The 288,358-nt window shown below is 41.4% G+C and overlaps 2 long non-coding RNA genes across 3 annotated transcripts; both read right to left on the minus strand.

Moving 5' to 3' along the window:
• Window positions 1-34,984: 34,984 nt before the first annotated feature.
• Window positions 34,985-209,778, minus strand: LOC142828982 (uncharacterized). 2 transcript variants are annotated; one of them, XR_012903181.1, is made up of 4 exons: window positions 209,578-209,778; window positions 173,067-173,200; window positions 40,085-40,161; window positions 34,985-35,166 (listed from the first exon to the last, which is right to left on the minus strand). It is a non-coding gene; the product is annotated as an uncharacterized LOC142828982 (long non-coding RNA). The 2 variants fall into 2 exon arrangements; XR_012903182.1 differs by lacking the exon at window positions 209,578-209,778 and adding an exon at window positions 174,378-174,479.
• Window positions 209,779-221,833: 12,055 nt separating this feature from the next.
• LOC142828983 (uncharacterized) lies at window positions 221,834-251,081 on the minus strand. The gene is made up of 3 exons (XR_012903183.1): window positions 250,943-251,081; window positions 239,109-239,298; window positions 221,834-222,702 (listed from the first exon to the last, which is right to left on the minus strand). It is a non-coding gene; the product is annotated as an uncharacterized LOC142828983 (long non-coding RNA).
• Window positions 251,082-288,358: the final 37,277 nt, after the last annotated feature.

Raw genomic sequence — 288,358 nt, forward strand, 5'->3', positions numbered from 1 at the left:
GTGCTCCACTTAGGAAGGAACAATCAGTTCCATACATACAAGATGGGAAGCGACTGTCTAGGAAGGAGCATGGCGGAAAGGGATCTAGGGGTCATAGTGGACCACAAGTTGAATATGAGTCAACAGTGTGATGCTGTTGCAAAAAAAGCAAATATGATTCTAGGTTGTATCAACAGGTGTGTTGTAAGCAAAACTCGTGAAGTCATACTGCCGCACTACTCTGTACTAGTTAGGCCTCAGCTGGAGTACTGTGTCCAGTTCTGGGCGCCACATTTCAAGAAAGATGTGGAGAAATTGGAAAGGGTACAGAGAAGAGCGACAAGAATGATTAAAGGTTTAGAGAACATGACCTATGAAGCCAGGCTTCATGAACTGGGCTTGTTTAGTTTGGAAAAAAGAAGATTAAGGGGGGACATGATCGCGGTTTTCAAATATCTAAAAGAGTGTCACAAGGAGGAAGGAGAAAAATTGTTCCTCTTGGTTTCTGAGGACAGGACAAGGAGTAATGGGCTTAAAGTGCAGCAGGGGAGGTTTAGATTGGACATTAGGAAAAAATTCCTAACTGTCAGGGTGGTCAAATATTGGAATAAATTGCCAAGGGAGGTGGTGGAATCTCTCTCTCTGGAGATATTTAAGAACAGGTTAGATAGACATCTGTCAGGGATGGTGTAGACAGAGCTTGGTCCTGCCTTGAGGGCGGGGGGCTGGACTCGATGACCTCTTGAGGTCCCTTCCAGATTATTCTATGATTTTATGATTCTATGATTCTATAAGAGATCAGCTCTTTCTTTGTGACAAACTCTCACTACTCAGATCAGCAAAGCACTTGGCCTGGCTTCTTCCGGATATAAGTTTTACCACCCAGAGTGCTCTCTGGGAGGAATTTGGAACTTGCTTCCCTTCTTTTTCTGCCAGATCCTGGATTTTTCTCATCTTCCAGGCACACTGTAATGCCCATTTCCCTCTATCCTTTCTCAGGCAATTGAGGGGCTGAAGTGCTGAATGATAATGAGCAAAGGATGACACTGGAAATACTCCCACCGGATTATGATTCCCCATTTACATTTACTTTTTTATATCTACCAACTAGCCAGTTTTTAATTAATTTAATAAGTAATACATTAGGCTTTTACTTTAATTGCAGGATGAGTGTCAAAAAATTTCAGGTCTATTACAAAAATTGTAGAAAAATAATAATGGATCTTATTATTTGTGCTAATAAAATCCATTATTACTTTCCCAGGAGATTCCAGTTGGCAGCCCACAACTAAGACTGGTGGCTGACTGGGGCCTGAAACTGGCTGCCCAGGGCTAACATCAGGGGCTCACATTCTCTGCCCCCAATGTGGCCAGGGCTCCCCACTGTATGTCCCATCCCACATATGGTAAAATTTGATGAAATCTAAATATTTCAGAATTTGAAATTTCTGCTGTATCATCAGTTAGGTAGAGCCTTAGTGATACATTGATTTTGTATAGTGCTATTTTTTAATCAGAACATTGCGTAGTACTAGATAAAATGCCTCACAAAAATTTAAGTGTACTAGACAGCATAGTTTCTGTTATCAATCACACTTCTTTAGTCAATACTGTTCCCTTGACCAAACTTGTAATCTCATAAAAAATGGTATCAAGTTTGGTTTTAAATATTTGCAAAATATTAGCTCCCTCCCCCGACCCCAGTTCTCTAGAATTTCCCTAGTGTTCCAAGATTTGTTAAAATTTTATTTTAGATTTGTTTGTATTTCAGGGACCTTCTCTGCCAATTTTTAAAATTCTTGGGTACAAACTATCCATTCCCACAAATTAAAAAAAAGTGTTAAGAATAATATTTGCTGTTTACATCCTGCCTACTTACTTTTGAAATAGAAAGTATTTAATTATCACTGTTGGTTTCACAGCAATTGTCCAGTTTTTTTCCAAACACAGATCACAAATATTAATGGAACCCTGCTACCTTTTTTGCAGCATTATCAACAATTTTACCATCCTTATCTACTAATTAACCTACACATATACAGCAGACATACATAATTACACTAGTTCAATTTTGAAATAGTTGACATATTTAACTATGTCAGGCTCTTCATCTGTGGCGGGGGAGGGGGGAACAAAACATACTCTAGTAGAGTAGAGTAGATCTAGTAGAGATGAAAAAAATCCTACCTACCAGCCTTGCCTTAAAAATTAGGTGTGGACAAGTTTTAATATGTTTCAAACTGCCTTGACAAAGGGTTGCCCCGTACTTACAATAAAAAGAGCAAACATAATACTTGCCAAATAATCTAGAGAATTCCTTTGACCCACCAAAACCATTGCTGTCTTATCTGGATTAACTTCAGCCAACTCCTCTGATTCATCCAAGTCCCTATTTCATTCAAGCACTAGGAAAAAAACTCTGTTATTTAGTTAGCCTCATGAATCACAAATAGATCCTGCATGTTACTCAGCAACATCTTCTAACCATTGTTATAAAGGTAGCAGTAGGTGCTTAATGCAAACAATTATCTTCAGAATCAACACATAATGAAGACTTTGTTTCATGTTCCTCTGAAACGAGACTGATAGAAGATCAAGAAATTCAGAAGACACTAGATATTTCTTGAACAGTTTCTCTATATCCTACCTGACCACTTAATTCAAAGAGAGAAGGCTTCAGGGTATGTAGTAATTAAGCATTTTGTCAGAGACAAATGATAGTATTTTGATCAGAGGCCTCAATATTAAACATTTAAGACAGATGAGGCACACTGAGATGTTGACAATCCCCATCAATGGGCAAGTTCACTAATGCTCTCACTAAATAGGAAGGACATAGATTAATCTTACTATCTCCAGAACCTTTACAAATTAGAGTGACCAAATTTGAAGCAGAGAAGATGACACATTTGTCTTGGCTATTGACTAAATAGGTGGGGAAAAAATTATAGGGGAAACATTATGATCTCACGTATCATGCTTTCTACCCTATACAGAAAGCCTACCGACTGCTATGCTTACCTGCATGCCTCCGGCTTCCATCCCAGACACACCACACAATCCATTGTTTACAGCCAAGCACTGAGGTACAACTGCATATGATCCAACCTCTCAGACAGATACCTACACATACAAGATTGTCAACAAGCATTCTGTAAACTACGATACCCACATGAGGAAGTGAGGAGAAGATTAACAGAGCAGACGTGTATCCAGAAGACTCCTGCTACTGGACAAGTCCAGGAAAGAAATCAACAGAACACCACTAGCCATCACCTACAGTCCTCAGCTAAAACCTCTCCAACACATCATTAGTGATCTACAACCCATCCTGGACAATGATCCTTCACTTTCACAGGCCTTGGGAGGCAGGCCAGTCATCGCCCACAGACAACCTGCCAACATGAAGCATATTCTCACCAACAACTATACACCGCACCATAATAACTCTAACTCAGGAACCAATCCATGCAACAAACCTCGGTGCCAACTCTGCCCACATATATACACCAGCAACACCATCACAGGACCTAACCAGATCAGCCATACTGGTTCATTCTCCTGCACATCTACTTATGTAATATATGCCATCGTGTGCCAACAATGCCCCTCTATACATCAGCCAAACTGGACAGTCCCTACGTAAAAGAATAAATGGACACAAATCAGATATTAGGAATGGCAACATACAAAAACCTGTAGGGGAACACTTCAATCTCTTAGGACACACAATTGCAGATCTAAAGGTAGCCATCCTGCAGCAAAAAAACTTCAGGACCAGACTTCAAAGAGAAACTGCTGAGCTACAGTTCATCTTCAAGTTTGACACAATCAACTCAGGATTAAACAAAGACTGAATTGCTAATTACAAAAGCAGCTTCTCCTCTCTTGGTATTCACAGCTCCAGATCAGCTACTAGAAGTGGGCCTCATCCTCCCTGATTGGATCTACCTCGTCATCTCTAGCCTGATTCTGGCCTGCATATTTATACCTGCCTCTGGAAATTTCCACTACATGCATCTGATGAAGTGGAACTTTGCCCACGAAAGCTTATGCTCCAACACTTTGGTTAGTCTATAAGGTGCCACAGGACTCCTCGCCGCTTATTATGATCTCATGACTTGCAACAACTCTATAGGGTATGTCTAGACAACAGAGCCATGTAGTCTAGACATACCCTGTGTGTCTTGTCTTTGCAGAAGCTACTACAGGCTGTCCGCACTATAAGTCCAAGATATGTTCCAAAAAACTTGGACTTATAGCGAAAAAACTTAAAGTTGGGAATTTTTTTTTCACGGCTGACTTCCATTTGTGCAAATTTGGGTTTTTTTTACGTGTCTTAAAAGTGGGGAATGGGAGCATTTATAATGCGTCAGTTCCTACAAGCGATAATGACTTTAGTGTAGAATGGATGTATACCAGAGCAACTTATAGCGGGGATGCCCTGTATAACAGAGGAAAAGTTTCTAGGACTCCACTGCATGTCTGGTGTAAGGTCACAGAAAACTCACGGTGGAGGGAGTGATCAGTGTGACAACCCTGTTATCTATCCTCATCAAAACTTTCATTTGTCACAAGTAATTTGTATACCAGGGTTACTAATATGAGCAATGTGAGTAGAGGGAACATCTAACAGCCAGGCTGTGTCTACACTGGCATGAATTTCCGGAACTGCTTAAAACGGAATACTATTCCGTTTTAAGTTTTTCCGGAAAAGGAGCATCTACATTGGCCGGCTGCTTTTCCGGAAAAGCCCTTTTTCCGAAAAAGCATCTGTGGCCAATGTAGATGCGCTTTTCCAGAAAAGACTACTGGGCTGTCTACACTGGCCCTTTTCCAGAACAGTGTTCCGGAATAAGGACTTATCCCCGAGCGGGAGCAGTGTAGCTTTTCCGGAATAGTGGCTGATTTTGTACAGTAGAGCATCGTTGCTTTTCCGGAAATTCAAGGGCCAGTGTAGACAGCTTGCAGCTTATTCCGGAAAAGCGGCTAATTTTCCGGAATAAGTGGCCCAGTGTAGACACAGCCCCAGTGTATTGATAAATTAACATGAAAAATAAACAATAATGTTATACCTTGCAAAGGGACAAGTTGCTCTTTGTGAGAGTGTTCATTTCTTTGTTCTGGGATTCAACAGTTTTAGCACATTGACATCCTTGTTCAGGAAGGACTGAAGTCTCATAGGCACGATAAGAATGTAAATAATAAATAACAATATAATAATAATAATAACAACATCTTTTTCATGGAGACACTACAGACAGAATGACGCTTGTGATTCAGCTTTTCACTAGTGCAGCCATACAAAGTGTCCTCGTTTCTCTGTAGAAATTCCCACAAAGAATCAAATATGTGTATACAACTCCCAGTGAGGTCAATGGGAATTGCATCTGTGAAACTAAAGGTAGCATCTAAATAAAGTCTCATCTGCAAGTGTATTTATAATTTAAAAATGCAAAAATAATATCACCATATTTGGAGAGATGAGACAGACAAGGAGACATGGATTGTGTATTATGCTCACATGGGGTTAGATTAGTTTTATTAGTTTTCAAATGATATACACTATATTTTGTTTCTCATAGCACTGCAAAATCAATATAAGTTGGTAACTTCAGAGTTATTAACTAGGTTTCAATTGCAGAATCTTTATTTTTTTATAACAATGCACAAATTAGCTTTAAAAACATCTTGATTTTCTGAATTCAGACTTAGTCTTCAATACCGTCAGGTAGAAAAGAAGTAAATTTTCCATGGAAACTCAAACTGCCATTTTTCTAAAATCATTTTTCAGAATATAATGGCACTTCGTTAGAAATACTTTCCAATATTCAGGACAAAAGATTAATGTTCTATATCACAGTAGATGGGCAAAAAGAATTGGTTTATTGCAACTGAAATAATCACCTGAAATCTTAACATTTATAGGATGCCAAAATGCACTCAGTATCAAAATGATAACACATTTTTAAAAAATGTAATGTTTGAGATTCTGTCATAAACAATCATGCCTTTATTTTTCTTCTTTCCCACAATAATCTATGCAGTGCTTTAAAAATAAAATATAAAATGGGTGCTCAAATAGCCTACAAAAATGTAGAAGGCAAGAATGTCAAATGTATTTTCCACAAACCAGTTACAGGGAATCCTGAAAGTTTTACATCCACTGAGGGAACACTTTGCAAATTTTCAAAAAATTTCCATACAAGAAGCTTTTTCATAAGGATAGCCATACTGTGTCAGACCAATGCTTCATCTAAACCAGGATCATGTCTTCTGACTGTGGCAAGTCCCAGATGCTTCAGAAGGAATGAACTGAAAAGGGCAATTATTAAACAATCTATTCCCTATCTCCCAATGTCTGCTTTTGGTAATTAGAGGTTTAGGACATTCCCAAGCATGGGACTGCATCTCTGATTGTCTTGGCTAATAGCCATTAATGGACCTGTCCTCCATGAACTTATTTTGTTCTTTTCTGAACAAAAGTTTTGATCTTTACAACGTCCCATGGTAGCAAGTTCCACAAACTGACCATGCATTGCGTGAAGTTGTAATTCCTTTTATTTGTTTTAAATTTACTGCTTGTTAATGTCATTCTGTGACTTCTGGTTCTTGTGTTATGGGAAAGGATAAGTAATACTTCCTTGTCGACTTTCTCAAAGGCTCTATGACTTTCACTATCATATCCCAGGGTATGTCTACACTACACTACTTTCATAGGCGCTACACTAGCGCTCCGTTAGTTAGAATTTAATTCGAACTAACAGAGCTCTTAGTTCGAACTAGGAAAACCTCATTTTACGAGGATTAAGCCTAGTTCGAACTAGCTAGTTCGAATTAAGGGGTGAGTAGCCCCTTAATTGGAAATAGTGGGAGCTTAGCCCTCCCCAGATTTCCCTGGTGGCCACTCTGGCCAAAACCAGGGAAACTCTTCTGCCCCCCTCCCGGCCCTGGACCCCTTAAAGGGGCACGGGCTGTCTACGGTGCCCATGCCAGGTACAAGCCTGCCAGCACCCAGCCAGCAGACCCTGCACCTGGCACGGATCGAGCCACCCACCCGATGCCCTTCCCCTCTTCCCGGGACCAGGCTGGCGGCTCCCGGGAGCTTGCCCGGGACCGCAAGAGACAGGCACCCGCCTGCGCTAGTGCAGACATTGTGGACCTCGTCCACAATCTCCGCACTAGGCACAGGAAAGTGGCCGTCTAGGGCAGGAGAGCTGCCAGCCTGGCCACCCAGAAGCAGGTGTGCAAGAGAATCAAGGGGGTCCAGTGAGACCCCCGACCCTGAGCCCTGAGCTTACAATGGCCGTCCTGGGTCAGACCAAAGGTCCATCTAGCCCAGTAGCCTGTCTGCTGACAGTGGCCAACCCTAGGAACCCTGGAGGGGATGGACCGAAGACAGTGACCAAGCCATTTGTCTCGTGCCATCCCTCTCCAGCCTTCCACAAACTTTGGGCAGGGACACCACTCCTACCCCCTGGCTAATACCACTCCATGGACCCAACCTCCATGACTTGATCTCACTTCCCTTTAAACTCTGTTCTAGTTGTAGCCTTCACAGCCTCCTGCAGCAAGGAGTTCCACAGGTTGACTCTTTGCTTTGTGAAGAACAACTTTCTTTTATTAGTTTGAAGCCTGCTACCCATTCCTTTCCTTTGGTGTCCTCTAGTCCTTCTATTATGGGAACTAATGAAGAACTTTTCTGTATGCACCCTCTCCACCCAACTCCTGCTTTTAGAGACCTCTATCCTGTCCCCCCTCCATCTCCTCTTTTCTAAGCTGAAAAGTCCCAGTCTCTTTAGCCTCTCTTCATATGGGACCTGTTCCCAACCCCTGATCATTTTAGTTGCCCTCCCCTCTTCCACCCTCTCTCTTCCCCTCTCCCACCTCCTTTTCCCAGTCTCCCACAGTTTTGTTCAATAAAGACAGATTCCATTTTGGAAGACACGTTATCTTCATTTTGTACATCAAGAAGAGGGGTTAGGGAAGGGTAAGTGGAAGGAGGTGAGGGAAGAATGGGGTACGAGCCCCCGATGGGGAGGACTGGGCTGGCTCTGTGGGCTTCTGGGGGTGGAAGCTCTCCTGCAGCCCCCCAATTGCCCCCTCTCCCGAGATGGCAGCGTGCGGCAAGTGCAGCTGGTCTGATGGCCGAGTGCTGTGATGTGCCCAATGTGGGTACTCCGGGCAATCCAAGCCAGGAGTGCTTTGCAAGCGGGGCACCCCTGAGAACTGTCTGTCCGGGGTGGGGGTCGGGTCTCTTTAAGCAAAGCCCTCGGCTAGCCTAAGACAGCAGCTCCACGCTCTAAGTCCTCCTCTGATGCCCTGCCGGCACTGCTTCCGGCCATCCTTAAGCCTGGTTCAGGGTCCACTCTGTGTGGACATGCTAGTTCGAATTAGCAAAACGGTAATTTGAACTAGTTTTTTCGTCTGGATCCGTTAGTTCGAATTAGCTTAGTTCGAATTAACTAATTCGAACTAAGTTAGTTCGAATTAACGTTGTAGTGTAGACATACCCCCACTTCCTTAGTCATCTCTTTTCCATGCTGAACAGTCAGTCTTTTTAATCTCTCTTCATATGGAAGCTGTTCTATCCTCCTACTCAGTTGCCCTTCTCTGTAACTTTTCCAATTCTCTCTTTTTTTTTAGATGGAGTAACCAAACTGCACACCATATTCAAGATGTGGGCATACCACAGATTCATGTAGTGACATTATGAAATTTTCTGTCTTACTCTCTATCCCTTTCTTAACAATTCCCAACATTCCGGTCACTTTTTTGACTGCTGCTGCACACTGAGTGCATGTTTTCCGAAAACTATCCACAGTCACAACATTTAGATCTCTTTCTTGATGGGTAACAGCTAATTTACACCCATCATTATATATAGCTAGGATTATGTTTTTCAATGTGTAATATTCTGTATTTATCAGCATTGACTTTCACCTGCCATTTTTTGCTCAGTCACCCAGTTTTATGAGATCTCTTTGTAACTCTTCGCAGTCTACTTTAGGCTTAACTAATTGAGTAATTTTGTATAATCTGCACATTTTGCAACCTCACTGTTTACCCCTTTTTTCAGGTCATTTATGAAGATGTTGCAGTGTAGCACCCAGCATACATACAAGGGCAGCCACCACTATTCACTGGGACTATTTTTTAACATAAATGGGAAAACCTGATTACATAAAAAAAGTGAGATCTAGAGCAAAAGGGATGAACATAATGTGATTTTTACATAAGAATGGCAAGAGAAATTCAAAATTACATAAAGACGGTTTAAAAAAACCTTCTTTAAAACTTGGACTGAAACTTGTTGGAATTTTCTTCCTAGTTCTAAACTAATTCAGTGCAGGAAAATACTGTACAGTTAGCATTCAACTTTAATTGTAATGAGGTGACAACATACTGAGTAATGAGTTGTTTATGAGTTGTAGATGTGTTTACAATGAGTTGACAATGTGTTGGATAAAGTGTATTTCTAAAGTTATAGATCTATTTACAGTGAGCAGGGGGAGAATGTTCATTAGTTGTCGATTTGTTTGTTTACATTGTTTTCAATTTGCAATTGCTATAAAACAAATTCCAGACTGATGAAGGATGATTGTTTGTGTGCTTTAATGATTTACTGTAGTAGCTTATCTGAAAATGTACTTAGCTCTCTTTCATCTGTCAGTTTCCACTGCAAAAAGCTTCCAGACATAATAGTTTTATTAGCACAGCATGGGCCATTTCTAAGAACATTATGCATCTAAAAATTTTGGTGCTTTTCTGTTCCGTCTGTTGCATTTTGGCGGGCTGTGCTGAACAAAATTCTTTGTGCCTTGCACAAGCTTATACCTTTTAAGGTTGCAAATTGAGAGGAAATTAATGTGCTCCAAATTGTGCACATCTAAAGCTGGACACAGACTTTCTCTGAAAATTCTTTTCTAACTGCCTCCTCTTTGCCAGGTGTTTAAAATTCTATTGCTACCTACTCCAAAAAGACTGTTTAAAAATTACCATCAGCTTATGCTGGGTTACACGACACAATGAAATCCAATATACACTGGAGAGCACTGACAATCTCCTTGTTACAGTGCCTCTTACAATAATTTGCAGTAATTTGGCATAATCTGCATTATAATGCTCTGTGTTGCTGCAGTAACTGGATTCTCTTGTATAACTTTTCTCCAAAATAAAGTACAGATAAAAATAATGTTGTTGCTTGTATTGTTTCCACATCTCATTATACATATTTTTCAATCATACTGTGTGTTCCCCAGGAAGAGGTGAGTTTCGCTAGTTCAGCATCTTTCTGAATTATTTCCAAAGAGCTTCTTATTGCATATTCTACTCTCTCTTCTCTCATCTTCCCTCACCACCATCCGCTGTACCCACTGGTAAACTCTGCAAAGAATCATCATCTCACAGTTATTAGTATGGGATAGTCATGCAGTCGCATGAGGAAAGCAGCAAACTATGTACTTTCACCAGGTTCCCTGACAAAGGAGAACAGCCAGCAATGTACCCATACAACTTGGGGTGAGGGAAGCGTCAGTCCCTCCTAGCTCTCCCTAAATAGCCCCCAGGGGGTGCGCAAAAGCCTCTTGTGCAAAAATGGCCCCTAATTAATTATGCAAATGAAGTATGACAATATGCTAATCCATACCTCATTTGCATAGGCTTTTGCACAAGAGAAGTGCAGTGTAGATGTAGCCTTACATTGCTGTAAATGATAATAGATTTCCAAATCTAAGCTATTACATTATGATAAGAAATTCCCAAAGCTGAGACATTCTTTTTAGGTGAGTAATCTGAGGAAATGATGAGTCATTAGAGGAGGTTTTGGAACAAATTGATAAACACTAACAAATCACCAGAATGTGCTAGGATTCACCCAACAATTCTGAAAGAACTCAAATGTGAAATTATGTAACTATTAACTGTGGTTTGTAGTCTATCCTTTAAATCATCGTCTGTACCAAATGACTGGAGGATAACAAGTGTGTCGCCAATTTTTTAAAAGGTCTCTAGAGGTGATTCTGGTAAGTATAGTCCATGATTTTCCATTTTTGTTCTTTGCATCTTTTAAGTTTTCAATAAATTTAAGTTTTCAATCTGTTGATCCTTATTATGAACATAGAGTTGCTGACACTTGGCATCCACCAATTTTACACAAAGAAAGAGACCTACAGCTGTAGAAAGGAATTCAGCCTCTCTGGCTTTTCCTTCCTATACAGAGCCTGGCACCTAGGCAGGTTGGGGGCTGAGGACAAGAGGACAAGCTTCTGAAGGAGCTGGGTAGTCTTCACCCATAACTTGAAGCAAAAAAGTATCAGAATACATCCACCAGCTTGTCACTTCATGTTATTAAGGGGCTACAGGAATATCAATGGGGTAAGCCAATGAAACTGAAACTGTGGTACTGGAGATCTAAAAGCACTGCAAGGTGAGCATAGGGTTTCCATGTGGATGCTTCTGTTCCAATGGAGATCCCAGAGAGAAGCAGGTTTTGTGATCTGAACCCCTTGCTACTTCTGTGGGAAAGGCACAGGAGGAGACAAAGGAAACCACACCGCCCAATAGAAGAATTCCTAGGACACTTCAACAGTTGAAACTCTCTCTTCTTTCTCTGGATTATTCCCACAGAGGAGCGAATGATGCTCCAGATCAATGAAATGGAAATACTGATATTTATTGCCTTAATGAGTAGTGCTTTGATAGTATTTTGAAAATAAAAAGCTCTCTAAGAACACTAAATAATATTTGATGTGGACATATCAGTATAGTGAGGGCAAATACTTCCATGACATCAAACAGAAACCATAACTTTTATTAAACTTTCACCCAGGGAGAGGTGCTACCAGTCAATCATCCATAGTCTCATATACCAAGCATTTAATTCGTTGCAATGCAGAGGTTGCAGGGCTCCTTACCATCTGAGCTACATCTGGTGCCAGGATTACAGTTTCCATACTGTATAACCCATAATGCTCTTCTCAGCCAACTCCCCAGGACTAAGTTCTGTGAGTGGGAGCACATTTTCCCTGCTGAAGGGGACAGAGAGTGCAAAAAGGTCTGACCTCAGCCTTCAAAGACCACATTGTCACATGATCCCAAGATCTAATACCTAAGTCTTAGTCTTTTACCTCTAGGAACTATTCATATTACACTCCTAACCACACAGGAAACCAGCCATAAGTTGCAACAATTAATTCCACTCAACTACTTAGTTGGGTGCTCAGTCCATTCCTATTCAACTCACTGTGGCTTGTAGGTGCTGTAGAGAAGGCACAACAATTCTCTGGTCTTCTGCCAAGTGGCCTATGGGAAAAATTCCTTCCCGATCCCCATCTACCAGGCCTGGATCCTATTCCTAGTTTGGGTGCGCTGTTGGAACAGAGCTGAAAGAGGTTCCACATGGCCACTGCCCTCGTCTACAATTCTGGTAGCTGGGTGATGCTGGTTTACCAGCACCCTTTTCTCCTCCAACTGGCCAACGAGTACTACAAATTTTTAAGAAGTGCAGCTTCCTAATGTCTTTTAACTAGTGTCCCACTTTTACCACTGGTCCCATCAAGATCTTCCGCCTATTCATGTGGCTGGGTGGCATTTATATTATCAGCAACATCATGACGTTATTCATCACAAACAACATTCAGAGTATATATTCCCTCTGACTTTAGTGAGACACACTTAACAACACTTTATGGGTATGTCTACGCTAAAGCGCTAATTCGAACTAACGCATCCAGACTAAAAAACTAGTTTGAATTAGCGTTTTGCTAATTCGAACTAGCATGTCCACTCAGAGTGGACCCTAAACCGGGCTTAAGGATGGCCGGAAGCAGTGCCGGCAGGGCATCAGAAGAGGACTTAGAGCGTGGAGCTGCTGTCTTAGGCTAGCCGAGGGCTGTGCTTAAAGAGACCCTACCCCCACCCCGGACAGACAGTTCTCAGGGGTGCCCCGCTTGCAAAGCACTCCTGGCTTGGATTGCCCGGAGTACCCACATTGGGCACATCACAGCACTCGGCCATCAGACCAGCTGCACTTGCCGCACGCTGCCAACTCGGGAGCTGCAGGAGAGCTTCCACCCCCAGAAGCCCACAGAGCCAGCCCAGTCCTCCCCATCGGGGGCTCGTACCCCATTCCTCCCTCACCTCCTTCCACTTACCCTTCCCTAACCCCTCTTCTTGATGTACAAAATAAAGATAACATGTCTTCCAAAATGGAATCTGTCTTTATTGAACAAAACTGTGGGAGACTGGGAAAAGGAGGTGGGAGAGGGGAAGAGAAAGGGTGGGAGAGGGGAGGGCAACTACAATGATGAGGGGTTTGGAACAGGTCCCATATGAAGAGAGGCTAAAGAGACTAGGACTTTTCAGCTTAGAAAAGAGGAGATGGAGGGGGGATAGGATAGAGGTCTCTAAAAGCATGAGTGGGGTGGAGAGGGTGCATCAAGAAAAGTTCCTCATTAGTTCCCATAATAGAAGGACTAGAGGACACCAAAGGAAAGGAATGGGTAGCAGGCTTCAAACTAATAAAAGAAAGTTCTTCTTCACAAAGCAAATAGTCAACCTGTGGAACTCCTTGCTGCAGGAGGCTGTGAAAGCTAGAACTAGAACAGAGTTTAAAGAGAAGTGAGATAAAGTCATGGATGTTGGGTCCATGAAGTGGTATTAGCCAGGGGGTAGGAGTGGTGTCCCTGACCGAAGTTTGTGGAAGGCTGGAGAGGGATGGCACGAGACAAATGGCTTGGTCACTGTCTTCGGTCCATCCCCTCCAGGGTCCCTAGGGTTGGCTGCTGTCAGCAGACAGGCTACTGGGCTAGATGGACCTTTGGTCTGACCCATTTCGGACATTCTAAGCGCAGGGCTCAGGGTCGGGGGTCTCAGTGGACCACCTTGATTTTCATGCAAACCTGCTCCTGGGTGGCCAGGCTGGCAGCTCTCCTGCCCTAGACGGCCGCTTTCCTGTGCCTAGTGCGGAGGTCGTGGACGAGGTCCACAATGTCTGCACTGGACCAGGTGGGTGCCCGCCTCTTGCGGTCCTGGGCAAGCTCCCGGGAGCCGCCAGCCTGGTCACAGGAACAGGGGGAGTGCTGGGGGGCATCGGGTGGGTGGCTCGATCTGTGTCAGGTACAGGGTCTGCTGGCTGGGTGCTGGCAGGCTTGCACCTGGCACGGGCATCGTAGCCAGCCTGTGCCCCTTTAAGGGGTCTGGGGCTGGGAGGGGGGGCAGACAAGTTTCCCTGGTGTTGGCCAGAGTGGCCACCAGGGAAAGCCGGGGAGGGCTAGCCTCCCACTAGTTCGAATTAAGCGGCTACACACCCCTTAATTCGAACTAGTAAGTTCAAACTAGGCTTAGTCCTCGTGGAATGAGGTTTACCTAGTTCGAACTAAGTGCTCCGCTAGTTCGAATTAAGTTCAAACTAGCGGAGTGCTAGTGTAGCGCCTATCAAAGTTAATTCCAACTAATGTCCGTTAGTTCGAATTAACTTTGTAGTGTAGACGTACCCTATGATAACATGCTCATAATCTATAATAGCAGTTAACATCCGATTAGATTATTTTTCTAGCAAATCAGAAGAAGATAATTGTAGCATGTGAAAAAGACATGAACACACAGGGCCCCTGAACAAAGTGGGGAGGGAGGTGGCTCCACACTCCCGGAAGGGGGTGGGCCTTGGGCAGAAGGGGTGAAGCTAGGAAACCAACCCCCAGAACACTTGGAGTGCTTTGTTCAGGGCTCCAAAGGAGATTTAAAGGGCCCAGGGCTCTATCTACCACTGCTGCTACAGTAGCAATGGCGGCAGCCAGGAGCCCTGGGCCCTTTTGGATCACTAAGCCCTGGGGCAGTTGCATCTTTTCCCCCTCCCCCACATTGGCAGACCTGTGCACAAATTAATCTTCATACATGATATAGCAAGCTATTACAAATCACTTTGAACTGGAGTGCAGAAAGGGTTTTTAAGATATAGTACCGTCCATTTTATATAGCACTCTGTATGTTACCTAAATGTTAAATATCACCCACTGCTTGTCCTGTACCTTGTTATGGTGTCTTTGATATTGTAAAACTCCTTGCTTTTCCTATTTTCCTCAAAAACGAGGAGATGGTCATTCAAATTATACCAGAAAGAAAATACTACTACAGACCAAGCTGCAAAGGCTGTTTCACCAAGCTGAGGCTCATTCGCCACCATCAGGCATCTTTATATATTAGCGTTCATTTTAGTATAAAATACGTAAAACAGATTTTTATGATAAGACAGGAGAGGGTCAATTTTCTACAGGCTAAATGGAAGATACTCATAGAAAGCCCATTACAAATAATTGGATTTATGGGCACGAATCCACCCACACTGCTTTGAAAACTGACTAATTTTCCTACCCCCTGAAACTTTACAGTTGATTCTGTACCATCCACTGAGTCATTGTCCTCAGCTGGGAATACAGCTATGTATATGTTCTTCCATTAGGACTTAAGATAGAGATTTTATTCACTAATTATTAAACACTGGAAACTTTTTGTAAAAACTGCATATTTTTCTCAAACTTGCTGATTCTAAAGCTCAGTTGGCAGCAGTGTAGAAAAGATAAAGGGGAAACTGCTGCTCATGTCATTTTCACAGTGTCTTACCTACAAATTCATGTTCCAAGGGGATATCTGCTGCTGAACCTCATGCTCATTTAGCCAGATACATTGCAGGTAAAAGTTGATGAAATTTAAACCAGCTTTTTACCTGGACATTTTTTAATGACAGACTGTTTAAGCAATCCAGCAATGGTAGACACCTATAAATGTATAATGTGATTGATTAGATTGTAACATTGTCTTGATGCATATTCAGGTGGTGTTTTTTGCCCTTCAGTGCAAATCCATTTTTATGTCAAAGGAATCCACTGGAATTAATACTACTTTGTCCAGGCAATAAGAAACACAGTACGGACCAGTAATACTTTCTCTCCTTAAAAGAAAGTCTTATTCCCAATAATGCAAAGAATTAATGAAGTAATAAGGAAATCAAAGATTCATAGGCTTCATGTGATGTGGATTTGTGATTCAGCATATGAACTTCAAATGTGAGCTTACAAAAAATGGGTAAGAAAACTTTCATCTCTATCTCAGGCTGTGTCCAGATTCAGGGGTTTTTTCGGGAAAAGTAGCCTTTTTCCGAAAAAACTTCCCCTGCGTCCAGACTCAAGCCGCGTTCTTTCAAAATTAAATCGAAAGAATGCGGCTTTTCTTTCGATGGCGGTAAACCTCATTTCACGAGGAAGAACGCCTTCTTTCGAAAGTTCCTCTTTCGAAAGAAGGCGTTCTTCAATGTAAATAGGGCTTCTTCGAAAGAGAGCATCCAGACTCACTGGATGCTTTCTTTTGAAAAAGCAAGCTTCTTTTTCGAAAGTTCAACGTGCAGTCTAGACGCTCTCTTTCGAAAGAGGCTTGCAGTCTAGACATAGCCTCAGTAAGTGACATCAACTGTAAACCTGTATGTATCTGTCATGTGAAAGATGTGTTCATTTATGTGAACTCAGGCTATGTCTACAGGAGGATGGTAAGATTAACTACAGGTGTGAATTTTAAGGGTCTTAATTAAAATGCATTAACATCTAAGTATATGTTTTCATTTAGAAGTAAAGTAGACTAGTTTTCTTTAGCACCAAAGCCATTTCTGAAGACATCATCCACATGCAGTTTCATGTGCTTTAATCAACACCTTAAAAGGCATACTTTTAAGTAAGCCAACTTTCCTCAGGCCAGGTCTATGCTACAGAGAATATTTTCACACTCCGTATGATGTAATTAAGACAGCCAAAGAACCAGTGTAGATACTGTGCGGATGACAGAAGAATTCTTTCATTGACCTTACCACCCTTCAAAAAGGTGGATTTATTACTGCATAGAAAAAAATCCTTCTGTTTCTGAAGTGTTAACAGCCCTGCACCTGTGATGTTTCTAGTACAGACATCCCTGAATGTCCTCATGTAGTCATAACCTCAGTTTCAACAGTACATTCACACTACTGTCTACAGTGTATCAGGAGTAGAGCCACTCAGCGTAGCTGTGTGGTTATATAGCTCGGATAAGGTTCAGTACAGCAAACCACTTAAGCATGTGCCCTCAATGGAACAATGCCCAGGCTTAGAGTTCGGAACATGCTTAAGCGCTTTGCTGAATCAGGGCCTAAAAGCTGTTCATAAGAGACCCTATAATATAAATGGTTAGGTAGATAGGTATTAGAGAATACTCTTGGGGCATTATTTGAAAATAGATATAATGGTTCCAGAGTGCAGTGTCTTCAGTTGGATTTGTATGGATGCAGCTTCTGCATAAAAGGGCCCATTGTGAATAATAATCCCCAAAATGAGTACCTGTTAAATCAAGGACAGAAGAGGAATTTAGAAAGATTCTGCTTTGCAGAAGCAACCCTATTTCCTATCCATTATCCTAGCATTATGTAAAATACCATTCCTGAAAAATGTTATCTGTTGGAGTGTATAAAATTGCTAGAAACTCACAGTTCCAATAATTTAATTGTTGTGTCTCAGAATAAATTAAAACACCACAGTCAACATGATTTTTTCAACACTGACTTTTTTTAAAAATTAAGTTGTCTGATATAGGTAGTTTGGCTTACCTTTTTAATTCCTGTTAATTATTCATTTTTTTCCTCTTTGATGTTTTAAAAGATCTTTTCAGTAGGTCTCAGAGCCACACACCCAAACATAGAATCATAGAATACTAGGACTGGAAGGGACCTCGAGAGGTCATCGAGTCCAGTCCCCTGCCCTCATGGCAGGACCAAATACTGTCTAGACCACCCCTGATAGACATTTATCTAACCTACTCTTAAATAGCTCCAGAGAGGGAGATTCTACAACCTCCCTGGGCAATTTATTCCTGTGTTTGACTACCCTGACAGTTAGGAACTTTTTCCTAATGTCCAACCTAAACCTCCCTTGCTGCAGTTTAAGCCCATTGCTTCTTCTTCTATCCCCAGAGGCCAAGATGAACAAGTTTTCTCCCTCCTCCTCATGACACCCTTTTCGATATCTGAAAACTGCTATCATGTCCCCCCTCAATCTTCTCTTTTCCAAACTAAACAAACCCAATTCATTCAGTCCTCCCTCATAGCTCATGTTCTCTAGACCTTTAATCATTCTCGTTACTCTTCTCTGGACCCTCTCCAATTTCTCCACATCTTTCTTGAAATGTGGTGCCCAGAACTGGACACAATACTCCAATTGAGGCCTAACCAGCGCAGAGTAGAGTGGAAGAATGACTTCTCATGTCTTGCTCACAACACACCTGAGCAACATGCTCAGTCTAATCCCACCTCCCCCACTTCCTGCTTATGCACATGCCCACCTTACACAGGTTCAGTTTCAGAGCCACAGTTGCTGTTAGTGGTCAGCATCCTGCGGGGATCCCTTTGGGAGAGAGTGTGAATGCAGTCATAACTACTGCTGCTCATTGAGGGTGGTTTTATTATATCAATGGGAGAGGTCTATCCTTATGGGATAGAAAAACAACACAAGTGATCTTACAGTGATGAAGTTGCATTGGTACACATGTGCTGCTATAAGCTCACTGATATAGACACCAGTATTTTCAAGAGAGCTCCCTGTAAGCTGAGCGCTTAGGTGGCTGCCCAGCAGAGATTCAGGTGCCTCCCAGCTGATTAGCAGAGGGCCCACAACAACCCACAGCAGACAGTATGTATTTCTATGGGTAATTCACATCTGCACATTCATCAGTGCACATAACAAAATTTATACTGCCCAAGAATGGAAAAACTTAGAGGGAACCTTGATTGTCAACCTAAATGTTTGATATGAGGCCCTAGACAAATCTCCAGAATGGTTTAAAATCACGAGGTTTTTAAAAAATAATAAATTCTAAGCCATGCTATTTGCTTTATGGGTTTCTTTGGGGGGGGGGGGGGGGGGAGGGGAGCTTGGCTTTTAAGATTCATGTTTTCAAGTTTTTCCCCACAACCCAGGTGACTAAAAACCATTTTTGTTTTTTTTTAATTGCAGCTAAAATTGTAATGTAACTGAATGCCTCAAAAGGCTAGGCTTTTAGAAATGTGAGATTTGTAACCATAGCAAGTCACAACTGCACAAAGAAATAACCAGAGAAAAACATGTCTATTCTCATTATCTCAGAAATATCTCAGAAATACTTCTTTTAGAAATTCAGTTGTCTGATATAGGTAGTTTGTCTTACCTTTTTAATTCCTGTTAATTATTCATTTCTTCCTCATTGATGTTTTAAAAGATCTTTTCAGTAGGTCTCAGAGCAACACACTCAAACATAGAATCATAGAATCATAGAATACTAGGACTGGAAGGGACCTTGAGAGGTCATCGAGTCCAGTCCCCTGCCCTCTAGTCCAGCACCCTCAGAACCTGCCTGGTACCAAACCAGAGAATTTCCTGCACTACAGGTCAATATTGTCAGCCGCATTACTAACACCTGGGCTCTAAAACTACATTTATGGGTACATTGAAGCTAATTAACAGCACAGTACACTGAGAGCCAGAACTGGTTGCTGTGAACAAACTTTATGGGACCGTGTAAAACTTGGTCACACCCATGATAAATGAATATCCGTCTAACTAAATTATGCCAGACCACAGATGTTGCAAGACCAGAGAGTGCTGGACTAGAGAGATTCAACCTGTACACATTTTGCAGATGGGCACAAGTTGTGCCAGTTAATGGTATTATTTTAACACATTGAAGTTCAGCATTAGCATTGAGCATTGAAGTTCAGAAGATTTACTGAACTTCAGTAAATGGCTTATCCTCTACTTACAACAAACTATACTTCCCAAAAGTTCTTGTAGCAGCACACTTTGATTTCCATGTAATTCCTGGGATGGATTCTCTGTGGAACCCCTTTCTGATTCTTATCCTCAATTTTCCAACAGTGAAATGGTTCCTTGATATTACCATAATGTCATTTCTGGAACTCATGTACTCAGTTCCATCCATGGGTGGTGTTTCTGAAAGTACCACTGAGAGACAGGCTGCTAACAAGTCATTTTCAGGTGGAGCAAAAACCAGGTAATATCTGATAAGCTCTTCTGTTCCAAATTCTCAAATGTAAAAGGCTTCTTTCTCGTTGATACTCCATTTAGTTGTGGTGGACTTTTAAAAAACATGAAAACCTTCAAAATACATATCATATTCAAGCTGCCCATCAAATATTACGTACCGCGGAAGCCAAGAAGATATTTTGTTTTCTTCTCTAATTGGGCTACTCCGCTAATTACAGCTGTCTGTGGAACCATTTTTGATTGGCAGCTTGAATTTAAATGAGAACCATAATTTCAGATGATTTTATATCAACATTTGAAATAAGGATGTGCAACCAAAAGGCACTTATTCATGAGTAATGAAAGTTACCTGCATTACAAGTCTATTTGATATATATTAATAATTCTGTTAAAATATAGATTTCTGTGAAATGTCCACAGTGTTTTACTATCCCAAAATGTTTCTGGCACATATTTAATCAGAAAACCAGGAAATACATTGGAAATTATTTACAAACATGAATGCCACATGCAAACCTTGCGTAAGGGTTTTTGGCACTCTCAGCAAACTAAGACTTTGGTGCCCTCTCTGCCCACATTCAGTATATAGAAAAATGAGAAGTCTAGAATGAAATTCTACCTTTATTTACTTGGCATTTAAAATTAATAATGTAAAAATAAAAATAAATGTTTTTATTGATTTTATCTACTTTTCATGAATTCTGACACAATTATACTGTATAGGGTAAACTGCCCAATAGCTAACACATTAAAGTTTTAACTGTTTTGAGTTGTATATGGTGTAAGCACTACAAACAGTTAGGCTAGGTCTAGACTGCAGTACAAGGAACACATCCACTTTTCTAAAATAATTCAGAAAAGTGGGCATGCTCTTTCACCATTCCTGTAAACCTTGTTCTACTAGGCATAAAGGATATGTTAAAAGAGTGGGCTTTTCCAAAATTTGACACTGTATAGACACGCCAAATTTCAGGAAAGCCTCTTCTGAAAGAACATCGGAAACAGATACGCAATTTTCATACTGCAAAATGCTTATCTTTTTCTGATTTAACTGTGCAGTCTAAACGTAGCCTTACATTTCAAGTAACAACTGTCTTCCTTCCAAAGGAACTGATTTTTGGGAAGTTATGAAAATCTTTATTCCTTGATACTGAATTAAGTCTGTTTTTGAATTGTAACCATTTTGCATTGGGTCATTGATTTGAGTAAACATCTAGAACTTTGCTGTTTGTGCTTTTGCTTTCGCAAATTGGGCAATAAGTTGTTTGAGAGAAAGTTTTGAAACTATTTTGGGTTCTATCAAGATGCTGACCAGTCCAACAAGTCTCTCTTTCAGCATGGAAGAATTAAGGTATCACTTTTAAATTTGAAACGCTATGCTCCCCACTAACAACAGAAAGTGGAAGAATCAAGGGAATTCGAAGAGTAATGAAGATGTTGGGAAAGCTATCAATGAGTCTGTGTTCATAAATACATTTCAGTTAATTTTGAGGTGTGATTTTCCTTTTTCAATCTTGTTAAAACCTTTTACCAAATTTTTCCAGTCTAACACAATGCAAATTCTTTGTGGGCAAAAGATCTTTGAGATCACAGCTTGCAATACAGCAGAACAGCTGTTGAGGGTCACTGACCAACACTCACAAAGTGTCGAGCAATTGATTCAACTGAATGACCTGCCAACATTGGGCTACTGGGAATAACTAAAATGCCAGACCCCTTCTCCAGCAGCAAATCCAGGGAGCACTCTTTTAAAGTTATACCGTGGCACATTTCAGTTATATTTACATACATAGCTGTGTTCGACAATGTGAAATAAATAATGTAACTCTTCTGACATGGCAACAACACACTGATTTACAAATACAATATTTGATACTTTTGTGTATAAGAGATAACATCTTAACATATTTTTATATAGAGGAAAAAAATAACTTCAATTTAATTTGGCACACTTAGAGCCTGGCACCCTAAGCAACTGCCTAGTTCGCACTATATAGCCCCAGCCACATGTCAAAGTAAGTGTCCTTGGGATGACCTTTAAAGAGGTTCTATTATTATTTCTATTATTATTATTGAGGTAACAAATACACAATAATCTAATACAAAGGAACTAGGAAACATGTGAAAAGCTAGGTTTTAGAATTTGACTTAAAATAGTGGGTGACTTACAAATCAATTTTAAAAATACTAGAGGGTGATTGCCCTCCAGAACAGTCATTGCTGGTTTTCCTCGGTTTTTCCTGACCTAGTCCATTGTCCATCTTGAACAAAAGATGAAAAGTCAGTGTGTTCCATAGCTACCATACAGGCCAAAGGGGTAGGCATTTGAAACTGAAATGGAAAGAGGCTGAGGATTTATCCAAAATTTACTTTTAGTTGAAGAGGGCTACATAGTTCCCTGAGGGTACATTGCCCGCTACTTCGAAGTAGGGAGGCAAATGAAGGCGACTGAAGTTGCAAATCAAGTGCAGGATTTAAATATCCTGTGCTTCATTAGCATAGTTGTATCTGGTCACCATGTTGGAAATTGACGAGCCCGAATTAACTCACCTCGTGTAGACGCAGTACTCCGAGGGAAAACCCCGTATTTCAAATTAACTGAACTCCTCCTGCAGTGACATGTAGACGTACCCTGAGTCTTTCTTTTATCTCTCCTTTAGGGGGAGAGCCTAGCCTCATGGAATGCTTTGTTGCATACTTCTATGAAGCTGCCTGTTTAAGAGGAATCAAGCAGGACTCACAAACATAGAAACTAAAGCTTTCCAAAACCCAGAATTTCCATTTTCTGGGAAAATCAAACATTTTGGAAATTGATTTTGTTCCAGACTGGGACACTATTTTTAAATTTCATTTTTGAAATTTCATTTTCATTTCCAATATGGATGAAACAGAGTGCTTCAAGCTTCTTGGGAAAGCTTTTTTCTTTCAAATTCTGAAGTGAATTTTTGCCAAAATAGTCACAGTCCTATGGCAAGTTTAAATGCTGATGAAGCAGCATTTTCTAATGGCAAAATATTCTGTCAGGAAATTTTCAGCAAATTATAACTGACAGTGAGTTTGCCCTGATGGAATGTAATTGCTAAGCAAATGGAAGGAGGTTGGAGAACAAACTCACCCATCTAATTACACCCCTGTGAAAACTTCAGGTGGTATCTGACTCTGCTGTTAGAGCCATGAAGTGACCAGCTCTGAAAGCCCTTTGTATTTCTTATAAAGACTTGCCCTGTAGGGCCAAGAAACTCCATGCTTTCTTTGAACTCCCAGCTGCAGCTAGGGAGCTCCTGAGCTCTAGGCTGCTATGCCCAGCCTGCTAAGACACAGCACTGTGGAAAGAAAAGCTATCCCACTGTGCACCACAATGCAGAACAGGAGGGAGTGCCACAGCATGCAGCTGTAATCCTTTAGGGGGCAATCTTGGTATAGAGAGGGATCCTAGTTGTGACATATCTAAGAGATGAAAAGACTCAGACAGCCTTGCACTGGCTTACATCCTGTGCTGTCCCATTAAATCAATGTTTGACTAGTTGTGTTTAGGCAGAATAGTTTTTCTGTTTGATCTCAAGTTCTCGGTTTATTCGCAAAGTAGTGAATCCCCCACTGAATATTTTTTTCCTGGCCTGTGGTGCATGCTTCTGATTTGTCACACAGTTAGGCCTAAATTGGAATAAAAAAAATGTAAGCACAACTGCAGCAATTTTATGTGCAACTGACCAATTATGCATCTAATAGGTCATCTACATATCCAAAAGATGCAACTTCCCATGCAAGCATGGTAACTATATGAAAATTAAACACATATTTATATACACACGTGCATACATGCAACTGAGCACATTTTTTCTGAAAAAAACAGTCCATAACTTTATTATTGGTTGATGGCATTTGAACTTATTTAACTATTTGATGTAAGGTTTGCTTTGTGAGATATTGTTCTTGAATGCTAAAAATGTGAGGGATCCATGTAGCTGCTGACGTTTTCCTTTGGACAGCAGAGTGCTTGACCTATTTTTTTTCTTGAGTGCATACTTTTGATCAGGGGTCAAAAATATGGACCCACAGAAAACTACCTGGTTTATTAAAGAACAAACATTAAATTATGTGGTGATTCAGCTGAGCAGTTAGAGTTCAGCAGAGGGTACGTAGGATGATTAATCTGTTATTGAGTGAATCTGTTGCTCTTCTCTCTCCTTTGTGGAGGCTGATAGGTCAGCAAAAGGGGGAAGGTCCTGGCAGATGAAAGTGTATCGAAACAGTCTGCTCACAAGAATCTCATGGGAGTTGTTGATATATTGGGCACAAAGACAACAGAAGGTCCACCAAGAAGCTGATGAGCAGACCCAGAGAAGTATAATATGTATATATTTTGCTTTCTCCTTGGCTCAGGCTGTATAGTAGGCAACGATCTTATTTACTACAAAATAATCCTCAAGGTATACACTTGAGAATCCCATGTCATTTCCTAATGGAACACCCTCTCTCCTTCTCTCTGTCTTGAGTCATCTCAGAACTTTTTTCCCCTTGTTAGTAAAACAGATGAGATTGGGCTGACTTTCTTTGTGAAATAGCAAAGGCCATATGGGGAGGCTAAATGACATCATATTACTCAGCGTAATAAATATCAACTACAAGGTGAGCTGACTAGGATTGACACTATAATAAATAAAAGATGGAAAATTTAGTGAACCTCACACTGTATGAAAGGGGAAATCTTTAGAACGGAAAGCTAGACCTCATTACCAGACAAGCGGACTCAAGAGTTGATGAATGCATACAAATGTAAGCAATACCACTATGGGAATAGGCCAAGTTGCATGCTTGTGAATTTATTAGCTGATAAACATCAATCTTCTACCATGCTGGCTATTAAAAATAGCTGAAGAGAAATTAAACCTTGTATCACTAAGATTGCAGAGCTCTTTGTACACTGTTTAAAGTCTTCTTTTCATCAAAAATAAAAGGTTTTAGTTAGACACAATCATTCTTTATTTTCCATTTTCTGGATGCTCCACTGCTTTCTGTTTTATTAAAGAAACAAGATTTTTTTGAAGTGAGATAATATCATAATATAAAAAGAAAATATTTAGAAACCTTTTTTTTTTAATTTACCATCTGCACGCACTCGTTGGTCAAGCAGTTTCTCAACAAACACTGGACATTGTCTGCACAATTATTTCTTCCCCCATTTAAAGAAGATAACATACTGGAAGCTATTTGACAATATTTTAAAAAGATACTGCAAAGGCAGGTAATGCTAAGATTTATTCTGCTTGATATTTTTTCCTATTTGTTAAATCCATGGAATTCTTTTTTATATTAACAGCAAAATAAAAATACTGCGGTGCTCTTTTTCTTAATATAAATATAACCAAATGCCAGTAGCTCTCCATACCAGCAACCCTAAAACAACCAATTATCATTTCAACGATATCAGGAAAAACAACATTCTTTAAGGAGAAAGATTTTATTTTCACCTTCCAGATCATAGTCTCTGATTTTATTTCTTGATTGGATAAATATATTTCTTTGAATCTGGTTTCTGGTGTGAATATTTGCCATAGTAAATCTGAAATTCACTTCATTTTTCAATATTTGCTTATGACTTGCTGTTTCAGTTAACATTCCTGTCAAGAAAATCATTCACTGGAATATTCACAGAAGTTAACACAGAGGAGGAAAGAACACTTGATCATGTTCTATAATTACCAACACAGGGAGAAGACATCTGATACTAGAGGAGTCTTTAATCTAGCAGACAAAGGCATAACAAGATCCAATAGCTGGAAGTTAAAGTTAGCAAAGTTCAAACTGGAAATAAGATGTAAATTTTTAACAACTGGGGCAATTAACCATTGAATCAGATTACCAAGGGATGTTCTCCATCACTGGAATCTTTAACTCAAAAAGGAATACAGTTCTAAAAGATTTTTTTCTAGTGCAACCGTATATTGTTGGGCTTATTACTGGAATCACTGGCTGAACAGAGGGTTGAGACTAGATAATTTTAACAGTCCCTTTGTGCCTTAAAATCTATGAATCTATAAACATATTCTAGTGAATAATCTGAACTAATATTGATGGCTATTTTGAGTAGTATTCAGCCTGCTCTAAAATGAATAGTTGCCTCTGTCAGTGCCTCAGCATGCAAACACATCGGTTTCTTTCCTATATTTCAATACAGAGTGAGTTTTTAACCTCCCCTCTTGTCATTTCATCAGCCACAGGTAATTTGTAAATAACAGTGGCCTGCAAAGTTGATGCTTGTCCTTGTAACAAAGATAAGTCAGCTGAGGAAAGAAAAGGAAAAATACCTATGCACCACCTTCTGACAATTAGGGGATATGTCTATGTCAAATTTAAAGTCCATTTTGTATTGTAAATGTCATTTGTGATTGTAACCTTCATTGAGAATTATAGCACCCGTCTTGCAGCAGAGGTTTCACAATTACTGAAAAGACTATCTCTGAAAAGCTGTGAGAGAGCAATCAGGGGACAACAGTTCCCTATAGGAACAATGAGTATTTTATCAGGAAGACCGTTGACTTTGAACATCTTTCTGGGCTGGAGTATGGCTAGAGCTTACACCTCCTCTCAGTTTGCAGCACATGGAGAAGCTAGGGACAGAGTCAATTTTTAAAAAGAGGTGCTTCTCCAAACAAGAAAGGATGACCAATGCCAAAAACAAGAACATCAGGTTAAACAGCCTGGAATAGTTGTTCAGCGAAAGGACTCTTATCAAATGAAGGATGACAAGACTGGTGAAATCAGATCAAGAGGACTGCATTCTGCAGTTTGTTTCCACAGCTCTGCAAGGGTATGTCTACACTACAATGTTAGTTCGAACTAACGGACGTTAGTTCGAACTAACATTCATAGGCGCTACACTAGCGCTCCGCTAGTTCGAATTTAAATCGAACTAGCGGAGCGCTTAGTTCGAACTAGGAAAACCTCATTTTACGAGGATTAAGCCTAGTTCGAACTTACTAGTTCGAATTAAGGGGTGTGTAGCCCCTTAATTTGAACTAGTGGGAGGCTAGTCCTCCCCAGGTTTCCCTGGTGGCCACTCTGGCCAACACCAGGGAAACTCGTCTGCCCCCCTCCCGGCCCCGGACCCCTTAAAGGGGCACGGGTGGCTATGGTGGCCGTGCCAGGTGCAAGCCTGCCAGCACCCAGCCAGCAGACCCTGCACCTGGCACGGCACAGAGCCACCCACCCGATGTCCCCCAGCCCACCCCCTCTTCCCGGGACCAGGCTGGCGGCTCCCAGGAGCTTGCCCGGGACCGCAACAGGCGGGCACCTTCCTGGGCTAGTGCAGACATCGTGGACCTTGTCCACGATCTCCGCACTAGGCACAGGAAAGTGGCCGTCTAGGGCAGGAGAGCTGCCAGCCTGGCCACCCAGGAGCAGGTGTGCATGAAAATCAAGGGGGTCCACTGAGACCCCCGACCCTGACCCCTGAGCTTACAATGGCCGTCCTGGGTCAGCCTGTCTGCCGACAGCGGCCAACCCTAGGGACCCTGGAGGGGATGGACCGAAGACAGTGACCAAGCCATTTGTCTCGTGCCATCCCTCTCCAGCCTTCCACAAACTTTGGGCAGGGACACCACTCCTACCCACTGGCTAAGACTACTCCATGGACCCAACCTCCATGACTTGATCTCACTTCCCTTTAAACTCTGTTCTAGTTGTAGCCTTCACAGCCTCCTGCAGCAAGGAGTTCCACAGGTTGACTCTTTGCTTTGTGAAGAACAACTTTCTCTTACTAGTTTGAAGCTTGCTACCCATTCCTTTCCTTTGGTGTCCTCTAGTCCTTCTTTATGGGAACTCATGAAGAACTTTTCTGTATGCACCCTCTCCACCCAACCCCTGCTTTTAGAGACCTCTATCCTGTCCCCGCTCCATCTCCTCTTTTCTAAGCTGAACAGTCCCAGTCTCTGTAGCCTCTCTTCATCTGGGACCTGTTCCCAACCCCTGATCATGTTAGTTGCCCTCCCCTCTTCCAGCCTTTCTCTTCCCCTCTCCCACCTCCTTTTCCCAGTCTCCCTCAGTTTTGTTCAATAAAGACAGAGTCAATGTTGGAAGAAACGTTATCTTTATTTTTTACATCAGGAAGGGGGGCTAGGGAAGGGTAAGTGGAAGGAGGTGAGGGAGGAATGGGGTATGAGCCCTCGATGGGGAGGACTGGGCTGGCTCTGCGGGCTTCTGGGGGTGGAAGCTCTCCTGCAGCCCCCCCAATTGTCCCCTCTCCCCAGATGGCAGCCTGCGGCAAGTGCAGCCGGTCTGATGGCCGAGTGCTGTGATGTGCCCAGTGTGGGCACTCCGGGCACTCCAAGCCAGGACTGGTTTTCAAGCGGGGCACCCCTGAGAACTGTCTGTCCGGGGTGGGGGTCGGGTCCCTTTAAGCGCAGCCCTCGGCTAGCCTGAGACAGCATCTCCACGCTCTAAGTCCTCCTCTGATGCCCTGCCAGCACTGCTTCCGGCCATCCTTAAGCCCTGTTCAGGGTCCACTCAATGTGGACTTGCTAGTTCGAATTAGCAAAACGCTAATTCGAACTAGTTTTTAGTTCTAGACGCGTTAGTTCAAATTAGCTTAGTTCGAATTAACTAATTCGAACTAAGTTAGTTCGAACTAACTCTGTAGTGTAGACATACCCCAACTGTCTTGTGTTTTTAAAAGAGCAAAGTGTGTGTGGATAAGATTTTCCTTTGCTAAACTTGTGTTCCTTGCTTGACTGGCATAAGGTCCATGAAGGGTATAACCAGGAAATCAGAGCTCCCACCGCCAGGTGGACCCTGGGGAGAATCTGACCAAGCAATTCAGGCGCTCAGTGGCAATGGTTCTGGGGATATAGCAGCTTGTCTGCATGGTCCTACTGTCCAAGAAGGGTGCCAGACATAAGGTGTGCAGCTGGGAATACACCTGAGAGACGCAGAGCCAGGAACAGTGGGCAGTTATGTGGGATTCAGTGTGACTGAATCCAATGAAAACAGGCTGTCCAGAGAGTTGAATTGGACGAGGTTCAATTATCCAGAATATAGTTCTATGTTTCTGCCAATAAAAATAGAAATAATAATGTATTTTATCTGAACAATGAGAGATGGGTTAAACAGACAGGACCTGGGTGGCTATGGCCACATCATGGAGCAGTATCTGAGCACTTAGTTATAAACATATAGGGCAGATTGTCTGCTAGCAAAGAAAATATGTTCATATATGTCAAGCTGGAGAATTTCCTGCTGGAATACAATTTTGAAAGCACCGTCCCTGCAATCCCAGTTGTCAGAGGTATGTTGAAGCTGGAGGGGAAGAGAAGATTGAGTAAAGATGCATTTTGGAGCCAGCTTAGCATGTTCTTCTAACTGGAGGCTAGCCTGAGAAGCAGGGAGCTTCTCCCATCCAGTGCGTTCAGCAGATGCTGGATGCACCAGAGAATTTAGTCTCCTGTATTCTGTGGTTGAGTTTTGCCCAGTTTCATCCAATGACGTTCAAGGATTTTTATGGCTTCTCTTTCTGAAAAGAAAGTGCCAGTTGCTGTTAACCAAGTGGTGGTAATGGCTTTTCTCAAAGAAACCATTATTTATGTTAACCATCTTGCTAGTTATTGGTTTTCTGTGACTCACCATCTTGTAGAGGGAAGTTTATATGAGACAATGACACAGGAGCAACTCTAATTGCAGGGTGGCATACTCAGTCCTACCAGTCTGGATGTAAATATGGTTTCAGTGAAGTGAAGTTGTTATTTATGATTGCTGGTCTCATCCCACTAATGCACCGAAGTGCAGAGTTTGTGCTGGTTTTGATTAGTCTTTTGTCAATGTTTGCTATCAATCAGCAGGAGAAGCTGGTGGAGATGATCATGGAAGCTGTGGAGATGACTTGCTTGAGTTCGTTTCTTCTCTGAGTAGTCTCACAGGATGGGGCTCTTGCATGCAGGGTTTCTTAGAGTTCCATCTTAGAGTTGCATCTCTCCTGTTTAACATTTATGCATGGACTGTTGGGGTAGATGAGATGTTATGTCTGGTGGTATCATCTGCATCAGTATGCAAGTGGCAATCAGATCTCTCTCTTGTTTTGTATTAACCCAGATACCATGATATCTGGGCTCTACAAGTGCCTGAGATAGGGGAAGAAATGGATGGGAATGAACTGTCTTAGGAATAAAAAAAGAGTTTGGAAAAAGGCTTCTGGAGAGATGTGTCTGGAGAAAAGAGATGTGAAGAGAGCTGTGGGTGCACTTTCTATTGTATTCCATTACAATGCTAACCCTGGACTCTCAGGAATCATCTCTTGCAGGTACCTTCTTCCATCAAAGCTAGCCCTACTCTAATAAAGAGCTCACCACAGTGATATAGGACTACAGTATGTGGAGACAAATTTGGTTACTTTTATTAACAAAAAGTGATGACACAGCCTGATCTTTTTTTCTGAAAAATCACGGGACATTTACTACGTTAATTATAACAAAACACTTTATAACTGCAAGATTTGTGTCAGAGTCCCTTCACTAATGTCATGAAATTACCTTCCTTCAGCTTCTTTCCCCTGCTGCACTACACTGCCCCAAATTCATCCCTGATATATTACCACTGAAATCAGCAGAGTTACACCAGGGATGTATTGAGCTCATTAGCTTTTAAAACAACACCATGTTTTGACATTTTAAAAGCTCATTTACAAACTGTTACTTCTCACTCTGGGTTCTCAGCAATGTTCCCTCTGAGAGCTGAGCATACTCCAGGGAATGTTTTCAGGCTAAAAAAAAATCAGAAGAAAATAAACTCTCTTCTTTGGATCAACAGTCCCAGCCAATGAATCCTTTCACTCAGAAACCAACCAGCTACATCAACCAGCTTAGCCAGTTCCCTATAACATGACAACTTCTTTAAATCTACAAATGAACTAGATACATTTAGATGTGGGGTGTCTATATTGAAAGAGATGGAGGGAGTTAAAATCCATTGAAAAAAATCAGTTTCCTCCAAACCCCACATTATATTTTTTTAAAAAACAACAAATGGCCTGGGAGCACTTTATAGACTAACAAAACATGTAGATGGTATCATGAGTTTTCGTGGGCACAGCCCACTTCTTCAGATGACCGGAGTTTTGAATTTAGGATGTGTATTTTTTGTACTTGTGTTTTCTCTTCAGTTGTTGTTTATTCTGAAAACCCCTGTGAGCACAGATGCAGCACATATTCTCCCTCCTCTAAGGTGGGAAAATAAATTGAATACGTTCCCTAACATTTCCCGCTCTGAAAAGGAATGAGGATCCTGCCTCTGATCAGTTCTGCTTTTCATACATCTAGTAGTCCAATGTCTGAAAGTCTGTAACGCTGAAATGTTGGCTGTTCCCTCTGGGCAGCGCTGTTCCCTGAGTCATGTCCTTCTCTTCCTGCTGTGACGCTTGGCTGACTTCTGCGCCACTCAGCTGGGCCACCGCGGGGAGTAAGCGGCGCAAGCGGCCATTTGGGCACCGCGGTCCCCATGCAGCGCAGGGGTGCTGCATGGGGAGTGCGGGGCCCAAACAGCCACTTGTGCCACTTGCTCCCCCGTGGTGGCCCAGCTGAGCGGCTCAGAAGTCAGCCGAGCGCAACGGCAGGAGGAGAAGGGGGCGGGGCGGTCATGTACATGGCCAGGGGACAGGGCCAGGCCATGTACATCACTGCCCCACACCCCTTCGCACCCCCCTTCACCTCCCACAATGGCGCTTGGCTGACTTCTGCGCAGCTCAGCCAGGCTGCCGCATGGGAGCAAGCAGCCCAAGCAACCGTTTGGGCTCTGCGCTCCCCATGCAGCTGCGGTCCCCCGAGTGAGAAGCAGGAGGGGGAGGAGAAGAGAAAGAGAGAGAGAGAGAGGCAGGAGGTGGAGGAGAGCTGAGAAAGATAGAAGGGGAGGCAGGAGAAGAAGGAGAGAGAGAGAGAGACCAGAGGCTCAGGAGAGAAGACCGACGTGGAGGAAAGACCTGAAAATCCCGTCTTATGATGTGCTAATTGGCTAGTTATCAATAATAAGGGATATGATTTGCATTTCTGGGTATTTTTTCCAGGCTTCCCTTTGATCCTTTGAAATAATGCAAATGTGCAAATGGTTTATTTCTGCCAACCTACCTTCTGTTTAAAAATAGTTATAGAACCATGCTTGCTGCAACCAGCTATTGACCTGGAGGTGCCCTTATATCTTTTCTGTATTATTATTTGATTAGTTGTATTACAGTAATGATGGTAAGCCCCAACCAAGATTGGGGTCCCACTGAGTTATGTGCTTTAAGAAGCAGGCCCTATTAAGGTTGGAAACTGCTTTTCTATATAAGAGTTTTTGTTGTATTCTGGAGATTTGGAATAATTCCCTTGGAAGTGTATGCTGGTTGAAGAGTCTTCTCTTTTTTTTGTACGTCTTTTACAGCAAAACTAGCAGTCATACACCCAGACAGCTCCAGATACCCATATTTTGAAGTTCAGACTCCTCTTGATCCTAACAACATTTCTTAAAACAAAAATACAGAACTGGTAATTAACTGAAAAGAAAAATGCCCCTCAAAGCCCAGCATTTTTCTTGACTGACAATCCACTACTTAGATCACAGAAAGTTAACATGGGAGCAGAGCCTCACTGTTGAAACAGTTTTTGCTCACAAGCTCTTTTTTCTGTGCCTCTCCTTCCGTTGGCAGAGGGCAGAGAGATAGAGACTTCTTTCAGAGGGTGTCTCAGGACTCTAGGAACCAGATGAGCACCTGCAAGAAATTCCCCAGTCAAGGTTTCTACCAGATATTACTTTTATTTAGCATGTCCTAGATTCCTGTGCGGTGTACAGCAAGTGTCTGTATTTGCTTCTGATAGAAGACAGTTCCTTAGGCTATGTCTAGACTGCAAGCCTCTTTTGAAAGAGGCTTTTTTGAAAGATACTTTCGAAAAAGCCTCTTTCAAAAGTGAGCGTCTAGACTGCATGAGGAACTTTTGAAAAAGCAACCCGCTTTTTCAAAAGAAAGCAGCGAGTGAGTCTGGATGCTCTCTTTCTAAAAAGCCCTGTTTGCTTTCAAGAACGTCTTTTTTCGAAAGAGCACTTTCAAAAAAAGGCGTTCTTCCTTGTGCAATGAGGTTTACTGCCATCGACAGAAAAGCCGCGTTCTTTCAATTTAATTTCGAAAGAACACGGCTGCAGTCTAGACGCAGGTGAAGTTTTTTCGAAAAAAGGCTACTTTTTTCGAAAAAACCCCTGAGTCTGGACACAGCCTTACAGAGATATGCAGCCTTTCAGTGACAGTAGATAAGGTATTGTTAAGAGGTGTCTTGGTATATCCTTGTTTGAAAGTTTGCACTGGCAGGCTATGGAATTTAAATAATAGTTTTTAACTACTTGTTTGTTTGTGATGAGGTTTATGATAACATGAATGTTAAGATATACTTCAAGTACACAGTATGCATCTCACTTGAAGGATACAATTGTTTTATTATTATTATTATTTATTTATTTGTACTGAAATAGCTTCCCAGAGCCCCAGTCATGGAGTGGGACCTCCCTGTGCTAGACACTGTGTAACGTAGAATATAGAAAACCCTCACACAAAAAAGGAAGTCAGCTGTATAAATAAAAAATAAAAAAGATGTTTTTTTGAATTCCTCATCAATCCATTATTCCTTCTTCTAGTGATTAGCTTTCCTACAAATTTCATTTCCTTACTAGGTTTTAAGTGCTTTCTACAAAAGTCTTCATTCTGCTGAGAAATCTTTCCTTTGATTGCTCTCATATATCAATTAGCAAAGTTTAGTTTTATGAACAAGACACATAATGCACAAGTTTTCCTCTCTCATAATATCTATTCATGTCTGTAGTTACCCTTCTCACTAGATCTAGCTTAGCATCAGGGTTAGTTATTCAAGAGCTAAAACAAGAATAATAAAATAGCTTGATTAGTAAGTACCCCACCTTGTGTGTGAACATGTAGAAATGTTGATTCAAACTTCATAACTACCTCTGAACTTGAGTAAATGGCCAATTTATACATTCCTACCCAAACATCCCTTAACTGTGGGGAAGTTTTGATTCAAAAAAGTTTAGACCTATTTCTTCTGTAAATGCATTTGTCTATCTGCAATCCAGCTTCCCATGACCTTGATCACTGATGTACAATAATCATATACTTGGCTCGACAAAAATGTGTGTCTTTATGTAAATGTTTTTCTACCATTGCTTGACCGAAATGACATGTGAATAGATTAGGATTCTATTCACATGTTCTGAAGCTATAATATTCTAACATATTCGTTCAGTTGGATTCCAAATGGTTCACCAGACTTCATTTTCCAGTGACTCAATGTTTATGGCTTGTGCTCAATTGTTTGAAAGCATGACTAAACCAGTGTAAAACTGGTCTATGAAATCATGTGTCCAGAAGAATTCTTTGCTCCGTTGAATTGAATAAGCAGCATGTACATTTATTTTCTAGGTCTATTATTCTTTTAACCTTTTGAGTGTTTTAGAATTGTAGGGCTAGAAGAAGTAGTTATTCAGAAATGCCAGTTTTCAGTTCAGAAACTTTATGGAACAGAAACATCCTTTTTTTCATGAGAATGTGAAAGTCTACAGTAATTACAGCTTTATAATGCAGTTGACAGCAAAATTACACCAGCTTCTCCAAACCCAAAAAGAGACAGAGGGAGGATATATATGTGTGCATGCTGTGTAGTGGAGTGGGGGGAAATATACAGAGAACAGAAGGGAGAACTACAGTAGAAGCTCGGCTCCTAAAGCTAACAAGGGCACTGAGGGCCTACACACAACATCTCCATTGTCTTCACTGGACAGGAAACACAAAAGGGCCCTGTCTTGGTAAATCATGAGAGTACAAGTCTTCATTGTTTCATGTAAATTTTCCTCAAAGAAACAAATAATTTGCTTTGTTTGACAATGGGAGAGCTGATACAAGAGATAAAACCTGTAAGAAGTGGAGACAAATGTTTATTGCCATTTACAATTATTGCGTTTACCATTTCTTTTGATTTCACTTAGCCAATCTCCAATCCTCCAAATTCTTTCTTCTGTGACTGTGAGTCCTGCTGGTCACTGGGGTAGCAAACAGAGTGAGACCAAGCGAGATGCGGCAAGGTCTCTTTTAGCTTTGATCTTCAGCTCCCCCCTGCTGTGAGACACACATTATCATTTCAAAAAAAGAAAAGCATTTTCTTTTTCTGCAAAAACTGTCTTTCACTTGTATTAAAACTGTCAAAACTGCCCCCAGGGGAAAAAAGTACATCTCCCCACCACCACTAGTATTGAAAACTGTGAAGCAGCAAATGTTGTCAGTTTCAGTGTAGGTCCATAGTGTTCAGGATAGTTATGCTAAACATCACCCTTCTGCAGCACCTAAGATTCCGAGCAGGGCTGGATTACCCAGTAGGCAGACTAAGCACGTGCTTAGGGCACCAGCAAAGCAGGGGCACCAAAAAAAAAAAAAAAAAAGAGATTTTACGGTATAGTATTGTTTTTTATTTTTAATTACATATGGGGGGACGACGACACCATAATCTTTTCAGTGCTTAGGGCTTCTAAAAGTCTTAATCTGGCCCTGATTCCAAGGCCTGCTGCTTTTAAAGGAATGGCCATGAGTTTTTAGCAAATGAAAGTGCTACAGAATGGCATGAAAAAAATCCATTTAAATAATACTTTAGAATATTTAGGAAAGCTGAAATTGTCCCTTTAAATTTTCCTTTCATCTCACCACAACAGTTTGATCGTAAAATAAAGATTTGGTATCCTACATTAAAAATAAACATTTTAGTGTACTGAATCTACAGCATAACAAAGCAAAATATATTTGACTGTGTGATATTGATTTTACATGAGAGCACATCAGTTAGTGGAATGCAAAAACCAATAAAGCATCACCCATGGCTAGGCTGGATATCTCCAGACACAATTTATTTTTACATTTAAACCAATTATTGGGCTTGTTGCATTTAAAAATGCATACCATATATCCTTACAAGGACTTTTTTATTCAATCAAATCAATTGCATTGATCTCCATATTTTGTATTAAACACCAACCTTAAATTGAAGCTGACACATTTTGAAGTTGACTATACAAGTATCTAAGCAGAAATAAATTCTGTGAGGTTTTCTACATGGGTTTTGCTGCCCAAACATGAATGCAAGTATTGATTATATTTTAGCACACAGTTTACAGGCTATTTCAATGCTGATTTCCTTCCCCCACCCAAGATTTGTTCAATAATAATAGAAATAAAATATTGCTCAAATAGCTGCTATTGAGTTGAAGTGACAATGCCTCTCATTAACATAATAGTGTTGGTGTATATTCTTGCTTAAAAAGTCTCAGTGTGGTAGACGTGTTAGTCTGTAAGGGTATGTCTACACTACCCCGCTAGTTCGAACTAGCGGGGATAATGTAGTCATCCGCAGTTGCAAATGAAGCCCGGGATTTGAATTTCCCGGGTTTCATTTGCATGAAGCCGGCCAGCGCCATTTTTAAATGCCGGCTAGTTCGAACCCCATTCCACGATGAGTACAGCTAGTTCGGATTAGAAGCCTAATCTGAACTAGCTACTCCGTGCCGCGTGTAGCCGCGCGGCATGGGGTTCGAACTAGCCGGCATTTAAAAATGGCGTTGGCCCGCTTCATGCAAATGAAGCCCGGGAAATTCAAATCCCGGGCTTCATTTGCAACTGCGGATGACTACATTACCCCCGCTAGTTCGAACTAGCGGGGTAGTGTAAACATACCCTAACTTTTAAAACAACTCGTAGTCATGTGATACCTTAGCCTTGGTCTACACAAGGGAGTTATTTCAAAATAACCCCCTTATTTTGAAATAATAAGCAGAGCTTCCTGGAGCTTTAAGTTACGCTAGCACGTCCACAATAACAGAACCTGCCTCAGACTAATTTCGAGGCTTCCCCAAAGTGGGGACATGCTATTTCAATGTTGTTATTTCAAGAGTTATTTCAAATTTAGTTATTTCAAAATAATTTCCTAGTGCAGACGTGCCTTTAGAAACTAACAAAAATATATAGTATCATGAGCTTTCGTGGGCAAAACTCACTTCATCAGGTGATAAGCATTTTCAAATGTATTTATATATGTAAAGCTTGATTTCATTGTATTCATTGTTCAAAAAATGTGCAGCCACTAAGAGCCTGAACAAGTTGTTTTAAACCCCACAATCTCAGGGGGATCCTCATGTGGACAAAAGCTGAGCATGCAAGCATTTGTTCAAGGCTAATGTTCTCTGGTTGAAATCCTGGCCCTACTGAAGACAAAGGCAGAACTCCCATTGAGTTTAGTGGAGCATGCTTTTACCTCTTTAATCACTCTGGTCTTTACCATATCACCTAGCCATTCGTGGTACTCATGTGCAGCCGCTGTTGCCTGTAACTGCCTTCCTACCTCTCTCTCTTTCTCTACTTCATTAATTTCTCAGCTCTTTTTAAAGCTCTGGGATTGTTTATACACCTTAATGTGTTTCTCCTGCTAATTTTTATTCAGCTCTGAATCGTATTATTCAACTCTGTAGAGCTTTCTGAGATAGAGTTTGTATAAAGGATACTATTCCAAGTAAAATGGAAGAGCCAAGATTTTGGCTGTATTTTCAAACATTTAAATATGCAAGATCCTCTTAATCCCTTCTCTAGCTCGTCTCATGTCTGTGTGCATAGCTTGCTGCCATCAAATAAACAGCATAAGAACCAAGGAGGGAATTTCTCAAATACTCCAAAGAGCTGCACATCACTACAGATTATGACTGCCTGGATTTAAGGAACATTTTTTGGCTAAAGAAACATTCCAAGGGGATAGATTAATCTATGTAAACCACACAGCTCTGCTGAAACTGCTGTTCAGCATTCTAAATTGCCAGCTTCCTCTTCTTTCAGCACAAAAATGCACATTTCTTCCTATAATAAAGATATTTTATAATAGCAATAAGGCAACTCCAGGGTGTATGGTTATCTCAAGATAATCATACCCTAGAGGGATCACAGATACTTGGCTGTGCCTCATAACACCCCATGTGTGTGTTTATCTCATGATAACCCCACACTCTTTTGTATCTTATTGCCTAATTATCCTCTGCTAATGCAAAATACTAATTTTTTGTCTGAAACAATATGTGCAAGAAAGCATTGCTAACAATCACTGGAGGACATTGATAAATAATGCTGCCATTACTTTATACTCACTTCCAGTGATGAAATTTACATACAGAATCAAGGAGCAAAACCTCAGATTCTTTTAAATTAAATTCAAATCTTTCTTTACTTATTTTTCAGTGTCACAACTAAAATCTAAAGTCTGTAACTCTGAAAACAATGAGCAGTCCTATGGCACCTTAGAAAATAACATGAGCTTGCATGAGTAAAACCAACTTCATCAGATGAGTTTGAGTGGAAATTACAGAATCCAGGATATATATAAAAGCAAAAGAAATTATCTGTTAATTGTAGGACCAGTGTTAATGAAAATAATTAAATGGGGTGGATGCGTCTCATGTCATTTCATAAAGTTTCTCTGCATAGAGTCCCTTCACACAGATTCAGGGTCTTGCCATACAGCACTTATAGCAGGATCTGAACCTTAATTTATTGCAAGAACATTAGCAGTAACATTACCAGTATCTTTTTATTAACATCAGCCATTTTTGCCAGAGGTAAAAATTATGGCTCTTCTTGAATAACTGTGTAACATAGAGGAACCAAGACCACTGAAAGAAAGACTGAAGTCTACTCTATAGCCTTAACTAAGAGCCAAGTGTTTTTTAGCATATGTGGTAGAGGCTCGTGGCTTTGAACCCTGGCTACCAACAGGTGCGTTTGGGTTACAAGCAGGAGCTCATCCCAGATGAATTGCTGGGAGGTGTCTTAGGATGCACTTCCTCATCTTGGGGAAGTATGTAACCCAGGGACTACTGAGAAGGAAAGTGAAGTCTTAGCAATAATTTCTCAAGGGCTAGTTAGTTGGCTTTTAGCTGATGTGGTAGGGGGTCATGGCTTTAGCCCTTAAGGTCCTACGTTCAATTCCACTCGCCGATGACTCACGTCTGTCAGCGTTACAAAGGGTAGATTATTTTTTCCAGTAAGTGAACAGAAACATACTATATTATTCATGTACCAAGATGAAATGTATCACTATAGCCCATGGTCTGGTAGCACTTTATAGACTAACAAAACATGTAGACTGTGTCTAGACTGCATCCCTTTTCCGTAAAAGGGATGCAAATTAGACACCTCGCAATTGCAAATGAAGCGGGGATTTAAATCCCCCCCGCTTCATTTGCATAAAAATGGCTGCTGCTTTTTTCCGGCTCGGACCTTTGCCGAAAAAAAGCACCAGTCTAGACGTGGATCTTTTGGAAAATAAAGCCTTTTCCGAAAGATCCCTTATTCCTCTTAAAATAAGGAATAAGGGATCTTTCGGAAAAGGCTTTATATTCCAAAAGATCCGTGTCTAGACTGACGCTTTTTTCCGGCAAAGTTCCGAGCCGGAAAAAAGCGGCAGCCATTTTTATGCGAATGAAGCAGGGGAAATTTAAATCCCCGCTTCATTTGCAATTGCGATGTGTCTAATTTGCATCCCTTTTACGGAAAAGGGATGCAGTCTAGACACAGCCATAGATGGTATCATGAGCTTTCGTAGGCTTTTAACCGGTCAGATAACTCCCATCATCTGAAGAAGTGGGCTGTGCCCATGAAAGCTCATGATACCATCTACATGTTTTGTTAGTCTATAAAGTGCCATCAGACCATTTGTTGTTTTTTTCTATAATAGACTAACTCGGCTACCCCCTGAAGCTCACTATAGCCCGACTTTTAATATTTGGGTAGCGAATATTTAAAACAAACTTCTCATGTTCAATTCAATGCCAGTGAATAATTTCACATAATGAATAAACTTGAGGGGGGGTGGAAATCACAAATCATTCATTAACAAATCACTATAAAAGGCTAACCATATAAGTAACCCAAATGAATTATCCATCCATCCACAATAAAGTGTTAATATGGTTAAACATTGGAACAACTTTATACTACTATGTAAAATCACCTCTGAAATACTTGTCTTTCCTTCATTTAGGAACTTATTTCATACAATTGGAAAAGGGCTCCTCGTGTGATGATATTCTGATATTTTAAGAAAATAATATCAATTACATTTCCTCCCAGGATGTAACCCAATGTTAACAATGAAAAAATCATGATTCAATAGTATTAATATCACTTTGCATTTTTGTAGTATTTTTCACATGAGCATCTGAAAATATTTTACAAACATTAATTAGCTAAAAACGTTTTAGTGTGTATAGTCCAAAGTGTAACTCACAAAAAGCAATTATTGGAAAACTCACCGAAAGTGACAATAAATATGTAAATATAACGGAAGCAAATAATACAATTAAATTGCACATTAATAAATTACATGAAAAACAACATTTAATACAACAGTAAAGTTGCAAACAAACAAAATTCAGGAATTTGAAATATACAATTTTCATTACAGCATTAATTCACCCTCACTGCACATGATGGATGTGATTCCACTCTAATTTGCACCTGTTCAACCCATCAGAATTTGACCCAGGTACAGTGTCATCCCTGCTTAATGAGAGCAAGCTGTCATCTTTTTTAGACTATCCACTTACATTCACCCTTACTGTGCAAAAGGCTTTCATGGTTCCCATCCTCCCACACAGCCATCCATGCATGTTTATCTCTCTATTAACATTACTTACAGATCACATTTCTCCGTCCTTTGATTAGTTTATTTGCCTTTTTCTGAATACTGGTTTCATGGTGCCAATGGGAGAGAATTACCTTAATACACTTCGCCTTAGAAGTTCCTAATTCTGCTGCCAAAGCAGCTGCTGTTGCCCTTCATCCCCCTGGCATTCTTGGCTGAGCTTGCTATGCTAGGTTCTTCAGAAACAGCTCAAGAGGCATATTCTCAATCCTATCCAAAAATATATTGTAAAAAACAACAGTCAATAAGGGTATGTCTACACTACAACGTTAATTCGAACTAACTTAGTTCGAATTAGTTAATTCGAACTAAGCTAATTCGAACTAACGGATCCAGACGAAAAAACTAGTTCGAATTGGCATTTTGCTAATTCCAACTAGCATGTCCACATTAAGTGGACCCTGAACCGGGCTTAAGGATGGCCGGAAGCAGTGCCGGCAGGGCATCAGAGAAGAACTTAGAGCGTGGAGATGCTTTCTCAGGCTAGCCAAGGGCTGTGCTTAAAGGGTCCCGACCCCCACAGACAGTTCTCAGGGGTGCCCCGCTTGCAAAGCAGTCCTGGCTTGGATTGCCCAGACTACCAACACTGGGCACATCACACCACTCGGCCATCAGCCTGGCTGCACTTGCCGCAGGCTGCCATCTGAGGAGAGGGGGCAATTGGGGGGCTGCAGGAGAGCTTCCACCCCCAGAAGCCCGCAGAGCCAGCCCAGTCCTCCCCATCGGGGGCTCGTGCCCTATTCCTCCCTCACCTCCTTCCACTTACCCCTCCCTAGCCCCTCTTCTTGATGTATAAAATAAAGGACAATTGTGATCAAAAATGGAATCTGTCTTTATTGAACAAAACTGGGGGAGACTGGGAAAAGGACGTGGGAGAGGGGAAGAGAGAGGCTGGGAGAGGGGAGGGCAACTAAAATGATCAGAGGTTGGGAACAGGTCCCATATGAAGAGAGGCTAAAGAGACTGGGACTTTTCAGCTTAGAAAAGAGGAGACGGAGGGGGGATAGGATAGAGGTCTCTAAAGGCATGAGTGGGGTGGAGAGGGTGCATCAAGAAAAGTTCCTCATTAGTTCCCATAAAGAAGGACTAGAGGACACCAAAGGAAAGGAATGGGTAGCAGGCTTCAAACTAGTAACAGAAAGTTCTTCTTCACAAAGCAAAGAGTCAACCTGTGGAACTCCTTGCTGCAGGAGGCTGTGAAGGCTAGAACTAGAACAGAGTTTAAAGGGAAGTGAGATCAAGTCATGGAGGCTGGGTCCATGGAGAGGTATTAGCCAGGGGGTAGGAGTGGTATCCCTGCCCAAAGTTTGTGGAAGGCTGGAGAGGGATGGCATGAGACAAATGGCTTGGTCACTTTCTTTGGTCCATCCCCTCCAGGGTCGCTAGGGTTGGCCGCTGTCGGCAGACAGGCTACTGGGCTAGATGGACCTTTGGTCTGACCCAGGACGGCCATTGTAAGCTCAGGGCTCAGTGGACCCCCTTGATTCTCTTGCACACCTGCTCTTGGGTGGCCAGGCTGGCAGCTCTCCTGCCCTAGACGGCCACTTTCCTGTGCCTAGTGCGGAGATCGTGGACAAGGTCCACGATGTCTGCACTAGCCCAGGCGGGTGCCTGCCTCTTGCGGTCCCGGGCAAGCTCCCGGGAGCCGCCAGCCTGGTCCCGGGAAGAGGGGGAGGGCTGGGGGGCATCAGGTGGGTGGCTCGATCCGTGCCAGGTGCAGGGTCTTCTGGCTGGGTGCTGGCAGGCTTGCACTTGGCACGGGCACCGTAGCCAGTCTGTGCCCCTTTAAGGGGTCCAGGGCCGGGAGGGGGCAGACGAGTTTCCCTGGTGTTGGCCAGAGTGGCCACCAGGGAAACCTGGGGAGGGCTAGCCTCCCACTAGTTCGAATTAAGGGGCTACACACCCCTTAATTCGAACTAGCTAGTTCGAACTAGGCTTAATCCTCGTAAAATAAGGTTTTCCTAGTTTGAACTAAGCGCTCCGTTAGTTCGAATTAAGTTCGAACTAGCGGAGCGCTAGTTTAGCGCCTATGAAAGTTAGTTCGAACTAACGTCCGTTAGTTCGAACTAACTTTGTAGTGTAGACATACCCTACATTATGCTGCTGATACAAAAGGTCACTAAACATACCAGTTACTGTGCTGTGCTTGAGGTATGAATTGGCATTTTAAAACAAAATGACCAAATAACGTATAAATACTCTAGGACTCGGGTAGAAGTTCAGAAGGAAATCTACATGTACTGTAAATACCAAGATATTTCCCTACATTAGTCACAAGACACCTAAACTTTGAAGGAAAAATAAAGAACAAATCCTAGAATGTACTGTGAATATGATGCTACTTCAAAATGGTATCTAGAAACATCTTTGCAGCCAAATAACAGTTAATCATAGAATGATAGAATACTAGAACTGGAAGGGACCTTGAAAGGTCATTAAGTCCAGTCCCCTGCTCTCACAACAGGACTAAGCACCACCTAGATCATCTCCGATAGATGTCTATTTAATCTGTTCTTCAATATCTCCAGTGATGTAGATTTCACAGTCTCTCTAGGCAATTTATTTCAATGTTTAACCACTCTTAACAGTTAAGTTTTACCTAATGTCCAACCTAAACCTTCATTGCTGCAATTTAAGCCCATTGACTCAGGTACATTCATGTTACCCCTTTATTAGATTCCACTGGCATTCTGTTCTTACTCACTGCCTCAAATTCAACCTAATGGTCAAACACTACACAAGTTTGTCACAACCAGTGGGCATCAGTGGGTATAGTAGGCAGGAAGACTAGTGATTGCATGCTTACGCATATGCTATGAAGCTCTCCTGTGGAAACTATTGCTCTCCCTCAGTACAGAAATGGTGGTAGGACTCACAAGACTGTATTTCTGCTAAGGGGGGGGTATGTCTACACTACAAAGTTAATTCGAACTAACAGACGTTAGTTTGAATTAACTTTGATAGGCGCTACACAGGCAAACCGCTAGTTCGAACTTAATTCGAACTAGCGGAGCACTTAATTCGAACTAGGTAAACCTCATTCTACAAGGACTAACGCCTAGTTCGAATTAAGTAGTTCAAATTAAGGGCTGTGTAGCCACTTAATTCGAACTAGTGGGAGGCTAGCCCTCCCCAGCTTTCCCTGGTGGCCACTCTGGCCAACACCAGGGAAACTCTATTGCTCCCCTCCCGGCCCCGGACCCCTTAAAGGGGCACGGGCTGGCTACGGTGCCTGTGCCAGGTACAAGTCTGCCAGCACCCAGCCAGCAGACCCTGCACCTGGCACGGCACGAACCAGCCACCCGCTGCCACCCAGCCCTCTGCCTCTTCCCAGGACCAGGCTGGCGGCCCCCAGGTCTAGTGCGGAAATCATGGACCTCATCCACGACCTCCGCACTAGGCACAGGAAAGTGGCCATCTAGAGCAGGATAGCTGCCAGCCTGGCCACCCAGGAGCAGGTTTGCATGAAAATCAAGGTGGTCCAGTGAGACCCCCGACCCTGAGCCCTGAACTTAAAATGGCCGTACTGGGTCAGACCAAAGGTCCATCTAGCCCAGTAGCCTGTCTGCCAACAGCGGCCAACACTAGGGACCCTGGAGGGGATGGACCAAAACAATGACCAAGCCATTTGTCTCATGCCATCCATCACCAGCCTTCCACAAACAGAGGCCAGGGACACCATTTCTACCCCCTGGCTAATACCACTCCATGGACCCAACCTCCATGACTTTATCTAACTTCTCTTTAAACTCTGTTCTAGCCTCCTGCAGCAAGGCTCCTGCAGCAAGGAGTTCCACAGGTTGACTATTTGCTTTGTGAAGAAGAACTTTCTGTTATTAGTTTGAAGCCTGCTACCCATTCATTTCATTTGGTGTCCTCTAGTCCTTCTATTATGGGAACTAATGAAGATGCTTCCAGCCATCCTTAACCTAGGTTCAGGGTCCACTCAATGTGGACATGCTAGTTCGAATTAGCAAAACGCTAATTCGAACTAGTTTTTAGGTCTAGATGCACTAGTTCGAATTAGCTTAGTTCGAATTAACTAATTCGAACTAAGTTAGTTCGAATTAACGTTGTAGTGTAGACATACCCAGAGTGAGTTCTTTGCAACCTTCTATGCTAAGGAGGGAATCATGGATGAAATTTCCAGACAAAATTTGCTGTTTTAATAGTAAATGCAATTCTTCACTGACTCATTTTCAATAGTTTCTATAATGTTGCACTGAGGAAGCATGTGAATGATGCATCCTGACAGGGCTAATCATCATACTGAGTGAAAAATAGTTTTCTCAAAGTCTGTGTCTAATAGGTCAGGTTATTTGATTCCAGATGAATGAATTATAATTACTACACATGGTTTCAAAGGGAGCTGGTAAGTCCAACCTATTCATTTTGACAAAAACAAAAAATAATGAAAAGTGATGGATTTTTTTCATAAAAAATTTTGGCCACTTTACTTCACAGGTTCCTACTCTGATCGGCAGTTCCAGTGTCTGTGGCAGATGCACATCAGTGAAAAAATAGAAAGAGAATTTTTGTAGATTTAACAGCAACCTTATTTATTGAGAAGAGACAGACTCTTCTGAGGGGTTCTGGCCTAAGTCTTCCCTTTTGTCTTGCTCCCAAAAGTGGGTAGTTAATTGTCAACTGAAGAGAACTATGCTTCAGTTCTCAGCAGTCAGATTTTCCCATGTGCTACTTGCAAATCTCAAACTCATGAGTTGTCCAGTAAGTCTCCTTGGGTCCTCATTCTGACCCATCTCCCACTGACAAATTGGGGAAGCTGTACTTCCTCTACAGAACTAGCCCTTCACCTGCAATATTTATACTTGGGTCTCGGTTGGCATTACGCTTTCATTATAAATAAAATTTAAAAAATAGCTCTACTTATTTCCAGATTTAATATTTGTTCTCTTGTCTATGGCTCCTAATAAGGTATGGGAAACCATTTTGATGTGTATGAACAAATGTCCTACAGCATAAAGCAGAACATGGGGTATTAGTTGGTATTCCCTACAGATTACCCCATCAAAGGAGGAAGCATGATGATCAGTTCCTTATGCACATATCTATACTATTTGCAGGGGAAAGCTTTATGATCCTGGGAGGTAACATATATCGGAGGTCTTATGCTGCTAGTATGAAAATAACCCTGGAAATTCTAAATATTACAGATGACAATTTCCTGACTCAGAAAGTGTTGCAGTCAACTCAGGGGAATTCTCTATTAGTCCTTTGCTTTGATATATAAAGAAGAATCAAAGAACTGATAGTTAATGGTAACTTAGGTACAAGTGAACAGCTGAATATGAGCTCCACAAGCACTAATGTAGTCTTTGGAAGCACAATCGGGGATCTAGAGTAGAAGTAAAGAGGCTATTTTGCTTCTATATTTGGCACTTGGGCAACAACTGCTGGAATACTGGGTCCAGTTCTTGTGTCTACTATTTTAGAAGAATGTTGATAAATTGGAGAAGATTCAGAGAAAGGCCATGGGAATGACTTAAAGGGTTAGAAAACATGTCTTACAGTGACAGTCTCATGGAACAAAATGAAGTTAGCTTGAAAAAAAGAGGTTAAGGGCTGATTTGATTACAGTCTGTAGGTACCTTCATGAGGGAACAAATATTTAATAATGGTCTCTTCATTCTAGTAGTGAAAAATTTAACACAATCCAGTGGCTGAAAGTTAAAGCTAATCTGATTCAGGCATAAAATAATGAGTAAATTTTTAACAATGAGTATAATTAACCATTAAAATAATAACTTACCAACTGATAGCATCAATATTGATGTTTTTCTAAAAGATATGATCTAGGAATTTTGGGGGAAAGATCTACGGGCTGTATAATATAGAAAATCAGACTAGATGATCAGAGTGGTTCCTTCTTGCCATGGACTATATGAATATATAAGAAAAGTGTGACTATGATATGGTTTTATTTTAATATGGCATTGAATGGGTAGTGCTAAATATCTAAAATGGGAGTTTGAGAAAATAAATGTTGTAATGAAGATATTTAGAATAGTTAGAGGTGTCACATTTTACCATGCCACTTGCCGTTGTCTAAGGTCTCAAACTTCAAAACCAGATTTTTTTCAGCACTTGCCATTGTCTAAGCGCTCACACTCCAAAACCAGATTTTTTCAGTACAATAATGTATATATTGAGAATTAAGACCATGTTTTTGCTTTCTACAACTGGAGAAATTTAAGTTCCTTTAATTGGAGCTAAGTCAATGACCTAAAACTCTTTCACACTTAAAGTTTGATTTGATGTTCTTTACATAAGGAATATAACTTGAAACATAATTTTGTTAACAGGACCCCACATATGAAGCCTGATAGAGAAATCTATCCTTCTTTCAGATGCAATGTCCTCGTTAGTTTAATTATTCTTTCTCTGGGTCTTCCAGAAAGTCACAGACAGATGCAGAGACTACACAGTGTAGTCTTGTCACTCTGAACTCAGAGATGGGTGTTACTTGGTTAAAAGCACCTTACTAAATTTTCAAGGAACTTGTTTAGGCAAATTCATATGCATTGGCTATTTAACCTCATTTCATTCTTCTTAGATTTCTATGAACAAAAATTATACTTGTTTTGAAGGAGCTGTTCTAAGTCACTGCTAGAGTTCATCCTTGTCACAAACTCTTGGAGAGATTTCTCTAGTTTTGGGGCAGTTGAGGTAAACAGGGGTGTTGTAAAATGGTGAGCCAGTCTAAAGATGGATGAACCTGTGGATGCTTGTCACCTAAAGAGTATGCCCACAGAGACATTGAGAGTACAAGCAATCAAAGGTGCAGCTCATCCCTGAGCTGTACTTTCTTTATCCAAAAACTACAGTGCAGTCTTCAAGCATATACTGTAGAGACTCTTCAACATCACTGACACTGTGATTGTTTAATGCTCATACAAGAGACAAGGTAGGTGATACAATATATTCTATTGGACCAACTTCTGTTAGTGAAAGGTACAAGTTTTTGAACCTCACAAAGCTCTTCATCAGGTATGGTGAAGGAAACCAGAGTGTCTGAGCTAACTACAAGCTGGGAGAGAGGATTAAGCATAAACAGTAGAAGACTACTTAAAATTAAGTGGGCAAGTAAAGGTTAGCAGGCAATGGGCTTTGTTACAAAATGTAGTAATGAATCATAAAACTAGTTTTACTCTGTTGAGTCCATGGATTTTAGTGTCTAGCAGAGTTATGGATTTAATTTCTCAAAGTTACTATGGTGCTAGCAGACCAGGTGCCAATTCACATGTGCATGTTAGAGAACTGAATATGCAGCACGCAATGGTAAATAGGTTGAGAATCATTGAGTAATGCTATATATTATGTGGGCCACATTCACAAAATGTATATACTAAGGGCACTTTTACACTACAGGGAAAAGTCAACTTAAGATATATAACTCCAGCTATGTTAAATCACTGTCCACACAGTAAGAAGTTGACACGAGCAAATGTTCCAGTCAACTTCTCTTACTCCTCATGAGGAGCAGGAGTACCGGCACCAATGGGGATTCCCTCTCAGTTCAAATTAATCAGTCTTCACTATGCCTGCTAAATCGAACCCCAGAAGATCAATGGTGGTGGCATCAATCTTCCAAGGAGCACGGGTCAACGAGTCTCCAACTGACTCCAGGCTCCGCGCAGCACTTTCACCTTTGAAGTGTAGCAACTAAGGCTGTTGCTACACTTCAACGGCGGAGGGACCCTATCAACTAATTGAATAGTTGATGCACATTAACTATTCGATTAGTCAATTACCCAATACTTAACATCGTTAGCTGGGAGTTGTTTGAAGGCCAGAAGGAGTAGTTCAGGAAAGATCAATTTCATGATGTGGTCCCCAACAATTAGGGGTTGTAACTATTTAATAATATTCTGAATAGATAATATTCTGGATGACAACAAGGTATGTACTCAGTGAGTCTTTTTTTCTGTACTGACACATCTTCTTCTAGCATATTTGAGTGTCTCTTATCATGATGTCTTCTTCTCTGGTAGAGCGTTTTTGTTTGGTGAAGGTATTTTTAAGCATGTCTTTGTGTGTGCCAGACTTTCTCCTAAGAGCAAATTTTGTAGTATCTGAGAGCATGAACCAAGGATTTTTTTTTCTTGATTTATTTCGGATGCTTACTGGGTCTGTGGAGATAAGTGTGGTGAACTTTGGGTTTCTTGCATATAGTTGTTTGTAGCATTGCACTGTTGAAACAAATCATGGTGTTCAGGAAAAGTTGATGCTGATGTGGGAGTTTTCTAGAGAGAATCTGACCAGTGGGTGGTGATAGTTGAAATTGACTGGAAATCTATGAGGGCATTAAGATGGTTCGGGTTTGGAAAGTTGGGGAGCCATCCTAGTATTCATGTCTAGTCTTATGGTATGTGCAAAGAATGTTGTTAAATATGAAGTCGCTGTGCATGAGGATGAAATGAATGAATATGTCTACGAACTAACTGGCAACTTGAACTACATCAAACCTTTACCTCCATGCATGGCCACCTGGACATTGAGTCTGGACAAGAATGGGTAAGCAGATATGCAGCACCTACTCACAGAGCAGATAATGAAGTCAATTCAGCCTTATTCTTGATCTCTAGCCTTATTCTTGATTGGTACTCTTTTCTTATGCCTGTATATTTATACCTGCCTCTGGAATGTCCACTACATGCATCTGACAAAGTGGATCTTTGCCCATGAAAGCTTATGCTCCAATAAATCTGTTAGCCTATAAAGTGCCACAGGACTCCTTGTCGCTTTTGCAGATTCAGACTAACACGGCTACTCCTCTAATACTTAACATCTGGTAACCTGTCTCCAAAACAGGTGCAGTGTGTTCTCCACCACTTGCTCATGGGGAATGTTCCATAAAGACACAGCTTATTCCTAATTTTTTTGCTTTGTTGCTTTGTTGACATGAAGATAATCTTCTATCTTTTCTTTTCTTGCTTATTGGAAATAAAATAGGACTTTTGATCATGGTTCTTTTAGGCTAAGGAAACCAAAATTATTGCATATTTTCATCCCAAGAAGCTTGCTGCTTTAGTCTTGCTTTGGGACTTTCATATCTGGTCTTAAAGTTTTCCATGTATATTTTCTTATGATGCTTTACAGTACTGAATTATTTATTTGACAAATGTAGCATCTTGTTTGCAAATAACCCACTAGCAATTTATGATTTTTTTTCTCAATTGTATTCATTATTTAGAAGTATTCGTCAAATAATGAGTGTTGTTAATTCTTCATCTGGAGATTGCTCATGGGCAATTTATTGTAAGTGACTTTCCAAGTTTTTGGAAATCAAACATTTTATGCCTCTCACTTAAACCTGTTTAATACAAGATGTAGCTCTGCTGAAGGCAATGGAAATACACCAATGTAAAAGTGGTATAAGTGAAAAGAGAATCAAATCTCTATCACTATGTTGTCATGTATGAAAAACAAGCATCTCCAATATCACTGTTTTCTAGAAGCTAAACTTATGATGTTTTTATATACATTATTCCTCTACAACACTATGAATTTTTCCCTTTTTTGGATACGTTCACTTTCTTTTATTTAACAGGAAACCTAGTATTACTTCAGCAGTGATAGAAAATATTAAAAGTAATCTTGCAAGTGTCAGACTTTTGTATACTTAGTAATGATCCATCTTCCTTTCCTGTGTGTTTCTCACCAACAGAAGTTGGCCCAATAAAACAGATTACCTCATACAGTTTGTTTTGCTCTAAGGACTTGTATTTACTACCAAGGTAAGTCGACCTAAGTTACGCTACTCCAGCTACATGAGTAACATAGCTGTAATTGACATGGCTTAGGTTGACTTACTATGGTATTTTCACTGCACTGTGTTGACAGGAGAGGTTCTCATGTCAACTTATCTTACTCGTCTGAGAGACGTGGAGTACCAAAGTCAACCAGCTCACACTCTGCTATCAGTTTAGAAGGTCTTCATTCGATCTACTGAATCGACACCCACTGTATTAAATGTGTCAGCGACAGTCTCCCTGATAATGAAGTCCCTACAAGAGCTATTGAAATGTTTATCAGTAATAACAGTATTGTGACCCCATTTAACTCAAGCAGCCAAACTGAAATATACCAGGATCGAAGTATAAGAGGCAACATATCAGGCAACACAAAAAAATTACAGTGCCTGATCAATGATGACAGTACATCAGGAGCCTAAAGTCTAGACAACTCAGAGCAGAGCAGATTATCTACAAGCATAATACTTATAGGCTGTGTCTAGACTGGCCAGTTTTTCCGGAAAATCAGCCGCTTTTCCGGAAAAACTTGCCAGCTGTCTACACTGGCTGCTTGAATTTCTGCAAAAGCACTGACTTCCTACTGTAAGAAATCAGTGCTTTTTGTGGAAATACTATGCTGCTCCCATTCGGGCAAAAGTCCCTTTTGCGCAAAACTTTTGCACAAAAGGGCCAGTGTAGACAGCTGAGATTTGTTTTGCGCAAAAAAGCCCCAATCGCAAAAATGGTGATCGGGGCTTTTTTGCACAAAAGCACGTCTAGATTGGCACGGACGCTTTTCCACAAAAAGTGCTAGCGTGCATCTACACTATAAGCCTTTATTTCAAAATAATGTTGAAAACTGGAAGACTTCTTACTCTGACTCATGGTAACCCTCATTTCACGAGGAGTTAAGGAAGTCTAAGGAAGAGTGTTCTTCCTTCAACTTCCTGCTGTATAGACAGCGCCAAAAGCTGAAATAAGCTATTTTGACTTTAGCCACACAATTGACATAGCTGAAGTTGTATAGCTTAATTTGATGTTAGCCCTGCAGTGTAGACGTGCCCTTACAGGTCTCAGTTGCAAACTCCACTTTAAATCTGATGATTTATGTACTCAAAGACCATAAACTGAAAGCATCATTCCGTCAGGTCTTAGTGACTCATGTCATATTCAAGGGATGTTCCATACTAGTGGTGGCTTTATTTTCCATAAATCTGACATTACCCACTTAATATCTTATCCAAGAATTCAGGTTATCTGTTCCATCTCACATTTATAAATTAGAACCTTTGTTTCCAGGCAGTCTTGGCTTTCTTCACAGATCTGTCTGTGCTTAGCTCCCAGAACATATTTCACATTCAGATATTCTATGGCTTTGTTGCCAGGTTTTAATTTCTCTGCTGTTGTTGTTTTTTTTAGTGATCACATAAAAAGGATTCACAGTATACGTTCTGATTATTCAGTGGATGATTTAGAGGCACTGAAGTATGTAGTTGATCTGTGTCACCTTAACCTGTCACTAGTTATCAGTAATTATTTACTGTAGTTATTAGACAAAAGCTTTTACAGACTTATAGGGATTCAAAAAGCCAAATAAAGATTTTTTTTATAAAATTCAGATTTGCAATAAAAACTGTTATTCAGCTTCAGGAAGGGAAATGTGCAAATTAAAAGTAGTGTAGTCAGAAGTCTTTTCTGTACATGTAGCAATTTTAGACATCCTTTGATACGAATGCCCTTACTTTAGTATGATAGAGGAATTAATGCATGTTACCCAAGTTCCTTCACAGTGATCTAAGCATCAGTTTGCTCTTTGTGATGCCATTACAGAATCACAGGAACTAGCAAATGTGTGGTGCTAGCTAGTAGAAATACAATCTATCTATCTATCTATCTATCTATCTATCTATCTATCTATCTATCTATCTATCTATCTATCCACAATTTGTGTATCTGCCTGTCTGTCTGTGAGTCCATCTGTCTATCTGTGACTCTGTCCATGAACTCCTCCTAAACAGTAAGAACTAGGGCTGCCAAATTTGGTATGCAACTTATCCTAACTTAAAGCAAGGCCAGGGTATGATTGTGCCAGGAACATTGGATGTGCCTAGAATTGATTGTTTTCCATAACATGGAAAGGGAAGGGTCTGAAAGGAGGAATCCACCATGACTACTGGGGGTAACAAGCATGGGGGACAATTATACTGCAGAGTGACCACAGGGAGGTGGCCTCACCAGGAAAAGAGTGGTCAGCTGGGGCTGGGATTCTCCATATTGCCAACCACTAGCCCAGATAAGTGACCCTTCTACCCCCAAACCTTCCCCCTGACCTTCTACAGTGCTGGACAGGGGTCGGGAGCCCCACCACACAGCAGCATCCACAGAAGAGCCACCAGCCAGGGGGGCTGGGCAGCACAGTCGCTGCCCCCCATGAAATTATTTCACTCTCCAGAGCTTTAGCACTTTTCAAGAGTTTCACATCAAATGCATTTTAATAAAATCAATAGCAGCGAATTAAAATAACAAAGTAATATTCTTCTCTTCAGTGCGTTATTGCCTGTTTCACATTGAAACTGCCTAGCTTTTCATCTGTAAAATGAAGCATTTGTTATTGCTATAGTCATTATTTTAAAATGTTTAATTAGAGTTAGTAGAAAAAGCCTTACAATGGTAAACACATTTTTAAAAAAGATAGTTCTATAGACTTGCTTAGTTAACCACACGGGGTATGAGATGATCTTTCAGTTCAGGTAAGAGTAGGTTGTCTAGACATCTATCAGGGTTGATCTAGATGATACTTGGTCCTGCCATGAGGGTAGGAGCCTGGACTTGAGGTCCCTTCGAAGTCCCTTCAGGTGTGTCTACACGGCAGTGTAACTCGAAATAAGATATGCAATTTGAGCTATGCAAATTGCATATCTTATTTTGATGCTATTTCAAAATATCTTATTTCATCATTTGGTGCTACCTACACAGCTCCAAATTTTGAAATAAAGCACTAGTCCAAAACGTCCCTTATTCCTTGTAGAATGAGGTTTACAGGGATGTCAGAATAGTGAGTCCAAAATACAGGGATTGCTATGAAGACTTGGGTTAGCTATTTTGGGAAACTCAGGTATCCCAAAATAGCACTCAGGTATCCCAAAATAGTGTAGACATACTCTTCCAGTTCTAGCATTGTGGTATAAATGCTCCGATGCCTGAGGTGAAATCCTTGCCCCACTGAGAGGTCCCCGAGAGTTTTGCCATTAACTTCAGGGTAAAACTGATTGTGCCACCCTTATTTGTGGACTGTACTCTGGCTTTGTTTCAGCAAAACCATCAAGCACATACTTCATTACACACATGTGCTTAAGTCCACTCCTCTCCAGCAAAGCACATAACCACATGCTCAACTTTAAACACATCTTTCAGTCCCATTGATTTCAGTGGGGTTTCAATATTTGCTTAAGTACTTTGCTGAACTGGGGACAGCTTAAGTTACTTTTAAACATGTGACCAAGCATTAGAATCAGGGCCTTAACGTGGATATATGAACAAAGCTCATGTGATCGGTTGACAGAGTCCTCAAGGCCAAATCCTGCCTTTGGACAGAATAATGTTAATACTTTGCACTTCAATATCCATTCCATCTGGGGAGGGTTCATAATATCCATTCCATCTGGGGAGGGTTCAGTGCAGCACAAACATTTCCAAATTAAGCCTCACAATAGTACAGTGGGCTAGCATAGCCACTCCTTTCAATAGGGCTACATCTATACTACACTCTCTTGCGCAAGAAAATATGAAAGTGAGGCGCAGTGATGAATATTGCCATGCCTCATTTGCATATTTAATGAGCCGCCATTTTGCGCAAGGGACTCCTTTTTGCACAAAAGAGGGGTTTTGTGCAAAAATGGCAGCTCACTAAGTATGCAAATGAGGCACGGCAATATTCACCGCTTCACCTCATTTGCATATTTTCTTGTGGAAGGGAGCACAGTATAGAGGTAGCCTAGGAGTTTTACATATATGTCTCTAGGTAAAATCTGTTTTTTAGTTCCAAATGCTGCTAGTTTTCTGAATGTTTGTAAAGAATATTGGCACCTGTATTTTAATGCTATATTTTTATTAGAATCAACTAAAGATGAATGAATTTTTAGTAGAGTTGCAATGCTTGGTATATAAATGCCTACATTTTTCATCGCTATTCATATTCAGACTTCAAAGGCCCAATTTTGCTTATTCTAGAGATTGCCTAAGAGCAAGAATCCTTCCAAAGGCATGGTTTTCATAGGTGATATCATCCCAAAAACAGCAAAGTTCATACAAACCATAGGGCTGCTATAATTCCTCCAAGAGATGCAACAGAACCACATTCTTGTCAGAGAAAAATTAATCCCTGTGAGACTAATGTGATCTCAGGATAACCACAACAGCACTGCAATAAAAATATACATCAGAGGCTTCTAAGAGGTCTTAAAAATCTGATTTAAACATTGTTTGGAAAGAAGGGTTGATCTATTTTCTATTGTGAAACGCCCTTAGTAACAATATCACCACTTCTCTAATGCCAGCTAACAATGCTCTTTTGGATTATCCCAATTCGGAAAAAGAATGGAGATAGACTGAATAAGATTTCTAACTTTCCCATGATTAAATGGAGTGCTGAAAAGGTAAAAGGCAAAACAGCACTCTCCTGTCTATCTTATACTTACATTCTCTAATCTGGATATAAAGCAGGATGCTCAGAACATAGAAGTGGAACAGAGGGGTCTATAAGGGACAGAAAAAAGTCATAGAAATGCAGAATTGGAAGAGACTTTGAGAAGTCATCAAGCCCAGAAGCGTGCAATGAGCTAGGAGCAGATAAGCTTAAATCTTCTTTGACAGGGGGTTATCTAACCTGTTCTTAAAATCCCCAGGGATGCTAACTCCACAACCTCCCTTGAAAGTCTATTCCAGAACTTAACTACCCTTTCAGTTGGTAAGATTTTTCCTTCTATTTAAATTTCCCTTGATGCATATTAAGCCCATTACTTCTTCTCCTACCTTCAGTGGACAAGGAGAACAAGAGAACACCATGCTCTTTATAGTAACATTTAACATATTGGAAGACTGTTATTAGACACCCCATAGTCTTCTGTTCTCATATTTTTTAACCTTTCCTCATAGGTCAGGTTCTCTAAAACATTTAATAGTTTTGTTGCTCTTCTCCAATATCTCTTAAATTTGTCCACATCTTTCTAAAGTGTAGCAGACAAAACTGTACACAGTATTTCAGCTGAGTTCAGCGTTGAGCAGAGTAGGACAATTGCCTCCCATGTCCCTTCTGTTAATACCCAGAATATTAGCCCTTTTTGTAACACATAGCTAACTTGTATTCAATTTGTGATCCCTCAGAGTCCCCAGATCCTTTTCAGCAGCACTCCGGCCTAGCAAGGTATTCCCCATTTTGTAATCGCGTGTTGGAATTTTCCTTCCTAGATGTAGTACTTTGCACTTATCTTTATGAATTTAATCCTGTTGATCTGAGACCAGTTCCCCAATTTATCAAGGTCATTTTGGATTCTAATTTTGTCATCAAACATGTTTTGCAACTTCTCCCAGCTTGGTGTCATCTGCAAGTTTTATAAACACAGTATTCACTGCATTATCCAAGTTATTAATAAGAATATTGACTAATACCAAACCCAAGACTGATTCCTGGAGGACAAATGTAGGAAAAAGAAAAGTCTGCTTCAATCAATTAACCCTTTCTTAAAGGTGAAACTTAGGATACTGTTTTAAAAAAATCTGTTAAATAAGTGAAATCTTCCCTTATGCCTATATTTATGTGGCTAAGAGTTCTGGGGGAAACAGCCTTGAACTAGAATTATTTAGTGTTCTGGAATGATATCTCAATATATAAGGTGGAACAAGCTTTTCTTCAACATGAAGGAACAGTTTTCACCCTTCTCTTATTCAAATGTGTATATATCGGTACTCACCAACCTTAACCAACCTAGCAGCTACCTCTAATTTTTCCCAATGACAGATCCATTTTTGTTCCTACTAGGGATGTAAAGGAGTAGTTGACTAGTTGACTACCAGATAAGCCTATGCTTATCCGGTAGTCAAGTTGACTACTCACATTCCCCCCAGCTTGCTGCCTCTGTGTCAGCAAGGGGTGGGGAGCAGAAGCCAGTGCTGGGGAGAGCCAGCTTAAAAGCCGGTTCTCCCCAGCACCATCTCCACAGTGTTGTCCATCCCACTCCCCGCTGCTGCCTCTATCAGAGATGGGGTGCAAAGGCTGCTGTAACAGCAGCAGTCCCTGTGAGGGAAGGGATCCAGCCAAACGTTGGGACCTCTCACAGGCAGGGGCTGCTTCGTGGCAGCAGTCCCTGTGCATAAGAGGTGCCAAATCCCTGCTGGGACCCCGCACACAGGGGCTGCTGATGGCTGGGCAGGCAGCCTTGCTCAGTTCCGGCTTGTGCCACGTGTGGGAAAACCCCACTGCATTCTGCAATTTACAACTCAGTAGAAGCCAGGGGGCAGGCTGCCCAGCTCCTACTGTCTTTTACATTTGTTGTCCAGCTTCTACTTTCTTGTAAATTGCAGAGCCACAGCAGAGTTTGGTCCCGCACTCAGCATGAACAGGAACTGAGCCCACCTGCCTATCAACTAATGGAGTAGTCAATAAAAATTTTATCAATTACTCGATTAGTTAAATACCCGCATTTTAACATCCCTTGTTCCTACATGCACATACACATCCAAAACCTTCAGTCATCCTTTTTGCTGCTCTTCATAAAAATCAAACTAGCCACTCACACAAAACATGGGCATTGATAGGGACAAAACAACTAGAGCTGACCCCATTTGGAATTTACACTCATGGTAAATCCAGCATAAGTTACAATCACACATTTTCCCACAGTTCCTTCTGAATTTAATATGTGAAATTCTAAATATGTATTGCTCAGGCAAAGAAAACTCCTTTTTTTAAAGTGGGTACCAGATAAGCATTTCCAGATTCACATTTTTAAATGTTTAGCAGAATATAGCTTAGCCAATGATTGCATAGTTAGAACAGGTCTACGCTATGTATTTCATTTTGAAGTTAGCCATGTTAGGTCAATTTTATTAAGAATGAGTCTATACCATCAAGCCCCTTCTGCCAAATTTAGGGGCATTTAAAGTCAATTTCTCTGCTCCTCCTTGATGAGAGGAGCAGTGTCAAATTCAACCTTCCAGGGTTGAATTTGGGACAGTGCAGACACAACGTTTTTCAATTCAACATTCTTGTACTACAGAAGATATCCCCCACAGCCCCAATGTGACCACTCTGGCCAGCATTTCAACTTTTTTACACTCCCAGGTAGCCAGGAAAAGCCCCAGGAGATTTTGAATGTCATTTCCTGTTTGGCCAGCATGGTGAACCCAGCAACACACCTCATCAGCACTACCAACCATGAATGACCAGGGTCGCAAACAATGTTCCCTCTAATCTTTTCCAGACAAAGGAGGATTTTTTCCATCCATGTGAGGAATATTTTTTTCTATGTGCACTGAGGCATGTGTGAATGTGCACCACCAGTAGAAACAAAACCTAGGTGTGGCCACTCTGCTAATAAGCTGGGTGGCATTTGAATCATTCCTGAGTGGCTGACCAAGCACTCAGGTTACAGGATAACTGTGTGGTCCCACCACTCTATGCTTGTCTCTCAGGACCAGAATCAGACTATGTCAGTCTTCCTCATTTTTTGAGGAAGAACGTCTCTTGCACAAAAGGGTTTTTTTCACAAAAAGGAGTCATCTACACATCGCTTTTTTGCACAAAAACCTCTTGCACAAAAGGGATCCGAGGAGGAAATGCAAATGAGAGTGTGATATATGCAAATGAGAGCTCCATTTGCATTTCCTCTTGCGGAAGAGGATCGTAGTATAGATGTAGCCTCAGTGTTCCACTCTGTCAACAGGCCATATACAAATTACTCCACTCAACAGATCACTGCATGTCTGTGTTCATGGCCTCCTCACATTCTTCCTCATATCGGTAGCTCCTGACTAAACTCTAGACAAATTGCAGCATAATGCCATAGGTATTTGCAATGCTCGCATAACAGTTTGCAGCTGAGCAGGCTTCATGCTTGCCATACTATGGAGTCTGTGGATAACCAGGTTAAAGGGGGATAAAAAGATTTCTTTCCATTACTTTCAAGCAGGGAGGAGATAAGTGTTATATGGAAGGCTGATGTCATATACCTAGAACCACTCGCTGCACTGTTTTGGTTGCATCACTCATTGGAAGCCTAACCCAGACTGAAAATGGGCAGCTGAAACAGTGGAATGGCTACCAACAGTGCATTGCTGCTAAAGTCAAAGGAAGCCACAGTAAAGGGGACATACACTGCCTACCCCATGTGCTCAGTAAGGACATTTGCCTATAAATTCAGATGCTGAAAATTAACCTTAATGCCAACCTAATTTCATAGTGGAGACAAACCTTTAGTATTGATTTACACGCACTGCTTTGCAATGGTGAAGAGGGGTGAAATCTAGTTCTCAGATGGCTGTATCACTACAAAATTATGAAAGATTAAAATATTAACCTCTACTAATAACTGACATCAGAGTTTACTATTTTTAAAATAAAAAACTGGGGTACTCTCTATACAGTTGCAAAATAGCTAAACAAGCAACAAAAGGACTCTTAAAATGTGTGCAGGTTCTATTCCTGCCAGTTTTTTACTAAACAGTGACATATGTATAATTCTCCAGAGTGGAGTAGCATAGTGTTCTGAATGAGGCTGTCATGAAACACTAAACAACCTGGCACCCGGGAAGCAAAAGCTAGCATAAATTATATCTCCAGGCATTTGACTTTTATTGCCACAATGAACATTCTTTCCACTGGACTGTTTGTTCCTGTAAACAGAGCCAATTATATTTGGTATAGAAATAGGTCTTGGAACAAACATTTTGCATATTTTAATTCAGGAAATGAAAAATATGGACACTTTACATTTCTGGAAAAAAGTTTGTAGGCATGATGTGAAAAACCAAGACTGTCTGCTAAAACTGGGAGGAATTATAATTGTATCAATCTCTGTTCATTTTCAACACTTGTTTATATTTTTAAGGTTCCATGTACTACCATTATCCATTCATTCTAATATATGTTCTGTTTTGGGTAACAAGATTCAAATTCAAAGGTTTTCACCAACTCTTGAGCACAAAATGGCTTTACCCTTTCAAATCAATCAACCACAGATAATTGACTTGAGAGCATGTGGAGCAGAGATTGGAGTTAAGAGCTGGATCAAGGTGTGGTCATGCTTTCCTTGCTAGACAATTGATTGGTACAGGATTCTTCAAAATGGAACATATTCTTCTGGATAAATCAAGACTGAAGACATGTCACACAATGAAAACAAACTAAACAAAAAGTTGGCAGGTTTTTTAACTGAAAAATGAACCAAACCCTCCCTGGAGCTCTGCCACTCTACTTGCATCCTAATTTCCTTGGCTTTCTCACTGCATGACAAGATTTCCAAAGGAGATTGTGTTGTTTTTTTTAAATCAAACTACCTAAACAGTTGTCTCTGAGATCATAAGGCACCGGCAAAGAATGTAAAGAGTGCTCTAATCCCCAAGGAAAACCTTGTTTGAGCAGTGAAATGCTTGCAGTAGAAATCTGGGAACTCTTGGGGAGTGGAATCTCTTACTGTCAGAACTTTCAATAAAAGAACAGGCACAGATACTGAAAAGTAAAAATTACCAACAAGCTGTCTTACCTGTGTGCACTGAACTGAAAGGAAGGACAAACATGAGCAGGTAGTGCTTGTACATCAATCAAAATGCTGACAGATACAGTTTAATGTCTGACAAGGCTGACATGTGCTATACTCCCTAAGATATTCCTAACTGAACCATAAAAAGACAAATAAATTAGTAATAGTATCTTTCCTGTCAATGTCCTTTCTTGTGAACCTCTCATACTGGTGATTAGCATTGTCTGAAATGATTCATCAATACAACTTCTCTTTGCTTGGGGAAGTGACACTGCATTGGACTACTTTGTTACCATTTATTTTGCTATTCTTGAAAAAGTATCTTATTCCCTATAATCACTTATTTTGTTTGTTTTTAGAGAAACATGAGAAACAACAATCAGCATAATGTTTTCCCAAATGTACTAGGATCTCTTAAAAAGAGAAAGAAAATTGCTTATTATGGCTGTATATGAAACCATGGATAATTTACCATTTGTCAAAATGACTGAGCTCATTCTGCAGTTCAGTTCTTGGATTTCAGAAGTAGTTAGACATTACAGATCAATTTTTCTATTGTGCCATATAATCTAATGAATCAAGGTTTTGTTACTAGATGCAGTATCACAGCACAAGAAAAAAAATCTGTTGGTAAGTAACTCCCAATAGTAACCCACAGTTATGTTTTTCTTTAAAATAACATTTTTTACAAGCTAAACCATATCCTCATGAGAAACTTCTCTTATTTTTAATCTTCCTTGTGGTTCAAGAGCCATATAATATGAAAGATTATGACAATCATCTACACAGAAATCTATATTAGTAAACGAAAACATTTACAGAAATCTTTAAATAATAATTTGAATGACATTTTTATATGAAAATTAAGTTAATATAGTAAGTCTGCTAGCCTAATCAAGTCATATTTTCTGTGAAATATGTGGTTTACATTAATGGATCATTGTTTTCTTGAAGAAATATAAACATGCAGATTCTAAATCAGTTATACATGGAGATTAGGGAAGCACATTGCAAATGACCTGTCTTGCAGTACATAGCAGAGGAATCACCATTCAAAATATTTACATCCAGCAAGTTTACAAGTATCTTAGGTGGGTTCCATTCTCTCTACAATTTGTTATCCACATACAGTAGCTATAGATTCGCAGTAGTCAATAGGAGAACTACAGGCCAAGTACGGGTAGTCAGAGACTTCTGAGCAGACCCCCCCAAATCTTTGTATATATTTATATATTGTATTGTTTTAGTATTTTCTCTGTAGTTTAGGCCTTAACTGCACCTTGACCAAGAAACATGAACCTTGACAAAAAATAATTGACTATCCCCCCTGTAGGCTATTGGTAAGAATTCTAAAACCCACTGAGAGACTGAACTACCAGCAAAACTAGGAATATTTCCACACTCACCATTTTAGTCAGAGCACCCTGTCAACAATCAGTGCAATTTTTTCTTATCCGCTATATAAAAGAGTTTTTTCACACAGGTCCAAGTCCTCCAGGAATTCTAATTTTTGATATCCCTTAATTTTCATGGTTGTTTGAAACCTGTATCACTTGATACATTTGCCTCTCACTTAAATACTCATTTAGCACATACTACCAGCTTCCTGCTCCCTCCCTACGTTTTAAACATAGGATTATATTACCATAATTAAGTACTCTAAGGGTACGTCTAAACAGCAGGGCTAAATTCAAATTAAGCTACGTCAATTGCATAGCTAAAGTCGAAATAGCATAACTTGGCTGTTGGCATTGTCTACACAGCAGGAAGTCAAATGAATAACACTCTTCCTTCAACTTCCTTTACTCCTCATGAAATGTGGGTTACCATGAGTTGGAGTAAGAAGTCCTCTATCTCAACATTATTTTGAAATAAAGACTTATAGTATAGATGCGCACTATGTTATTTCGGAGTAATGTCAGTCATTCTGAAATAATGCTGCTATGCAGACACATCCTAAGAGTATGTCTACACAAGGCGATAAGGTTAAATTAAGATATGCAACTTCAACTACATTAATTGCATAGATGAAGTTGAACTACCTTAACTCGACTTTTGGTGCTGTCCACACTGCAGGAAGTCAAAGGTACAACACTCTCCCTTCAACTTCTCTTACTTCTTGTGGAAACAGGACTACCAGAATCAACCAGAGTGCCCCTCTCAGTTTGAATTAACGTGTTTTCACTTGACCCAATAATTCAAACCCTGGAAGATTGATAGTGGCAGCCTCTATCTTCTCTGTAGTGTGGGCATCCCCTATGATGGTACAACCAAGTCATGGTTTAAACTGTAGAAATGTATCCAGTAAGAATATCAAAGAAAAATTATGCTAAATCTCAGTATTTTGATATATCATTTGTCAAATATATTAAATATTTCTGAATAGTATTCCTTTTTTGTGTCTTTTTCTGTTCCATTTGTTTGCCCTATAAAATGTTTCTTATGTGATCTATGGTAAGGTCCAAAAAAATAGAAAATATGCTCCTATCAGCCAAATCCCTGCTGCTCCATAAATAAAAAAGTGGCCAAACTATCATCATTTAATACTTATGTTCCATTGAACTGCACCTCTAGATTAGTTCATTCTGAAAATGTGAGCTCTCTCATCATTCTACATTGTTTTCCACACCACATTAATGTATTACTCTGCTTTTTCCTTCTGCTAAGTCGTGTTGACGCTTGTATATTTAAGACTTATGCCTGGAAAAGGTTGGTCGTGGTGTTATTTAAACAGAGCTCATCAATCATTGCCTGACATTCTAGGGGTTTTGTAACTGCTAGCTATGGGTCAAATTGTATTACCCTTACTCAAGTTGAAGTAAATGAGACTGCTCAGGGAATGTGGTAGTACATATTGTGTGTTGCAATATCATTATCTGCACCTATATTGCTTATTATTCATATTAATTATATGTGGAAGATATTGTATTACCAAATACCCTTTGTACATCTCCAGTCAGATATATTCAACTCTTTCTTTCTCACACCAAAATACTTACTAAAAACCCTATAACTTTGTTCAGTCTTTCAAATATCCCTAAACCATGGTGTTTGTCTTTCTCAGGCTGACCAGAGACAGAGTGCAGTTTGAGATGTGGCTCCAGCAGCCTGAGTATGCAAAAGAGAACACATCTGATAGATCTCTTCTGTACACAATAGGTTACCTTAGAGTATGTCAATACTATAGGACAAAGTCGAATTAAGATATGCATTTTCAGCTACTTTAATTGTATAGCTGAAGTCAAAGTAGCTTAACTTAGCTTTTGGCACTGTCTACCCTGCAGGAAGTCCAAGGAAGAACAGTCTTCCTTTGACTTCCTTTAGTCCTTGTGAAAGCAGGGTTATCGGCATCAACCAGAGTGCCCCTCTCCCTTCGAATTAGATGTCTTAGCTAGACTGCTAATTCAAACCCTGGAAGATTAACAGCAGCAGCTTTGATTTTCTCTGTAGTGTAGACGTACCCTTAGAGACCAGGTCATATATTATATGAAGTGTACATGTGTGGAACAAATGATGTTTAAGGGGTTGATAGTATCTAATAGTGGAAGCATGATTGCCACCTACCGTTGACAGAAAAAAAGTGTACAAAAAAGGGTTGTGTCAATTAGGTTCAGCAGGGAAACGGATAATACTGCCAGCACAATAAGTTCTATTTCCTATTTGTAAATGAATGAGCATAACATTTTATAGTGACAATGCTGTTAGTCTTTTCCACCTCTAACTTCGGAAATATATGGTTTAAGGACAGAATGAAGTGTAATGCATTCATGTAGAGAAGACTCAATTCATTACTGGATCTCTAAGATAGTTGCCAGACTACTTACATCAGTGAACACCATCTTTTAGATTATTTGCATTATGTAGGTGATTTCTGAAGATGTTAAACATTGTTCCCAATATATGAAGTAACCAAGATACCCTCAAGATTTTCCACTCTGTTCCACACCTTACTTACCTGAATATATGAAGAGCCTTCTCTTGTGTAGACATCTTCCATCTGGCAACCAGGAAGCCAGCATGTCAAAATTCCCTCTGAGCCTTTTACTTATTCTTCAGAGGACTTTCCATCTTCCCAAATAAGGAAGCCTCTTTCCAGGCCCATCTGTCCTTATATTGCTTTTCTTCAGTATGTGAATTTTATAGCTTAGTAGAGGCAGTGAAAGCCTTAATGTCTCATTCTCCTTTTTCTCTATTCATTTCAATCATGGTTTTGTAAATATTATAGGTACTGACACTGTGGGTTCTCTAGGGCTGGGGAAAAAATGGTGGGTGCTTAGTGCTACCAGCAGTCTCAGCGATCAGCTCTTCCCCCAACCCTGGCATATCCTGCCCACCATCAGGTTCTGCTGATCAGCAGGCAGGAAGAGGTGGAATGGGATTTGAAGAGGTTGGATGGGGCACAAGGCAGGGGAGGGAAGAGGTGGGGACAGGTGGGACCTTGGGGGAAGTGGTGGAGTGGGGGTGGGACTAGAGGCAGAGAAGGGGTCAAGCATTCCTCTGAGAAATCAGAAAGTCGTGCCTCTGGTACATATTAAGATTGAAAAGAAATTCAAAACACATAATTTGTCACAGAAGTCTAGTAAATATTCATGGTCGCTGTTCAAAAGTATACATACCACTTTGGCCTACCAAGATATTTAGATAATTTTCATAACAGCTTTTGTATGTCATTTACTACTAAAAACTAAATCAATGACAGCATTTGAGGATAAAATTAGAAGATTGCTGCAGTTTCAAAGAAGCAATTTTAGGGAGAATTTTGTTGCACAGGATTCCTAGACCAGTAGATTTAATTTTCTTGCTGCATCTATCTATCAATCTATCTATCTGGCTGGCTGTCTCTTAGAAAGTTTATGTGCCTGTCTGTAGTTCTGTCCATAAGTCCATCTGTCCATCCGTGAGTCTGTTTGTTCAAGAACTATTCCTAAATGGTAAGATTACCAAATTTGGTATTCAACTTCCTCTCAACCTAACTTAAAGCAAGGTCAGGGTTTTGTTGTGCCAGGAAAATGGGATGTACCTGGAATTAGATTGTTTTCCATAATATGAAAAGGGAGAGTTATGCTCTGCAACGATCACAGGTGGCAGTGAGCATGGGGGATAGTTATACTGGAGCGTGACCACAGGGCCACACTAAGAATAGAGTGGCCTGCTAGAGCTGGGGCTCTCCATATTACCAGCCACTGGCCCACATCAGTGGCCTCCTGCCCCAAATGTGTCCCCCTAGCCCTCGGCCGCAGCGCTGAATGAGGGGTGCACACCCTGGTCAGCAGCTCTGCCCCTCTGAGGAGCTGTTGGCTGGATGACCAGCAGGGAGGACCCGGGAGGAGCCACTGGGGGAGTCAAGGCAGCCCACCCAGTGAGAAGTTACCAGCCCACTCACAAGAAGCAGCCAGGGCAGTACATCCCTGGCTCCTCAGGAGGAGCCACCATTGAAGCAGCACTACTCTTGCAGCCATGGGCTGTCCCAGTAAGCTTCCCCTACCTCCAAACCTCCTGTCTGCCCTGACATCTGCAACCCCAGCTCCCCAACCTTTGACCTGACTCCTTCACCTCCCCAAAGCCCTAGCCCCCTGCTGTCATATCTCCACATCTGCAGGTCCCTGCCCTGAAGGACCTGAGCAACACCAGGTAAATCTTCTTATATTTCAGATAGGATTTTTAGGATTGGGGGTCACTGACCCACAGAAAAATCAGTTAAGGGCTGCATACAAGTGAGAAGCAAAAAAACCAAACATACAACCCCACACTGACATGACCCTGATTGAGAAAGAGAGAGGCACTCCTCACATGCCCCTTGTACGTCACGGCCTAGGGAAGGCCCACGTCAGCAGACTGTGTGCTCCAGCCCCACAGTGGGGAGGCGGGAGGAGGGAGGGTTTGGAGCTCCAAGTGGGCTTGCTAACACTGAGCGTGGAGCCCTGAGCCTGGGACCCAGGTCCAGGCAAATCGAGGGCTGCATCTGGCCCCTGGACCTTAGGTTCCCCACACTTGTAGGTACTTCATATGCATAGAAGCAAATGCAACCTAATGCACATACACACACCATTTCCATAGATGTCATACTGAACCACAGAAGGAAACTATGAGAATCTCAGATACCACTGGCTGGTAATTGAAGACCACTACTGCATTTTTAGTGGCAACCCCAAATGCCTAGATAGTGGCTTTGAACTACACCCCTACATAGCGGTCAAGAAAAGCATAATCTTGTCAAGTATTATTCCTTGTACATAAGGTGTGTACAGGAAGCATCCCCTGGGACCTTTAAATCACTACTGGAGTGCTGCATGGCTCTGAGGGAGTCCTGGCCTTTCCAGGATCCTGTGGGCCAAGAGTTTAAGACCCCCACCCCACACAATTTCTATTCACCTAGGTCAGGCCTCCCTCTAGGGGTAACCCATTCCTATGCATAGGGGTGTGGGTAATACTTCTACAATACCACCACAGGAGCTGACAGCCTCTGCAGCTAACTAAAGTGTGGGCTGCATTCATATTGCAATGTTTAGCGACATTTATCAGTGAAAGACTCAGTGGAGAAAGGCTTCAGGAGCACCCCAGTGCCCAAGCTTTTCACTGTGGGGAGGAAAGTGTCTGGCAGGGAGAGGCAGCAGGGAACAACCCCCCTGCAAAAGCCTTTCCCTTCAATGGGAAAAGGCTCCAGTAGCAAGAAGCTCCTCAAGACTTTCCCTGATGCCAGACCCTTTCTCTATGGTGGGGAAAAACCCCCATAACAGAGTTGCAGAGGAACACTACACTGTTAAAAATAGCAATGCAGACAAGGAGGCAGAGGGGTTGGTGGGGGGCAGGCATCTGGGGTCGTGCTCCTAGATTTGCTGCTTGGTTTATACTGAGCAAGATCAGTAACACTGCTGAAGCCAGTTAGCCTCACTCTGTCCCCAACTCCCAGCAGGAATGGGTTACCCCTGCAGGGAGGGTTGGCCTAAGTGAATAGAAATTGTGTAGGGCAGCCTGCAGGCTGTTCCCATCTGGAGCACTTGCACAATCTGGCCCAGGAGTCCTGACAGGCCAGGAGGAGGGAATGGGGCCCGTCTTTTCCCATTGCCTAAGCTCTACCCACATTCTCTCCACTTCCTCATGGCTCCTAAGCTCTGACCACTGCTGCTGTACCACACCAGGCCTCCCTAGTAACCCTTAAGCTGCTTCCTAGGGGGCCCAGAGGGCCTTAAGAGAGAGGTTGGAGCAGTGGTAGGAAGGGGCAGGACTTGGAACATGGGAATGGACAACCACCACTACCCCCAGCCTGCCAGGACTCCCAGGCCATATTGCACAACTGCTGTAGCCTGGGATGGTCTGCAAGCTGGGTGTGTGAAACCTCTGGGCTGTGTATAGACTGGCAAGTTTTTCCGCAAAATCAGCTGCTTTTGCGGAAAAACTTGCCAGCTGTCTACACTGGCCGCTTGAATTTCCGCAAGAACACTGACGATCTCATGTAAGAAATCAGCGCTTCTTGCAGAAATACTATGCTGCTCCCGTTTGGGCAAAAGTCCCTTTTGCGCAAAGCTTTTGCGCAAAAGGGCCAATGTAGACAGCACAGATTTGTTTTGCGCAAAAAAGCCCCGATCGCAAAAATGGCGATCGGGGCTTTCTTGCGCAAAACCGTGTCTAGATTGGCACGGACGCTTTTCTGCAAAAAGTGCTTTTACAGAAACGCTTCTGTGCCAATCTAGACGCTCTTTTCCGCAAATGCTTTTAACGGAAAAACTTTTCCATTAAAAGCATTTGCGGAAAATCATGCCAGTCTAGATGTAACCTTGTAGAGTATATGTGTTATTACATATTCACACCTTTCAGTCCTGTTTTTACTTTACTCATCTAATGCTTCACCAGCTATACTGCTATTAATACCACACTGGGGAGTTATGCCCATATGTACCCTACACACTGCCAAAAGAAGTATGTGGTGTAGATGCACTTTGGGGATGCTGAGATCATCTGGGCATCTCACATATTCAATATGCTATCACTGCAGTAATCTTTGACATTAGTGGCATCTCAGTATCTCATTAAAACTGAAATACTTTAGTGTCATGCTTTAGTCTCTTTTGGCGTGAAACTCTATACAATTATGAAAGGATAGGAAATAATACAAATGTTGAAGTGTCATTGCTTAGCTAAAAAGCTTCAGAGGAGTAGCCAAGTTACTCAGTAACAAGAAAAACTTAAAAAACAACAAGTCTAGTAGCACCTTAAAGAGTAACAAAACATGTAGCTCAAGGGTAGGCAAAAGGGCCTCCATGGGCCAAATCCAGCCTGCCAAGCAGATGAATCCGGCCTGTGGAGACCCTGCTACTCCCCCGCCCCCGGGCCCTAATTGCCCGGGGGGTGAGAGAGCGTACCAAGCCTCTTCCAGGGCATGGGTTCCTAGTGGAAGGGGGGGAAAGGAGCTCCCCCACCCCCAGACCAATCATGCTCTGCAGGTGGGGAAGCCCCACCCCTTCCTGTTTAGTCCCTGCCCTTCCTATTTAAGCCCTAGCTCTTCTGGGGTGGCCTGGGGCTACTTCAAAAATTTTTGAAGTGGCCCCTAGGCAAAAATTATTGCCCACCACCTATGTAGATAGTATCATGAGCTTTCATGGGCAACAACCCATTTCTTTAGAACTTTGCTTAGCTAGAAAGACAACTGTGATGGTTGTAAGAACAGCTGCTATATATCCATGTGTTTGAGACAGAAAATGAGTAAGTGAAAGTATGAGAGAGAAAAAGAAGGATTATTTGTATGTTACTTGAGTTAGACTTCTAGCTGGGTTTCCCAAAACCCATGCATGAAGCACTGACAAACACTAGGCAGTCACCCAATCACCTCTGGAATTAAACAGGAAATCTGGAGGGAGAAGGACTCAAAGAGGAAAATGAATAACTCATTCAAGGTGAAATATAATTGCTTCTTCTTTGCTGGACAGATAACGTGACAGTAAAAATTCTTGGCCAGGTAGCAACTGCAGTGAATATAATGCATAATAATATGTCAGTAATATTTACTTTTGAAAGTGAGTTTAGGCTTGGGGAGTTAGTGTTCTCTTCAGCTCTGAATATGATGACAGTCCCAGAAAAATATTAGCTCTAAAGGTTTATAAATTAAACAGTGCACACATAATAAAGAGTGTTTAAAAATAACAACACATTTTCTCTGGTGGAAAAATTGAAAAAGAAGAACAGAATGAAGATCAAGTGGTGATTTTTTTTAAACTACTGCTAGATTTCTCATTTGTTTCTTTCTTTCCTTTTTTAAAGTTCACGCTCTTCAAAACCAATTCTAACTAATGGTTCTGTTAATCTTTAATATGACTCCTTATTGAAGCTGTGATTTCTACTCAGAAAGCATTATTACATATCTAACACTACATTGAGCACTAGAGATTAATTACATGTGAAATGCATCTGAGGTTTCTCTGGGTGGTGCTGAAGGCTACTCAATGGTATCATAAAAGTTGTGTAAATTTAATTAAAATACAGTTATTTCATAGGGTCTACTCTCTGAAAGTGACATCATAGTTTTCAGTAAAATAAAAGAATGGTCTCCGATAAAGAGCCCATGCATTCAGACCAGCAGAAGAAAGAATTGGTGAGTTATAGGCTACCAATGCTTTGTGAGCTACATAATGAAACATTCTAAAAAAGAAGGGAAAAATTCATCCATGGGGTAACTTGATTTCAATGGCTTTGAGGGCCTCATTAACACCCATTAACACTCACTTCATTTGTGATATAAGAAAGTGAATAAGGAGAGAATTTTGCTCAGTTCTGCTGATAAGGACACCATTACAAAATTTTTATTCCCACATGAAAGGGATTGGGAATTCAAGGACTATACTAGAAGTGTTACTCCAGCACAGCTTCCCCATTGTAGCACATCTGGTGAAGGTGCTCCATGCTGATGGGAGAGACCTCTCTCGTCAGCACAACTAAACCATCTCTGTCGATGCAATAAAAGCTCTTCTGCCAACATAGCTCTGTCCACACTGGTGCTTAGGTCACTGTAACTTACAGCACTTGGGGGCGGGGGAGGAGGACGGGGAGGGGAAGGGAGGGAGACCTTATACCAGCATAAGTGTTAGTGTGTGCAAGCCCTGCTCATGTTTTACAGTTGGGAAACTTTCAGACTGATTGAGAAAGGTAGTTACACTTTCTCAGCTGTCCCTTTCACACTTCATTTAAATCAAAATGGCCACCGTGCTGTGCCGATCAGCTGTTTGTCAGCACAGCGCGGCAGTCTAGACGGGGATCTGCTGACCCCAGAACCCTTTGTCGGCAGATCCTTTATGTCTTGTGAGACAGGAGACTTCGTGTGTTCCCTGCCTTCCCCCTCCAGGCCAATCAAGGCTTAGGGGCAAGGGGAGCATATGAAGTATCTTCTTGCCCTGCAAGGGGCTCAGCACTTAAAGTCAGTTATCAGCTGCTGCTCAGCTGGCGGTTAACTCTAAGCATGATTCTCCCTTGCAGGACAGGGTGAGGGAGTGAGAGACTTCGCATGCTCCCCCTCCCCCAGGCCCTGATTGATCTGGGAGCAGCGGGGAGAGCGCGAAGTTTTTTCCCACTGCCAGGGCACGGGTGCCTAGAGAGAACCACCAGCTGTTCAGAACAACTGGTGGTTCTCTCTCAGGGGGCAAAGACTTTTGCTCGCTCCCACACCCCCTCACCAATCAGGGTCTGTGGGTTGGGAAGTGTCCTGTCCCCAACCCTCCTGCCTGAGTACCCGCCCCTTCTGGGGTGGCTCAAGGCCACTTTGAAAATTTCTGAAGTGGCTCCCATTCAAAAATTATTGCCCACCCCTGGTCTATGGAAACTCATGTCCTAGCTGTGGGAAGAAAATAGGAGATCATCTTCATTCCATTGTCATGGTAACTGGGAAGCAAGGAAACCTTCTACTTGTTCCTACTTCCATTCATTCCACTGCTAGTGGAGAGTCTCTCCATCCTGCTCTCAAGAGAGATCATTTTTAAACCTTCTGTCTTCTGGTTGTGTTGCTCCCTTCTACTTCCTAATCTGTTTGTTCTGTGCTCAGGTGCACACACCTTCTGCAATATTGCTCATGCTTGTCTCAGTGTGTTTGAGACAACGAAAGACTGTTTTTACAGGTGAAAAACATCAGTGTCTTAGCACACCATTCTATGTCCACGTCCCATAGTCAATAGCAAGCAAGGAATAGAAATTAGATGTCTTAGTGCCAAGTGCCTTGCTATTACTTGTAGATCATAATCGTATTCTAGAACACGAAGATTTGCAGATATGTGTGGGACAATCCCATCAAAATTAAGATGGTCACGCCAAAGTTAGAGAGACGGGGGGGAGGGTGCAGTGAAGTAAGATCTTCTATTGGACCAACTTCTGTTGATAAGAGAATGATTGTCTCTCACACCAACAGAAGTTGGTCCAATAAAAATATTACTTCAGCTATCTTCTCTCTAATATCCTGGGATGGACATGGCTATAACTACATTGCCTCTTGTGAAGTTAGAGCATATTTTAATGCTAACCTTCAAAACACTAGGTATTCTAATTTAAATTCTAATATCTCCCAGAGGGAAAAGACTAATCCCTTTCCACTTCATAAATTAACTGACACCTAAACAGCAAAAATATTTTAAAGACCCTATTCTTAGTGATTCTCCATAGTAACTCTTTCTTTTAGGATTGCCATATGTACTACATAATCCAGCGATACTGCTTTAAAAATGTATGGCACATTAGGGCCCTATTTTTGTGGTTTGCAAAGGGATGCTTTAAATTGCCATGCTTTATCATTTATGTTTCCTTGATCATAAAAGCCCACATACCACTAATAGTAATTAGTACTGAGGTCACCTTATCTCATATACATTCCCAAGAGCAGAAAATTATAAAGATGATGAAACAATCTCTAATCTTAAAGCAAAAGATGTTGGGATAGAAGTTTGAGGGAGAAAAATCTATGAAGAAATCTATGGCTCCAAATATAATAATTATATAAATTAGTTGGCTTGGTCCTGCTAATATCACAGTACCAGCAACGGTTTCCTGTGTTCCTCATTAGATTAAGTTTCCTTCATCTTCCACTTAACTTTTAATTATAGTCTCTAATATCTGACATTTGCTTGGATTTTGGTCAATCCCTACAATGCCAATATTTAAAGATAAGGTCCCCGGGTTAATCAGCTAGAAACCATTCCCAGAAGTTCCAGCTAATCAAATTTGTTCATGCAATTCAGTGAGTATATTGCCATGATAAGTTTTAGAACAGATGTCTGATGCTGGAGAAGCCTCTTTATGGTAGAATTTAAATCCCTCTTGTTCAGTAATGACATAGGTTATTAAAACACAGTTTTTTGAGTGACCTAATTAAGGCATTCTATCAAAAACAATCAAAGCAGCCACCCCATGCCCCTTCCATCTATGAGGTTTTTCAACCTCTAAATGTAACACTGATGAAAGCACAGCATGAGGAATGGATAAAATTATGATCTCAACTGAGAAATTAGCCTTAAGCACTTGTTAATAAAGGCAAATAGGATTTTACAAACCAACATATAAACTTAGTAAGCGTGGATTCTATTTTATTGCTATCCACAGCAAGGTAAACTAGACTGATATAATTACCACACTCACATTATTGTTTAATTCTTTGTTAATCTTTTTTGTGATGAGGAGCCTAGGAATCAGAGCATGGGCTCCTGCTAACCTTACAATTATTTGCTGTCTGCTTCTTCCTTGTCTACCACCCCCTCAGTTCCAACAGACAAAAGTTAGGCATCATCATGGTATCTTGCTCGTTCATCTTTTGATAGAAGAGTGCAGTTTCTGGCCTAAGACTACTGCTACTTGACAGAAGATTTCTGTGGGGTTTGCTGATGTACAAGTACAACAATAACCCAATTTATCCCCTTTTCCAAGACTTTTGCCCAATTTCAGCAGTCCCTACCAGCGAGAATCAATGATGAAAGAGCTGTCATTGTAATTATCAAGATTCTACAAGCATAGAGTCAACCATTGTTAAGCCTTTTTTTACACAGTGGCTATGTCTAGACTGGCATGATTTTCCACAAATGCTTTTAACGGAAAAGTTTTTCCGTTAAAAGCATTTGCGGAAAAGAGCGTCTAGATTGGCACGGATGCTTTTCTGCAAAAGCACTTTTTGTGGAAAAGAATCCATGCCAATCTAGATGCAGTTTTGCGCAAGAAAGCCCCGATCGCCATTTTTGCGATCGGGGCTTTTTTGCGCAAAACAATACCGCGTTGTCTACACTGGCCCTCTTGCACAAAAGCATTTGCACAAGAGGGCTTTTGCCTGAACAGGAGCAGCATAGCATTTCTGCAAGAACACTGACAATCTTACATGAGATCGTCAGTGTTCTTGTGGAAATTCAAGCGGCCAGTGTAGACAGCTGGCAAGTTTTTCCGCAAAAGCAGCTGCTTTTGCAGAAAAACTTGCCAGTCTGGACGCAGCCAGTGTGTTTGCCCTCACTGCTTGCCAGAGTTGACATGTCCCAACGGCAAACTATTCCTCATTGTACCTTCTCACTAGAGCAGACTGAAATGCATTAATAAAAGTTGTTTAATCAAAAAGGGTGGGTTTTAAAAATTAATATTATAGAAAAGATTGTTTGGAAATGTCCATACCAACAAAAATTGAAATGTTTTGGTTCAAGATTTTGGGTTTTTCCTTCCCTTATTTTTTTCCTCTTTTTGCCTTTTACTGATCATGACCCATTCTCTGCTCCCTTCTCCACACACTCTTCATCTCTGGGAAAAGGAATAAAGGAATAGAGTGAAAAAAGGAGAAAAGAAAAAGTATGGGAGAGAACCAGCCCCCAAATTTGAAAATTCAGTATACAATTTTTACTAATAAAAATATTCAACAAACAAGCTGTTCCTTCCCAGAGTTTGCAGAATGAAAACTTAGTATTTTTTTTCATGGAGAATCTTTATAATTTTTCAACCACCTTTATTTCTAATGTTGAAGTCAACATATTCCTTTCATATAAGACAAATAAGGTGGATAATTAATTACTGAGGTACAAAAATAAACTCTAATATGTACTCAACCATTGTACACAACACAGTTCCTATTCCTACAAGCCAACAATTGAGAAAGACAGCATAGTGCTATGTTTAGGCATAAAAAATAGTGAGAGACCTAGAGATTTTGCAAAGTGGGGTATTCTGATTTCATTTTTTAAATTATGACTGACAATTAATACCGATAGGTAACGTTTTTTATTGACTCATCTTTGAATTTGCAGACTTTATGATAAAAGTGAGTTTTGAGGATGGATTTATCATCTGTATATAATGGTTACACAAAAAATTAATTTGCTGTTAGTGAGCTGGCCTGGCTGCAGCTACCACTGGCCAGCTATTGGTAAGGATTCATCAGTACAAAAGCCACAATAGACAGACAAAATCAGTGAATGTGTCAATGAGGCAAGCCCTCATTTCAAAGTTCCACCACTACAAATACTATTTTTTCCTAGTCACTCCATGGGTTTAATAGGTGCATATATCAATATCTCTTCCTCAGTAGATGCATCCATGATAAATACCCAGACAAGCCTGGGTCATAGCTACAACGAAAATAAATGTGAACAGTACCTAAGTATGGGCTACATTTTCCACACTATCTACGAAGTACAATTAGGATAAAGGTAAGCTTTCTGAGAGCTGAACTAATTTAAGTTAGATCTTCCTTCTCTCAGTTCAGCCATTAAGTTGTGTCACATCTAAAGGCTTCTGGGATGGTCCCGGACTGCTTCTTTATTCTCCTTGTGCTGGAGAGAGACTGGGGGAATTGTGCCATAGGCAGAGGAACCAACTCCGCTAATTTTCTGCCATCAGAGATTTCCTTTGTGTAGAAAGTTCACCCAGTGGCCGTCTTCAGTTACTTAGCAGCACAACATGGCCTTAGCAGACCAGAAAATCCAGTCTTTATTCCTTTAAATATTTAAATCAGAGAACCAATTTCTTCTTTAGAGCATTTCCATTAATCTCTTTATAAGGCTAAATGGGTGCTGCATGTCATTGTTGTTCCACAGAACTTTTGAGGTATGCACATTTGTGTGACTAAACCCAAAGGCTACGTCTACACTGGCATGATTTTCCGAAAATGCTTTTAACAGAAAACTTTTCCGTTAAAAGCATTTTCGGAAAAGCACGTCTAGATTGTCAGGATGCTTTTCCGCAAATGCCCTTTTTGCGGAAAAGCGTCCATGGACAATCTAGATGCGGTTTTCCGCAAAAAAGCCCCAATTGCCATTTTCGCGATAGGGGCTTTTTTGCGGAAAACACTACTGTGCTGTTTACACTGGCCCTTTTGCACAAAAATCTTTCGGAAAAAGACTTTTGCCCAAACGGGAGCAGCATAGTATTTCCGGAAAATCACTGACGATCTTACATGAGATCGTCAGTGCTTTTCCGGAAATTCAAGCGGCCAGTGTAGATAGCTGGCAAGTTTTTCCGCTAAATCAAATGATTTTGCGGAAAAACTTGCCAGTCTAGACACAGCCAAAGAGATTCTTACAGGCAAACAATCTGAACTATTTTTTTCCTCTGTTTGTCTTAATTTTTCTTAATTTTTAAATTAGTTGGTGATATTTAGCTTAGTACTCATATCATATTGACACATACTGATATATTCATGTTAATGACATTAATATAATGGGAGCCAGATGACTAAATAACTTTTGAAAAATACCCCCATACACTATACCTCTGGAATATGAAAGAGGAAAATCTATCAGCCTTCATCTTGAAAGCACCTCTTAGGAGGCATATTATAGGTTTTATTTGCATACTAGACCAGCAAAAGAACTTACAATATAATTAGTTTTGTTCAGTATTAAAAAATTTGCGATCATGTTAGTAAAATTCTGTGCACTATAAATAATAACTGATTTGTACTCATAGCAATAAGTTCTGGGACAAATTAAGGACTGAATCTCATCTTCTTTTAATTATGACAGCAAATTAATCTCAGTAGGTATTTAGAATTGCATTTGATGGCTGTTGTAAAATAAGTTTTCACATATAATATTATTAATAACAATAATAACAACCATGAAAAGTTATTACATAGCACAATACCAGGAGATTAATAAGCAATAGTTTAAGTCATAAAAAAAGAAATAATTACAAATCTGATATCCACCAAAAGCTCTTTATTGACTCCCTGCCTCATATTTTCCAAGCAAACAGAAGTGATAAAGGGATCACTCAAGTCATAAACTGTAACCAGGAATGTTACACTCCTTCCTGCAATGCTGAGATAAGAGAGTGAGTAAGCTGTGAACCAGAACTGCTCAACTCTGCCTCCTGCCTACACCATTTATCATACAATATTTAGAGTATATCACAAGAAGAACGTATCTGGAGCTGGTTCTCTTAAAAAGAAAGAAGAATCATCTTATTAAAATTACCATCCATCCCACACAAATTCAAACTGCAGCATTCTGCATACATTAAAGGTATGCAAATTCAGGAAGCACAGACATGGCTGAACCAATATCTAACATCAGATAAGTAAAGTGTGGATGCTCTGTAAGAGTCAACCTAGAAAGTGTCAATATAGAAAACAGTTTAGGAACAGGGTGAGCTGAAGCAATTATCTACAATTATGTATTTGATTAATTCAGGAAATATTACAAACGAAGGGATGTTTGAAGACTAATTATCTTTTTATCTGCTAACTCAAATACTATGCTAACTCATTCTAATGCTATGTTACTGAATTCTGTGCAGTTGCATAATATACCATATACAAAACTGGGCAATTGAGAGCTTGTGAATTCTTATACTCTAAATATTTAACTATATTATTTTTCTTTGAGCAAGTGATAATGTATAACAAAAGGTGATAGGCTATGTCTGACATCAATTGATTCCAGTGTGCACGTTCTAGAATAGACAGGCCAACAAAGCATCCAGTTCATTTTAGCATTTTTCAAGAGCAACTGACTGCCTTCCTTGCTGTCTTCCACTGGGGAAATGAACTGGCTAACACAATCTTGTTAGCAAGCAGAAAGCCTTTCCTCGCTTCCCTCCTGCCTCTAAGCAAGAAGAGACAGCAGGTGGCCTCAGTCTCTCTTGATCAGAGTAGTCCCTTTAAAGCACCGAAGTCCTTATGAGCAAAAAAATCACTGTATAGAAATCCCACAGGACAATAAAGCAAATGGTGATTGTCTACAAGGGCTACAGTAATAAAATAAATCCCTTGAGTAAAAGTAGCTCCTAAGGTTGTGACATACTAGATTTTTTATTTCTTTGTGAGTAGTGTACTGCTGTTGCTTTTGGACCCAGTCAATGCTTGTATTACTGAGTCAGGACAGAGACTACATAATATAAGCTGATTTCTGTTATAAGATTGGTTAGATTCCCTATACTATCCTAAAAATTGTTTTCTTCAAACAGTTTGTTTTTTGGTAAAGTCTGAAACTTTGACACATTTTTTTAAATAGTGCACTTGTCCAAGGATATGAGAGAAAAAAAGTGGGTGAGGTAATATCTTTTATTGGACCAACTTCTGGTGGTGAGAGAAGCTTTCAATCCTGAAGAAGAGCTCCGTATAACTCAAAGGTCTAATAAAAGATAATACATCACCCACCTTTTATCTCAAAATTAAATCTGAGTTTTTCAGACTTTGGAAAAGTGATGCGTTTTCACTTTCTAAAAGGTGCTTTAATATTTTGTTATTTTTAATAAAGGATAATACAATTTCACACTTGTTTTGTTCACTAAGCCATGGCAGAACATGTAGTGTAAGGATATGTAGAACAAATCGGGGAGAAAAAGATGTTAGTTGTTGAAGACAGAACTTTGTGGTCTCCATGCATATTATAGCTTCCACAGAGGCTCCATAAATGTCACAAGCTATGAGCTAATTTCAATTTTCACGAAAAAAAGCAAATTCTACATTAGAAAGAGTCCTGACCTTATGAACTCTTTAGGATATAGGCTGGAGTTTTCAAAGAGGCTTGAAGGAATTAGGTGAAAATCAATTCTTAGACACGCTTTCTTTAATGCTTATTACTTTGGGTAGTTCCATTGGGCACTCAGTAGAAAGCATTCAGTTTTGTAGTATTTGTCAGACTAAGTCCTTCGCAGAGTCACAGGTTATTCATGGAACTAGGAGTAGGTTATGATTGTTGGAACTGTTTTTCTCAGATCTCTCATTCAGTCATGCATCAATATAGTGGCATAGAGTTCCTCTCTTCTTTCCTACTCTATGCACTCCTTTGTCTTGCTGTTGCATGATACAATAATGTGTATACCACCAGCTGAGTGTCATGTTTCTGACTAGCACAATCAGGACTAAGGGTACGTCTAGACTACATGCCTCTGTCGCCAGAGGCATGTAGATTAGGCTACCAGACATAGTAAAATGAAGCGGCGATTTAAATAATCGCTGCTTCATTTAAATTTACATGGCTGCCGCGCTGAGCCGACAAACAGCTGATCAGCTGTTTGTCGGCTCAGCGCGATAGTCTGGATGCGCGGGTGTCGACATCAAAGGTATTTGTCGACCATCCAGGTATTCCTCCTGGAATGAGGTTTCCCTGGGTGGTCGACAAATACCTTTGATGTCGACACCCGTGCGTCCAGACTATCGCGCTGAACCGACAAACAGCTGATCAGCTGTTTGTCGGCTCAGCGCGGCAGCCATGTAAATTTAAATGAAGCGGCGATTATTTAAATCGCCACTTCATTTGACTATGTCTGGTAGCCTAATCTACATGCCTCTGGCGATAGAGGCACGTAGTCTAGACGTACCCTGAGAGTCAGAGCAGGGACAAACCGGAGGCTGAGAGCAGCAGAGGAGTTCAAAGTCAAGTTCCGGGCCTGAGTCAATACCACCAATCAGAGTCGGAGTCAGATTTCAGGGTTTGGGTCATGTGCTTTATGTGGTACTACTGCTATTTCTCTAGTAAAAAGCATCAGCTGCTTTGCATTGTGAGGGCAATATAAAGCAGCTATATACTGGGTTGAAGTGGCTGGTTCGGCTGGGTTTACAGCTGCACTGCCTTGATGGCAGAACACAAAGAGTGGAAGTGTATGGGTGAGTTTTGGCCCAACACCTTCATGGAAGTGGCCCAACTTAAAGTAAGTATGCCACTGGCTTTTTAAAAATCAGAATTTGGAAAGATAAATGCAGATTAATGAAGATAGCCAGAGTTAAAGTTAGTCATTTGAATAGTACATCTGTAAATAGTTAAAGTAGGCTGCAGCAATTAAAGATTCATGAATATAGGTCACTACTCTACTCCCATGTCTAGTTTAATCTGATCTAAAAAAGGAGTATTTTTAAACATTACTATTAGTCATTTTTCCTTGTTACAAATTTACTGCCTAAGCTCTGTAGGAAATCAAAATATTATCTGAAAAGGGGACGAAATCCATATCATTAACAAAACAAACCTTATAAGAGAAACCTTGTAAATGAGCTGTAGCTTAAAAAACCTATTCCTGCCTATTCCTAAAAAGGATCCTCATACGATCAGAGGGCTATTAAAAATGCTCAACATCTGTTGCTGTGTTGCATGAAGGCTAGGCAGAGATATATTAATGCCATATGTGAAGGAATATGATTCAAAAATGCAGCTCTGCTGGTATTTCCCAAATAGGTTGCCAGGTTTCTAGAATAAATAAAATCAAAGATAAATGATTTAGAGAGAAAAAAAATCCTCATCCTGAAAAACTAAGAAATCCCTCAGTCAAAATAACAACAAAACCTTGATGATATATATAATGTGTTACCAAAATGGTTGTAGCATGTATGTGAAGTGATATGTAAAGTACAGGACTGAGTCAAAGAGAAACATGTGGGGGAAAACCCCATTAAGCGAAAAAATGTCTGAAAAAGTTAAAGGAAAAAAAGTAACATAAAAATACTGTTATTTGTCTTTGGCATTTGCTCTACTGTCTGGGAGGCCCAGCATTTAGAAACCTGAGAATAGAATCTGTTTCCAGGACCCAGAGAGGCTATGGCCTTAATCCGCCAAACACTTGTGCTTAAGAGTGATTTTATATGTGAGCAGTCGTATAAAGCAATGGACTGCTTATATGTCAAGTACCCAGTTCTCTCCTGTGTCTCCTGAAAAATATAGCACAAAAATGCAGCCAAAGGGAAAGGATGGAGGGCAAAACTGCCTGGCTGGCTCCAGGCCACTAAAGAAGAGATGCTCTAAATTGCATAGCAGCCTGGACTATGTGCTGCTCTGCTGACTAGAGCCCCTGTAGTGCCAAGGATAACCACTATCCTGCTTTGCAGCTCTGCCCTCCTCCACACCAGAGCTTGCATTTGACCTTTACTGCTCCTGAGTCAGGGGGATTTTTACTTTGCTTTTCTAGTTGCTGTGAATTCACATTTGTGTAAATGGGAAAAGTGTGTGGGACCTTTCTCACCATCTCTGCACCAATTTTAAACCTTTTCTTGTCAATTCTGATCACATAACTCTTGCTTGTCCAGACCAAAGGATTGGGGGAATGGTTAGTATGATGAATAATTGAGATAATCCACATACTTAATTCATTAATTTTGTATAAAAATGTGCCTGGGGGTCATAGAGAGAAATCTTTACATTTCCCTCCCCATCTTACCCCAAAGCCTGCTGCTGCCAGAGCAGAGCCCAAAATCCTCCTACAGGGCTGACCAGAGGTCAACAATTCAGTTTTGCAGCAAAATTTGTGAAAACATTTCAAAAAAACAGAATTGTATCAAAATGCCTGCTTGGTTTTGATTGAGCGAGCATGTGTATGTGTGTGTGTGTGTGTGTGTGTTCAGGGCACTGAACCAGTATATGGGAGATGGAGGTTGGTGTGTTTTTCATGCCAGATCACTGTGCATCACGCAGAAAAGAGCCTTGATTATGGATCTTTCATATCCCAGGCCAGCCTTATAACTACCATCTTCCATTTATAGAGTGCAGGAGTCTCTCTCCATCTCTCTCTTCCCTCCTTATCTCCCTGATGTAAACTTAGTTGAAACCAAAATATCTCTGTGGAATGTTTCCGCTTTGTCAGACCAGCTCTGCCTTCCAGCCTAGCAATTGGTTTCCATAGCATTATGCTGTCAAGGCTCCCTTTACAAAGGAAAGTGCTAGAAAAATCCTTTTTTTGTGCAAGTGAAATTCTTTCATGAGACCCAAAACTCATCTCAGTTAACAGGAGCTTGCTGTGTTCCAATAGCCCCTACAAGTCTCTCTCAGATCTTTTCTGACATCGTTTAGAGGATATCTGTTGGAAAACTGTGACTGTGCACTGGCAAAACATGATCACCAGTAAAAAAAAATTTCAATAGATTTAATCTAAGAACCACCTTTTTTTTCCATTTTCAAGAAACCAATCAAATTGCAAAATCAATTAAACTAATTAAATCTTTGCAAGCTTAGGCCTTAATTTGGCAAATACCTTTGTTACTGATCTGTTCTGCAAACAAATTTGCAGGTAGACTCGTCAGTCCCTCAGGGTTAAACCTGACAGAGTCCAACCCTTTTGTAAAAGATAGTGTAATGAGAAGGAGATTTTTAAAATTTATTTTCTGAGGTGATTTTCTGAAACATAGCCATGGAAATGCCACTTTGATGAATTATGTCAACATATTATAAAATTTGCATCTCTCACGTGTTTCCCTCTTCTTTGGACAGCCACAGTCACCACCGTACAAACCATGCACTGCACTCAGCAGCACAGTCAATGCTGGAGAGTGTTCATGGCTCTTTATCAGCTGTTAAATTGGGCATAGTGTGAGCTCTTTTTCTCAGCCAAAGAAAACATTATCTATGAGACAATCATAGGGCCTGATCCTGCAAAAACTGGGAGCTGATTCTAGCCACCATCTGGAAACATATACAGGCCATAAATGATCCTCAAAGGACAACTTACAGTCATGTAACTCTGGATTTATATAGATGTAACTAAGAGCACAATATGGCCCTGTAGCTTCAAAGTCTCATTAGATAAAGGGTTCTGCTGAGGTATTTAAGAATATGGGACAAGATTCTGATTTCTGACATACAAATAATGCCACTGAAGTAATGATGACTTCCTTAGATGTTTCATAGCTATCACTGAAAGCAGAATTTGGCCAGCTACATGAAACAATGGATTATTTTAAACTGGAGAATCTTTCTAAAAAAAAAATATTTAAAACAAAAATAAAAAAATCCATTTTGGCTTTTAATCTTAGAAGACAGATGACCAGAGTCATAAGTCTCTCATAGTGCAGCATGTTATTGCAGATAAGGCCTCTCACATATTTTTGTTTGATTCTGAATATATAAGTTGTCAGTGAATTCCCAGCCTGCCAGTTAGACGTGGAAGTGCCCTTTATATGACCCTCTCCATTAGAGCAGCTTTCATTTGTGTTATGGTCTAACATATGGTTTTCCACCTCTTGGAGACAATATGGAAAACCAAACTTTCTCCAGTCATATTTTATTTTAATTTTTCAGGCTGGGAGAGGTGGAAATCTCATAGGCAGTACCCCCTATGAATTTATAAGACTCCTTATATTTCTTCTTTGTGGATCCCAAAGTATCTGAAGTGACTCCCTTTATAAATCATCAATAATTAAAAGGGTGGACAGAATTAATGGCTTAAATACAAAGGATAGAATGAAAAACTAGCATCTATTGTTATTTCAAGGAAGAATGTAACTGTTAGTGCCTTCTGGAGTTCAAAATGGAAAATCTTGGGAACTGGAAACAGAACTTCACATCCATCCACCGTCAGTGCTTAGGAATATTGTGTGCTTCTACTGAGTTTGTCTCGTGTGTAAATCTACTCAGTCCTCAGGTTCTCTGAGGATAGCATTACATGCCTAATATTAAAATTTCTAATACTCTTCAGGAGATTCAGAATTAAATGAAAGCGAGTGAAAACATGATGTCTTTCAATAGATGCAAGACATTTAAATGTATATCTTAAGTATTCAGTCAACAAGGTCCACTCTGAATCCCTATTATAACAATTCACTTTATATCATATGGATCACATATCAGTATGAAAAAATTGCCTTCTTGCTACAAAGCAAAATATGACCAAATTGTGGCACCCTCTTTAGTCCTGCTGATACGAGGGAACAGAATACACAGGGAATCCCTTTCCCACCTTCCCAGAAGGGTCATGTACAGGAGGCAACCATAATACAACTGTTAGTGATGTCTGAATAAACAAATGTTCCTATCATGCCTCAGAGAAGACACCTAGTGGGATGAAGTCTATGACCATAAGAACATCTCTATGCCTAAAGGAGTTCCCTGGTATGCAACAGTGAATGTCAAATAGCCTGACCAACTCAAAATATCCACATTTTTTGTTATGATCTGTATTGAAAAGGCATCCTGTAATGTGACACTAGAAGATGACTTATTCACAGATCATTTTTTTAAAAAGCCAAGAAGGAGTCTGATGGCACTTTAAAGACTAACAGATTTGTTACAGCATAAGCTTTCATGAGCTACAACTCAATTCCTCAGATGCTGAAAAGAAAAGAAAAGAAAAGAAAAGAAAAGAAAAGAAAAGAAAAGAAAAGAAAAGAAAAGAAAAGAAAAGAAAAGAAAAGAAAAGAAAAGAAAAGAAAAGAAAAGGGATATGGAGATGTGAGTGTGACCTCAATGCTAATTAAATCAGAATGTATGTAGCTCATTCTCCACCAGTGGTGAGAAGGTGAGAGTACTTGAATGAGAAATTACCTGTTATAATGTGAGAACTACTCCATACCTCTATTTAGACTGCAGTTCAGGGTGTCAAATTTGCATATGAATTCCAGCTCAGCAACTTCTCCTTGCAGTCTGTTTTTGAAGGGTTTATTTTTGCCTGATAATGACAACTTGCAAGTGCTTCCTCCACTTTTTTTTGTATATTTTCATTCTTATAATGTGCAATTTGTGTCCCCTCTGCCCCTTTTTTATAGAGATGGTCTAGTTTGTCCAATGTACAAAATTGTGGCATTGTTGGCATATGACAGTATATATTACCAGGGCTCGAGAAATATACTCGCCCGCTCGCCCGTGGTGAGTAGATTTTGCCAGCTGGTGAGTGCAGGGGAAGACTGACCCGGTGGGCCATTGTAACGGGCTGTCCGAAACCCGCACTGCAGGCGGCGTGGCCCCATCCAATCTGCCAGCCGGCAGAGGAGCAAAGCACTGCTGGGGAGGGGAACTGCAGCGATTCTCAGCGCTGGGCTGCCTGTGTGCAGCTGTGGCGCGAGGAGGCGGAGCACCAGCAGACGCCAAGATGCTGGCGTGATGTGGCCCCACTGATTTTAAAGGGCCATGGCAGCTTGGCTCTGGCTGTGTGTCCCCGGCAGCTGGCTGCGGCGCGCGGCAGAGCCAGGCCCCACCCCGCTGGCTCCAGTCCTGCCATGGCCCCAGCCCCTCACTGGCGAGAGACCGCTCCCTGCCGACCACCTGGCTCACTGCACCCGCCCCGTGCCCCATCTGGCTCCCGCTGCCCATTCCCCATACCGCCTCTGCACCCTGCACCCCGGGTCCCCTGCTCTCCCTCTGGCTCTGTGCCAGCCTTGAACCCCACACCCTGTTCCCCCCAATCCCTGCTCCCCCCCATCTCTGTGCTGCCCGTTACCTGCACTACCCCAAGATCCTGATCCCTCTGCCCCTCCTGTTCCCTGCGTCCCATTCCCCTTGCCTCCACCGCACCCCACACACTGCTCCCCCCAATCTCTATGTCCCTCTGCCTCTGTACCTCCTGTTCCCCGTGCCACCCCGTCCTCCCCCCCCCACACACACACACTGTTCCCTGCACTCCTCTGGCTCTGTGCTGTCCCTGCACCCTGTTTCCCCGTGGGTTGGGAGTGAGGGGTGCTTGTCCATAGGGAGGAGCTAGACAGGACAGGGAAAAAGGTTGCTCTGACCCAGCAGTGCATGAAAGGGGGAGTTCACTTGAAGCGCCTTTGCCTTTATGGAAAAAAATGAATGAAAATGCTATTTGCTATTTATAGGGCTAAAATACTGGGACAAAAATGAAAACAAACAAACAAAAAAAACATTGCAAAATGCAAACATGTAAAAGACAACAAAAGGGGGGGGAATGTTTTGCTTGGCCCTGGGGAAGGGGAAGCAGCTGGGCTTGTGCTGAGGGGAGGGGAGGGGAGAAGTTCAGGAGAAGAAGAAGAAGAAAGGGGAAGGCACCAAGGGACAGGGGTGCAGGAGAGACAAATCCCGGGGGGCCAAGTGCAGACAATGAGGAAAAGAGCAGGAGGGAAAGTGTCAGTGGGAGGGGGGAACAGGGTGATGCTAGGAGAGGAGAGGGTAATGGCACTGGGGGCTAGAGGGAGGAGGGGGAGGTGCTGGAAGAAGGCTTGAAAGAAGGGGTGGGCATGAGGAAGGTGGGGATGGAGCAAGGCATGTGTGATGGCACAGGGGTATGAGGGAAATGGGGGCAGAGGGTGCTGAGGGGGTGGGTATCAGGGAAAAAGAGGGAAAAAGGGGCAGGGGCAGTGAGGGAAGAGGAAAGAACCAGGAAGGTGCAGGTGCCAGGAAATTCTGGGGGGTGAAGCAGAAGGGCAGGCACCTGCAGGGGAGGGACCAGCATCAGAGGAGAGAGGCAGGGCAGGTGTGTAGAGGGAGGTGTTAGGAGAGGGGATGAGGAGGGGTAGCTTACTTGATCAGAGTGGGGCTACTGGAGGAGTGGGCTCAGAGGGGAGACAAGGGCTGGTGGAGGGGGGCAGGTCTCAGGAAGGCTGAGAGCAGCAAAAAGGGAAGGAGTCAGGACAGCAGAGGAGGGTGGTGGGTTGGGGGGCAGCAGGCACCAGGGGAGCTGATGGAGCAAGGGGAGGGACATGTCAGCAGAGGGAAAAAGATAGAAGTTTATAAGATATTTATTAATAACTTGGGTGATATTTATTAAGAACGTATTAGTAATTATTGTTCTTATTCTTATTAGGAATTTATGCCATTAAAAAAACACTTTTTTGTGGGGGAGGGTGGCAAGTCCCTTTTTTGTCTGGCGAGTAGGGTTTTCCATAATTTGTCGAGCCCTGTATATTACAGTAGTAGATGTTCACATGAATGAGCCTTTGATGGTACAGCAATGTCGTTAGGTCCTGTGATGATGTCACTAGGGTAGATGTGTGGACAGAGTTAGCAATGGAGTTTGTTGCAGGGAGAGTTCCTAGATTAGTGTTTCTGTTCGGTGGTGAGTATTTGTCTCAGGGTGGGGGCCGGCTGTCTGTGAGCAAGGACTGGCCTACCCTACATGGTCTGTGAGAGCAAGAGATCATCATCTATGATATGCTGTAGATCCTTGATGATGTATAAAAGAGGTTTTAGCTGGGGACTGTAGGTAGTGGCTAGTGGCTGGGGACAGGAGCTGAGGAAGCATTTTATGTCAACTATAAAAATGTTGACATACTGTGGGCCCATAGGGGTACCCACAGCTGTGCCTCCAAGTTGAAGGTATAAATCATCCCCAGATCTGAAATGGCTATGAATGAGAACAAAGGCACTAAGTTCAGTAACCAGTTGTGCTGTGGCATCACCAGGGATATAGGACATCAGGGACGTAGTCCATCCCTGTATGGAATGTTGGTGTAGAGAGCTTCTACCACAATAGTGACCAGGATGGTTTTTTTCAGGAAGATCACCAATAGATTATAGTTTCCTCAGGAAGTTGTGGTATCTCAAAGACACCTGGGAGTGTTGGTAGTATAGTCAATATAACCAGACTGTCCCGTTGTAAGTTTGCTAATGCCTGAGATGATGGGCTATCCCGGTTTTATGGATCTTGGTAGCAGTTGGTCTAGGCTCTAGAGGTGTGCCTGTGATAATTTGTTCCTGTTCTTCTTTAGGTAGTTTGAGTGGGTGTAGTTCATTTTGGTAATCCTCAGTGAGATGAAAGGATAATAGCCTATACAGTGGCAGTGTTGGGGAGCTGTCTAGCAGCCTCCCATTTCTAAGATTATGTAGATGTGCTAGAATTATAAAAATGTGGTTAAACAAGACATGTCAATGGAGTTAGTAAACAGGTTTTCTCCAGACAAAGGAAAAAGACTAACACCTCAAACCAGGTGTAGCCATATTCAATGAGCTATTTATATATATTGGAGGTTGCAAGAAGAAATCATTTGTCTTGTAAAAATTAGTACTCAGGAAGAAGACAGCATGGAGTCTACACAAGACTGCATGGTGTCCAGACCCAGCAGGGAAAAGAAACTTTATCTGGGAGGCACTCCAGAAGAATACATTTCAAAGATTTACTATACTATAAAGAGATGGGGCGTGAACCCTTAAATTACGTTTCATTTGAGGAGACAAGGAAAACCAGCTCCCTGAACTCTGTGGGGATCTTGGCAAAGAGCAAGTCAGCCACTGCGAGAAAAAAGAATACCTATGAGGAAAATATCTTGAACAAAGTTTGTACTTGTTAAATTAGTCTTAACTTATTCCATTAAAAAGTGTATATTAAGCTGTGTTTGTAGCCTTTTCTATCTTTATTTCTTACACTTGAACTCACTTAAAACCCACCTCTTTGATTCAAGAAATTTGTTTTACTTTTTATTTAAACAAAGGGTGAGCAATAAGTGGCTTGTGGACGCACAGGTAAATAAAGCATCTGGCAGCATGACAGGGGCTAACACTAATGAACTGCATTCGGCCCACAGGCCACTCATTGCCTACCCCGATCTATACCAATCCAGTGCATTATTGAAAGGAGGGGTTCATTAACCCAAGCTGAGCTTCGGTGTATTGTTTCTCTTAAAAAGAGCATCACACTTAAAAACTTCTGTAAGTTATCCAAGAGAGTGCTGGACATTGCAGAACAGGCAGCTTTGGGAAAATTTAAAACTGGGAGACTGTGTCTAGACTGGCCAGTTTTTCCAGAAAATCAGCCACTTTTCTGGAAAAACTTGCCAGCTGTCTACACTGGCCACTTGAATTTCTGCAAAAGCACTGACTTCCTACTGTAAGAAATCAGTGCTTTTTGCGGAAATACTATGCTACTCCCGTTCGGGCAAAAGTCCCTTTTGCGCAAAACTTTTGCACAAAAGGGCCAGTGTAGACAGCCGAGATTTGTTTTCCGCAAAAAAGCCCCGATCGCAAAAATGGTGATTGGGGCTTTTTTGCGCAAAAGCGCGTTTAGATTGGCCACAGACGCTTTTCCGCAAAAAGTGCTTTTGCGGAAAAGCGTCCGTGCCAATCTAGACGCTCTTTTCTGAAAATGCTTTTAACGGAAAACTTTTCCATTAAAAGCATTTCCAGAAAATCACGCCAGTCTAGACATAGCCGGAGAGTGGTGGAGATCACTCTTCAGAGAGTAACAGAGCAGGGGAAAGCCAGCGTGTGACGTGCAACTCTGTATACCGGCTGTTGGTGTCCAGGCTGTGAAACACAGCAGCATAGCACTGAAGGTACCCAGAGTTTCAGATCAGTTTTTGATTGGGAAAAGAATAATCTTTTTCTCTGGTAAGTGTTGCTTTGGCCCTTTCTCTCACCTGCTAGAGGAACCATGCCTTACGCAGGGTGCTATAATGGCCTCACTAATCAGTGTCCCACTAATCTTTCACAGACATAATTTTTGCATTATACTCATGCAGAAATTCACGGATTCCAAGGCCAAAGAGGACCACTGTGCTCATCCAGTCTTACCTCCAGTGTAACACTGGCCACAGAATTTCCTCAAAATAATTTCTAAATAAAGGTAGATAAACATCACTAAAATATAGAGTAATATTCCGTGCCATCTATTTTATTAACATTTTTAAAATGTTAATTAATAGGTAACAAAACATTTCCATTAAAATATCTGTTTCTGAAAGGAATGAACAATGGTATTAGGGGAAAAATGGCTCCTTGCTTTTAATCACAGTGTATACTTACAACAGAATGTCTTCAGATTAGCGATAGCCCACAAACGTACAAAGCAGGAATCCTCTGCTAATAATGTCACAGCAGTGACTACCAAATTGAATTAAATAGCTTCACAGTTCAGCAAAACACAAGCCTTGCTATTCTGCTGTACAGAAGTAGCAGTTGGCATTATACTGTTCCTACATAGATGAATGTCTCCAACACAGGTGGTATCTCGCATTTTCCCCACAATTAAGTAGCTGCAGCAGCACCTAATTTCCCTCTGAGGAGGGCAACCAACTATTGCCTAATCCCTGTTTGCCAGAATAGCTATCTTCTTTCTTGACACAATTCTGATGTGACAACTCATTTGCATGAGCCTCATTCATTCCCTCACTTCAGAAGGCTAGTATTCAAGTCACAGACCTCGAAGCTAAGAGTTGGCTTCTGTGAATGATCTATAGATGGTTTTGAGTTCCTGCCAAAGATAATACATTTCCTCAGAGAAGAAGGGGAAAAAAAGAACAATAAAAAAATGAGCTTTATGGGAAGAGGAGCCTCTTTTCCCATAAATGATGAATCAATCCATTATATTTGTGATAATCAATGCCATGGATCCTCTTCATGTCAAGGTAAAAAAAAACTTGGTGAAGAGCAAATCATTATTAATTCATTGAATGCAATAACATTAATCACGGCAAGCTAATGTGATATTAATGTGGCTATAATATGTACTTCTATAGGAATTTCATTGCAATATAGGAATTAACTAATGTACCACGGATTTAAAGAGTGACAAAGTTGATAAATAACACTGGAAGCTTTTTAAATAGGGCTAGGCATGAATCTACCTACTTGCTACCTTCTGGTGAGGGAGAGGGTCCCACCTTCACATTTGCAGGTATGCTAAACTGCTGCTTTGCATTTCCTGTGAATTATTGCCTCTAGCAACAGCCAGTCAGCATTTTCAACATTATGGTATTATTCCAGGAAATATCGATGTGGGAGATTAGTACTTCTGGGAATGGAATCAAAGTTGTGATGATGCTTGCCATTGTCTGGGAGTCAAAATGCACTCTCAGGTTTCTGATTATCCTTGTCTTCAGAGTGATCAGACTGTTCCACAGATGTTATTTCCCAGGATGAGTTTCAATAATGACTTCTATGCCCACTGTGTACCATATATGCTATTGTCTGATTTGTTCTGTCTGAATCTTAACTACACAGACGACCTCTTAGGACACGGAGAGTGTTTCTTTTTAAGCACAAGCACTTGTGACATTTCTTTTTAAGGAGCTTTTTTCCTGGCCACTGCAATTGACACTGGTTGAGCAGAAGCTGGACTTCTTTCAGTACAGGCAGTCCCCGGGTTACGTACAAGATAGGGACTGTAGGTTTGTTCTTAAGTTGAATCTGTATGTAAGTCGGAACTGGCGTTCAGATTCAGCCGCTGCTGAAACTGATCAGTTTCAACAGCGGCTGAATCTGGACACCAGTTCTGACTTACATACAGATTCAACTTAAGAACCCCAGGCGTCCCAAGTCAGCTGCTGCTGAAACTGATCAGCAGCTGATTCCAGGAAGCCCGGGGCAGAGCAACTCTGCCTCGGGCTTCCTGTAGTCAGCCGCTGGTCAGTTTCAGCAGCGGCTGACTTGGGGACGCCTGGGGCAGAGCAGCTCGGGTGCTGCTGGGTTGGTCCAGTAGCGCAACCACTCCTAGGCGCTACTGGACCAACCCAGCAGCACCCCAGCTGCTCTGCCCCAGGCGTCCTGATTCAGCCGCTGCTGAAACTGATCAGCAGCAGCTGAATCAGGACTCCTGGGGCAGAGCAGCTGGGGTGCTGCCGGGTTGGTCCAGTAGCGCCAAGGAGCGGTGCTGCGGGACCAACCAGCAGCGCCCCACCTGCTCTACCACAGGCCCCGGGCTTTGCTCCACGTCTCCCTGGTCTGCTGGGGGGGGCACTAGCTACGTCCCCCCCCAGCAGACTAGGGAGACGCAGAGCAAAGCAGCGGAGGACCCGGGCCGGACCGCGTCGCTTCCAGATCAGCTGGAAGCGCCACGGGTCCGGCCCCGGGTCCTCCGCAGCCCTGGGTCCTCCGCGGCTTTGCTCAGTGTCTCCCTGGTCTGCAGACCAGGGAGACGCGGAGCAAAGCGGTGGAGGACCTGGGCCGGACCCGCGGCGCTTCCTGATCGGGAAGCGCTGTGGGTCCGGTCCTGGGTCCTCCGCCACTTTGCACCGCGTCTCCCTGGTCTGCAGACCAGGGAGACGCTGAGCAAAGCCGCGGAGAACCCGGGGCCACGGAGGACCCGGGGCCACGGAGGACCCGGGGCCACGGAGGACCCGGGGCCGGACCCGCGGCGCTTCCAGCTGATCTGGAAGCCAGCAGACCAGGGAGATGGGGAGCAGCTTTTCTCGCCCCAGAGGAGGCGGGCGGCAGGACCAGGTGTCCCGCTGCTCCAGTCCTCTGGGGCGAGAAAATCCCCATTCGTAACTGCGGAATAAGTCGGATCCGCGTAACTTGGGGACTGCCTGTACTGAGTTTCTCTTTAGAAAAGGGTGGAGGGAAAGACACACTGGCCACAGATCCTGATTTAACTTTTTGGCTCCCCATCCCCCCCCAAAAAAGAACACAGGTAGTTTGGAACACAATTGAAAGAAAAAAATTCCTGCAACACAGGCTGTTGACAACTGACAGATGTGGGTTGAGGAGCTGCACGATACTATTGAACAAAAGCATTCTCCGTGGGGCCAAAAGACTTGCTGGTCCTCTGGGTAAGATGAGGGGGGAAGGGTGTGTGGCTCCACATTCCCAGAAGGGCCAGGGCTTTGGGTTGAAGAGGTGAGGCTGGGGAATACCCTTAATGCCACCTGGACCACGCTGCACCGGGCCCCCACCTTCGGCCCTCAGCACTGCCCAGAGTGCACAATGCTGGCTCCCCCAACCAGCCCTCAAAAGCTGCTCAGAATGCAAGGTGTGGTAATAACTTAGATAGGGCCACGATAAGGTGGGTGCATAATTGGATGGATAACCGTAGTCATAGAGTTGTTGTTAACGGTGCTAAATCCTGCTGGAAAGGGATAACAAGTGGAGTTCCGCAAGAGTCTGTTTTGGGACCCATACTGTTCAATATCTTCATCTATGATGTAGATATTGGGATAGAGAGTATGCTTATTAAGTTTGCAGAGGATACCAAACTGGGTGGGGTTGCAACTTCTTTGGAGGATAGGGACATAATTCAAAATGACCTTAGCAAGTTAGAGAAATGGTCAGAGGTAAACAGGATGAAGTTTAATAAAGAGAAATGCAAAGTGCTCCACTTAGGAAGGAACAATCAGTTCCATACATACAAGATGGGAAGCGACTGTCTAGGAAGGAGCATGGCGGAAAGGGATCTAGGGGTCATAGTGGACCACAAGTTGAATATGAGTCAACAGTGTGATGCTGTTGCAAAAAAAGCAAATATGATTCTAGGTTGTATCAACAGGTGTGTTGTAAGCAAAACTCGTGAAGTCATTCTGCCACTCTACTCTGCACTAGTTAGGCCTCAGCTGGAGTATTGTGTCTAGTTCTGGGCACCACATTTCAAGAAAGATGTGGAGAAATTGGAAAGGGTACAGAGAAGAGCGACAAGAATGATTAAAGGTCTAGAGAACATGACCTATGAAGCCAGGCTTCATGAACTGGGCTTGTTTAGATTGGAAAAAAGAAGATTAAGGGAGGATATGATAGCGGTTTTCAAATATCTAAAAGGGTGTCACAAGGAGGAAGGAGAAAAATTGTTCCTCTTGGTTTCTGAGGACAGGACAAGGAGTAATGGGCTTAAAGTGCAGCAAGGGAGGTTTAGATTGGAATAAATTGCCAAGGGAGGTAGTGGAATCTCCCTCTCTGGATATATTTAAGAGCAGGTTAGATAGACATCTGTCAGGGATGGTGTAGACGGAGCTTGGTCCTGCCTTGAGGGCAGGGGGCTGGACTCGATGACCTCTTGAGGTCCCTTCCTGTCCTATGATTCTATGATTCTATGATTGAAAGGACCTGGGGCTCCAGCTACCACCACTCCTGGGGTACATCTACGCTGTACTCGGAGCTTGAAATAGCTTCTTTTGAAATTTGACACTGTCTGCGCAGCACCAAATTATGAAATAAAGCACTATCTGACAAGTCCCTTATCCCTCATAGAATGAGGGTTAAAAAGATGCCAAAATAGCATGCCTGTTATTTCTCCCATCTCCCTCCCCTCTCCTATTTATTTCAAGTGTTCATATCCCCAACTCATAATTCTGGTCATCTGAAGAAGTGGGCTGTGCCCACAAAAGCTCATGATACCATCTACGTGTTTCATTAGTCTATAAAGTGCTACCAGACCATTTGTTGTTTTTTCTGTAACAGACTAACATGGCTACCCCCTGAAGCTCCTGTTTTTTCGAAGTATGTTTCAAAATAATGAGCGCATTTAAATACACGGAATAGCTATTTCAGGATACTTCCAGTATCCCAAGATAGCACTGCTGTCTAGATTTAGCCCAGCTGCTGAAGTAATGATGGCAGGCAGGAACCCTGGGCCCTTTTGAAACACCTGACCCTACAGCAACTGCCCCCTTTGTCCCTCCCTGTCGGTGGGCCTGGGCATTCTGTTTGTGGAGGAATAAGATGAGCAGAATCTCCCAGCTGTACTGTTGGGATAAGGCAGTACAACCTCTCCCCTCCCCCCCCCCCCATAATCTAACACAGTGCTTGGGGACAGATCCTAAACAGAGAGTAATTTGATTAGGAAGAGTGCAAAGGTGAGCTTTAATCAACCTTTTCACACACACTGCTGATATATATCTTTGTACCTTAGTTGCAGCTATGTGCTAGCCCATTATTTTCTGTTACATTCAATCAGATGAGCTAAGATATCAACAGAAAAATTGTCATTTACTACTAAAATCTATCAGGCTTTTTCATTAAAGCATTACTATGGCTTATTACAATTTTTATTCATCCTTCATACTTAGAATGAATAATTATGCTACACATTTTCTTAGAAAAGGTATTACTAGCTGAGAATTTTCTGTTATGGCTTAGCTAAAGTGTCATTATTTCAGTGTGATAATGTTAATAAATTTTGATTTGCCGGAGATTTCTGTGATCCCAACATTCAACCCTAGAATTAATTCATTCCCTGAATTTGCTAAAGAGCTCAGATTTACGTCATACAGGGCAGGTTCATTTTGTTTCCAATAAACAATATTTAAATTTTCAGTAAATAAAGAAATTACCAACATAGCAATGCTGCCAATATTTTAAAAAGAGGTCTCCACAATATGTCCTCTCTTTAGTTCCAGTCCTCCTATTAGATCCTCATGGGTAGAGCATTCCACATACATGAAACCTCATTAATGAATCATTTTTTTCTAGGGTATAAGTTCTTCCAAACAATAAGTTAGTGAAATGAGAAGCCTATTCATTTGTTTTAAACTTCAAACATAACTATTCTCCCAATATATAGATAGTAAATGCATTTGATGGAAGTGTTTTTACTTTGTTCCTGAAATATACTGTGTACACAGACAGTGCAGCAACGCAAGATGGGCAATTTGAAGTTAGTTGAGGACCTTGTATGGAAACTGGGAATCCTTCCTGGAATACTTTTTGACATTGTCTGCCCTTTTCTGCAGACAATATAGTTAATTCCAAAGACAATACATGTGTTCTTGAGAAGTATTTTTCTGAGCCCCAGAATATTTTGACAAAGTTCCATGTAAAATATTCTTCCCTCTCCAGATGTTTGTTTTAAAAAAAAATCTCCTTATATTCAGAAATATGTTGCAGTTGCTAATTCTGAAGTAACACCAGTTGTATGAAGCTCATATGGGCAAGAGAAATGAATTCAAGATTGGCGGCCAAGACACACTAACTTTGGGCTCAACCCTGTAAACTGTAGTGGGTATCATAAAAACATAAGAACGGCCATACTGGGGCAGACCAAAAGTCCATCCAGCCCAGTATCTTGTCTGCCGACAGTGGCCAATACCAGGTGCCCCAGAGGAAGTGAAACAAACAGGTAATGATCAAGCGATCTCTCTCCTACCATCCATCTCCACCCTCTGACAAACAGAAGCTAGGGACATCATTCCTTACCCATCCCAGCCAAAAGCCACCAATGGACCTAACCTTCATGCTAATTGTGAACAATTATTGTGAACAGTCCCATTTAAGTCAATGTAACTAGCCATGGGGGTGAGTAATAAACCAGTAACTGGTAAAAGTACCGGGCCTACTCCACTCTCAATTCCTTAGCTGTAAAATGGGGATAACAATATTTCCTTCCTTTCCTCTTTTGTCTATTTAGGTTGGCATATGTTCTAGGAAGAAATTCTCGCTTATGTGTTTTTGTACAGTGACTAGCACATTGTGGCCTGGATATTGCCAGTAGAGCCTCTGGGTTCTATGATACAACAGATAATTACTAATAATAAACTAGGGGTTTTTCCAAGGAATGGAGATTGTGACAAATGAAAACATCTATAGCAAGGGTGGCCAACCCATTTAACAAAGAGAGCCGAAACAGTGGCCGAAAAAATGCGAAGAGCTGCACCAGAATTATCGAGCAAAAGAAAAGAAAAAAAAAGCGGCTGCCCCACTTAAAAACAAGCTTAAGCTTTTTGGCAATATCAGGCTGCTGTGGACTGCTGCCAGCTTGGGCACCATTTTGAATAGCCACCCCACTGAGCACAGGAGAGCCGGGGCTGGGAGCCGTTGGGGGAGGAGGGGAGGGTGCACAGGATCGGCTTCGTGAACCTCACTTTTGGGGAAGAAGAGCTGCATGTGGCTCGCAAGCCACAGGTTGGCCACCCCTGATCTATAGCATTAGTTATAACCTCAGGCAAAGTTCACAGGATAATCACAAACAAAGAAAGCCCTGGATGCTCTTCCCTTAGAGGAGAGAGATCTTTTCTTTTTCTTCCTTCTTTCTTTTCATGAATAATATTTAGTCCTAGTTGAGGAAAGGATCTGGCCTGAAAAATAAGTGCCAGGTTTCTCCTTTTCAGCTTCTTGAACATTTTACAACTCCTGAAGAAGTTATATCCTTCTAATAGGAGTAACACTGATGAAAAGGAAAATGCCACACTTTACAGTGTGGTAATGTTTGCTCTTACCTTTGAAGTGTAACTTTAACTGCTGTGAATATTGTTTTTATGTCTATTATAATCATTTAATTTTTTTAATGTATTCTACTCCGTATACCCCCAGAACTGAAAAAAAATCCACTGCTGACTATTGAATTTCAGAAACAAGAGGAAATATTTTGTGTTTGAAAATGTCTCTTAGGGATTGTCTACATGGAGACTAAGTGCACAGAAAGTCAGGGTGTAAATCTACAGCAACCAGCCTCCCACATACTAAATGGCTGTGCTGCTATGCACTAAAACTTCCATAGTAGCTTTTGAGACTTTATAGTATCAGGATCCACACACACATTTACTGTGTGGCGTTCTGGCACTGTCATTTCACACCATGGCTTCCAACACACACAATCTCTGTGTAGACTAGACTTTATATACAACTTGTATTATTTGAATTGACAGGATTATGTTTTAAAATATTCATAATAATATTACTTTTATTTCATTTACTAGAATACATCATCTGCCATTGTTTTATAGTCATAACAGCCCCTCCCTAAAAATAATAAAAAGAATGAACTTCTATATTGTTCATTTGCCTCAATTGTTGTAAGCTGGAGTCTCTTAACAAAAACCACGAGTTTCAGTTAGTTCCTAATATACAGTGGCTGAAACATAAGAAAGACACTGAAGACTTAACTGAACTTCAGTAACTGGTATTCTAATAATAAATCACAGACATCTTATATCTTGTGCTTTGAATTTTCTCAGCAAATAGAATGGGAATTTGCTATATATTATATTTTATATTTAAGAAACCAAGCAAAACTGTAGCATTCTGAAAAGCACTTAGTAAACCCCCAGGTCTCTTGCTGATACCCAGAAACATAGGTTTTTTTGTTTGTTTAGAAATGGAAAAATAATTATAAAACATATTGTGCTAATAAATCAAAAAAGGCGCTTGAAATAATCTCATAAAATGTTATGGTTTAAATTATGTCCTTCATCAGTATTCTTTGTTTAACATTTTATGTTTATTGATAAATGAAGATGCATTTAAATAATTCAAACAAAACATTAGCTGCAAGCAAGGAATTAATAATTGATACGACTGGAAGGGCTTTTTTCACTTGGGAAATAGATAATATTAGCTTAATGTGGGGCAGTAGGAACAGAGGAAATGTAATGGATCTGCTTGCTTTAAACTGATGATAGTTATTGTGGTCTAAAAGTTGCTACAAAGGCAAAAGCAGGACAGCTCTGTAACTGCAATAGATTTTACTCATAGGAGTTGACAGTGCAAATTGTGGTTTGATATGCCAGATTTATACATGGGAAGAACTCTAATGAACTTGACATACTAAAGGGAAATTATAAATGCTATTAAACTGAAATCTGAGAATTTTGAAAGACAAAACCACCAGGATTATTGTGTTTTAAAAGATTTGGAGATTCTTTTTTCTCTGTCTCCTATTTTATTGGTTCCTCCATCCATAGCCGCTCTGTGAGCCCACTAAGATTACAGTCACACCAGTGCATTCTATCAGCTCCTCAGAGGAAGTACATTTAGTCTAGAAATACTCATTGTTAGGTATTATTTAGATTTTGCCTATAAAGGAGCCAGATGGTTCCAGCTGCACATTTGGATATACCAATATCTCATTTGGGATATAGAGGAGATCTCCTTCAAGACTTCTTGCAAGCAGGAGAATTACTGGTGACCATATCCTCTCTGGTGGTTTTGCTTGGGACCAATGGAAACAGAGCAAATACAAAAATCACACAGCCACTCATGACTTTGAATTTTGTGTCCATTAATTTTAAGATACTAACACACTCTCTTTTAAAATTACATGTACTTTATTTGTACAATAGTGTTAATGGCTCTACCAGCCAATTTTTCACAGTACCTCAAGCCACCTTCTAATATAGGGTAGCCATGACTTTCTCACCCTGAAACTCTGATTTGAAAAAGCATGATCATGACAATCACTTACTTGGCATCCAGGGCCTGACACCAATTTAATTTACAGTGGTGTAAATCTGTTGTAACTCTATTGAAGACTAATAGAAGAAGGTTGGAATCAGGTCTTTTACCACTGGGTTTGACTCCTACACAACTTTACAGTGTCAGAACAGTGTTGGACAGTCACAAACCCCAAACATTGAAAATTAAAGGCTGTTTTTGGAAACTGGTTGATATTTTGAATGAGTTTTTCAATTTGATTTCAATAAATCATAAATCATATGGAGGAGACTTGCATCTATCCAACACTGATTATTGGAAATTACAGCTGTAAAGCAGAGAGGGGACCCCACTTATAATTAACTCTGAAATAGTGAAACACTTTTATAGTGACATAGAGTGAAAGCCAAAATAGTTTGTATCAGTTGCAATTCACATTGTAACTGTCATAGCGATTATACAGCAAACCTCTGCTTTTGTCAGGTTGTTATGAAAGCAATGTCTAAGACGGTTTGTTTGACAGTTGGGCTTCAGTGAATGTATCACCAAATTCATGAACAAGAAGCCTGCCTTTTATTCTTGCTTGTGATGTTGATATGCCATGCTATGTTGGGCAAAAAATGTAACTTGTGTATGCTACAGGATCTTCTTCTGTAAAATGGGAATAAGACTTAGATTTTTTTCCAATATGCTTTGAGATCTATAGATAAATAAATGCTATAATATTATTTTATCAACAGTCTGAATTTTCTACTGTGTGAAGGCTGATTAGCTTGACCTTGATGGTGCAATTCAAAGCATAGTGAGACCAACAGTGGGCCTTTCAATTGACTTCAGTGGGCTTTGGATCAAGATCCTAATAAAGTTCTTGTTCCTCAGTTTTTTCATCGGCTCTTTTGTGAATGTTTGCTGATATTTGCTTTTGCTTTTGAACCTCTGTTTTAAATATGGGGGGGAGTCTACTTATTTACTTAAAACAAACAAGATAATTAAAAATACTTACTCTTCTGTGCCAGTGAGCACAGAAAAAAGTGTTTAATGTTCAGAAGTTAAAATGGAAAAAGCCTAGTTCACTTAACACTTCATTTGGAGTGAAACACCTAGCTTCATAATGAAATGAGACTATGGATTGGATACTCCATTCCCAGCACTTTGTGTAGTCCCTGGGATAAGGTCAATGTAACATGCTACCAAATCTGACCAGATGTGGTTTTCCACCCACTTTACATGGATAGAAATGACCACAGTTGGGAAAAACTGTGAAGAATGAAGTTGTGTGTCACCACGTATACAGAGTTCATACCTGAGCATCTCCTTGAGTAGATTGCTTTTGCTATGACAGATGGTAAGCATGCACAAAGCTGATTTCAGAAACATTAATGGAAGAAAGCAGCTTTTGTTTTCTAGCCATTGCAACACTCGACATGACATTTAGATAGACTTGCCTGTGTAGACAGCAGGCACATATGTCTGCTATTTTGTTTTAAAATATATGTACTGCTTTTAATTACACCATTACAGCTGTTCACTAAATGACGCCTCTAGACAGAAGTACTACAATGAAGAGAGTATCAACAGAGGGACAGTATGTGCATGTTACTCCTAAGTTGCCAAGAAATGCAGATATAACATATGGTCACTTTATAAAGGTGAGTTGAACAAATATAAGCAACAATCTGAGCCAATTTTTATCATTTTGAATTCTCCTGCTCAACATGCAATTTAGTTTAATTTGACTCTTGTTAATTTTAATTATATTTTTATTAAAATATGAAACAGGTTGCTTCACAAATAGGAAAACTATTTAAAATTAAATGATTAGAATGACACATTGCCAATTTTTTTTCACTTGTCTAGAGCGATCTTTTAAAAATTAATGTATAATTTTGCAACAGCAGAAGAATCGAACACTATTAACAGCTAGTTTGTGTAGACAGGGGAAGTTATAAGTTATACTAAAGATCCCACTGTTGATGTGTCTGTGCATGATTTCCCTTGATTTATCTCTTTATTGATCTGTCTTGGAAGGGCCTTTGCACATGTGATTGCATAAGGGAGCATTAATATAGCCCGTAACCTTCTTTGTTAGTCCTTCTGGACACTATCCGGAAAAGGGCAGAGTTTGGAGAGAGTGCTGCTCTATCCTGTCACTCTGGAAGAGTATTATTATAATGATCTGTTTGCAAATGAACACATGCTACGATAAAAATGGGAAACAATACAAAATACGAAGTAGGGAAATAAGAGAGGAAAAGGTGAAAAAAATCTTTAAAGGGCTTTTGTAGGCATCATATGTATTAGTCATTTAATAGCCTCGAGGTCAGCAGTGTAATGTCTGGAAAGTCCTCCTTGTTGACAAGCATGAGATAAGCAGCCATGCAGTAAGTATGTAGCATCCCCAGCCAAAGCTCAGCTACACTGAGGGCTGTTCCTGAATCTTCAAGTGTAGTCATCTATTATATACCTGCACAAAAGAAGAAGTAGCAGCTCTAAGCTCAGGCCTACGTCTAGATTACATGGCTCCGTCAAGAGAGCCATGTAAAATAGTTTACTCAGCATAGTCAAAGAAGCGGGGATTTAAAAGCTTCCCTTTGACTAGACTGCAGCGCTGTGCTGGATCAGCTGATTGTCGGCACAGCGCAGTGGCCATTTTTATTTTAATGAATTATTTAAATCCCCGCTTCTTTGACTATGCCAAGTAAACTATTTTACATGGCTCCATCGATGGAGCCATGTAGTCTAGATGTACCCCAGTAGTCTTACATCAGCTATCATCATTATCTTATGTAATTAAAACCAGTTAACATTTGCAGTGGTGAATTTATTATGCTTGGCATTGCGTACCAGAAGTGGAGGCTCACATTACCTCATGATAATGCCATTGGGCCGCATCTTCCAAGCTACCGACTCACAGTGCACCCCTTGAAATCAATCTAACTCTTGAAATTAATGGGGTTCCAGAGTCAGTCCTTTTTCCTTCCAATAACAGGGACTATAGATCCTGTAATTCAACACTATCCTGTACATTGACGCTCTTTTAATCAAGTGGAAGAAATTATGCAGAGGTAGAAAATTACAGGGAAGGAAGATGATAGTCACTTTCTCCATACGGCTTTGATGGGACTGCTCTCTGCTTATTAGATTCAGTTACAGGCACCTAAGCATTCCAAAATACTGATGAGAGAGAGAGTACAGAGTAAAATAACTAAAGTGATTTTTGAGGACTCAGATCCTGATTAAAGAAAAATTCAGAATGTTAATATATGCATCACAGCTTGTCTAAGTAATGACAAAGTGACCATATGACAGTTATCCGTACACTTTAGAGAGATATAAAGGGTGGGAAATAATTATGTATAGTGATACAAGAGACTATAACCAGAAATAAAGGGATAACATTCAGGAGGGACAAATTTAGGCTGAGTATCAAGAAAATATCTTGGCATTGAGATCAAACAGCTAGTAGAACAGTCTCTCAAGGGAACTGGTGAAATCTAGAGAAACTTTAGAACCACTTGAACAGAGCACTAGTAGATTTACTGCACTAATAGAGGGAAGGTCTTATTTCATCACTAGTTTCAGGTCTTGTGTGTAATATTAAACCCACTAGGCCTCTAAGCTGAATGGATCACGTGTAACCCAAAGTTATTATGAGGTTTTATGGTAGCTCTGCAAAGTATAATTCTAGATGTTTTTAAGGAAACCCTGTTTAAATCTTGGTCTTTGTGCAGTCAGTAGCTACAAGAAGCTGGTTAAAATAACTTTTGGTCAAGAAAAATGAAGGTTTTCATAGTCTATCTTCAGATGATATGAGAGAGAGAGAGAGAGAGAGACTGGCTCAATGTAGAGCTGATTGGAAACTTTCCATCTAAACTTATTTTTTGTTGGGAAGTGCCAAGGTACATAATAAAGATAAAGTATCTTCGTACATGCTACATGTGTGCAGACTGATTTGGTGCAATGTTCATGATATTACTTTGCACGTATAACCTCATCTACAATATATTTGAGAGAGTTTTTCTATGAGACTGTCTGTTTGTTCAAAAGTTCCTAAACGGTAAGAGCTAAGCCCTCCAAATTTGCTATTCAGCTTCTTCTTCCCATAACTTAAAACATGGAAAGAGTTTGGTTGTGCCAGGAAAATGGGATGTGCCTGGAATGGTATAACTTCTCAGAAAACAATACCTAAGAGAGACAGAATTACCAGACAGGTGAAAGGGGCTGGCTGGGGGTTCCCATCCCTGGGATTGCTGCATTCCTCACTCCAGCTGAGAAGCACAGGGGGTAGACAAATTTGGACCTATCCCAGTTGGGGGACCCTTCCCCTGGCTGTGCCTGTTAGAGCTGCAGTAGTCATGGAGAGGTGCTTCTCATCTGGCCTCCTGCTGCTGTGGTGACAAAGAACTGGAGTAGTCCTCTCTCCCCAGGGCAGTCTGCATACTGAAGCCCTCATCCCCAGTCCCCCTCTCTAGAGCAATGATTTAAATGAAGAAAAACTAAAATTAATTGAATTAAGGACCTGGTACATCTTCTAGTACTGTATAAAACAGAGACAAGAATCTGCTCTTCTATTATGATATGACGCTGAATTATTAGAAAACAAGATATGGAAAGAGCAGACAGTCATGTTATATCTTTTTGAATAAGAATCTGTCAACCTTATGTTTAATCATGAGGTTCTTAATAAAGTCTGATTATGTAAAAACAGGTTGCCAAAACACTCTTATCACACCTACAATATTTTGTTAAGAAATGTGAGCTTCAAAGTGCCCCTTAAAATGATCTTAATATTTCATTATAAGTTAGGTTATTACAGTTTTCTGCAAAGATGGCGTACTTAGGTAAGCATACAGCTGGTGTGGAAAGCACCATCCTATTCAGATAAGAAACATAAAAGACACTTTTTATTTTTAGAAAAGACAAGGACAAATTCAAACTCCAGCATGTAACTAATGACTGCATACTATTCATTATCTATGCTAAAAGTGATTTCTTTCACATAAACATGTGGGCTTCTAGGGTAACCAAGGCTCACAATACCTGGCAAAAATTATCTAGCAGATCACTGAATATAATGCAATGTGTTCAGTTTCAGGGTCATACTTCAGTTACTCCTAAATCACCAGTTTTCTAGGCTTCATTCCTTAAATGAACAGCCCATACATGACCTCTATATTGAGGGTATGCACCCACAGGGCATGTCTACACTACCCTCCTAGTTCGAACTAGGAGGGTAATGTATGCATACCGCACTTGCTAATGAAGCCCGGGATTTGAATTTCCCGGGCTTCATTAGCATAAGCGGGGAGCCGCCATTTTTAAATCCCCGCTGCTTCGAACCCCGTGTAGCGCGGCTACACGGGGCTCGAACTAGGTAGTTCGGACTAGGGTGCCTATTCCGAACTACCGGTACACCTCGTTTCACGAGGAGTAACGGTAGTTCGGAATAGGCACCTAGTCCGAACTACCTAGTTCGAGCCCCGTGTAGCCGCGCTGCACGGGGTTCGAAGCAGCGGGGATTTAAAAATGGCGGCTCCCCGCTTATGCTAATGAAGCCCGGGAAATTCAAATCCCGGGCTTCATTAGCAAGTGCGGTATGCATACATTACCCCGCTAGTTCGAACTAGCGGGGTAGTGTAGACATACCCTCAGATACTTAAACTGGTTTGTAGCCTTATGGCCCTTTTGGGCTTTTCAGTGTTACTACCCAAGTGCCATGGGTGCAAGAAATCCAAACTTTCATCATTCATGATTGGATAAGAGACTGATCCCCAGTGCAGGATGCTGGTAGTATGGAGGTCAGTCCCTTCCAGTGATATATTTTGGCCTGACACTCTATACGTTTATGGTCCCATGAGACTCAGATTTGATACAGTGATCAATGAATTGTGGTTATTATTGTCATTTGCTGTTTGTATTATATTACAGTAAATTCTACCAGCTTTAAACAAGGCCTAATTGTGCTAGGTGCTGTACAAAGACAAAACAAAAAGGCTGTATCTGTATCAAAGAGCTTATGAGTCTAAAACACGAGACAACAGACAGAGACAGACAGATGGAGGAGTAAAAGGAAAATCAGTGAGACAACACTGGTCAACAGGATAGGCAAGTCTCATTAGGGTAGGGAGTCTCTCCTCTCAGTCATCAACATGCTACACAAGCCAGGGTACATCTAGACTACAGAGCTTCTCTGGGATACTAAAGGTATTCCAGAAAAGCCCTGTCAAATCCAAGGAACACGTCCGCATTTCCGAAAAAAAGTCGGAAAAATTGACATGTTTTGTTGGCATCCCTGTAAACCCCATTTTATGAGGAAGAAGGGGCGTTCTGAAAGAGGGGTTTTTTTCTGACATTTGGCCCCGTGTGGTCGGCCAAATGTCAGGAAAGCCTCTTTCGGAAGAAAAGCGAAAAAAGATACGCAAATTGCAGTTTGAAATTTACATATCTTTTTCTGACTTTTCTTTGTAATGTAGACATAGCCCCAGTGCCGCAAGGATCTAAGTTCTCAACCACCTCTCCTATGCTCTACAGGAACAGATTCCCTATATCAAGTTGCAACATCATTTGGCATAGTTGCCGCGCATCTGGATGGAGGGGCATCCAGGCCAAATTTGAGTGATGTGCCATCCTGTGCAGCAGCAATCACACAGATTTAGTATGGAACCACTGCTTAAAAGTCTGGCCATGGCCCACCAGCTCTGCTGCTTGTACTTTAAGCAACCACAAAAAACTTGGAAGTACCTTACTCCCCGCAACTCCTTAACTGGCACCACTGACAACATATAATGGGATTCTGGATGAGAGTACTGTCTGTGTGGATCAATAGTAAAGGAGTAAAATAGAGATATGAAGGAATAATCTTCAAGAGTTAGACATTTCCTGGATGTGTGGACCCAGAGTAGGAGCATTGCCAGCAGATCAAGGGATATGATTATTCCTTTTTATTTGGCACTTGTGAGGCCACATCTGGAGTATTACATCCAGTTTTGGGTCCCCCAGTACAGAAAGGATGTGGCAAAATTTGAGAGAGTCCAGCAGAGGGCAATGGAAATGATTAGGAGCCAGGGTGTATGACTTCTGAGGAGAAGCTGAGGAAACTGGAATTATTTAGTCTGCAGAAGAGAAGAAGGGGGGTCGAATTTGATAGCAGCTGTCAACCATGCTATTCTCAATGGTGACAGATGACAGAGCAAGAAGGAATGGTCTCAAGTTGCAGTGAGGGGTGTCTTTGTTGGATATTAGGAAAAACTATTTCATTAGGAGAGTGATGAAGCACTGGGACCGGTTACCTAGGGAGGTGGTGGAATCTCTATCCCTAGAGGTTTTTAAGTCCCAGCTTAACAAAGCCATAGCTGAAATGATTCCATTGGGATTGATCCTGCTTTGAGCAGGAGGTTCAACTAGATGACCTTCTGAGGTATCATCCAACCCTAATCTTCTATGATTCAGTATTGTGGTTTAAATCTATCTTAATTAATAATCATTAACTGTATCTGCATGAATTTTGGTTATTATTTTACTAAAGGACTAATAGCACTGAATTAAACCTGTCATTATATTAAGGAATTACATTAAGAAATACATTTCCTCGTCATGATCACAATTCTGAATTTACGGTGTATACTTCTTAAATGTGATCATCGGCTACTACTTTACTATACTTTGAAGGCAAAAGTCCAAATAACATGAAAAATGACAACCATCAGCAGGCTGCGTTTATTCCTTGTGCCTGTATGTCTGCCTTTCTCAGTTATAATTCTTCATCACTATTTCCTCTTACATTTAATAAAATAACTGTTATGTAGTAAAAAAAAAAAGAATAAAACACGGCTGTCCAAAAAACCAAAGCACAATTAACGAGGGACAAGAAAATATCTGCTGTAGAATGCTTGTTGTTTGCCCTGAAGTGATATATTAGCTACGGGAAATCTCATTACAATTTGATGTATGTGTCACTTTAAGAGTGAGTCTTGGATTGCGGAGCTAGTATGTGTGTCATGTGATGTAAGTATTTTTATTGAGTAGGTAAGTATGTAATAGCTAAAAGCCTCATAAATCAGTTAAATGTTCTCCCAATTTATAGAGAATATTTGATCTTAGAACATTACTGTCTGGCGAGAAACTGAAAGAAAGAGGAGACATGAAGAGTGATGGAGATGGATATGCTGGATAATTTGTTTGGATTTAGAGTATCTGGGGCCGATTCTTCATTACCTTGCACCTTGTATAGTCATTAACATCTATACTAAGTGGGTGTAAAATGCTACCAAATTAAAATTCTTCACTCAGAAAGTAAGTAGAATTTGTATACATACTCTTCACGGGCATGAATAACTTCATACACTGGACAATCAAGTGTCTTAATTTCAAATAGTATCAACAACTAGTAAAATTGCTGTATGTTTGTGGACTGACTAAAGCCTCCCAACCATTATGTTCATGGAGATTAACCTTGTTCTGTGCCCAGCACAATTAGAGCCATGATATGGTAAATTCCTTTTGAGGGGTGAGGGGCAATGATGCCTTTGTTCTCTTAGGTGGTTGTGTTGAAACAATGCTCAATCTAGCTCTACATATTTAATTTTCTATTGGCCAATAGCAACAGGGATATTTGAAAAGTGATTATATATGTGAACAAACAGATCCATTTTCATTTTTCTGCACAGAATTCCTTATTTAAGGCAACTATATCAGGTATTGTATATTTCAAAACTAACAGTTAAGGCCCATCATTGACTGGGCAAAGTCATTTTGCATAGATTGCACTTATAGGAAAGTTCAAGAGATTGAATATAGGTAATAGAATTTATTATTAATGTGTTTGCAAAAGGGAAGAAAAGGAATAGTTTTAAATTTGTAGCATTTCAACTTCAAACATTATTCACTGTATTGAATAATTACCATATATAGTAAATTTGAATCAGAAACTCATAGAGCTTCCACTACTCTTTCAGCAACTAATTTGAATTATTTTGTGATTTGTAACAGTAAAAATTTTCTTTGCACTAAAATGACAGTTGAGTAGGTGACTCAATTCTAATTTTGTTAGCAAATATTTTCTATGAACTATAATCATAATAGTCATGACTTTTTTCCAAATGAAAAACAAAAATAATTATTTAAACCTTTTACCCAGCATATTCTGGTATAAAAACAAGTGCATTCAGCTAATGTAAGTGGCAGGATTGTTTATGCAAAATTTGGTATCTGTAGGTAATCATGAAGTATCCCAATTTTGCACAAAAATCCACAAACTCTTCAAATTATGTAACAGATTTAAGAATATCTGTCAATAATATAGTAACCTGTATACTAAAATCAGTTTGAGTATAAGCTGAATCTGAACTTTTGAACTTGTTGCAACACAAAAAAACTGAACAAGTGTTATTGACTTGTCATTCTGTAAGTTATAAAGTTAAATAACTTATTTTCTGTGGTTAGTAAAGAAAAGCTGTTGAACAGATGTCTGATTTTGAAATGCATTCTTCATCATATCTTTGAAAATATGATTTGTGAAGGCTTTGAAGCGTTGAGGCATTGCTTTGTGGATTGCTCACCTATTCATATTTTATACTCCTGAATACCTTCCACTTTAAGTCACATCAGAGGCCTTTAAAAATGCTGGCACATTCCAAATCATTTTTTTTAATTAAATCAGGAAAATATGAAAACTAGGACTTCTCCTTTTTGGCCACACAGGCTAGGTCTTAGGAGTAATTCCTTGGAAAAGTAGGCTCCTGTAAGATTTCTTGGCAAGGTACAGAGTTACATTTTTAAGATTTGTTGTGCCATACTAATGCAAAGTAAGTACAGATCCTAGTCTGAATCACTGAATTGCTTTTGTGCTAGGGCTCTGGGTACCCTTTTTCTATTGTTTTCAATGTGAACTATACCAAGTGTGTTTGGTGATCAGCTCAAAATTAGTAAAAATAATCATAGTGGCAGAAAGTTGAGAAATTTGTCTGCCATACAGGCTGAGGAGCCATCCTTTAGTTCTGCATGTGTACAGCTAGTAAAGTAGCATCCAGATTCTCAGCTGATCCTCTAGAAATATAAATAACTACAGGTAAGAAATACATAGATTACCCTCACATTTCTCTGCTAGTACCCCATGGAAGAAGGGGATATGATACCTGGTTTTGTGAGTTGGAGGCTACAGGTGGCAATCCAAGAAAGCTAAGGATATTCCCTAGTTGATATCAATGGTTTACCTATTGATTCCTTCAAAGAAATTAATTGTCAGAGTATACACCTATGGGTCATGCCATTCAGGTCTCTTTAAGCACATCTCAAAGGTGATTCCCAGCTGAACCAATAGCTCTGTACAGTCTCCTGCTCAGAGAGACCCACCATAGCTGATACCTTAGGTGGTAAGAACATATCCTCTTCTCCCTTTCCTGTCAACTCTCACACTGCCTCTTTAGCAAATAAAGACAATGCATTATGGACTGTTACCCAGATTTCCCACTCTTTCTCCAAAGTACATACATCATCCATAGAGAAGCCTCCTACTCTATCTCATGCCATAGCTAACAAGCTCCTGGCTCACTAGCATCTCAGCCCCTCCATTACTTGCCAAACTCTCCCTACCACAAGCCCACCCAATTTTCTCCATAGCCCTTGAGGTCCTCAACTCAGCTTTTGTAGTTGAGCTGAAGGCATACCAGCCAATGGGTATCTGATTCTGAGTTAATTTTCACCTGTGCCTAATGAGGTCTGGGCCCACATAGTACCCTCTGTGAAGATAGCTAGCTGCCTTAGGAAAAGTAGCATGGTGTAGTGGCTAAATGCTTAGCATAGCCTAAAGCAAGCAGTGGTTCAAGCCTTGTTTTCCCCCACTTTCCCACAGATGTTGTGTGTGTTTGTGACCCAGGGCTAGATTCACAACAGATGCTGAGATATGTAACACCCATCCTGTAGGAATTCTGACACTAGATGGAATTCACAATTCTGAATTAGGCACCCAGGCTCCTCATACAATGTATGGGGAGAGTTAAATGCCTACAAAAAGAGAATCACAGCCACTAGCAAACTGAGTGGAAGCCACCTAACCTAACCAGCAGGAAATGCATGGCCTAAACCTCATGCAACAAAGGAGTTCGCATTTGCCTTTGCACTGAGGGGAGGCACCTATCGCCACCTGGGATTCACAGCTGTGAACTCTTTCCTGGGTTAGGAGCCTACACCACATCAACCCTGTCTCAACAGCCAAGGAGTTAGAACATTTTCATAGGATGCCAGTAATTCTTCCTTTTAAATGATGCAAAAGAAGACTTTGAATCCCCTTTTCTCATGTCTTAGAAGCAGGACCTAAACCACTACGCTATAGGATATTCAGAGAGGGAGTTGCTTTTTCAATCTGTCTGGTTGGAGCTGTTCCATTTTATATAAATAATTAAATAGGCATTGGAGCAAGGACTGGAAACTTCGTCTCCCTAAGGAGAGCATGCAAACCACCAAGCTAGAGAGTCATCTTCACACTTTTTCTGCCTAACGAATATTTAACTATTTAGTACAAAGTGGAACAGCTTCAACAGGAGAGATTGAAAGAGCCATCCACCCATACACTTCAAAATACCTTATATTCCAGTGGTTAGGTTAAGCTCATGGGACAGCTGGGTTCAAATTCCTACTCCATGACCTATGCCAATTTGATTCAAAATGTATGATGCTTTCAACTTTTAAACTTGATATCTACATTGTTAAACTTGCAAATTTGGGAAAGGAAACAGCTGACCTATAGACTGCTTATTTGTGTTACAAAAATATTCCCTATTTGTGCAAGTTCTCTATCCCATTTGCTGAAATATTTGCAGACTAAATACAACATGAAATTAATGCAGATGCTACCATATAATTTTCTTAAATCATTTCTCCTCAGATGTCCAGAGTTTCTGGAATTAGAAAAAAAACAAGAAATGATGCAACCTATATATAAATGTAGTCTCTGTTTCAAAAACACAGGGAAAAGCAAAAATCAAGGAAAATCAGACATCACAATCAGAAAATTCTAGTAAACAAGGTACTGCAAGCCATGCTGTTCTCTGCTTTTTATTAGTCATAATCTGTATATGTCCCTGGGAAAACTATTTCCAAACACTAAATAGGGACTGAGATAACCATAACAGTCACATTGACACCAGAAGTAAAAACTGTTAATGTGACTTCTAATCTAGAAATAAGCTTAATCATAGTATAGATGTTTTGTCATCAGCCTGCTGTCAAGATAAACAATCTGTCTATGTTGTATGTACATGACAAGTGTCAGTCAATCGAAGGCAGAATCCACTGAAGTACTGCAATTGTGAGGTATAAAATCTACATTTGAAATAATAATATTAGGTCAAACAGCAAATGAAAATGACTTTAGATCACTTTTTTTTCCCTGCTGGAACACTGATTATTTTTTCTGTTTGATATTCTTGGTTAGTCTGGTATTAGGTGACTATTGAAGAATTTCAATATTTAAAGTAATTTGATACGTTATCAGAAAAAGCTACATGTTTAGGACAAACCTGTCAGGTTACTAGCTCTTTAATATTGACCTTCCTTTATAGCTATGAGGGCTCCATCCAGTTGTCGCTGATGTTAATGGGAGTTGGAGAAGGCCATAACAGCACATATTTTGTGCATAAAGTTTTTATACTAATGTAGAAAAGAATGGGCATGAGACTTTGAAACAACTTCTGGTTCAGAAAGGGGATATCTTTAATACTTTCAAAGACACAAATGGGAGTTAGTCAAATGCACAAATGTTAGCTTCCTATATCCACATCTAAGTCTAACAGACTAGAATTGACAAACTATATGTATAGTTCCCATTATGCTGCATTGCTTTTGATACAAAACTTTCAACTTTTCCATTATTAATATTCAGTAAGCACTCATGCTGTGCCTCATACTGTTAAAAAACAAAAATTAAAAATAGTCCCTATCGTGAAGGAATTTAGCTTAATACAACACACACAGTAGATAATGTGAGAAGAAAAAGACAGACGCTGCAGGGCAGTTTATTCTGTTAATAACGAGATTTAGCGAGCATTAAGCAGTCTACAGCAACATTGGCATGGTTCTTTTGTTTCTCCCCCCTTTTGTCTTGGGTCCATTGCTGAATTTCATAGCAAGGTGGCTGCTCCTTTGAGAGCTACAGGCCTGGGAGCAGACAACCATAGTTACTAGGTAGGGATATCCAAGAAGAAAGCAAGTAATCTCCCTAAAAGAGCAGCATAACCTTGGGAGAGAGAGAAACAGAAAATATGAGTGATGATGGCAGGCAATATTCAAAGAATAGAATTAACTAGAGTGAGAGATTTCAGCAGAGGTCTGCTGAGGCAGCATATGGCTGCAAGCAGTGAGTACACTTCAATAGGGAACCCTGAGATATCAGGCGGGAATAAAGAAACACTCCAGGAGTGTTGGGAGTGAGCAAGCTCTAACAGGGAATCCTGAGTCTTCCGCAAAAAGACCCCATGAAGAGAAGGCCTGAGAGACCCCAGTGGAAAGACTGGGAATATGGACTTGATGGAAAACAGAGAGCTTTATGTGGGAATGATCTTGTTATTTTAATAAATCCAGCAGCCCTGAAGAGAAATGTGACTAAAGTAGAGAACAGTTGTTTGGTAGCTTGATTTAAGCAGTCTGATTTGAGCAGGGAAATTGAGGCAGTGCCCACATAGTGGGTTCTTGAGAAGCAGCTGGTCTGTTCCCCAATCCCAAGTGCCCTCCATAAAGGACTCTTTCTACGCTCTGTGTTCTTAGAAGAAACAACTACAGGATATGTTTAAAAAAGAAATCTGCACTTTCCATTTCATCACTATACCACCTTAGCTAATGCTAATGAGATCTATGGATGAAATATTTGACTACCTCCAAAGACCCAAAAAAATAGCAGACATGTTTAATCTGCTTTTATAAGACTTCCAAAGGAAAAAAAAAATCTTTGTCAGTAAATCCATGGGGATGCAAATTAGGAAAACTGCATGTGCAAGGCCTTGCATTTTTTGAAAACAAACAATTGATTTCTTTAATCTTCTCATGAGGATGTTGATCATTAATGTGTTCTGACATACCATCTGCGTTTGTGGATAAAACCATCAAGCAATTCCAGTCAGATTTGACAGCAGTAATATTGCTAGACATTTAGATTATAGACATATTGGAAAATCTTACTGTAAGTATGGCAGAAATGACTCTGCTGGAAAAATAACATTTAAATGGTTGCATGCCAGTATTGACAATTGATGATTTGAATGAAACTTTATGAAGGGACTGAATTTCCTGAAAAAATACAAGTTAGTTGAACTCCAACAATGGCAGATTAGTTCTACACACTACGGGTGCGTCTATACTGCAGGGCTTAACTCGAAATACGCAATTGACATTGATCAATTTGTGTAGCTTATCTTATTTTTAAATAGCTTATTTTGAAATAGAGCACTCTTCCTCCGACTTCCCTTACTCCTCGTACAATGAGGGTTACAGGAGTTGGAGTAAGAAGTCCTCCAGCTTGACAGTATTTTGACACTATTTCAAAATAACTGCTTGCTGTGTAGACGCAGACTGTTATTTTGGAATAGCACTCATTATTTTGAAATAGTGTTGCAGTGTAGACATACCCTAAGAGAGTTCATGGCTCCTGAAATTCTGAATCCGGCTGCTGCCTAAACCTGGAACACCCAAACTCACTTAATATGTAAGACACATCTTCACTACTGGGAAAATTAATGCTGCGTATCTTTATTCAACCTTTCTGTTAACTATAGACAATGCCAAAATTTTGCTGCAGTAAAAGTTCTCTAGCTGCCTACATTCCTGCAGCTGGTCATGGGCGTTGCTGCCTACTGCTACCTGCTGAGGTATCTGTCTCCTAACTAAGCCCTAGGGTACATCCATCTACTGCACCAGCAGTGGCGGCAAATGTCCCAGGTGGGGTAACTGCCCCTTTTGTCCCCACCTGTTGGCAAGCTTGGCGCTTGCCTTAATTTCCATTTAAGCAGTAAAGAGAGCAATCAAGCAAAGAGAAAAATCAAAGGCAGTTCAAACAGGTGAAAAACTCAGCAGGAAACATCCTTCCATATAAACTACCTCTGCTGGACACAAGGCCATCCTTAGGATTTCTGGAGCTCTATGAGTACTATTAAACTGGTGCCCCTCTGCCTAAAAGCAGCCCAGGGAGGCACAGTTTTTAGATATGTGATTTTATAATCTTCATGGACACACTACTGAAATATATTTAAAGCAAATTTTAAACTAAGGTCCTATAGACTAGCATATTCAATTAAAAAACTGACATTATATACCTGGGTTTCCAAATGACTGTTAAATGGCTTTATTACTACTTCCATGGTTCTTTTACAGGTCTAAAGTTCTGCTAAGAAGTCTGGCAGGCTTTTTCATTTTTAAGTTAACTAGCAGAGAAACTCACCAGCCTGCAGCTGTCATGGAACAAAGATAGGAAGAGGTGGGTGGGTAGACAATAAGACCCACTAGTGTCCCAAATTTTAGCATGTAGTCTCCAAAAGGGTAAGGATAGCTCTGGCTGGACATGTTTTTCAAGAGAAGGGCAAACACTAAAAAACAGAGGATTAAACATCCCAAAGGACTCTCCTCCAACTACTGTTCACCTCATTCTCTGTACCTGAGAAGACAAAGGATAATAGCCATTGAATGTTGGTCATTAATCATGATGGAAGCTTGCAGAGAGAAAGTTTACCCTTTAATTCAGTAATAACCTTATAGAGATGGGGTAACCAGTACTTCACACAATATCCGTGATGAGGTAGTACCGTCAATTTGTATTAAGGCATTCCAGTATTTTCATACAATTCTCCACCTCATTCCTTACACATCCTACCATCGTATTTGCTTTATTGGACTGAAAGTACTCCTTGAAGAGTCATCTCTATTGAGTTGCCTTTTCCTGAACTGATATAGTTAATTTAGAAGCCAATAATATATAGGAATATTTCAGTTTTTTCATTTAATTTCATCTGCCATTCCTACTCTTTCTCTCCAATCTCTCAGCCCATTCTTGATACCTTGATACCATAATACCTTGTCTTTCAGCCAACACTGTTTAGTATCTCCTATAAAGGACCTCACATTTTGAAAGTCTAAATCAATTATTTCAGCTGATTCTCCTTTATTCACTATTTTACTGATACTACTTTTTTATTTTATTCATAAAAAATCTACTAAATTAATAAGAAAAGTTTTGCATTAACAGAAATCATGCTGGTTAAACCCCAATTACATCATGATGTATTTTTAATTATAATTTCAACCAATTTACCAGGTATAGAATTGAGGTTTATTGCTCTGTTATTCCCTGGACTACCCTCCATGTCTTTTAAAATATAGATATAACATTTGCTATCTTTTAATCATTTGGTATAGAACTGGTTTTAATTAATACCTCACTCAGCGCCTTAGTCATAGTGGTGAAGAGTCATTTAAAATGAATAATCTCATTGATTTTAATGGGATTATTCAAACAAGTAACTAACTATACATGAAAATACTGGAATTTTACAGTGTGGACTTGTATTCCAATTTTGACAGATTTTGAGCAGTGTAGATTGAGTAATACCTCATCCTGTGAACATGGCTTCCTGCTATCAATAGAACTACAACAGTGCAATATACTACGCCATGTAAACGAATTTAAATCTGTCCCTTTAAGTCAATGAGACCCACTCCCAGAGTCAGATACGTCTCAACATGAGTAAGGGTAGCAGAATTAGGCCTTTAGAGTCTATCTCCATGTTAATTGTATACAGTGACAACAGTGCAATTTAAATTGTATAATGAATGTTCGGAGGCCAATCTGAGTCCAAAGTGAATAAAATAGTGTAAATAAAATTTTCTTGCCAAACATGCCTCTTAATACACTAAGCAGTCTTAAACTAAGATGAGGTCAATCTTTCCACACGTGTTTTTTTCACCCTGCTGTGGGTTTTGTGTAGAAAAAGGAGTCACTAAAAAAGTAATTGGATCACGGCTACATTTCTATCACTAAAAAAGTAATTGACTCCTTAAAGTATGTCAATAGAGAAAATGAAAGTACTATAGTTCCAAGGTCTTCATTGTATTAGTGTACCAAAAAAGAAAATCATTAAAAAGGTATTGGGGCCAACTAGATGCCAAATTAATTATTTCAGTATCAGATTGGTTATATTTTGAGGAAGAAGTTAAGAAATTATTGTGTGAATCTTCATCATTGCTTTTATCATCATAGTTTCCATGTCTTTGGGGTTGGTTTGTTTGTTTTGTTTTGTTTTTTTCAAAAAAATCAAACATGAGGGTCTTTGGGGGTTTATAAGACCCCACATAATATTTGCTTCATGTATCCTCACAAGTGTCCAGCAAATTGAGATTTTTTTTTGATGAGGACACTGTCAAGTTGATTTTCAGGGAAGTCTACGTTCACAAAGAACTATCTTAGTAGACTAAGGGATAGTTCAGTGGTTTGAGCATTGGCCTGCTAAACTAAGGCTTGCGACTTCAATCGTTGAGGAGGCCATTTAGGGATCTCAGGCAAAAATCTGTCAGGGATGGTAGTTGGTCCTGCTGTGAAGGCAGAGGACTGGACTCCATGACCTTTCAAGGTCCCTTCCAGTTCTAGGAGATAAGCATCTCCATTCATTTAAAAAAAATAAGCTTCTTGGGAAGCCACAATTATCAGACCTATTTTTTGGCAAGCCCACACTCTTGACAGATGCTGTAGCTGGGGCAAAGTCTTAATTGCATGGTACACACAAACATTGCGTATCTAATGCATATATTCTTTGGCTTTTGGTGAATCACATGTGGCAAAAAAGAAAATTAATGGATGTTGCTCAGGAATCTGGTTTAGAAATGGTGAAATCCCTCTTGCAGTGAAGGAATATTATTGCCTGACTTTAAACTTGTAGGGAAGAAGCTTCTAGTGGGATGAGTACTGATTAAGAAACAGAGAAGATGTTACATCTGTTCCAGACACCAAGACAGAAAACCATAAAAAATGTACTAAGTTTAAACTTTGCGGCTGTGTCTACATTGGCACCCTTTTCCGGAAAAGGGATGCTAATGAGACAAGTCGGAATTGCAAATGCCGCAGGGGATTTAAATATCCCCTGCAGCATTTGCATGAACATGGCTGCTGCTTTTTTCCGGCTCAGGGCTTTGCCGGAGAAAAGCGCCAGTCTAGATGGGATCTTTCAGAAAATAAACCCTTTCCCAGAAGATCCCTTATTCCTCTTAAATTCAGGAATAAGGGATCTTCCGGAAAAGGCTTTATTTTCCGAAAGATCCCGTCTAGACTGGCGCTTTTCTCCGGCAAAGCCCCGAGACGGAAAAAAGCAGCAGCCATGTTCATGCAAATGCCGCGGGGGATATTTAAATATCCCCCGCGGTGTTTGCAATTCTGACTTGTCTCATTAGCATCCCTTTTCCGGAAAAGGGTGCCAATGTAGACACAGCCTGCATGTTCAGAACATGCACCCATTTGTTCAAAGTAGCAGACCATTTACTTTCACTTCGCCATGTCTGTGCCCTTTAGATTTTTCTTTAGCTATCCATTTCATTATATATATCTGGAGTCAGGTATCTCTGGCATCTGTATAGTGCATAGCGTTTTTAAAAATGTTTGATCATGGGGTCAGTTAGACCCCGATGTGAGTACTATGTAGTGTGTCTGAATCTAGGAAAATATTAACTTGTCATTTTATAGTTCAATAGCTACAATAAAATCCGTTTCTAGGGAATTCCATATATTTGTCCCCAAAGTTTGACATACCAAGAGTCACCAGGACCCCAATATAGAAATAGGGGATGATTTTCATGCCAATAGAAGGGTTAAGAAATGTTCAAAGCTGGATACCAACAGATGAAGAGAAAGTCTCTTCCCTGAGACACTAGTCTTTGAAGTTGGCTCATCTGAGAGAAATTCTGGTCCGGTACTATATTTACATTCGTTATGCTAGTAATGCTACAAGAGGGTTTCCAATGTAGGAGAGAGGGGGAACATATGGAGAGGCTGGAAGATATGGATTCCCTGGTGCAGTGGTTAGATTCCTTGCTCTGAAAACACAAGCTTTTAAAATTCATAAGAAAACCATAAAATACACAACCAGTATGTCGAGCAATACTATGTTTAAAGAAGAATTATAATTGTGAAAGGGGATAAAATACTTTAACATTTAATAACATTTTAGGCTTTAAATAATTATATGCTAGCCAAACAATAAAAGTTGAATTAATTTTCAGAACTGTCACATGCTGTATGTCATCAAAGCTAATGAGTTTCTTTGTATATATTTTTATTAAATACCTGGGCTTTTCCATTATTTATCACTTGCCAAGGCACCCTCTCTTTCACAGGCAGCAAGAATTTAATTGTTTCCACAGTGACATCAGCTGATCTAAGTTTCTGCAGTATGAACCTATGAGCCTATTCCAAAGCCCATTGAAGTCAGTAGGAGTTGATCTTTATATTAGATTTAGGAGGTTGCTAATCCATAAATATAAGATCTATTAGGTTCTAGAATAAAGGTAGGTGCACCACTGCTTGTGACTTTTAAAACTAGAAATAATTTAGTAAGTGCGCTTAAAAGGGTGGAGTTGAAAGGCCAGTTAACCTAATGTAACTTTTTAACTTTATAATCTTTGTGCTTTCTCTGGAGTTTTCATAACAGGCCAATATTATAGGCATCCCCTCTCTCCTTTTTCCTATACCCCATTAGCCTCAATGTTTATAAATTAATCGAATCCGGAGTTCTCTATTCTTATTGCCTTTTATTATTTACATAAAATGATGAACCATGAAAAGCTATGCCAGTAAAAAACAATGTGACCATTAAAGGAATTGCACTTCATTTTAAGTCTTCTGTTCTATATTTTTCATCTTTGGTCCTTGTCAAATTTGAAGCTTTATAATGTGTCATCTTTAACTTACCCAAAATGCTATGGGTTTTTTTTCAAAATTGTTTGGAATTAATTTGGTCAAATGTCTATTCTATTCTATTCTACACAAGTTACTAAAGTGAAGACAGTACTACAGAATCTGAGTACCTCCTAAGCGCATTTAAGTGATGTGACAAACCTCTGTCATGTGTTGTCCATTCTCTCGCTCATTCTCACCCCAGCGGAGAAATTGTGTGTGTGATATAGTGCCATGTGCATTATTATATGCTCACATGTTATTTTTTCCACAGGACTGCAATCTAAATAGTGCATTAATCAGAATCTGAAACAATGTATAGTGAACTCTTGGAATTCTCCAAACCTCAATGCATCTTTAACACATTTTTCGCATAAATCAACCCGATTCCAAACTACATGGTCCCAGATGGAAAAGAGAAAGTAAAATTGGCTTTCTTCCCTAACCCTCTGTTTGTCAAATAATAAAACCCAACCTATTTAAGACCCAATGAATCTAGCTATCCAATTTAAATATTTACAGGATGCCTATTATTTTGGTATAAGTGCCAAAGAAAGGACAAGTGAAAGTGATAGCTTCAATTCTGAATTTTTTAAGGGTGAGAGCCTTTGCTATTTTTTGCAATTATTCTTGTTAACAGATTTATATTTTAATCTAAACTAGAATATATTTTTGTAATAGCAAATATAATATCAAAACAATTTCAGCAGAAACACGGATAATGACTTTATTTCTATATTTTGAATGCCAGTTTAGTGTGGTTTGTTTCTTTGCTTGTTTGCCTGTTTGTTTAAAACAAAAATTAACTTTCTTATTTTACAGCAGCAAATAATTTTGCCTGTTTGGAATAGCTTCAGAAACAATCTATACTATACTGTTCCAAGCCATAGTAAACATTTACTAAAATGAAAACAGCTTAGCTTTCAATAGAATAAATATTAATGATTTTATTATAATTCCATCTGTTGGTAGAACCTGGCAAATATTAAAATTAGATTTTTTTTTAAGCAAAAGCTCCCACACTTCTAGTGGGTGCCATAATTTCATTAAAAAATGTGCCTGGATCCTACCTGGCTTGTGTGTCTTGCAAGAAGTGACCTACTGTAGTAAAGGAACTCCATCTTTAAATCCATGGGCAAGTAAGAGAAAACTTTTCCTATACATTTTCAATAAATTTAAAGCTATGCTGCAAAGGCCATCTAATACCAAATTTCTGCTGACCTCCCAACAACTGAAATTACATAAATGTGTTCCAGTTTCTGTTGGGGTGGAGAAATGGATGAACCTTGTCAATAGCATTTCAAACCAAACTTGAAAGTATTCGCCCAGCTTTACAGTTTTTATTCTGTACTTGTAAATTAAATATTATCTTGTTTTTTGTTAGCAGCAGATAAGGAGGGCAGTAAGGAGGGCATTCAAAAGCTATTGGGTCAGATTGCCACCTACTAACAAGATCTACAAAAGTTCTAACCCTTTGACCCTGCAGTGAGGCAGACTGGTTGCCCACAGATCCAGAAGGGGAGGAGCATCTCACTAACTCCAGGTGGGCAGAGCAATGCCATACTGTGCATCCTCTACCCCCCTTCTCTACCTCCACCTCTACTCCCTTGGATCGCCTGGTTCATTCACAGACCTGAACTCCAGGGTGCTACCAGTCCTGACTGAGGCCCTCTTCCCTGACAATCAGGATGTCCCCTACAGAACCAGGTATGCCCAGAGGGGGGGTTAAAAAATGGCCCAGAGGTACCCAATTCTTGTCTGACAGCAACGCTACCAGCGAGTGGGTCAGGAAATTATGGTAAGGATTCCCACTGATCCAGTGGCAGACTGATCTGCCACTGCATGGGCTTTGAGCCAAAATGCAGAGGAGCAGATGCACCTGCATCCCCCCACCATCCCAGCCCATAGGTGGCAGTCTCCTTTCAGTGGCTCTGGAGTATGAACAACCTACCATGCACCCAGCCCTACCTCATGGCCCAAGAAATTAACATAAGAACAGCCATACTGTGTCACATCAAAGGTTCATCTAGCCAAGTATCCTGTCTTCTGACAGAGTCAAAGGCCAGGAGCTTCAGAGGAAATGAAAGAACAGGCAATCATCAAGTGATCTCTCCCCTGCCACCCATTCCCAGCCTCTGACAAACAGGTTAGGGACACCATTCCTACCCATCCAAGCTAAAAGCCATTGATGAACTTATCCTCCATGTATTTATCTCATTCTTTTTTTAACTCTGTTAAAGCCTTGGGTTTCACAACATCCCATGGCAGGGAGTTATACAGTTTGTGCATTATATGAAAAAAATACTTTTGTTTGTTTGTGCCAAACCTGTTGCCTATTAATTTCATTTGGTGACTCTTATTTTTTATGTTATAGAGAGTAAATCGTTTTTCCTTATTTACTTTCTCCACATCAGTCATTATTGTATAGATCTCTATCATATCCCCCCTTATTTGTCTTTTTTCCAAGCTGAAAAGTGCCAGTCTTTGTTCATATGGCTGCCATTCCATACCCTTAATAATTTTTTGCCATTTTCTGAACCTTTATTACTTCCAGTTTATCCTGTTCGAGTTGAGATGACCACATCTGCACACAATATTCAAGATGAGGGTGTGCCATGTATTTATAAAGAGGCAATAAGATATTTTCGGTCTTCACATGTATCCCTTTCTTAATGATTCCAAACATTTTCTTTGCTTTTTTGACTGCTGCTGCATATTGAATAGAAGTTTTCAGAAAACTATCCTCAAAAACATCAAGAGCTCTTTCTTCAGTGATAGCAGCTAAATACAACTTCATTATTTTACATTAATAATTGGGTTTATGTTTTCCATTGTACATTACTCTGCATTTATCAACACTGAATTTCATCTGCCATTTTGTTGCCTCAGTCACCCAGTTTTATGAGATTCTTTTGACTCTCCTCAGAATCTGCTGTGCACTTAACTATCTAGAGCAGTTTTGTGTCATCCACAAATGTTGCCACCTCACTGATTACCCATTTCTCCAGATTATTTATGAATTTGTTTAATAAGGTTGATCTCAGTAAAGACCCCTGGGGGATATCACTATTTACCTCTCTCCACTCTCAACATTGGCCATTTATACCTACTTTTTTTTTCTTTTAACCAGTTACCAATCCATGAGAGGACTTTTGCTCTTATCTCATGATATTTAAATTTAACCTCTATTGTAGTGTCTTTAAAATGTTTCCATGCAGCTTGCAGGGATTTCACTTTTTGTACTATGCTTTTTAATTTCTGTTTAACTAAATTCCTCATTGTTTGTGTAGTTTCCCTTTCTGAAATTAAATAATATAATATTGGGCCACTGTAGTGTTTTCTCCACCACAAGGATGTTAAATCTAATTATATTATGGTCACTATTACCAATTAGTCTAGCTATTGTTAGAGAAAAGAAACTGCTCCTCCAGTAAAAAAGTTTGGCCAGGCCGCTCTTGCTATAGTGGGCTGCAGTACTCCTTGAGAGAAACCCTTCCTGCATACCATTGCCTTTAGAAAAAGGGAAGGTTTGAAAAGGGGAAAATAGCCTCAGACTCTCCCACCCATCACCTTGGCGTGAGAACTGCGGGGCTTACCTGGTCACATGAAACCTGCACAGTTTCAGCCCAACCCCTGGGACACAGACCCCCCCCTCCCCACTTGGTAACCATTGGGCCATATATGGTAATATGCAAGCGCGGGAAAGCGATGTGCAGATTTGGGGATAAATACCATCGCACAGTTCGCTCTAGGAGGTCTTCGCAACACACGTACCACCGTGCGTGTGCCTTCTCATATACTTCAAAGCACTGCTGGCCTGATCAACTGACCAGCCACCTCCCCTCACTCTCGGGTGTAACCAAGGCCTTTACAACCGAACTGATATCTGTGAAATGTTCCGTGTGCTGTGTAAGTTGGTATGTATGATTAAGCTTATACAACAAGAAAAAATCAAGTGTTGTAGTTGTTTTTGGGTAGTACATAGAGTTTGTAGTTATCACTGTTATTTAATTAGTGTAGCTGGATATTTTAAGATTAGAGACTATTCCCCTTGGCGTTCCCATCCTTATATCTCTGACACATTTAACTAGAAATCATAGAATAAATATAATAAATACTGTAAATTCATTATTAACACGGTCTATTAAAAATCTTAGAATAAATACTATAAATTCACTACTGTCATAAATAAATATTTTTTATGTGATAAAACTGTCCACCTGGTTCTGTCCTTCCCCTCTTGGGTATGCATCATCGGACCTGTGATTCTCGCGACAGCTATATTCCTTTTTGGGCCCTGGTCTACACTAAGGAGTTATTTTGAAATAATCCCCCTCATTTCAAAACAAGTGGAATATTTACACTACCAAGCCTATTTCAAAATAATGGGCTGGTTATTTCAAAATCTGTACTCCTGCTTTCCTTATTGAATAAGCTTAATTTGAAATAATTTTTTCAGGAGTTATTATTTCAAATTTAATTATTTGAAGTGTGTGCCCTGCTGGACATTAAGAAGCTGCAGACATCTGTGCACAATCCCCAGATGGACCGGCTCACAGAGTGCTTCAATAGGATGTTGAAGGGTATACTGGGAAAGTTCCCCCCTCAGGAATTGCAGCAGGGAGACCAGTTGCTCCTAGTTATCCATGAGGCACCTCAATCATCCACCAAGTTCTCACCCTGTGAGCTCCTATATGGCAGATAGCCCTGAGAAATACTGGATCTGATGCGGGAGGCCTGAGAGCTACCCCTTCAGCATCCTGAGGCTTTGCAGTATGTGCTGCAATTACAGGACCAACTCACTTGAGCAAAGACGCTTGCTTAAAAATTCTGCTGGTTGCACAAGGGACCCTAGCCTCTGTTTGTCTGGAATGGATAATAGGAGAGGGATCATGTGATGATTACCTGCTGTGTTCACCCCCTCTGGGGCATCTGGCATTGGCCACTGTTGGCAGACAGGATACTGGACCTTTGGTCTGACCCAGTATGGCCGTTCTTATGCACCCAGGAACAGGGCTATAATCAGGGGACCCAAGACCAAACCTTTGAGCTCAGTGACCTGGTACTCCTAATGCTCCCCTCAAAGGAGTCAAAGCTTTACAAAATAGTCTGCCAGGCACGACTATTTATCAGACCAACCAGAAAAAGAAACAACAGGCTTGCCACATAAATCTTTTAAAACCTTAGCATGCATGTGAGGGCCTGCTGATTAACTTATAGCCTTCTGAGTCAACTCCAGGCTCCCAGGTGCATTATCTGGCCAAAATGTAAGAGCCGCAATTCAGTGACTCCCAGTTGGTCAAACAGCAGAGACATTCTGTAAAAGTTTTACCACACTCCCAGTCTGGACCACTGTCATGTACTAAATGATCCTATCAGCTCTGGGGGAAATAAACCAGGCGACTACCTACCCTCTCCCACAGCAGATGTTAGAAACCATGGAGAAAGAGATTGAAAGGATACTGAGTTGGGAGTCACTGAGAGATAACAAAGTGAATGACATAGTCCCATTGTGCTTGACCCAAAAACCAATGGGAGCTTTCAATTTTGTATACACTTCCAGAAGGTAAATGCAATCTCGAAGTTTGATGCCTGTCCAATTTCCAGGATCTAGGAGCTACTCAACAACCTCAGACCAGCCAACTGTATTACAACCCTTAATTTCAAAGGATACTGGCAGATCCTCTTGGATCAGGGCTCCAGGAAGAAGATGGCAGTCACCATCCTAACAGGGCTATTCCAATTTGTCCAGATGCTCTTTGACCTACATTGGAGCACTGGCTGCCCTTCAGTGCATGATAGACAACCCCCTGAATCCTCATATTGCCTATATTAGCTGGAAGCCCTTGCTCAGAGAATGCCCTTTCAGCCTGATAAGTGACTATGTGCCTTTAAGTGGCTGAATATGATGAAACAGTCATTCCCACATTGATAAGAATGTGCCTCACCATCCCAAAATATGCTTTTATCACCCAGCATAGGGCAAGTAAAGAGAATGCCAATGCTGACTTTCTGTCCCACCTGGGGGAGACTCAAGATGCCAACCCTGGAGATCCAGAGCTGGACTTAAGGTGGGGAATTTCTAGAGGTAGACTGGCAACCCATGGACATGGTGGGGGAACGAGCCCCTCACTGAACCCTGGTGAGCAGAGCTATGCCACAGACAGCCCTTCCATTGGGACTCAGTAGGCAGGACAGGAAGTACAAAAGGCACGCTGAAGAGCTCAGTAGTGCCCCAGCTGCTGGGGAATGCTGATGTCTCTTACAAGCTCCTGAGCTAGGAGGCTACTCTGGATCCCCAAGGAGACAAGGACTGGCCAGGGCCACCCATGCCATCCATAGATCCGAATACCAAAGAGCTGCAAGGTCTGACTAAAGCTCTCTTCCCTGATGACCAATATGTCCCTAGACTCTTTTGCTGCCCCTCCCTGAACCACAGGCCTGGGCTAGATAACTGTTAGTTTGCTCAGCCTGACTGCAGGCAGGGGCCAGAGACATTTTACTACTCTACCTTTACTAGGACCTGAACAGAGACCCATGCTCACCATTTCAATCACCTTGCTGATTCCCATGTCTGGTAACTGGGAGTGACATAGTGAGGCAAACTGGCCATCCATAGACCCAGAAGGGGAGAGGCCACCCCCTCGAATGGACCACACTCCTTTACCACTTTGTAGCAGAATGGCTCATCTGGCCTACAAAACCTATTCCAGCTACAGCACTCTTAGCATATGGAGTGACATGCAACATTACACTATTTAGACAGTCACCTCTCTGTATAAAAATGAATGAAACATGTTCAAATGTGCTCTGGAAAAGTGTACATATGGCAAAGCTCAAGTGAAAATCTTACAGAGCACCAATGACACTAAGTCCGGGACTACAGGAAATGTATCTCTATTACCTGGCTTGCTTGTTTGTTTCTATGCCAAGAAGCCTGAACACCCATCCCAGAATGTTCAGATGCATTTCAAAGAAATGCCAAAGCAAGCATTATATCATCTGCTAATGTTTGTTTTCAGGTCAACAATGTGCTGTTTGAAAAGATTAATCCCCTTGCTGAGTAATATGCATCTGAATGCTTTTAAATTTTGGTTTATAAACAGATAGCAAGATACGTATCATAAACACAGCTGTTAGAGGAAAATATATTCCACAGGTCCTACAGTGATCTCTGATATTCAAATATTTTTTAAAAGTTTTGATGCTGTTGTGAAGGCCTTCAATTCATGTGTATTCATGCCTGTTTGATGGACCATTTCTCTGAGATGAGTGAAAAGGAATTCTGACTATCTGCAAAGAGAACAGAGGAGCTCTTTCTGCCTTTTGATGTCGCTTACATTGTATGGAAAAGGATAGGCGGAGGAAGCTTTTGCTAGCCAGCCCTCTTTTTCATTCCCTGAAGCGGCTGGGGATTTTCTATTTCTGTCACCGCTCTTATCAGCATGAATGTACATATCAGCACTCTGACAAAAACAACAGAGAGATGCATATTACCTGCCAATCCTACAATCTTGTCCAGTCTAATAATTACCAGATATTCCACAGAAATACCTGGATTAGAAAGCTGATGTATCATACTTTATTATCTCTTGCTGCAGGGTGTGAGTTTACAATATAGTATTGCTATCATTTTTGATACTTTATTACTTGCGTCCATTTTTGGCCTATTTCAAGTGTGATGTGTGTCAGTAGGGTGCTTACACTGCAGTTCTCATTCAAAGAGTTATACCGCACTATTGACAGGCCTATCTGGTGGTGCCTAGCTTTTATGCTGAGTTTCTTTTCTTCACCTTTTCCTTTAAAAGAGTTTTCTCTTTTGCTTTCAGTGAATTAAAGTTTCATTACTTGGAAGGCAGGTGCAGCTTCACATAGAGTTAAAAATCATTTTGATAAGCAAATAATTCCATTGTGTCATTCCAAAGACCAGGGGAAAAGCTTACTGTGCTATATTAAACTATAAGGCTGTGTCTACACTGCACCCCTTTTCCGGAAAAGGGATGCAAATGAGACAAGTCGGAATTGCAAATGAAGCAGGGGATTTAAATATCCCCCGCTTCATTTGTATAAACATGGCTGCTGCTTTTTTCCGGCTCGGGGCTTTGCCGGAGAAAAGCGCCAGTCTAGATAGCATCTTTCGGAAAAAAAACCCTTTTCCGAAAGATCTCTTATTCCTGATTTTAAGAGGAATAAGGGATCTTTCGGAAAAGGGTTTATTTTCCGAAAGATCCCGTCTAGACTGGCGCTTTTCTCCGGCAAAGCCCCGAGCCAGAAAAAAGCGGCAGCCATGTTTATACAAATGAAGCGGGGGATATTTAAATCCCCCGCTTCATTTGCAATTCCGACTTGTCTCATCTGCATCCCTTTTCCGGAAAAGGGGTGCAGTGTAGATACAGCCTAACTGTCCTTATATTTTTTAAAATCTAATTATTTAAATGGTGCACTTAAAAAAGCACTTCCATGCCCCTTCATCTAGAATCTAAAGTTTTTATTTAATTTGCTTTTAAAAAAGAGGAAGCAATCTCAGATTGGAAAGTAACAACATTTTCTCTTACAATGCTTTAGGTCCCAATTTGGCTCAGCATGTTCACAGTACTTGCATCATCTTTCACCTGTTGGTCACAGTATGGCCAGCTGAATAATATTAACAAATAAGGTCTCAAATGACTTTTTCAGTTTTTTGTGGAATAAATTATTTAAGATTTTCCCATTATTCCTATGAGTCTGGAATCAGGAACATATAGTAAAACTAATGACAGTAGGCAGCTTAAAGAGGCTTGATCCATTGCTCACTGAAGTCACTGGAAAGACTCTCATCGGTTTCAGCGCGTTATGGAGGAGGCACTTAGTGAAGATCAAAACTCATCTTGTAAGGTATATACCAAGCCATTACTAAAAGCTATTGCCACCTGATGGCTGCTTTACCACTTAGATGTGTGTGCACTGGTTGTTATGTGCATAGATAAATACACACAAATCAGGAGTGATTAAAGCAGCTATCAGCTGGCAAGCACAAATCCTCAGTTGATTTCAATGCAGCTGTGCTTATTTCAGCTGCTGAGGATCTTTACAAGATGAGTTTTGATCTTTATCGCTTGAGCTGCCTACTTTAGAATTTGTATCTATACTAAAACAGTTCCATATTTTAGCAGCTGAATTTTCAGTGTGTCTTGTTGTTACATGCAAAACTTTGTTCAACAAGAGAATTATGTGAAACATGTTATCTCTTAATTAATTTACATAATTTGCTGGCTAACCTACATATTTAGCCTATTGACCTGAGCATGCTTTATTGCTCCCATTCTTATGCAGATGCTTTAATAATGAATGCAATGTACATCTCATTAACTTTACTTGCTGTAATATAGTCTTTAGTATTTATATTTACTGATCCGGGCATTCTCAGACTAATTTAGTTTTCCTTCCTACTGGACCTTTTGAAAGGTGATTTTTGTAATGATGGATGTCTCATCTTTATTTAGATATATTAACTGAAAACATGACAGAACATAAAGATAATAGTTTTGGGTCAAATCCTCATTTCAGGTAAACTGGTGTAAATTCAGAGTCAATCCACTAAAATCACTGAAGTTAAGCTTCAGTTTTCTCTGGTGTAGACACAAGTTCTACTGTCCTCTTTAATAATCTGTCTGATATTGTATACATACTGCAAAACTAGAGGTACTATTACACTATGTTCAATTTTTCGTGGAAATATGTTTTGAATAGCAAGATGCAGAATTCAAATATGCTTTACAGGTCACGGTAACCTATCATTCAAGAGCTTGTGATCACCTGAATGTGTGTATTCTATTTGTGTGCATGTATCATTATTGTATGTGAAGTTAGAAATATGAAGTAGAAACCTGCTTGTTAATCTAGAATTTGCAGTGAGCCCCTTTAGTGGTGCTTAATGGCCCAGCACTCAAGACAACAATATGTGAATGGTTTTGTTTTTCCTGTAAGCTCAAACTGTTGCTGGTCCTACAAAGACATGTGACCATGCCACCTGGTGCTGGAATCCATCCCAAAACTGGTATTTTTACATGGAAAAAGTTAAACAAAAAGTTCTCACCTTGGGGAATTCTATTTAATGAATGAGAAGCAATCAATGTCATCTTCAGCTGGCTTTTGAAAACTGCCTCCCCAACCCAAGAGAAAACCCAAGAAGCTGTTTTCTCTTTCTTGATCTAAGCTCAGCTCTGACTTGAAGTAATTTATCTGGAATAAGCAAAGCAGTGAGAAATAGATCTGTAACAATCTCTCTTGGTGTATTAGGCTTAGTTGGCATCTTATGTTTATATTTTGGCTTGGTAACTTACTTTGATCTGTCTGTTTTTACTTGTAATCGCTTAAATCCTTCTTTTTATACTTAAGAACACTTTTGTTTATTATGAAGCCCAGTGTAAATAATTGTTACCTCAGGCAGGAGACACAGCTGTGCATATCTCTCTTTCATTGCTAAAGAGAGTAGACATCTTTATGAGCTTTCTCGGTGTAAAATTTTTATATGGAGTAAAACAGATTTATTTAGGGTTTTAGTCTCTTTTTTTAAGGGTAGTTATCCCAATTCTGGGGAAAGAGAGATCACTGTGTTACATTAAATACTATACTTAGCTTAGTTGCAGTAATGGCCCTTAAAACTATGCAATTTTTTGCCCAAAATAAATATATAATGTTGCCTCACTGACTGCAATATTTCTTTGGACTTTTCCATATAGTTATGTTGGAAATTACATTGTATTTGCATTTTTCAAGGTACAAAAGTTATCTAAGAACATTTGGAAAGTTTTTAAGGGTCATCAACTGCACAATTTATATATATTATTTGAGCTCACATATTCAAAAAGGGTCCTAGCCTGAACCAAAAGACCATTTTAGGCAATGGAAATGTTACTATTTATTTCAAGGGGAGACAAATCAGCCCTTACTAGGAAGAGCTTAACTTAAGTGCTTGAGGAAACAGGTCCTACTTTTTGACCCCTGCAATGATAGCATCATAAAATATAAATTTCATGGGTTAGCTGGGTACCATAATAAAACCCTAATTTTTTAATCATTAGTAACTGGGAAATATACTTTTATTTGCTCTTGTTTTATAATTAGACATGCATCTGTTTTGAAAATTACCCTTTTCTGGGAAAGGTTTAATCATCTTCTTTATCCCCATAAAATGAAGGAGGAAAATGAATTTTCATTATATCATTATGATGAATGCCATGCTGAGGATGAAATGCTTTTGGAAATATCAAGCTTTCCCCTTTATTTTTTTCCTTTGGCATATTAAGTGATTAACTAGGTCACATTAACTCCATAAACATTTGAGAATTGAAATTACACCAACAGAAACACTGAGTCTAAATAAGGCCATTAAAAACAAATCAAGCTGGATGGTCAGAGCTACTAGAGCCAGCATCTAATGCTGTTATTACAAGCCATACCCTTCCCAACCAGATTCCTCTTGACTGGTATATTTCTAAAGGCCATATTTTTTCATTGTTCACATTTCTTTTGTTTCTTATTTCCCTGCAAAGCATAGTGCAGGTGTTTGCTGGGTCTTTTCTATTATTCATGAATAATAATACAGTTGAATTGTATTCTAGGATGGACGCCCCCAACTCAGACTTACTAATATTTGTATCAACTTGCAAAGATTTAAAACCGTTCATCTAATGCATTCCATATCAATGGCAAATCCTATGAGACCAATTGGCAAATAATTCTAATGAATAATGAAAACATATCTTCCCTGTACTGTATTTTATGTACTGATTCATACAATGGCAGCTACTTGCTGTTTATGAAAAAGGCCCTCATCCTGCAAACAGCCAGGGTATGTCTACACTACCCCGCTAGTTCGAACTAGCGGGGTAATGTATGCATACCGCACTTGCTAATGAAGCCCGGGATTTGAATTTCCCGGGCTTCATTAGCATAAGCGGGGAGCCGCCATTTTTAAATCCCCGCTGCTTCGAACCCCGTGTAGCGCGGCTACACGGGGCTCGAACTAGGTAGTTCGGACTAGGGTCCTATTCCGAACTACCGTTACTCCTCGTGAAACGAGGTGTACCGGTAGTTCGGAATAGGCACCCTAGTCCGAACTACCTAGTTCGAGCCCCGTGTAGCCGCGCTACACGGGGTTCGAAGCAGCGGGGATTTAAAAATGGCGGCTCCCCGCTTATGCTAATGAAGCCCGGGAAATTCAAATCCCGGGCTTCATTAGCAAGTGCGGTATGCATACATTACCCTCCTAGTTCGAACTAGGACGGTAGTGTAGACATACCCCCACAGAAGAATGGCTGTCAGACCAACAGTCCATCTAGCCCAGTATTCTGTCTGCCACCAGTGGCAAATACCAGATGCCCCAGAGGGAGGGAACACAACAAGTAATCCTCACGTGATCCCAACAAGTAATCCCTCCTCTGTCACCCATTCCAAGACAAACAGAGGCAAGGGACACCATTTCTCACCATCCTGATTAATAGCCATTGATGGACCTAACCTCCGTGACTCTATCTAGCTCTTTTTTTAACCCTGTTGAAGTCCTAGCCTTCACCACATCCTCTGGCAAGGAGTTTCACAAGTTAACTGTGCACTGAGTGAAGAAAAACTTCCTTTTGTTTGTTTTAAACTTGCTGCCTATTAATTTCATTTGGTCACCTATGTGAACTCACCTATGTGAGCAGTAGAGTTAGAATACTCATGGAAGTAAGGTTACTCACATGTGTATGAGATTTGTATGACAAGGTCTTAAAGTGGCATAGAATTTACAGTGGAGAATTTGTACATGTATAATCAAGATGAGTTCAATGGCAGTGCCATGGATACACAGAATATAAAATTTATTTGTCTGCACTAATTAGTCTGCACCATGATATGTCTCCTCTAGAGAGACAAAAACTCATTTCAATCATTCTCAGTATGTCACATTCTCTGTGGTCTGGATCCATCAATGTGCATACATAACTTTGAGCATGTGAGGTGATCCATTAATTTCAGTGGGATTTTCATGTGCTTAACTTAATATATGTGTTTAAATACGTTGCTGGATTGGTGTTTACTTATTTAAAACGCAGGTTTCAATGCCAGCTTACAAGCTATCTATCTACAGGGAGAATTTCATGGTGGAACTTGATGCTAAGAGAGGTGCTGTATAATCAAGCAATGACTCTTAGGGCATGTGGGGGGGTTGGTGGGGTGTGATTACACCCTACCAGGTCGGTAGGGGGGCTCAGCGAACCCCTTCATTCTACTCCCCCGCGCTTCTTCCAAATCCCTGTCGGATGTCCCGGCTGGTGGGTGTGATCACCCCCTCCACACAGTGTCGGAGAGGGGGGGTCAGCGAACCCGGTGCTAGTGTCCTGCCTTAGCTGCAAAGGAGGGGGCATGAGTCCCCCCCCCAAGCCTTGCTCCTCAACGGGGTGATGCCTTAGCCGGCTCTGCCGTCCAACCGCTGCTGTTCGCATGCCGGATGGTGGCCAGGTTCAAAAAGGGGTCAGGTGCCAATGAGGGTGAGGGAGGGGGACCCGGACCTGACCTCTCTCCAGGTCCCAGCCCGGGGCCCTAAGTGCGGGGGTTTGCTGTCGCCCCAGCACGGCAGACGGGGGGTGTTTCCTCCCGCAACTTGTTTGCCCAAGGACGCCAGAAGGCTCCCACCCGTGGCTGCTTCCTCCCTTCCCCTAGCCCCTCGGGCACCCCCGCCGTCTTGCCCAACCTACCACGGTTCCGGGGTCCTGGTTCGGGGTTGCTGCGTCCAAGCCCCGTGGGGCTGTCTGTAGCCACGGGTCCAGCCCCAGCCAAGTCGCTCCCCCTGTGGGTGTCAGGGCCTATCCTCGACTGACCGCCCACTGGCTGCGGGGGCCATCTCGAGAGTCCCAGGGACGGGCCGCTGGCTGGGCTCAGTCACGCACCCGGTCCATCCTGGGCCCTGGGTCTCCTCTCCCTCCCAGAGAGGAGGATGCCCCCTTTCTCTCTGCAGGCAGGCCTTTTTAAAATGGCCCGCCACACCAGACACCGCCCGGGCCCTCCCCCCTTCCGGTGTTGTGGCGGCTTCCCCAGCAGCCACATGGCTGTCAATCCCCGCAACTGTCCCTCCCAGCTCCGTCCCAGGGGAGGGGCCAGCAGCTCCCTGTCAGCACAGGCGCGGAGGCCGGGTCTGACCCCGCCGCCATTCCCCTATGGCGCTGCGGTGAAGGGGGATTCGGCGCGCACCTCCGCTCTTCTCCTGGCAGTTCGGGCCGTTCCGCGTGCGGGCTGCTGATGGCCCATCACAGGGCATATCTACACAGCAGGACTAAAGCCGAAATAAGCTGTGCTACTTGAGCTACGTCAATTGGGTCGAAATAGTTTATTTCAGCTTTAGGTGCTATCTATACAGCAGGAAGTCCAAGAAAGAGCACTATTCCTCCGATCTCCCTTACTCCTTGTAAAATGAGGGTTACATGAGTTGGAGTAAGAAGTCTTCCAGCACAACGTTATTTTGACAATATGTTGAAATAACTGCTTGTAGTGTAGTCGTGGACTATGTCATTTTGGAATAACGTTAGTTATTCCAAAATAACGCTGCTGTGAAGCTTTACCCTTATAGTTCTTCCTTGATCTTAAGCTTTATATTTTAGAGAGTTCATGCATCTGTCATGTCTGTCCATCTGTGATTTTCAAAGCAGCAAGTAGCTGCCATTGTATGAATCATTATATGTAAAATACAGTACAAGGTAGATATGTTTTCATTATTCATTAGACTGATCTGCCAATTGGTACCATAGGATTTGCCATGGATATGGAATGCATTAGATGATCAGTTTTAAATATTTGCATTAGGAGCTGCTGGCTGGGGGGAGGGGCAAGGGAGGTTAACCTCCCCTCCCAGAGGAGTTGCCAACCAGGAGGGGAAGCAACACAGTCCTGGAACCCAGGGAAGAGCTGCCATTGGAGCAGTTCCACTCTTGCCAACCTGAATCCTGAAGCCCTCTGCCCTGAGTCTCCCTACATATTCTACCCCCTGCCCTGACTTCTGCACCTTACACACTCTCACTCCCCTGCCTTGATCCCCCTAAGTCCCTTCCCTGACTCCTGCTTCCATATCAACAAAACAACCCATACAGTGAGCAGTAGCTGGCAAAAACCAAAAAGACAACAACTGAGGCCCAGGCCTATTCACGTATATTTTAATTTTGCTATTTAACGGATCAGCAGATCTTTCTCACTCTCTCTTTTTTTTTTTTTTTTAAAGAGCTGAGGTAGCTTGGAATCTAAGATCGATTAGAAAACTCTCCCAAACTCTTTTCAGAGAACTCCTGAATTATAAATTATTATGGAACTTATTATTAAATGGACCATCTTTGAAACATGCAAAAACAAGATTTGGTCCCAAATTTGAGATGCCATCCTCTCTTAACGTATGCAACCCATTAATTTTAATGACAGTTGTGCACATGCATCAAGGGATATTTGGGCTCCCTCCTTTCATTTTCCCATTTTGTAACACTGTAAATGCCTAGCCATATGGTATATTTCTCTTAATAGGAGACACATTTAACTATCTCTTCTCATTTTATAGTTGACTAAAATGTTTTCGGGAAAAGTGAACACTCCAGAATCCATTTGCTTGAGTGAAAGTTTGCTTTTAATTCTTAGGATCTGGGATTTTTTATAAGGAATGATTTTTAATAATTAAAATATCTAACTGTATTTTGCTAAATTCACCTATTTAAAGAAACAGCCACAGCATTAATATTTAATGCTAGATTCCTAATTTTAGTTAAGTATCTAATTTACATTTGAGAAAAACTCACACCCTTAAGTTCTAAAAATAAATTATTTTCTGCTAGTATGCAGAAAATGCCATTTCGGGGCTGTCACGCTTCATGAAAGGCAGGAAGTATATCAAAAGCCTCAGAAATATAGATCTAATTTTTCTTTGAGAAATGTATTTTTAAAAGATAGGGTATGCCATCAGCATAAAGCACCACATGATGTTAATTATGCATGGTTAAAGTTCCTAAATTTAATCAAATACAGATCCTAATTCATGCCCGATATGTTATCAGGCCAAAGTTGCAACATCCAAAGATGTATAGGTACAATTTTTGTTCCTTCCCAGGATTTTTCATTATATTTTGTGTATATCTCTAATTCATAATTCAAAACAAATGGTACATGAAGCAATACTTTTAAGGAAAAATTGAATTTGAAAAGTCACACTTTAAACTATTTGGGTGCTTAACGGAGGTGGAGACAAAAGGGAAAATGCTATCACCTACAGAAAGAAACAACAATCCAGGTCAAAAGGCTGTCAGTTTAGTCTGAAAAAATGGAAATCATTGGGGGTTTTGACATACCAGACTTGGAGGAAACTTCCAGAGATCATTAGGAAATAAAAATCACATGGCCTTCCTCCTAAATGGTACACTAAAAACCCATTCTAAGGAAACTTCACCCTACGTTAAGGGACTGTTAACAACTGAGCATCCATTGATGCAGCCAGATGAAGCTAGTCTGGATAAGTAAGCTTACTGTGCTACAGGGTTTAATATGCATTGATAGCAGGACACTAAACACAGCTGCTATCTGTTCAGCAAGACATACTCACAGTTTGACCAACAAATTGTCAGAGGTAGATAATTGCATTCCAGCTTTATAAGCTGTTCACTTTTCTTATTTATTTCCTGTAACTAAGTTGAAAATGTCTTATCTAGTTTAATTTATGAGACACATAAATCTAGATTTAAAAAAAAATCAAACTATTCTTTTTCTTTAAAGTCCCGTTTGTCTCTGATTTAGTAAATCCTATTAAGGTTACTTTTTTGTATGGGTATTTTCACTCAGACAACCATGAAAATGTGCTGAAGTAGAAAGAGTTTCTGAATCCTACTTCCCCTTGTATTAGAAGGTCATGGACAAAAGGATCTGCTCCCAATAAGTTGTGCTGCCATCAAGCTGTAGTGAGTAAATGTTAGGGGAGAGTCCAAAGGCCAGGGAGGAGGCAAAACTGATGGATTTATGGGTCATATATACAAATATACACACACATGAAAACTGTAGTAATTCCTTAGATGCATGTGCATAAGCTTTTTGCCTTCTCTCCTTATCACTACAGTGTATTTACTTTCTGCCCAAAGCTACAGCACAATTTCCTCTTAATTTTCGGAAATGTAATCTTAATCTTTTTTAAAAAAACTGGGAAAGTTTGGGCACTGCTATAATTTTTTCAAAGGAGCCCATAGGAATTAGGCTCTCAAATCCCATTGACTTTTAATGGGATTTGGACAGCTTACTCCTCAAGGCTCCGTTAATAATCACAGCCTACATTCATTTCTTGAGGACATTAAGACATATCTGGCTTGGTTTACCCTTAAGGCAACCTTTTTGGAAGCAATCTGCACTTTAATTGAATGTGGCAGAATTTTAAAAGAAAACACATTAAGGCAGGTCCTAGCAGCGATGAACACAAAAATACCATTTAAAGAGTAACTCCCATATAAAATGTTTCATAATAGTAGAGAAAACCAAACTGAGACTGTGCTTGTTAACAAACGCAGGGGTGAGAGGTGCAATAATATGAGACGCAGATTACTAGAAGGGACTTAATGCCTCATCTCAGAGCACAAAAGGTTGCAATTAATGTTTATATCCTTGAAGAGACAGGGCTATCCACACCATTTCAAGAAAGCAATATATAAATGAGAGGTATCCCTATTGCAGATCAATATGTAGGTTGAAACTCTCTAAGGCTATGGCTACACAGTAGCCTTCTTCCAGAAAAGATTATGCAAATGAAGCACAACGTGGAATATCACCATGCTTCATTTGCATAATTAATTAGCAACTGCTTTTGCACAAGAGGCTTTTGTGCAAAAAGGAGCTGTTTTTCCTCATTTTTTCAGGAAGAATGGCTCTTGTGCAAGAGAGGGTTTTTCTGCAAAAAGGAGCCATCAACACAGCTCCTTTTTGCGTGAAAGCCTCTTGCGCAAAAGCAGCTGCTAATTAATTTATGCAAATGAAGCATGGCATGGAATATCACCGTGCTTCATTTGCATAAGCTTTTCCAGAAAAAGGCTACAGTGTAGCCGTAGCCTAAGTCTGGCACCCTTGGAACCTGACCAGTGCTGAACCAGAGAATTTGCTGAACCACCGGAGGTCAATATTGTCTAGGAGCAGTACCAACACTTCCACTACTTACTGGGCTCTTAGAAGACATTTAGGGATAAATTAAGAGCTAAATAACAGCACAGAACAATGAGAGCCAGGACTGGTGGCTGTAAACAAACTCTATGAGACAGTGGGAAACTTGACCATACCCTTGAGAAGTGGGTATTCAGTTAACTAAAATCATGTTGGACCACGGATGTTGCCAGACCATAGTGTGCTGGACTAGAGAGGTTCAACCTGTACTTGAAGTTTTCTTTATAGTACATTTTTTTCAAAGAGTTAAATATCTTGTGTTTATAAATACTGCTCCAATATGTGAAGTAAGTGAATCACACATACTATTTGGGTAGATAGCAAAGCAAGTGTACATATACCAGATGAACGAGTTACACGCAACAGAAATTATTTTGAAAAGGCATGAGAGAGCCTGCTTTATTGCACTAGATGATAGAAAACAAACTTTTCTTCACAAAAATAGTCAAGACCATGCCACAACTCACAACTTATGGCATTTTACTCTAACAAGTCTTGTTCCTCCTTTTGGTACAACTTTAAGCTACCATCATTACATAGAGAATCCCTTTTTTGAAAGAACCACATAATCCTCCTTTTATTTTAGGAAGAGTGGTTTTTTTTGAAAAAGGGTTTTTTTAAAAAACACACACACCCACATCTGGACTACTTTCATTTTCGAAAGATCCTCTTTCAAAAAATGAGCTTGGAAGAAGATATGACAATTCCCGTGGAATTTGCATATCCACTTTCAAAAGATCTTTGTAGTTTAGACGTACCCTTTTTGAGGAAGAAGGTTCTTTTGGAATTTTTTTTTCCAAAAGAACTGTGTCTAAACTGCTTGCTTTTTAGAAAAAAACTCTTTCGAAAAAGGAATCGGAAGAAGATATGCAAATTACTGCCAAATTTGCATATCTTATTTTGAAAGTGAAAGTAAGTCTAGATGTACCCTTAGAGACTAACAAAAAATAGTAGATGCTATCATGAGCTTTCGAGGACACAACCCACCTCTTTGTCTGAAGTGTGCTGTGCCCCAAAAGCTCATGATACCATCTACATGTTTTGTTAATCTCTAAGGTGCTGCAGGACCATTTGTTGTTTTTCCAAGTTTTTTCATCTAATTGAAGTTACTTTCCTAGACCCTGCATTTCAGAAGTCCAACACTATTACCTTTATTAATCAAATGTAAAATCTCATTTCATAAAAAGACATCAGGATATATTTTCCATAAACCAATCTTGATTTGCATTAATTACATGACTGCCCTTTATTTTCTTATTAATCAAGTCCCAAATGATCTCCTCCAGAAAAAAGCCCTTCAAAGTAGGAATAAGAGATCCTCCGGAAAAGGGCTTTTTTCCGGAGGATCGGGCCGGATCGGGGCCAGTGTAGACGCTCTTTTCCGGCTTTTCTAAAAGCCGGAAAAAAGCGGCAGACATTTTTATTTAAATGCCGCGGGGGATATTTAAATCCCCCGCAGATTTCCCTATTACAATCTGAAAAATTAGCATGCCCCTTTCGGAAAAGGGGCCAGTGTAGACGTAGCCAGGTTGTATATGCTTGACTCGGTAGAAGAATTGCTGAATCCTTAACAATACATTGGCTTTGTGAATTCCTGAAGAAAATGTAAGATGTGCTTCACAGTAAGAACAGCAGGTCTGTGGATGTAAAGTCATGTGCAATGAATCACCTTAAGGGCATGTCTATACTAGGAAATTATTTCAAAATAACTATATTTTGCTTAACTCCTGATTTTACAAAATCAAAATAGCATGTCCCCACTATGGGGAAGCCTCAAAATTAGTCTGAGATAGCGCATCACCATTAATGGTGATGCGCTATCTCAACTTAGAGCCCCAGAAAATATGGGGGAGTAATTAGTTTGAGTTTCTTTGTGGAGTAGGTATTTCAAAATAGCACCACTAATACTATTTCAAAATAACTATTTCCAAATTAGCGTCATTCCCCAAGGAAAGCAGGAGTGCAGATTTTTACTTAAGCAGCCCGTATTTTCGAAATAATGGGCTTGGCAGTGTGAATGCTCTGCTTATAAATTTGCCCTAAGAGGGGTTATTTCGAAAGACAGACCTGCTGTAGACCTGGGCTAATAGATGTAGGAGATTTACAAAGTGCTTGTGCTACTTTTATCTCTGAAACATTGCTCTTAGTGAATGCTTATCATGAAAACCAACAAATTATAAAATTGCTTTAATTATTTATGTGCAAAATATTTTAGATTGTCATTACACATATTTTAACAGTGAAAGCCATGATAGATCTGATATTGGAATACCCTACTAACTGTAACAGTTAACATTAGAAAAGACTACTTACTACTCTTACCCACGAATTTTCAGAAGACAATCAAGGCACTCTAGAAAGTAACCATACTGTACTGAAACAGAATACTCAGTGAGAACTTGCAGAGCCGTGCTTGTTAATTTACAGGTTTTGGTACGGGACTGTAAATGCTAGACATCTGTATTATTTCCATTTCCTAAGTAATAACTAAAATTGTTGATGAAGTCAAACTTCACATTTAGTTTAGATTTCATAAAGTAGTGAAATACTGCCAGGTTCTGAAGTTTAGCCACAAGTCTTATGTGACTCGCCTTCAGGATCTGTTGGATTTCTCACTAAGTGCTTTAGTGCAGCCAAAAGTCTATTTCTCCTGTTCATCTGACCTACTCTAATCCAATCCTAACCTTGAAAGTTGGATGCTTTTCTGCTCACATTATATTTGCCCTATTTGTAAGTCAAATAGAGGGAAGGAGAGCTAGGACAGTGTAATTTCTCTTCTTTAATATGTAAAAGTGTAGGAGACAAGTTAAGAAATTCACAAGTCCCTAAGAAATGTTAACTTAGTGAATAGCTAGATCAAAACAGACTTTGCAGGCCAACTCATCCACAGTTGAGACATTTTCAAATTAAGTTCATATCTCTGCTACCGAAATATTTATTCATATATCTAACTTTTTATGCCACGCCCATCACTACAGGTTTTGGGCATCTGCATTGTGCATGTGTTGGACCTGGGGACTCTGCAGAAGTGCAGGTTCTGAGTGTGTTCAGAAGGGATTGCAATTTCAAATTCTGCTGAGGACTTCTAGGTCTCCCTTTCTACTTGTGGGTGTGTATCTAAATTCTTCAACAGGATGTGCAATGATGAAAGAGAACGCACTGGTAACAGAGAAGGGGACCCAGGCATTCATCTTCATTTAAGACTTAGGGTACGTCTAGACTACATGCCTCTGTCGCCAGAGGCATGTAGATTAGGCTACCAGACATAGTAAAATGAAGCAGCGATTTAAATAATCGCTGCTTCATTTAAATTTACATGGCTGCCGCGCTGAGCCAACAAACAGCTGATCAGCTGTTTGTCGGCTCAGCGCGATAGTCTGGACGCGTGAGTGTCGACATCAAAGGTATTTGTCAACCACCCAGGTATGCCACCTGGGATGAGGTTTACCTGGGTGGTCGACAAATACCTTTGATGTCGACACCCGCGCGTCCAGACTATCGCGCTGAGCCAACAAACAGCTGATTAGCTGTTTGTCAGCTCAGCGCGGCAGCCATGTAAATTTAAATGAAGCGGTGATTATTTAAATCGCCGCTTCATTTTACTATGTCTGGTAACCTAATCTACATGCCTCTGCTGACAGAGGCATGTAGTCTAGATGTACCCTTATAGAAAGTAAGGACCTGAATTGTGACAGCCTGCAGAAATCAAGAGGAAGTATTATATTATTTTAGCAGGTCCTATAAGCAATAGTTCCAACCATGAACAAACATGTAGGCTGCATCTAGACTGGCATGATTTTGCGGAAATACTTTTTACGGAAAAGTTTTTCCATTAAAAGTATTTCTGCAAAAGCGCGTCTAGATTGGCACGGATGCTTTTGCACAAAAATTGCTTTTGTGCAAAATCATCCGTGGCCAGTCTAGACATGATTTTGTGCAAGAAAGCCCCAATCGCCATTTTAACCATCAGGGCTTTTTTGCGCAAAACAGTTCTTCCCTGTCTACACTTGTAAAAGTATTCTTGTGCAAGAGGGCTTTTTCCCAAGTTGGAGCGTGAAAGTATTTGTGCAAGAAGCACTGATTTTGTATATTACAAAGTCAGTGTTCTTGCGCAAATTCAAGAGGCCTGTGTAGACAGCTGGCAAGTTTTTGTGCAAAAACGGCTGCTTTTGTGCAAAATCTTGCCAGTCTAGATGCACCCATCTAGTATGAACTGATCCCTCTCCTGGGATTTGGGTTAATTAATAATTTACTAACAAAACATAAACCCAGATTCTCCTGAGGCTGAGCTATTCCTAATACTACTTCTTCCCCGCACCCTAATTTTCTCTACTGTATGGAGTCTACTTATATGCTGGCCAATGCCAATAAGAGCCCCCTGCCAGCATAAGTCAACAATCATTACTCTGCACCTCATCTCTTTCACCTGTGTTTATAGTAATTCAACAGAGTAAGATAAATAAATGGAAAAGGAGAGGCACACCCATACATCTAGCAGATCTTATAGTAATATGCAGATACAAACCGCTCACAAACAGTGCTAATACAATGACTGGTACTCATGGCAGACCCAGGAGTCAATGCTATACCATCTCCTCTAAGCCTCCTCTATAGGCGTATGTCTACACTACCCCGCTAGTTCGAACTAGTGGGGTAATGTAGGCATACCGCACTTGCAAATGAAGCCCGGGATTTGAATTTCCCGGGCTTCATTTGCATAAGTGGGGAGCCGCCATTTTTAAATCCCCGCTGGTTCGAACCCCGTGTAGCGCGGCTACACGGGGCTCGAACTAGGTAGTTCGGACTAGGGTGCCTATTCCGAACTACCGGTACACCTCATTTCACGAGGAGTAACGGTAGTTCAGAATAGGAACCTAGTCCGAACTACCTAGTTCGAGCCCCGTGTAGCCGCGGTACACGGGGTTCGAACCAGCGGGGATTTAAAAATGGCGGCTCCCCGCTTATGCAAATGAAGCCCGGGAAATTCAAATCCCGGGCTTCATTTGCAAGTGCGGTATGCCTACATTACCCTCCTAGTTCGAACTAGGAGGGTAGTGTAGACATACCCTAGTTTATCAGATGTAAGGCCCACAAGAGGTTACTATGCTAGCTGAGATACTTACATTTTCCTTGCAGCCTGCTTTCCACCTCTGCCAGATGGGTATAAACATTGGCTATGCTGACTCTGTGCCATGCACAGATTACTTCCAACTGGGGGAACGTTCAGATGAAGAGATCTGGCAGTTTTCCTGTGTGATAGGGCTGCTGAATTGATACAAAGGGGCTGAAAGTAACAAGAGAACATGATGGCTGTAAAGGCAGGCTCAATCAGCTATTGTTTGGTCTGCTGGAGAAAGTTCATTTCATAGTCCTTCTCTGCATCTCTTCACTGTTTGGCAACAAAGGTTTTTTTTCTCCCCTCTAAAAATAAAGGGCTTACAGAGTTAAGGTGAGATATTGCTGATTGAACCAAGCAAGTGCTGAACCAGTTCATGGTTCTTATCAATGGACCTCCAAGTTACAAAAGCATAGTCTTCCCCTTGCTCCTCTAGTAGAGATGTATTACTTTTCAATTTCCACAACATAATGTTACATGTGAAATCACATTTATTGGATCCTATTGCATACAACAAACCTGTGTGCTGCGGAAAACAGAGGAAAAGTGATGAGGATTACACACTAGGAAAAAAAGGCAAATTTTACTGAATGCATTGTGGTCTATGAAAGAGTTCCATTAGGAAAGGCAGAGAAAGCATACATTAATCTGTAAACCTCTCTCCCTATGAGGTCTAAAAACAACGTGTTGTGCCTCAAAATGACATGGTACAAGAACTAACGTAAGGATATGTGGTAACTTAGCAACCCACAAATATTTACAAATACATAAGTCAGTGCTGTCAAAATATCAGGAAAAACTGTATATCATGATGATGTTTCATAGCCAGGCAAAATTAACTATGTTATGCATGGTTGCCATAATTACTCTTAACAGCAAAGTGGAAGTGTTGTTTAGGTCACTGGCATCAGGCATCTTTGGCTTGGTAAAGTCTTAACAAGTGATGCAAAGAGTGATTATACATCTAAATACTAGTTTCTATACCAGTGACTCTTTGCTAACATGAAAAAGGTTTATTGGACCGTGAGCTTTTAAAGCTCTGGATCATCTAGTGCAGTGGTTCTCAAAGCGTGGTCCGCGACCACCTCCCAGGTGATCCACAGCGGAAACTCATCCTCCTTCTTCCCTGTGCAGCAGGGAGTCTGCGCTAACGCTGCAACCTTATAATTGGTGTACAGCAGTGAGGTTGCAGCACCAGCTCTGGCCACCAGGTAGAGAGGTGAAGAAAGCAAACTCACACACACTCCTGCACAGGCTGCGGAGCTACACGTGGAGTAGCACTACTCCTATGGTAAGAGCAGCACATCTCTGGATTGGTCCCACAGAGCTGGTTGAGCTGCACAGAGCTTGGGAGGGCAGGGCAGACTCTTGTGGTGCACTATGAGTTGCCAGTGCCCATCCCTTTCCCTGGCAGCAGGTTGGGCTGCACTACACCCAGCAAATGGGGGCTGGGGTTTTGCACCCATGGGGACTAGGTCTGGGGGGAGGTGCCAATGGACTCAGCTCCTGTGGAACCCCATCCCGTTCAGGACTTGACATCCCAGAGTCACTTACCTGCCCACCCCCACCTTACTGCACCCAGCCTCCATGCCCCTTCATTTCCCTGAACCCCCTCAACCACTGCCCCCATCTCCCTGCCCCTGGACAGACATCCTACCCCCAGTCTGCTCCTTCATCCTCCCTCCTGGCCAGAAACCATCCCTCCTGGCCTGACGCCCTACTCCCAGCCTGTTCTTGCACCCTCCCTTGCGCCTGCACTTTCCCCCCTGGCCAAACACCTACCCCCACCCTGCTCCTGTATTCACAGTTGTTCCTTTCACCCTCCTTTCCTCCTGCTCACTCCCTCTGACCAGACACCCTACTCCCAAACCTGCTTCTGCACTCACCCAGACCTTCCATTGTCACTGCCTTCTGCACTCCACCTCTCTCCACATCCTGCACCCCATCCCTATTAGTTTGATAAACTAATACAAGAAAGTCAAAGCACTTAATTTTAATCATTAAACAGATTAAACAGGTCTCCCTAGCTGCAGCACTACCAAAAATGGCTCGGGAATAATTGTCATTAACCATGAGTTTCCATTAGCAACTGGAGGTCCAAAATCCCTCACCCGGGACCAGTCAGTCCCAAGGGTGCTGGACCAGTGAGGTCCGACCTGTAATTAATATTAGTACACGGATGGACATGACCAGAGCAACAGAAATAAAATCTGCTCTGGCATTTGAAATTTGGGGAAATTTAGATCTGCATCAAGGTTTGGACCCTACTTTTCCCAAGCGGGACCTGTTTCTATAAAGGACTAAACTGAATCACTCAAAGCAAGCTACTCTTGAATTTTTGGAAAATTCAAACACTGTTACTGGCCTATCTATATTGGCATGTAGGGCAATCACTGCTCTAGAGGCAGTTTCAGGAAGCAAGAGATTCTCCATCTACAAGGGAAACACACCCACCACTCCCTGTACTAGTCCTCTCTGTGTGTAAAAGGCATTGGCTGACCTACTGAACTCCCCTACACTGTCTAATCTTGCAAAATGTTGAATACCTTTAATTCCCAGTGCTTTCACCAGAACATGAAGGTGATCACCCACCTCACATCACTGGTGGGCTCACAAACTAAAACCAATACATTCAATAAAAGTAATGATTTTTTAAAATAGTCACTGGGAGAGTGTCTGGACTGGCAAGATTCTGCACAAAAGTGGCCGCTTTTGTGCAAAATCTTGCCACCTGTCTAAACTGGCTGCAAGTATTTGCGCAAGAACACTTACTTTGTAATGTACAAAATCAGTGGTTCTTGCGCAAATACTCCGACGCTCCCACTCAGGGATAAGCCCCCTTTGCAAATATTCTTGCGCAAGAGGGCCAGTGTAGACAGCCAAGTTAATTTCTTGTACAAGAAAGCCCGATGGCTAAAATGGCCATCAGAGCTTTCTTGTGCAAGAGAGCATCTACACTGGCACTGATGCTTTTGCTCAAAAGCAAATACTTTGCGCAAAGGCACATGCCAATATAGATGCTCTCTTGCGCAAATACTTTTAACAGAAAAACTTTTCTGTTAAAAGTATTTGCGCAAAATCATGCCAGTCTAGACGCAGCCTGGAAGTTTACAGCAAAAATGATATTACTCTGTAAATATGCATCTAAAGAAAGAGTCTAAATTTGTTTGAAGAATTCTCATTGAGGCTATGTCTACACTACACAATTTGCATTATGCAATTTGCATACCTTTTTCTGATTGTTTTTTCAGAAGAGGCTTTTCCAAAATTTGGCCCGTCTACATTGGGCCAAATTTCAGAAAAACCTCCTCTTTCAAAAAGAGCCACCTTTCCTCATGAAATGAGGTTTACAGGGCTTCCAAAAGAGCACCTCTCTTCTTCCGCAAAAAATTTGTAGTGTACACATAGCCTGAGTTATTTTGCTTGGTTGTTTTTTTCTTTTAACCCTGAAAAACAAATCCCTGTGCAAGCTTTGAAATGCTAGCACTTAATACATTTGCAAATTCTCACAAAAAAAATCAGTTTTCACATAGCAAAAATGCTTTATGCATCAGATTTGGTTTTCTGTTCAGAAACTCATATAAATGAGAGAGATGATCAAAACTCAGTCATTTCTTCAAAAGTTTTATTCAGCCACGCCAAATGTTCAGTGAACTTATTCGTGCTGATTCTAATAAGCTGAACAACTTGTTTTGGCTAGAGGTATCTTTTCTCCATATGGAAATGCTTGTACTAGTTTTTTTGCCGATTATGCGGTTGAGAGGAGGATGTGGAGAAAAGTCCATTTTTTTTGTGGTATAAATTCACTTTGGAGGTTGAAACATGCTGCATAAATTGCTTTCAGTGAGCTTGACTCTCTGCAATGCATATTGGCATTGTGACATCCAAATCTTTGCATTGGCAATCAGTTTATACAATCACAAAGTATTTAAGGATGCATGAAAACATTAGACTAAGATCTTGGAAGGGAAATATAAAAATAAAAGTACCAATAATGAGATTGATTAAAAAGGAGCAGGGAGAGAAAAAAAAAGAGAAATCAAGACATAAAAATGATCAGATAAATGGTCCATCTAGCCCCGTATCCTTTCCTCTGACAATGGCCAATGCCAGGTCCCCCAGAGGGAACAGAACAGGTAATCAAGTGAACTATCCCCATGTTGTCCATTCCCAGCTTCTGTTAAACAGAGGTTAGGGACATTTCAGAGCAAGGTTTTTCATCCCTGCCCATCCTTACTAATAGTCCTCTATGAACTTATTTAGTTCTTTTTGGAACCCTCCTCTGGCAGAATACCATAGGTTAACTATACATTGTGTGAAAAAAAATCTCTTTGTTTGTTTTACACCTGTTACCGGTTAATTTAATTTGGCGACCCCCTAATTCTTGTGTTATCAGAAGGAGTAAACAACACTTCCTTATGTCCTTCCCCAATCCAATCTTGATTTTATATACCCCCTTACTCATCTCTTTTCCAAGAAGAAAGCACCCAGTCTTAGTCTCTCCTCATATGAATTATGTTCATTTTTGTTGCCCTTTTGCAACAAATTGTGTATCTTATATTAATGCTATTTCAAAATAGCTTGTTTTTGTCTTTGGCGCTGTCTACACAGCATCAAATTTCGAAACAAAGCGCTATTCCAAAATGTCCTTTACGCCTCATAGAATGAGGTTTACAGAGCCAACAGAATAGCAAGCCCAAAATAATGGGCTTGCTGTGAAGATACAGGATAGCTATTTCAGGATACTCCGGTAGTGTACTGTAGACGTACCTTGAGAAAATATTGCAGATCTGGTGGGACATTCAACTGATGTCCTACTGAGGCATTATGATGATTTGTTGACCCTGACCATCAATACATCAATCCTGTCTTCATACATCATTCTTACCTATCTCCTTGGTATAAACATGAAACATGCTGGAGAGATTTAGGACATTAATGTTCCAAGAATGATCTATTGATGCACAAATAATTTGTAAGTTCCTATGCCACAGTTGTTGCACAGCCAATCAGAAGAAGTTAAGTTTGATGTCACTTTTTAATCTGGCAAAGACAGATGAAGAATTTGCTTTGGTGACATTCATTGAATTGTAGCCCTTCTGCGGTTCTGCTTCCTTGTCTTTGCTGGTTTCCAAATGAAGCTCTTTCAGATTGCATGGGGCATACTCATTGTTTATAGATGAGGAGGAGAACCATCTCAAGAAGGTGTTTTTAAAAGGGAGAGTGAAATACAGCATGACTGAATGAAAACCCTTAAGGTAACATCCCTGAGATAGAGGTGCATATGATGGCTGATGCTACGTGAGGCACAAGTTTTAGTCACAATTAATGAGGAATTTGTGGTAACATTAGGTAAGATGTCTTGCCTTCCGAGGCAAAGTAGATATACAAGAAAGACATAGGAACATGAAGATCACATTGTGTAAATATGATTTTAAAAGTGAAGGATACTCAGAATGATTTCCAGGAATAGATAATTTAACGGTTTATCTACAGCAAACCAGAACATAAAATAAATGCAGGAAAGCTCTCTTAAAATCAGTAGCTGACAAAGAGTTCTATCTGCTAAAGATGAATTTCTTTCAAAGAGGAAAAGTAAAAAAAGACACAATAAAAGTAGCAGCAACAAAGCAAATGGTGTTTAATAAAATGGCAAAGCTTTGGTAAATAAGTGTTTATAGAAGGAATAGACGTAATGAGGAGAGAAGTTTAAAAAGTTGAAAGATTATCACTTCCCCAAGAGCCCTGATGCTTAGTCAAAGTTTGTCTGAATTATTTGTATCTTCTGGGTCTATAAAACTGAACAGAGAACTGAGACTTCCAATACTTCCTACTTTTTGTAGGGATAAAGATACCGGGTTATCTAGTAAAAAGGTATTATGCTTTGGTTCTAAATGAGTTGCATGATAGCCATGTCTATAATTCTATTCCAGGAAACTAGGAACACATTCACAAGGTTACAGATTTTTTTTTTAACATTTATGTTTAATGATATAGGGCAGTTAAACATTAAAACTCGGAATACTGGTAAAACATTAACTGGCTTGCAGACTGTATACTACCCAGAGTAAGTGCTGCAGCTGTTTGGGATTAGTACTTAATTATCTCTCCTAATTATGTCTGTGATGATGCTTTTTGGCCCTGCTTATTTCCTTACAACTGAGACACAGTAGGTAGGGAATAGGTCAAAGTTTACAGCAATGTCTCAGGTGTGGATACCTGTGAAAATAGTCTCCATTGCTGTGCTGTATAAATGCCAGGAAAGGTATTCCCTCACCCATGTTGTCTCTCTAGGAAAGCTAGAGTTAGCTGCCTACTATGCAAAGGTAAAGAGAATTTCCAGATGGAAGTACTTGACCATTGACTAGTGTCATTCAAAAATCACTGGCATATTTGAACAAAGAATCTCGCAGATGCCTCACGGGATTGAGCCTAGGTCAAGTCCAAATTTGAACATCTGGAGAAAATGAATCTATAATGCTGAGTGAGGATGTAAAAGATGCTGACAATAATTTCTAGGTTAATTGAGCAAAGTCATTATAAAATAGAAAGTGCTGAAAGTTTCTTAAGTTACTTAATACTACTACATTCCAAAACTAATAACAGGTTCTATATGTTGCTGTTCTTTTGGCTAAAGTTAAGAGAAATGAAACAAACATCAGAAATGCTTCTGATTAGTACTCTCAGTACATTTGTGTGGATATAATTAATTATAAGATAAGTAGGTGCACATTTTGTTAGATTGTAAAATTATTTATATTTATGAAATAACTAATCAAAGTTTCGTCGGGCTCCCTATACAGTGCATCAGAGTTAGGCACATAAGAATGGCATCCACAAAAGCAAATACATTAAGCCAATAGGAAATGTGGAAGAGAGAGGAGCAGTTTGGTGGCCTCTGAGTATGCCTACTACATTGGACTCCACAGTCAATATAGATGAAGAAATGCCTATTTTGAGGATCCTCCTGGAACTTTGGTGTGAAAAAGTTCTTTGGTGTGACTGTCAGGATCCAGGCAATTGCGTACGTGCATCTAGACATGCATCTAGATTTTTAGGCACCTATGGGACTTTATTGGTGGAAATGTAGGAATCTATAGAGGGAGAGGGCAGCTAAGGGAGAAAGGAGTTCATGTTTATTTTATTGAAGGTCTCCTGCCATTATATTATTTCAGAATATTTAAATACTTGTGTTTAAATATTGATATGTAACATCTACACAATATACAAATACAATTGGATTATATTTTAAATGTGGTAAACACAAGACAGATTCAAGCAGTGCACATTATCATTTCCTCTTACATTTTAAACCTATCTGAATCAAAAGAGTAAATAACGTTCAGTGGAGAGTTTGGGGCCTGCCTCCCATTTACATGTAATGCTTTAAAACTCAGCTTGATTTTACTGCTTGCACTTTCATAAACAATGCCCAGGTCCCAAGACATGCCAAGACAATTTATGGTACAGGAAAAATTTGAAAAGGAGCCAGTGAGTCCTGGTAGAAGACAGGGAGAAAGACCGTAGTCAGGGTCTCATCCAACATATTTGAAAACCTATTGACTTTAATAGGTGTTTGATCAGGCCCTGTGTTCATGCAGGCAACCAACCTTCTGATGTTTATCTCAACCTCTGAACTTTTTGTGGTTCTGCAATCTCTAAAAATGTGTCTGTGTGTGGCACATCAGAGAATGCATCTTGGATATTTAAATACTTCTCTTGGTTCCTGTAATAAGCCATGTGTGTGGGGGGGGGGGGAGAGAGGGGGTCATTCAGTCTGTCTTCTCTTTCATGAATCATTCCATGTCTTACTAAATCCAAATGCCACTCAGGAAAAAGTACCAATCTCAAGTGCTGACATAGGACTTATTTCCTGAAACAGACTATATGTTAGAAACATCTGAAGGTGCAGTGTCCATAGCCTCTGAATTAACTGGCAATCCACACTGTTCCACAAGCTTTCAGTTACACAACACAATCCAGCAAATTTCATTTTTGCCAAAACCGGTTTCCTAGTAAGATAAATTTCCTAATCTGTAGACATTCCTGTCTGATGAAGTCAAAAATAGAAAAAATCTTCTTCATACAATCAGCCAATGTTCCATTTCAATTATCAGTTGCACAAGTACAAAATGGGAAATGACTGCTTTGGAGGGAGCATTGCAGAAAAGGATTGGGGTGGAGGGTATAATGGATATCAGACTAACTCTGAGTCAAGGTAATACTGTTGCCAAAACAAAAAGCAAGCACCATTTTGGGATGTATTAGTTGGAGTGTTAAGCAAAGCATGAGAATTCTTTCACTCTACTCAACACTAACCAAACCTAAGCATCAACACCACTCTCAAGGAAAGATGTGGACAAACTGAAGAAAGTCTAGAGAGGAGGAACAAAAATGATTAAAGGTCTAGAAACATGACCTCAAAGGAATGTTTGAAAATATTTGATTTGTGTAGTATGGAAATGAGAAATCTTTGTGGGGAAGGTAAGGGATGGAAGTATGACATGATAATTCTTTGAGTACAAAAAAAGTTGTTATAAAGAGGAGGGTGATAAATTGTTCTACTTAACCATTAATGACAGGAGAAGAAGGAATTAAATTGCAATTGAGGATATGTGAAGATTAGACATTAGGGAAAGCTTCCTATCTTTAAAAGTAGTTAAGTACTGGAACAAATTACATAGGAAGGCTATGGAATCTCCATCAATGGAGGTATTTAATAACAGTTTAGACAAACACCTATCAAATTTGGACTAGATAAACACAGTCCTTCCTCAATGCTGAGGCCTGAACTAGATGACCTATCAAGGTCCCCTGGAATCCTACATTTTTATTATTATTGATGCAATATTTTTCCATGTTTGTAAATATTATTACAGAAATCAAGTTTATGAGATGAACATGCTTCCAGGTGCATATAATTTCAGCTACAATTGCATCTAAGTACAAACAGTTGTAGAGTACACAGCTCAACTGTGTGAAAGAGGACTCCATTTTCTAATGGCTTATACAGAATCTGCATGTTTGTAGAAACTATTGTGACATTCTATACCGGCACAAATATGTGCTGAGATTCTAATGTGGAATAGAGCAAGTTTTTTTTTTCATTTGGAAACGCTTTGTGATAAGGACTCCCTTACTTCCTGTAAGATGCCCACAAGCTTTTAAACGCTTTGTGTTAGAAGCTTTACAGACAGGAAGTACTCTGATTAGAACTCCTTAGATGCTACTTCAGATAAATAAAAACTGATGAAGATGCCCACTATATCATTCAAGGAAAAATATATTTTCACTTGAATGTGTAAAGTGGGGATGATCTAATTAATAATAATCAATAAGAAAGCTTTCTTGGGGGAGGAAGAAATTGGCAGCACATTTATCCTACAATGTATAACCAAGCAAGAGATCATAACAGCCATATGAAAATCAGATCACGTATTTTGGTGTTTCATTCTGGATTAAGGCAACTATGAAATTTGAGACTGTGCCTAGGTATCCCACACCAGGGGCACAGCATGGATTTTGCTCTGACTTGGGAGGCTTAAAGCACATGGGGATTCAGCATGTGTCCTGAGTGCATAAGAGGCAAATGAAAACTTTGCTTTGAAACATATCTAACTACGAACACTTGACCTGGATGAGTTAGCATGCCATCCATCCAAAAGCATTTATAAAATTAATGTTTCTCTGTATGCTCAAATTAAGAAAAGTCCAGAAGTCTTTAAAAATAATCTTTCAAATAGTCACTCAATAATCAATCAGTTAAATGGAGCTGTTCTACCCACTTGTGCTATTTCATCAACAGGATAGTCATGAAAAGTCCTATGTTATGACTCAAAGGATAATCCATACACAACCAATGAAATCCAAATTACTATGTACAAAAATCTTTGCTGTCATTCTCTCTCTCACACACTCAAATGTTACAGTCCCCCGCAAAAGAGTGGTTGCCAAGAATAGTGTTTCATAATATCTTAGGGGACAATTTTTCCAATAACTTCTTAATCTAGGACAAAGTAAAACAATATGGTAAGATAAATTAGCTAGTTTTCTGAGAAGGCTCATGTATGCAGTACATACAGTCTTTAAGAGCTTGATCCTGCACCATTTAAGATAGGATTTTTCTGACTGACTTCAATGAGAGAACAATTGGAATCTAAAGAAGACATAGTTATTTATTAATTCACTAATCTAGAGATGAATTTAACCAAAGAAAATATCTAGAAGCCTTTGACCATATGAAAAATCCTAGAAATATTTCCAATGTTATTTTGTGTACCATGCATCCAGCATAGTTCAGTTATATGCATGACATTTGTAAAGGCTTATAAAATCATTCCTAAGAAAGCATCTCATTCTCCAAGGCTGTTCCTTTTTAAAAATGCCAACCATAAGCAACTTGGAAAAACCTCTGTATGTCTTCCAGCTATCAATTATCACAAATAATGATGCTGAAAAAATCAAATCTCCTTAAGGATTTAACAAGATTTACTTGGAGAGTGCATATGGTTAGGTGGAACAATAGCAGGCTTTTCTTATGCTAGATACTACAAAATACAAGATCAAAATGGTGTTTAAAATACCCCGAAACCAGGATTTCTGAAGCACAGCTCTTCTATAAGTAACCTCTGATACAAGACTACCACTGCACTCCATTGTCGTCCCTTATCATCATCCCTTACAACATTCATCTCTGCATTATGCACTAAATCCTTGCCTCTCAAGCATCATCTTCTGCAGAGGGCTTCCTGTGATAGCTCATCAAAAACAAGAAAGAAAGAACTAAATGTAGATATATGGTATGGCTTGTCTGTATGATTCCAGCTCAAATAAAATGTCACTGTAGATTGTACAAATCACTGTGAACAAATACAGTCTTCAAGCCTGGTGTAAAACATCCCCAGATAAGACTCTAAGACTATCAAATGCAGCTTTGGGACATGCTTTTGTCCCCTTCATCTTTAAGCTCGAGCTCAATCCAATTATCCACAATTTAGCCTCTGCCAAAGATTTGTGTATACTTGTGTTTCAGAGGAGAATTTTTATCTGACTCAAGTCTCAAACTTTACAAGCTGAAAAAAAATCCATGAAATAATATAGTAAAAGAACGAGGCATTACATTATAGAATAGAATTAAAAAAAACAGTTTCTAATCACTTATATTAACTAACTAACCCCTTACTTAAGACATCTAACATGTACAATTTAGCTATTTTTCTCAGCAGCATAAACATTAAGGCTACGTCTAGACTGCAAGCCTCCTTTGAAAGAGGCTTTTTCAAAAGATACTTTTGAAAAAGCCTCTATCGAAAAAGAGCGTCTAGACTATAACCAGTACTTTCAAAAAAGCAAGCCACTTTTTCAAAAGAGAGCAACCAGGCAGTCTGGATGCTCTCTTTCAAAAAAGCACAGTTTGCATTACATAGAGCCTTTTTTCGAAATAGCACTTTCGAAAAAGGCACTATTCCTTGTAAAACAATGTTTTCTGCGATTGAAAAAACTGCCATGTTTTCAATTTACTTTTGAAAGAACGCGGCAGCAGTCTAGTTGCAGGGAAAGTTTTTTCGAAAAATAACCCCTGCCGTCTAAACACACCCTCAGTGTAAAGTTTTCCCACCCAAATAAAATGATTGTAACTTTCCAGAATTTTGTTATAGAAACTTGCATCTGTATAGCTAACTATAAAAACCATACATGCTAGATTCATTCCATGATTTATATTGATTTCTGTAGTTGATGCCTATTCTAGGCTTCAAACTACATAGTCAAGCACGGTCATTGGATTCTGATGGTAAGCAAAATTATTCCTTATGGAGGATTTTTTCACTGCTCCTCAGAAAATTTACTTTTATATTAAATAAATCAGACATCATTTTCTCAAGCAGACAGATAATTCAATACAACTTTAAGATTCAGCCCTGCAAATACTTAAGTACATAAGTAATTTCACTCAGAAGTAATCCCATTAAAGTCAAAGAAACAACTCGTGTGCTTAAATATTTGCAGGATTGGGCCCTAATTTTGTCAGGTAAATTGTATCACAAAACACTGTATAATAAAATAATGTAATTATACAGTTAAATAATAGCAAAGGGGAAGAATATGTAACAGACAGACAAGGAGAAAATATATGTAAGTGTTAGCTGAGATTTGAAATGAGGAAAATAAGGTGGAGAAGGAAAGTTTGAAAATATAACTGGTGCAAAGGAGAAGACTTCCGCTAGCAGTAGGGAGATGTGAGTGCTAGATACTGGGGGAAGAAAACAGATGGAAAGGAAATCAGAATGAAGCAGGCTTCAGAATGCCATCAATTTCACTGGACTTGATCTTCATTGTTAAATTTCAAATTTACAATTGAATTCAGCAGAGCTGTGCCATTTTATGCCAATAGTGAATCTGAGCCAAGGTCTGTGTGGTAGGCTAGAACAATTCTTGGCAGATTGTTAGAAACATGGGGATCAATTTTAAACTAAATCCTGAAATGGGTGATAAACTAGCAGAATTGATTGGTGATGGACCGATGTGGACATCTTCATTGTCTAACATTCTGGAGATTTTGGGCAGCAACCTTCTGCACAACATTGTGTTTGGAGAGCAGGAACTTGGGTTATGTCTACACTACAGTGTTATTTCGAAATAGTTATTTCAAAATGCATTTTGTGTGTAGTCACGTTATTTCAAAATAAGCTATTTCGAAATAACGCATCTACACACAAAATGCCTTTCAAAATAAGGACTTACTGTGTGGGGCTGCTGCCTGAGGCTATCTGAGGTCTGTGCTTAAAGGGGCTTCCATTGACAGCCAGTTATCAGGTTTCCCTGATTGCTTGTCTACCTCGATGAGGGACAGCAAAGCATTTTGTCCCTGTGTGCTCTGGTTGCCCTCACTCGGGACACCATAGTACTCTGCAACATGGAGCCAGAGTTGCCCCTGGGCACTCTGGTGTTTCTCCTGGACTTATTGCTGCGAGCCTGGCTGCACTTTCTGCAGGCTGCCATCCGGGAGGTCCATCGGGGGCCTGTCAGTATCCAGGAGGCCCTGCAGGAGAGCTTCCACCCTGAGGAGCACTAAAAGCCTACCTGGTCTGCCCCACTGGGGACGCCTCATTCCTCCCTCCTGTCCTTCCACTTACTCCTCTCTAACCCCCCCCCTCCTGATGTCAAATAAAATACATGTATTTTCATGAACACAAACTCTCTTTATTTAACAAAACTCAGGGGGAGGGAATAATAGGAAGGGGGAGACTGGGGAAAGGAGATGGGAGAGGAGAGAAGAGAGGGTGGGAGAGGGGAGGGGGAAACCTGGGAGAAGGGAGCTGGAAGGGGGAAGCAAGGGGAAAAAGAGGGAGGGGAAGCTCAGGGCTCAGGGTTGGGGGTCTCGCCGGACCAACTTGATTGTCATGCAAACCTGCTCCTGGGTTTGCATGTGGCCAGGCTGGCAGCTATCCTGCCATAGATGGCCGCATTCCTCCATCTAGTGCAGAGATCATGGATATTGGGGCATCCCCCCCCAAACCTGAATAAGGTCCAAGCCTAATTCGAACTACCTACTCCGTGCCGCATGTAGCCGTGGGCACGGAGTCCGCACTAACGGGAATTTTAAAATGGCGGCGCCCGGCAAGATGCAAATGAAGGCCGGGATATTTAAATCCCGGGCTTCATTTGCAACCTCGAATGCCTACATTAACCTAGTTCGAGCTAGGGTGGTAGTGTAGACATACCCTCGGAAAGTTATTTTGAAATAACGGCTGTTATTTCGAAATAACATTGCTGTGTACACATACCCTAGGAGACTTCAAAGAAAAGAGTAAATAGCAAAATGAGAAAAGGTGAAGACATGGAGGATTTCAACAGAAGAGAAATCATAGCAGTTGCCAATGTTGTGGAGGCAACAGTAGTAGAAGTAGGAGGTATGTGAGGGGAAATCAGGATTTAGGTTTATGCAAAGTAGACAAAGTGATTCAAAATCAGTAACTTTAAAATGTTCTTAATTAGTGCTTCTCTCAGAACAGTTTTTTAGCGTAGCATTTTGTTAAATATTATTTTCAGGCATTGTTTTCATATCCACCATCACTTCCATCGAAGTTGGATGTGCAAGCCCAGATAATTGTGTCTTGCCAAGATAAACTCAGTAAAAGACTAGCTTTGGAGGAGATGTGAGATTAGTCAAGGAAACTAATCTAGTCCCCAGCATATCATCAGCTTCATCTTATTCATTTATATATTTAAGGCAGAAGGCTCTAATAGTCTGGTTTGACCTACTGTATAACACTGACCCTGAATTAAGTTCTGTTTAGTGCTAACATTTCTCAGGTTCAATCACATGAGAGATTTCTAAATGTATGTCCTTGCGAGCCTGTTGAAGTGGTACAAGCATTTATCTGGCATTGTCCAGAGACATTCTCCTAAGGAGAACATTGTTGCCAAAACTCTCCTGAAAATGATCAACTTGCAAGAGGTTGTCGTTTTCCAGAGATGTCGTTTTCCTGTTTTATATACCCACAACTCCCTTGGGGAAACCCTTTCTAAAGGAAAAGGTGATGACCAGAATGTGCCTATGCTACACACATACCTGGTACAATCTGAGCCACTCAGGGCCGATAGCATGCATTGTCAATCACAGCAGCCCTTAGCTCAGCTCCAAGATGGCAAAGTAACTACAATACTCAGGGTTTACAAAGATGAGTTCTGAGGCACTTCTGTGAGTTTTAAAACTTGTGTACACACACAGGCATTCATGCATCACATGTGCACATCCCTACTGCATCCATTTGCACTGCATTCAGTTCAGCTAGAGCGAAGGATTTGGCCCTTACAGTGTAAAGGACTCATGTCAAGTTTACCCCAAGGTGAGAGGCAAGTGACAGTTGGCAAGAGCTGCTAAGTAGTGAATGAGTAAACTAGCTGAGATGTGCAAGTGGACATGTAAGAACACTTACTGGAAGAAACTATGAGCTATGTGAGCTCTTAAAGAGACTGGTAAATATGGCATGTGTTCAAGAGACCAAACAAAAGACTAAAGAGTCAAGATTCTGGTGAAGGGAGTTCCACCTCCAGAAACGGTATTGGAATAATTCTGGATGAAACAATGCACAGAGAAATCAGCTTTGGCAGAAATAGCATGTGAAGTCCTAAGAGTGATAAAACCAGTGCTGAAAAGAATCAGAAGAGAGAATATGGTACTTGAATCCTCAAGCTAAAAAAAATATGGAAGGGAGTTAACATTTAAAACTAGACAGACTAGTGGCTTGACCAGTGATAAGATGGAGATAAGACAAAAGACACCCCCCCCCCCCGAAAAAAAAAGGAAGCCACAGAAATGTGGCTACAAATAAGAGTATGGCCTGTGATGAACTTTTGAATCAGCTAGGGAGACATTAGAGACAGATGACAATTGAGGCAAGAGAAAATAATAAGGAATGTGAATGTTTGCTTAGATTACACAGGAATATAGTATATTGTAAATTAATTCTGAATCAATTAGCAAAGTTTGGAGTGACTATTTTGAAAGAGTGATGAAAGTGCAAAACCCAATGGAGATTTAACAATATGGAAACTGAACTGAAGACGCTGCAGAGGCATTTAGACAAATGAAACAGAAAGCATCTGGGCTAGATGAAGTACCACTTGATGCTCTGATGTCATCAGGAAGTGTAGAGAAAGAATTTTCTCTCAACTCAGATTGGCAGAGACACTGCGGGTTTTTACCTTCCTCTGAAGCATGGGGCACAGGTCACTTGAAGATTTAACCCAGTGTAAATGACAGATTCTCTGTAAATTAGTTTTTGAGTCATGATTTGAGGACTTCAGCAACTCAGCCAAAAGTTTCAGGCTTATTACAGTAGTGGCTAGGTGGGATGGCCTTCAATGTGCAGAAAGTAACAATGGCCCCTTCTGTCCTTAAAGCATATCTATTTTACAAACTTGTTCAATGATATTCTTAAAGAGAAAATGCTGGGTGAATGGTATAAAAAACCCCTTTGGTTACTATTGATAAACAAAGGAAATATTATATCATGCCCTAATTATTGCCCAATTAAGCTGATGTCAATGCCATGAAAGTACAGAAGATTATTGAAAATCATCTGTGTGGAACATTTGAAACTTGGAAGGGCTACTCAAGGGCAGTTTCAGGAAGGAAGGAGGGGCAGCAGCTGTGCACTCCAGGACGTGGCTTGCTTTTCATCCCATTTCCCAGACTATCAGGGAATCAGGAGAAAGTACTTGTTTTCTGTGTGTGCCTCTCACATCTGGCTGGTGAGCTCCATCCTTGGGGTTACTATGAATTAATCTCAAGAAAGAACACAATAAAATAGGCATCAAAAAACAAGCATAATCTACTAAATCGGAGTGATCACAATTGACAGCGGTGCATGAGGCATCAGGTAGTAATGTTCCCAGATCTGACTTAATTCTAATACTATGGCAGAGGCTTTCCAGAAAAAATAAAAAACCTCCAGTTATCAGGAGGCTTCTGATCAAATCAGTAGAGTAGCCATCACTAATACCTAATCAGTTTTACAAAATGAGTGAATAGTTTCATAGCTTACACCTATGGATGGTATGACTCTGCACACACTTCCTTGGTCCACAGGGATGTTTCAGCAACATCATGGAGCCAGAAGCCCGTTAGCCATGCTTCACTGTTGATAGTGGCAGTGGAGGCCCCGATGGGTTTTAAATCACCAGGGCCAGCAAGCAGGGCTGGGGAGCATGTGGTACTGCAGGCAGGGCCTAAAGAAGAAAGAATGCACAGAGACCTCTGGCTCCCCTTGGAGCCCTGCCGAGAGGAGGTACCCGCTGGCCTGCTAGGTGCCCGCTGGCCTGCTAAGGATTGACACTGGCCCTAAGGTAAATTGAGTTTGGGAAGAGGAGGTTATTTACCTTTGTCTGTAACTGACATTCGTTGAGATGAGCATCCCTAGAGGTGCTCCACAGGGGGTGTCAGTGTGTCCCACTGCTGCAGACCAGATTCTTCCTAGCAGTGCATTGGGGTCCATGCAGGCACTGCTCAGCACTACCACGTGTGTGCAGTCACCCTCCCTTCAGTTCTTTCTCTATCTGGAACCTGGTCTTAGAGAGAGAAAGGGTCTCAAATACAGGGAAGGAAGGGAGGGTAGTGGAGCACCCCCATGGATGCTCATCTGAAAGAACATCAGTTACAGCCAAAGAGAGACATGCCCTCGTTATTCAAGAGAGACATCCCTGGAGGGTGCTCCACAGGAGGTAACTGCAAAGCAATTTGTCCTGTGGAGGTAGGGACTTTGGATCAGGCAGGTAAGCCATTGTCAGCACCACTTTTGCCACTCTTGTGGAGTAAAGGAGCCTGTCAGAAAGGGTGTAGTGCTTTGCGAAGGTCTGTTCTGTTGTCCATGTAGCAGCAGCACATTTATCTTCAACAGGAACCTTCCTCAGGTAAGTGATCAAAGGGGCAACTGCTCTTGTGGAGCGGGCACGGACTGAGGTAGGTGATGGTAAATGGTTTAGATCATAGCACATTTTGTTGCAGTCTGAGATCCAGTAGGATAGTCTTTGAGGAGAATGCCCCTTGTTGCATTCTGCAATAGAGACAAAGAGCCTGGGAGACATTCTGAAGGGTCTCATTCTATGAATGTAGCAGGAGAGTGCTCTACATGCATTGAGGATGTGCTTTTGTGCCTCAAAGGTATTGGCATGAGGTTTGGGGAAGAATACGGGTAAGTGGATTATCTGATTGATGTGGAATATAGAGCATAATTTGAGTAGAAATTTGGGATGCATCTGTAGGGAGACATTTTCCTTATAAAAGGTAGTGTATGGTAGATCTGCCATTAAGGCAGACATCTCTCCTACCTGACATGCTGATATTATCATAATGAGGAATGCTGTTTTTAGGGATAAATGAAGAAGGGAACACGTGGCCATGTTTTTGAATGGGGGTTTAGTGAATGTGGTTAGCACCAAGCATAGGTCCCACCGTGCCTGTAGTGCAACTATGTCAGGGTATATCACTTGTAGGCCCTTTAGGAAGCATTTGGTCATGGGATCTGTAAAGACCATGGTATCATCAATCCTTGTGTGGAACATTGCGATGACTGCTAAGTGTACTTTAATTGAGCTGATGGAAAGACGGGATTGCTTAAGGTGCAGCAAAGTATTGTAGGAAAAAGGGCTGTCTCTGGCACTATGTTGCAGGGAGTGGCCCAGAGCGCAAAACGAGACCATTTGTCATTATATGCCTTTCACATTGCAGGAGCCCTGCTACAGAGGAGCACCTCCCATACCTGGGCTGAACACTGTAGATCTATGAGTCTATTGAGGTATCACACCTTGAAGTACAGTATTGGAAACTATGGCTGCGGGGCTTGGGTACCTGGTTGGACTAGGATGTTAGGGTTCTGTGGGAGTGTTATTGGGTGATATAGGGCAATTCTATTCAGGAAGGGAAACCACGGTTGCCGAGGCCAAAGGGGGCAATGAAGATGACTGTTGCCCTGTTCCTCCATATTTTGATAAGTGTTCTGTTGAGGAGGGGTATTGGAGGGAATGCATAGAGTTGGTGACGGTCCTATTTGAGGATAAAGACATCTCCTAATGATTCTTTTCCTATGCCTGCCCTGGAGCAGTAAAGGGGGCACTTTTTGTTTGCCCTGGTGGTGAAGAGGTCTATCATTGCAAGGACTGAGTATTTGACCTGCCACTCGTGGTCCTATGGTAGGTCTCTGCTTAGTGCATCAGCGATGGTATTTAGAGCTCCAGGGAGGTGGCATGCATTTATGTAGATAAGGCTCCAGATGCATATTGTGATAGCTTCCATGCCTAATGCATGGGATTGTGCCCCATCTTGCCTGTTTATGTAAAACATGCAAGCAGTGTTGTCAGTAAATATTCTAATATGCCTTCTGGTGAAATAAGGAAGGAAGTGTTGGCATGCGAGTTGAACAGCCCTGAGCTTGAAGACATTGATGCGTAGAGTCCTTTCTGTTGGAGTCCATGGGCCCTAGTTTGTGGAGCCTTTTATGTGTGCTCCCCAGCCCTATAAGTGAGGTCATCTATGGTGATGACCACTGTGGGTTCTGGGGTTTGGAAAGGTATGCCCTTGCATAGATTCTCTGGCTTTGGCCACCATAGTATTGCACCTTTTAATGTGTGGGGAATAGACAGGGTTTTGGTCAGAGGGCATAGGTTGGACTTATAGTTTGATGTGAGCCATCCCTGAAGGCACCTCATGAATAGGCATGCATTCAGGACCATAGGATTGCAGGACACCATGTGTCGTAGAAGTTGAAGACAATCGTGAACTGCAGCACATGGAATTATGCGCTGTGCTCGGACTAGCTCACAAATCTTTAAGAATCCGTCATGAGGTAGGGAGGCTATGGCTGCCATGAACTCAAGCTGTGCTCCGATAAATTGTATGGACTGAGTTGGTGTCAGTACTGATTTATTTTCATTGACTAGTAGGCCCTATGATTAGAAACACTGTTGTACAAGGTAGGTACAACATTGAGAGTCCTCTCAAATTCTTGCTCTGATAAGGCAATCGTGGAGGTAAGGATATATGTCCTGTTTCCTGAGGTAGGCCGTAACCACTGCCAGCATCTTGGAAAAAACCCTTGGTTCTGTAGAGAGTATGAAGGGTAGGACAATATATTTTGTATAGTGTTGCGTACCTAAGGTAAAACAGAGAAACCTTCTAGAAGCAGGGTGAATCATCACATGAAAATATGTGTACTGTAAATCAAGAGATGAAAACCAATCATCCAGCTCCCGAGAGGGGGATGATGGTAGATAAAGTCACCATTTTGAACTTTTGTCTCTTCACATATTTTTTAAGAGCCCTCAGGTCCAAAACTGGAAACCAGCTTCCAGTTTTTTTCTGAGTAAGGAAGTAGTGAGAGTGAAATCTAGTCCTGTATTCTGGGGGAACGGGTTCTATGGTGCCCGATTGTAACAAGTGATCTACTTCCTGTTGTAATATGATCTTGTCAGAAGGATCCCTGAAGAGGGATGTGGTGGGAGGGAGGGGATGGAGAGAAATGGAATGGTATAACCAGATAAGATTGTAACACCCATTTATCAGATGTTATGTCATTGCATTTGTCATAGAATGGCAAGAGACAATAGGTTTTTCAGTGTTGGGAAGCAGGTAGGATCATTTTCAGTTTCTTGACAGATGGTTCAAATTTGCTTATTGGAGTCGTGCAGCTAGTTGGTTGCACTACCCTGATTGCATCTATGTTGCTGCCTGCCATGGCCACGTTTTTGGTATGGTGGGTGTTCCTGTCTTTGGTGTTGGTATACATGGGGCAGATACCTCAGACTCAGGTACAGTTGGTATCTATGTTGCCCCCTTCTTGTTGCAAGTGTCTGAATGCCAAGGGAGCATCGTGTCACTCGAGAGTCCTTCATGGAGTGGAGGACCTCATTAGTTTTAGATGAGAAGACCTACTCGCCCTCAAATAGTAGGTCTTCTACAGATGATTGGATTTCTTGAGGAAATACCGACGAATTGAACCTTGAAGCTCTTCTTGTCACTACTGCAGTAGCTATTGCGCTGGTGGCCATGTCTGCAGTATCTAGGGCAGCTTGCAGGGCTGTTCTTAATAGTGCAATGACTTGGGCAGGGGGCTGGACTTGATGAGCTCATGAGGTCTCTTCCAGCTCTATGATTCTGTGTCTGCCCTGAACAGTTGCTTCTTTGCCTCGGGTATATTGTCATTAAAACTATTAAAGTTTGGATAGTTATTAAAATTGTATTTACTGAGAAGTGCAGCATAATTGGTTACTCAGAGCTATAATGTGGCTGAGGTGTAAACCTTCCTTCCAAACATGTCAAGTCTTATTTTCTCTGTCTGATGATGTGAAACGATTTTGTTGTTGCTTGTTCCTCTGATGTGCAGCATCCACCACCGAGGAATTGGGAGGGGAGGAGGGTTGAATAGGAACTCCAATCCCTTCAGAGGAACACTTCATTTTGTATCTGCCTTTTTACATGTTGGAGGAATTGTGGCAGGAGTTTGTCAGACAATTTTGGCGGGTTCTATGATCACTGAATTGATAGGCAAAGCAATTTTGGTGGAAGGTGTAGCATGAAGGATGTTGGTAAGCTCATGTCGTGTACCTTGCATCTCCTCTGTCACAATGTTAAGTTTGGCTGCTACTCTTTCGAAAAGATCTAGGAAGGTGAAGTCATCAACTATTGCTGGGGGCAGTGGCATGACGGCCTTGTCCAGCAGAGATGATGAATTTGTGGCCAATGATGTGTCCAGACATGAGTCACAGAACTGCGGTTCATCGGTTTCATTTTGTTCCCTCTGGGATGCAGAGGATTGGGGTGGAGGAGAAAGTGTATTTTAAGTACGCCTTTTCTTTGATTGTTTCTTTTTGTAGTTGTGAACCCAGAGGCTCCAATATTGCCATTGCACTGGGATAAGGCATAAGCAGTGGCATAGATGGGTATGGAGCCCAGGGGGGCATACCTGCAGAGGTAGGGAGGGCAAAATTGGCATAAGAAGAAAGTCCTGATGTTGTAGTACCAGGTGATAGCTGGGGTGGAAAGACCTGTAGGTCATCATCGTCATCACTAGATAAGAAGGTAAGTGACAATATATGTTACTGTGGCAAATTCTGAGCTAAGCCCTGTGGGTCCTGCGCTTCCTGGCAGGTTCTTGTGGGCCTTAGAGGCTCGCAGTGTCTCTAATTACTGCCATGAAGGCAAGGGTACCCTCCTACCAGAGCCTCTTTCATCATTGGCCTGTTCAGCATCCTTCTTTTTCCAGTCCCTGCTGGCCCTTCCAGCCAGAGGGGAGGGTTGGGGGGACCCTGGTCCCACCCACTTGCTCCAGGTTCTGGCCCAGGGTCCTATAGGAGGAGGCAGCCCCGAGCAGACCGTGTATCTTGGCCCTTTCCCCCTGAGCAGCAGCCTCTCCCTGGGCCACTTCCCCAACCCCTCCTGCAGTACCTCATTCCCGATATCGCGGCACAACCCTTCACGTCAGCTCACCTGGGTGTGTTCTCTTGCTCTGGGCTTCTCGCTTCTCCTTGAGTTCATCTCTAGTCCATCCCTTTTCTCCTTCCCCCAGCCTTGCCTGGGGAAGTGTTTTTATAGTACACACATCTACCTTAAGTAGCTGCAGGTGTTCCAATTAGTCCTCCCTTCAGGCTGATGCCAGATAGGCTTCAGGTGTGGCTTGCTGGCCATAGTCTTTAACAGCCTACTTAGGGAACAAAGCCACATATCCAGCTCCCCGCATATATGCCCTCCATGAGGCTTCGGCAGCTCCCTGTTCTCAGGCTGCCACATTACTATATGTATATAATGCCAATACCTGTACTATTTCCAGCATTTCTATCACGGCCAATGTAGTTGCTGCCCTTTGCGATAACTGGACGGTGCCAACAGCTGCACCATCAGATGTTGCGGTGCCATGGTGATCACTCTTGGCACCATGAACTGAGGCCCTGCATTGATCGGTGCTGAGATCTGTGAGGCAGGTCCTGAATAGCCTGTAGCTTCCATGCATGCGCTATATGTGATGTGTTTGGAAAGAGCCTGGTCAGCAGCAGAAGTGCCCAGGGCATTGTATGTGCTGAGGCGTGGTGTTTTTTCAGCCCTGCACATTTGTTTACCAGTTGTGTGCCACTTGGATTACTGTGCATCCTGCGGTAAAAAAGAGGCACATCTTTTGGGGAATTTCTTAGCTTTGTCCCCTTTAGACTTGGAAGTGACTTCTGTGCCCGGGTTGGAAGAGGGTTTTTTTTCCCCTCTCAAGCATTATCATTTTCAAACAGAGGTCCCTATCTCTCTGTGTTCGCGCTTTAAGTGATGACAGTACAGTGGGATGTGGGAGTCTCCGAGGCATTTGACACACTTAGGCTGTGTCTAGACTACATGCCTCTGTCGGCAGAGGCATGTAGATTAGACACATAGGCAAAGTCAAATGAAGCCGCGATTTAAATGATCGCGGCTTCATTTAAATTTACATGGCTGCCGCGCTGAGCCAACAAACAGCTGATTAGCTGTTTGTCCACTCAGCACGCTAGTCTGGATGCTCCCCTGCCAACATCAAAGCCCTTTGTCGGCAGCCCCGTTATTCCTCGTGGGATGAGGTTTACCGGGGCTGCCGACAAAGGGATTTGATGTTGGCAGGGAAGCGTCCAGACTAGCGCGCTGAGCGGACAAACAGCTGATCAGCTGTTTGTCGGCTCAGCGCGGCAGCCATGTAAATTTAAATGAAGCCACGATCATTTAAATCGCGGCTTCTTTTGACTTTGCCAAAACAACAAATCTACATGGCTCCGTCGATGGAGCCATGTAGTTTAGACGTACCCTTAGTGTGTCTGTCTGAGATGGGCATTGCCTCATTGCAGGCTGAGCAATGCTTAAAGCCTGGTAACCCCGCCATCTCTGGGTAAGCCATAACTAGCAGGAAAACAACTCGGAGTAAATGAACAGCAGGGTTTAGGGTTTTTTGTTATTTTGTTTTTTTTAAGGTGAAGAAACTTGGTAACAACTAGGGAGACGAACTTGGAACTTGAACTGAACTACTTATCTACTATACTAATAAGGAACGAAGAGCACTGCCAAGGTCCATCTTGATCCGGGGAAAGTATGAAGTAACTGAGGGGAGGGTGGCCGCACACACACAGTAGTGCCAAGTGGCACCCGCACGCCTCACATGCCACACATGTGTAGCCCCTAATGCACTGCTAGGAAGAACCTGGTCTGTACCACTGGGACGCACCAACACCTCTTGTGGAGTACCTCCAGGGACGTCTCTCAAAGAAGAACCCTATTTTGGAGCACAAGCAAGGAGTGAAAGGTAATTTTCTTTTTTGATATAATGTCTAGTGATATGATAACCTGAATCAATCAATGTAATTACTTTTAGGTCCCTCTCCAGAATTCTTGGACTTCTGGGGCTAAATTCAACTTAAAAAGCTGGTATAAATGAACATATCTGCCACAGACTTTAGCCCATCTAGACCAAGAAGAAATTTGGTACCTAAATATTCATGCCAAATATTCAGACAATGTTCTCCCAGATGAATCTCTCCCATCTGTTCAATGTATTTTTACTATTTTTATATTACACATCATGAAACAATTTCATTGGTTACCAATTTGAGTCTGGGTATGTATGTTTGCCAACTTCTAGATATGGCATAAAGATGGTAATTATGACAGTTCTGAAAATTTCCCCTCATGATTTGATTTCAATGTGTTAATCTCCAACTGCAAGGCAGGTTTAAAGATTAACAATTTGCTTGGATAAAGGAAAACAGAAAAATATAATTAATCATTTGCCTGTCCCCAACCCTAGTTTACAAAACCATGGTGCAACTTTATTGAGCTCAAAATTGAAGGGTGACAAGGTTAATATGTAGCTTTAGACCTCATGGTTTCATTAACAAACACATTATAGGCTGTAAAGCTAAACTGACAGTAATGCTAGGCCCAAACAAAGTAAATAATTACTGGCTTGGCAAATGAGGAAGCACTTGCAGAGTTTGTTTACATTTGGTTTTTGGAAAATTCATCTTGGCAACAAGTCAAATATAGTTTGACTAGTAATTGTGACAATTGCTCACAGATGCTGCTGGAAGAACAACAAAAGAATGGATTTATGGTTTTTCTCCCCTGCATTTTCCCCCTTTGTTGCCCCCTCCCCCTTTATTCTTACCACTTTGGATCAATAACAAACTTGCAGCCACAAAGATAAGTGGGTTACATGGCAGATGGGCCTTGGAATGTTTAAAAATCTCATGTTGCATTTTCTTTTTTGGCCACAGATTGGAAAAGACACAGCTGTGTTCAAGCTGTGCTCATAAAATCCTAGCTCCTTGACAATGCCTTTGGGTCCCCACGATTGAACATTGGCCTGCATGGGATTTGCAAAAGAAATGCATCAGTTCCATACTAGTGCACTGTTAAGAAACTTTATCAGATGCCAGGGATACATAACTGTGGTTAAGCTCCATTCCTTTTGTACAATTCATCGTTTGGCTTTCTAGCAGAACTTTGAAGATACTGCCCAGGATTCAGTTTGGAAACAACCCAAACTGGAAAATAGTTCTGCACCACGTGTTAGATTTAGACAAATCAAGATATCTCAGCTCCCCTTCCAAGTGCTTAAGTTCACCTACACAATTAGTGTGCATAGGCTTTGTTCCCAGAATCCAATACTCGTAAAACCTTTGAATTTGACTTTGAGTTATAGTACAAACAGGTTTAGAAAAAATATCCTATAACTGTTCGTAGAGGTAACATTTTCATTTTCATATGTTAAATAATGAAATCACAATGTACCTGAAACCATCAAATTTAAATTACATTTAAATTTCCCTTTGTTCCAAGATAGAAAGCCAAATATTAATTAATTATTCCACCAAAGATTAGTTCCTTTTGCTTCTCAAATCTAGAGATTAAAATCCATTAGAAAAGACATTTCTCTCTAGGAAGAGACTAGAGAAATTCTGCAGAATTCAATAACGGAAAGCTAACTTACTTCCTTTGGTTTAGTGAATTAAAATTACAGAACGGGACCCGATTCACCAGTGCCTCATTAGAGTTGTACATTAGTGTAAAACCATCTGACTCAATGGTGTTATACTGGAATGAAATATTAGTATCTTAGTGTAAGATCAGGACATTAATAGAAACTGCTGCATAGTTCAATGATCACCTGTGCATCTTTTCTACTTTTATGTGGTTAGTAGCAACAGTTTAGCCTTGTCACAAAGCCTGCAGGTCTTTTACTTCCAGTTTACAAATATGACATGGATTATCTTTCTCCTTTCCCTCAGAGAAACTCTACAGTATATTTTATAATATACAGAGTTATTTGTTCATGTTTGTCTTGGAATAAACAAAATGCAAAAGAACTTCCATCCCGTCTTGGAGCCAACACTAAAGAGATTCCGCACATGTACTCTCCTTCCAGTAGCTTTCAGAGGAGTAACCAAGGGTATGTCTGCACTACCCCGCTAGTTCGAACTAGCGGGGTAATGTAGTCATACCGCACTTGCAAATGAAGCCCGGGATTTGAATTTCCCGGGCTTCATTTGCATAAACTGGGCGCCGCCATTTTTAAATCCCCCCTAGTCCGAACTACTGTTACTCCTCGTGGAATGAGGAGTATATGTCCAATATATATTGCAGTGTGGCATTGCTGGCATTTGATGGCACAGATCACATTACTGGATGTGCAGTTAAATGAGCCTCTGATTTGGTGGCTGATGTGGTTGGGTCCGGTGATGAATTTGCTTGTATAGATATGTGGCAGAGTTGGCACCAGAGCTGATTGTAGGACTGGGTTCCTAGATGCTTATGATGTAGCTGAGTAGCATGGTTACCAGAAAGAATATTTTTCTGGTTGAGGGGTTGTCTGTAAGCAAGAATAGGCCTTTCCCCCAAGGCCTGTGAGAATGAGACGTCATTTTCCAAGATAGATTGTAGATTGTGGATACTGCATTGGAGGGGTTTAAGTTGTGGACTGTAGGTAATGACAAGTGGAATTCTTCTATTTTCTCTTTTGGGTCGGTCTTGAAGTAGTTCATGTCTGCGTACTTTTTTGGCTCTGTCAATCTGTTTTTTCACTTCTCCAGGCGGGTATTTCAGTTTTAGGAATGCTCTATAGAGATCCTGTAGGTGTATGTCTCTGTCAACTACTTCTGATTTGGAGACAATTTGTATCTTCAAGTCAGCGGTATAGCCATGGACACGCGTGTGGCACCACAATATGCCAACATCTTTATGGCTGACCTGAACAACATTTCCTCAGCTCTTGCCCCCTAATCCCCTTACTTTACTTACGCTACATTGATGACATTTTCATCATATGGACCCACGGAAAAGAGATTCTTGAAGAATTTTACAAGATAACTTCCGCCCCACCATCAATCTCAGCCTAGATCAGTCCACACGAGAAATCCACTTCCTTGATACCACAGTACAATTATATAATGGACAAACTTCTACCACCCTATACTGGAAACCTACCAACCGCTATACTTACCTTCATGCTTCCAGCTTCCATTCCAGACATATTTCTCAATCTAGTGTATACAGTCAAGCCCTAAGATACAATCGGATTTGCTCCGATCCCACAGACAGAGACAAACACCTACAAGATTTATAAAGAGCATTCCTAAAACTGAAATACCACTGTAGCTGTCCAGTGTGGTGAGCTTCCATAGGGCAATGGTAGCGCACTTCTGTGGAAGGATGGGGGGAAGGGCAGTCATATTTTTGTTGTCTGAGGACAGGAGCAAGCCACTCGCAGAGTTCCAGAAAGGTGGCCTTCTGCATGCAGAAGTTCTGAAGCCACTGCTGGTCATCCCATTTCCGCATGATGATGCAGTCCCACTAATCAGAACTAGTCTCCCTCTACCAGAAGTGGTGTTCAATGTTGTCCAAAGGATTTAGGGGCATTTGCAGCATCAGGAGCACCAGGACCTGACTGAAGAAGTTCTCAAGTTTGGGTTGGCCATCGTGCTAGAGCAGCAAGTGGGCAGTCTGGATGAACTGTACCATAAGCACAGCACGAGGCTCATGCTGCTTTGCAGCAGCTCCAGCTCCATGGTGTCAGTGCTGTCACATCTTAAAGGGCAGCCAGAGCACACTGCATCCATTTGGTGTCTCACAAGGGGGTAGGCAGTGGAGGAGTGGTGTGTGAGACACGGCCATAGAGAGGAGACCCGAAAGCATGCATTGCAGCTTGCCTAATGAAGCTGCCACAAGAAGTGTCCTCCCTTCTGGTACCCTCTCTGCAGTGTTAAATCCAAAGCAGGCTTCAATCAGTGTGGATGTGCTATTTCGAAATAATTCTGAGCCATTTCGATGCTCTCCCAGGCTATGTCTAGACTGCAAGCCTCTTTCGAAAGAGGCTCTTTCAAAAGAGAGCGTCTAGACTGCACGTTGAACTTTCGAAAAAGCGGCTTGCTTTTTCGAAAGAAAGCATCCAGTGAGTCTGGATGCTCTCTTTTGAAGAAGCCCTATTTACATTGAAGAACGCCTTCTTTCGAAAGAGGAACTTTCGAAAGAAGGCATTCTTCCTCGTGAAATGAGGTTTACCGCCATCGAAAGAAAAGCCGCGTTCTTTCGATTTAATTGAGTCTGGACGCAGGGGAAGTCTGGACGCAGGGGAAGTTTTTTTCGGAAAAAGGCTACTTTTCCCAAAAAAAACCCTGAGTCTGGACACAGCCCCATAGTGTGGATGTGCTATTTTGATTTTGTTATTTCGAGAGTTATTATTTCAGGTTTACTTATTTCAAAATTATTTCCTAGTGTAGACATACCCTAAGATGCCACAGAACTCCTTGTACTTTTTGCAGATACAGGTTAACACAGCTTCCCTTCTGAGACCACTCACTGTTGTAACACTGGTTTTCTGGTAGGGAATTTGAATATTACAAAATGTTTGAAGAAAGGAAATTAAGTGAGGTGCTTTATATATGCTAGACAGAAACTTACCACAGTGTTTAAAATGGTAAATCGACATAAACACAGTATAGTGCTATAGTGCTTAGTTCTGAGTTCACAATATCATGCACATATAAAAATACATCTTCACGAGAGGATATCCATAAAAATAAATATATTTGATAGAAGTTTAAGAGAGCCTTAACAACGTTTCCACTAATAAATCCCTGTTAACAGTAATAAACATTTTGGTGCAATCTTGCACTTTTAGGATGCATTGTACCTAGTTACAAAGTCAATCAAAATCTTTTTTTGTAGTTATTTTAGTCTCTCCTTCCCCCACCATTGGAAAATGTTAACTGGAAAAGCAACTGCTATCTGTTTTGGTCAGAGGAATAGGTTTATACACACACACACACACACACACACACACTTGAGAGAGTTATCTGTGAGAGAGTGAGACTATCTGTCCATCCATCCATTTGTTCAAGAACTCCTAAATGGTAGGAGCCAGGATCATCAAATTTGGTACACCGTTTCCTCTGATCATAACTTAAAGCAAAGTAAGGGTTTGGTTGTTCCAGGAGAATGAACATGCCTGGAATATGATACTTTTTCAGAACATGAAAAGGGAGGAGGCTGCTAGCTGGGAGAGTTGGACTGTGTAATGACCACAGGGGACAGCAAGGGCCCAAAGATGGGAACTAGAACAACTATAACCTCATTGGAGTAGGGATGGAAGTAAGATTCTCATTCACCCTTTGGCCATCATGTCTGCTTCCATGGCCAACCCCAGGAGGCTGCCACCCAGCCAACGCAGCTCCTGCACCCCCCACATTTCTAGTCTCCTACCCTGACCCCCTCCTCACCCATTAATCCTGTGTTCTGCACCCCCATACACACACAGCCCCCTGCCCTGAGCCCCCAAATGTCCAAGCACCTGCTCCAAAGTCCCCAGGCAATGTCATCATGTAAATCTAGTGTGCATGTATGCACTCATGTGTAGGACATAAAGGTCGAAAATCCAAGTAATGAAAAGTGAATAAACATCAGATATGATTTTCTCTAATATATAATATTCACACTGAATCAGAGAGAAAGAGGGTGAGTGGAGGGAGTGAGAAAAAGAAAATGAATTGACTTAACAGGTTTTCATGTAATAGAAAAAAATTGTGTATGTCATAGGACATGGGGGCCAATTCATTATTTCCAGCGGGGAAGGCGTTTAGACCCTTCCTGGCTTTTTTTGCAGGAGGCCTCACATAGAGACTTTCCTGAGCCTACAGTTTTGGGACATGAGCTTATCAGAGCACATACTAAAACAGAATGAAGTAGCTTGGTTTCATCAGAGCGATGCAAAAACTACTTTGCCTCTAATTACCCAATTTGAGGAAAACACCAAGTGAAAAGGCCCACTCTGTCTGAAGAACTCTAGGATTGGGGGTGTGTGCAGTTTTTTAATTTGGACACTGACCAACTGTGAAAAGGCAGTGAAGTCAATGAATGACTAAGAGAGGAGTTTGTTTACTTTGGATGGTGTTCCTTTTCCTACATGGCCTTAGAGAGGCAAAGATAGAGAACAAACAGACCAGTCTTCTCTAGTGTACAACTGTACTGTGATATAATATCCTGAGGAGAGGTGGTTCAGTTTGGCTGGAGAGCCAGAAACATGCAAGCCACAAAGATTAAAAGAACCACTTTGGGCTAAGAGAGAAATAGTGGAACATAAAGCCTGGGGGGCAAAGGAGGAAAGAGGGCCTGCTTTCTTTTTTGTGGCTCCAAGCCAGAGCTCCCAGTAGAGGGTGGATAAGACTTCCCACTCTTTCTGTATGGGACCATGTCACAGATTGCCTGAGGGATTAATTCACTGTAAGGTGAGTGGGAACAAGAACTTACTCTTTTAGTATGCTAGCCTTTACAAGTAACTGGAAAGGTTCCATCTGAGATGGCTTCTTCTTTAGATTACCAAAGTGCTAGGGGGGGCAATCTCTTTGCCCTTTTCTACACTTAGTCCAAAACAATGTTCAAATTAGTAAGTGGTACATCCATGTTACCAAGTCCTTATACTGGAATAAAGGGCTGCGGAATTCGAACTCCATATTCCTGCTTTTCGTGAGGAGTAACACTAATTCCAAACTTGTAAGTCTGAAATAGCGTTAGCCTGGATGCTCTGATGCCACTAATTCAAACTTATTGGCCTCCAGGAGGTCTCCAGTAGCTCCCTGGAGTGCTTCCTGGAGCTCTGAGTCTGAGGTAGCACATCCATATTAACAGAGCTTGACTTAGACTAATTTCAATGATTCCCTGTAGTGAGGACACAGAACTTCAAATTTGTTAAATCAAGAGTCCAGAAGTTGAATTAGGTAAATTCTACATAATCTTCTAGTGTAGACATGGCCTTTGGGAGGAGAAGTGCAGTCTAGAAAACATATCAAGAAATAAGAGGCCTAATATAATTTGGTATAAAATAAATTTTAAAGAATAGCAAGCAAAACTTAAATGAAAAAATCTTATTGTTTTAAACAGATGTACCTGAGCAAAGTCTAAAAAACATAGATTCTAATCTAAATTTTATAAAAATGACCTTTTACTTTATAGTAGGCTCAAACAAAATGCTATATTCAAATTCCTCAGAACTTGATGTTGCAAATCAAGCAGCATTGCTGAATTTGCAAAATTCAAAATCTCTATACATAATTTTTTGTATCAAATGACAATCAGAGCTAAGAATAAATTACATTTTACTTAAGAGCAAAAGCATAATAAAAGCTGAAGAGTGTGCCTATTATATTATTTTGGGGGTTGTTTTATTTGTATTTAAAATCTGTTACAGTAATGCTTTATGTTTGTACTTTCAAACAATGGCAAAAAATGTTTTATATGCACTTACAGACATTCAGATTCAGTTCTGAATAATATAAACACCATCACATGCAAAAAATCTGAAAACAGGTGAGTTCAACTTTCAATTATATTATGAAAAGTTTGGAACATAAGGACACCCAACGTGCCACCTCCCTCCCCCGCCCTTTCATAGCAGGCAAGAGAACAGATTGTAGTTATTTGATCATCTTTTGTCTAAAAAAATGCATGAAAAAATACCCGACAATGGAGAGATGAATCTGAATTCATTACTCTTCATTAAGACTCACTTCTGTTGTGACACTCAAAGAAGTGCATCAACCAAGGTTGATTTTTAATATTTTCCCCTCACCCATGCTAGGCACAAACCTTTATTGAGAAACTAAATCTTATTGTAACCCCTGTTTCCCCCTCTCCTTACCAGTCTGTTGCTTCTCCATTAGTCTGCCTGGTTCCAAGAAAAGAGTGCTTTTCCTGCACTGGCATGGCTCTCTCTCTCTCTTCTGATCAGCTACGTGCAATGGATTAGCATCCCTCCTCTGACCTGGTCTGCATCTGAAATAGAAAGTTGCTTCAAACTAGAGTCTCAAACCCTTAAAGAGGCACACATCTTTCCCAACAAACCAGCCAATGACCTCACCTACTCAGGCTATGCCTACACTGCAGGGAAAAGTCGGAAAAAGATACGCAAATTGCGAACCACAATTTGCATATCTTTTTCCAATTTTCTTCCAAAAGAGGCTTTTCTGACATTTGTCCCATCTCCATGGGGCCAAATGTCAGGGGAAAAGCCACTTTCAGGACCTCTCTTCTTCCTCATAAAATGAGGTTTACTGGGATGCCGAAAAAATGCATGTGCTTTTCTGAATTTTTTTTCTGACATGTTTCTTGGAAGTGGCAGAGCTTTTCCGGGAAACCTCTGATATCCCAGAAAAACTCTGCAGTGTAGATATAGCCTCAGTGTGCAGCAAGGTCATTTTGCTATATGTAAAATTTTACTGCAAGTGCTTTGAGGCAAGGATCTTGTAGTATTGTAAGCTGCCTAACACAATGTTGGGTGGTATAAAACAATAGTTTCTCATAACCTTTCCAGACAGCACTTCGTCTCTCTCAACTCCTGAATCTTTACCCTTCTATTCAGATTTACTTTTTTTTCCTCTAAAAATCTGTCCATTATATAGTACTTATATCAATTCTGATTTTGATAAGGAATAATAACAAGACACAAGGGGGAAAAAATCAAATAAATACAAATCAACAGATTTGGATAACATTGCCATACCTTAAGATCCTACAATAGATATTAAACTACCAAAGGAGTTGACGGAGTTATGGAAAATTTTAGCAAATTCACAAACAGCCAATGAAGATATGAGAGGAATGGCAAAGGAAGTGTGGTGTTAATCTTTTAAAAAGGGGTAGGGCTATAAAGTGAAATCTGAGCAATTACCATTTTCAAAATTCAAATGAATTCATAGTAAAATAATGGAACAAAATTTAAAATTAGCCTGTAAGATCTCATTATCCACAGTTATACATGAAATACTGACTTTCACTGGTATTGGATCAGGGCTAAAACCATGACCAACAACCAACATGAGTTAAGGGACATACCACACCAGATAAAATAAATTGCTGTGATATGTATTGAACTATGATGTTCCACTCCAAATAGCTAAAAAAAAGTCTTATGCTAAATACTTTATTCAAATTCAAAAGACTTTGCTATTACCGGTAGTTGAAAAATCAAGCATTTAAACTTCTTGCAATACAACAGGTGAACAATAAAATTATTCCTTTGATACTTTTCCATTGTTCATTCCTAACAGCAAATCTAGAAAAAATAAAAAAAAAATAAAGTAATTTTTCTTTTAAAGCACAATCCCACTGGGTTGTACTTCTTGACTGTGAGCAGAAGGGAGTTTCCAAAGCCTTTTCAGAACTGTGAGCCTCTGGTAGTCAGTGCTAGTTGTGTTAACCAGACACACACAACCACATTCCAATGTGCAGGAGGTGAAAATACTCCCCAAAACAAACAGAAAAATCATAAACTAACAGTCTTCTGGGTAGAAAAATACACAGCACCACCAGGATGATAAACAAACATATCCTCCCAAATTTGGGGAGGGGAGACATGTATGTGTGGAAAAGCAGTAATCCAGCAAGACAGCATCAGAGAACAGTTATTATCTTTTCTCTTAAAAATGCCAGGCTGTATGTTTCTCCTTACATAACCAAAAGTTTCTGTTAAGTAGTCAGACTAAATGCACTTGAGTTTCTCTGCATTCTACTTCTTTGTGCTCCTAACTCTCTTTCATTCTTACCTCTTAAATTTTCTGCTACCTACTACCCTCCCCTGTCTCTGGGAAAGTTAACATGATGCAGATGAGTGATGTTTACCGTAAGTTCTGAAGTTTCCTCATAAATGCTCATGCCCCTCAGCCTCCAGACACCAACATATCATTTTGTTCACAATAATAATCTGTTGTGTGCAATGATCTTTGCAATCATCATGTAAGAAGACCATCAGGTGTGCTGCATCATTGTGAGCCACTGAAAGCACCATTTTGTTCTTGCTGTGCTAATCATGACACAAGCACAATTAGAGCAACACCTGAGGAAGAACTTTCTGGGGGCTCAAAAGCTTGTCTCTCTCATGAACAGAAGTTGGTTCAATAAAAAATATTGCCTTACTTACCTTGTCTCTCAGACAGGCAACCATGCATTTAACTAAAGTCCATCAGTACTCCTTTTCCCCTTTCTCATTAGTACACACAAAGCTCTTCGGAGAACTCCATGAGCCTTTCTACTGAATGTTTCCTGTGACTAAAGGAGTCCCCAACCCCAATAACCCAAAACCAAGCAGAAAACAAAGATACATTGTTCACTAAAGAGTTCATTGAGCTGTAGTCAGGCCACATTAATACAGTTTTAACGTTAAGGGTGCTTCAGGTAGGCAAATTAAAACAATTTCTTTTTAAAAAAAATCAATGCATAGCTACAGTGGTTTCATATTCTGAGGGCTCTATCATACTTGAACTATGAAGGTGCCAGATGCCTTGGTGTTCAGGAGCTTCAGAGTTGAAGGAGAGAAAGAAAACACATGTACTGAGTATAACACAAAACTACACATTTTTCCTGGCTCTGAAGCGGCCATCCTGTGAAACCTTGAGCAACTCATCTAACTTTTCTGTGCCTCAGTGAAACATAAAGCAGGTTGCAAAATGAATTTCTCTCCCTTGAGAAATTCAGAACATTCTGAAATGTGTATTTGTTCCCACCTAGAAAGATCAAAATGTCCCTCAAAAATTTCAATTAACAAGCATAAAATTGTACATTTAGTAATTATATTTGATATTCAGTATTTTACATTATATATGAATATATACATTTAATATACTATCATATGAAAGACAAAATTGCTTTTCTCCTCTCAAAACTTCCATTTTTCAAACTTCTCTAGTAAAATAGGGTTCTTACCACTGCAGTTAGCAATCAACTTAACTTTATATTTATTGATTTCTAAGTTTAAAATTACAATAACTCACATAATTTTTCATGAACTAGACAGGCCTACAATTCATATTGTAGACCATATAAATGAATTTTTATGGTCTACAATATGAATGTTTGTATCACATTACTTGCATGGATAATTAGAATCTCAAAAAAACTGTAGTTTATATATTAAAACAATGAAATATTTCATACATATGTGACAGAGTGTCTGCTAAGGCTGATTGAGACATCAGACTGCTGCCCCTTCCCACTTCTCAATGGGAACACCAATAATATAGCCCAAAATGACTTTGGGCAGGTCACTGCAGACTATGTGGCTCCAGGAAGAAGGATAAAGGCATTTGAGGCACAAAGTCGTGTTCTCATCCATCCTCACTGTTGAAGGAAAATGCCCAGGTATGGAGTGTTGAATTGTGGAGATAAATGCATGGCTGCACAGATAGTGTTGGAGAGAAGACTTCGGGTTTTTTGAACATGGAATATTGTTTCAGGAACAAGGATTGCTAGGAAGAGATGGGATACACCTAATAAAGAGAGGGAAGAGAATCTTCACAGACAGGCTTGCTAACCTAGTGAGGAGGACTTTAAACTAGGTTCTCCAGGGAAGGGTTACCTAAGCCCTAAGGCAAGGGGGGAGGTGTGATATTGAAGAAACACAAGGAGGACAATGCAACTGGAGACGCCTCATGATTCATACTGAAAAAGTAGGGTAATTGGTTAGTTATCTTTGGTGCCTGTACATGAATGCAAGAAGGCTGGGAAACAAAAAGAAAGAACTGGAAGTACTGGTACAGTCAAGGAACTATGATGTGATTGTAATAGCAGAGACTTTGTGGGGTAATTAACATGACTGGAGCACTGTCATGGATAGGTATAAACTGTTCAGGAAGGACAGGTGGGAGAGAAAAGGTGGAGGAGTTGCACTGTATGTAAGGAATGAGGTGTACCGGTAGTTCAAATTAGAGAGCCTAATTCGAACTACCTACTCCGTGCCATGTGTAGCCGCGGGCACAGAGTCTGCACTAACGGGAATTTAAAAATGGCAGCACCCGGCAAGATGCAAATGAAGCCCGGGATATTTAAATCCCGGGCTTCATTTGCAACTTCAAATGCCTACATTAGCCACCCTAGTTCGAACTAGGGTGGCAGTGTAGACATACCCCTAAGGACTAACTCTGGACCATGACAATGGAACTCTGCTTTGGAAAAGGGATTATTCTCCTAAATTGAGGAACAAAAGATCACATAGTGATCTGTAAGACTATTGGTAATGGTTGGCCCAAAGTTACCAGTCATGTGTCTGGGAACAATTGGAGAAGATAATGTCAACTAATAATGATGGAGATGAGTGATGTTCACACTAAGCTCATTTCTGTGGAAAAGACAAGGCACCCAGGAGACACTGATTGGTTAACTTATTTGAGTGTGGACATTTGATCATACAGGATCAACAAAGCATCAGTGTGCTCTACTTCTTTCCAAAAATGAAATGGTGCTAATCCTACTGTCTGCTAATCTGCTTACTAGCTGTCCTGATAAAGAGAATTTATGTAATGGTTATCACCAAGATGACTTACCTTATAATGACATCTCATGTTTCAGTGAACAAAAGCATCATATATCCCAGGCTTTTTCAATGAAAAAAAAAAGTATGCTCAAAGATTCCACTTCTCTCCTCATTAGAGGTAAATATGTCAGAGATATATTAAAATGGCATTCAATACAGACTACTATTTTTAAAACAAAGGTGTCATTCTACTCCTGCTGAATTGCTCATAAATTAAGGACCTGAATGAAGAGATCAGATTACATTAAATGCATTTTGGTATCTATAACTTTCTGCGATGAATTAAAATTGTCTGATCATGTCTCAAGTGCATTTCATTTTCCGTTGATTCATGTACTGCAATATAACCTTCAAGATTCCCTTCTGCCAACAAACTCATTCAGATATGCTGAGTGCAGGAGGGAGATTAAAGTAGCTATAAAATTGAAAACTGTATCAAGGCATCAGATAATGCAGTAGAGGTATAATGAAAGTGTAAACACAACCTGTAAATGTAGAAATTATTGTTCATATAATCCACTGTTGAATTCAATGGAGAATTTTACTATAAGAAATCTATGTACTAATACACAACAAATTGTTGCAATCAATACACAGGGCTCATTTCATTATTGAATAATTTTCTTTTCACAACTAAGAAATAGAAAAACAGTTTTTGGAGTTGGGGTTTTTTGAGGGTGGGTGGGGTTTTTGTCCTTTGGAAATACAGTTTATCCCAAATTAGAATTTAATGCTGAACTATATTCTGAGCTAAGAGAGCACCCACAGCTCTCAGCAAAGTATAATTGCGTATTTTCCCCTTTTTGAATTTACTTACAGAAATAACTCTCCATATTTCCTTATATAGGGATTTTTTGTTCCCATATTGTGAAATCTAATCAGTCCTTTAAATGCTTTTTAAGCTGGCAAAAATTGCATTATTACTGAGCTAGTAGCTTCTATTGTTTCAGTGGTAGCTATAGCTATGGATGAATGCTTTCAACAGAAGTTAAAAGCGATAATGAGTCTTTAATGATACAAAAATCAGAGCCTTGTGTGTTTAGTGAAGCCTAACACAAGGAGAGTTTGTACTGTATTCAGGTTTTTAAGCTGCAAATTCCAACAGAAGTGCTTCTTTGCACAACTTTGTATCTCCCAAGATACTATCAATACAACTTGCTAACCTGTTAAATGACTTGAAACATTTAAAAAATAGCAGTAGTGAAAATAAGTCTATTGTTGGGTTGGGTATTTTTGCATAAATATCTGAATGGTTCATAGGTGGATATTTCATACTTATTAGTTAATGCATTTTAATTATTTTTCTTGTTATTTCTGCCAATGCTCCTCGTGCCTCACTGCATAACTTCCAGCTGAAGCTGTAGTACAACAACCTCAATGACACAAAAGTTTCCTTCTTACCTGTACAAAGAGAAGAAGGTTTCTGGTTTGATCTTGGGCTGCATTACTGGGCAAACTTGGCCTGATTCACCACTGTATTACCCCAGTTTTCAAATATACTTTTATTTATTACAGTAACTCTGCAAGAAAAAGCATATACAATACGTTACCTTACAGGGGAGCCAGAATAAAATGATGGGTGAATTCCTGCTTTGTTTAAAGTGTCCATTGGTCGTGGCCAGGCCTGGTTGATCATGTGTTTTGCTAGTTTCATATAACTCTATGGTAGTGGAGTAATACAGTATTGAAGCAGGTCTACACATCTATTACTGGATGGGAATCAAGACAAATTTGTACAACTTGCTGGAATATCTGGCCTCCGGGTAACTATGATAAAGACGAGCTCTTCCACCAAATAGAAAATGATTAACAAAGATCAATTAAATCAACTTCAGTTTAAAGTAAGTGAAAAATCATGACTAATTCCAGACTTTTCTCTCCTCTGCATACCACAAATCTTTCACTGTGCACTTTGCCATTCTTATAGAGCTGGTAAGGAGAGACTCACACATTAAATTTGTGTGGCGATGTTTTATTTGTTGACATTACATAGCGACTCAGCTATAGGTGTCATCTCTGTAGTAAGTAAGGAAAAATACCAAATAAATGAAGTAGGACCTAAATAGTGAAAGTATTTTTAAAATCTCACCCCCTATTGTGAGAGTGTAGGTTCAATTTAAATGGCAGCCTATATATCCACAGGATTTCCCCTTTAAAAATCATACACTGTATATACTGTATGTGCTTAACTGTTCTTGCTACGCCACTATCATTCACCCTTAATATTTAGGAATCATATGGATTTAGAGTAATTCAGAGCCATATTAAAAATTAAATCTCCTAAAGTCTTCTGATTAAAATAAAGTAACAATATGTGTAATGTTCCACATCATATCTATAAAGTATTAGGTTGTTCAATTGCAGATGAATAGTTTTTAAAAAATAAATCAGAAATCATCCAAACTTGTCTTTTCCAATCTGCCAAACCAAAGCCAGATTCTGTCATCTCAACTTTAATAAACATTGTGATACTGATAAACTCATCCCTGGAATGCAGATAGTAGAAGAATATCTGGTAGCCCAGGAGATATCTGTTTTTCATTGGCTTATACCAACACTGTCAGGAAAAAGAAGTATAGCCATTTTTTCTCATAGTCAGCCCTCTATAGTCTCCTGTACTCCAGATGGTGGTTATCTATACAATGGGCAATTTGAGCTTGACATTCCTCACAACATTCTGCATTTTGGACTATGGATTTGGTCTATAGAGCTGAACCATCACAGTTCACATTTCTTTAGGTTTGCCCAGCTCTAATCATTTGGCAAGCCAACCATTCCTCCTGAACTGTCATTTTCAGTAACAACAAAAATCACGAAAATTACTAAAAATCACATACCGAACAAATAATTATATGTTTTAAAATGACATATTTAAAACAGATATTATTGTGTATAGCTCAACTAATGCTTCCTAGAACTGATATTATGGATCAAACTAGGAAACAAAAAAGAATAGATTATACATTCTGTGAATCTGTAAGGAAAGAAAGCCTCAGTAAATGCAGTTTCTCTTGTGGAGTAGAATATTTTTCATTAGAGACACAACTCTGAGCTTTTAAATAAGAAGAAGCTGTGATAGCCAGTATTGTTTAGTATGGTGAAAAATCAAATTAACACATTAAGACTGAGAGAGATTCAGTCATCATACATGCCAACAAAATAAATCAGAAAAAAAATAAATCCAGCAATTATTTTTATTTAATATTTTATACTTTGAGGTCAGGTCATTGGAAGCTGCCAATAGCATCAAATCTATTCAACATTCTATTGTTTACTGTGTTTATAGTGGAAGGCTTACTTTTCAGTCACTAACAACAGAGTAAAACATCCAGTTAATTTTAGTCATACTATAAGTCCAAATGCACCTTCATTAAGAAAAAGAGTGCAGTTTTACATCCACTTTAATAGTGTTATATGGCGCATTTTGTAAGCTGTCAAGATATGTAAAAGAGTGAAAAAACATAAATCAGAGTAATGGGATGTGTCAGAACTTTAACAAAAAGCACTTTTTCTCTGGTTACTAAAAGCAGTTAAAGTGTTCACAAGAAGCAGTCATTATTAACGCTAAACCCTGATTATTATATGGTGGCATATTCCAATCTGCATTTTCTTCTAAAAACTTTCAAAGTCAATTCCTTAAGCTAGTTGTTCCTTGTAAGAACATAGGGAGGGATTATTTTTCTGAAAAAATACTTGTAACTTGAGGTTAACAAAGAAAAATCTGGGGTAGGATATTTTAAAGCATTTATATGACTTAGGCATATACGTCACTAGTTAGAATAAATTTGGTTGAGATTTTCACCACTGATATCTGAATGATAACCAAATCAAGACTATAGAAATATATAGAGAGATTAATGTAACACTCCAAGAACAGGAGCGCAAACAACCTTTTTCAACAGAAAAAAAATAGTGGATTGCTAAGTGACAGCAGAGCATTTGCCAATTACATCCCAAGCACTTAAAAGCAAATTCAGGAATAATTAAGGACAAAATAAATCTTACACTAATCACTTAAGGCTAGTCGGCGATTATATAACACACACACACACACACACACACACACACACACACACACACACACACACACACACACACACACACCACGTAAAATGGGCAATCTATGGCTGGAATACTCCAAAACTAACCCCAGAAAAGAAGTTGTTCCTCAGAGGAGTTGTGCAATAGATACACACCACAATAAGCACCACATCATTCTTACAAAGATGTATATATCATCACATTGCAGCCTTAACTCTGAACTCTATAATGACTTTTTTTTAGATGCTGTGCTTTTTCTATTTTGACTGTAATCTCCAATTGTTTTCTTTTTACAATATAATTAAATGGAAGACATGCAGTTGAATGGAAGAACAATTACTGACTTATGGTAAAATGATAAACCTATGTGTTCTTGCCCGTCAGGCTTCGTCGGGTCTTATACATTTATAATTTTTAAGACAAGAGATAGTAATAGTATTTTGGGATGGGTCAATGTTAAGGCTACTGAGGGTGTGTCTAGACTACAGGGTTTTTTAGAAAAAAGTGGCCTTTTTCGAAAAAACTTTCCCTGCGTCTAGGGCAGTTTTTCAACCACGGTAAACCTCACTTTACGAGGAAGAATGCCTTTTTTCTAAAGTGCTCTTTCGAAAAAAGGGGTTCTTGAATGCAAACAGGGCTTTTTCGAAAGAGAGCATCCAGACTGCCTGGGTGCTCTCTTTCAAAAAAGAGGCTCACTTTTTTGAAAGAAGTGGTTGCAGCCTAGACGCTCTCTTTCGAAAGAGGCGTTTTCAAAAGATTCTTTCGAAAAAGTCCCTTTCAAAAGAGGCTTGTAGTCCATGATGAAATAGGTATTACTTTTTACTTCATAAGAACAATGGGCCAAATTCAGTAGTGAATAATTCTTTATACTAAAATAGACACTCTTTCCAGTTATGTTTGTTGAGAGTTAAAATTCCTGATGGATCAATCCTCCTTTTCCATAGGTTTGCATGAAAATTCTATAGACTTACCCTTTGATCAACCATTGTATTCTCAGCTTTTCTCAGTGCACCGAGTACATCTTATTACTACCACTAGATGCAATTGACACTGATATCATCATGGAACAATGTAAAAAACATAGCACAAGGAAACAGAGATTAGTCTGAGGGGGACAAATAGCAAACTGATTTATCTGCAAAAGGTTTCTGTGCACAGAGACTGAAAATGAGACTGTGTTGCTGAAATGTGGAGCCTATTAAATCATGACTCACACCAAGCAATGGAAATTAGAAAACCTAGAAAACAAAGGAAGCAAGTCCAATGCAATGGCCAGATTACAAAGAATCAAGAAATTACAGGTGGAAATGTATCAGTAACCAGTAATTCAAGGAAAAGTAACATGTGAAGGCAAAGTCCATATGCACCTTACCACCAAAGTTCAACTTTGATGTGGAGTGGGAGTGGCTCAAATTTTGAGCATGCTATGGCAGCCAGAGCTTCCAAAATCCTACGTAGTTTGTCCCCATGTTGACAATAGGCTAGCCAGAATGAGAAAACACATATTTAGATTCTTTATTGAGGTTAGAATATTGCCATAATATCATAAGTCTATATGATTGATACTACCTATGGCTGCAGTTATATGGAAACAGAACAACTCTCTTTCTTTACTTTCACATTTCCTGACTATGCACAGGTTCTCTTGTAAATGCCAAACGTTAACCCTTTTGCCTCTAGGTTCCACTTGTCTTCAGCTAGAATACCAGATAAAGTGTTTACTGTTCCCTTCACACCACACAGGTGACATGTTACATCTCAGGGTATAACTATAGAACATGAAGTTGGCCAAGTTACATAGGAATCCAGTGACAGAGCAGTGAATGTAGCCCAAATCTCCCAAACGCTATTCTAATTCTGTAACCATTGTGCCAGCCTTCTTTTTTGTGATTAATTCATTGCTAAGTAGTGGTGTAATCAAACATTTTAAATACATGTATTCTTCACTTCCTTTAAAATTTCACGGCCAGATGAAAATCTTTCCTCTCAAAGTCTTTCCTGAGTTTTTCAATAGAAGGTGCATGCAAGTTATACAGCTTTGACAAACTTTGGAGTGCTAGAAACATCTATTCTATAGGTCTGTTGCTTGAGTCCAATGAAAACATCTATTGTGCCAAATAGCACTTGACAAAATTTAGTAATGTTGATGTGAGGAAAATTAAATATCCCAAGGTTTCCTGTTAAACAAAAGAATTTAAATAAAATAGATTTAGAGGCTACAATTACCTTCTTATATCTCTTTCCCTTGACAGTTAAAATTAGCATAAAGTTCCCCCTCTTTTTCTCGTGAATTCTGTTTTAAAGGGAAACATAAAATGTTGGAATCTCACACAAGACTGTTACAGGTTTTTTTCAGAAAGCTTGTTCATAACTCAAACTAAACTTCACCTTTGTGTAACTATCCTTCCTTGTTTTATAATTCAACTCCCTAACAACACTAGCGCTGCCAGATGTGAGTCATGAAACAACTTTGATCAACTATGTAGAATGCCATACATGGGCCAGAATCATCTGATGGAATTTTCTTTTCTCTTACTCTAAAAACCTGTGTCCTCATTCCCATATAATAATGTCCTGTACAGTATCAATAGCTGTGGAATGAAATTTGCATTAAACTCTTAATTGCTTTTCATACTGGATTTTCTCACAGAACACAGGATGCACTGGGGCCAAATTTTCTAAAACTACCTCTAAAGTTGAACGTGCAACTAAGTGCCTGTGTAAAAAAATACATATATACAAATTGTGTGCACAAATTAGATAGATATCCAAATCTGATTTGTTCAAGTAAATCTGTTTTCTGAATATACAAATGATGCTTGGAAGACATTAAGTGCCTATTTGGATGCTGGATTGTTGCATTTTTAAAAATGTCATGCTCAGTGTTAAAGCTGAAATTGTACTTAGGCTGTGCAGCATGAGGATGTGAACAATCCCTATGTTTAGACAGGCATCCTGCCTGCCCTCCACAGCATCCATGAGATGTATTTTTATATTCATATTTCTCTCTAAAACATCCACTCCTAAGATTACATGCAGTATAATACTCCATTCTCATGGAAATCATATCATATCTTATACCCGACACAATTTAAATGGGATTTGTAACCTTCCCCATTCATGAGTTTTAAATACAAAACCTGGATTGACACAGCAATCGACAACAACTTCAGCAGAGACCTTATAACACAGCCAGGGGTGAGCAGTAAGCAATTATCCCCTGGCAGGTCACTAGAACCTTTATTATCTGAGCTTCTGCAGGTATGGCTGCTTGCTTGCAGAACAGCAATCTGCTGCCAATGGGAACTGCGAGCAGCCATACCTGTGGATACACGGTACATAAAGTGTGTGATGGTGTTCCAGGGACTAACTGCATGTGGCAAGCCACTTATTGTCCACCCCTGGTCTAGATGTGTAAGGGCAGCTGTGGTTATTTTGAAATAATTGGCCTCCAGGTCTTTTTACAGCTGCCCTAGTTACTACTCTGTCCATACCCCTTGGAACTTTATAGTTTCCCTTCCCCTGCAGCCTTTAAAGTTGCAGACGCAGGGGAAAGTGCTTGTGGGACAACACAGGACTGACAGCCCTGTGCCACGCGGCAGCACCCTTCTCTGCCTTCCCTGCCATAGCAGACCCACATGATCCCACCGAGCACCCCTTGGCTGCAAGCCAGCTGGAAGCTAGCTCTGTAGCACCTGCCCAGGGGCAGAAGAGGAGGGCCCCTACCTGATTTAGTGTAGAGATCCTGGATGACATTGAGATCTGGGGAGAGGAGGATAACCTCCAGGACCTCTGCACCAGATGTGGCAATGCAGATGTCTATGGCTGGATGATCGCCAGCCTGGCCTAAGGGGCCACACGCACACCCAGGAGCAGGCATGCATGAAAATGAAAGAACTGAGGCAGGCCTACATCAAGGCCAGGTAGCGAGTTCCCACTCAGGGGTGGCACTCCAGTTATGCTACTACTTTGACCAGCTGCACTGCATCCTGGGGGGGAGGGGGGTGATCCCTCCCTCCTCCCTTCTACCTCATCGTTGACTCCAGCCTGGAGACACCTGTTGTCAGCATCCTGAGGGCAGGCCCATGGACAAGGAGGACAAGGAGGCCAGCACTGACACCATGCTCACCAGCCAGGAGTTCATCCTGCCCCTGGAACTAGTACCCCACTCTCTCCCAGGATGTTGCCCAGGATTCAGACAAGGCCGGGGAAGGCCTGTCAGGTGAGTTCCATTACTTTCCCTAGACACACACAGCAGGGTGGGGGTGGGCAGTGAGAAGCTGCACGCTCCTTGCTTGCCCTTCTTGGCCTGGGGATCACACAGCAGCCTGGGGATCACACAGCCAGTCCAGCACAGACAGCCACATGAGGCTTCCACAAAGGATCTTTGTGCTCCTGCTCACAGGGTTTCTGGACAGGCCTGCCTTACTACCAATTCCATGGTGGGACACCTTGGCTGTGTCTAGACTACATGCCTCTGTTGGCTGAGGCATGTAGATTAGACACATAGGCAAAGTCAAATGAAGCCGCGATTTAAATGATCGTGGCTTCATTTAAATTTACATGGCTGCCGCGCTGAGCCAACAAACAGCTGATCAGCTGTTTGTCCGCTCAGCGCGCTAGTCTGGATGCTCCCCTGCCGACATCAAAGCCCTTTGTCGGCAGCCCCGTTATTCCTCGTGGGATGAGGTTTACCGGGGCTGCCGACAAAGGGCTTTGATGTCGGCAGGGGAGCGTCCAGACTAGTGCACTGAGCGGACAAACAGCTGATTAGCTGTTTGTCTGCTCAGCGCGGCAGCCATGTAAATTTAAATGAAGCCGCGATCATTTAAATCGCGGCTTCATTTGACTTTGCCAAAACAACAAATCTACGCGGCTCCGTCGACGGAGCCATGTAGTTTAGACGTACCCCTTCTCACCATAAGCTACCACTAAGGAGGATGGAGTCCTGGACACACACACAACAGTGCTGCACACCACACACAGACATGCCTGCACTCTCAGGGCAGCATCCACTCTCAGTCAAGCACTGCGAGGTAGAGGACACTGAGCCCCTGAATGGTAACCTGCCGGGGGAAGAGGGGAAATAAGGGGAGGGACTAGCAGCACTTTCCCTGGCAAGTGACATCTGCTGCTCATACACACATCCCCCTGAGGCAGGGATAGAAGTCCTCTCTCTGTGGGATGCTGCCACTGCCAGACCCAGCATGGGTGCAGCACAGAGGGAAGGCAAGCTGCCGCATGCCCTGGTAACCTTTTTCTTTAGAGCTGGACTAGCTGCGAGTGGGGCATGAGCCACACCTCCGGCCCCAGACTCCTGACCCCGCAAGACCCAGAGGTGCTAGTGACCCCGGGAAGACCTGGAATGGTAAAACATTGCCTGCCTGCATGCCCTGCAACGGTCTCTCAAGCAGCAGGAGCAGAGGCTGGATGCCGACCTGGAGCTGCGCCACACCACCTTGCAGGGGCTGTTGCAGCAGACCCAAAGCATGTGCATGCCATACCTGGAGAACATTTCGCTCACTAAGGAGACATGGAAACTTGCCTTCACATGGCTGAAGGAACCCTCCACCATAATGTGGCCATGCAGAGCCTGCCATTGAAATGTTATTTTGTGGGGTCTAGGTATCGTGTTTAGGGCTTCATCAGCCAAGGGAGCTATGGGTAAGCTGCATACCCCAAGATGCACATCAGCATATCCACATCCCCAACCCTGATGGTTTGGTCAGGGAAAAAAGTGCTGACATCCATCTTCTGGAACAGGCTGGAGTTCCTAAAGATATGAGCGTCCTGCACTTTCCCTGACCACCTGATGTTGATATCAGTGAACCAACGTCGGTGGTCAATGAGAGTCTGCAGCACAATTGAAAAGTACCCCTTCCAGTTGATATAATCAGAGGCCCAGTGGTCAGGGGCCCAGATGGGGATGTGGGCGCCATCAATGCTCCCCCTCCGCTGTTAGGGAAGCCCATGGCGGCAAAGTCAGAGACAATGGGGTCCATGTCACCGAGGATGACAAGACTGTGCAGCTGTATGGTGTTGATGGCCCTCACCACCTGTAAAAGGATGCAAACAGACAATCACAGGGTTGCCAGAGCCCTCATGAATTTCCAGAGCCGAAGCCTCTTCCCATTGCAAGAGCAACCTCAGCTTATCCCATCCCCGGCAGGGCTTTGTGAAGCCAGCACTGAAAAACATCTAGGGATGGAGACCAATCATGGTCTGTGGGTGGGGAAGCAGGGAAGTACCCTGGCCCTGCTCCTTCTGCTTGAGACCCCGCCCGTTCCACATTTCTGAAGTGGCCCCTGGTAAAAAATTATTGCCCACTCCTGTCCTAGGACAATAGTAAGAAAGTCATACCTGCATGACCATGGCCCTGATGGTTGATCTCCTCACGCTGAACTAGTTCCCAGCCGAGTGGTAGCTGTCTGGCGTTGTGAGTTTCCAAAGTGCATTAGCAACCTACTACTGGAGGGGGATGGTGAGTCACATCGGGGTGTCCCATCACCTGAGGGTTGGAGCAAGCCACTTGCACAACTCCAGAAAGGTCTCCTTTCACATATGGAAATTCTGGAGCCACTGCTGGTCGTCCCACCGCTCTAAGAAGATCTGATCCCACCAGTCAGAACTGATGTCCCAGTGCCAGAAATGGTGGTACACGGTCTGCAGGGAGGTTGGGAGGAGCTGGGCTGTATGAACAGCATGTGGAGTGGGATGAGGAAGTGCCCCAGAGCGAGCTGCAGGTCATGGTTCTACAGTGCCAGGTGGACAGCCTATAGTAACTGCACCAGGAGGTGTGGCATGTGGTCTAAGAGCTGGTAAGTGCTTTGCAGCAGGCCCAGCTCTATGGCTGGAATTCTGTGGCATGCACAAGGCAACCAAAGCACCCAGTGAGATGAGTTTCCTGTCCCTCCAGAAGGTAGGCAAAGGTGAAGAGCCTGAAACACAACTGTACAAGGGGGTGAGGGGGCTTTAAGCACGCACCTCAGATAGCCTCAAGCAGCAGCTCCAGGAAGCGGGTGCTGTCCCGATGCCCTGCCCAAAGTGCTTCTGAGGTGGGCTTAAATGCAATTGAGGCTCCAATCAGTGTGGATGTGCTATTTCTATATAGCTCTGCATTATTTCAATGGGGATTTGTAGTATGAATGCGCTATTTCAAAATTGCTATTTCAGGAATTATTATTTTGAAAAAGCTTATTTTGAAATAAGCGCGTGGCATAGACATACCCTAAATGTCTTCTAAGACCCCAGGAAGCAGTGGAAGTGTTGGCAATGTTGCTAGGGGCACGTCTACACAGCAGGGCTAAACTCAAAATAAGCTATGCAACTTGAGCTACACTAATTACGTACCTTAAGTTGGACCAGCTTATTTCAGCTTTTGGCACGGTCTACACAGCAGTTATTTAGAGATAGAGCACTCTTCCCCCGACTTTCTAGTGGGTGCCTGTTGGTTTTGCATAGGCAGGAGGCTAGAGCCGGAAGTGTGGCTTGTGCCCCACTCACAGCTAGTCCAGCTGTAAAGAAAAGTTACCGGGGGATGGGGCAGAGTAATAAGTCCTCCAGCTCGACATTATTTCAACATTATGTTGAAATAACTGCTTGTATGTAGAGGCAGACTATGTTACGTCAGAATAACGTGGGTTATTCCAAAATAACGCTGCTGTGTAGACATAGTCTAGTTGTCTATTGATCTCCCATGGTTCAGCAAATTCTCTGGATCAGCACTGGTTAGATTCCAAAGGTACTAGACTAGAGAGGATCAACTTGTACAATACATTGTTTTCCAAAATATGGTCCACGGACCAGCCAGTGATCTAAGGAACTAAGTTTTTTGAGACTCAGAAAATGGAAGACAGGTGAGTTGAAAAGTGGCACAGAGAAAGAAAAAGTTGGAAAACCAATGCTACTGTGTTTAGAGAAGGAAACCAGAAGAATGAAAGGATTATTGTTAGGCTGAGTAAAGTCATATTAAAGTTCTGCAGTAGGAATAAAAGAATCAAGCAAGAATAGAAATTATATTGTAATTAGCAAATCACTGTTTTCAGAAGGCAAAAAATAATAATATATTAAAAACAACTAACATTAATCCCTTGAAAATTTCACAACCCACACCTAGCATGGCTATGTCAAGAACTGGCATAAATAACCCCCTGCTTGTACTCCATCAAAAGCTATTGTGTCTTGTACAAAACATGGCTGCTGTATGCACACTTATTGTTTTGGTATTGAAAAGGTTAAGGGAAAAGTTGTTTAGATCAGGTTAGCTTTGACTTCAGTGGTTTCACTAGTACCCAGACAAATAGATTGGTTGAAGCATTTTAGAAAAATCTACTTTCCCTGTCAAGAAGAAACAACCATTTCTTAAATGAAAAGGGGGAAAATGGTCTCTCTCATGTATTGGTAGCAATCATATCTTTTGGGGTCTGTTAATTCTCAGGTCAGTAACTGTGCTGTCAAATGTACCTTGAGTTCAGGGTTGAGGGAGTCACTCTGGAGTGTTTTAGAAGATATTTCAACTGAGCAGATGAGTATTTTGAAGTGTTACTTTATAGCGACTCCAGTCATTCAATTTGGAAAAGCAGTACAAAGCCCTTATGAAAAAGTACCCCAAAACTGTGCCATCTGGACTCAGGGTATACCAGTACCATGATAAGTTAGTTGTGGACTGATGAGCTCGATGCTGTTTTGGCCAAAGCCATGTCACTTCACCCTTTGAGGAACTATATCTTAGCCATTAACATTTTAAGTGAGTTCAAAGTTAATGTACATATTCACAGTCTAGAAGCCAAATTCTCCATAAATCAATTTGGCTTTGTTCCATTCAACATCATCAGCAGAAAATGTTTCTCTCAGTTTCAGATAGCTCTGTCATGCTTTACTGAAAAAGGAAATCTGGCAGAAACTTAAGCTCCCTTTGGACGGTGCCTTTAGATACTGTTTTCTGTTTTTAAAAACATGGCCAATTTAAGGTTTGAAAATTGGCTTTAGCACAGGGTCAGCAATTGTTTTTGCTGCATTTATTTTTCGCATGTAAATATAGCTGATCTCCCTAAATTTTCTGTCAAAAGGATGGTTTGTTCTCAATAAAATAATTTAGTGTTTTTGAGGGCACCAGGTGCTGGAGACTAGAATCCTTCATCCACACAACAGTTACAGCCATGTTAGTGGCAGTACAGACTTCTCCCCTGCCCCCCACCAATGCTACAAAAAGGAGTCTCAACCTTGTTCTCAGCCTCCCAGTGCATTCAATCCTTGACTTCCCCTCTGAATTTGTCAAAATGGTCTCATTGCCAGTTGTAGAGGAACATGATACAGCCATTTCGTACACATCATAAAGGGCTCCACAGCCTACAACTCAACCCTCATTTATGTAGGTAAGACTGAGTTTTTGGTAAGATTGCTCAGTGCTCTCTGCTGACATGGAGGGTGCTGGGATACAGTCTTTGAATGAAGGGGGATCCTTTTGATGGTGCTGCTTAACCAAATCTGGGGGAAGGAAGGATTATTGGCTTCCTATATTCTGATTTCCCATCCTTTGCTAGCTTAAATAAAGCCATTCCAGATGGACTTGTTGAATGCACAACTAGACATACAGCTGTGCTAGAACACCTGGGAATATACACAGCACTGGTCTGTAAAGGTTGACACCCTCCTCTGAGTAGGAGAGTGATCAGGAGAGAGATTTTCTCTCTCTAAGGCCTTGTATACTTGCAACAGTATGAAGGGTATCTGTAGGAATATACCACTGTGAAAGGCAGCCTGTTTCCACACTGCAGTGTGTAGCTACACATGCCAGTGAAAGGCTTTGGCACTGTGGGAGAGAGAGGGGAAAGGCTCCAGCAGTGCAGCAAGGAAATCTCTGGCAGCACAGAGGCAGCAGGGAAAGGCTCAAGTAGCATGGAGATGGACACTACACTTCTAAAAATAGTGGTGTAGGCACTTACTGGATATGTAGGGTACATATTCTGAGGTTTTGGCAGGCTTCTACTCTACTCTACTCACCTACCCAATGCTGCACCATCTACTGGGGTGACTGATGAAGGAGAACACAAGGAGACACACGGCCACTTAAACCACCCCCAGCCTTGGGAAGGGCTGGGACAACCACTATCAGCTCCAGACCCCACCTCTCCTCACCCCTGCTCTGCCTTCTCCCCTTCTCTTCCCCACCTTTGTTCCAACCCTGCCCTGCCTCTTCCCCTCCACCAAGCGGCCTGGAGAATAAACAGGTCTGGGAGTTCGGTGCCAGCATCAGGGATCTGGCCACCCTGTACTCCCTGACAGCAACAATGTAGCCCCTGGCCACAACCATTTGTAAGGAAACATAAGTTTCAAGGTATTTGATATATCAATGTACAGACTATGTATACATCAGCTAATCAGACAGTTCTCATTTTAATGCTATTGTAGATTTGCTTCTGAAACCATCACATTTAAATATAAATAAAAAGTGTGGAATATCAACTTAGAACCACCAATTGAACTAACTCATGCAAAGCTGGATATAAACTCATGCACGTTGGTGGAAAGAGGGAGAAGTGATTCAAACAAGTTGGAATTCTGTAGCAGACTTCTCTTAGTATCAGAAAACAGACAAATGATGCTATTTGTAGAAAATATTAAAGACACATGATGCAGGGGAGCTGAAGGAAAATGGCAAAAGTCAATAGAGAAAGTACAACTTTTAAATGATGCATTTCTAGCTTTGGAATCAGACTATTGTTATCCCAGACATGCTGCAGGTTTTCACATGTGTTTTCATGTTTTTAAAATAGAAATATGACTTGAAAGAAAGAAAGAAAATCTCCCCCTCTGAAAAATGATCCTGAACGATTATGAAGCAGATGAGCCTGAAAGATTTTTTTAAAAAACATCAACTTAAATATTCACTATGTTATATTAAGACATGTGACAATACTTAGCCTACATTAAATAATATCTTCAAAAGGGCTCACTTTGTCCTATTTGAGCTGCTAATAGTTAACATAATGGAACAAAAAAAAATCAAGCATCTCCCCTCAAGAGGCCTCTTTTACAAATAAGGAATTTAGAAGTTTTCCATACCAGTGGAAAAAGAAGTTATATAACAAGTTGCCAAAGGAAAAGGCACAATAAATATTAAGCATATTTGACTTACCCTTTGTGTCCCTTTGCAGGATGCATATTGTATTATTATTATTATTACTGCTACTACTATTACTGTTTCATCACAATTATGAATCACAGTATAGCAGGATCTCCAATTTCATGTTGATAAATTGTATTATTTGCAGTTTTGTAATAATAATTCTCAGCATGTATGAAAACTAAACGTCTTGCAGGATTGCACAGACAAATGATCATTCAAATCTGCTCCATTTCCCTGGTGTCAATGGAAAGCAAGCATGCTCAACTCAGGATCACAACTATAATAAAGGAATCCAGGAAAAAGTCTATCAATCTGATGACTAGGTCTTGTGACACTAGCAGCATCATAGACAGCCCTGGCTAACAAATAGGGACCAAATGTGATACGATGGACTCGAGCATGCCGAAAGGAGTTTCAAATCACAAGAGATATTTAGGGCGGCAGCCAGTACTCTGATGCCCCAACTTTGCCTCACTTTTTATTCTACACACAGATATGTTCACTGGAGGCTTGAGGACTCTACTAATCCAGAAATCCCAAGGGACAGAACAGCCAGTTCTCTACCTGAGTAAAAAAACTTCACCCGCAGGAGACTAAGTACTCCACCATAAAATAAGAGCACTGTTACCAACTCCTGTGGGCCCCATTCCAACTCCTTACAGATCATTCTTCTTTGAGGTGGATGCCAGCCATGAAAGACACAAACCCACAGATTAAACAAGAATATCTGGTGTTGCAATTTTATGCTCAATTGGACATCACCCGGAATCCCTTTATGCAAATGCAGATTTCTTCTCCCAAACAGGGTCAACACTGTTTTGGGGGAGATGCCCCAACCTCAATCTTGGCTGTGGGGGAGGTGTGTGATGGTGTGGGCCACGTCCTGAGGCTTCTTGCTGGAGGCATCATAGCCCTCCCACATTCCACCCCAGGAAAGAGCAGTATAGAAGTTCTCTAAGCTCTCTGGATTGGCTGTGTGAGACGTAGCCAAGCAGGGCCCTGCAAACTAGTATAAGGAGAGCTACTGGGCCAGAGCAAGGGCAGTTCCTTCCTGGACTATAGGAGCATGGATGGAGTGGCTGACTGGCAGAGCCCTAGCCAGGGTGGTAGAACAAAGAAGGGCTCTAAGCTGGTTGCTGGGACTCCATTTAGACAAGCCTTGAGGTAAGGGTAAAGATAGTACTGGGCTGTGGAGAAAAGGTCTAGAGAATTAGAACAGCAGCATGACTTAAAAGGAACACAGCAGACAGCTGCTATCTACATGGTCCCTGGGCTGAAACCTAGAGTAGTGGGCAGGCTTGGGTACCCCCAACTCCTATTAGCCATTGAGGGGGAACAAGAGCGGAGTTTCAGTGGGGAGGGGCAGCAGCCATGCGTTCTAGGACATGGCTTGCTTTTCATCCCATCCCCCAGACTATCAGGGACTGAGGGGAAAGTGCATGCATTCCATGCATGTGTCTCACACCTGGCTGGTGAACTCCCTTCTTTTGGAGGGCTTGGGAAACCTCAAGCATTATCTCAAGCACTATGTGGGCAAATAATAGTTCATGGTTCAGATACAGTCTGCCAGGGCTTAGCCCCTGGCAGGGCCCACTCTGCTTTATTTACCTGCGCCTCTGTAGGTATGGAGGATCACAGCTCCCATTAGCTGTCAATCACTGTTGCTGGCCAATGAGAGCTGTGATCGCCTATGCCTGCAGAGGTGCAGTAAATATGCTGGCAACAGCCTGCCAGGGGTTAACCTTGATGAACCACCACCATTTTATCCCCTGCCTCTAGTCTAAGGTTCAGTCTACTTTTATAATTTAGATCAACATAGATATGGTGCCCAGAGATGTGAAAAATTCAACTGTGCTGACCTAAACCTCAGTGTAGTTGAAGTTGGATTCACAGAAGAAGAATGTTTCCATTGCTCAGGGAAGTAGAATTCCACTAGCAACAACAAAGCCCCTTGCTTGATTGTAGCCTGTGTCTATACTACAAGGTTAGCAGCACAGCTAAAGTACTGTAGGACTTGTAGTATAGGTGTGGTGTGAGTTTGTGTGCTACTCTTTAGGAGCAATGCACTACTGTAGAAATTAGAATACAGATATCTCTAAACAACAAATATGGTCATATATTCACCCAACAGATAAATTAATTATGTTGCTTTCAAGTAATAGTGCTTTCCAGTCGAGATTCTCAAAAATATTTACAAAAATTAATAAGTTACATTCTGCAGTATTCCTCTGAGGTTTATTGTATTGTTTTGGGGATGGTGAAATTGAGGCACACAGTGATTAAGTATTTTTCCCAAGTTCACACTGATATTTATGACAGAAAACTGATTTCTTACCTCCTAGTCCTGTAAATTAACCACAGAACTTCTTCCCCCAAAAGTAAACACAATATTACTACAGAGGATTGAGTGTTTGCAGATTAACTGTGGTATTTTATAACACTTAGATAATAATCTCTCTCAGCCACATAGCTGCCATGTGAAAATTACCTTTAGGTAACCACAAAACTTTATTTTTGTAAAGAATCCATTGATCCTGTTTGTGTGAGTGTATATATATACAAAGAGAGAGAGAAAGACATGAAAGGTAATGGAATTTAAAGGTGTTATTTCCTTTTTTCTTTATGGGCTTATTTAGACTACGCAGAATAGTCAAAAGAGGATATACAAATTCCATGGGAATTTGTATATCTTCTTCCAATCACACTTTCGAAAGCAGAGCTTTCAAAAGTGAAAGTAGTTTAGATGTGGCTTTTTCGGCAAACTCCCCCCCCCCCTTTGTCGAAAAGACACTCTTCCTCAAAAAATGAGGTTTATGCTGATTTTTGACAAAAGGGGAGGTCACCGAAAAAGCCGCATCTAAGATACTTTCACTTTTGAAAGCTCTGCTTTCAAAAGTACAATCAGAAGAAGATATGCAAATTCCATGGGAATTTGCATATCCTCTTTTGACTGTTCCGCGTAGTCTAGATGAGCCCTATGTGACCATACTTTAGACTTCTAGATCCAAAAGCATGGGAGAGGTAAGAAATATAATTATTCTTCAAATCTGAATGAAGTATTTCTCTGGTTTTTCAAAATCTCAAGAACTACTGCTCCATTGCTAATATATTATTTATAAACAAGAATGAAGATGGAATATGTCAAAACCCATTTGGTCATCTTGCTCATATATTAGTCACTACTATACACATTGGCTGTGTCTACATTGGCCCCTATTCCGTAATAGGGGTGCAAATGTAGCACTTTGGAATAGGCAAATCCGCGGGGGATTTAAATATCCCCCGCGGCATTTGCATTAACATGGCTGCCGCTTTTTTCTGGCTTGTAGATAAGCTGGAGAAAAGCGCCAGTCTGGACGCGATCCTCCGGAAAATAAGCTCTTTTCCGGAGGATCTCTTATTCCTAGGAATAAGTAGGAATAAGAGATCCTCCGGAAAAGAGCTTATTTTCCGGAGGATCGCGTCCAGACTGGCGCTTTTCTCCGGCTTATCTACAAGCCGGAAAAAAGCGGCAGCCATGTTAATGCAAATGCCGCGGGGGATATTTAAATCCCCCGCGGATTTGCCTATTCTAAAGTGCTACATTACGGAATAGGGGCCAATGTAGACACAGCCATTATAATATTGTGGTTCTGGCATACAGCTGCCAATGTCATCAGAGCCTTCAAAATACTTAAGATAAATGGAGGGAGATATGATAGATTAGATTGGAGAGATAGATTATATAGAAATGTAAAGGGAAAGATTAGACAGAGATAGAAATAAAAATAATATTCATGCACAATGGAGCCAATTTACTATTCTGATGGGAATTATCAGTTTGAATTTCCTGACATCTGTGCCTTTAAAATCTCTACCATAATGCTGTATTAACAGTGTTTTTAGCATTTAATTCAATAAAAGATTTGGTTTTGCAGAGTTTTTTCTTCAAATCCTTTTGATGAAAATCAGACACAGACCAGAAATAAAATGCATCAAAAGTGCCCTTTTTTTCCTGCTCAAAGAGCTCAAATTTTTCTCCATTATTTGCTTGGAAAACTAAATAGATGATATCTGTTTTTCATATACTCAATCAGACCTTGTCATCCACTCTCCAATTCAAATAGTTCACAATGCCAGCAGCTCAAGTTTTGTGATTATTTATGCTTTTTATCTAGACCTTTACACCAAGAGCTCACCATATCTATTTAACAAGATGGAACATGAATTGAAAACATATCTTATATATTTAGGTGACCCGCTTATCAAGAACTCACAGTATCACTATTACTAGAGACTAAGATCTTTCTTTCTCGATTCATATTCCTCCATGTGTAGCAGGTGTAAACCACAAGTGAAGTTTCTAATGTTAGACAATGTGTAGCCATTAGTTCCGCTAAAAAGCTCCAACCACCAGCGCTCATTGATTTCTACTTTCATATATCTTTAATGAGGAGATTAAATACTTGTTTAGGAAGCAAAGCCTAGCTTAAGTGGTGTTTGCTCAGATAGCATTTACAGCTGAAGATGTTCCTAATATTTCCCATAGGTGACAGAAGTGAAAAGGCCATTATTCCCCAAAATATAAACCCTTTGGTTCATTCTGCAGAGGCATGGAATACTTTATAATGGAAAAAAATCATTCTAGATTAAATGCTTCAGAAACAAAAAGCCCTTTATTATTGATAAATTCTTCCCTCTGTTCTTTTGCCAGTTCTTTCTGAGCACCCAGATATACGTTAAGTTCAACTTTTACATATATTTTTAAATCCGTTCACTTTTCCACTTGTCTCTATGTGGATTACAAAGTGAAAAGTTTTGTTCTAGGTGGATCAAGTCTACAGCAACCTGGACAAAAGAGAAGAGTCATTAATCTCTATCACTAAACTAAGGGTATGAAAAAAAATCCAAAAGGAAAAGTAGAAGAGGAAACATTGTTGTGATTGAATTAATGTCACAACAAGCAAAAATAAAGAACCATATTCTCCCCTCTACTAAGGCAAGAGGAGAGGAGTGAAAACCATTGGATCACACTGAGAAAATGTGATGTTGTTTGGAGTACTCCATGACCATGGATCCTAACCTCAGGCCAAACTGTCAAGAAACAGGGCATGAATCCCAAATTGGTTGTGTGTGTTCTGTATTAGATTTCACCAAACAAGTAGGAAGCATGAACTCCTAAAGCATTATAACAGGAGTCAAGACAGTCCTTTGGAGCACCCTGTTCTATCTTACTGTCTCAGGCACACTGCCTCTGTGAAGTTAGATGGACCCTTCTACCAAAAAACACCACTATATTCAGGTTGCTCCCAATCCCAAAATACCAGGCATATATCTCCGGTCAACTGTGTCCTAGATCTGTCTCCAAACACACTGCTAGTAGTGAATGCTGTAATAAACCAACCAAAGTCTCATTAACTAGAAAAATGAAATAAGAGTAGTTTACAAGGTTAAAACAGGAAATGTTCAAACACAAATGAGTTACAGTCTTAGATTCCAAAAGATAACAGAAACTTCTATAAGCAAACTCTATGGCTGTGTCTACATTGGCACCCCTTTCCGGAAAAGGGATGCTAATGTAGACTTCGGAATAGCAAAATCTGCGGGGGATTTAAATATCCCCCGCGGCATTTGCATTAACATGGCTACCGCTTTTTTCCGGCTTGGGGATAAGCCGGAGAAAAGCGCCAGTCTAGACGTGATTCTCCGGAAAATAAGCCCTTTTCCGGAGGATCTCTTATTCCTACTTCAAAGTTATTCCTACTTCAAAGTAGGAATAAGAGATCCTCCAGAAAAGGGCTTATTTTCCGGAGAATCACGTCTAGACTGGCGCTTTTCTCCGGCTTATCCCCAAGCCGGAAAAAAGCGGCAGCCATGTTAATGCAAATGCTGCGGGGGATATTTAATTCCCCCGTGGATTTTGCTATTCCGAAGTGTCTAATCTGAATCCCTTTTCCGGAAAAGGGGTGCAGTGTAGACACAGCCTATATGTCCTTCAAGACTAACTCAAAGGTAACCTAGTAAACGTTCCCTGTAAACTGTGCACATGTGAAACTATGCAGGAGAGATTCAAATGTTGCACCACGGTTTAGTAGAGCACCTACAGATAGGGGTGGGGTTTTTTGTTTCTATTGATGGTGCACATTTGCACATGCCTCGGTGCACACAACAAAATTATTGCATACATGAATGGAAAAAATCGTCATGGAAATAATTAGAGGGAACACTGAATCTAGTCTTTGGCAGATGAGTCTCCACTACATGAGATAAAAATCACATCACTCTTAGTCAAGTGTGTTTGACTCATCAATTTCTAGATGGTCAGAGGCCACAACACCGGGGCAAAGCAGCACACTAAGCACACATGGATTATATAGTAATAGAAATGTAGCCGTGTTAGTCTGGTGTAGCTGAAGCAAAATACAGGACTATGTAGCACTTTAAAGACTAACAAGATGGTTTATTAATTTGAAATTTAATAAACCATCTTGTTAGTCTTTAAAGTGCTACATAGTCCTATATATGGATTATATAGGCACAAGTGCTGAGGGTCTTTTGCTTATGCTTCATGTTTCTTGCCCCTTTATCAACTAGGGCCAGGTCTACACTGGTGGAGAAAATCAATGCAAGGTACACAACTCCATAGCTGAAGTCGAGTCGATGTACCTTGCATCAATTTTCTAGGGCATTTCACGAGGAGTAACGGTAGTTCGAACTAGGAAGCCTAGTTCGAACTACCTAGTTCGTGCCCCATGTAGCCGCGCTGCACGGGGTTCGAACCAGCGGGGTTTTAAAAATGGCGGCTCCCCACTTATGCAAATGAAGCCCGGGAAATTCAAATCCCGGGCTTCATTTGCAAGTGCGGTATACCTACATTACCCTCCTAGTTCGAACTAGGAGGGTAGTGTAGACATACCCTCACTCATATGAAATATCATGTCAAAGCACTTATTCTTCATGTGCCAGACCTCCTTTAGTTAGAGAAGAATAAAAAAACCAAGAGAAGTCCATGTGATCTAATGTTCAGGGCCTCTCAAATCTAAAATTAAAATAACTTTTTTTCCTCACTTTGCAATGTCTAACTTCAAAAAACAGCCTGCAGGACAAATTCTCCACTGGGGTCAATGAGCACAATTCCATTGGTGTTAGTGGAGCTATACTGCTTATGCCAGGAGTCAGTTGGACTTTGGAATCTATTTTGAACATTTAACCCTCCTTAAATTTAACATAGTTATATACTTTTATTTTGCGTCTCACACATTTTCCCCTCTAATTTTTAATTGCATTTAAAGTGTTTACAACAAATATTACACAAGAAACCTTAGAAAAATCATTGAAATTAGAAGATACATATCCTAACATTCCCTTTTGGAGCTGTACACCCTACATAATAACTGCCAAGTAGGACCTATGGAGAGGTAAAAAAATGATAGGGGAGGGGATGCATCTTCAAAATCAGCATGCCTCTAAATTGATACCATGTAAACACCATATAGTATTGGAAAACAACTGCTGGGGGTAAATGAAATGAATTCACTGGGGCATCTAATCCTATTTCTGGAACATTTAAACTGTTTAAATGCACTGGAAAGCAAACAAACTTCAAAGTGATCATTATACCCCTGACACTAGTGCTCATGTGGCTGAAATCTTTATGAGATTAACCCCCCACAGTGAAAGGAGCTGAACGCAGTCAAAACCACTTTGAAATTGTCAGGAGGATACCAGTTTGAAAGCCCAGTGTTAGTGAGAAACACAGCTAAATGCTGAATATTAAAGCAGTTCAATAGCTCAGGTGGAACCTATTGATGACTATTATTCACTGTTTACAAAGTGAGCTACTCCATTTCTGAATGCTAGTCCCCATTAATGTTGTAACAGTTGTTCTAGTAGAGAAAATCATATTATTTAATTACAATTCAGACTAAAAATATGCATTAATTATCCAGAGTGCACCCGATGACACTTCCGCCATACATTAGCTCAAAAATGTACCGCAAAACACAATGCAAGCCTAGTACGGAAGAAATCACTAATATATTTTCACAGGTTTTCATGAGTTAAAGTTGCATTTGGAACAACTTCCCCATTACAGAGATATTTATACTTAACTATTGTATATGTTATGTGCTTGTGGTGTGTGTACATATGTGTGAACTTAGATGAGAAAATTGTATCTAGTTTGTGAATAGAAGATTTGTACCTTAGCATATTGCCACAAACTAGTTTGTTTTCTACCACAAATTATGCCTCAACATGTTTTTATTCAGCTTCTTATTGAACTACATTGTCATAGATGTTCCTATCCCTTTTCTGGCACCGTTCTTTTGCTTTTCAGTCTGAAATTCTATTAGTATTTGCCACTCCAGCAAAACGTGTTACACAAATGATTTGGTGTAATAGAATGTTAGCCTATAATAAGAGTTTGTCGCACAACAGTCACACTATGGGACATCTACCATTGATTTTTCAATAAACATGGCAAATGGTGAAAAATATAGTGTGTGTTTCCAAGAACAAAATTTATTGGTGACCATTTTTCTTCCTTGTTCTATTGTCTTCTGGTGGTATTTAATAAATGTGCTCTTTTTCTTTCTTTTCTTTTTTTTTAATAATAACTTCCACACTGTGACACCCAGTTGGGACTTGTATGTGAGGAGGATAATTACCTCGCTATCCTTAATGCATTGATGCTGGGTACTTTTGTTCATCGACAAGGCAGGCAATAACTCAGTAATAACTGAGTGTCAGCAGAGTGAATCAAAATGTGAAAACAGAAAGTAAAATAAGTAATTTTAAAAAACAGTGTAGCTGTGAATAGGTATTAGCATGCTATAACTCAGTCAGAACCGATTCTAAGCTTGTAAACAAACCTGTATAAAAGTGACATAAACCTGCCCCTCTATCCACATAATCTTTTTGAATACATCTTCACTGATATGCTGTGATTATACTTGTGCTACTTCTCTTGCATGCTCTGCTAACTGCTGAGAATTTAGGGTCTGATCCAAAGCCCAGTTAAGTCAATAGCAAGACTACTATTGATTCAAATAACTCAGAACTGAAAAATATTATTTTCACGCAGCTGAAGCATACTACAGGGCTGCAGAAGCTGCTGTCCCTGCCCAGCCACAGTGGTGCAGAATTCCTAAGCTCCACAGATCTTCTGATTACAATAGTTCTCAGATGGGATGAATGTACCTTTGGGGTATGCAGAGCAATGTTACCTCTCATTTTTTATGACCATGTGCGGAATGAATTTTATGTGCACTAATGTGGAGATAATGTGTGATTGTAAGCAAATCTTCTTTGAAGTGAGGTGAAACTTGGATTATGCAAGACAAATCTGACCACTGAGAGGGATACAGAAGTTGAGAAGGGTTGACAGCCACTGTCCTGCACAGGGTATCTCCCCCAGCTTGCAGTAACTGAGGAGTTTCTAAATTCCACAGGCTGTCCCCAACCCTTGTCGCTTTCAATGTACAAATATTCATCTGACTAAAAACAGTGTGAATTTAGTGACACTATCTATTACATTTATAGTTACTTCTGAAGTAAAGCTACATGAATACCCACATGATTTGTTAAAATCTCTTCTATATGATCCTGAAACACCTCAGCAGCTAAAGTCTGGAAACCTGTTAAAGGCCATCTCAGGAAGATAGGAGATTAATTCATTAAAACCATTTCATTCCATAATTAATGTCTGTTATCAACAGCCCCAATGTACTCAATAGTCAAATATGAGATATTTTGCCAAACACACAAAAAATGTTTTTAGGCCATTTCCCTTATCCTGCAACACTTTAATTGTACTTTGTAATGCACAGGAAGTTTCAAAACAAATATTCATTTCATAGGGCTTATCAGCTATATGAAGAGGAAATGTATTATTTTAATTGGTTTACTCCTCTGCAAATTATTTTTTTAACAGGTGTCCCATGGCATTCATTTAGGTAACATTTCTCCATAAAACCCCATGAAAATGCAGTCTTCTATTTGCAACAGGAGCAAAAGAGGATGGAGACAAGGGGGGAAATGTTATATAGTCACATTCTTTAGAAAAAAAACTGCATTGTGGAGAGGGATTTCCTTCAGCTGTAGGTAGCCTCCTTGAATTATTCAATTTTCCTAAAAGGCCTGGTTTAAACACAAAGTGCTACTGATTTGCCTAAAGTAGTGGTTTTCAACTTGTGATCCATGGACCCCCGGGGTCCATGAGGGCACTGAAGGGGTCCACAAAAATGTAAAAAGTAAGGATTGGGCCCACCGCAGTGAGCCTGATCCTTACTTTTCTCTTCCTTTTCTACTGTCCCCCACAGCCGTGCATGCCAGGACACGGCTTACTTTTGATCTCGTTCCCCGGACACTAAGAGAGCGAGGGGAAAGTGCTTGCATGCCATGTTTGCCTCTCACTCATTAGCCAAAATTAATTGCCCAAATTAATTTTATCTATGCTATTCAATTTTTGTATAACTGTATTATGTCCCTTCTATTCATCTTCAATCCTAATCTTTACATTCTTTCTTCATTTGGAATCTTTCTATGATTCTAATAATTTTTGTCTCCTGTTTTGGAACCTCTCCTCTTTCTCCCATACCTATTTTGAGATATGGTGACCAGAACACAACATAGAATTCAAGATGAAGGTGAACCATCAATGTATGTAATGGTATAATATTATCACTCTTATTTCCTATCCTGCTTTCTTTTATTAGATCTTAACATGTTAGCTTTTTGGAGCATCAATGAATACCAAACAGTTTCAGCAACTCACAATGATGCCCAGTTTTTCTCCCAGTGGATTCAGAATCTATAAATTTAGAATCTTACAAAGTTTGCATCTGATTCAAACAATTCCTTGCAGTGTGTGTTAATCTGCATTTGTCAATGCTATCACCTGCCATCATATTACCCACTTCAGATTTATTAAGTCTCTCTCATTTTCCTCACAATCTCCTTTAGTCTTGACTCACCTAATAACTGTCATATTCAGAATGTATAATATCACTGCCACTCCCTTTTCCAGCTCATTAATCAATTTATTAAACACCATCAGTTCTAACATGGATCCTTAAGACACCCCAACGGTTAATTTTTTTGCATGCTTAAGACCTCCCAATGGTTAAATTTTTGGCATGACCATTTATTCCTTTGCTTTGATTTCTGTCCCTTAGCCAGTTTTTAATCTATGGAAGACCCCTAGCCTTCCAAAAATTACTTAATTTCCTAATTAGTCTCTTTTAAGGCCTCTGACAAAGGCATTTTAAAAATCCAGTTAAATTAAATCTCCCCTCATTCCTTTTATGCAATATGTTTAACACTCCTTAATAATGCTAATACATTGGAGAGGTAAAATTTTCCTTCATAGAGCAATGCTGATTTGTCCCTACTATAGCGTGTTCATCTAAGGGTGTAAATTCCAGCTCTAGAGATAAACCCACATTAGCTCTGATTGAGTTGCTATATAAAAAAATAGAATATAGCTGAAGCTGTGCAAGGGGCTAACTACCTTAGTACATACCTAATACCTTAGACACATGTAATAGAATGGGACCTGGGGTGGCACTGCTGGGAGGGTCAAATCAGGGTGAATTGCTTAGAAGCAGAGATAGTTACAGCCCACGACTATCCAAGCCAATTCTTTGGACTGGCACCAAACCAGTCCAAAGAACACTTCAGCTACCACTCTGGCCAGCAAGAAGTCACATACAAGCAATCCCCATTGACACTCCAGGTTTACATGTGCCCCAACCAGCACCACTCCTTACACAGATGAGAGGTTATGAAAACCAGTCTCACCAACTCCAAACAGGTTCTACTGATCTCAAAGGACCAGGCACATTCCCAGGTCAATTTATACCTTAGATCTTATCCAAAAGAGCACGCTGTGCCAGTCCTTTAGAATCTAAAAGTTTATTAATAAAAAGAAAGAAAAGATTGAGAGTAGAATTGTTGAAGAAATCACATTACATACACCAATCACAAATTTTCTGAAGCAGGCTCTTAGCAGGGATGGAATAAACCGCTATCTTAAAAGTCTCTGGAGTACATACTTTGTTAGGCTATGCCAACAAACCTTCCCAGACCTCTGTTCATAGCAATGTTGCTTCTGAAGTGAAGAGCAGGGGTGAAAACAAATGAAGGAACCCCTAGGGCCCCTTTCATAATCTTGCCCACGTGAAGGGAATTTCACTGTTTTTACTGAAGAAGACATCTCCCAAAATGGAGTTTGTTACATGAGCAAGTCACCGGTCCGTATCCGTTTTAGGCAAACAGCCATGGCTTACCTGCCTGACTGCAGGTTTGCAGCAGATTTCTTCAGATGGGCCATTGTCAGAGGAGTACTGATATTCACTGAGTAGCCACCCTACACAATAGGTAAGCAGTGCCTGTTGCAGTCTCTCAGAAGGAGACATTTAAAACACAAGTACAGCATCAATACTCACAACATCACATACAAAAATCATACAGGCATATGATATCCCCTGGGCCCACTTTGCAGAGAATTTGGGGTAAACATACCACAGTAGGGATAGCTCGAAGAGAGGGATAGATCAGTGGTTTGTGAGTTCAATCCTTGAGGGGGCCATTTAAGGAACTGGGGTAAATCTGTCAGGAATGGTACTTGGTCCTGCTGTGAGGGCAGGAGACTGGACTCGATGATCTCTCAAGGTCCCTTCTAGCTCTATGAGATGGTATATCTCCATATAAAAAAATGTTCATATTAAAATCCAATAACATCACAATGGGTAACTGTCATAGGTTGGCTAGCACCACCATGCTATTTTTCGTGAACATCTCAATGATTCTTACTACAGTCATCTGGCTTACTGGTTGCTTTAAATGAGAAATTGAAAATTAGCAGTTTAATCTCTTTATTTTTAAGTTTCTTCAGAACTCCATTATGTTTATCAGCCAGTTCTGGTGACAATTCTGAACTTATATGCTAGGGTATTAGTTGTATGTTTTCTATATCTACATATGGCCTTTTTAGCGGTACAGTTATGTGATTGTGATACTTAGGAAATGCTGCTTGTAGGGAAACCTGATTATTCATAAACTTTTCTATTAATAAACTCAAACTTCAATTCAGTCTAAAGAACAGCCTCTGTGTCTGCAATGGGGTGACAGTTATGCCTAGCAAAATCATAATATTCAATATCTTTCAAATATCTCAGGTGTAATGTATCACATCTTTGCCTTCACAAAAAAAAAGCTTCATCTTAGCAGAAGGACTACTACAGATATCCATGTCCTTGGGAAAAAAAAGTGTCTAAATCGACCTGTTGGTCTGTGGAGACACTGTGTGGGGTTTCATGTGCCTAAAGGAATTTTATAAGATCAGCTTACACTTGTGTTTTGGGGGGAAGAAGTGAAAACTCAGCATGAAAACAATGTGAGGCATGTTCAAATCCATTACTCACAGCAGGGAAAAAACAATTGCTTCTTTTCCAGTTTCTGGTGACCTGCCATATGTGCAGATCATGGTGCAGTGATGCAAAACTAAAACTGCACATTCAACATGGCCTCCCTATGTTATTGTAAGTTTCCAAATGCTAGGTCAAATTACAGACAACACCAGGGACCAGAATCATCTGAGCTATAGTTTGGCACTTGAATGCAGTCTCCACTACATGGCAGATATTCACTGCTTCTTTCTATCTAGTTTACAATATTGCAAGGCTATATTAAAGAAGTATGGGCCTTAACACCATAAACATAAGTGACCCTAAAATATCAAAATGTCACATTCAATTTTGAGGCAAACATTTTATTACATAATATTAGCAAATACTTTTCCTTCTCCATTTTTGTTAATAAGCCACTACCTACATATGCAATAATGTTGCTACCATTCTGGTCCTCATTATTTATTATCAATAGCAGGAAAATAATTCTAACAACATTTTTAGGACAGATGCTATGAAAAACAAAGATTGAAACAGCTTTATTTAAATATTTGTTTATAGAGATATTATTGGGATTAACTTCTTCTATGTTCCTATTTAAATAGGATTAAAGGGATTATCTTGAATAATAGAGGCATAGAGCACATTATAAATACATATGTTCCATTTAATTAATAGGTTCAGATATGAACCTCAGATATGTCAAATTATTCCAGAATAGCCTATAATTACATTATTTTTAAATAACAGAAAAGAAACTCATGACTCATTACTAGGGAGATTACTTTAGAAAGAGGCAAACTCATTCAGCAAATATAATGTTCTACAAAACACATTTTCTATTTATATGTGTAGTTAATAACATCTATTATGCAGTCTTAGACGTGGAAGCCTGTGTTTGTTGAGAAAAGTACTTTAAAAAAGAGATTTAATTGCATGGTGTTAGAATTCCTTTGGCAACATCAAAAAGAGGGAAAGTCATTTGTGCTTTAATGAATGTTTTGAAGGAGAAAAACAAGTTCTCAAGTTGAGTACTCAACAAGTTTTAGGCAGGGAAATGCAGTAGCAAGCAATGCAGACTATGATTTATTTTTTCTGACATATGACAGCATTAAATGACTGAAAAATATGCTGTATTTATCTTGTTATGAAAGACTATTTCCGATACTAAATTTCAACTCCTTTACTCTTCTTTGCTTATTCTTTTTTTGTATAGTAGATGTAATCACAGCAACCAGTGTATGGGATGCAAGGCAGAAAGAGGGTATTTTAAATGAAAAATGACTACAGTGCTCTTTTATAGATGTAGTTAAATGAGCAAGTATAAATAGAACATGTGCTATGATAGGTGATATGAGGTACACATATCTTACCTAACATTTTTGGCTTTGGTCTGAGTACATGAGTCTCAGAACAACATACTGAAATCAGGAGCCTCAGTGTCCCCATTTCAACATTAATTATATAGTTGCTTTTACAGATCTAAGAATGATGTAGCCAGTATGTTGTTAACTTGTCAAGGTCACAAAAATTTGGGATCCCCAGCTGGTAATGTAGTGGTTTGACATTTGGACATAACATCAAGGCTGCAACATAAAAGTCTATAGGCAATTTCCTACAGCTAGTCCCCATACAGGTTTCGGGTCTCCATTCTATTGCTGATAGAAGAAATAATAAAAGCTCTTTGTAGATCATATTGCAGAGCGCTGCTTGTTTCTAACCATGTGCACTGCTAATGTGCCACTATGAGACATTAAAGGCCTAAATCAATGTACTTATGTGAGTAACACTTGTAAATGACAAGTGTATTTTGCGCAGTAAAGGGCTTGCCTCTGTTGACTAGTCTACCTTAACCATCTCTCTTTTATTTTATAGTGCATTAAATTACTGTAAGAGATGCCAGAAAAGAGCCCTAGAGACTCAACAATTTATCCATGGAACAGGCTTGGTATTGGCAGCAGCAGGGTCCCATTCACCACACTGCTCTTCAACCCAAATCTGGTGGAACCACTACAAGGGGTGAAGGTTTAGTTCAGTTGACCCTCTCTGTTGTAACTCAGACAGATCCAGTAGGGCAGGGAACGGTGGTGTGTAATTAATAAGATTACATCTGCACTTGAAGTTAGTCAAGTTCTTAAAGCATCTTGCTGAACTGGAGCCTAGGAGGGCAGTTTAAATATCTAAGATTTGAGCTACAGAACTTTATGTAACTTCATGAAAATATACCTGGGTTCTCTTTTGATTGTTTACTATACAAATATTTTTAACGTAATAATTTGGGGTAAAATTGTCCTTTGATGTTTCCCTGTGGATTTCTGTTTCACATTCAGTGTTGTTCCACATGGAACTACCAGTGATACCACTGGAACTTCTGGATATGGAAAGACTGCAGAATATGCAATAGAGCTGAGCCCCTAGTAAAACAGTTTCTATATTTTTCAGTTGCTAACATTTACCGTAGACCAAATGCCACAGCCCCTAGCCTGGTAAAACTTTGGTAAAAAGCATACAGAGTACTTGGCACTGTGTCTTGTAATGCAAATTGCTATTATTGTTTCAGTAATTGTCTCTTTTTCATACAACAGTTTTATCACAAGGCATAAGCTGTTGGGCTAGGGAGAAATGAGTACTGTGTGGAGAATCCTGCAGACACACAGAGTTCATCAGCTGAGATTCAGGCACGGTCACCTAATGGTTTCCTTGACTTGCATGATGCCATAATAGATGGCTGCTATCCATTTCGTGGATGGAGGGTACAAAAAAAAAGACAGTTCAATGCCCCATCCCTTCACAGGCCAAAGAGAAGTGCTGACAATTTTCCCACAGATGTACAAGAAAGAATCAAAAAGAGTTTAGAATATCTTCACTTTTTTCAGAGGGATGAGCTGAGGTGGCTAAAGGAAAGAATAAATTGTTCACCAGTGAACTGGGCAAAATGGTTTAAGAGCTGAATATTCAGGGACGTTTTTAAACATGTGCTTAAGTGCTTTCCTGAATTAGGGCCAATGTGCGGATCTCCAGTTCAGTGGGAGGAGATCACCTTGGAAGAGAGAGAGACCTCAGAAAATGGAGTGGAAAACAGGGTTATGAGAACTCAGTAGGGAGAAAAGGAAAAAGATCAGTGAAGAGGTGAAAGCAATATAGGAGTTAAGGGGGAGAAAATGTCAATAGAGAGGGAAACAGAAGGGGCAAAATATCTGCCTACAAGGATAGAACAGAAGAAAACCATGCTGTCATTACTAATTTACTTGCCAACTAAAGTTAATCAAATGAAGAAGTTACTTACCTTGTTCAGTAATGATGATTCTTTGAGATGTGTGTCCCCGTGGGTGCTCCACTGTAGGTGTCGGGCTCATCCCGGCATTGCAGATCAGAGTTTTGAAGAACAGTAGTCAGCCAGACCACACATGCGCGGTCAGCATCTCACACCATTTACACCCTTTTCCTTGTGCACAGCTGGCTCCCGCCAGTTCTTCTCAGCTGCCTGAGGATCTGAAACAAAGACAATTACAAATAGAGACTCTGAAGTGGGGAGGAGGGCGGGTAGTAGAGCACCCACAGGGACACACATCTTGAAGAACCGTTATTACTGCATGAGGTGAGTAACTTCTTCTTTGAGTGATTTCCCCATGGGTGCTCCACTGTAGGTGACTTCATAGAAGTGTTTGAGAGCACCTGGACAGCGGGTCTCGGACTCATGATCTAATAGCTGTGGAAAGTACTGCTGAGGCCACTGATGAGTCAATGGCCAAATGATGTAGTATAGCGTAATGTTTCATAAAAGTGGTCATTAGAAGATCATGTGGCAAATGTCTCTAAGAGGGACTCCTTGTAGGAATCCCATGGATGTTGATACAGCTCTGATAGAATGAGCCTTCAGTGCTGATGGAAGTGGTTTGAGGACGGCATAGCACGTCTCAATTCAGGAAACTATGAGGTTCAAGATACGATGAGAGGAGAATGGTTGTCCCTTAGAATGGTCTGCTAGAGACACTAATAGAGGCTGGGACTTCCTAAAGTCGCATGTCCTCTCAGTGTAAAAGGCTAGTGCTCTACGTACATCGGGGGTACATAGTAATGCCTCTCGAATGGAGGTGTGAGACTTGGGAAAAAATGCTGGAAGAATGATGGGTTCATTAATATGAAACTCAGAGCACACCTTAGGGATGAAATCTGGGTGAGGGTGTAATATAATACTATGTTTATTAAAAATAGTGTATGGCGGTTCCTCTATTAGGGCCATCAGCTCGCTGATCCTACGGGCAGAAGTAATTGCCAGTAGGAAGACCACCTTTATTGCAACCATTTGGAGAGTAACTGTCCATATCTTTGGTCGGGACAAAATATTTTTTGTCTGCTCTCTTATTGGTAGGTGGAGCAGAAGCTCCGGTCTGCCAGATCTCTTCGGTTGGCTTCATAATAGCCTCATCTATCGGCAACACTATTTTTGCACACTGGGAGGGTTGGAGGTTTTTAAGGAGATGATATTGCTTCTCCTGAACTTCCGTTAGCTGGATCTCCTGGCTAGCAGCCACCTTTTTGAACAATTACTGGAACTGTTTAAGATCGTCCGTAGATGACATATCCCCCGGGATGACGGCTTCATCTGGAGATAACAAGGAACAATCAGTGGGGGAAGTATCTGGTTTTTGATTGTCAGGTTCTGATAATTGACCCTCTCTGGTTCCAAATGGTGTAGTGGGGAGGAATTAATATGAGGCAGGTTGTGATGCCTAATGGTAGGCAGAGGGGATGGCTCATAGCACTGTGGATGAGGGGGTCTATAGCAGCAGGGTGACCACTGTCTTGAATAAGAAGAGTGGTGTTAATGTCAATCAGCTGACCAATTTTGTGAATGGCTGTTTTGGTACCTATGGTGATCATGATATGAGCACCTTGGGGATGAATGTCTAGAAGAGTAGACGTTCCTGTTTTCCACCCAGCACATTGCCCCTCCCGATAAGGTTAGGGAATGGTGAAGCATCACTGAGCCCCTGGAGGAGGGGAGAGGAGAGGAGAGAGAAATATGTGCTTTGGGTAGGTGGTATGATGGAAAACACACTCCGGTGTCGGAGGTAATAGAGAGAGAGAGAGAGAGAGAGAGAGAGAAAGAGACTTGCAGCATGGTGGTGGTGACCTCGGTGCTGGCGGTGAAGTGACGGTGAGAAGGTTGGCAACAGAGGGCTAGGGCTATGAGGTCTATCTGACTTTGCAAGCACCTTTCTTGGTGCCAGCGAGTCCGGTGCCAGGGAGAGGAGGGATGACCATGTTAACATGGTTGGTAGTGCCAGTGCTGTGGACTGAGGCACTGGCACTGGTGCCGGAGTTTTTCTAGGTGCAGCTGCCAGTGCCAAAGGTGTCTTCAGTGCTGGGCACTGAGAGTAGGTTCCCATTATTGGTACCGGCAGTGCCCTGAGATGATTTTTCAGTTCCAAGAGGGCCTTTGTATGAGCAGAGGTGGTGCTGGACATACCAGACTTGTCCACAGTACTGATCCTGGTCATCAGTACTTGTGGTAGAGAGCGTGATGGAGAAGTGCACTTTTTAGGCAAAGACCCAGTAGTGGGGGAAGAGGCCCTGTGTTTTTGGGCCCTGGGGGGTGGCGGGTCAGAAGGATCCATGGACGATGTCGAGTCTGAAGGCTGAAACGCTTTATCGAATTGGAGCATGCGGAGTCACATCTCCCTGTATCGGCAAGCCCTGGCTATAAGTTTTGAACAGTGCGGGCACTTCTGAGGCACATGTACCTCTCCGAGGCATCTTATGCAAGAAGAATGCCCATCCAATGCTGGCATTGGTTTACAACAAGTGTCGCATTTTTTAAAACCTGGTGAGCCTGGCATTGTATGAGGGAAACTAACATGGGTTCACCTCAAGTTTAAGTATTTCGTCTTCTTTTTCTTCTTTTTTTTAAACAAATGAAGATCTACTAACTAACCATAAGTATAACTATAAACAAGAACTAACAAGTAACTAACTACAGAATTCTTATTTTGTGACTAAATAGTTGAGGAGAAGAGCTCGCTCCGTCTGTGACCGAGGACAGCAATGAAGGAACTGGCGGGAGCTGGACCACGCATGAGGAAAAGGGCGCGAATGGCACAAGATGCTGACCACACATGCATGGTACAGCTTACTACCGTTCTTCAAAACTCTGATCTGTGGTGCTGGGATGAGCCTGACATCTACAGTGGAGCACCCCCGGGAACATCACTTGAAGAATCATAGAATCATAGGACTGGAAGGGACCTCAAGAGGTCATCGAGTCCAGCCCCCCGCCCTCAAGGCAGGACCAAGCTCCACCTACACCATCCCTGACAGATGTCTATCTAACCTGTTCTTAAATATCTCCAGAGAGGGAGATTCCACCACCTCCCTTGGCAAGTTATTCCAATATTTGACCACCCTGACAGTTAGGAATTTTTTCCTAATGTCCAATCTAAACCTCCCCTGCTGCACTTTAAGCCCATTACTCCTTGTCCTGTCCTCAGAAACCAAGAGGAACAAATTTTCTCCTTCCTCCTTGTGACACCCTTTTAGATATTTGAAAACCACTATCATGTCCCCCCTTAATCTTCTTTTTTCCAAACTAAACAAGCCCAGTTCATGAAGCCTGGCTTCATAGGTCATGTTCTCTAGACCTTTAATCATTCTTGTCGCTCTTCTCTGTACCCTTTCCAATTTCTCCACATCTTTCTTGAAATGTGGCGCCCAGAACTGGACACAGTACTCCAGCTGAGGCCTAACTAGTGCAGAGTAGAGCGGCAGAATGACTTCACGAGTTTTGCTTACAACACACCTGTTGATACAACCTAGAATCATATTTGCTTTTTTTGCAACAGCATCACACTGTTGACTCATATTCAACTTGTGGTCCACTATGACTCCTAGATCCCTTTCTGCCATGCTCCTTCCTAGACAGTCGCTTCCCATCTTGTATGTATGGAACTGATTGTTCCTTCCTAAGTGGAGCACTTTGCATTTCTCTTTATTAAACCTCATCCTGTTTACCTCTGACCATTTCTCTAACTTGCTAAGGTCATTTTGAATTATGTCCCTATCCTCCAAAGAAGTCGCAACCCCACCCAGTTTGGTATCATCTGCAAACTTAATAAGTGTACTCTCTATCCCAATATCTACATCATTGATGAAGATATTGAACAGTACGGGTCCCAAAACAGACCCTTGAGGAACTCCACTTGTTATCCCTTTCCAGCAGGATTTAGAACCGTTAACAACCACTCTCTGACTATGGTTATCCAGCCAATTATGCATCCACCTTATCGTGGCCCTATCTAAGTTATATTTGCCTAGTTTATCAATAAGAATATCATGCGAGACCGTATCAAATGCCTTACTAAAGTCTAGGTATATGACATCCACCGCTTCTCCCTTATCCACAAGGCTCGTTATATTATCAAAGAAAGCTATCAGATTAGTTTGGCATGACTTGTTCTTCACAAACCCATGCTGGCTATTCCCTATCACTTTATTACCTTCCAAGTGTTTGCATATGATTTCCTTAATTACCTGCTCCATTATCTTCCCTGGGACAGACGTTAAACTGACCGGTCTGTAGTTTCCTGGGTTGTTCTTATTCCCCTTTTTATAGATGGGCACAATATTTGCCCTTTTCCAGTCTTCTGGAATCTCCCCTGTCTGCCATGATTTTTCAAAGATCATAGCTAAAGGCTCAGATACCTCCTCTATCAGCTCCTTGGGTATCCTGGGACGCAGTTCATCAGGACCTGGTGACTTGCTGACATCTAACTTTCCTAAGTGATTTTTAACTTGTTCTTTGTGTATCCTATCTTCTAAACTTACCCTCTCTCTGCTTGTATTCACTACGTTAGGCACACCTCCAGACTTCTCGGTGAAGACCGAAACAAAGAAGTCATTGAGCATCTCCGCCATTTCCAAGTTTCCTGTTACTGCTTCTCCCTCCTCACTAAGCAGTGGGCCTACCCTGTCCTTGGTCTTCCTCTTGCTTTTAATGTATTTATAAAAGGTCTTCTTGTTTCCCTTTATGCCTGTAGCTAGTTTGATCTCATTTTGTGCCTTTGCCTTTCTAATCTTGCCCCTGCATTCCCGTGTTGCTTGCCTATATTCATCCTTTGTTAGTTGTCCTAACAAAGAAGAAGATTTACTTTTTTTTAATATAATAGTCTGAATATCTCTTCCCCTTCTGATTTCCTAATTGATAACCATAACGATTTAGGTATTGGAGCCTTAAATCTGTAGGTCACTTGTTCAAATCCAGCCCCAAACTTGCTATAGTTGCCTAGTGAAATTGCATAGTGAAATTAGTTGGTGATCTTGGTCCATTTCCTAGTGGAGCTCACCCCACTGGAAACACACCTCCTCCATAGCAGACACAAATTGACTCCTTTGCCAGTGTCAAACCAGGATGTCCTTGTGTGCTACCCTTAAGTGGATCACTTAAGAAACAGTTTTCCCCTCTCCCCTGTATAGCCCCCTTAAGTAAGTATATCGTTCAGTCCAAAACCTAACAACTGAATAGTACTTTTTCACTTTCAGAAGACTTTGAAGTATGTAAAAGTACATTAATTTTCAAAATTTTGATTTAAAATTTCTGTTAAAAGTGCTGTTAAAAGAAACAGAGGCAAATTTAGGGCTATTTAGAGGCAACTTAATTCCCAAATATAATGCACAGGTCTAAAGGTCAGGCTGCTGCTAGCTATTACTAATGGTTATTTCTGATTAAACTGATTTTTTTTTCTGCTTCTCAATTTTTTTTGACTCTTTACATTGTTTAAATGTAAACATGGGGGCATGCCCATTCTGGTGCATTTGGACCAAGAGTTTTGATTTGGCTCATTAAAGAAGCAGTACCCAGTTGCAAAATGTGAGTGGAGATCCAACTTCCCCAATGTCTGGGAATGCTCAAATCTGGGCTGTTGACTTGGCCATTTCTCTATTGCACAGTAAACTTTGTAACTTCTTGATGTTTTACAATTTTTCTTTCAGATTTTTAACCTGTTTTAAACTGAGAAATGCCACTTTAAATTACTGTAATTGGTTCACAAAATGCAATCAAATAAGCCGGTACTGTATACAATAGCTAGCAAATGGAAGATGTATAAATAATCAAATCCTATTAATTTCATTAAGGGCTCATTAGTTGTTGAATCTTCATTTCAACAGGGCATGTTTGATGAAAAATAATGTTAATATAAGCATGTACACATAGTACCCACTTTGTAGTTTCTCCTGGATTTGAAATACTCCAAGGCATGAGTCAGTGGAGTAAGGACTAAGAGTGATTTTTTTTTTTTTTTTTTTTGGTGGAGAGGGGATTTCAGTAAATTAAATTGGTCTAAAACCAGAAAAATCATAAGTGGATAGTTCTGGGTCTCCCATCTTCTAAAAAGAGAGCTGAACTAATGCAGGGGCTTTTGGGGGGGAGGGGAGATTCTTTACTGGAAAAAGACCTTGTTCATGATTGCCAAGTTTTAACCCAGAGGGAATTTTTAGCCCTAAGTTATAAATTCCAGAGAACAGGGGTCTATAATGGAAACACTGACAGAACCTGAACTATAGCATTGCTGAAGGCAATGCTGCAATAAAATGGAATGACCTGTGAGATAAAATGTTTAATCTTTTGAGTGAGATGTGGCCTAATAATTCAAATGCAGAGAAGGGGGGTGATTCAGGTCCTTCCTTGCAGAAGCCTATTACATACCCTTTATGAAATTCACTGTCATTCTCAGCAGCTTTTTCCCTTTCAGGATGAATCTTGTTTCACTCTGTAGCCCAACAGGCTATGAGGGTCATAAAGAACCAATTTATACAAGTTACTTTTCAGAAATAGCCGTTTTTCAAAATGTAAATTACCAGCAAGAGAAGCAGAAAGCTCAGGGAAGATACATTTGTACTTGGCAAAGACTAATACAAAGAGAGAAATGTGTGGCACACAGGTCCTTTGGAGTCTCTTTTCCATTTCTCACTAGAGTCCATCTAACTGAGTTTATCAGCAGTTTGAGCCTGTCTTTATTTCACTGATACGAGTTTCCTAAGCACTCTCTTCCCAAAAGCAAAATCTAGGTCTTGTTTGTTTTCATTGTTTCATCAGCTAAGGAAGGACGATTTAGTCACTGACCCTGTAATGAGCAGTGTGCAGGAAGACTTTTGAAATTGCAAGGAGCTCCACTGAAGTCAATGGAGCTCTGTGCAGACACTCATGAATGCACAATAAGGTATCATTGTGGAATCAGATCTTTATTTCTTAGTGGAGAGACTGATGTAATCTTTGAAAGCAAAAAGAGGAGATTTCCCTAGTTTGGTTTCTCTCTTGTTTATTAAATGTTTTCCACAGGAAGACTCAGGGTATAAAATGGGATCAAGTGTCATAGCGCATGGTTTGATTCAGCATTCTTTAAAAGGCCAAGGGGAAAATTTTCAGACTCGTGCATGAGGAATTAGATAAGTCCCATTTAAATAGCTGGAATTGTGTGTAATTCCTTTCATACCTCCTGGAAAAATTAACTGAGCCTCCAGTCACTTCTGTCCTTTCACTTTCTTAAGGCTAAAACACTATGACACACATCTTGACCCTTTGTCCACTGAGAGCTCATTTTTTATTCTTTTAACAGTGCTTTTCACTGTAATATAGGACAATTGTTATTCGACATGTCACATGTACAAGCCAGAGGAAAGCACATGTTATGATTCTCAAGTGCCTTGTACCTTGTGTAGCAATGTAGCATTTATACCTATCATTCCTGTTTTGGATGTATTATATATCCATTGTGCACTGGCTCCACAAAGGGTAACATATGGAAAATGGGGTGAAGCTCTCTATGTAAACCCATCACTTCCCCGATGTAAGGTTAACCATTTGAGATATTTTGTCATCATGGCTACATTGTACAGTGAAGGAGTGACTTGCATAAGAATCACCATACAGAGCCAGACCAAAGGTCCATCTAGCCCAGTGTTCTGTCTTCTGACAGTGATCAATGATGAGAGAATGAACAGAACAGGCAATTATCAAGTGATCCATCCAATCATCCATTCCCAGATTCTGGTGAACAGAGACTAGGGACATCATTCCCTAATAGCCACTGAAGAACCAATCCCCGTGAATTTATCTAGTTCTTTTTTTAACCCTGTTATAGTCTTGGTCTCTGCAATATCCTTTGGCAAGGAGTTCCACAGGCTGTCTGTTCATTGTGCAAAGAAAGACTTCCTTTTGTTTGTATAAAACTTGCACCTATTAGTTTTATTTGGGGATCCCTAGCTTTTTGTGTTATGAGAAGGAGTATATAACACTTCCTTATTTATTTTCTCCATATCAATCTTTTTATAGACCTCCATCACTTCTCTCCCATTAATCATCTATTTTCCAAGCTGAAAAGTCCAATCTTATTAACCTCTCTTCATATGGAAGCTGTTCCATATCCATATGTGATGCCATATGCCCCCTTAAATTCTTGTTTGCACACATAAAGTAAAAATCTTGCCCTAAATTAGCTCAGACAATTATTACAGAATATATTAAAGCTGCACTGAATTCTGCTGTATATGATCATATATATGGCCACATTGAGCCCTTTGGTTCAGGTGAGAGTATGAGTCAGCACACAGTTGTGCTGCCTCAGGGGGAGGTCTGGAAGTAACTGTGCCCCAGTCACAATTACCTTTCTGTTCCTCTTTGCTACCTCAGGGAAGTAAGGGTATGTCTACACTACCCCGCTAGTTCGAACTAGTGGGGGTAATGTAGTCATCCGCAGTTGCAAATGAAGCCCGGGATTTGAATTTCCCGGGCTTCATTTGCAGGAAGCCGGCCGGCGCCATTTTTAAATGCAGGCTAGTTCGAACCCCGTGCCGCACGGCTACACGCGGCACGGAGTAGCTAGTTCAGATTAGGCTTCTAGCTGTACTCCTCGTTAGAAGCCTAATCCGAACTAATTACTCCGTGCCGCGTGTAGCCGCACGGCACGGGGTTCGAACTAGCCGGCATTTAAAAATGGCGCCAGCCGGCTTCCTGCAAATGAAGCCCGGGAAATTCAAATCCCGAGCTTCATTTGCAACTGCAGATGACTACATTACCCCCGCTAGTTCGAACTAGCGGGGTAGTGTAGACATACCCTAATTTACTAACCATTACAGTGTGTAGCATGCTTCCCTCCTTCCCCTCCCTGCCCCATCTCCTCCACTCTACTATGCTGCCAGCCAACTGTGCAGGACAACATGTAAGAGGAGGGAGTCAGAGCTCTTACCCCACCATCACTACCTCTCTTTACCAATGATAGAAATGTAGCCGTGTTAGTCTGGTGTAGCTGAAACAAAAAACAGGACTATGTAGCACTTTAAAGACTAACAAGATGGTTTATTAGGTGATGAGTGTTGGGGAAATCTCGCTCCCCTGGGGTACAGAGTCACCAGAAGGGTCCGAAGCTGGAGGTCAAAACAGTGAGGCAGGAGAGAAATCTAGAAGGAAAACTTTATTATGCATTCATGCAGGCTGACAGCTACCAGAGGGAGAGCAGCAGCAGCCCTGAGAGAGAGTTTCAGGGATCCTTTATACAGTATGTTCAGACAGTTTAGTTGTTGATTGTTTTCTTGAACATATCAAAGTCTTAGCAGAAGTACTCTGAGACCTTTCTGTTCACACCAGAAGTGCTAGAAGTAAGTTTTACAGTACAAAGGCACATGATAACCTGAGTGAGGAGTCTACAAAACAAACTGTGACAAAGATAAGGGTTTACATGACAAATTGTGACAGACTAGGAGTCTCCATGAAGTTGAGATAGGAGACATTGCAAGGGTCTTGATTAGAGTTAAGATGATTTATCTCTGTTACAGGGAGAGAGGCGTGGAAAACTTTTAACCCTTACAGCAGTTTTCTATTAGAGAGTTTTGATTTCCTGAACAGTCCCCCCTTAGACACAATTGGAGTTATTTGATTTTTCTCCCACATGAGCTTTTGTGGGCCAGACCCACTTCCTCAGATCACTATTTGATCTGAGGAAGTGGGTCTGGCCCACGAAAGCTCATCACCTAATAAACCATCTTGTTAGTCTTTAAAGTGCTACATAGTCCTGTTTTTTGTCTCTTTACCAACTACTTGTTCCCAAGCACAGGACAGGAACCCTTGGCTCTCCCTGCTCTGAATCCATATCCAGATACTGTTAAGGATCTTACACAATCAAGCAGGGAAATGGATGGGGCCTTATTCCCCTATGCATATATATGGATCTAAAGCAGAATCCAGCCCTTGGATATTCTTATTTTAAAAAAATCCATTCAAATAGCCATTTCCTGCTGGTGTTTAGTTCTCAGTTAGCCTGACCAGCAGGGCATTCAGCTGTAAGGATCAGATTTGAAGTAATCTCTGATTTTATTTGATGCTTTCAGAAGCAGAAAGAAATTTCACACATTTGAGTGCCACCTGGCTTCAGGGAAAGAATTTCACATCTTGTGGAAGTACCAGTTAGAAGAAATTAGATTTTGACTGACCCACCTGGGCATTAGAATGTCTAAAATAAACTTACTGTGCCTGGGCAAGTTAAACAGTTTGCTTCTACTTATGTCTGCTTTAGAAAGTTCAAGAGAAGCCTTTCTCAAATCAGTCCCCTTAAGCAGCATTCCACTGTACCTGAACTTGAAAATTCTGCCTAACATCCTACCCAAATATGCTCTCCACTCTAGTCAGTGTTCTCTGAGGTACATTTTACAAGTACAAGAATTGATGTTATATTGCTGGCACTCATTAGATTATAAACATTCATCTGCATTTCTTTACATATTTGTATGGACATAAGTGAAAAGAGGTGTTTCCATAGTTCATTCTGAACACTTTGATGAGATCCTTAACATAATTACTGAAATGGTTCATGGGCTGGAAAACCTCAATTACAAAAATATTCTTATGTGCATTTTTAAAACTCAGTACCAAAAGGTATGTCTACACTACAAAGTTAATTCAAACTAACGGACTTTAGTTTGAATGAACTTTGATAGGCGCTACACTAGCACTCTGCTAGTTCGAACTTAATTCGAACTAGTGGAGCGCTTAGTTCGAACTAGGTAAACCTCATTTCACGAGGACTAACGCCTAGTTCAAACTACTAGTTCGAACTAAGGGCTGTGTAGCCCTTTAGTTTGAACTAGTGGGAGGCTAGCCCTTCCCAGCTTGCCCTGCTGGCCACTCTGGCCAACACCAGGCAAACTCTTCTGCCCCCCTCTCGGCCCTGGAGCCCTTAAAGGGGCATGGGCTGGCTACAGTGTTTGTGCCAGTTGCAAGCCTGACAGCACCGTGCCAGCAGACCCTGCACCTGACATCCCATGAGCCAGCCACCCGATGCCCCCCAGCCCTCCCCCTCTTCCCAGGACCAGCCTAGCGGCTCCCAGGAGCCTGCCCGGGGCCGCAAGAGGAGGGCGCCCGCGTGGTCTAGTGCGGAGATCGTGGACCTCATCAAGGTTTGGGGGAAAGCCTCCAATGTCCATGATCTCCACTCTAGCCACAGGAACGCGGCCGTCTACGGCCGCATGGCTGCCAGCCTGGCCGCCAGAGGCCACCACCGCAGCAGGGAGCAGGTCCGCTGCAAAATAAAGGACCTGCAGCAGTCCTACTCCTGGGCCTGCCTGCCAGGGGCTGACCCGGAGGCCTGCCCCCACTTTCTGGCTCTAGACCGCATCCTGGGGGCTCACGCTGTCCCTGCCCCCAGGGTGGTCATCGACCCTGGGGCGGAGGGACCATTCAGTGACAAGGAGGAGGAGGAGGAGGATGCCGAGAGCCAGGAGCCTGCCGGCAGCCTGCCCAGGACCCAGGACCTCCGAGGAACCCCACAGAGCCGATCGCCTGTGTCGTCAGAGGCCGGGAAGGCCTCCACATGTGAGTACCATCATGCTCCCCTTATGTGTATGGGGGGTGGGGGAGAGAGGGAGCCCAGGGACCGTGCGCCTGGGCCTTGCCCACCATGGAGAAGCAGCTGGGTGTCATGCAGGGGCCCTGGCCTTGCAGAGGGGGGCTGGGTTTCACCCACCTGGGCCCCAGGGACAATTGACCGCTGCTCTTATTTCACCACAGCCACAGCACCTGGGACTGCAGGGCGCACCACCCCGCCTGCAACAGCTGCCTGCGCCTGGGCCAGCAGGAGAGCCAGGAACCAGGAGGACTACCAGCGGCGGCACCTGCGGTTCCTAGAGCACCAGCTCTGCACCCAGGACCACTGGGTCCAGGAGGACCTGCGGCTGCGCCAGCGGAGCTTGGAGGCGCTGGAGGAGCAGGGCTGTGTCCTCAGAGGCCACCTCCAGAGCCTGCTCGACCGGTTCCCACCTCCTCCTGCTGCCTCCGTCCCTCCTGCCCCACCCTTCACGCTCATTCCCCTCCGAGGCCCCCGCACCCGCAGTGCTGCAAGACGGGAGACCCCCACCCCTGAGCTTTCCATTCCGTTCCTCCCTTCCCTCCCCTTCCAGCTCCCTCCTCCCAAGTTTTCCCCTCCCCTCTCCCACCCTCACACCTCCCTCCCTCCAACCCACTTATGTTAAATAAAAAGAGATTTTTGTTGGCAAAACAGGTGTCTTTCTTTGACATTAGGAAGAGGGGTTAGGGAGGGGAAAGGGGAAAGGGGGGGCGAGTGGAAGAAGGCCCCATTGGGGCATGCAGGGAGAGTTCAGTCCTCCTCCTCCTTCACCAGGAAGCTCTCCCGCAGGGCTTCCTGGATCCAGACAGCCCCCCACTGGGCTTACCGGACGGCGGTGGTGCGGGACTGACCATAGTGGCCAGCCATGCAGTCAGCCTCAGCCATCCAGACTGGCAGGAAAGCCTCCCCCTTTCTCTCACACAAATTGTGGAGCACACAACATGCTGCCACTACAGGAGGTATATTGTGCTCGGCGAGGTCGAGACAGGTGAGGAGGTATCAAAAGCGGGCTTTCAGTCGCCCGAAGGCCCCCTCCACCATGATGCGGGCCCTGGTGAGCCTGGCATTGAAGGCCTGGCGGGACGGATTGAGGTGCCCCGTGTAGGGCTTCATGAGCCATGGCTGTAGGGGGTTGGCCGCATTCCCCACCAGGCAGACAGGCATGTCCATGTCCCCGACCCTGATGTGGTGGTCGAGGAAGAAGGTCCCGGCCTGCAGCCTCTGGCACATAGAGGAGTTCCGGTACACTCGTGCATCGTGTGCCTTGCCAGACCAGCCCACATTAATGTCAGTGAACTGTCCCCGGTTTTCACACATGGCCTGCAGGATCACGGAGAAGTACCCCTTGCAGTTGACGTACCGGGAGGCCTGGTGTTCCGGGGCACGGATGGGGATGTGCGTCCCGTCGATGGCCCCCCCGCAGCTGGGGAAGGCCAGGGCGCCGAAGCCTGGATGACAGTGTCCGGGTCAGCGAGGTGGACCACCCTGCAGAGCAGCACCCGGTTGATGGCCTTGACCACCTGCAGAGAGACACAGCAAAGCATCAATCAGTGGGGCGCCCGGGTGGCTGGGAGTGTTCGTGCCCTGGCAGTGCCCCGTTCACCACTCCCAGAAGAAACCCTCCCCGGGCGGCGTGTAGTACGGCCAGGAGAGACCAGCCCCTCCGGTGCAGGGCACTTTCGCCTCCTTCCCCTCCTCCCCCCATTTTCCCTGGGGCGGCCCATCCCCTCCTTGCAGTCCCCCTCGCCCCCGGCCCAGTGGAACGCTGAACTGGTTCCCGACGGATTGGTAGCTGTCCAGCATGGAGAGCTTTCAGAGGGCGATGGCCACACGCTTCTGGAGGGAGATGGCGGGCCTCATGCGAGTGTCCCTTCCGTGCAGGGCAGGGGCGAGCCACTCGCAGAGCTCCAAAAAGGTGTCCCTCTTCATCCTGAAATTCTGGGTCCACTGTCAGTCTTCCCAGCGCTCCAGGATGATGCGGTCCCACCAGTCGCTGCTGGTGTCCAGACGCCAGATGCGGCGGGGCACGCCGGCGTCCGGGCGCCACCACGGCTACTCCATGGCCCCCAGGGTGGCCAGGTGGAGAGGCAGGGGGCTGACGTGCACCAGGTGGTGCCAGGCAGCCTCCAGCCATTGCTGGCAGGCTTGCAGCAGCAAGTCCACAAAGTGCACCAGAAGGTGCAGGGCGAGCTCTGGCTCCATGTTGCCACCTGCAGCGGCGTCCCTGAAGGGAAGCACCAACACAGATGGGCACAGAGACAAACTCTTTGCTGTCCCTCGGCGAGGTAGGCAAGCAAGCAGGAAAAGCTGAGAACCGGCTGTCCAGGGGGGTCCCTTTAAGCACGAGCCTCAGATAGCCTCAGACAGCAGCCACACAAAGCAACTACTGACCTGATGCCCTGCCAGAACCAGTTTCAGGTGCCCTTAAATGAGCTCCTGCGTCCAATCAGTGTGGACGCGCTAGTTCTAATTAGCAAAATGCTAATTCGAACTAGTTTTTTAGTCTTGATGCGCTAGTTCAAATTAGCTTAGTTCGAATTAACTAATTCGAACTAAATTAGTTCGAATTAGCTCTGTAGTGTAGACATACAGTCCATACAAGTGTAAGTGAACAAATTCTCTGTTTCAGGATGCTGTTTTTATTGCATCTGTGCAGTCTACCAGCGCTTGTGTAGCTGAACTGATATGTGTGTCTGTATACATGTGAGTTACACAAATAGGGATTTTTTTGTATAAGATTTGGCATATTGCATGTGGCAGGCTACTGAAAAATGAATAAAGACAGTAGGAAAAAGACAATGTGCATCCCACTGGTAATCAAGCAAGGGGATTGTTGCAGACTTCCCTTGTGCTCTCTCAGTTCACCCAGAGGCTCCCAAGATCATTGCTCTAGCCCCAGATTTTCATGTTGAATTATCAGTCTTGTTCTCTAAATAAACATACCTCTTTTTTTATTTAAACCACATGAGGTAGCTATATTTGACTTCCCACTATGAAATGCAATATTTACTATTGGCAGCATGCACAACTGCGAAGAGATGAAGCATATTTTATGGGCATAAGCTAAGATTTAATTTTAAAAAAATTATGCACCTTTTCCCTCGCCTCTCCGTCTCAGTTTTCAAGCTGGAAGCTTAAAATGCAGCTCATATATCCTTTACAATTTACACCTGAGAAACATTGACCACTACATTCAGTAAGCATTCATCATGAGTGTTTGGCTACTTTCCATGGCTTTGGCCTCAGGCTAAGCTGAGGGCTAAGCACATTTCATGAGGGGGGTAAAGTTTTTAAACAAACAATAAATATATACAGGAATGCCTAGAAGAGCTCTGTGTAAGTGCAAAAGCTTGTCTCTCACCAACAGAAGTTGGTCCAATAAAAGACATTCACCCACCTTGTCTCTCTAGAATCTTAACATTACCTGTACTGTTCTACAACATAAGCAATACAAAAAAATCCCCTTTCTCCTCCCCCCACCTCACATTTATATATGCTCTCTGTCACCTTATAACTGATATTGTGATTGTGGATGATCAAAATGCTAGTCATCACAACTCTGTTGTGACCTACATAACCCTTATTCCTTCCAGAACTCCCTGCAATATGTCAGATTGAATCCAAATCCCTCCCACCTCAACCCTTTTAACACAAAGGTTGAGAGAGAGAAAAAGGCTACATCAAGTTCGCTTGTTAATTCTCAGGTTTTGCAATATAGAGCGATGTTTTGTCACTATGTAGTGCCTCTGCAATAACATGGATTTCTCATGAAGGGGACTTCAAATATAGAGAGGAAGGTCTTTGTCTCATACTGTCAGGAGATCTCAAAATACACCTCACTAAACTATTGTGAGTTTTCACTCATCTCTGAAAACTAAAGAAAATGTATGTGAAAATAGTTGTCTATTAAAAACAGAAGGTATCTTTAACTTCTGGTCTCCGTTAGTTTATATTCTTTTTGCATTCATTTAAGTCTGAACAAACTGAGAAAAGGTTGGAAAGGACATTATGAATGGTAAGTTCCTTTAGGGAATTATGATCTTCGTTTTTTCTGTATAGTTTTCGATTGACTACAATATTTTGGTTACTTTGTGCTCTTTCCTCTTAATTTCTCTGGAATACACACAAGCGCAATGGCACAAAACTTATTTGTTTTGGCAGTCTCTTCCCTATGGCAATATCTAGTTTAGAAATGAATCCTGGTACAACTATATCTAATTTCTATCAAAGATTCAGAAATAAAGCTGAAAACAATTTTAATTTTAGACTACTTGCCCTGGCTTTTGCTTTAACTAGGCAGTCCACATCTCAAGTCACTATTCTTAGTTTGGAATCAGGGAAAGCTGTGTGGATAACTAACTGTTTTGTTTAATTTCATTTCAGGAAAGAAGATTATTTCAAGCTGAACCAAAGTGAATTTTTTCAATTTTTATTGCAAACTTAAAAAGTTGAAAAAAAAATCTAATCTGGGCTGAATAAAATATTTATTCATTTGAATGTTAACAGTTTTAAATAAAATAGATGTTAAATTTGAAACAAAAATTATTTTGAAACTTTGTTTAGAAAATGTCAAAAACAAAACTTTATGGGAGGGAATATTTTTTAACTGAACAGTTATATTTTTTCACTTTTAGTTAAAAATTCAATACAAATTCACAAAATGTTTTGATCAAGCCAAATCTGCATTTTTAGCAGGAAAAAAAATCCCCTTTCTCCCCAGGTCAGGTACTACGTAGGGCTGTGTTGAGTAACATAGGAAAACTGACCATGTGTGCTATGAGATTTCTTCTGATGATAACTTTACTAATGTAAGAACTTGATGCCCTGTATAAATTTCAACCTGGGTAATACACTTTTAACACTTAGGCTGTGTTTAGACTGGTCAGTTTTTCCAGAAAATCAGCCGCTTTTCCGGAAAAACTTGCCAGCTGTCTACACTAGCCGCTTGAATTTCCGCAAAAGCACTGACTTCCTACTGTAAGAAATCAGTGCTTCTTGCAGAAATACTATGCTGCTCCAGTTCAGGCAAAAGTCCCTTTTGTGCAAAGCTTTTGCACAAAAGGGCCAGTGTAGACAGCTCAGATTTGTTTTCCGCAAAAAAGCCCCGATCGCGAAAATGGCGATCGAGGCTTTTTTGCAGAAAAGCGCATCTAGATTGGCACAGACGCTTTTCCACAAAAAGTGCTTTTGCGGAAAAGCATCCGTGCCAATCTAGACGCTCTGTTCTGAAAATGCTTTTAACGGAAAACTTTTTCGTTAAAAGCATTTCCGGAAAATCATGCCAATATAGACGCAACCTTAGAGTAAATAACCATTGGAACAATTTACCAAGGATTGTAGTGGATTCTCCTTCACTGACTATTTTAAAATCAAGTTTGGATGTTTTTCTAAAAAACATACTCTGTTTTATACAGGAGGTAAAACTAGATGATCACAATGGTCTCTTCTGGCCTTGGAATCTATTAATCCAGGCATCCCTTCTGCCTCTCTGAGGGTATGTCTACACTACCCCGCTAGTTCGAACTAGCGGGGTAATGTAGGCATACCGCACTTGCAAATGAAGCCCGGGATTTGAATTTCCCGGGCTTCATTTGCATAAGCCGGGCGCCGCCATTTTTAAATCCCGGCTCGTTCGAACCCCGTGCCGCGCGGCTACACGCGGCATGGACTAGGTAGTTTGGACTAGGCTTCCTAGTCCGAACTACTGTTACTCCTCGTGGAATGCAGAATTCCAACATATGCTAACAGAGTGGGACACCGGCAGAATCCTGAGACCCTGTTACAGTATTTTGTTTTAAATATACAGCTTCTGGGACTGAAACCTGAATGAGTCAGAAATGTTTAAAAATAATAAATAAGAAACAAAATGTGAAATTGAGACATGGTAAAAGGCTCTGTCTCATTTTATTATGGTTCCTTGATACCATGTAGATGATGGTTAAAAAGGATACATTTTGTATAGATATCATTCTGGTGATAATTATTCTATTCACTTTTTTCAGCAAATGTATTAATTAATGTAGTGCTTGTGGCAGTAAAAGAGACTGAAGTCCTCTTCTTATTCACAAATCAGATACAATACAGTCAGCAGAAACCTGAGACTCCTGCTGAGGTTTCTTAGCCTTGTACTGAAGGGACATGACCCTCGATAGGGATAAGAGCAGCGTGACCAACTCTCAAGATTTCATCATGAATCTCACAATATAAGTTGGATCTCTCTGGTCTGGCACCCTCAGGACCTGAGCTGTCTCAGACTAGGTAATTTGCTGGACCAGGGAAGGTCAAGGATCCACTGCTGGCTGCACCGCTGACAATTCCTCTCCCTGGGGCTCCCAAGGCTGGGGCTCCCTCCCGCCCCCGCTGCTGCCCTGCTAAAGCTGGCCCAGCCGAGGCTCCCCACCCTGCTACCCACCAGCTGTGCCAGGAGTTCCCAAGGGTTCCCCAGCCAGGGCCACCTGGCTGCCATCAACCCCACTATCTTTGGTGGTTCCTTGGGGTTTTCCAGCCCTGGGTCACCTGGCCACCACGTGGCTTCGCTGCCACGGCCAACGCTGGCCCCACTGCCAGGGTCTCTCTGGCTGCCTGACCCAATGACACTGGGGGTTCACCTACTGGGGCTGGAATTCCCTGGATGCCGCCTGGCTTCACTGCCAGGGTTCCCCAGCAGGAGCTCCCAAGCCCCGCTGCAGCCAGGGGTTTCCAAGTCAGGGCTGCCTGGCCATCCCAGCCCCACTGCTGTTGGAGGGCTCCCAGGGTTTCCCTGGCTGTCACCAGTCCTGCTGCCAGAGGCTCTCCAGCCACCTGTCCCCACTGACACTGGGGATCCCCGGTGAGGAGGAGGCTCCCCGATGGCTTCTGGCCCCACTGATGCCTGGCTCCCCTGCCTAGCCACTGCATACCCAGCTGGGACTCCGCCAACCCCGTGTTCTCTTGGCTGACTCCAGCTCCAAGGGGCTCTTTGGTCAAGCATGGATGTTGCCAGACCAGAGAGTTTTGGATTTGGGAGGTTCAACCTATACTTCGTGTATTTCTAAAAGCCCCAGCTCGGGAGGCAACAGATGACATAAGAGTCTCTGCTTTAATTTTTGGCAAAATCACATTTTTAATGTTAACTATTGTAGAGAAAAGCTTGAAATTGTGAACTGAGTGCACTCTAAAGATTTAGAAACTTAGAAGGCAAATAAAAGTCAAACGTTATTTTTTAAAATCTGATGATTTTTAAAGACAATTTCATGACTTTTGACTACTTGGGGTTCACAGTACTGGGATAGCCAACTCTTAAGTCAATTCCACTCTTGCCCACTCTGCTGAGATTGCTATTTAAAGTACTGCAATATTCCACACCCATGTGCACGGACAGATACCAGGATGCCCCTCTCTAGTCTATATTGTATCAGAGCAATATTTTATATACAGTATAGTCTAGTGAGGGTCAATCTGCTCACTGAAAGCTGCCCTGAGAACAAATCATTCCATTCATTACACCAAAAATTGGAATACACAGCTAAAAAGTAAGTGGGGAAAATCAAAATTGTATTAGATGAAACAATCATAAAGCAGCAGGTAATTTTAAGTGTGACAATGGGTAGCATAGAGTGGATAATGCAGTAATGAGGTCAAAAGGCCGCTAGTGGTGGGCCAGCTCAAGGAAAATATAATCATCAGTGACATTAGCAATTCACTGTAGAAATATCCAGTGGAACAAGAGTAGAGTAAAACTGGAATTGGAGGAAAACAAGAAAATTGAAAGGCTAAGGTGGGGTAAGCACTGAAATACACACACACACACACACACACACACACACACACACACACACACACACACACACACACTAAAAAGGCAGATGAGTAGGGTCTGTGTCTCAGTGCATTGGAGACACTGGTAATACTGTGATGAGTCCCTTAAAAGCAGTAAGAGATATTTTGCCATAGCTAGTATATGAGCAATTGTTTTGTGAATATGAAAGACAGCAATGAAATTAAGCAATTCAAAGCCTCTTTCAGACAGTAAGTTATAAAAGAATGGCACTAGCAAGCTTAGATTCTAAACTGTCTTATCTCACGTGCTGCAAAAGGACTTGCTGAAATAAATAAGTAATTCTACAATATTCATGGACAAACCTTTATGTGCTTCATCATTTCTCTCCTAAATCTAAAAAGACAGCTGGATGTGCACAGTGAATTTTTCAGAACTGGTGAAATACCACTAACAAGTTGAATGACCTTCAGAAGCAAATCTGAGCAAGATGCTGGTGAACTATCTACAACTCAGGTTATATTCAGAGTATAGTTAGGATACCAAAAAATTAACAATGCATAGTGGTCCTAGAGAAAGACTTTCTCTAGTGTTTTTTGCCATGAATATAGGACTTCATATATGATGGTCATAATGAATATACTATTTTCAACATTTCATAGAATGGAGTAACTTCTGAATGAAGTGAAATGAAATAGCGTATAAAGGGCATTAAAAAACAACTGTTTACGCTCAGATGAAAGATGTGATGTAGCCATCAAATAAACATCCTTGGCTTTTTCCCCCATACACTTGCTTCTCATTTATAAAGCTCCTTACTCGGCGTATTTTTTTTAATGAAAGTCAATACACACTAAGGCAGAAAAGTTGACTACAAATATATAAAATACTGCATGGTTCTCTAATCAAATATCATCATGACAAAAGGTACATATGTAGACATTAAGTTAAAAATAATTTTAGAATCAAATCTTGGATCATGTTCTCTGCCCACAGACAAAGGAATAAGAAAGTAAAAATACGTAAGAGTCTAAATATAGAATGATAGGGCTAAAAGAGACCTCAGGAGGTTATCAAGTCCAGCCCCCTGCCCAAAACAGGACCAATCCCAACTAAATCATCCTAGCCAGGGCTTAGTCAAGACAAGACTTAAAAACCCCTAGGGATGCAGATTTCATCACCTCCCTAAGTAACCCATTACAGTACTTCACAACCCTCCTGGTGAAATAGTTTTTCCTAATATCCAACCTATACCTCCCCCACTGTAATTTGAGACCATTGTTCTTTGTTCTGCCATCCATCACTACTAAGAACAGCCTCTCGCCATCTTCTTTGGAACCTCTCTTTAAAAAGTTGAAGACGGCTATCAAACCTCAGGTAAGCAGATAGAAATGCTCTCACATTTCAGATGATAGAGATGACATTGTGGTATAATTCCCATTGCTCTCTCTTTGCACATATTTTATTCCCAAAGCTAAATGAACTTCTTATTGAGAATTCTAATCCAGAACTGATGAACTAGCAGGTCTTTTCCATCTCTGACTACTATGATCCTAACCATATGTCCACTCTTATGAAATTAAAGGCACTCACCTGATGACAAAATGAAAGACGCAAGTGAAACACAATACAACCCACAGATGAAAGGTGTGTTGTTACCATTTTGATAATTGTGGTAATAGGACTGATTATATTCTGGCAAAATTCAAGATTCTATACTTATTTTTAACCTACATATTTCACACACATAAAATATATGAATACCCAATTCCCTGTTTTCGCCCATAGATAATGCATCTTGGAAATGAAAATTCCCTGCAGTGGAATCTGCAGAATGCTTTTTCAGTCTCATAGTTTTCCAGGTGGAGCTACACACCCCACAATTAAGCTGTAAATCTATTTTTCCCCATATAGGAGGCCTGCTGACGATGCATTAATATCTTTTTAAGCCATATTAAGTATTTCACAAACATGTTTCCAAATATGAGAAAAATATGAAATATGAATCAATTCTAAATGTAATAATAATCACACCAGTCATAATAAATGTTAATTGTACCAGTCTACAGCATAAGAAAATTTGTTTTTCGATATTTTTAAAGCTCCTGTTAATTTTGAGAGATATTTTTGGTGTTGAGCAGAAAAAAATGCATCCTTTAATAAAGGCCAACATGTTAATGCATTGGATGTATTCCACAGAGAAAATTATGCTCTTTCCATCAATAAATCAGTGAGACAATTAGCAGCAGATCTTATGAACATCAGTAGCTGCCAGAGACTTTTTACTTATACTGATAAAATTATGGATGAAAAGAGAATTTATTATGTGTTACAGCACACCATTTCTTTAAATATATTACTTCCATTAAGAGTAAAAGTCTTCCTTTCCAAGCTTTAAAGGTGATCCCTAGTTTTTGGCTGTGAACACAGAAGAACTGCAGTTACATGACACCTGTCAATTAAATGGGCAACACTTCTATTTTACACACCCATAAACTTCTTCACTGTGCAGTTATAAAAGCGATTCAGTTCTGAAGAGTGAAGCACTGTTGTATTCTGCTAAATGGCTACCTTGTAGCAATTACTATTTTTGGGTGAAAGTGAGGAAAGAGAGCGTGTTACAGTTATTTTACTTAGAACATTAAATAGTTGCAATTTTTTTTTAAAAAAAGAGTGGAATAATTTATATAAGGAGATGCCATTATATAGATCCAAAAATCCCAATCTCGCAGTGATCAGTGAAAGAAAATAGTTTTAATTAACGAGTTTTAATTCTTGCGCTAGCAGCAGAAATAAAGAATACTTTCAATCAATTAATTTCCTTGCAGAGAGAATAAAATTACCTACATTGGATTTTGTTTAATGCATACCTGAAATGGATTACATGCCTATCTAGGATATGAACTCTATTCTTGGCTCTGTGGCTTTGAGCAAATGACCTGGACCCAAATTTTTAAGTGGGATACACTTAAAAATCAAAGTGTTCAAACTGAGACACATGAATCAAAAATTTTTAAGAGTTGCCATCTGCCTTAAGGCCTTTAAAAATCTAGCCTGTAGAGGAGCCTGATTTTCAAATGTGCTGTAAATCTATAGCTCTTGTTAACATAAATTGGATTGCGGGTCCTTGATGCTGCTGACAATCAAGTCCCAGATGTCTAAAGTTGAGCACCCCAAAACTGAAGAATGCCAAATTAAATGTCATTTTTCAAAAATTTGCCCCTCAACCTCTCTTTGCATCAGTTTATCCACCTGGAGAATGTGGATAATTCTTCTCGGTTTTCATAGATTGTCCTGAATCACAACCTCATATTGGGATATTGATAGAGTCCATGGACAGTGTGATCAACTAGACTGACCACTGGTGTAACATAGGCTACAGAACCTCCCTGAGATAATGCCTAGAGCTTATTCTTGATTTTAAAATTGCTGGTCATGAAGAATCTAGCACAACACTGTTATTTTTTTCAATGATTAGTTACCCTCATAATTAAAAATATGCACCTTAGTTCTAGTCTGAATTTATCTAGCTTCAATTTCAAGCCATTGGATCATGTTTTTCTTTAGTCTGCTAAACTGAAGTTTCTGTTACCATAAATTTGTTTCCCATATAAGCATTTATAAATTGTGATCAAGTCATCCCTTACTTTCTCTTTGTTAAACTAAAAAGAGACGGAGATCTTGGAGTCTGTAACTTTTTAGGCATGTTTTCTAATCCTTTAATCATTCTCCTGGCTCTTCTCTAAACCTGTTCTAACTTATTAACCTCCTTCTTGAACTGTTGAAACCAGAAATGAACAGTTTCTCCAGTGCAAAATACAGCAGTAAAATAGTCTCTCTGCTCCTAAAGTTCTAAAAAAGTTGCAGAGGTTATACTTAGATAAGCAATGTGATGAATTAATGCTTTAATTATTTGACTTTTAATGACAAACTCCAAGTCTGAACAACTACTTGGCACGTTAATCATTTTACTTTCCTTACTTTTTTGTCTCGGGCTATGTCTTACACTACAAAGTTTTTTAAAAAAAAACAGTTGTTTTTCCAAAAAAACTTCACTTACGTCCACACTGCAATCGCGTTCTTTCGGAAAAAGAAAATTGAAAGAACGAGGAGTTTTTCCAACATTGGTAAACCTCTAACTATGAGTAAGAAGCCTTTTTCCAAAAGAGCTCTTTCAGAAAAAAGGCATGTAGGGACAGGGAAGAGGAAGTTCTTTCGAAAGAAGAGGAAAGAGGAAAAAGCACAGGTGCCCTGGTGGCCACTCTATCCATAGCAATCATAGCTTAAATGCGAGATAGCGTCCATTCAGTGTGGACGCTATCTTTCAAAAAGTAGATCGCTTTTTCGATGCACTTTTGTGTGTGGACACTTTCTTTTGGAAGAAGTTTTTTCAGAAGATCTCTTCCCGAAAAGTTTCTTCCAAAAGAAGCCTGCAGTCTAAATGTAGCCCCAATCTCTAAAGTGTGACCTTCAAACCCAATCTCTTTCATGGTCTAGGACCCTAACATCTCAAGTGTCACATAACTCTACTAACCAAAATCTCAACAACTTTACTGACTCCTAAAACTGCTGTTCAAATTGCCTCACTCAATAGGAACAGGGACATTTCAAAAATAGAAGTAGCCAGAAAGAGACTCCATTAATTTACCTGTATTATTACCAATTGTCACTCATTCTCAAGTTAAGTATATAAAACAGTTACAGTAACTAATCACAGACATCACCTTCTAATGAATCCAGTTCCACAGTGCAAGCTAAGGCACTGGGATCCCTTCTTAAAATATTCCCATGTAGAACTCTTTAGATTCCACAAAAAAAGTGATAATTTCTCTCCTTTACCCTGTATTGTGCGGTTCTGTGTTCTCAAAGACTGACAAGGAGGTATATCTACAAATAATTAATTTTTACTTCCATGGCAATGGTGTGACAACAGACAGTTGAAGTCTCTCTCTTGGAATGGTAGGTGATGTAGTTGCCTTTGCTAGAGTCACTGCAATTACCTTCTCTGTTACTATGGAAGTGAATGTCCTTCCCTTTATCAACTCACCCACAGTACAGTGACTTCAAACTAGGCATAGAAGTGATTGTGGAACCAAAACCTCCAAATTCCTGGCTCTGCAGCCTGAAGAGAATGAAGAATAATAGCCACTTGGCCACCTTTCTACAAACCATCAGTCCAGCTGCAGGAAGCATTTTACCACAAAAAATGCTGTTTTTCAAGGTCCTTTGCTTTGCTTCACAGTTCCCATTATCTCAAATCATCTATGAGAGCATTTTTAGGGCTGGGGTGGAAGCGTTTTTCCTGACCTGGCAGTTCAAAGAGAAATATCAGGAATGTGTCAAAGAACTTTTCTAGCCCTGATCGTAACTCCAGCATTCCAACATATCTGACTGGGTAAAGGATGGGGCAAGCTGTGTCTTTGTATTATATAAAAAAAAAAATCTGAGTTTTTTGTTTTTCAAATTACTTAAATGTAATCAGAATTTCTACTTTCCTTTTAAGAGAACATCTTCAATTGATTCTATCTTTTCCTGTACCTTACTCACAACATCTGAAGTAGCGGTTGTTTTCATTTTACATTCTAGTCTTACAGCATGATTTATAACTATTGTCAGTTTCACTTCACCCTGACCTGTGGCTGCAGCAATGGTGACAGGGGCAGACAGAGTTGAGGAGCTGGCCTCAAATAATCTCTTCTAACATTTCATTTTTACTCCTCCCTTCTCCTTTTTCTCTCTTTTACTGTCCCATCCATCTTGTTGCTCTCGGAGGATGAACAAACTTTAACTAGAAATGTGAGATCATTTCACACTTTACAGTTTCTTATTTACTGTACTTTTATGGCATTTCAGCATCTTCTTTCAAAATCATATTCAATTGTTCTTTTATATTAACAGTGAAATCCATTCATTCAAATAATCCCACTTGGTTCAAAGAGTCTACATACATATGAAAGGAGAGCAGGATTTATCCTTAACTGTCCTTAAATATTTCATTATACTTCATTGTACTAAAATGTCATTACAGTATGACACTACATGTTAAGTCTGTCTTATATAAATAGACAATAGGTACACTTACACTTGCATCCATTAAATATAAGTAACTGAATAATCAAATTTTAACCTTTGGAGCTGAAATTTTCCATACTAGGTGTCTGCCTCAAGATTTTTTCTTTTTAAATTTTGGCCAAAACTGTTCTGCTACTTCCAAGAACAAGGCTGAGAAAAGATATATTACAAAAATTCTGGTGATTTTTTCCTTGAGAAGCTCTAGTGACCTCATATTTTGGAGAAGGGACATGAAAATCGGCAGAGGGATGGCCTTTATGCTAGTCTTCAGTCTTTTGTCATACACATAAAAATCAACCTTCATTTAGACAAGTCATAAACCTCTGAAACTAAATAGAACTTCACACCCACATTCCTCAAAGATTCAGTATATATCTGTAGCTTCAGACTAAGCAGGGCTTTCCCTGCCATTGAAGCCCTGAGTTACTACAGGGTATGGTAGGCACCAGAAGGGTATAGATAGACTGTAGGTGGGGAGGGTGTTGGGATACTGGAGATATCCTAAAAAACCTCCACCGGGTCCAGGGAATGAGTTTGCTCTTCTGCTTTTTTTTTTTTTTTTTTTTGTAGAAAAGCAAACACGCTCTTTCAGAAGCCTCTGTATTCCTCATTCCATGAGAAAGAAGGGGACTTTCGAAAGAGGGGGTTTTTCTGAAATTTGGCCCAGTCTAGACGGGCCACATTTGGAAAAGCCTCTTCCAACAAAAGTATCAGAAAAAGATATGCAAAATGCAGAGTGCATTTACCGTATCTTTTTCCAATAGATCCTCGCAGTCTAGATGTGCCCGAATTGTGAGCATGAAATATGTTTCTTCTGTACTGCCCAAGACCCCTCTGCTGGGCCTACGCAATGTGGAGGAAGAAGCTGATTGATATGAATAAAGAGGGGAAAAATATGTGATCATCTCATAATGTGCATGCACAAGGGGGCCAAATTAAGATTACACAGGAAAGCTAAATTCTGGCATTTCCTAGCTTCTGAATGCTTGAATTTCTAACTATAATAAAGTTCTTTTACCATAGTCTTTTCTGTGGATAATATAAATCTCTGTTGCATTTATTGTAACATATTTCACTTATTGATTTAGAGTAGTGAGTAATAAACAGTTACCCAAAGGCTGGATGGATCAGAAACTATTTTGTAAATCAGTAAGAAAAACCATGTGGAAATTATTTTTCCTCTAAATGATACCTAACCACTATGTATGTTTAAACAAGTGTTTGTGTACCTTCTAAAATATCATAATAAAGCCTTGGTTAAGAGAGTTCCAATAGTTTTAAATGCTTGCCCAAGTTTAGTCCTGTCTCCAAAGATCTACACTTCTTCCCTCCTCCATCATTATTCTTCTTCTAACTTCCCAAACAGATCTCCTCCTCAAATCCCATCACATCCCTAATCTCATTCTACCCTATTTTGAGATAGGCTGATCTAGCTTAATCCAAAACCTTCATTCTTTGTTCTTCCCTTTGAAGCTTCTGTGCTCAATATCCCTATGAACTTGAATCAGCTGAAAGAAAAGTACTGGTATTTAAAACAAAATAAAAGGGGTTAATATGAAGATAAAGAAAGTTAATTGGATAAATGTAACCCCAAGGCCTGCATATTAAATACCAGTTGTATGGGACAAGTAATATAACAGAAGTGCCAAAAGATAGATCTTGCTTATTCATTTGAAGCACCTGATGAACTCACTTTATGCCCCCCCCCCCGCTTTTAGTTGATCACCCACCAGATGACAGCTCCTGCTTTGCAAAGTAGCTTAGAAAATTTCTGTAGAACTCATTGCCATATTAGGGCATTTGTTGTGTATGTCATGTGATCAGTTAGAATCTAAATTGGCAAGTAGTAAAATGCAGTGAAATGATACAACATTAAAATAACAACTCTAGTCTTTTGAAGAGCACACAAAAATCTATGGATGTAGTGTTGTCTAGGAGTCATAGAAAAAAAGGACTCTCAGTGTTAGCACTTCTGAAGGCTAGTCCTGGAATAAATCATAGCTTGGATAAGACAGACCGAAATTTGGTTTGGAGAGCACCAGGCCTCAGTGAGGGCACATCTACACAGCAGGGCTTAACTCGAATTGAGCTGGGTCAATTGCGTAGTTTATTTCAAAATAGCTTATTTCAAAATTGGAAGTGTCTACACAGTGTCCTCTAGCTTGACAGTATTTCAACATTATTTAGAAATAACTGCCTGCTGTGTAGATGCAAACTAAGTTATTTCAAAATAACCCTATTTATTTCAAAATAATTTTGCTGTGTAGTCATACCCAGAGTGAGACACTGAAAAGATGAGGATAAACACCAGTTCTGGCTTTAATACATGTAGAAAATATTATTCTCTCATATATACAGGTATCATTTATTCAGAATATACTTAACCTGGAATTAAAAGTTCGGCATCAACTATCCTTTCCTGAATATGCAAACATGACATCAACCAATCTCTTGACCTCTCCCTGTATCTTGACCTATATCAGTCATATATATTCCTATATAGAACCATACTGTATAAAATACACATTAAGCCATTTTCTTACCTATTTATAATAACATCACATCTGCACCGTGCAGGCATGCCTGTTTATTAAACCATAAATATCCCTGTGAACCTGAAACAACTGATAAGAACATAAGAACGGCCGTACTAGATCAGACCAAAGGTCAATCTAGCCCAGTAGCCTGTCTGCCAACAGTGGCCAGCACCAGGTGCCCCAAAGAGGATGGACCAAAGACAATGATCAAGCGATTTGTCTCCTGCCATCCTTCTCCAGACTCTGACAAACAGAGGCCAGGGACACCATTTCTATCCCCTGGCTAATAGCCTTTTATGGACCTAACCTCCATGAAATTATCTAGCTACTCTTTAAACTCTGTTATAGTCCTAGCCTTCATAGCCTCCTCTGGCAAGCAGTTCCACAGGTTGACTACACGCTGTGTGAAGAAGAACTTTCTTTTATTAGTTTTAAACCTGCTACCCATTAATTTCATTTGGTGTACTCTAGTTCTTCTATTACGGGAACCAATAAATAACTTTTCTTTATCTGCCCGTTCCATACCACTCATGATTTTATATACCTTTATCATCTCCCCCCTCAGTCTCTTCTTTTCTAAACTGAAAAGTCCCAGTCACTTTAACCTCTCTTCATATGGGACCCGTTCCATACCCCTAATCATTTTAGTTGCCCTTTTCTGAACCCTTTCCAAGGCCAAAATATCTTTTTTGAAGTGAGGAGGCCATATCTGTACACAGTATTCAAGATGTGGGCATACCATAGTTTTATACAGGGGCAGTAAGATATTCTGGGTCTTATTTTCTATCCCTTTCTTAATAATTCCTAGCATCCTATTTGCCTTTTTGACCGCCGCTGCACACTGTGTGGAAGTTTTCAGAGAACTATCCACGATAACTCCAAGATCTCTTTCCTGATTTGTCATAGCCAAATAAGCCCCCATCATACTGTATGTATAGTTGGGGTTATTTTTCATGATGTGCATTACTTTACACTTATCCACATTAAATTTCATTTGCCATTTTGTTGCCCAATCACTCAGTTTGGTGAGATCTTCTTGGAGTCCCTCACAGTCTGCTTCTGTCTTGACTATCCTAAACAGTTTGGTATCATCCACAAACTTTACCACCTCACTGTTTACTCCTTTCACCAGATCATTTATGAATAAGTTGAAAAGGATTGGTCCCAGGACTGACCCTTGGGGGACACCACTAGTTACCCCTCTCCATTCTGAAAATATACCATTTATTCCTACCTTTTGTTTCCTGTCTTTTAACCAATTCTCAGTCCAAGAAAGGACCTTCCCTTTTATCCCATGGCCATGTAATTTACACAAGAGTCTCTGGTGAGGGACCTTGTCAAAGGCTTTCTGAAAATCTAAAGATACTATATCTACTGGATCCCCCTTGTCTGCATGTTTGTTAATCCCTTCAAAGAACTCTAATAGATTAGTAAGACATGATTTCCCTTTACAGAAACCATGTTGACTTTTGTCCAACAAATTATGTTCTTCTACATGCCTCACAATTTTATTCTTTACTATTGTTTCAACTAATTTGCCCAGTACTGAAGTTAGACTTACCGGTCTGTAATTGTCAGGATCACCTCTAGAGCCCTTTTTAAATATTGGTGTCACGTTGTCTCCCTTCCAGTCATTAGGTATGGAAGCCAATTTAAAGGATAGGTTACAAACCACAGATAATAGCTCAGCAATTTCCCATCTGAGTTATTTTAGAACCCTTGGATGAATGCTGATAAAGAAGGACTGGTATCTAAAACAAAAGAAAAAGGGTTAATATTAAGACAAAGAAGGAAAAGATAAATGTAACCCTGAGGCCTGCATATTACATACCATTTGTATAGGATGAGTTGAATACCAGTAGTGCCAAAAGCCAGAGCTTGCTCATTCATTTGTAGCACCAGATGAACTCATTTCAGTTCTATCTGGTTTTGGAAGACCATGTAGAGCTATTTTAATATTACAAATTACTACCTCTTCAATTACATCTAATAGGATAGATTTTTGTTCTTTCAGCTCTGAGAGCCAGAGGAACTATCAAGCATCTAAGTACATTTTCCTAAATCAGATAGCTCATTTGTGGTAGTGCTGGACCAGGAAAGAATAGGAGTAGACAAAGGATTACTCTTGTTTTATGCCTCGGGTAGAGATCTTCACAAAGCCTATCCCAGCAGAATTTTGCTCCAGTACAAACTTTCATCCACTAACATGCCCCCTATGTAGAAACAGAGTTGGTGGTGGATGACACAGGAACCTCCCCTGTGAGTATTCCTCAAGCAGGAAGATCCCCTATGCCAGGCAAATTCCCTTTCAGATACTTATAGCTAGAACCTGGACCTCATCCAAAAGGTCATATAGCATAGAACGAAGTCAATTCTTATCTAAAAAGGTATTGAAAAGATGCAGTCCAAAGTAAAACAACAAACCAAGTGAAACAAAAGAAAGAGGTGGGAGCATCTGATTTTGTGCCTGTAAATCATTCATTGATCTAGTTATACCCAGGAGATCACCCAGGTCAGTGACCAGACAACTCAGCTACTGAGGGCAGATCAGCTATCTTCCAACATAAGCCAATGAACATACCACTATCACAAAGGGTACGTCTACTCTTGCTCCCTATCTCAAGATAGGGATGCAAATATAATGTACCGAAATTACTAATGAAGAGAGGGATTTAAATATCCCGTGCTTAATTAGAATTATCGCGTCCGGCTGCCATTTTGGAATCGTGTTATTGCGAAATAAAATGCCCCATGTAGCAGCCTTATTTCGAGAGAAAACCCTTTTTTCAAGAGAAAAAAGATAAAATGAGGAGTAACAATTATTTCGAGAGAAGGGTTTTCTCTCAAAATAACGCTACTACATGGGGCGTTTTCTTTCACAATAATGCAATTTCAAAATGGCAGCTGGACACGATTATGCTAATTAAGCATGGGATATTTAAATCCCGTGATTCATTAGCAATTTTGGTACACTATATTTGCATCCCTATCTCAAGATAGGGAACAAGTGTAGACGTACCCAAAAAGAGTTAGTCATCCCAGGCCAACTTTCCACCCCACTTTTCCAGTGAATGTCAGTGACCTGGTACATCCCTAATCTTACATTTTCCAGTATCCAAATTAAGAGACAATAACACTGCACCCAACTTTGATGGTTGATTGGTTTGAAAATTTCCCTGCAATGAATTCTGAATAACTAAGCCACTAACTTTAACATACACACACACACACACACCACCTTATGCACCCCCTAAATCAGCCTTCCTAATACCAATAAAACCCAAAACAATGTTGGTAAACACCAAACCCAATTCAGCAATTGTGCACACAGAACTCAGCATTGTGCAGTCAAATCAAATGTGATAGTTCAACATGCAAATAAGGGATATCTGTGTTGTGGATCAGTAGGAATTGAAATCTTAGACTTCTTTTATGCTACATATAAAAATAGAGAACAATTTGTGAAAAATAATAGATTTTTTCCTTTTCTGAATTTTTATGTAATCATTTATATGCATGTAAAAATACCTCCAAATTATTTCACAAAAATAGTAGGTAATGAATGAAAGCTGAATGTATAGTCATATAATCTGTGAACAGTAACAGGCAATGACTTGCACAACAGAGGATAATTTACTGGTACTGAAATTGGCAGTGGGAATAACATACTTGGCACATTCTTAGTATCCTCAGCATATTTTGTTTCAAACTTGTTAAAAGGATATGCTGTAATTGAGCTGCTTTTAGTGACAGTAGTGAAAAACATTGCCAGAAGTTATAGCACAGATCAACACAAGGTACAGTGAGATTAAAAGTTGTCTATTAAAATTGATTAGTCTCTACAGTTGTAACTTCAGGGCTTAATTTATACTAGGTCTGTCAATCAATTCAAATTTAATTGTGATTAATTGTGTGATTAATCATACTGCTAAACAACAAGAGAATACCATTAATATAATTTCTTGCAATTGCAGACAAATATTCATACAATAAACAAAATATATTTTTTAATTCACCTACTGAAAATTCTGTAGTAAAATCTATTTATCATGAAATTTGAACTTACAAATGTACAATTAAAATACAAAAATGTCATTCAAAAATAAAATAATGTAAAACTTCAGAGCCTAAAAGTCCCCTTAGTCCTGCTTCTTCTGACAATTGAGCAAACAAGTTTGTTTATATCTGCAGGATATAACGCTGCCCACTTCTTGTACACAATATGGCCTAAAAATGAGAACAAGCATTTGAATGGCAGTATTAAAACTATCATTGCAAAATATTCATATGTCCCTTCATGCTTCACCCACTATTCCAGAAGATGTGTCTATGCTGATAATGGGTTTTGCTCAACAACCACCCAAAGAATTGTGGACCAATGGATGTTCATTTTCGTCATCTGAGTCAGATACCACTGCAGAAAGTTGATTTTCTTTTCTGGTGGTTTGGGTTCTGTAGTTTCTGCATTGGAGCATTGTTCTTGTAAAACTAGCAGTAAAACAGAGCTAGAGACAGATAATTCTCCCCCAAATAGTTCAGTGACAAATTTAATTAACTACATTTTTTTTAAATAAACATCATCAGCTTGGAAGAATATCCTCTGGAATGGAGGCTGCAGCATGAAGGGGCATAGAATTGTTTAATATATCTAGCAGATAAATGCCTTCCAACAATAGCTACAAAAGTACCATACAAACACCTGTTCTCACTTTCTGGGGATATTGTAAATAAGAACTGGGCAGCTATATCTCCCATAAATGTAAACAAATGTGTTTGTTCTAGCTATTGGCTGAACAAAAAGAAGGACTGAGTGGACAAGCAGGCTCTAATGTTTTAAATTAATTTGTTTTTGTTTTCAGTTTTGTAACAAAACAATCTACATTTATAAGTTGTACTTTCATGATAAAGAAATTGCACTATAATGCTTGTATAAGGAGAATCAAAAAATACACAAACCATCTCCATATGAAAACAACATGCTTTCCTGATTTTAAAAATGCTAAATCAGTATTTTTATAAGGTCATTATTTCCCTACAGCTCTGTACAACCAAGACACAACAGTAAAGCATAAGAACCAGTAAGTGTAATTGGCAAGAAACAAAATGAAAATGAACAGACGGTTTCTATTGTCCAAGGTCAGTGAAATGGTAAAAGTAACCGTACAGTGTAAATGGTTTCTGTAAGTGTTTCTTATTTTTTAAGTATATAGGGTCACTATCTACATTTCAGGAAAATAAAGAATATCTGTATGAAAAATATAAAGCAAATTTATTCTCAAAATACACTAACCCAATATTGTTTTATTCCTAGTACTATTGATGCAACTGCATTGTATTTGGTGCTTTTCATAATAATACTTTTGAAAACATGCTATTCATCTAAACAAATGCTCATTAGAAGCCTCTTGTTGGACATCAGTTAAAAATACAAGATAAATAGTCACCTAGGTATGGGTTTATCAGCAATCTGTTGAGATTATGTATAGTTTACTCCTGTAGTTTCCACACTCACAATAAGGATTTCAAACTACAGTATAAAGGGTAACAATATTCAACTAAAGAAAAAAAGTGAAGAGCTCTAAATTTTAGCTTGGTTTGATTTTGACTGGGAAAGGTTAGCTCATGCTCCTTGATTGCAACTCATTAGGCACCAATACTGCAGCTGACTGCTGTGCTTCTGTAGAGTCCCACTGACATGAGAAGTATCCCTCCTTGGGGAGGGAGAAACCAGCATGCCAAACATTGTCTACAGAATATACTGTAATCTGTTTAACAGAAGTAATATTGTCTGGCAGGAGTGGAAGGAAATGTCTTTGTCTGGTTTCATTATCATTCTGCCTCTAGCAGGACGGGTGGGGAAAAGTCTACCTATAAAATTTGGGTTTTGTTTCACTTGGCTATTCACCTGGTGATAAAGAACTTTGGTTGCCCAGTAGGACTAAATGGAGAATGGAATCAGAGGACTGGCCTGACTAGTGAGACCAGGACATCCATGAAAAGTTAAAAACAATGAATATTACTATAGATTTACAATGCAATTTCTCTCAGCACGTGGGTTAATAGAGATGAAGATTTCAACCTACGATGGGAGGGTGCAAACTGCAAGGAAGAGCTCATTTACTGGGCAGAATTGGCTTTCACTTCACTGAAACTAAGATGCCTGATTGGCAGCCTTTCGGAGAAAGAGAGGATATAAAAATGCCAGGTAGTTAAGCAGATTTCAAGGTTCTGTTTCAAAGAATATTAAGAATATTAAGCTCGTATGTTTACAAGGATTCAGCTGACTGTGTTAATGAACATGGTGTTACGTAAATAAATACACCTCTGGGCCCATTCCCAGAAAGAAGATTGCCGGATGAAATCCTATGATGTATTCATTTACAAAAATGCAGCTAAATACAACAGGTAATGAAGCCCAAATCACAAATTACAACTATTCCCAAGAGAAGAGTTAATGGTTACTGAATGTTCATAGCGAAAATTGGTTGTATGTAAAGTTGTAATTTTTCCCAAACCTTCAATAACACTACATACACAACAACCTTTAAAAGGATAATGGGACATCCTGCAAACTTTTAATCCTGGGATTAGTTCAGATCTGGCCCTTGATTTGCATTGTACTAATCCACTTGGGGAGAGCAGAGAGTGCTAGGATTGCAGCAAATAGCAAATTTGACCTAATGAAAAGGACAGCAGCCTTTGTACATGCAGTTTCCCATCTTGCATACCTGAATGAGTTTATTAGTGATAGAAATGTAGCCGTGTTAGTCTGGGGTAGTTGAAGCAAAATGCAGGACAATGTAGCACTTTAAAGACTAACAAGATGGTTTATTAGATGATGAGCTTTCGTGGGCCAGACCCACTTCCTCAGATCAAATAGTGGAAGAAAGTAGTCACAACCATATATACCAAAGGATACAATTTAAAAAAATGAACAAATATGAAAAGGACAAATCACATTGCAGAACAGAAGGGGGATGCGGGGGGGTGGGAAGGGGGAGGAAGGAAGGTAAGTGTCTGTGAATTGCTGATATTAAAGGTAGGGAGAGTGGGATGTTTGTGAGTTAATGGTATTACAGGTGATAATTGGGGAAACTGTCTTGGTAATGGGTGAGAAAGTTCAAAGACTTGTTAAGTCCTTGTTGGTAAGTGTCGAATTTTAACATGAATGACAGTTCAGAGGATTCCCTTTCAAGTGCAGATGTAAAAGGTCTTTGTAGCAGAATGCAGGTGGCTAAGTCATTTAGAGAGTGTCCTTTCTGGTTAAAGTGGCAAGAAACTGTTTTCTCTTTGTGATCTTGTCTGATATCTGTTTTGTGGGCATTAATCCTTTGGCGAAGTGTCTGAGATGTTTGTCCAATGTACATAGCAGACGGACACTTTCGGCACATGATAGCGTAGATTATATTTCTGGATGCGCAGGAATATGTGTTCTTGATCTTATAACTCACTTGGTTAGGTCCAATAATGGTATCAGCAGAATGAATATGTGGACAAAGCTGGCAACGGGGTTTGTTGCAAGGGAAGGTACCAGGGTTGGTATTAGTGTGGTATGTCCTGTGGTGGTTGGTAAGAATCATCTTGAGGTTAGGTGGTTGTCTATAGGAGACTATGGGTCTGTCTCCCAAAGCCTCTTTGAGTATGGTATCCTGTTCCAATATAGGCTGTAGTTTATTGATAATGTGTTGGACAGGTTTAAGTTGGGGGTTGTAGGTGATGACAAGTGGTGTTCTATTGTTGGTTTTCTTGGGCTGGCCCACGAAAGCTCATCATCTAATAAACCATCTTGTTAGTCTTTAAAGTGCTACATTGTCCTGCATTTTGAATGAGTTTATGGGTGGATAGGAAAAAGGGAGGACTTTTAGTATTACTATGATATATTCTTTGTGTTACTGTATCACCTAAGAGCACCAGTCATGAAACATGACCCCATTGTGATAGGTGCTATCCAAACACAGAACAAAAAGACAGTCCTTGCCCCCAAATAGTTTACAATCTAAGTCTTTGCTGCCCATCCCATTCAATCTGCTGCCTAGGGCAGCTGAGCAGGTGCAGCAGAGGAAGTAATCGGTGCCTGGTACAGGGTTGGCATTTTTGTTAGAGCCCTGTACAGATGCAAAAGTTGTAGCTGCATCCACATCTATACCGACAAAAATGAGCTGCAGATATGCACATTGACATCTATGAATGCAGATACCCACAGATAAAGCGGAGATCCACAAATTTGCAGGTTTTTAATTATAATATCTCCCCTGGAGAAAAATGACAACTGGGAACCACATTGTCATAGTCTGGCTTTGGGTCTGTTCCCAGGACAAAACCACTATGTGCTCCCTTGCTCATGGCTTGTGTGGAAGGCTCACTCTAGTACAAGGAAACCATTGCATTATTTTTACATTGGCTCTGAGTTGAATTTAAGTTGAGGTATTGGGGGAGAGGGGAGGGTGGAGAAAATACATTTATATTGTCATAAAATATAGCCCAAAGCATGGGATCTTTTTTTGCATGTAACAAATTAGTTTTCATGAGGAATCATGAAATAATTGATACACTTCAGCTCAGACATGCATGATATGTATATTACAATAAAACAACAATTAAAAATATAAAGAATATATTCAAAGCACAGTGAATTGCAGGAACGTTGTCTGTTGTCTTTACATTTCTATAGGATTTTTCTCTTGGCTGGATGACAAAAACCTGTCTATCAGTTGCATGCCTGAGCCTATCAACCTTACAAATCAGAGTTAATAAAAGTCAGTCAAATGATGGTTTAACTTGCTTGCTACTGCCTGAAGCTACATTACAAAAGCTAAATGTGTGTTCAAAATTCAGCCTGGAGTCTGAGTCATCTGCTTAGAGAACTTTAAGTCTATGACCTAATGGAAATTCTAAGAAATAATACTCATCAGCAGCTTGACATAACTTGCAGTTGCTATACATTCAATTCAAAATAAGTAACAGTAAATAAAGTTGAGAACATACAGGTTGAGATCTTTGCAAGATCGGGTCCTTGTAATATAATGCACTACTTTATAACAATAATATAATAATATTTGTACATCCTGCTTCTAAAATACTGCTTCTAAAATGCTTCAATTAAGAAATAAGAACTAATTGATCAAAAGAACAATAAATGTATGACAACAGTCAGTGGAAATGAATAAAGCTAGCAACTTGCAACAAAATGAATTAAAAAAAATGTGAGGTTGATTTTCAACTGAGACATTTCCTAGGTATTTCAAGGTTCTATTTTTACATGGATTAGATTAACCTGATTTACTGTGCTTGGAATTAGCTTTCCCAATATTTAATTTCCTCTTTTTTTCCTCTGAATATTTTGACCGATGCATGATGAATTACTTTATAGCACACGAATGGATTTGAACTTCCATCAGTGCTCATTCTTCTACCTATTCTAAACTATGGAACAGTTTGTTTTGAGAAAAAATGGATTTCATGGGTTATAAATATGCTAGAATAATTTGTTAATTTAAATTGTTTACTCTCATAAAAAAAACATTCAAGGTTAGTAGTGTATAGAAATAAAGTTTTAAAATGTTAAACATTCAGGGAAAACACCATAAATCATGGTAATTGCCAGGATGTTACTCTTTGTCCAACTTAAGTAATTTTTGAAACAGAGATTTATAATGTCACCTTTAAAGAAATTGTGGCTAAAGTTTTCTCTTTATCTACCATTTTAATCTATATCATTGACCACGGGTAATGAATTACACTTTAATAATAAATGGGGAGCTTGAGTTAACAAAAACCATGATTTTTTTTATTAATCTGTGCTTTTTGTATTTTAATGACAATAATTTAATAGCATGTTTCATTAAATCCATATGTATTTATACTTCTACATCTTGTTTATCTGTACTCATAAATTAGGATCTGGAAGCCAAGAAAATGTGGATGGATCATGATCCTGCAAGGAGCTCCCTACAAGAAGACCTCTAGAGCTACACAGAGCTCATAGCAGGATCAGAGCTTAATTTGTGACATTTCATTAAATATGGAAACTAGAAAAAGTCAGATATATTTATGAAATGTAGGATCTGATCCAAAACCCAGTTAAGTCACTGGGTGTCTTACACTGACATCAGATGGCTTGGATTAGGCCTATTATGAAGTCTATAAGTGGCACCAATGATTATAAAGTACATGTTTAACTCAAAAACCCTGTTTGAACTGTAATCCTTTTGAAGGGACTTAAAACTACATTGTGCAGGGACATTCCAAAGACATGAAAAAAGGGGTCAGATTTTTTAAAGTATTTAAGTGGCTAAAGATGCAGAGAGGAATCTAGTGGGATTTTTTAAAGGGTCTAGGTACTTACCACCCATTAAAATAATTTCTAGGCCTCTAAATACCCTTAAAATCTGGCTCTAACTTTTTAGGAATATATATACTGCATATTACTTAGCTGAAATTCCAAGTATCTCTGCCTTCAATTCAGGCATCCTTTATTACATATTTACCATATTGCATAGGAACCATAGTTAGGGTTGCCAGGTGTTGATCAGGACAGTCTGGTATTTTTGCCTTCTGTCCGGTAAAAAAATTTCAGAAAATACCGGATGCCTAAAATGTCCAGTATATTCTGGGGGTTTTTCCCTGCCAGGAGGCAAAAATACCAGGCACCTGGCAACCCTACAACACACTCAACAACTGGGCCCACCCCCCACTTACCTGGTTCTGCAAGGGAGCGATCTTCTGGCTCAGAGCAGGAAAACAAGATAGCCACGGGCAAAAAGCCTCAAAGGCATTTCTTAAAGGAGCCATGCTTTTTTTATTTTTTTTAATAACTCTCGGGTACTTTTTTGGAGGGGGGCAGTGTTCGGTATTTTTGGTTAAACCATCTGGCAACCCTAACCATAGTCACGGACCAGACCCTATTATACTAGGCAATACAAAACAAAAATGCAGTCAAAGAGTTTACAATCTAAATATAAAACAAGGGATAAAAACAGATGGATACCGACCAATGGGAAAGAATAATGAAACAATGAGAAAGTGGTATCTAAATAGACAAATAGGCAGAGCGAGGCTGGAGAAAGGTGTAGGAAAATGGAGGAGTGACACTGAGATGAAAAGATTGATGAAGGTTGAAGTAAACAGCCTATCAATTTAGGGCAGAGAAAGTCAGAGAATATTGTATAGTTTCAACGGAAATATCTATAGGTAATAAGATGCCACTCCTTTCTTCATTTTAATTAAATTAAATTATTTTTTCATTGCTTTAATAAAAGGACAGTCTATTTCCTTTGTTCTGAGCCATGGTACAGTCACCTGACTTTCTGAACTTTTTAGAACACTGCTCTCTATTGTGTCATGCCATCTGCTTCATATGCCTATGTATTTGTATCCTCCAAACATTCAAATAAAATAAATTAAGCAAAACGTGTTTGTTATTATCCTTACAATCTCAGAAATGTACATATAATCTAGTAGTGCATTACATTAAAAGGACACAACCCTGCAAAATGTTATGTATTTTCTCAACTATAGGTACTGACGAGAGTCTCTTGGAGCAGAATAGTGAGAAGTACATGTATAAGTCTTTCTTAACCAGGCCTTGAGGATGTTTCCTTGTGAGTGATATATGTGAGAAGAGCCACAACCACATATTGCTAATAAATACAACCTAGCAAGCTAACAACTTCTTCATCCACTGAGGAATTTCCATTTTATTGTGAAAGTGGCACAAAGAAATTGTTAATTCCACAAGGGGGTTCAGAATGTTGTAGAAACCTGGACAATTAATGGCTGATGTGGGACTAATTTTGAAATTGACTGTGTGAAGAGGAATAAAGATCAGAATATGATCCGATACTCAATGCAATACAGATTCTGTTTTTGCTCGGTATATTTTACATGTACTGAGATGACCAGATGTCTCAAACATTCTCAAATGTGGTATCCGAATGAGTTAGTCTCATAAAGACTATCAATAAATTACCATGTATTCCAGATGGAAACATTTTCATTGGTTTTGACATAAACCTATGCTTCTAAAAGGTTTCAAGGTCAAATCTGCTAGTTTTCCCCCATCCTATGGGTGATTCTTCAGGAATTTTGAGGGAGGATCTCCTAAATAGGTATTGCTGCTTCACTTTTCCCTGAAGCTTTTGAAGAAAACTGTTGACATGAAAGATGATGAAATCAAAGCTCTCAGGTCACTTATATGTGTCTTGACTACATAGACGCAAGACTACAGGCATCAGAAAATGTGGATACATTTTTTTTAAATATCCTTTTTGTGTTAGTTGTGTGAAACAATGATCTGTTGAATTTCATTCAGAGATCAAAGAGGGAGGAAATTAACCAACACAGTAAATTGATTATTTCATGGGTGACATAATCAAGGCACTGATTTATCTTAATAAAGAGCAACATCCTTCTAGTCCTTAACTGAATTCCAGCCAATGCAATAATACTCAGTTGTTAATGACTTTGATGTTGATGTGGAAAAGTGAATGACTGCATAATCACTGAAATGGGACCTCATCACAGTTGGAAATGTTTAAGCCAAATCATTTTGGACTGTGAAAAGAGCCCTGAGTGGTAGAGATTGGCTCAGTCCCAGGTTTTCAGCCTTAACTAAACAGGGTCTGAAAACTTTATCATACTGCTATGCCCTAGGCTGGACTGTTAGTCTGACAGCTCTAGAGAATTGGGGTTTAATGTACATGTCTATGGACTCACTATAGAAAAAAAATTTCAAGACTTACAGCACCAATAATAAATACATGTCTATCAGCATTCAGCTGAAAGAGTAATTAGTTAAATCCATCTTTAGGACCAGGAATAGAAGAAAGGAAACAGAAGTCAAGTAGAAAAAAAAATTGGACTGAAAGCTTATTTTTATACCCCACATTACTAAATATGGCTTAAGAGCCTGAAATACAATATTAGTCATTCATAGCAGCCTCCAGCTCTTTTCTTCACCCTTCCCCACCAACCCTTAAAATAATGAAACAGGCTAAAATTAGAGTTGCTTTCTAGTATGTTCATTTGATAACCATTGTTTTAGCTCTAACTGAAAGATTCATGCTGAAAGGAAATATCCCATGGGCAACAAGCACAGTTTCCTTGATACCCACATTTAACTCTCAGATTAGGATATGGAAACCAGGCTCTGCATACACTCCCTTCATGTTTCCTTTAAAGCTAATCAAGTCTTGGATAAAATCAGCTGCCTAGAATGAAGTTTTTGCACCCATTTTTGATAACCTTTTGGAGGTAGTAGAGGGTGTTAAGAAAGTTTCCAGTTCATCCCTTCCTCTCCCCTTTACCCTTATGTTCACAGAAATTCAGGGGAGAGGAAGGAAGAGAAGGGGAGAGGATAGCAGAAACTGTAGAGAACAGTAGGATTTCTAACCTTACCAGAAACACAGCTGCAGGTATGGTTGGAGGAATGCCAGGCACTCGCCCTGTTAAAGTATCACATAGCCCCCAGGCTCCAGCAACATGATACTTCTGATTCTGAACATTTAAAGAAAAAAAAAGAGGGTGGGGGGAAGGGGTTGCTAAGGATTGTTAAACTGCTCATCCCAGCCTGCAGCTGGAGTTGACTCAGAGTGCAGAGTTGGAAATATGCCCATGTGGCAAGATTAGAGACTCATTTGTGTAGTTTATGCAGCCTTGCCAGGAGCCTCCCTTTTTTCCAAGCCTCCTTCAGTTTATTAATTTTAAAAGCACTCCTTTCCTGTTGTGGATCTGGTCTGGCTGCAGTTAAGGCAGCTCTCCCTCTTTTTGCATTAACAACACTTGGAGGCTCTCTTTCCTCTTCAGCAGTCTACTTGTGTGAGATCATCTGTGGAACTTTCAAATGGTCTATTTCTCTCTCTCTTTTTTTTTTTCCATTTCACTTCTTATCCCAGAGTTCAATCTAAATCCACATGCTTTTAAACTATAACTGCATTAAACAAGCCAGCACTTTCAGGAATATATTTTATGAAAGCAGGAAAAGAAAAGGCCTTCTTGTCATCAAAACCATAATAATTATGTGTCAAAGGTAATTACTGCTCTATGGATAATACATCTAATACTTAGTGACACAGAAAGCAGCTTGTAGAAGTAGAGAGTAACTGCTGGCTGGGTGAAACCCGATATAAAATTAACCTGAAAACCTAAATATTCTGTTTTAAATTCTACCAAGAGATGGAAGCAAAACCAGAAAAATTGCAGACAGCCTTTTTGTACACAAACTTCTCAGACTCTCCCACATCTGTAGTCTGAATGACATTGTTTTAAAATAAGATGTGCAGTGAGAGAAATGTGTAGGCCACAAGAAATAAATTCTGGAATAAAAGCCCTTCCAAGATTTACAGCTGAAGGATGGGGGTGAATATCCATGATACTTTTATCCTCTGGACAGATGACCTAATCTCCTTCATAGATTTCTGCAACTATGTCAACAACTATTACCCATCCGTTAAACACTCTTGAACCCTCCCACACTAGCATCAGTTTCATGGATAACATGATCAGCTTCAGCAATCATAGAATACTAGGACTGGAAGGGACCTCGAGAGGTCATCGAGTCCAGTCCCCTGCCCTCATGGCAGGACCAAATACTGTCTAGACCATCCCTGATAGACATTTATCTAACCTACTCTTAAATATCTCCAGAGATGGAGATTCCACAACCTCCCTGGGCAATTTATTTCAGTGTTTAACAGTTGGGAACTTTTTCCTAATGTCCAACTTAAACCTCCCTTGCTGCAGTTAAGCCCATTGCTTCTTGTTCTATCCCCAGAGGCCAAGATGAACAAGTTTTCTCCTTCCTCCTTATGACACCCTTTTAGATACCTGAAAATTGCTATCATGTCCCCCCTCAATCTTCTCTTTTCTAAACTAAATAAACCCAATTCCTTCAGTCTTTCCTCATAGGTCATGTTCTCTAGACCTTTAATCATTCTCATTGCTCTTCTCTGGACCCTTTCCAATTTCTCCACATCTTTCTTGAAATGCGGTGCCTAGAACTGGACACAATACTCCAATTGAGGCCTAACCAGCACAGAGTGGAGCGGAAGAATGACTTCTCGTGTCTTGCTCACAACACACCTGTTAATGCATCCCAGAATCATGTTTACTTTCTTTGCAACAGCATCACACTGCTGATTCATAATAGAACCCTACAGACAACTATATATGTAAGACACACACAGATCACCACACTTCATTCACACATCAAATAAGCACCCCCAAACACACCATGAAATCTGATGTTATCTAAAGAAAAGCACTTAGATACCACAGAACATGCTCTGAGGTGAAAGTCTTGGATATATACCTTGACACACTCAAAACTACCTTTAAACAAGGATACTCCACCAGAGAAATAGTGAAGATTATGGAATGGATTACCCAAATACCCCTGCTTCAATAGAGAAATAAGCCTCCTTCTGACCATGCACCCGTAGCTGTCAACTACCCCTTCACACAGGAATCCACACAGGTTATCATTAATCAAACACAACTTGTACTTGATAAGGAACTCATTTTGCAAGAAATCTTTCCTCAATTTCCTCATTTGGCCTTCAGAAGCCCTCCCTCCCCACATCTTTTTAAACTCATCATCAAAAGCAAAGTATCATAGAGCAAGAAACACCAACTCAAAACAGCACCAGAACAACAAATACAAAACCCATAGACATGTCTCTGTTACTAATGTGATTAACACCTCCTGCAACACAACTTTCACGATTCATGCCTAACACAACTTATGATCCCTCATCCAGTACACTAAATGCCCTAATAGCAATTATGTGAATGAAAACAGACAATTGCTACATTCTCAAATTAACTCAATGCAACTGCTCATGGTACTTATATTAAAGCAAGACATAAGTGTTTGCAGAATTGAGACTTTATGCATTACTTTATGCATCTGAGTACTTTCACTGATTTCAATATGATTACTCACATGTGTCAAGAACACTCATAAGTGTTTGTAGTATTAGGGCCTTAACATTCTCAGCTCACACACACTGCAGTATAGCAAATGCAACAAAAACTTTTCTGTTGATTTTCCTCTCAACTTTTAAACATATTCAATTATTTGTATTTAAACCTCTTTTGTCTTCATATTCTAAAAACATTCCACTGAATGAATTTATTGGCAGTAACGTTTAACAAAGTATTTATAAATAATAGAAATTAAAATCAGTTTGTCTTGTTTTTCATTTACATTTTCAATTTTTTCAAATAGTTCTTAATAAATATTCAGTGAATTTTGAAGAACTAGTGTAGATTATTTGTGTAAAAAGAATTTGAAATTTACATTTGAAGTTATTTACACTGGAAACCTGATTCTAGAAGTTAAGGTCATCTAATCAAGTAACAGAAATATACATGAGCTTCAGGGGGTAGCCGAGTTAGTCTGTTACAGAAAAAACAAAAAAATGGTCTGGTAGCACTTTATAGATTAATGAAACATTTAGGCTACGTCTAGACTACATCCCTTTTTCATAAAAGGGATGTAAATTAGACGTATCGCAATTGCGAATGAAGCGGGGATTTAAATCTCCCCCGCTTCATTAGCATAAAAAAAGCGGCAAAAAAGCGGCAGCCATTTTTATGCTAATGAAGCGGGGGAGATTTAAATCCCCACTTCATTCGCAATTGCGATATGTCTAATTTACATCCCTTTTATGAAAAAGGGATGTAGTCTAGACGTAGCCTTAGATGGTATCATGAGCTTTCATGGGCACAGGCCACTTCTTCAGATGACCAGAGTTATGAGTGGGGATATGAAAACTTGAAATAAATAGGAGAGGGGAGAGAAAGAAAAAAGGGAGGGGGGTGGGAGACAGAACATCATTAAGTACCTGGAGAATGGGTACTTAAACATAAACAGATAAAAATCAAAGTCAATATACATGTGACCCATAGGATCATTCAACAGCTTACATTTTTAATTTCAAATATCCAATTCTTACAAGGAACTGCTCACAAATAAACTAAAGACTGAGAAATATTTGGTTATTATTTTGAACAAGAACTATGTGGAAAAAATAACTTTTAGGTCATGGGCAACTTGCTGACAATTCACAAATATTAAAAAGAAAAAAATCATTAGATAAATTGTTTAGTTTGAAGTATTCACTCATTTTCATATCTCGTGCACATGTGTGCGCACGCACACACACTCACACAGGTTTTTCCAATTTTCCCTGGGCTAGTGAAAACCTACTTTTTGCTCAATGAAGCCAAACGTTTTGCTTGGATGGTATGGGATAGATGTGACAGGAAAAAATCAAATCGGGTCTTCTGCATTATTTAAGTCACGATACCAACCTCAAACTGTGGTGAATTGGAAAACTTCTATTGATTCATTGGGCATATAATTAGGGTCTTAATGATATTTTATACATCTGATCATCAATATTTTCTGTCATCAGTATTTTCTAGAACAAAGGGGTATCTTTTCTTTGTCATGCTTTTACCTTAAGGATAAATGTGCTTGCCTAGAAAGAGCTGTTCATAGCCTTTGGAGAGAACGCAAAGCACAGACTAGTCTGTTTCAGCAGACTGGCTTGCTGTGGTTATCAGTACAGACAGGGTGCATCTACACTGCACCATAACTAGAAATAACATACGCAATTTGAGCTACGCAAATTGCGTATCTTCTTTCGATGCTATTTCAAAATAGTTTATTTTGTCATTTGTCATCTATACAGCGCCAAATTTTGAAATAAAACGCTATTCCAAAATGTCCCTTGCTTCTTGTAGAATGAGGTTTAGAGGGATGTCAGAATAGCAAGCCCAAAATAACAGGCTTGCTGTGAAGATGCAGGATAGCTATTTCAGGATACTCTGGAATCCCGAAGTAGCGCTGCAGTGTAGATGTACCCCTAATGAACAGCAAAGCCTGGAAAAACCCCTGTCAGGTGGGAGAGAAACATAGGTTTCTCACCAGGAGACATGACATCTGAGGTGATGGGAGTTTACAATGGGTGCTCTGATCACATTTTACGTGAGCTGACCAGAAATAACATTATGTATCATACAGGAAGATATCCTGATTTGTAATAAGTCGAGGACATTTAGATAAGTAGATTGTTGAAAAATATTTCCTTCCATCAAACTTCACCCTTCCATCTTCCCTGCATACTGACTGCTGAAAAATCCCAGAAACCTATTTCCCTTGAATGTGGTCTATATTAATGTCAAAAAGGCAGAGGAGGACTTCACACCCTTATGTTTTTGTCACTGAAAAAAAATTGGAGTGGCACAACAACAGCCATAAAAGAAGGTTGGGAGAGAAGACCAACGAAATGTTTGTTCACTGGAGATGATATTGCTGGATCAGATCCAAAACAGAAAAGCAATTTGGGGATTACCTTGTTCATTGGACATATTTAGGGCTATTGGGGTGAGGTGTATTTCTGATTTAAACCAAAACCATTTGCCCAATCCAACTGTGTGCATTACATAATATAAGCAGTGCTGTCTATATGCATAATTATCAGCACTTATGAAAAGCAGGTCCCAAAGTATCCTCTGACCTTCTGTTCATAAATATGACTGAAAAAATGAATGGTTCAGAACTGCCAGGCTTGGTTATGGTTTTTGAAACATTAAGTCAAAGTGAAAGACTATCAAGCTTCTGACTGGTACAGTAGACTGATACTCTAATCTGTTAAAGTCCCTGTTCCTTGTGTGGCTGGTTCAAGACCTACTTCTACTTTGTTCCTTGCACTGGACACCACATTTGTAATTATCAGCATAACTACAATTAACTCCTGAAGAAAGGAGAAAAAACAGTTCAAACATGTCTTGATGGTTTCTAAATCTGTAACACCTGCAGCAGCAGTATGGCTTTTTTATAGAATTTAGTGATGAGGGAGCTCATATTAAAGATGTAGAGAGAAAATGAAACCAGTGTTAACAAAGTACTTGTAGAAATGTCACTGCTGGATAGGCATGAGCGACTGGAATGCCTGACTTCAGCCTGCTGCCTGTATGTACCACCAAAAGCGATAGTATCCTTGTGGCATTAACTGAAAAATGACTGCCTGGAGCAAGATCAAATGTCTCATTAGCACTTATAATCACTTCCACAAGATGAAGGTGAAAAGACAGAAAAAAGAAAACTCAGCACTGGGAAGTAAATATTCTATTATGTGGAGTAGGTATTCCCTCTAATGGATTCCTCTTCTAATTAACCTGAAGTCAAACAACAGGCAAAGTCAGCAGCAAAAAAAAAAAAAAAAAAAAAGAGTTTTAGACATCTTTCTAACCTAAACACTGATGGTATTCATATTTCAAATTGTATATACTAGTTTGCTAAAATGGCTATAAATACAGGTAGCTAAAACTCATGGTATTTCCTTTAAAATATTAGCAAAAAAGTGTATGTGCATGTTTCCTCAAAACTGAGTATGATTTTTTTTACCCATGATTCCCACCTCTGCTGTTCAAAACCTGCTGCTGTGTAACTAGTGGAAAAGATTACTAAAAAGCCATTGAAATAATGTTCTGCAGGTTCAGTGTTTGCTAATTGATCAGTGTTTAAAAGGTTTGTCTACACTGCAGTTAGACATCCATGGCTGTCCCATGCCAGCTGACTTGGGCTCACAGGGCTCTGGCTAAGGAGCTATTTAAAAGGTGGTATAGATGTTCGAGCTTGGGCTGCAGAGTTCTGGAACCCTTCCAACTCACAGAGTATGTCTACACAGTGGCGTTATTTCGGAATAACGGACATTATTCCGAAATTAACAAAGAGCGTGTCTACACTACAAGCCTTTATTTCAAAATAATGTCTAGCTGGAGGATGTCTTACTCCGACTCATAGTAACCCTCTTTTCATGAGGAGTAAGGGAAGTCGAAGGAAAAGTGTTCTTCCTTTGACTTCCTGCTGTGTAGACAGCACAAAAGCCGAAATGAGCTATAGCCTAAAGCCAGGCTCCAATCCCAGCCTAAACATCTACACCATAATTAAACAGCACCTTAACTCAAGCTCTGTGAGCCCACATCAGCTGGCACAGGCTAGCCATACATTTTCTACTACAATGTAGATGTACCCTCAGAGACATGTCAGTAGCCCACTAAGATATATATATATATATAGAGAGAGAGAGTTGTCTAACAACTGTGCATAAGATACTATGGGATGCTTACTCTCTCCTAGTATGTGAAGTTACTACAGATCTCCTCAGGTTTCTACCTACCGTGCTAGGAATTATAGGGCAAAATCTGTTTCTCGATCAGCAAAGAAAACAGTGGTAGTATTAGCCAGAGTGTTTTCCTGCTTTTACTGTCCTCCAAGATGGCTAAGCATGCTCTGAATCCATGAAGACCACTGTAGATTTGAAGGAGCAGTGAAACTCAGCTTGCAACCAAGCCAGCGCTCAGGACTCGTGCATGGAGCTGTCTGGCTGGGGGAGGCCCTTCTCCCTCAGCTACAGCAACAGCTCCCTGATGAGGACAGAGCCGCAAGTCTCTCTCAGCTGTACCAAGTCCCTTAGTTTTTCATGGTCCAGTGCTCACATGCTTAGGAAACAATGGATAGCCTTTTCTTGTTAAAACATCTATGTTCTTATATACATCAAAGCTACAATGTAATCATTTGAGATTTCACAGCAGCCACTCTAACCTTTATTCCCTACTGTTAAAATTGCTAAGGGACAGAAACTTTCAAGTTCAGTCCACAGCCCAAACCTTCAATTAAGTTGATCATTACCAAAACTAATTGTCATTTTATGCTTTTAAGATGCTGATCCTAGTTACTGTATATCAAGACATTGATCAGTGGCTGTTGTGTCAAAAACAGCATGTAAATGCATTTTTCTTCTTTTTTTCTCACTGTAGGGGAGGGTTCCTCTACCAGATCATAAGAGATGAACCTACTGACTTGAAAAACTGGAAGTACTGTGTATTTGTTTCAGCAGCCTCTGGAACTTCCGTTGAATGTAGCTTGTAGCAGGAGAAAGAAAGATTAGAAATACTGTGGGTTTTGAAATGTCTTTGTAATTTTCTTTCTTACCTCTTCAAAGATAGCAACATTATTCTAATGTGAATATTGATGACACTTATAAATAAAGTTGGATGATAACAAGACAGCAGGGCTAAGAAGATCTAAAATAAGAGCTCTGCATTTGTAATGAGTAAAAGATACTTTTTCTCCCACAACTTGCCACTCAAAAATTAGCAATTTCAAATCACACTTGCATTTAGAATAGTGATAGAAATGTAGCCGTGTTAGTCTGGTGTAGCTGAAACAAAATACAGGACTATGTAGCACTTTAAAGACTAACAAGATGGTTTATTAGATGATGAGCTTTCGTGGGCCAGACCCATTTCCTCAGATCAAATAGTGGAAGAAAATAGTCACAACCATATATACCAAAGGATACACTTAAAAATGAACACATATGAAAAGGACAAATCACATTTCAGAACAGAAGGGGGATGCAGGGGGGAGGGGAAGGAAGGTAAATGCCTGTGAGTTAATGATATTAGAGGTGGGGAAGGGTAGATGTCTGTGAGTTAATGGTATTACAGGTGATAATTGGAGAAGCTATCTTTGTAATGGGTAAGGTAGTTGGGGTCTTTGTTCAGCCCCCGCGGAGAGTGTAGAATTTTAGCGTGAATGCCAGTTCAGAGGATTCCCTTTCAAGTGCAGATTTGAAAGTCTTCTGAAGTAGGATGCATGTGATTAGGTCATTGAGACGGTGTCCTTTCTGGTTGAAATGGCAAGAAACTGTTTTTTCTTTGTGATCCTGTCTAATGTCTGTTTTGTGGGCATTGATTCTTTGGCGAAGTGTCTGAGACGTTTGTCAAACGTACAAATGAAATTTGATTTGTTCTTGTCATACGTGTTCATCATTTTTTAACTGTATCCTTTGGTATATTTGGTTGTGACTATTTTCTTCCACTATTTGATCTGAGGAAGTGGCTCATCATCTAATAAACCATCTTGTTAGTCTTTAAAGTGCTATATAGACTTGCATTTAGATCTTTATATCTGTTCTGACATCTAACTTTCCATTCCATGCACAGAATTGAATATGCCACAGTAAGAGTTCCATATATGGTAGGAGGACAGGATATTGGAATCAAACTCCACTGCAAGGCTCTAGAAGAATGATTTTGCCCTGTTTGTTTATTCATTGTTTCAGGTAAAGTACATCTTGTTATGAGTTACCAGAGAAGCGGAACAATGCCTGGTCACAAAATCCTTTGCGGTTCAGTGATTCAGTATTAAATCTTGGTTTCATGATAATAGTTGACTGCAAATGGATGTCTTCATTAGAATATTTATTTTTGGCAGAACTTTAAGAAGTAACCAATAAATTATAAATGTAGTAAGTTTTCTCAGTAAAGATAATACTGACTTGGCCACATATATTTTGCTGACATCATAATGGAGTCTTTCTTCTGAAGCGGACTGAATGAAATGTTAATGATATGTAAGGTGGCATCTAATAGTACTGTGTAAAAGTGATGGCTTTCACTTCACTGAGTATTCACAATGCAAGCACAGAAATTACACAACATTTTAACTGGCCAGTATCATTTAGCAACAGCTGTGAAAAATCCCACCCACTGATGAATGTACTGGTGAAAACATACAACAGGTTCTCTGAGAGGTTGATGCTTTGTTAATCTCCCACTTGGATTTATTGCTTCTGATTGTAAAACAAATGTAATACATTCTGTCAACAGTGGTTAACAAGACAATGAGCTTTCCAAGGAAAGTATACAGTCTTTTAGCCCTTTTAATGTTTAACATACCTGACTTGATTAGATATACAGCCAGATTCATGCAATGAATTGGTGCACCTCCCTGGTGGCTGAGGCTGCCTGCATTGTGGGCCCTCAGCCAAGTGGGGGGATAAGAGCAGCTTGCATTGCTGTGCCTCTGTTCCAGGAAAACTATCTCCCTACAAAAAACTAAACTAATGAATAAAATAGTAAGTTCTAACCTTCAATTTTAAAGAAAGAAAGAAAGAAAGAAAGAAAGAAAGAAAGAAAGAAAGAAAGAAAGAAAGAAAGAAAGAAAGAAAGAAAGAAAGAAAGAAAGAAAGAAAGAAAGAAAGAAAAACCAACTTCCCTCAATGGATTAGCAAAGCTGAACCAGTCTCACATAGACCTTGTTGTTTAAGGTTTACTTGTGACTCAGTTCTGTTGAATTGTTGCTCTAAAACAGAGATTACTTACCTTAGAATAACCTGAGTTCTTTCACACATTATGTACCCGTGGATGCTCCACTATAAGATGTGCTCACACCTATGAATTCTCAACCAGAGAATGCAAAGCAGTGTCCACAGGCCCACATCCAGGCAGAGTAGCGCTTCCTGCTTCTAATCAAGAGTATATAAGAAGGTGTAGACCTGCTCCCACTGTTTCTTCCTGGCCACAAAGCAGTACCACCGCAACTGAGGGGCAGGAAGTGGAGCACCCTAGGGACACAATATATCAGATAACCTCTCCTTTTTCTTCAAGTATATGTCCAGGTACCCAGTGTAGGGCTTCAAGTATATGTCCCTCTGGGTACTCAGCATTGGAGACTCCTAAATTCAAAAAGGAGATGCTTGCTGAAAAGGAAAGTTCAAGATGGTTCAGAGGATAGCATCACCAGAGATACTATCATTTGGAAGCAAGAAAGATGGAATAATGTGTGGCAAAAGTATGATTAGAGGACCTAATTGCCATCCTACAGATTTTAAATATGGGAATATCTTTCAGTTGAGCTATAGATCTGGATGAACTCTAGCAGAGGGTGCTGTGACTCTGAGGGGACTGTATCCCAGCAGACTAATAACAAGTTTAAATGTAATTCAAAACCCATTGTGACAGTCTATGAGGAAATAAGTTGTCTCTTCATCTTCTTTGCAAATGATACAAATAATCTAGAAGAGTCCCTTCTGAGATCTAGTGAATGTAGACTGTTCTCCACTCTGGAGTCACGATGTTTGGGCCAAACTGGGAAGTGAATCTCTTGATAAATGTGGTATTCCAAAGATACCTTTATGAGGAATTTTGGATGAGGACACAATGTAACTTTGTCTTTATAAAAGGTGGTACATGGTAGGTCAGCTATAAGAGCACCAAGTTCTCCCATTCAGCTAGCTCGGTGTTTCTCAACCAGTGGCATGAGTACCCTTAGTGGTACTTGAGAGAAATCTGGGGGTACATCAACACAACTGAAATTTGGAGAAAATTGAATTTTTCTTTTAAGTTTTACAGCGCTTTATTATTTTTGTACTTTTTACACCCAAAAATTTCATTGCCCGCCCAGTTACAATTAAGTTGTTTAAACAAATATGTTGCAATGGTTGATAAAAATGTTGTGTCTGATAACTGTAAGTACTGGGGGTACTTATAATTTTTTTAAAGGGGTACTTTATTAAAAAAAGGTTGAGAAACTGAACTAGCTGAAGTGATGGCTATAAGGAATAAAGTCATGAGGGAAAAGTGGAGGAGTGAACAAGTACCCAAGTAGTTCAAATGGATGTCTCAAATGGCTGGAGAATTAAGACCCAAACTGAGGTCCCAGTTGCAGAGGGAGAGGGGGAAAGTTCTGTGCATGGGGAACCAAGATACTTAAGCCCTTGAGGAATGTAGCAGCTCTAGTAGAGTTGGCAAAGACTCAGAGGCTGTCATTGGGTTAATGGAAAGCTGTTATAGGCACAAAATGCAGTCTGAGGGCATGTCTACTCAGCAAGGCTAAACTTGAAATAAGCTATTCAACTTGAGCTACACTAATTGCGTACCTAAAGTCAAAATAGCTTATTTTGACTTCTTGCTCTGTCTACACAACAGTTATTTCAAAACAGAGCACTCTTGATTCGAAATAACGGGCTTGCAGTGTAGACACGCACTTTGTTATTTTGAAATAACTCACATTATTCTGAAATAATGCTGCTACTGAGAGAGCTCACTGATAGACCTTGATTCTTTTAAATCCAACAGGTCATCCAGGATTTTGGAAAGCAGAACCTCTAAGGCTTGAGAAGAGTGAATGGAACAAAAGGAGGGGAGTGTTTCCACTTTCAAGGGTAAATTTTGTAATTAATAAACTTCCTGGTAGATAGAACTGAGTAGATCTCATTCAAACAGGTTAATTCCAGGATCAAGAACAATCTAAGATGCAATCAGATTCAGGGAGGAAGGTCTGTGATAAAATCAGGATCCCTGAATTCTGCAACAGGAGACCCTTCCTAACAGGAAGTCAGAAAGGTACAAAGAGGTAAAGGAAAGAAAGAGTAAATGCTACACAAAGAGAAGTGAGAAGCTGAGAATCAATGGACATGAAATTGCTCCATTTCGAGCCTCAGGTGGTTAACAAGGAACGAAGTGGAGGTAGGCATATGCATGCCTCCTTATATACCCTTGTTTGAACTATGAGGTGCTGCTCTGTTCAGGAGTAGCCCCATAATTACATCTTTGCATTCTCCAGGTAAGGGTGCATGGACACACATGTAACTGAAGTAGAGTTCCCATAGGGACATTCATATGAAGAACTTCAGAGCTTTTAGCAACAGGTCTAATAATTACATTAATCTGACATTACTATTTGGAGATCTTCTCTTACTTCTTTGTCTTTATGGCATTTCTAAGGGCTGAACTTATTTCCACACTATGACAAAACTCCTACACTTATGCATCTTTTGCTTTCCCCTCGCCCCCAGAAAAAGAAACAAGGAATTTCTCAGAGTCTCATACTTGTGTTCTATCCATCCACTACTCTAAATTTCTGGGAACTTTTATCTGTACATTTCCCAGGGAAATATAGGATAGTATGAGGTATTCAATAACATAACAAAAGTAGAAATTCAAAGAACATCTCAATTGTCATGTGTTTTTCACTTTTTTTTAGTAGATTTTTAGGATTATTTTTAATGTATGTATTTATTTATTTTGCCTGTATTAGCTACATCCCTTTTACTTTTTCTTCACTCTGGCAATGAGCTGTTGTTTATATATAACATTCACATCATGTGGCTATATTTCAGGGATGGCCAAACTTACTCACCCTCCAAGCCACATATGACAATCTTTAGTCGTCTGAGAGACAGATCATGCATACCAGGCTCAGGGCTTCAGCCCTGTAGTGGGGTGCTGGGGCTAGAGATTTCTTCTTGTGGCACATAATACTTCAGTTTCCTATGCGCTGTAATACTTTATTCAATTTCAGTTGTTGGGTTTAGTGAATAGGTGGCAGTGGTGACCCATGATATGCAGGAGATACTACTAGTGGTTCCTTCTGGCCTTCAGTTCTATGACTCTATAAGAGCAAGAGCAACTTTGTCCTTTAGTTCCACTCTCACTGTGATACACACAATGTAGTTCCAAAAAAGGAAATAGAATTTAGTTGCTTGCAGAATTGCCTTTTTACTCATTATAAAACTGACAAACCTATCTATGAAAATAATTCTTGCTGTTTTGTCAGTTTTGCCATTCTGAGGCATGCTATCAACTGTTATGCAATTTCACTCCTTTCCTACTCACAACACAAATATAGACAGATATCTATATATCTTTATCTATAAATCTAGCGGGAGAGATCATATCTCCAGACATTATCAGTTTGTGGTGTGAGTAGCAAGGAGCAGAGAATTGATGTAGTAGCTGACATCATGCCTTATTATGGCAAAACTAACGCCCCTATTATTTATGGTATTGTCAAGAAAGATTTGTGTATTTCGACAGCTAAAGACAAATAATCAGGTTTTTTTTAAATGTCTTAGTTACTGGATACATTGTCATGAGTTTGCCCCACCTAAACAATGCAGTCTCATGACTAAGAGAGCAACAACAATTATTTTTACCCCAATGAATTGTACAATGCACAAATAGAAGACCACAATTTTTATGAAAACCAGAACTAAAAAAGTCAGGATTATTTAAATAGAGCTTGCAAAAAAATTACTGTCACTGATAGCAAAGATAAAATATTACTACCGTACCATGTTTTTATACAATACCAGTATATTACATACACATAAAGTTAACCTAAACAGGAAGGCAACTTCTACAGCAAATCAGGAAAACAAATTCAGGCTTATTAATAGCATGATCATCGTGTCTTTCAAAACAATGGGTCTTCCTTTCAACTAAGAAAACATTTTTAGGTATCTATATAAATTGAGCCTCATAAGAACAAACAATATTCTCAAAAGAAAACGCAAAAATGTCCTGTCCTGTTTTCACTTTCAAACATGTGCTACTCCTGCTGACTTTAACTATAAATATAGTAAGCAGTAAATACATTTTTAAAAAATGTTACATTTTAGTAAATACAGACAAGAGTTGATCAATGAATTCACTGATGCAGTTTTTAGCATGATTATACACAGACTTGTATTTCACAGGTGGCTTATCCATTCACCATTTTCAGATATACACAAATATTGAAACATATATTGTGACCTACAACTTAGTTAGCCAAAATACCCAATAAATATCAGGGTTCCCCTTACAGCTGCCCAACAAAGAAGCTTCTTTGTCCTAAATAGACTCAGAGAGGAAAGAGGACCGAGCTACTTGGGTGCTAAATGTGGAATCGGGGTTCCATTCCCTGCTCTGCCATAGACTTTGCATGTGACCTTGGACAAGTCTTAAGTCTCTCTGTGCCTTAGTTTCCCACCAGTAAAATGGGAATAATAGTAATTCCATACCACAAAAGAGGGTTGTGAGATTACAAGAATCTAAGATAAACAGAGAGACAGCTCTTTAGCATCCATGCACTCTCAGTTGGTGGGAACAGCTTGTATCTGTGTGTGTGTGTTTAGGTTTTACTACAGTACCTATTAAGGAAAAAATAAATTCACTTGCCCTGATGAGCCCATGGAAGGTACTGTTGCCTTGAAGAATGGATGATATTGGCAGCTTGTCTTTCAAAAGCAATACATATATATGTGAAACACAGAGTTATTCATAGAAAAAAGAAAACAATTATTTCTGCCTTTTAGTTGCCACATACAGATACAAGTTGCTGATTATTTCTGAAGTATTTAAACATATGTTCTCTTTTGAATCATCAAACTCTCTCCCTTGGAATCTAAGCAACATCTACCCCTTCTCTATGTCTCTGGGTACCTGGCCACTACAATTGCAGGCGAGGGGTAAGAAGGCATCATTTCTAGCATCATCCTTTATCAAACCTGTAGGACTGTGAAGATACAGCCAGAACTGCAGGATTTGCCAACAACTCTCAGAAATTGTCTCCTCTTAGGGGATCTCTGCCTATGCTGGGGACAGACTGTCTCCCCCAGGGGATAATTACAAGGAATATCTGCAGTGGAAATTTATTTTCCTCCTTCACATACCAGCCCATTCACCCAAATAATCCTTCCTTTTTTCACTCAGGTAAAACTCCCATTACATTCTCAGGGAATAAAAAGAGCACTACATTTAACTCCTTCACAACAGAAATGAAACTGCAAGTGAACCTGAGTTGGTGCCATGACAATGCCAAGCTCTGGAACTTGGTGAGTTTTGCATTTTTATAAAGGGAGCCACTATTAAACCGTAAGAAGTATTTAGTTATCGAGAAAGTCATAGTCAAAACATAGCACCCAGTTCTAAGCTCCATACACAGGCTGACCTTCCAAACATAGAAATATTTTGATTGAATTTCCATTTAGAAACACCAAAAGAATAAAGTCCCAGAGTTTGAATTTTTCATGGCAGTACCCCACATTCCTCAGCAATTTCAGCACTGCTAGACAATAAATGGCAGTGCACTTTTATTACTTGGATAGGCAGAACCGTGACTACCAATATTTTTTAAACTTTGCTTGACTGTGTTAGGCACTCTTAAATCAAAGTCTTTCTGAACTCTAGGGATTTAAAATATTTTTTAAAAAACATGTAATGGAGCAGAACCAGGAAGGCCAGGGATTTAATTTGATGAGTTGTATTGTACAATTCAATATATTTATTAACTAAATTTAGTAACTAATCTAGCTTCTAAACTGTTCCACCATTCCTGCATTCACTTCCCCATATCTTAGAGAAAATATTTATTTCTACTTTTCACTTTATGGAAACTCTTTAATTAATTAGTATTAGAAATATCACTATGAATATTAGAAGTGTCACTTGGCAGAACTGCGTTATTTTGACTCATTCTCTATATATTTTCTAAAGAGGCTATATGGTAAAACAAAAAACCCAAACATCTTAATTAACTTAAGCAGTGTTAAAGACATCCATATTTAATTCTTCATACACCTCATTGTACCTCAATAACAACAAAAGATGGAAAGCGGCCATTTCTATGACCTTTTGTCCCTCCCTAAGAGGAAGAGAGCTGACAGGTAGATATATGGAGAGTTTGTTATTGTAAATTCCAGATCTTGTGATTATCTCTGACTCAACTCTGGGGTTTTATCTGGAATTCCTGTGAAGGGTCAACCAGTGTACTACCGCCTGTCTTCACCTTGTAGCGACCCCAGCTTTAAAAATATACCTTACACAATGTTCTGGAGTTTGCAAAACTTCATCTCAAACGGAACTAATGAAGGCAAGCTAATAAATTAGGCAAATCTGAAAAATATACATTTATTATAAACAGCCATAAATTTAGACTGTAACTTACTGATTCAGATATAAACATTCTAAATTAATGTATACTTCTCTTCATTTTTAATGTTTCTTTTTATAAAAGACTTCATCCAGTGTACTATTATTTATTAACATCTCGACAAGTATTTTTAAATTATTTATATTTTATTCATTATCTAAAAGCTATATACAAATGGAAAGATGAGGATTCATGTCCAGTGGCTGGATCACTCACTCTATTTCTGAGTCACTTTACCCATCTGTGAAATGGAGAAAGTAAAGGTGTGTCTAGACTACAGGGTTTTGTCAACAAAAATGGACTTTTGTCAACAAAACTATACTTGCGTCTACACTACCGCAGAGTTCTGTCAACAAAACATCAACAGAACTCAGCAGTTTTGTCAACCGCGGTAACCTCATTCTACGAGGAATAACGCCTTTTGTCGACAGAGTTCTGTCGACAGAAGGTGTCATTGCATCTACACCGTCCTTTGCATCTACATCTCATGTCGACAAAGCAGCTTGCTTTGTCGACAGAACTGGATGTAGTCTAGATGCTCTTTGTTGACAGAAGCTTTGTCGACAGTATCTATTGACAAAGCTTCTGTTGACAAAAGCCCGTAGTCTAGATGTACCCTCAATATGTAGCTCACCAAGGTGGTGAGGCTTATGTAGAATGTGTATTATAAAAATAACAATCTGTATCTAAATCTTGTTGCTTCTCCTTCAATACATCTCCATGGTTAGACTATTCCTCCCTGCCCTCAGTCCACTCAAAATACTACTTCTAAAATCATCTTCTTGGCTCATCACTTTAACTCTCTCACTCCCCTCTTTCAGTCTATCCTACTGAAACAAACACACAATCCTCAAAGTCCCATAAAATGTAGCTCCATCTATGTATCCATTTTATTAAACTATTGTGAAGCCTACTGCTTTCACTCCACCAACCACTGATTAACCCTAGCCTTAATAACCTACTTATCCTACATTTCCACACCTTTATACTTTCTCCTATGCTGCACTTTACATGGTGGAAAAGCTTTCAGTCAAAATCTGAACAGATACTATCACCTTATTTTCCTTCAGTCTTTCCTAGGCCTGCCAAGGAGGGGGAAAGGGGACTATTGCTGTGGGGCCAAGCAATTCTAAAGGTCCTGGAGCTCCTGGCCACTGCTGATGCTATTGTAGCAGCAGTGGCATCTGGCTCCCCGGTCTCTTTAAATCACCGTGGGAACATCGTGCTATGTGCTCCAGAAGGTCCCACATTCTAGGCAGCTCAGAGGGCTGGTAGGAGGGGGCATGGCATAGTCTAGGCAGGGCTGACTCTCAGGTCTCGCCCCTTCCACCTGAGGCTTTGCCCCTTCCAGAAGTGCAGAGCTGCCTCTTCCATATTGCCAAGGACCCTGGGAATCCTCTTGTCTCTCCCTTAAAACTCACCTGTGCTGCAATACATACAAAACATACCATCTAATCCAAAGCTTCAGAGGGTAGCCGGATAAACTTAAAAAACAACAAATAGTCTAGTAGCACTTCAAAAACTAACAAAACATGTAGAAGGTATCATGATCTTCCATGGGCATAGCCCACTTCTGCAGACGATCAGAGTGTTGGCTGCCCAGAACTAAAATAAATAGGGAAGAAGGGAGGAAATAGAATGGGGAGGAAGGGGGCAAGAAGAGATAGTGAGTATAAAAAAAATATCAAGGGGAAAGCCAAGCTGGAATGTAACAGGAAAAACAAATAGTCTATAAACACCTAAAGACCGGATAGTCAAAAGAGGCAGATAAGAACCATTAGTAGGCAATAGAGAAGAGTACTAACACCAGTCAGGCACCTGGGACAAGCCTTGTGGCAGGAAGATGGTCCTGAGAGCTGCATCTTACCATGCAGCTCTCCCAGTAATTGGGACCAATGGCCCAGCCTCAAGCTCCCCGAGATTCCCCTGGCCTTCAAAGGGTGCACCACCAGAGCACCCAGGACCCAGCCAGGGGCACAAAAAGGCATGCACTGTCTTGGTCCGGGGCAGAGATCCTGTACCTCCTAGAGCTGTGGGGTGAAGAGGAGGCCCTGCAGGATCTCCGCTTCTGGCGACGAAACACTGATATATACAGCTGGATGGCCAAGGCTCTGGCAGCGAAAGGCCACCACCCTCAGACCTTGGACAAAGTCAGGAGCAAGGTCAAGGAGCTCCATCAGGGCTCTGCCAGGGCCAGGGAGTTTAGCTCTCACTCCAGGGCAGGATCCCAGTCCTGCCCCTACTACTAGGAGCTCCACCAATTCCCGGGGGATGGTGCAGCCCTTTCCCACCTGTGGTTATAGACTCAGGGCTAGAGACACCCGTCATTGCCTGCCCAGAGCTCCCTGCCAAGGAGGAGGAAAAGGACAAGGAGGACGAGTTGCAGGAGGAGGAGGAGATGGCCAGCACTATCACTGACCCTCGAGCCAGTACCCAGGGCTTTGACATGTTGCAGGAATCCTCTGGGGACGGGGAGGGATCATCAGGTGAGTGCTCTCAGTTTTACACATACACAGCGTGGAGGCGCAGAGGGGATGGGGTGCGATCGTCACTTGGCCTGCTCGGCTTGGACATTGTGCTGCAGTTGGTGCATGTGGAAGCATGTGCTGTGCCAGTCTGCAACACATGGCCTCAGGAGGCACCCTGGAGCACTCCCGGGCTCTTGCTCACATGCTCAGGGGAGGCTACACACACATACATGTCTGACCCCTTGCGGGACACCCTCCCACCACCTTCCACTGCTGGAAAAAGGCAGGACACAAAGGCGCACACATGACCCCACACAGACTGAGGAGTGCTGAATACTGCACATGGGCATGCCTGCATGTGTGAGTCATCACCTACTCCCATGGACAGCACTGCCAGGTGCAGGTGTGTGTGCAGGCCCCATGAAAGGCCAGGCTGCTCCAGGCCCCTCTCCTGCCTATGGGATCCCAGTGTGGCTGGACACTTCTCTTGGCTGCTTGGCTGCTTGGCTGCTTGTCTGTGGGATGGGGTGGGGGGTGGGGGAAGTGGGAAGAATGGTCCCCATGACATCTCGAGGCCCCTGTGAGGCAGGGCCTGCTGTGCAGGCTACACATGGCCTTGCTCCTGGGACCTCCCTGTCCTCTGGCCCGAGGACTGTAGCTTGCAGCTCACAGAGGAGGGCTTGGCCTCAGGGACAGTGTCTGCATGGATGACTGACTGCCTCTCCCTCTCCACAGACGGACTAGCCATCACTGAGGGGTGATCCACGCCATCAAAAGCAGCCGCCCGAACCCGGGGGAGCCACAAGGTCAGGAGGGTCCATGAAGACCTCATGAGACAGCACGTGGTTGTCTTCTACAACATGCAACAAACCCTGTCCCAGAAGGTCCAGAATGACGCCCAGTGGTGGACTCGCATGTGGGACCAGCTTGTGCATCAGGGAGACAAAATTTGTGCCACCATCTGAGAAATGATGGCACATGTCCGTGCTCCTGCCACACCAGGCTTCCTGCTATGCCTCTGCCCCAACCCCTTGTCCCCCAAGCTATTTGTCTTCCCCCTCCCCATGCTAGGCCTTTGCCCCCTCCCCATGCCCCCCTGCAATACCTGACCCCACTCCAGGCCCCCCCCCCGCAATATCTGACCCCACTCCAGTCCCCCCACCCCCAAGGTCGCTTGAGGTCCCCGGACCCAAGGTGGCACTTCCAGCTGCACCACGTGCCACTCCGAGCCCTGAGGCCCTTCCTTCCTCTCCCATCCAGGTTTTCAGCCCCCCTCCAACCTTCCCAGTTACTTTTCTGAAAAAAATACAAAGGTTTTGTTTTTCAACCCAAAACTGGTGTGTTTATTGAGAGTACAGGGAAGGGGAGAAGGGAGCGGTTGTGCTGGGAAAGGCACAGGGCGGAAAAGCACAGACCCCTAGTCGGGAGGCCCTAGGGAGAGTTGCTGGGGTCTTTGAGAGAAACTCTCCCTCAGGGCCTCCCGGATGCGCGCCCCCACCTGACAAGCCTGGTGGATTACAGCTGTGTGCGGCTGCTCGAAGGCCCTTCCTTTCCAGCTGGCCTATGCCCCACACCCTGGTAGAAAGGCCTTCCCCTTCTTCTCCATGATGTTGTGGAGAACACAACAGGCCGAGACCACCTCGGGGATGTTGTGCTCCCCAATGTCGAGGCAGGTCAGGAGGCACCTGAACTGTGCTTTCAGGCACCCAAAAGCACATTTGACCTGCATTCAAGGGTCTCACTGATGAGCTTGAACTTGAGCTTGTGGAGGACCATGAATACAGTCTGCACAAACCGCTGTAGAAGGTGCAGCATGTTAGTGTAGAGCTATCGCATGCCCAGGGACAGGTCCGGCTCCATTGTTATGAGAATGCTGCGGTCCAAAAGCATGCACTGCAAAAAGCTTTACTGACATGACATACGCTTTACTGTCCCTCGGAGAGGTAGGCAAGCACACAGCAACAGAAGAGAAATGGCTGTCAGGGGGTCCCTTTAAGCACACATCTCAGCTAGCCTGAGGCAACAGCACCTGGAAGCAACTGCTGACCTAATACCCTGCCTGAACTGGTTCTGGGTGGATCTTAAATGTGAGATAGCGTCCAATCAATGGGGACACTATCTTTTGAAAAAGCACATTTCTTTTTCATTGCGCTTTTGCTGTGTAGACACTCTCTTTCGAAATAAGCTTTTCCGGAAGATCTCTTTCAGAAAAGCTTCTTCTGAAAGACACTTGCAGTCCTGTGTGGACAGAGACATTGTACAGGCTTTACAACAAGGTGTTCTAACCAAAGTTGGTTGCACCTGTAATGCCATGGGTGCTAGGCTCATCGTCCTGCACCTTTATTCATGACCCACCACCACCTCCCTGCGGGCGCGAGAGTCTGGCCTGCCTCAGTTCCTGTTTTTCTTCCTTTTTCCTGCTGTCGCCACCCAGCGATGCACTCCTCCTCCGGCGGAAGGGAGAGGGGGATCTGGGCCTGTCCTCTCACAGACCCCAGTCCATGGCCCTAAGGGTGTGGACCAACTGTGGTCCAGTCCGGCTGGTGGGGCCTCCCTCTGTAATGCACCAGCCTACGGGCTATGAGGAAGCCCTGCCGTGGGCTGCTTCCTCCCCTCTCACCTATGCTTCCTCCCCTTGGCCTACCGGATGTTCGCCATGCCTCCACCCCTGGGCGCCATCCATATGTGTCCCTTTCCGTGCCTCCCCCTTCTTCCTAACGTCCTGGGAGCACGCCGCCATGCTCCTCCATGGCCCCCCAACCTGCTGCCACCAGCTGGGCTCTGGGAGGGGTGGGGATGCGGAGTTCCGCCCCACATGGGCTGGGTGCCCGCCCCGCCGGCCCTTTCCTGGCCGCTCCATGCCCCGTACAGAGCTGCTGATGGCGGCTCCATGTTGTGAGGCTGTCGTGCCCTGTCACAGCACCTTGTACAAACTGTACTCAGACAAGCAGTGAGTGGGTTATCTGAAAGATCTGTGAAAATATCATTAAATGTGGTGAAATCAACTGATGTGGAAAAAAGTTATGTGTTACTAGTGTCACAGTAGAGTTGTTATTTAAAAAGAAAAATTGCTCCCTGTTGTCACAACTTTTTTCCCCTGCCATTACTTTGAAGGCTGCAGATATCTCATCTCTGCCTTTAATCTTCCAACAACACAACAAAATTATTACAATTCCTTAAAAGTCAAATAAGCTGTTTGTTCAGGAAGGAAGGATGGTGTCGAGGGGTTACCCCCCCCCCCAGTCCCAAAGGATTGTGGGGCAGTGGCAGACCCACGTTGACGTCACGGAGGGGCCCCACTCTGCCCGCTGATGGTTTACTCTAGCCCTTCCGGTCGGGGTAGGGTTCTACTGAGGGGGAAATCTCGCTCCCCTGGGGTACAGAGCCCCCAGAAGGGTTCGAGGCCGGAGGTCAAATCAAATCAGTGAGGCAGGAGAGAAATCTAGAAGGAAAAACTTTATGATGCATGCATGCAGGCTTTCACACCAAGAGTGAAAGCAGCACTGAGAGACAGATTCAGGTATCCTATATACAGAATGCTTAGACAGTTCAGTTGTGGATTGTTTTTCTTTAACATATCAAAGTCTCAGCAGAAGTACTCTGAGACTTCTGTTCACCCCAGGAGTGCTAGAAGTAAGTTTTACAAAACAAAGGCACATGAGAATGTGGAGTGGAGAAGTCTACAAGGCAAACTGTGACAAAGATAAAGGTTTACATGACAAATTGTGACAGACTAGGAGTATCCATGAACTTGATATAGGCATTGTAAGGGTCTTGATTAGAGCTAATTTGATTTCTCTGTTACAGGGAGAGAGGCCTGGAAAACTTTTTAACCCTTACAGCAGTTTTCTTTTAGAGAGTTTTGATTTCCTGTACAGTCCCCCCTTTAGACACAATTGGAGTTATTTGATTTTTCTCCCACACTACGTACCGGGTTGTGTCCCGTTACGGCTCAACTCCCCCCTTTCTCCCGGGGCCCTTGCACAGTCCGAGTTTATCCTCAAGGTCTCTCTCTCACCAGGCATACAGTCCTCCCGCGGGCAAGTGTCCTCCAATGCTACTGGGGGCTGAGTAGTGGTTTGAGTCCACTGAAGTGGCATAGGGGTGCTTGGGCCCTCCCGCGCTCCCGAGCCCCGTCCCCAGGACCCTAAGGGTCGGACATCTGGCCCTTACCCGAATTGCAAGGATCGCGTCGTCGGCTTCTCACCACCCCTCTCGGGGGCACTTGTTGTCGGCTGCTCCTGCCAGCGCACCCTGTCCTGGGTCTCCCTCCTACCTCCACTAGAGGCTGTGTCTGCGAGGTTGTGGTCCCTGAAGCGGCGTTGGCCTGGTCGGTGTCGCGCCCCGGTTCCACGGTCGGGGTGGAGGACTAGGCGGGTCTGCCATGCGCTCGGGTCCCCTGGGACCTCGGTGGCCTCCAATCGTTTCCGGGCTGGTCCTCGCTCTCTGGGCTGCCGCTGCTCGGTCTTCTATGCACTCGGCCCACTCTGGTTCTGTCCCAGAGTCGGCGTCGCCTTCTGTCGTCTGCCCGACATCTTCTCCTGAGCCGGCTGGTGTGCCTCTGGCTCTGACTGGTTCTGCCCCGATGCCAGCGTCCCCAGCCGCCACACTCTTCCCCCCGTGCAACGTGGCCGCCCCTGCCTTCACTTCGGCGTCCTCCGCTCCGCTCTCCACCGTGCAGACGTTTCCCACCCCCAGGTGAGCCGGCTCCACATTTAAATGCGGCTGCCCGCATTCCGCACATGCGCAGCAGTGCTGGCAGAGATTGCCTGGCTCCCCGCTCTCGGCGCGGGTGGTCAGTCCACCCGTGCGTGGTAAGGGGGATGGGGCTAGCCCATCACAGATGGTAATGAAGGTGCTAACAGTCTTTCAATTTCTTTCTTTTTTTTTTCCTCAAAAAGAAAAGTTAGACTCATGGATGCTAAATTACTCTAAACTGTTTACAAAAGATAGACTGATAGATGAGCTGTGAGATTCACTTGTAGTGGATATGGCAATGGAATACATAATTCTAGTCTAGAAATGTTTCCGGCTGACACCGTATTTCATTGAAGAAATTAAAGAGCTGTAATGTCATTGCTGTTGACATAAGTGTGAAAACGAAAAAGAAAAATTAGCCTATGAAACAAGTTATCTGACATTTAATGCTGAACCTGTAGAATGAAAGGTTAATGATTGTTAAGATTATTGCTGATAATGGAAGAATAGAAAACAAAAGGAACAGCCTATGAGCTATAGCTTTTAAACATATGATAGAAAAATAAATCTCTGACTTGAAAGGTTTAATCTCTAACCCCTTTATATCTTGTAAAGAATGAGGTGCTTATTATTGGACTTTTCAAATCTTCACTGAGATATTCAATAGACCAACATGGAATGAATTCAGAGATATATATCCACTGTTTGAGATTTATTATGTACTATAAAGATGACTGTCCATGCTTGAATGTTACAGATTTCTTATTTTAAGCTTCTTATTTGGTTACATATATGGTGGAAAAAACTCTTGTCAATGCAATTTATAATTTCCTATACAAATTATATATATGGCTACCTTTAAATCTGCTACTGTGTGTCCAGGGAGAATGAAGTGTTCTCCTACAGGTTTTTTGTATATTGCCATTCCTAATATCTGATTTGAGTCCGTTTATTCTTTTACGTAGGGACTGTCCAGTTTGGCCGATTTACATAGCAGAGGGTTATTGCTGGCACATGATGGTGTACATTACATTGGTAGATGTGCAGGTGAATGAACCAGTGATGGTGTGGCTAATCTGGTTAGGTCTGGTGATGGTGTGGTGTGGCTAATCTGGTTAGGTGATGGTGTCGCTGGCGGGCAGAGTTGGCACCGAGGTTTTTTGCATGGATTGGTTCCTGAGTTAGAATTACTGTGGTGCAGTGTATAGTTGCTGGTGAGAATTTGCTTCAGGTTGCAGCCTGCAGCAAAAAAAGTTCAAGACCAGACTTCAAGGAGAAACTGCTGAGCTACAGTTCATCTGCAAATGTGACACCATCATTTTAGGATTAAACAAAGACTGTGTGGGTGTGTCTAAAGTACATGGCTCCGTTGATGGAGCCATGTAGATTAGGCTGATCGGCAGAGGGAAATGAAGCCGCGATTTAAATAATCGCGGCTTCATTTAAATTTAAATGGCTGCCACGCTCTGCCGACCAGCTGATGATCCCCTGTTTGTCGGCAGATTGGGGCAGTCTGGATGCGTGAAACGAGGTTTACCTGCGCCGGTCGACAAAGGCTTCCTTGTCGACAGCAGCATGTCCAGACTGCCCCGATCTGCCGACAAACAGCTGATCATCAGCTGGTCGGCAGAGCGCGGCAGCCATTTAAATTTAAATGAAGCCGCGATTATTTAAATCGCGGCTTCATTTCCCTCTGCCGATCAGCCTAATCTACATAGCTCCATCGACGGAGCCATGTAGTTTAGACACACCCTGAATGACTAGCCAACTACAAAAGCAGTTTCTCCTCTCTTGGGGTTCACACCTCCAGATCAGCTGCTAGAAGTGGGCCTCACCTTCCCTGACTGAATTAACCTCATTATCTCTAGCCTTATTCTGGCCTGAATATATATACCTGCCTCTGGAAATTTCCACTACATGCATCTGACGAAGTGGGTCTTTGCCCACGAAAGCTTATGCTCCAATACACCTGTTAGTCTATAAGGTGCCACAGGACTCCTTGTCACTTTTGCAGATCCAGACTAACATGGCTACCCCTCTGATACTTATAACCATTTATGCCACTCCCCCATTGCATGGATAGTGGAATAACTGTTGACCAAATTCACATCTCATATACAATAGCCTAGAATATGCCATGGCTTTTAAAAATTAAATTTCAAACTAAGTCAAAAATAACTCAGGCTTATGTTACTTTAAATGTGTTTCTTCAACTGTGTCAGTTAATAATCTATTGTATTAAAAATATCCTAGGAAGAATTATACTATATGATTGCAAAATGTGATAATGTTGAATATCCCAAAAGTACAATAAATTCTATGAGGAAAAATCTTTGAAGCAACTATAACAAAACAAACAAAAATAAGATTTACCTTATTCAAGGAAATAAGACACCTGTAAACAGGAACCATACAACATTTTGACTTCCACAATCTAAGTTATTGGTCTTCCTTCACTATTCTAATGAATTGTTCATGGAAGAAATAATTCAACAGACCTCAGACCTGTCAACATGGTTTGATAGAAAGACAGACATACAGATGGATATTATATTTGTATAAATGTGCATACTGCCAGGAGCAGAACATTAAGGTCCTGATTAAAAAAAATTAAATCATGTATTTAAGGTAATCTCTACTAAAGATATTAACTTCTATGGGACTTTAAAACATCCTAAGGGTTAACAAATGCTGTTCTGAAAAGGGATGTTTTTTGACGTGCATGCTTTTCCATTTTAATGTACAGTGAAAACGGCATGCTTCTTTATTGTTATTTGTATTGTTTGTGCCTTTACATGCCAACAGAGACTGTGAAGCAATTGTATTAAGTACCATACAAACACAGAGAGAGACAGAACTGTCCCTAAGAGCTTTCAATCTAAATAGACAAGACAGGGAAGAGTGGGAGGAGCAACAGAGGCACAGTGAGGTAAAGTGACTCTGCCAATGACACATAGCAAGTCAGTAAGGGTATGTCTACACTACAGCGCTAATTTGAACTAACTTAGTTCGAATTAGTTAATTCGAACTAAGCTAATTCGAACTAGCGCATCTAGAACTAAAAACTAGTTCGAATTAGCGTTTTGCTAATTCGAACTAGCGCGTCCACACTGATTGAATGCAGGGGGGCATTTAAGGGCGGCTGAAACCGGTTCTGGCAGGGCATCAGGTCAGTAGTTGCTTTGTGTGGCTGCTGTCTGAGGCTATTTGAGGCTCGTGCTTAAAGGGACCCCCCTGGAGAGCCGGTTCTGAGTTTTTCCGCTTGCTTGCCTACCTCGCCGAGGGACAGCAAAGCGTTTTTCCCTGTGCCCGTCTGTGTCAGAGCTTCCCTTCGGGGACGCCGCCGCAGGTGGCAACATGGAGCCAGAGCTCGCCCTGCACTTTCTGGTGCAGTTTATGGACTTCCTGATGCAAGCCTGCCAGCAATGGCTGGAGGCTGCCTGGCACCACCTGGTGCACGTCAGCCCCCTGCCTCTCCGCTTGGCCACCCTGGGGGCCATGGAGCAGCTGCGGCGGCGCCTGGGTGCTGGCGTGCCCCGCCGCATCTGGTGTCTGGACACCAGCGGCGACTGGTGGGACCACATCGTCCTGGAGCGCTGGGGAGACCAACAGTGGACCCAGAACTTCAGGATGAAGAGGGACACCTTCCTGGAGCTCTGTGAGTGGCTCACCCCTGCTCTGCGCAGAAGGGACACTCGCATGAGGCCCGCCATCCCCCTCCAGAAGCGTGTGGCCATCGCCCTCTGGAACCTCTCCATGCCAGACAGCTACCGATCCGTCGGGAACCAGTTCGGCGTGGGGAGATCCACCGTCGGAGCGGCGCTCATGCAGGTACTGCACTTGCCAGCCACTGGGCCGGGGGCGAGAGGGGCTGCAAGGAGGGGATGGGCAACCCCAGGGAAAACGGGGGCTCGGGAGGGGAAGGAGGCAAAAATGCCCCGCACCAGAGGGGCCGGTCTCTCCCGGCCGTACTACACGCCTCCCGGGGGGGTTGCTCCCAGGAGTGGGGCGCAGGGCACTGCCAGGGCACGAGCACTCCCAGCCACCCGGGCGCTCAACTGATTCGCGCTTTGCTGTGTCTCTCTGCAGGTGGTCAAGGCCATCAACCGGGTGCTGCTCCGCAGGGTGGTCCGCCTCGCCGACCCGGACGCCGTCATCTGGGGGTTCGGCACCCTCGGCTTCCCCAACTGCGGGGGGGCCATCAACGGGACGCACATCCCCATCCATGCCCCGGAACAACAGGCCTCCCAGTACGTGAACCGCAAGGGGTACTTCTCCGTCCTCCTGCAGGCTGTGTGTGACCACTGGGGACAGTTCACGGACATTAATGTGGGCTGGTCCAGCAAGGCACACAATGTCAGGGTGTACCGGAACTCCTCCGTGTGCCAGAGGCTGCACGCCGGGACCTTCTTCCCCGACCGCCACATCAGGGTCGGGGACGTGGACATGCCCATCTGCCTGGTGGGGGATGCAGCCTACCCCCTACCGCCATGGCTCATAAAGCCCTAAACGGGGCACCTCAACCCCTCCCACCAGGCCTTCAATGCGAGGCTGACCAGGGCCCGCATCATGGTGTAGGGGCCTTCGGGCAACTGAAAGCCCGATTTAGGTGCCTCCTCACCCGCCTCGACCTCGCCGAGCACAACATCCCTCCCATGGTGGCAGCATGTTCTGTGCTGCACAATTTGTGAGAGAGGAAAGGGGAGGCTTTCCTGCCAGCCTGGATGGCTGAGGCTGACTGCATGGCTGGCCAGTACGCTCAGCCCCACAATGCCACCATCCGGGAAGCCCAGTGGGGGGCCGTCCAGATCCGGGAAGCCCTGCGGGAGAGCTTCCAGGTGCAGGAGGAGGACTGAACTCTCCCTGCATGCCCCACTGGGGCCTTTTTCCACCCTCCCCCCCTTCCCCTTTCCCCTCCCTAACCTCCCTTCCTAATGTCAAATAAAGACACCTGTTTTGGTGAAAAAAACCTCTCTTTATTTTACATAACAGGGGTGGGGGGAGGGAGGAGTGAGGGTGGGAGAGGGGAGGGGGAAACCTGGATGGAGGGAGCTGGAAGGGGGTGGAAGGGGAGGAAGGGAAGGGAAAGCTCAGGCTTGGGGGTCCGGCTGGCTCTCCCGTCTCACAACACTGCGGGTGCGGGGACCTCGGGGGGGAGCGGGTGTGGAAGGTGGGGCAGGAGGGACAGGGCGGGTGCGGAGGAAGTGGGAGAGGGAGCAGGGGCAGCAGAGGGAGTAGGGGCAGCAGGGGTGGGAGGAGGAGCGAGAGCTGCAGCAGCCGCAGGAGCCAGAGCAGGAGGAGGCAGGAACTGGTCCACCAGGGTCTGTAGGTGGCCTCTGAGGCCACAGCCCTGCACCTCCAGCACATCCACACTCCGCTAGCTCAGCCGAAGGTCCTCCCGGACCCAGTGCTCCTGGTTACGGAGCAGCTGCTCCATGAACCGGAGGTGCCGCCGCTGGTAATCCTCCTGGTTTCTGGCACGCCAGCTGTTGCAGGCGGGGTGGTGCGCCCTGCAGTCCCAGGTGCTGCGGCTGTGGTGAAACAAGAGCAGTGGTCAGTTCTCCCTGGGGACAAGGTGGGTGAAACCCAGCCCCCCTCTGCAAGGCCAAGGCCCCTGCATGACACCCAGCTGCTGCTCCATGGTGGGCAAGGCCCAGGCGCACGGTCCCTGGGCTCCCTCTCTCCCCCACCCCCCCATATACATAAGGGGAGCATGATGGTACTCACAGGTGGAGGTCTCCCCGGCCTCGGACGATACAGGAGACGTTGTCTGTGGGGTTCCTCGGGGGTCCTGGGTCCTGGGCAGGCTCCTGGCAGGCTCCTGGCTCGCGGCATCCTCCGGCTCCTCCTCCTCGGTGTCCAGGACCGGTCCCTCTGCCCCGGGGTCGATGACCACCTGGAGGGCATGGACGGCGTGAGCCCCCAGGATGCGGTCCAGGACCTGAAAGTGGGGGCAGGCCTCCGGGTCGGCCCCTGGCAGGCAGGCCCGGGAATAGGACTGCCGCAGGTCCTTTATTTTGCAGCGGACCTGCTCCCAGGTCCGCTGGTGGCCTCTGGCAGACAGGCTGTCAGCCATGCGGCCGTAGACAGCCGCGTTCCTGTGGCTAGTGTGGAGATCGTGGACATTGGAGGCTTCCCCCCAAACCTTAATGAGGTCCACGATCTCCGCACTAGACCAAGCGGGCGCCCGCCTCTTGCGGCCCCGGGCAGGCTCCTGGGAGCCGCCAGGCTCGTCCTAGGAAGAGGGGGAGGGCTGGGTGACATCGGGTGGCTGGCTCATCTTGTGGCAGGTGCAGGGACTGCTGGCTGGGTGCTGGCAGCCTTGCAACTGGCACAAACTATGTAGCCAGCCTGTGGCCCTTTAAGGGCTCCGGGGCCGGGAGGGGGGCAGACAAGTTTCACAGGTGTTGGCCAGAGTGGCCACCAGGGCAAGCTGGGAAGGGTTAGCCTCCCACTAGTTCGAATTAAGTGGCTACACAGCCCTTAATTCAAACTAGCTAATTTGAACTAAGCGTTAGTCCTCGTAGAATGAGGTTTACCTAGTTCAAATTAAGCGCTCCGCTAGTTCGAATTAAGTTCGAACTAACGGAGTGCTAGTGTAGTGCCTATCAAAGTTAATTCGAACTAACGTCTGTTAGTTCAAATTAACTTTGTAGTGTAGACATACCCTAATGGAATAAGGAGCAAAGGGCCACGAGCAAAATTCACACCAAAACAAAAATCAAAACAAGAAAAACCTCCCACACACCACGCAAAGGTGTTTACCTGCCAACGTAGCCACCTAAATTCTAGAATCAGACTCCAGTGGTAGTCACATAATCCCTGGTCAGCTGTCCCTAACCCTGTATGATACTATATTTAGAATTTATATTTTTGTGGAAATAATTCACTAATCATCTATGTTTCTGCCAGTACATGCTATGGTGGATTACCACTGGACCAATGGGGCCTGTACCTAGGGGTTGTAGCCAGTTGGAGGTCCCAGAAAAATTGGCACTCCCACATCCTAAGCCCACACTGCCAGGGAATGAGGATAGGACATAAAAGCTTGACCTGCTCCACACAGCTGGTACTGCAGCTGGGGAGTGGCTTGCTCCCAAGGAAGCCAGGAGAAGTTCTCATTTCAAATATCAAACTTGAAAATGATAAACTGAGAGATCTAAGAGAATTAAAGGGAGAGTGAAATCTTTCCATAGAATTACTATTTGCTTTTTGATAGACAGAGGGTATGTCTTCACTACAGAGTTTTGTCGGAAAAATGGCCATTTTTCCGACAAAACGAGGAACGTCCACACTGCAACCACATTCTTTTGAAAGTAAATTGAAAGAACAGAGGGCTTTTCCCGACATTGGTATTCCTCTTTCTATGAGGAAGAAGCCTTTTTCCAAAAGAGCTCTTTCAGAAAAAGACACGTGTGGATGGAGAGAAGGTTTTTTTTCAAAAGAAGAGGCCTCCAGGAAATAGTAATCACAACTCTATAGTTCCTGTCTCCTGACCCCTCTTAAAACTGCAGTCACCCTGAACAAGCCTTATGGCAGGAAGCTAACTTCAGAGCAGCACCCTGACCACACGGCTGTCCCTGCCACAGGCCTGCACAGAATGGTACAACCTCAAGCCCCTCATAATCACTCTGACCCTCGCAGCCCCAGGACTCCCAGGACCCACCCAGGGGGACCAAGAGGCATGCCCCATCCTGATCTGGCCCGGAGATCCAGTCCCTCCTCAAACTGTGAGGCAAAGAGGAGACCTTATAGGATCCCCAGGCCAAGTGCCGCATTGTGGACATTTATGGCCAGATGGCCAAGTCCTTGGCAGAGTGTGGACACCCACCCTGGACCTTGGAACAGGTCCCGAGTAAAGTCAAGGAGCTCTGCCAGGGATATGTCCGGGCCACAGAGCACAACTTGTGCTCAGGGGCAAGCCTCTACACCTGCCCCTATTACAAGGAGCTCCACCAAATAATGGGGTGTGGGGAAACATCTTCCCCAACATCCTCGTTGACTCTGGCCTCAAGATCCCCATGATCACCCAGGACGTCTCCGCAAAGGAGGAGCAGGAGGGCCAGGGCCAGCCTGTGGTGCAGGAGCAGGAGGAGAAGGAAGACGAGGAGGAGATGGGCACTGTGATCTTCTCCCTCAAGCCATTGCCTGTGAGCCAGGATGTCTCCCAGGCCTCCTTGGATGCCTGGGAGGGATCTTTAGGTGAGGGTTCTCACTTTGTCACACACACAGGGGAAGGGGGCACACAGGGAGTGGGGGGGGGAAGTGTCACTCGGGCTGCTTGGGCTGGACATTTTGCTGTGGTCCGTGCATGTGCAACCATGTGCAGTGTTACTGTGCAGCACATGGATGCAGCAGGCAGCCCCTGAGCATAGATGGGATCCTGCTGGCAGGCTCAAGGGAGGCCACACACGTCCTGCCATGGGGTGGCCTGGGTCGAAGCAGGCTAGCCACAAGAGCACAGGCACGACCCCACAGAGACCAAGGATTGCTGCACATAGAACGCAGGCATGCCTGCATGTGCAAGGCAGCAGCCACTCCCACAGACAGTACTGCGAGCCGCATCTGTGTGTGCAGACCCCAGGGAGGGACAAGCTATTCCCGGCTCCTCTGACACCCATGAGGGGATCCCATTGTGGCAGGACACTTCCCTTGGCTGCTTGTATGTGGGCCAGGAGTTGAAGATGAGAAGTGGGCAGCACAGTCTTCTGGGCATGTCAGGCCTCTCTGAGGCATAGCCAGCTGTGCAGTCCACACATGCCCTTGCTCCCAGGACATCCCCTCCTCTGTTGGTTGTTGCTCACGGAGGAGGGCATGGCCTCAGGGACAGTGTCAGCAGGGATGACTGATCGTCTCTCCCTCTTGTATGTTCTCCATAGCTGGACCAGCCAGGACTGAGGGCCGAGCCACACCACTGCAGCCACCCACCAGAGTCTGGGGGACCCAAAGGTGTGCTAGGGTCCATGAACACCTGATGCACTAGCATATCAGTGTCCTTTGCAACATCCACCAGACCCTGACGCACAAGGTCTGCGCAGACTTGGAGTGGCAGGACCGTGCCTGAGACCAGTTGATGCAGCACTGTGACAACATGTGTGCCGTCATGTCCTGCATGATGGCACACCCATCTGATGCCATTGCTCCTCGCTTCCACCTCCTGTCCCCCATGCTATGCACATGCCCCCTCCCCTAGCAATGCCCATGCCCCCTCCCCAAATAATGACTATGGCCCCTCTCCTTGCTGCCTGCCAACCCTGACCCCACTGCAGCCTCCCCTCCTGTGCTCCCCGGACCCACCCAACCCCAACTCCGACAAGGTCCCCACTCCCAAGATTGCACATCAAGCCATGCCCCTTCCCCTCCCAGTTATGAACCCTCTCCCCCTGCCCACCTTCTCAGAATCTTTCATTACTACAGACTGTATTTTTTTTTAAAACCAAATAGGTGTGTTTATTGAGAGGTCATGTAAAGGGCAAAGGGAGGAGTTGTAGTGGGGAAGAGATAATGCCACAAGCAGGAGCAGCAAACAGGGGGTTTTGAGAGGGAGGTCTCCAGGCAAAGGAGGAGCAAATGGGACCCTTGAGGTAAGTGGCTGTCTACAGTGTGTGTTTGGGGGTTAGCTGTGAGCTTCTAAAGGCTTGAAATCTAGAAGCCTCTGTTAATTGGCTGAGGCTTAGTCAGGGGGCAGGGCTAATCAGGCAGGCCAGGGCTTTATAAAGCAGTGAGACAGCGACCAGGGAGCTTTGCGAACAGGAGCAGCAAACAGGCGCTTTGAGAGGGAGTTGGGAAGGGGCCAAGGTACACTTGCCATTCTTTATAGTTTAGTTTAAAGGTTTTAAATGGGGAAGTTTTGATTAACAAGAAACCCTATCAATAACCTAGGTAACTGTAGGAAAGAATGCAGGCAGAAGCCCAGCAGCAGAGTGGGGGCTATCCTCTTTATTGCACTCAGTGTAGCATGTATGATTACCTGCCCTGTGGGTGGGTGGTGTATGTGTGCACTCGGTGCAAGGAGCTCCTGGCCCTCAGAGACAGCGGACAGGCTTTGGAGGCCAGAGTGGCTGAACTGGAGGAGCTGAGGGAGGCAGAGAATTGTCCCACTTCCAGTCAGACAGCCCCTGTGCTGCTAAGGAGGATGAAAGGCTCAGGGAAGGAGAGCAGTCAACAGGAGCAGAAGGAAACCTTCCCATAGTCAAGACCCTCCTTCCAGATGTTGGGGTATCCTCTCGCACTGAGGTTACCTCTCCAGGGGAGGGAACTCCAGTCACTAGGAAAAGGTAGTTGTTAGTAATGGAGATTCGATCATTAGAAATGTAGATAGCTGGGTTTGCAATGACTGGGAGAACCATATGGGGTATGTCTACACTACCACCCTAGTTCGAACTAGGGTGGTTAATGTAGGCAACTGGAGTTGCAAATGAAGCCTGGGATTTGAATTCCCGGGCTTCATTTGCATATTGCCGGGCACCATCATTTTTAAATGTCCGCTAGTTCGGACTCCGTGCCCGCGGCTACACGCGGCACGAACTAGGTAGTTCGGATTAGGCTTCCTATTCCGAACTACCGGTACACCTCGTTCCACGAGGAGTAACGGTAGTTTGGAATAGGAAGCCTAATCCGAACTACCTAGTTCGTGCTGCATGTAGCCGCAGGCACGGAGTCCGAACTAGCGGACATTTAAAAATGGCGGCGCCCGGCAACATGCAAATGAAGCCTGGGAAATTCAAATCCCGGGCTTCATCTGCAACTTCGGTTGCCTACATTAACCATCCTAGTTCGAACTAGGGTGGTAGTGTAGACATACCCATGGTGACTTGCCTGCCTGGTGCAAAGGTTGCAGATCTCTTGAGGCATCTAGATAGACTTGTGTGTAGTGCAGTGGAGGAGCTGGTTGTTGTGGTACATGTAGGTACCAATAACATAGGGAAGGGTAGCAGAGATGTCCTGGAGGCCAAATTTAGGCTGCTAGGAAAGAGACTGAAATCCAGGACTTGTATGGTGGCATTCTCAGAAATGCTTCCAGTTCCACGCACAGGGCCAGGTAGGCAGACAGAGCTTCAGCGTCTCAATGCATGGATGAGATGATGGTGTAGGGAGGAGGGGTTTAGCTTTATAAGGAACTGGGAAACTTTTGGAATAGGGGGAGCCTATACAGGAAGGATGGGCTCCATCTAAACCATAGTGGATCCAGACTGCTGGCACTTAACATTAAAAAGGGCGCAGAGCAATTTTTAAACTAAGAGATGGGGGAAAGCCAATTGGTATGGAGGAGCACGTGGATCAGACAGAGACGTCTCTTAGAGGAGAGTCTATTGATAAAGATTCTCTAGGTTTTAATCAGGAGGAGAGAATGGAAGAGGATAAAGTATAGGCCTGATAAGATGAAAAACATTCACATAAAAAAAAATCTGACACATCAGAAAAGGGCAGACAACTAAACAGTGACAAGTTTTTAAAGGGCTTGTACACAAATGTCTGAAGTCTAAAAAATAAGATGGGTGAACTAGAGTGCCTCATGTTAAAAGATGATACTGATATAACAGGCATCACAAAAACCTGGTGGAGTGAGGACAATCAATGAGACACAATCATTCCGGGGTACAAAATATATTGGAAGGACAGAATTGGTCACGCGGGTGGGGGAGTGGCACTATATGTGAAAGAAAATTTAGAATCAAATGAAGTAAAAATCGTAAATGAATCAACATGTTCCATAGAATCGCTATGGTTAGTAATTCCCCGCTCTAGTAAGAATATAACAGTAGGGATGTATTATCGACCAACTGACCAGGACAGTAATAGTGACTATGAAATGCTAAGGGAGATTAGAGAGGCTATCAAAACAAAGAACTCAATAATAGTGGGGGATTTCAACTATCCCCATATTGATTGGATACACGTCACCTCAGGACGAGATGCAGAGACAAAATTTCTTGATACCTTAAATGACTACTTCTTGGAGCAGCTGATACAGGAACCCACAAGGGGAGAGGTAATTCTTGATTTAGTCCTGAGTGGCACGCAGGATCTGGTCCAAGAGGTAACTATAACAGGACCGCTTGGAAATAGTAACCATAATATAATAACATTTAACATTCCTGTGGTGGGAAGAACACCTCAGCAGCCCAACACTGTGGCATTTAATTTCAAAAAGGGGAACTATGTAAAAATGAGGAGGTTAGTTAAACAGAAATTAAAAGGTACAGTGACTAAAGTAAAATCCTTGCAAGCTGCATGGACACTTTTCAAAGACACCATAATAGAGGCCCAACTTAAATGTATACCACAAATTTAAAAACATAGTAGAAGAACTAAAAAAGAGCCACCGTGGCTTAACAACCATGTAAAAGAAGAGTGAGAGATAAAATGACATCTTTTAACAAGAGGAAGCCAAATCCTGGTGAGGTAAATAGTAAGGAGCATAAACACTGCCAAATTAAGTGTAAAAATGTAATGAGAAGCTAAAAAGGAGTTTGAAGAACAACTAGCCAAAAACTCCAAAGGTAATAACAAAATGTTTTTTAAGTATATCAGAACCAGGAAGCCTGCTAAGCAACCAGTGAGGCCCCTGGACGATCAAGATACAAAAGGAGCACTTAAAGATGATAAAGCCATTGCGGAGAAACTTTGCTTCACTCTTCACGGCTGAGGATGTTAGAGAGATTCCCAAACCTGACCCGTCCTTTGTAGGTAACAAATCTGAGGAATTGTCTCACATTGAAGTGTCATTAGAGGAGGTTTTGGAATTAATTGATAAACTTAACAGTAACAAGTCACCGGGACTGGATGGCATTCACCCAAGAGTTCTGAAAGAACTCAAATGTGAAATTGCGGAACTATTAACTATGGTTTGTATCCTTTAAATCAGCTTCTGTACCCAACGACTGGAAGATAGCTAATGTAACGCAATATTTGAAAAGGGCTCTAGAGGCGATCCCGGCAATTACAGACCGGTAAGTCTAACGTCAGTACCGGGCAAATTAGTTGAAACATAAGTAAAGAATAAAATTGTCAGACACATAGAAGAACATAATTTGATGGGCAAAAGTCAGCATGGTTTCCGTAAAGGGAAATCATGTCTTACTAATCTATTAGGGCATGCCTACACTACAAAGTTAGTTCAAATTAACTTTAATAGCGGCTATACATACAAACCACTAGTTCGAATTTAAATCGAACTAGTGGAGCGCTTAATTCGAACTAGGTAAACCTCATTCTACGAGGAGTAACGCCTAGTTTGAATTAAGTAGTTCGAATTAAGGACTGTGTAGCCACTTAATTTGAACTAATTGGAGGCTAGCCCTTCCCAGGTTGCCCTGGTGGCCACTCTGGGCCAAACCAGGGAAACTTTTCTGCCCCCCTCCCGGCCCCAGAGCCCTTAAAGGGCCACGGCCTGGGTACAGTGCTTGTGCCAGTTGCAAGCCTGCCAGCACCCAGCCAGCAGACCCTGCACCTGGCACAGCATGAGCCAGCCTCCCGCTGCCACCCAGCCCTCCGCCTCTTCCCAGGACCAGGCTGGTGGCTCACAGGAGCCTGCCCGGAGCTACAAGAGGCGAGCACCAGCCTGGTCTAGTGTGGAGATCAAGGACCTCATCGAGGGTTGAGGGGAGGCCTCTAACATCCATGATCTCTGCACTAGGCACAGGAATGCAGCTGTCTAGGGCAGGATAGATGCCAGCCTGGCCAACAAAGGCCACATCCGAACCCAGGAGCAGGTTTGAATGAAAATCAAGTTGGTCCAGTGAGACCCCCCCAACCCTGAGCCCTGAGCTTAGAACATAAGAATGGCCATACTGGGTCAGACCAAAGGTCCATCTAGCCCAGTAGCCTGTCTGCCAATAGCGGCCATCACCAGGTACCCCGGAGGGGATGGACCGAAGACAATGACCAAGCAATTTGTCTCATGCCATCCATCTCCAGACTTCCACGAACAGAGGCCAGAGACACCATTCCTACTCCCTGGCTATTAGCACACCATGGACCCAACCTCCATGAATTTATCTAACTTCCCTTTAAACTCTGTTATAGTTCTAGCCGTCACAGCCTCCTGTGGCAAGGAGTTCCACAGGTTGACTATGTGCTGTGTGAAGA

This window comes from Pelodiscus sinensis, chromosome 4 (genome assembly GCF_049634645.1).
Source record: "Pelodiscus sinensis isolate JC-2024 chromosome 4, ASM4963464v1, whole genome shotgun sequence".
Taxonomy (NCBI): Eukaryota; Metazoa; Chordata; order Testudines; family Trionychidae; genus Pelodiscus; species Pelodiscus sinensis.